The 280,075-nt window shown below is 44.3% G+C and overlaps 7 protein-coding genes across 9 annotated transcripts; 4 read left to right on the top strand and 3 right to left on the bottom strand.

The window, feature by feature from the left end:
- Window positions 1-18,006: 18,006 nt before the first annotated feature.
- On the top strand, window positions 18,007-103,246 carry LOC311101954 (endothelial cell-selective adhesion molecule-like; the record flags this gene model as incomplete). The annotated part of the gene is given in 10 exon segments (XM_084143190.1): window positions 18,007-18,061; window positions 74,525-74,670; window positions 86,265-86,466; window positions 86,828-86,983; window positions 92,909-92,953; window positions 101,870-101,992; window positions 102,089-102,218; window positions 102,426-102,675; window positions 102,678-102,700; window positions 103,026-103,246. Coding segments are annotated over 10 exon segments (1,314 nt in total). The 3' UTR covers window positions 103,210-103,246.
- Window positions 103,247-107,499: 4,253 nt separating this feature from the next.
- Window positions 107,500-115,017, bottom strand: acad8 (acyl-CoA dehydrogenase family, member 8). Its single transcript, XM_084142922.1, has 11 exons — window positions 114,879-115,017; window positions 111,976-112,076; window positions 111,536-111,705; window positions 111,267-111,376; window positions 111,047-111,123; window positions 110,809-110,946; window positions 110,439-110,574; window positions 110,175-110,272; window positions 109,914-110,066; window positions 109,368-109,470; window positions 107,500-109,014 (listed from the first exon to the last, which is right to left on the bottom strand). Exons 1-11 carry the CDS (start codon window positions 114,991-114,993, stop codon window positions 108,956-108,958), a joined length of 1,260 nt encoding a protein of 419 aa, XP_083999048.1. The 5' UTR covers window positions 114,994-115,017; the 3' UTR covers window positions 107,500-108,955.
- Window positions 112,213-117,401, top strand: thyn1 (thymocyte nuclear protein 1). 2 transcript variants are annotated; one of them, XM_084142927.1, is made up of 8 exons: window positions 112,213-112,547; window positions 115,398-115,451; window positions 115,625-115,675; window positions 115,822-116,036; window positions 116,417-116,578; window positions 116,664-116,759; window positions 116,905-117,055; window positions 117,154-117,401. In XM_084142927.1, the coding sequence occupies exons 3-8, from the start codon at window positions 115,627-115,629 to the stop codon at window positions 117,198-117,200; spliced, it is 720 nt and encodes a 239-aa protein (XP_083999053.1). In that variant the 5' UTR covers window positions 112,213-112,547; window positions 115,398-115,451; window positions 115,625-115,626; the 3' UTR covers window positions 117,201-117,401. The 2 variants fall into 2 exon arrangements, with proteins under 2 accessions (XP_083999053.1, XP_083999052.1); XM_084142926.1 differs by lacking the exon at window positions 112,213-112,547 and adding an exon at window positions 114,533-114,609.
- A 91-nt stretch (window positions 117,402-117,492) lies between these two features.
- On the bottom strand, window positions 117,493-121,166 carry LOC311101743 (vacuolar protein sorting-associated protein 26B-like). Its single transcript, XM_084142924.1, has 6 exons — window positions 120,398-121,166; window positions 120,034-120,190; window positions 119,565-119,729; window positions 119,195-119,370; window positions 118,958-119,100; window positions 117,493-118,742 (listed from the first exon to the last, which is right to left on the bottom strand). The coding sequence occupies exons 1-6, from the start codon at window positions 120,618-120,620 to the stop codon at window positions 118,605-118,607; spliced, it is 1,002 nt and encodes a 333-aa protein (XP_083999050.1). The 5' UTR covers window positions 120,621-121,166; the 3' UTR covers window positions 117,493-118,604.
- Window positions 121,167-121,261: 95 nt separating this feature from the next.
- LOC311101744 (junctional adhesion molecule 3B-like) lies at window positions 121,262-135,303 on the bottom strand. Its single transcript, XM_084142925.1, has 9 exons — window positions 135,161-135,303; window positions 127,137-127,205; window positions 126,899-127,012; window positions 126,638-126,790; window positions 126,068-126,270; window positions 125,817-125,916; window positions 124,597-124,729; window positions 122,652-122,703; window positions 121,262-122,497 (listed from the first exon to the last, which is right to left on the bottom strand). Exons 1-9 carry the CDS (start codon window positions 135,207-135,209, stop codon window positions 122,462-122,464), a joined length of 909 nt encoding a protein of 302 aa, XP_083999051.1. The 5' UTR covers window positions 135,210-135,303; the 3' UTR covers window positions 121,262-122,461.
- Window positions 135,304-166,568: 31,265 nt separating this feature from the next.
- On the top strand, window positions 166,569-241,164 carry LOC311101732 (protein turtle homolog B-like; the record flags this gene model as incomplete). Its single annotated transcript, XM_084142902.1, has 21 exons — window positions 166,569-166,632; window positions 189,336-189,533; window positions 195,417-195,563; window positions 211,654-211,805; window positions 217,716-217,833; window positions 220,440-220,584; window positions 223,539-223,684; window positions 224,725-224,867; window positions 225,136-225,276; window positions 225,396-225,515; window positions 225,748-225,898; window positions 226,727-226,850; window positions 231,742-231,917; window positions 232,316-232,542; window positions 232,850-232,934; window positions 233,169-233,330; window positions 233,426-233,471; window positions 235,139-235,225; window positions 235,943-237,577; window positions 240,659-240,789; window positions 240,950-241,164. The coding sequence occupies 21 exons, from the start codon at window positions 166,569-166,571 to the stop codon at window positions 241,162-241,164; spliced, it is 4,413 nt and encodes a 1,470-aa protein (XP_083999028.1).
- Window positions 241,165-250,228: 9,064 nt separating this feature from the next.
- LOC311101731 (rho GTPase-activating protein 32-like) lies at window positions 250,229-279,218 on the top strand. 2 transcript variants are annotated; one of them, XM_084142900.1, is made up of 22 exons: window positions 250,229-250,735; window positions 258,326-258,439; window positions 261,047-261,152; window positions 261,394-261,491; window positions 262,090-262,174; window positions 267,652-267,738; window positions 268,079-268,216; window positions 268,486-268,578; window positions 268,730-268,852; window positions 269,040-269,117; window positions 269,308-269,389; window positions 272,280-272,429; window positions 272,550-272,652; window positions 272,794-272,938; window positions 273,221-273,303; window positions 273,543-273,650; window positions 273,767-273,912; window positions 274,003-274,216; window positions 274,339-274,487; window positions 274,698-274,772; window positions 274,936-275,616; window positions 275,858-279,218. In XM_084142900.1, the coding sequence occupies exons 2-22, from the start codon at window positions 258,348-258,350 to the stop codon at window positions 278,149-278,151; spliced, it is 5,130 nt and encodes a 1,709-aa protein (XP_083999026.1). In that variant the 5' UTR covers window positions 250,229-250,735; window positions 258,326-258,347; the 3' UTR covers window positions 278,152-279,218. The 2 variants fall into 2 exon arrangements, with proteins under 2 accessions (XP_083999026.1, XP_083999027.1); XM_084142901.1 differs by lacking the exons at window positions 250,229-250,735; window positions 258,326-258,439; window positions 261,047-261,152 and having other exon boundaries at window positions 261,407-261,491; window positions 262,043-262,174.
- The last annotated feature ends 857 nt before the right edge of the window (window positions 279,219-280,075 follow it).

Genomic DNA, 280,075 nt, shown 5'->3' with positions numbered 1-280,075 from the left:
TGGTTCACACCCACTCCTCCTCCCTCTCATTGATCTGCAATCTGCCTCTCGCAGAGCCTCTGGTGCCTGTACTCTCTGGGGAGGACACACTGCTCCCCAGGGCAGGCTCCATCTCTCTGCCCCACCCTACTCCACCCCAGCCCGGCCCAGCCTCTGTGTGCCCCTGGCCCCTGCCTTCTCAATGCATTGTCTATATTTCTCTTACGGAGAGCCCAACATGATGGAGAGTGCTCATGGACAACCAGGCGCCTGCTCTCCCTTTGTCCCCCTGAATGGAGCTGGAAATTGGGCTACAGAAGAGGAGTCCAGACGCCTGTCCCGGCATAAGACACAAAGAGAGGCCACAACGGCATTAACCCCCAGCTCCAATGGAAGCGTGGACCTTATCAAAGTGTACAAAAGCTAAACAGAGCAAATGGAAACATCTCATTAGGAGTCTTAGTGGCGTCATTGGGTGTCAGTCTATATTTAAACAACAACTGCCACCAGTGGACACTCTCTTCAGGTGGTGGAGGATATCCATGCACTCATGCCTAATTCTTATGGATTTCACAAATGATGCAGTCAAAATAAATACATTACCTTTTGTGCCTTTGAGGGAAATGTATTCTGATTGGAAAAAGCTTATTTCTGCTCATGCATTTAAATGTTAGTTTTTTTCTCTCCCTCTCCTCAACATTACCTGAGAGTTGTTGTGGTTGTTTACTTGAAATTCAGAAACGTGCATTTTGGTAGAGACCATTTTGATATATTTGGATTAAACTATAAAATAATGAATGTTAATTGTAATAACCAAGAGACTCTCAGCATGGGGTAGAGTTTGTGGATGGTGGGGAAAGTGTGGCAGGGTACAGATGGCGGGACAGGCTAGTCAGTGTGACTCCGGTAAAGAATGTGAGGTTCAGTTGTCCAACCTCCACCCGAGTCTTGACCTCATGTCTCTCAGATCACCGTCTGGCTCCATACCATAACCTGGAAACCCAATCCAGAAACTAGACTACATTTTCCCTATTACACAAACGGTATATCCCGAGCAGAAATTTACAACTCTAATGACAACTTAAACAACTCTCAACCCTGGCACTGAACCCATCACTTACACTCACTAAACTAACGGCTGAAACTAGATCCCCTACTTACTGGTCTTGACATGTAGAATTTTTTTTTTTTGTGAGGTTCTCTTCTGTACTGTTCAACCAATCCAGTAAATGTGGAGGAGGAGTTAAGATGGAGTGCTGCCTTGTTAACGTCCAAAAGCGGATGTCGCATCACAGGCTCTCTTTTAATTTCCCCTGAAAACTGGAACATCCGGTTGTTGGGGACTCGGCAGAGGCTATACACTCACTACAACTGTAAATGTGAACCTCTGATCATGCTTGGTCGTTCACTGTACAGTGTAGAAAACTCCTTCAGGAATCCTAGTTTCTCTCTCCCTGCCTCTACTGGGCTCACCTTGTCACGTTTCTCCTCTCCCACAGAGAGAGGGTCCTTAGCTGTCAACCTCTGTGGTAACTGATCAGCCAGTGTCATTAGTCACTGGTGCAGACCCTTTTGTCTTCCCCTGCCTGCCTGCCTGGCTGTGTGAGGGACCTTCAGTCAGCCTGGAGGACTCAGGTTGCATCCCAAATGGCACCCTATTCCTTATGTAGTGCACTACTTTTGACCAGGGCCCTTAGGTTGCTGGGCAAAAGTAGTGCGCTATAAAGGTAACAGGGTGCCATTTGGGACACAGCCTCGGCCTGGGGTTTATTTATAGACCTGGTGTCACCGCCGTACAGGGCCAGCGGCAGGCCATTTACATCCAATACAGTAGAGTGCAAAGGTAAGCAACTAATATTACAACTGCATTTGGCGGCCAGCCCAGCTTTTCTCATTTCAGGCCCTTCGATACAGACAACGTGAACGTACATCCTCTTATCATGCCCTCAAACGTCAGTGGCAAATTGTAGGAGAGTTGTATTTGTATTGAGCCACCCGGAGGGAGTGAGGAGGTTTGTATTACTAGTTCTCCTTTCTCATCAGTCTACCTGACCAGGAGTGCTGACTGCTATTGGATCTCCTCCACTATGTGTTAATGAGCCATGGAAAACACTTACTTGCTCTTTCTCTGGCACAAGTGACTGCAAGTCTTTCTCTGCTATATAGTTGTTCCAGCTTTGAGAGTATAATCTCTTGCATAAGGCTTGCCTTGTATAAAAGATGCACTCTCGAAGTTTGTATTTACATGTATAATTTCAGCCAACCGTTTTTTTGTGTACTACATCATCTAATTGTGTACTATGTCATCCATTTCGTGTGATATGCTACGAATTTTACAATTTGTATGATATATGATTTTTGCAATTCGTGTGATATGTTACGAATCCAATTTGTGCAATATGATACAAATTTGTTGTGCTTAAGATCAGAGTGCATTTTTAAGCAAGAGTACAGTTGCAGTCTCAAACTGTTCTTGCTTTTACAGCCACAATGCTGGAAGCAAGTCCGCTGAGGCTGTATGAGAAAGAAAATATGTTTTACAGGTTCAGCCATAGTAGTACGGCGCACGTGGAGCAAATTAGGGCACATCAACAGATTTTTCACCTCGGGAAGAGCGTTACTGGCCCAACGCTCTAACCGCTAGGCTACCTTCCGGCCCTAGAGATCAGAGAGAGATTAGATGCATAGGGTCATAATGGGTTATAGTCATCATCATCATCGTCATCATGTCCTTTAGTGCTCTGCTCAGATAGATGGACATCTGTGCAGCACGTCATACCATACATTGCCATATGGGGTTATATATGGGACTGGTCAGGCCCAAACACATTACAACAGTTGAGAAAGATCGGGATAGGGAGAAGGAAAGAGAGGGAGAGTAGTGGAGGGGAAATAAACCACTAGGATCACTCTCAAAGGATGTTCTCTTATTAAGTATGAAAGGCTCATAGTGCCCTCTACTGGCCATTCTGCCCACATGCAGTCATCTCATGGGAAATTCAACACATTGTCATGAAATGTGAATTGGTCCCATATTATATTGAATGGTCCTAAGACTGTATATGGTCGCTTAATAAATGTACTTTACATTACAGTTCCCTTGTTACTGTGTAATTAATTACAGTGTAACAAGTTTCGTAATGAACCATTGTTGTGCCGTACTTACATTGTATTTATGGTTACTTAGGGTTAGGGTTGAGGCTAAGGGGTTAAGGTTGAACCAGGATGTGGACATGAAGCTATGGTCAGGGTTGTGGTTGAGGGTTAGGGTTGAACCGGTATGTGGACATGAAACTAGAGTTTGGGTTAGGGTTGTGGTTGAAGCTAAGGGGTTAGGGTTGAATCGGTATGTGGACATGAAGTTAGGGTTAGGTTTAGGGATGAGTAAACCCACTGGTAATTGTCTAATCTGAACAGGGATATGTAATTTTTTCATGGATGAATTTTCCGCAAGAGCCATCAGCGAGATCAACTCACATGTAATATTCCAGTTTACCACTAGATGGCACAACACAATGTTTGGGAACCTTTCCACTAAGGCTTATCATCACCAGAAGGATCAAAGTTATTAAGGCTTGGTATAATGTTTCCTTTGTATGAATAAAAATACATAAGTAATGTCATACACAAGTGGCAAAACAAAAACCGTAAACAGGCTCCACATGGGAGAGGAGCCATGGACCTTAGTGATGCATGCAACAAATAACTCAGACCTTAGAAGGCTGAGTTGATAAGATTATATGAAAAGAATATACATATTTTGATCTGAAAAGCATATAAATAGCTCCACAACAGCCGTGATGCTTTGATGCAGGGCCGGGGCATGCTGAGGCCTGAATAAGATCACATTTCCTGCCCTCCCTCCAGATCTAATCTGCCATGTAATGTCATGTCCTACATGCACAGAGATCAAGCCCACACAGAAGGCCCATCTCTGTTAACACACAGTGGACATCCAGCCTCACACACAACCTCAGTGGCTGCCTGCCAATGTTGCTGATGCTGCTGCTGTCATGGCAACTCCTTTGGCTGCCCTCTCTGCATCTGAGATGTGACTCTTTGGCTCTGGGGAATAGGGCTATAATAGATAGCTAACAGACAGATGTATGCCACCGGTCCCTTTAGACTGAGAGTGTGGGGGGCAATTCTAAGTAGCTTATTATACACTGAACAAAAATATAAAAGCAACATGTGAAGTGTTGGTCCCATGTTTCATGAGTTGAAATAAAATATCCCAGAAATGTTATTTCTCTCAAATGTTGTGCACAAATGTGTTTACATTCCTGTTAGTGAGCATTTCTCCTTTGCCAAGATAATCCATCCACCTGACAGATGTGGCAAATCAAGAAGCTGATTAAACAGCATGATCATTACACAGGTGCACCTTGTGCTGGGGACAACAAAAGGCCACTCTAAAATGTGCAGTTTTGTCACACAACACAATGCCACAAGTTGAGGGAGCGTGCCATTGGTATGTTGACTGTAGGAATGTCCAGCAGAGCTGTTGCCAGATAATTTAATGTTAATTTCTCTAACATAAGCCGCCTCCAACGTTGTTTTAGAGAATTTGGCAGTACGTCCGCAGACCACGTGTATGGCGTCGTGTGGGCGAGCGGTTTGCTGATGTCAACGTTGTGAACAGAGTGCCCCATGGTGGTGGTGGGGTTATGGTATGGGCAGGCATAAGCTACGGACAACAAACACAATTGCATTTTATCGATGGTAATTTCAATGCATAGAGATACCGTGACGAGATCCTGAGGCCCATTGTCCAGCCATTCATCCACAGCCATCACCTCATGTTTCAGCATGATAATGCACGCCAAGGCCCCATGTCGCAAGGATCTGTACACAATTCCTGGAAGCTGTTTGGGATGCAATCCCATTGCTGGTTGGCCTACATGATCAAATAGCCACAGTAGCACTGTTAAAATTGTAACTTAAAGTGGGTACAGCCTCAGTGTTCACAGTAAACGGGCGCTGCAAGTTGCACAGAATTTTCACAATGTTCAAGTTCGCGCTCCGCAGACCTGAAATTTGCTCAGTGCCGAGAGAAATTAGAGGCAACATTGGTGGTCACGCCAGATACTGACTGGTTTTCTAATCCACGGCACAATTTTTTTTTTTTAAAGGTACCTCTGACCAACTGATGCATTTATAGATTAGGGCCTAATCTATTTATTTAAATTGACTGATTTACTTATATGAACTGTAACTCAGTTAAAATCTTTGAAATTGTTGCGTTTATATTTTTGTTCAGTACACAAACAACTAGCTTTTGTTCAGTACACAAACAACTAGCACAGCACCCACACACAGAGTTCTAAACTGAAACCAACTGGTGCTGATTTACGAATCAAAACAAATTAGGGTCCAACAGGAAACACTGACCAAAATATTGTTTCCTACCCTGTCACAATGAGCTTGTTTGACAGTGCAGGCGACTGCCGAATGACTGATCTGCAAATGACCTTATGGAATAATCCTTGGATAGCTTCTCAGATTTCATCGATAAATTGGTCCACATGGAAAACTAAAGGCATAGAAATCGTAAAAGACTTGGTAACAGGAAATACATTTATTTCCATGACAGAATTTAAATGTAATTGTGGACTGACCAATGTACAGTGAGGGAAAAAAGTATTTGATCCCCTGCTGATTTTGTACGTTTTCCCACTGACAATGAAATGATCAGTCTATAATTTTAATGGTAGGTTTATTTGAACAGTTAGAGACAGAATAACAACAAAAAAATCCAGAAAAACGCATGTCAAAAATGTTATAAATTGATTTGCATTTTAATGAGGGAAATAAGTATTTGACCCCCTCTCAATCAGAAAGATTTCTGGCTCCAGGTGTCTTTTATACAGGTAACGAGCTGAGATTAGGAGCACACTCTTAAAGGGAGTGCTCCTAATCTCAGCTTGTTACCTGTATGAAAGACACCTGTCCACAGAAGCAATCAATCAATCAGATTCCAAACTCTCCACATGGGCCATACATACAACTGCGACCTGGCCAAGATAAAGCAAAGCAGTAAGATAAAAACAACACAGAGTTACATATGGGGTAAAACAAAACATAAAGTCAAAAATACAACAGAAGATATATATACAGTGTGTGCAAATGTAGCAAGTTATGGAGGTAAGGCAATAAATAGGCTATAGTGCAAAATAATTACAATTAGTATTAACACTGGAATGATAGATGTGCAAGAGATGATGTGCAAATAGAGATACTGGGGTGCAAATGAGCAAAATAAATAACAATATGGGGATGAGGTAGTTGAGTGGGCTAATTTCAGATGGGCTGTGTACAGGTGCAGTGATCGGTAAGGTGCTCTGACAACTGATGCTTAAAGTTAGTGAGGGAGATAAGAGTCTCCAGCTTCAGAGATTTTTGCAATTCGTTCCAGTCATTGGCAGCAGAGAACTGGAAGGAATGGCGGCCAAAGGAGGTGTTGGCTTTGGGGATGACCAGTGAGATATACCTGCTGGAGCGCATACTACGGGTGGGTGTTGCTATGGTGACCAATGAGCTAAGATAAGGCGGGGATTTGCCTAGCAGTGATTTATAGATGGCCTGGAGCCAGTGGGTTTGGCGACGAATATGTAGTGAGGACCAGCCAACAAGAGCGTACAGGTCACAGTGGTGGGTAGTATATGGGGCTTTGGTGACAAAACGGATGGCACTGTGATAGACTACATCCAATTTGTCAAGGATCGGTAGGATAGTCAAGGATCGGTAGGATAGTCAAGGATCGGTAGGATAGTCAGTTTTCCGAGGGCATGTTTGGCAGCATGAGTGAAGGAGGCTTTGTTGCAAATAGGAAGCCGATTCTAGATTTAATTTTGGATTGGAGATGTGAGTCTGGAAGGAGAGTTTACAGTCTAACCAGACACCTAGGTATTTGTAGTTGATCCACCTACTCCCAAATCAGACCCGTCGAGAGTAGTGATTCTAGTCGGGTGGCGGGTGCCAGCAGCTTTCGATTGAAGAGCATGCATTTAGTTTTACTAGTGTTTAAGAGCAGTTGGAGGCTACTGAAGGAGTGTTGTATGGCATTGAAGCTTGTTTGGAGGTTTGTTAACACAGTGTCCAATGAAGGGCCAGATGTATACAAAATGGTGTCGTCTGCGTAGAGGTGGATCTGAGAGTCACCAGCAGCAAGAGCGACATCATTGATATACACGGAGAAAAGAGTCGGCCCAAGAATTGAACCCTGTGGCACCCCCATAGAGACTGCCATACGTCCAGACAACAGGCCCTCCGATTTGACACATTGAACTCTATCTGAGAAGTAGTTGGTGAACCAGGCGAGGCAGTCATTTGAGAAACCAAGGCTATTTAGTCTGCCAATAAGAATGTGGTGGTTGACCGAGTCAAAAGCCTTGGCCAAGTTGATGAAGACGGCTGCACAGTACTGTCTATTATCGATCGCAGTTATAATATCGTTTAGGACCTTGAGCGTGGCTGAGGTGCACCCATGACCAGTTCGGAAACCGGATTGCATAGCGGAGAAGGTATGGTGGGATTCGAAATGGTCGGTGATCTGTTTGTTAACTTGGCTTTCAAAAACTTTCAAAAGGCAGGGCAGGATGGATATAGGTCTGTAACAGTTTGGATCTAGAGTGTCACCCCCTTTGAAGAGGGGGATGACCGCGGCAGCTTTCCAATCTCTGGGGATCTCAGACGTTACGAAAGAGAGGTTGAACAGGCTAGTAATAGGGGTTGCGACAATTTCGGCGGCTAGTTTTAGAAAGAAAGGGTCCAGATTGTCTAGCCCAGATGATTTGTAGGGGTCCAGATTTTGCAGCTCTTTCAAAACATCAGCTGTCTGAATTTGTGTGAAGGAGAAGTGGGGGGGGCATGGGCAAGTTGCAGCGGAGGGTGCAGAGCTGGTGGCCGGGGTAGTGGTATCCAGGTGGAAAGCATGGCCAGCCGTAGCAAAATGCTTGTTGAAATTCTCGATTATTGTAGATTTATCGGTGGTAATAGTGTTTCCTAGCCTCAGTGCAGTGGGCAGCTGGGATGAGGTGCTCTTATTCTCCATGGAATTACAGTGTCTCAAAACTTTTTGGAGTTAGTGCTACAGGATGCAAATTTGTTTGAAAAAGTTAGCCTTTGCTTTCCTAACAGCTTGTGTATATTGGTTCCTGACTTCCCTGAAAAGTTGTATATCGCGGGGGCTATTTGATGCTAATGCAGTACGCCACAGGATGTTTTTGTGCTGGTCAAGGGAAGTCAAGTCTGAGGAGAACCAGGGGCTATATCTGTTCATAGTTCTGTATTTTTTGAATGGAGCATGTTTATTTAAGATTGAGAGGAAATTACTTTTAAAGCACAACCAGGCATCCTCTACTGACGGAATGAGATCTATATCCATCCAGGATACCTGGGCCAGGTCAATTAGGAAGGCCTGCTCGCTAAAGTGTTTTAGAGCGTTTGACAGTGATGAGGGGTGGTCGTTTGACCGCGGACCCGTTACGGACGCAGGCAATAAGGCAGTGATCGCTGAGATCCTGGTTGATGACAGCGGAGGTGTATTTAGAGGGTAACTTAGTCAGGATGATATCTATGAGGGTACCCATGTTTACGGATTTAGGGTTGTACCTGGTAAGTTTGTTGATAATTTGTGTGAGATTGAGGGCATCTAGTTTGGATTGTAGGATGGCCGGAGTGTTAAGCATATCCCAATTTAGGTCACCAAGCAGTACGAACTCTGAGGATAAATGGGGGGCAATCAATTCACATATGGTGTCTAGGGCACAGCTGGGGGCTGAGGGGGGTCTGTAGCAAGCGGCAACAGTGAGAGACTTATTTCTGGAAAGGTGGATTTTTAGAAGTAGAAGCTCAAACTGTTTGGGCACAGACCTGGATAGTATGATAGAGCTCTGCAGGCTATCTCTACAGTAGATTGCAACTCCACCCCCTTTGGCAGTTCTATCTAGACGGAAAATGTTGTAGTTGGGGATGGACATTTCAGAATTTTTGGTGGCCTTCCTAAGCCAGGATTCAGACACTGCTAGAACATCAGGGTTGGCGGAGTGTGCTAACGCAGTGAATAACTCAAACTTAGGAAGTAGACTTCTGATGTTAACGTGCAGAAAACCAAGGCTTTTACGGTTACAGAAGTCAACAAATGATAGCTCCTGGGGAGTAGGAGTGATACTGGGGGCTGCAGGGCCTGGGTTAGCCTCTACATCACCAGAGGAACAGAGGAGGACTAGAATAAGGATATGGCTAAAGGCTTTAAGAACTGGTCTTCTAGTGCGTTGGGTACAGAGAATAAAGGGGGCAGATTTCCGGGCGTTGTAGAAAAGATTCAGGGCATTATGTACAGACAAGGATATGGAAGGATATGAGTACAGTGGAGGTAAACCTACGCGTTGGGTAACAATGAAAGAGATAGCATCACTGGAGGCACCGATTGAGCCGGTCTCGGCGTGTATGGGGGGTGGAACAAAGGAACTATTTGAGGCAGTTTGAGAGGGACTTGGGGTTCTACAGTGAAATTGTATAATAAGAACTAAGTGGAACAGCAATAGGCAAGGCATATTGACATGGGAGAGAGGCATAAAGCAATCACAGGTGTTATTAGAGAGAGCTAAGACAACAACTGGTAATGGCGATAAAGTTTGAGCTGAGGCTAAACAGAATAAACAGGACAGGGTACCGTGTAAAGGAACAGTCCAGCAGGCATCAGCTGTGCAGCTGAGTGATCATAAGGTCCAGTGAACAGCAATATTTGAGTCCGAGCAGTTCAAATTGGTGCTTCAGCACAGCGAGCAGGAAGCACGGTTGTAGTTGCGTGTGCTAGCGGGCCGGGGCTAGCAGATGGATCTTTGTGGTCGTCGCAACGGGAAGCCTGTTGAAACCACAGACGATTACGTCGGCAGACTAGTCGTGATGGATTGGCAGGGCTCCGTGTCGACTCTAGGAGGTCCCGTCCGGTTGACAGAGAGGTAGATAGCCGGGAGATGTGCTTGACTCAAGTCTAGCTCAAGGCTGATTAGCCAACAACAACGTTCATTTGGTTGCAGCTAGCTAGTTGCGATTATCCAGTGTTAAAGGTCCAGTGATTCAGTGATTCCAGCAGAAAATCCGATAGGTTCTGGGTCAATAACTCGCTGTGCAGACAGTGCAGACTGGCCGATAATAGTCCAGACTAGAGCTGGCTGGTAGGTAGTGCAGGCCACGGACAATGGAGAAAAAGCCGCTAACGGTGACTAATAGCAAGTAGCTAGTTAGCTGGTTAGCTGGCTACTCCCGTCCGGTAGACAGAGAGGTAGATAGCCGGGGCTAGCTCAAGGCTTACTGATGCTATGGGGGCAGAGGTGATTAGCCTACAGCAACATCCATTCGACATCCATTCGGTTGCGGCTAGCTAGATCCGGTGTTAAGGTCCAGTGATTCAGTTATTCCGGCAGAAAATCCGATGTTCTGGGTGAAAACCGTTAACGGTGGCTAATAGCAAGTAGCTAGTTAGCTGGCTGGCTAGTTTAAACTGGAGATTCTAGATAAAGGTGAGTAAATAATAGAATGCGTTCCACATTGAGTGAGGCGGGTTGCAGGAAAGTATATTTAGTAGAAGGATGAAAAGTGTGATAGGGAAATATATACGTAAAATAAAAAAATAAAAATAAAAAACAGGCTATTTACATGGACACACAAGAGAACACGACCGCACTGCTACGCTATCTTGGGTTGCAGATACGTATGTATACGTTTGTTTTTGTTTTTGGAAGAAAGAAAAGGACAAATAAAATATTATAAAAAAATAAATAAATACTCATTGTTATTTGTAGATCAGTCAGTCACAATTTACCCATGATACATTACGGTTTGATCCTCTCGAACACGGCCATTATCTATCCTCTGGTGATTGCTCACAAGGCTGAGTCACAAGCAGGGAGGCTACAGTAGTCAGGAACAGTAGTACTGTATATGTACAGTTGGGGGAGATATTGTCTAAATTTACAGCACAGGGGAACATGATAAAGTGGATGTGTACTGGACATGATAGTCTGTCATAAACAATTTACCTCTGGCATCTCTGTGTGAATAAAATCAATTTTTCAGTGACGAGATGCTCTTCAGAGAAAGATGTTGAAACTGAGGGTTCACACAAGGAGACGATTGGGAGATATCCTCCTTGTGGATTATGTTTCTAGAGTGAAGTCACCTCTCAATTTCAAATTTAAATTAAAATACTGCAGGCTATCATCTGGTTGTGAAAACGGATGCGCTGCACTTCTTGACCACTAGATGGAAATAATTAAACATACATTAATAACAAACTAACCAGTGATAGATTCTCTGCTGCATTTGAGTTCCACTTCTTCAGAAAAGGAGATAATCAACTGAGGAACAAAGCACTAAGAGTTGAATTGAGTCATTAATCGTGCCAGACCAGACACACTATCAAAGCATGGGCACGGATAGTCAAGGACAGAGAGGCCCATATTCCACCTGGCATTGAGATAAGGGGTTCTTCACACTTGAACGTGTTTAACAAAGAACTTCTTCAGGAAGTCAACTGCAGCTCAAAAAGGAAAGATACCAAATAATTATGGAGTACATGCCATTGAAATAAGCTATTGTACAGAATGGATGGACAACAAGGAAGTACTTCTTTAAAGGCCCAGTGCAGTAAAAAACATGATTTCCCTGTGTTTTATATATTTCCACTCTATGAGGTTGGAATATATTGTCAAAGACTCCAGCCACCCTAGTCATAGACTGTTCTCTCTGCTACCGCACGGCAAGCGGTACCGGAGTGCCAAGTCTAGGTCCAAAAGACTTCTCAACAGCTTCTACCCCCAAGCCATAAAACTCCTGAACAGCTAATCATGGCTACCCGGACTATTTGCACTGCCCCCCCACCCCATCCTTTTTACGCTGCTGCTACTCTGTTAAGTATTTATGCATAGTCACTTTAACTCTACCCACATGTACATATTACCTCAACTACCTCAACTAGCCGGTGCCCCCGCACATTGACTCTGCAACGGTACCCCCCTGTATATATAGCCTCCCTACTGTCACTTTATTTTACTTCTGCTCTTTTTTTTTTCTCAACACTTTTTTTGTTGTTGTTTTATTTTTACTTTTTTTGTTTAAAATAAATGCACTGTTGGTTAAGGGCTGTAAGTAAGCATTTCACTGTAATGTCTGCACCTGTTGTATTCGGCGCATGTGACCAATAAAATGTGATTTGATTTGATTTGATTTGAATATATTGTGAACATGATAATGCCCTTTTAGTATAAGAGCTGTTTGAAGAGAGTGCCTGAAAGTTCTGCCTGTTTTGGTAGGATGTAGTTTTAGCCTTCTATGGATGGTGACATCACCATGAGGTAAATTAGTTAATAGACTAATTAGAGTTCCAAATCTCTCTGCCAATAACAGCTAGTTTTTAGTTTCCCCCTCCCCACTCAGACCACTCCCAGACAGTCCTTGCTAAATTCTTGCTTGATTAATTGCCCTTTGCTAAGAAGTTATTTTTGTTTCTTTTTGACCATTTTCATTGACAACATTCACAGTAAGGTACTTAATTGTTACCCAGTAATGATCTGATATTGAGATAAAAACAGCTGCATTGGACTTTTAATTATATTCACACAAAATACATTTTAAGGCAATCCAATGCCACAAATCCCAGTTGATCTCACGTGGGACATAGTGTACATTTTGTGGTTCCTTAAACAAAGTAACAATGATATAGAGGCTAGGCCTTCTCTATAAAGCTTGCCCCACAATTTAAAAAATCTGTTCTGGGAATATATGTGGAGTGAAAAACAGTGCAGGCTTGGAATGTTCCCACTGTGCAGTTTGAGATTAGTGCCTCTCTCCATATAACCACCACATGAATTATCAATAATTTACACTAGCCATCAGCGTCAAGTTTCCTGTAGCTCAGTTGGTAGAGCATGGTGCTTGCAAAGCCAGGGTTGTGGGTTCAATTCCCACGGGGGTCAGTATGAAAAATGTATGCACTCACTAACTGTAAGTCACTCTGGATAAGAGCGTCTGCTAAATGACTAAAAATAAAAAATAATCTGGGGGGGGGGACTTCAAATACTAGCTATGGCTTTTCAGATATCCTTGGGGTTTGTTCCTATCTGGTGAGAGTAAAACATGAGCATCAGTTACATAGACAGGTCATGGTGAGGTCATGTCAGGCTCTCTCTCATTGACCTATACCTGTCTACAGGAGAATTATGCGCCGAGCCTCAGACAGTTACATTTCACCTCCATTCAGACTAGCGAGCGACTCTGTCTGGTGTAACATAACTCATGTTATTAATTGAAGCTCTATTTTATAGCCAGTGAAAATCTTCTTCGTGAGCTATGACCTCAAAAAAATTCTGTCAAATTGGCTGGCAAAGTTAAAAAGCAGGAAAAGCAGGACCGAAAATATGAGGCCATGAAAAATTCAAGAGTCTGCCAGTCAATTATTAACTCTAAGTTCTGGAACACCGGTCTGATGTGATGAGGTAGTGGGTTGAGGTTAAGAGTGGTGGCGGTCATGGTCATTGTGTAATTCACTGTAGGTCGAGGTGAGGACAGATCAGTCTAAAAGATGCTGGATTTGATATCATGTAATAAATCCATTACATCCAACAACTAAAACAACACATGGGCCCCGCAGACATTAATATTTCACCTGACAACCTATTTATGAGCTGAGGCAGGACCTCAGACTTACACTACAACTTAAAAGCCTAGCTCATGCTCCTGTCTGTCCTCTCACACAACTATCTGTTAATCTTTCCTGGGGATTCTTACATGCGAAAGAAGTGTGTGCTATATATAAACTTTTAAATGAGACTTCAATTGATTTGGAATTTTTATTGACTTTATCTGGAGTCATGAATGAATTTCAGTATGAACTATATCCCTGAAATGTTTTATCTATGGCATTGACCTGATTATACATTTCAGTACAAATCAGGAATAATCTTCTCCATGCTCATTACAGCATTATTCCATACACCCTATCCATTCAGTAGGCCTATACATGCCACTGCCATTATTTTCTTCTTAGATGTTTGACAGGCCTGTAGGCCAATGCTTGTATCCCCTTAGCACTTGACCTTAAAAGTCCAATGCAGCCATTTTTATTTCAATATCAAATCATTTCTGGGTAACAATTAAGTACATTACTGTGGTTGTTTTCAATTAAAATGGTCAAAAAGAAACAAAAACAGCTTCTTAGCAAAGACCAATTTATCAAGGAAGAATTTTGGCAGGACTGTCAGGGAGTGGTCTGAGTTGGGAGGGGAAAACTGAAAACTAGCTGTTATTGGCAGAGAGGTTTGGAACCATCTTTCTTATTGGTCTATTAACTCATTTATCACCTGGTGATGTCTGGTGATCCAGGCTGAAATTTCAGCTGGTCTTTTCAAACAGCTCTTACACTAAAAGGGCATTATCATCAATTTCACAATTTCACAGTATTATTCCAAACTCAGTGTGGAAATATATATAAAACAAAGGAAAATCACTTTTTTCGAATGCACTGGGACTTTAACAACTTTCTTCACAGTTAATCAAATCAAATGTATTTATAAAGCCCTTTTTACCTTAGCAGATACAGAAACCCAGCCTAAAACCCCAAACAGCAAGCAATACAGATGTAGAAGCACGGTGGCTAGGAAAAACTCCCTAGAAAGGCAGGAGCCTAGGAAGAAACCTAGAGAGGAACCAGGCTCTGAGGGGTGGCCAGTCCTCTTCTGGCTGTTATGGTATGGGCAGGCATAAGCTACGGACAACGAACACAATTGTGTTTTATCAATGGCAATTTGAATGCACAGAGATACCATGACAAGATCCTGAGGCCCGTTGTCTTGCCATTCATCTGCCGCCATCACCTCATGTTTCAGCATGATAATGCACTGCCCCATGTCGAAAGGATCTGTACACAATTCCTGGAAGCTGAAAATATCCCAGTTCTTCCCTGGCCTGCATACTCACCAGACCCATTGAGCATGTTTGGGATGCTCTGGATTGACGTGTACGACAGCGTGTTCCAGTTCCCACCAATATACAGCAACTTTGCACAGCCATTAAAGAGGAGTGGGACAACATTCCACAGGCCACAATCAACAGCCTGATCAACTCTATGCGAAGGAGATGTGTCGCACTGCATGAGGCAAATGGTGGTCACCAATGTTCCCTCTAAACTGCGCGTGGGCGTGCAGTAGCCCCGAGACTGCCGCGCAGCTCCACCAGGACTGCCACGCAGAATAAATACTGTATCAGCCCACAGAGAGAAGCACCAGATTGAATTTCACTCAACTTTCTAGAGTTTTCCCTGTTAATTAACACTATCAACGTTTCCCTTTACTGTGGCAATTGTGATCGAATCAACGCAATATTAGCCACTTTCAATGCAACATACCGAAACAAAACGAACTATGAAAGACATTTTGCTGTATGCAGAACGCATCGGAGTAGGATTCTATTGCATTGACACGCATGACTCAGCCCATACTCTACACAGACTGGTGCCACATAACCAATCAGAGCTGCAGTAGGCCTAAATGCAAATAGACCATTGCCATATATGGATCTGTGCCATTTACTCTGATATGGACTGTGTTTAGAGCTGTGGTGGTGAGTAGATGTGCTTGTTTTGAGATCAAAAGCGAGAGCTGCACGTAGCCACGTGTGCACATTTTGTTCATATCCTTTGCTAGTTAGTGAGTTATTAGCCCAGTTATTAATTAGATAATTTGTAGTCAGCAATAGCGGAGGGATTGCTTCCTACAAGAGCACAAAACGTGTAAATTTCTAGACCTCTTTGAAAAGTGAGTCAGGTAACCAGCGTTGTATTTTGAGACAGGCTTGAATTAACTAAGTAGCCAATAGGCAGATGGTAGCATAATTAGTCTGATTCTCTGTAATAATGGTATGGGAATAATAATGAATGTTATTTTGTAAAGTGGTTTCTTGCATCAAACAACATAACACCATTTTCAGTCACCTCCTTGTCTGAAGGACAAGTGGATAAACAGGTTAATGTCAAGCCCTGCATGTTTTTTTTCAAAAGTCTCATGGAATGTAGGCCTACATTGAACACCACACATTGGCTGCTACTGTAGGCTGAATGATAGAACAGCTATTTCCATGTTAAAATGTTATGGTAGCCTACTTGGCCACTGTTCAAATTGTAACTTAAAGTGGGTACAGCCTCAGTGTTCACAGTAAACACGCGCTGGAAGTTGCACAGAATTTTCACAATGTTCAAGTTCGCGCTCCGCAGACCTGAAATTTGCTCAGTGCCGAGAGACATTAGAGGGAACATTGGTGGTCACGCCAGATACTGACTGGTTTTCTAATCCAGGTATTTCTGACCAACAGATGCATTTCTGTATTCCCAGTCATGTTAAATCCATAGATTAGGGCCTAATTTATTTATTTAAATTGACTGATTTACTTATATGAACTGTAACTCAGTTAAAATCTTTGAAATTGTTGCGTTTATATTTTTGTTCAGTACATTTTACATTTACATTTTAGTCATTTAGCAGACGCTCTTATCCAGAGCGATTTACAGGAGCAATTAGGGTTAAGTGCCTTGCTTAAGGGCACATCGGCAGATTTTTCACCTAGTCAGTTTGGGGATTAGTACACAATACACAAAGAACTAGTGTTTATATTTTTGTTTAGTACACAAACAACTAGCACAGCACCCACACACACAGAGTTCTAGACTGAAACAAACTGGTGGTGATTTATACAGTCTACAGGTTCAAAACGAATTAGGTACCACAGGAAACACTGACCAAAACATTGGTTCCTACCCTGTCACAATGGGCTTGTTTGACATTGCAGCCGACAGTGCAGGCGACTGCCGACTGATTGATCTGCAAATCACCTTATGGAATAATCCTTGGATAGCTTCTCAGAAACCGTAATAGACTTGGTAACAGTTAATACATTTATTTCCATGACAGAATTTAAAGCCTAGGAAGAAACCTAGAGAGGAACCAGGCTCTGAGGGGTGGCCAGTCCTCTTCTGGCTGTGCCAGTTGGAGATTATAAGAGTACATGGCCATTAAAGACAGATTGTTCTTCAAGATGTTCAAACATTCATAAATGACCAGCAGGGTAAAATAATAATCACAGTGGTTGTAGAGGGTGCAACAGGTCAGTACCTCAGGCGTAAATGTCAGTTGGCTTTCCATAGCCAAGCATTTAGATGTCGAGACAGCAGGTGCGGTAGAGAGAGAGAGAGAGTCGAAAACAGCTGGTCCGGGACAAGGTAGCACGTCCGGTGAACAGGTCAGGGTTCCATAGCCGCAGGCAGAACAGTTGAAACTGGAGCAGCAGCACGACCAGGTCGACTGTGGGCAGCCAGGAGTCATCAGGCCAGGTAGTCCTGAGGCATGGTCCTAGGGCTCCAGTATGAGATGCTGGAGGCTGAGACAGGGGGGGTCGGGCTACATTACAAGCCTTATTTCATAGTAATTAGTACTATAAATTATTAATCTTGTGTAGAGATGTTACAGAGTAGACAGTATAAAAACCTCCTGTACAAAATTAAGACATGTCTAAAATGATAGGGGCGGGGCTTTCATGTGCGTACAGGTGCAGGCGGGTAGGTGGCCGGTTGTAACGGTTCTCCTTGGGAACGAGGAGAGGAGACAGCTGTATATATTTCAACTCTGGAGAGAGCGGGGACGCCATCATAAATGTATGGGTTTGTGGAGTGACAGGGTTACACTCAAGGGAAACAGAGCGTTGACTTATCGACAAATGATTACGTCTTTGCCCTTGTATGGTGGAAGTGAACCAGCACCAGTGCTGTGAAATGTTTGCTCGCCGGACGGGAAAACAGAAATAATTCATAAACCATTACCTTTCCATACTGTCGAAGTTCTGCTTCCCGCGTTCACTTTGGCCAGAAGCCGAGCGGAGGAGAGCCCACGGAACAGGAGGCAACTGACGCCTACTCTGTGTACAAGTTTGCTGTTCCTCCTGTGGCTCGCACCGGGCACGTGCGGTTCATGTTGGGCGATGGCGATTTCTGGGAGAGTCCGAGCGCTCTTGTCAATGTTATGGATTTTTCAAGGTAAGATCATTTTGTGCCACAACTAGTCAGGCTATTTACACTTTTGTTTTTTGGATTATGTAAACAAGTTTGACACATTTTCCACTGTTTCAAACATTTTCGTTCCAGCTCAGTGCGTCATTTATAACACAGACTGTTATGGTCTTCAAGGGCTTGTGGTAGAAGTAATTTTTTTCACATTTAGTCCTTCTGTGTAGCTTTCAGAAGATGTGTGGCATTGGAAAATTCCTCAGGCGATGTAAAAAAAAACATGTCACAAATTGTTTATAAGATTTGGAACTGAAAGGGCTGTGTGGTAGGCTACCACCTGTTTTATAAACATGATGTAGCCTATGAATACCTAAATCCTGTGTGAAGACCTCGCGCTCTAGTCTAGGGTTCTAGTATGATGAAAAGCATATATTGGCTCCAAATCTACATTATTAGATTTCAATAGATCTATGAGATTGATTAGAAATGTGGGACCCACTGTCTGTTCCAAAAGCATTTGCATGGTGTGTTACAATAGTTTTGTAACAACTGTTTTTTCTTCAAATTATCTCCTGAGATTTGGCCCCTGAAATTAAAAGTGATCTAGTACACGGAATAATAAGATATATCCTACATGTTTTTTAGGTGGCTATTATTTGTCTTGTTTCAAAGCACCATTGAACCAGGTGTTGGCTTCCTCAATAGTGGAGGGGAGAAAGGTGTGGTGTGCTCATAGCCTACCTATCTCAAATTTTTTCACCTGTCAGGACAGTTGAAACTATCAAATAGCATTGTGATTCTGATGGTAGAGATGTAGTTTTGAATCAGGTTCTCTCACAGATTGCAGGGATCATCAACTAGATTCAGCCGCGGGTTGATTTCTTTTCTTGAGCGGATGGTCAGGGATCCGGAACATAATTACAAATAATTTGTAGAGTGCAAATAGATCGCAAGAAGCCCAAACAGATATAATATTTGACTAAGACAATCATTTCAAATCTTGCTTACATTTGTATACGATCACATATCTCTCTGTTGTGTGGGAATACTTTGGAACAGATTTACAAAATTAAAATCACATGGAGCTGAGTTGCTGGTGTTTTTAGGCTTTTTTGTCCGACAATAATAAAAATAAATATTTGGAGGGCCAAATAAAATCACCTGTGGGCCGCCAGTTGGGGAACCCTGGCCTATTGGAACCCATTTTGTGTTGAGGAAACCCCCATACTAGATATGTGATTGACTCCCAGCAACAATGAGATGAGCATTGTGGTTGTCACTAAGTTGCCCAGACCACGCTGCTGAAGTCAAAGGAGGTTGTAATCCGCTGATTTGCCTTGGCGTTTTAACAAGGCAAGGACAAGGTACAGATTCACTGGCCAACCCGGGTGGCGGTCTTGGCTGATGAGATTAAAACGCGAGTGATGACGACTGACTGGCTGAGGAACTGGTTTCACGTCAGACTGGGATTAAAATGGCAAACATGGAGTTGGTGTGTGTTCATCATGACACACTCTGTCCATTCAGCCTGGAGTAAACCCTGTGTTTTAGGATAGGCCATGGCCAACATGAACTGATCAACTCATTGCATTATTTGACTTCTGTCTGTCCTACTGGGGGACAGGGGATTGACAGCAACCATTAGCTCTTCCAGTCAGAGAGGATTTATCATCAATGCCGTAGGACAGGACACCTGGGTGGAGTTTGGTGTTTGATCAATTAGGATAGCAGTAAATAAGGGTGGACAACTGAACTACATGAGCCAGAAAAGGCATTTCCCTTTTGTTAGTATGAAATACATCCCTCAAATTTAAATCTGGACCTCGAAGCCAGTTCCACTGCTTCTTCCATTATTTTTTCATTCTGCCCCTCTAATCAGGGACTGATTTAGACCTCGGACACCAGGTGGGTGCAATTAATTATCAGGTAAAACAGAACTAGCAGTACTCCAGACCTCTTAGGGTAAGATTTGAGTACTCAAAATCAGTCCTTGATTAGAGGGGAAGAATGGGGGGAAAAAGCAGTGGAACTGGCTTAGAGGTCCATATTTGAATTTGAAGGCTCTAGGCCAGGGATTTTCAAACCTCTCCTCGGGGACCCCGAACCGTTCCATGTATTTTAACTATTCCACAGCTAACACACCTGATTCAACTTGTAATCATCAAGCCCTTTACTAGGTGAATCAGGTGATCTAGGTCAGGGCTACAACAAAATTGTGAAACATTTGGTGGTCCCAGAGGAGAGGTGCTCTAGACTATCAGCTATAACCACTCAACTCTGCCCCTATAACGTTCTGCAGATGTCAGACCCTGATACTGCAGTTTGCCGCTAGATAGGGAAGGTGATTACGTATGTATGTAGCTAGCCTATGGGTTGGTGTGGGTGTTAGCCATTAGTGTCTCCTGTCGATGTATGTGTACCTTGTGGAGCAGCAGGTGTTAATGTGATCTATGAGCTGCTTTGTCAGGGTTTTGCTCCGTTTCACATGCTGAGTGACAGGTTGCTGATGCCATGTAACTCTGCTCTCTCTGGGGAGGAAGAGCAGTAAAATGAGGCTAGGGGTCTATTGGATTGAGGAAGGGTTGACTAGTGCAAATGTCCAAACTTTAACTTAAACTGGCCAATTAGGCCTGACAGAAGTGATATGATAACATTGCTATGTGACAGTTTTTTATTTATTGAGACAGCTGATTCGACAAACATGTTATTTTCGTAGCTTGCAAGCGTAAATTATTCTGCCACTTTCAAGGGTGTCCAATCAAAAACGCATATTTTGACCAATGGGGTAAAATATGTTAATCCTCTAAGAAAACCAATGGTTGAAACTTAATGTTTCTATCATAATCCGTTCAAAAGTTATTGGAGTTTTTACCCTTGTAAAGATAGCCAAGATTAGGGTGACAATCAATGGAGGCCAGAGAAAAAAAGTGGTCAAAAATCAGGAAAATAGCATTGCGTCAGCTTTACATTACATTTTTACATTTTAGTCATTTAGCAGACGCTCTTATCCAGAGCGACTTACAGGAGCAATTAGGGTTAAGTGCCTTGCTCAAGGGCACATTTACGTCAGCTCACCGTTGAACTCGTCATCTTTCTTCTCAAATCCAGAGGACATAAAACAATATAGGAGGTAAGATAGATATCGATTTTGAGACATAACATGTAGTATTTTCATATTATATTATACACTTTTCATATTAATGCAAAATTCCTGTTATTTTTCAAAGATTTCTCAGAAAAACAAGCTGATCTCTGTGAAATGTCAACAGAGCACTGAGCGTACTGCAAGCTTTTTATTTGGAAAGCATTTTACATTTAATTCAGCTTGTAAGATGCTAATTTAGCTTTTTGCCACCTGTGGAAACAACTTTGAAGATGACCACCACAACATGTAAAATCCCCAAAAGTCGCTGCGAGAAGTGGCACCGCTCTGTCAACAGAGCTCTGTGCTTATTATTGGATATATTAGGTTATGAAATCGGACTTTTTGGCTATAATGTTAATAATATGTTAGAGGGAGACCCCACTGAACGATTCAGAACATGAAGAATCATATTTGTCTTGGTAAAATGTATTTTATAACATAAGGAAGTGAAATTTCATCATCAAAGCGTGTTTTCACCCGCTCTAGTCAGAGTGGGTAGACACCCTACACTTTCTATGTCAAATCATAGTAGGAGATATACTGTCCTGTACTGAAATATGTGAATTTATGTTGGGTACATGTGAGCGATTAGTCACTAAGTAATCGTAGTGCTTTATGTTAGGCAAAAATATTTGGTATCAAAGATGATTGAACAGTAGTACCGTTTCCCCCCCCAGAAGTTTTACTTGTGTTCAGCAGTGTCTATATATGAAGTTAGCAAAAGCACATTTATTCCATTGTAACAGTGGAGGCGGATGGAACGGAGGGAGCCAGTGCCTCGGAGTCAGCTCCTCTCTCAGCAGAGACCATTAGCAAGGCTAATGTCCAGCTAGTTGGGGCAATTATATATACCCCCCACAACGCAGCCAGGACGTGTAGCACCTACACAGTCAATATTTAATCTCATTAACTCCTACTACTACTGACAGTGAATGGACGAACATGTTACACTGAGTTGTTTTAATATTTGTATTTGAATATTTATGGTAATGTTCACTCCTCCGTGTTTATCTTTCCATTCTGTTAGTTGTTTGAGCTCCCTTCAGAATAGCATACAGTAAGTAGCCTTCTTTTATACACTGCCAATCTGTTGAGGTGTCTGTCTGAATTAGCAGAAAGACAAAAGTAGCCTACAATGGTTGTGTTTTTAATGGGTTGAAAATAAGCCTATAAATAGGCCTGTCTTTGTGGCACAATGATACTCAGTCGAACATACAGTACAATGATTTATGTTGTCTGTCGAGTCTACTATGGTACAGTGTAACTCTGTGGGGAAGGAAACAGAAGTTCTGATGGTGAAGCTGAGTCTGACAATTGAGTGCAGTGCAGTGAAGCGAGCTGAGGCTGAGGCACGCTGATTGACTGCAGTGAAGGTGGCGGTGTGGGTGCTGCCACAGCTGCAGCCTGACAGGAGCCCTTCACCACCACCACCACATCTCCATCTAGGTCCTGTCCTCATGTGACTAATGATGCAGGGGAGGGCAGGCATAAGGCAGGGGGGGGGGGGGGGGGGGGAGGTCAGGCATCAGGCAGGGGAGGGCAGGCAGGGGAGGGAAGGTGTGGCAGGGGAGGGGAGGTAGGGGAGGGAAGGTGAGGCAGGGCAGTGCAGGCAGGCAGGGGGGGAGGGCAGGTGGGAGAGGGCAGGCGTCAGGCAGGGGAGGGGAGGGGGAGGTCAGGTATGGGAGGGAAGTGGGGTAGGAAGGCAGGAGAATGGAAGGCAGGGGAGGGAAGGGGTGGGCAGGAAGGAAAGGGGGAGGGGGGAACGGAAGGCTCAGGTCGCCAGGAAGATGAGTCGGAACACAGGCCAATGAGGCCACACCACTATCATTCCACTCTGACAATTACTGATTGAGACAATGTGCTCCTTGCTTTGGCCTCAATAGTGTTTCAGTTCATTTATTCACCTTTAAGTGTTGATTTTTATATAATTTGGTTTGACTCAATTTCACTTTTCATACAATGCATGTCAGTTGGAGTACTTGATGTCCAGGGGTTAACAGTATCATATTGAAATATTGGATGTTCTGGACATGTGAAAGTATGTAGAGGAAAGACGTGTAGCATGCCACATGCCATAGATCAGAACAAAACCACATTCAGTTGAGATTTATGTAGATTTGTTTTTGCAATTCATTACAATCGTGTTGAGTCTAGTGTGAGGTGGGAGGCTGTGGTGTTCTAGTCTCAGCTTCCTGAATATGTCATTAAGATAGAGGGGAATAACAGTTGTACATCCTCTATCTTTCATGTACCAACACAAACAGCCCTTTGTTAAAACGGAAACCTCTGTAAAAGCATCTTTCAATGACATTTTAAAATGTCTTGCCATTGATTTCCAAGGCAGGGTACAAAGGTGTGAAAAGCAGTGGTCCGTAAAACCTGCCTTTATTCTGTTGGCTTTGTTGTGCAGGTAGGAGACAAATTACCGGATCGAAGAGAAGAGTTTTGTTGTGAGCGGGTGGAAGATTAGTTGTTTGTGTTTAATTATAGAGCGATGGGATCCGGGGGTGTAATAGCAGAGGATGGGTCTGTGGTATAGAGCTGTTAGAGATTGGTTAGCTCTGTAATGGTGAATGAAAGGCTCGCAGAGTAAAGCTAGATGGGTTTGTCATGGAAAAAGGGCAGAAGATGGCTGTGCTTGAACAGAGGAGGGAGATTGATGGTTTTGGCTGTGGGGAGATGAGAGATTAGTATTCATTGCGGAGTGAGAGAGAGGCATGCATTGTCGGGGCCAGATGGATGGGGTAGATCAGGAGGTGTGTGACCTGGTCTTAGAAGGTGACGTCTGGTTCTAAGGAGGGTTCCCGGGGGCAATCTGGGAGCCTACTACAGGGGATGGATCCGCAGAGAGGGAGAGGAAAATGTCCTCCCGTGTGCTACCTATATCCCCCCACTAGAATCCCAATACATTAATGAAGACAGCTTCTTCATCCTAGAGGGGGAGATCGATCATTTCCAGGCCCTGGGACATGTACAGTGGCTTGCGAAAGTATTCACCCCCCTTGGCATTTTTCCTATTTTGTTGCCTTACAGCCTGGAATTAAAATGTATTTTTTGGGGTTTGTATCATTTGATTTACACAACATGCCTACAACTTTGAAGATGCAAAATATATTTTATTGTGAAACAAACAAGAAATAAGACAAGAAAACTGAAAGCTTGAGCGTGCATAACTATTCACCCCCCCCCCCCCCAAAGTCAATACTTTGTAGAGCCACCTTTTGCAGCAATTATAGCTGCAAGTCTCTTGGGGTATGTCTCTATAAGCTTGGCACATCTAGCCACTGGGATTTTTGCCCATTCTTCAAGGCAAAACTGCTCCAGCTCCTTCAAGTTGGATGGGTTACACTGGTGTACAGTGATCTTTAAGTCATACCACAGATGAAAAAACATCCCCACAGCATGATGCTGCCACCACCGTGCTTCACTGTTCTCGGGGTGATGAGAGGTGTTGGGTTTGCGCCAGACATTGCGTTTTCCTTGATGGCCAAAAAGCTCAATTTTAGTCTCATCTGACCAGAGTACCTTCTTCCATATGTGTGAGGAGTCTCCCACATGCCTTTTGGCAAACACCAAACGTGTTTGCTTATTTTTTTATTTATGCAATTGGTTTTTTCTGGCCACATTTCTGGAAAGCCCAGCTCTGTGGAGTGTACGGCTTAAAGTGGTCCTTTGGACAGATACTCCAATCTCCGCTGTGGAGCTTTGCAGCTCCTTCATGGTTATCTTTGGTGTCTGTTGCCTCTCTGATTATTGCCCTCGTTGCCTGGTCTGTGAGTTTTGGTGGGCGGCCCTCTTGGCAGGTTTGTTGTGGTGCCATATTCTTTCAATTTTTTAATAATGGATTTTATCGTGCTCCTTGGGATGTTCAAAGTTTCAGATATTTTTTTATAACCCAACCCTGATCTGTACTTCTCCACAACTTTGTCCCTGACCTGTTTGAAGAGCTCCTTGGTCTTCATGGTGCCCCTTGCTTAGTGGTGTTGCAGACTCTGGGGCCTATATATACAGGTGTATATATATACTGAGATCATGTGACAGATCATGTGACACTTAGATTGCACACAGGTGGACTTTATTTAACTAATTATGTGACTTATGAAGGTAATTGGTTGCACCAGATCTTATTTAGGGGCTTCATAGCAAAGGGAGTGAATACATATGCACGCACCACTTTTCCGTTATTGATTTTTTTGAATTTTTTGAAAGAAGTTATTTTTTTCATTTCACTTCACCAATTTGGACTATTTTGTGTATGTCCATTACATGAAATCCAAATCCATTTAAATTACAGGTTGTAATGCAACAAAATAGGAAAAACGCCAAGGGGGATGAATACTTTTGCAAGGCACTGTACTAGTCTGTGGCGACCTAAATGCCAGAACTGGACAAGGGGACTCTTGACAGTAGTACTGTAGACTACTTTATCACTGACCTCAACCCAGAGTCTCTCAGAGCGTTCACAGTCAGCCCACTGACACCTCAGATCACAGTCTACTTGAACAGAGCAATACTCAGTCATGAGGCATCAAAGCCAAAGGAACTGAATAATATCAATAAATGCTATAGATGGAAGGAAAGTAGTGTGGAAACCTACCAAACAACAATTAGGCAACAACAGATTCAATCCCTTTTAGACAACTTCCTGGACAAAACGTTTCACTGTAATAGTGAAGGTAGAAAACCTAAACAGTACATTTGACCTCTCAGCTTCCCTATCAAATCTAAACATTTCAAGCAGACAACCAAAGAAAATTAACAACAATGACAAATGGTTTGATGAAGAATGCAAAAACCTAAGAATGAACCAAAAACATAGAGACCCAGAAAACCTTAGCCTACACCTTTTTTATGCTGAATCACTGAAACAATACAGAAATACACTACGGGGAAAAAAAGGAACAGCACGTCATGCAATTGAAGAATTCATAGAATCTAACCACTTCTGGGAAAATTGCAACACACTAAGCAAACAATAACATGAAGAGTTATCTATCCAAAACGGCGATGTATGGATAAACCACTTCCCCAATCTTTTTGGCTCTATAACAAAGAACAAACAGCAAAAACATATACATGATCAAATACAAATCTTAGAATCAACTATTAAAGACTACCAGAACCCACTGGATTCTCCAATTACATTGAATGAACTACAGGACAAAATACAAACCCTCCAACCCAAAAAACGCCTGTTGTGTTGATCCTAAATTAAATGATAAAATAGAAAGAAAGCGGTATTGGGGGAAATACATACGACATTATAAAAATCCATATACACAAACAAGTGTGCGGTTAAAATTGGCAAAAAACACACGTTTATTTCCACAGGGCTGTTGGGTGAGACAAGGATGCAGTTTGAGCCCCACCCTCTTCAACATACAGTGGGGGAAAAAAGTATTTAGTCAACCACCAATTGTGCATGTTCTCCCACTTAAAACGATGAGAGAGGCCTGTAATTTTCATCATAGGTACACGTCAACTATGACAGACAAATTGAGAAGAAAAAAAATCCAGAAAATCACATTGTAGGATTTTTAATGAATTTATTTGCAAATTATGGTGGAAAATAAGTATTTGGTCACATACAAACAAGCAAGATTTCTGGCTCTCACAGACCTGTAACTTCTTCTTTAAGAGGCTCCTCTGTCCTCCACTCGTTACCTGTATTAATGGCACCTGTTTGAACTTATCAGTATAAAAGACACCTGTCAACAACCTCAAACAGTCACACTCCAAACTCCACTATGGCCAAGAACAAAGAGCTGTCAAAGGACACCAGAAACAAAATTGTAGACCTGCACCAGGCTGGGAAGACTGAATCTGCAATAGGTAAGCAGCTTGGTTTGAAGAAATCAACTGTGGGAGCAATTATTAGGAAATGGAAGACATACAAGACCACTGATAATCTCCCTCGATCTGGGGCTCCACGCAAGATCTCACCCCGTGGGGTCAAAATGATCACAAGAACGGTGAGCAAAAATCCCAGAACCACACGGGGGGACCTAGTGAATGACCTGCAGAGAGCTGGGACCAAAGTAACAAAGCCTACCATCAGTAACACACTACGCCGCCAGGGACTCAAATCCTGCAGTGCCAGACGTGTCCCCCTGCTTAAGCCAGTACATGTCCAGCCCGTCTGAAGTTTGCTAGAGTGCATTTGGATGATCCAGAAGAGGATTGGGAGAATGTCATATGGTCAGATGAAACCAAAATAGAACTTTTTGGTAAAAACTCAACTCGTCGTGTTTGGAGGACAAAGAATGCTGAGTTGCATCCAAAGAACACCATACCTACTGTGAAGCATGGGGGTGGAAACATCATGCTTTGGTGCTGTTTTTCTGCAAAGGGACCAGGACGACTGATCCGTGTAAAGGAAAGAATGAATGGGGCCATGTATCGTGAGATTTTGAGTGAAAACCTCCTTCCATCAGCAAGGGCATTGAAGATGAAACATGGCTGGGTCTTTCAGCATGACAATGATCCCAAACACACCGCCCGGGCAACGAAGGAGTGGCTTCGTAAGAAGCATTTCAAGGTCCTGGAGTGGCCTAGCCAGTCTCCAGATCTCAACCCCATAGAAAATCTTTGGAGGGAGTTGAAAGTCCGTGTTGCCCAGCGACAGCCCCAAAACATCACTGCTCTAGAGGAGATCTGCATGGAGGAATTGTCCAAAATACCAGCAACAGTGTGTGAAAACCTTGTGAAGACTTACAGAAAATGTTTGACCTGTGTCATTGCCAACAAAGGGTATATAACAAAGTATTGAGAAACGTTTGTTATTGACCAAATACTTATTTTCCACCATAATTTGCAAATAAATTCATAAAAAATCCTACAATGTGATTTTCTGGATTTTTTTTCCTCATTTTGTCTGTCATAGTTGACGTGTACCTATGATGAAAATTACAGGCCTCTCTCATCTTTTTAAGTGGGAGAACTTGCACAATTGGTGGCTGACTAAATACATTTTTTCACCCACTATATGTGACCGACCGGCTCGATTCGGTCTTATGTAGCAAAATTTGAAATTCTGTTTTTTACATTGGATAAAAGTAGAGACTCAGAGATAGAAAATGGTATATCATACACTACAGTTGAGGAACAATGGGAAAGTAATTCTGCTTTGAAAGTTGATAAACTTTTAACCACCGGCCATAGTCAATGGGTGTTGAGCGTTCGTAAATTTGTCAGTTATTCTGCGCTCTGGCACACTCAGACGAGAGTGATCTGAAATCGGAGCCAGAGAGCGAATTTACCAGCTACGTCTATCAACAGTTGTCGCATTGACATCAAGAACATTCTATTGAAATGGTTACTTGCATAGTGGAGTCTTTTGTTAAGACATGTAGCTAGCTAGCTAGCTAAACAATAATCCATAATCCCAACTCATGACATTACTACCCTGCATGAATCTGCAGGTAGCTAACCAACCAGGTTCAATGTTAGCTAGCTAACATTAGGCTATAACTAGCCAAGCAAATGACTCTGAGATACGAATAATAAGATCATACTTGTAACGTTAGCTAGTGAGCCAGCCAGCTAACGTTAGCTAGCTTTCTAACAGTACACTTTAACTTGAAATGAAAACTACTTTCTGTCAAAATTAGAAACGTGTAATATCTGAAAATGTAGCTAGCTAGACTATCTTACCCGTGCTCTGAAATCAGAGTAGATAGCCAGAGCGATTTTACCAGCTACGTCTATCAACAGTTGTCGCAGTGACATTCTATTGAAATGGCTACTTGCATAGTGGAGTCTTTTGTTAAGACATGTAGCTAGCTAGCAAACTAAACAATGAACTATAATCTCAACTCATGACATTACTACCCTGCATGAATCTGCAGGTAGCTAACCAACCAGGTTCAATGTTAGCTAGCTAGCTAACATTAGGCTATAACTAGCCAAGCAAATGACTCTGAGATACGAATAATAAGATCATACTTATAACGTTAGCTAGTGAGCCAGCCAGCTAACGTTAGCTAGCTTTCTAACAGTACACTTTAACTTGAAATGCAAACGACTTTCTGTCAAAATTAGAAACGCATCAAATCTGAAAATGTAGCTAGCTAGACTATCTTGCCCGTATACATCATGGTTGGATGCTTCTCCCTGTCATGGATGCCATGGTTGCCATTAGTCTGAAGATGTAATCCGGAGACAGGTGTTTTCTCAATCTCCTTAGCTATCATACTTTAATTCCACTGATTTCAAAACGCGGTCCTCCAGAAAGTGGAGAGCAACACTTATGCAGTTAAACTAAGCAATATATATATTTTTTAAAAGCAGTGTTAGACAGGATTACCTACACATACTGACCAGCTCAAATAGACAGAAGCGTGCTATATGGCAGACCAATCCGACCTAATCTCTTGGCATGTCCAGCCCACTCATTATCTCAGCCAATCATGGCTAGCGGGAAGGTTGCTGTCTTTTTCTGTGGCTAAACCAACTAGGCTCGTAATTTAACAATGTTATTCGTATTTACAGATGGAATACACGTTTATTATTAAGGCACATGAAAGTTCACGTTCCAGAAGGTATTTCTGCCAAAAAACGTTCAAATGGCTCTCCTGTGAAGTAGTGACCCGTGACATACGCCTAGTTTCCTGCAACGAGTCACATATATACAGTGCATTCTGAAAATATTCAGACCATGATTTTTTCCACATTTTGTTACTTTACAGCCTTATTCTGAAATGTATTAAATTGTTAGTTTTTTCCCCTCATCAATCTACACACAATACCCCATAATGACAAAGCAAAAACAAATACTGAAATATTACATTTACATACATTTTCAGACCCTTTACTCAGTACTTTGTTGAAGCAGCTTTGGCAGCGATTACAGCCTCGAGTCTTCTTGGGTATGACGCTACAAGCTTGGCACACCTGTATTTGGGGAGTTTCTCCCATTCTTCTCTGCAGATCCTCTCAAGCTCTGTCAGGTTGGATGGGGAGCGTCTCAACACAGCTATTTTCAGGTCTTTCCAGAGATGTTAGATCGGGTTCAAGTCCGGGCTCTGGCTGGGCCACTCAAGGACATTCAGAGACTTGTCCCGAAGCCACTCCTGCATTCTCTTGGCTGTGTGCTTAGGGTCGTTGTCCTGTTGGAAGGTGAACCTTCACCCCAGTCTGAGGTCCTGAGCGCTCTGGAGCAGGTTTTCATCAAGGATCTCTCTGTACTTTGCTCCATTCATCTTTCCCTCGATCCTGACTAGTCTCCCAGTCCCTGCCGCTGAGAACATCCCCACAGCATGATGCTGCCACCACCATGCTTCACTGTAGGGATGGTGCCAGGTTTCCTCCAGATGTGACACTGGGCATTCAGACCAAATAGTTCAATCTTGGTTTCATCAGACCAGAGAATCTTTGTTTCTCATGCTCTGAGAGTCCTTTAGGTGCCTTTTGGCAAACTCCAAGCGGGCTGTCATGTGCCTTTTACTGAGGAGTGGCTTCCGTCTGGCCACTCTATGATAAAGGCCTGATTGGTGGAGTGCTGCAGAGATGGTTGTCCTTCTGGAAGGTTCTCCCATCTCCACAGAGGAACTCTGGAGCTCTGTCAGAGTGACCATTGGGTTCTTGGTCACCTCCCTGACCAAGGCCCTTCTCCCCCGATTGCTCAGTTTGGCCGGGCGGCCAGCTCTAGGAAGAGTCTTGGTGGTTCCAAACTTCTTCCATTCAAGAATTATGGAGGCCACTGTGTTCTTGAAGACTTTCAATGCTGCAGAAATGTTTTGATACCCTTCCCCAGATCTGTGCCTCGACACAATCCTCATGGCTTGGTTTTTGCACTGACATGCACTGTGAACTGTGGGACCTTTATATAGACAGGTGTGTGCCTTTACAAATCATGTCCAATCAATTGAATTTACCACAGGATGATCAATGGAAACAGGATGCACCTGAGCTCAATTTCGAGTCTCATAGCAAAGGGTCTGAATACTTTTGTAAATAAGGTATATCTGTTTTTTATTTTAAATACATTTGCACAAATGTATAAAAACCTGTTTTTGCTTTGTCATTATGGTGTACTGTGTGTAGATTGTTGAGGATTTTTATTAATTTAATCAATTTTAGAATAAGGCTGTAACGTAACAAAATGTGGAATAAGGGAAGGGGTCTGAATACTTTCCGAATGCACTGTATCAACGAATTGGCGAGGGCACTAGAACAGTCTACAGCACCCCGCCTCACCCTACTAGAATCTGAAGTCAAATGTCTACTGTTTGCTGATGATCTGGTGCTTCTGTCCCCAACCAAGGAGGGCCTACAGCAGCACCTATATATTCTGCACAGATTCTGTCAGACCTGGGCCCTAACAGTATATCTCAGTAAGACAAAAATAATGGTGTTCCAAAAAAGGTCCAGTTGCCAGGACCACAAATACAAATTCAATCTAGACACCGTTGCCCTAGAGCACACAAAAAACAATACATACCTCAGCCTAAACATCAGCGCCACAGGTAACTTCCACAAAGCTGTGAACGATCTGAGAGTCAAGGCAAAAAGGGCCTTCTACTCCATCAAAAGGAACATAAAATTAGACAAACCAATTAGGATCTGGCTAAAAATACCCTTTATGGTTGTGAGGTCTGGGGTCCGCTCACCAACCAAGAATTCACAAAATGGGACAAACACCAAATTGAGACTCCATGCAGAATTCTGCAAAAATATAATCTGTGTACAACGTAAAACACCAAATAATGCATGCTGAGCAGAATTAGGCCGATATCGGCTAATTATCTAAATTAATTCTACAACCACCTAAAAGGAATCGATTCCCAAACCTTCCATAACAAAGCCATCACCTACAGAGAGATGAACCTGGAAAAGCGTCCCCTAAGCAAGCTGTTCCTGGGGCTCTGTTCACAAACACAAACAGACCCCACAGAGCCCCAAGACAGCAACACAATTAGACCCAACCAATCATGAGAAAACAAAAAGATAATTACTTGACACATTGGAAAGAATTAACAAAAAAAAACTGAGCAAACTAGAATTCTATTTGGCCCTAAACAGAGAGTACACAGTGGCAGAATACCACTGTGACTGACCCAAAATTAAGGAAAGCTTTGGCTATGTACAGACTCAGTGAGCATAGCCTTACTATTGAGAGAGGCCGCCGTTGGCAGACCTGGCTCTCAAGAGAAGACCGGCTATGTGCACACGGACCACAAAATGAGGTGGAAACTGAGCTGCACTTCCTAACCTGCCAAATGTATGACCATATTAGAGACACATATTTCCCTCAGATTACACAGACCCACAAATCCAATTTCATAACATACCTGTTTTGACATAGAATTTTACAGCCATGCTCATAGGCTGCATTTACACAGGCAGCCCAATTCTGATATTTTGCCCAATTATTGGCAAAAGAGCTGATCTGATTTGGCCAAAGACCAATTAGTGGAAAAATATCAGAATCGGGCTGTCTATGTAAAGACAACCTTAGACCCTCATTTACATATTAGTAATTTAGCACCCAGGGGTGGCCCCAGGACCGAGTTTGAAAAACCCTGATTTAGCAGATGCTATAGTAGTGAGTGCATACATTTTCATACTTTTTTTGTTGTTGATTTTTTGGTACTGGTTCCGTGTGAATCGAACCCACAACCCTGACATTGCAAGCACCATTCTCTACCAGCTGAGCCACATGGGACCCTCAGGTAGCCTTTCTATCTCTAACATCAATCTACACTGTGTGTTACATTTTGCCCTGTTCCTCTGGTAGAATGGCAATCGCTATTAAAATTAATACCTCAGGGTTTTTGGTACTACTGGTGTTAAAAATAGAAACACTACAACCAAGCAGGAGAGAGACCAATCTCAGTGTGTTTTACAACTGCCTTCTTTAAAACCCTAAAGTAATTGGGTCAATTACACGATCCTATCTCCGGAATTGACTGAAAACTCTGTTGGGAGCATGGACCCAGGGAAGGCAATATCCTTAAAGCCAGACGCAGTAGATCCCAAATATATATTTTTTTCTGGTTTAATATATCTCAATGTATAGATGGAAGATGGATTTGCCATTTGGATCACTTCGAAATGATACAAATGAAGGTTTACGAATTATAAGTACAACAGCTTTGTTTACAAATTGCAGGTCAGATTTCCCTAGGTAATTATGACGCATAGGCCTATTGATAATTTATCTGTCCCTCTGATCCATCCACGACTACAGCAACACATCAACAATACATATCTAGCTATATACCTCTCATTACAAACTGGACACTATGGATAATAATCACGAAAGCCAGCTCTGTCTACTGGTAAGTGAAGCAAGCTAGCTAGCTAATTTGTGACTCGTTTCAGGAAACAAAGTTGTGGAGAAGTGCAGATCAGGGTTGGGTTATTTAAAAATATCAGAAACTTTGAACATCCCATGGAGCACCATTAAATCCATCATTCAAAAATGGAAAGAATTCAACCTTATTGGCTGAATGGAGAATGTCTAATCAAACCAAATACATTTATTTGCCCTGCGCTGTCATTGGCTCCTCTAGTAACGTTTCATCAGAGTGATATATGTATGATAACAGGAGAAATTAGGTTACATATCGGGGGGTAAATATACAGAACGATTTCTATTAGATGTTCTCAGGAGTGGAACTTTTTAGCGTTTCTCATTTCTATTTCAAGCCCCGAGGTTGCCTGGTTGGCTCTCTAAATTGATGCGCGCAGGGCTGCTTCTCAGAAACCTGCTTCGACCTGATAAACCCAGTAACCATGGCATTTTCAGAGGGCTTGCTCAGGCTCCCTTAAAGTATTTTCCATTTCAGGTGTTAAGATGAAGTCATAATATTCACTCAATTCACGTGGTTCGGCGTCTACCATACCTCATGTCCCTAAAATATGCAATTAATTCGGACATATTTGACCCCCATTCAAGGTGTTTTGTCAAATCTGAAACTGATGCCATTTTTCTGTTCAGTTGTTTCAAATCATTCTATGTTATATAACAGGCTGAAGCTCTGAATGGCTTTACTTCAAAAAGTATTATCTCAGTGGGTATTCTGCTCACTGATTCTATTTCTAATGCAGCACTACTATTAGTCCATGTAATAAACACAGAATCAGCCATCATGTACTCAGAATAGCAGACGTCACCTTTGTCAGAAATGAATTACTAAAAGCTAATTTTGGGGTTGGATGACTCAGATGCATACAGAGAGAGAGACTCTGATGTGTAAAATAGAGGATGAAGGGTTGTGGGGAATTGATTTACTGGTTGGGAAGGTCTCTGGCCAGTCAGGCCTGACACTAAGATCTGTAGTCTCTATCACAGTCAGTGGCATGTTCAGACAGGCAGGTTCAGGCCACATACTGTAAGACCAGTGCAATGTTCAGTTGCTAAATGTTATCGAACGTTGCAGATTGAAATGCCATGAATAGAGCCGACGTGATTCCTTGTTCTACATGTCGGAAAGGCATGTTTGTTCTACATAACATATTTCATTCTGAACGTTCCAAAACGTTGTCCTGCTGAACGCGCTTCAGGCTTAGAGGCTTGTGATCTGCATAACCATGTGTCCACCTCCGTGACTGTTAGGTGTTTGAAGCCCCCCTGTATTCTTTCAAGGGTGCAGTCATACAAACAATTGGACACTCACCGAGCATGTCAGTATTCATTGGAGTTTTCATCCACCATTATAAATATAGCAATCCTAACCATTCCCTCCCCTTGCCGCAATCCACTGAAGCTATTCCAGTGAGCGCTGATTGGATCGCTGCTATGATTCTCTGCAAAACATAAATAATTCTCTCTCTGTGTGTCAATTAGGATCAGCTTGCTTTATACCATGTTGTTCTGCAGCACTCTGTGGGCCAAATATTGGTCCAGGACCAGCATGACATGCACAGTAGCAGGGCAGTGGAGAGGTGAGATGAATGATAACAGAAACAGTACTACTGCGTGGAGTGGTTGCAGAGAAGAGGGGCTTGGTCTCTCACTTTACAGTTCAATAGGTACAATATCAGTTTTTTACTGGTCTTGGTTTGGCGTTTAAAGATTTATAACTGTTACAAAAACTATATTCTCCTTTAGGCTATTGTTTACTGCTGCACTGTTAAAAAAAAAAGCGTTATAAAAAAAAAGCATCACATAAAAAGATTCAATGTTTTAACAAGCTGCCAACATTTTGTGTGTGTTGGGAATCTGAAAAATTGTTATTACAGGTAGGCCTAATTGATGTACTGTTAAATTAATTTAGTAAATTAAGATTAGTTCTTTGGTCGTCATGGAGATGAAAGGAAGCTTTAGAGTAGGGCTGGGTGATATATCAAATTAATTTGATTAATCCAGATGTATGTTTTGCAAGGTTTTTATTTTTATTAGCATTTATGTCTGGTTGTTCTCATGTTGTCTTTTTGGTCTCATCTCCTTCTTTCCTTCTGTGCTGTGTGCACCTTCCCACTCATATACCAATCCCCTCCCCCTGCCACTCAAAACAACAACGATGAAACACCACTTCTTCCTTTCTGACAAGCAGTTTCAACTCGCTATTTGCATTTGAGGTTTGGGCCAACAGAATCGGTCATATAGACAATATTTCAGTGTAATAGAGAGCTTAAAGGAGAGCATTGTCATATTTTTTGGCATTGTAATTTCAGAAAATATCCATATTATATCCCCCCAAAATTGGGGCCCATACAAAATCACATTCTGAAAATGCAGCCTTTCTATTTGACAGTCTTCTGTTGTCAAATTGGAAAGTTGCACCCTACCTCTCTTCCATCAGCGTCACTGAGAGGCATGGTCATCTCCTCCTCGAGCACAATAGTGATGGGAAGTTTGGCTTTCTTTACTGACTCGTTCAGTTAAAAGAACAAATCTTTCGACTAATTTCATTCATTTGAGTCAGTAATGCCTAGAGCACGTAGGACCCCCTACCGGCGAACGATGAACTGAAAACTCGAAAGAATCATGATTCTACAAGCCTCTCGTTCACATCTCGTTCACCATACACTAAAAAACAAATGTTATTGTTTCAACTAATTACTATTAAGTAACTGAGTCCATAGGCTTTTTTTGTTTACTCAACATTTCGGTCCAAGTGTTACCTGAACAAACAAAAAAATAGCTGTCCCAAACTTGAGAAAACGTAGGCAAAAATCCAGTCAACTTAAAATGACGTGTTTGCTCAACTTGTCTCATATGTTAATTTAACTCAAAATTATTACTTGGGCATCTTACCTAAAAAAGGCTGTGGAACTAGTTACACACACACAAAGTGCTTTTACAGTGAGGGAAAAAAGTATTTGATCCCCTGCTGATTTTGTACTTTGGCCCACTGACAAAGACATGATCAGTCTATAATTTTAATGATAGGTTTATTTGAACAGTGAGAGACAGAATAACAACAAAAAAATCCAGAGAATCGCATGTCAAAAATGTTATAAATTGATTTGCATTTTAATGAGGGAAATAAGTATTTGACCCCCTCTCAATCAGAAAGATTTCTGGCTCCAGGTGTCTTTTATACAGGTAACGAGCTGAGATTAGGAGCACACTCTTAAAGGGAGTGCTCCTAAAGGGAGCTGAAGGTTTGAGTTGCCAAACGTCAGCCTATAAACCTTAATGACTTGGAGAAGATCTGCAAAGAGGAGTGGGACAAAATCTCTCCTGAGATGTGTGCAAATCTGGTGGCCAACTACAAGAAACGTCTGACCTCTGATTGCCAACAAGGGTTTTGCCACCAAGTACTAAGTCATGTTTTGCAGAGGGGTCAAATACTTATTTCCCTCATTAAAATGCAAATCAATTTATAACATTTTTGACATGCAGTTTTCTGGATTTCTTTGTTGTTATTCTGTCTCTCACTGTTCAAATAAACCTACCATTAAAATTATAGACTGATCATTTATTTGTCAGTGGGCAAACGTACAAAATCAGCAGGGGATCAAATACTTTTTTCCCCTCACTGTACATACAATGTGTTCAATTTACATATTTGACACACGTTGACATACATTATTACATTGTGCATGTGCATTTCCTACAGTAATGTCCTCACCTCGGAGTTGAACCCACACAACCTCTTGCTTCATGGCATTCCAATCACACCTGTATTTGGGGAGCTTCTCCCATTCTTCTCTGCAGATCCGCTCAAGCTCTGTCAGGTTGGATGGGGAGCGTCGCCGCACAGCTATTTTCAGGTCTCTCCAGAGATGTTCGATCGGGTTCAAGTCCAGGCTCTGGCTGGGCCACTCAAGGACATTCAGAGACTAGTCCCGAAGCCACTCCTGCGTTATCTTGGCTGTGTGCTTTGGGTTGTTGTCCTGTTGGAAGGTGAACCTTCGCCCCAGTCTGAGGTCCTGAGCGCTCTGGAGCAGGTTTTCATCAAGGAACTCTCTGTACTTTGCTCCTTTCATCTTTGCCTCGATCCTGACAAGTCTCCCAGTCCCTGCCGCTGAAAAACATCCCCACAGCATGATGCTGCCACCACCATGCTTCACCGTAGGGATGGTGCCAGGTTTACTCCAGATGTCACGCTTGGCATTCAGGCCAAAGAGTTCAATCTTGGTTTCATCAGACCAGAGAATCTTCTTTCTCATGGTCTGAGAGTCTTTAGGTGCCTTTTGCCAAACTCCAAATGGGCTGTCGTGCCTTTTACTGAGGAGTGGCTTCCATCTGGCCTCTCTACCATAAAGGCCTGATTAGTGGAGTGCTGCAGAGATGGTTGTCCTTCTGGAAGTTTCTCCCACCTCCACAGAGAAACTCTAGAGCTCTGTCAGAGTGACCAACGGGTTCTTGGTCACCACCCTGACCAAGGCCCTTCTCCCCCGATTGCTCAGTGTGGCCGGGCAGCCAGCTCTAGGAAGAGTCTTGGTGGTTCCAAACTTCTTCCAATTAAGAATGATGGAAGCCACTGTGTTCGTGGGGACCTTCAATGCTGCAGACATTTTTTGGTACCCTTCCCCAGATCTGTGCCTCGACACAATCCTGTCTCGGAGTTCTACAGACAATTCCTTCGACCTCATGGCTTGGTTTTTTCTCTGACATGAACTGTCAACTGTGGGACCTTATATAGACAGGTGTGTGCCTTTCCAAATCATGTCCAATCAATTGAATTTACCACAGGTGGACTCCAATCAAGTTGTAGAAACATCTCAAGGATGATCAATGGAAACAGGATGCACCTGGGCTAAATTTCGAGTCTCATAGCAAAGAGTCTAAATACTTATGTAAATAAATAAAAACCTGTTTTTGCTTTGTCATTATGGGGTATTGTGTGTAGATTGATGAGTAATTTTTATTTATTTAATCAATTTTAGATAAAGGCTGTAACGTAACAAAATGTGGAAAAGGTCAAGGGGTCTGAATATTTTCCGAATGCACTGTAGCCATGTTTCTTTTACTCGTTATTGTTATTCGTTATTCATATTGTATTTATTCCTCGTGTTAATATTTCCATATTTCTTTTCAAATCTTAACTCTGCATTGTTGGAAAAGGACCCGTAAGTAAGCATTTCACTGTTAGTCTACACCTGTTGTTTACGAAGCATGTGACAAATAAACATTGATTAGATTTGATTTGTAACTAGTTCCACAGCCTTTTTTAGGTAATTTGTAGTTGAATGAACATTTGAGACAATTTGAGTTGACAATTTGAGCCTATGTTTTCTGAGGTTGGAGCTAAGTTTGGGCCAGAGGCATGTATTCATGGATGCCAAGGGAAGCCAGGCTTCCCTAAATATTTGACCAATAAAAAAATAACGTATCTTTCGTATCTCTCTGTGTTTTCATAATTTTCCGTCAAGTGACTGAATCTCACCGGAGAAATCATCCGAGCCAGAGAAACAGGGCCCCTCTGTCTCAGTATGTGTAGCCCATGTATCTGATGCTGTCTGGACCAAAAGAGTATAACATGTTGCCGCCGTAGCATCTGACTGATTGATGCCAGCAAGCATTCGGCCTCCCTTGATTAAAAAAATTATAAAATAATTAGCCAATCAGCGTTGAGCTGAGCTCAACTGTGGGTTGTCCTGGTGCATTAAAATCAGACCAATCAAATCACTTCCTTTGCTAGCTAGCTAACTTAGCTGGTTCATTGTTGTCCATGCGAGGAAGTCAGGCTAGCAAGCATTTTAGCTTGGTAGCCTATCACAATAAAAACTAAAAGTTGACTGTATGACAGAGCCATAGACCGTTTTGCCAACATGAAAGAGAGGAGGATGACATTGGCATTCAACTAGTCTACAAGTAGGGTGAGTCCCAACATTTTTTTAAACTTGTACACACACACACACACATAAATCAGTACCATGGACAGCCACATTATATTTAGCGACATTGATTGGAGTAAATAGTTTTTGGCATCTTTTTTTCCAGTGTATTAAACTAAGCATATAGATATAGCCTTGTTGATTTGATTATGTTTAAATGTTTAAGTTGAAATGGTGCTGGAATAGTGTTGCTCCTGTTGTCTTGGTGCTGACTTGCGGTAACTGTGGTTCTAAATCAGTAGTTGTTTAGTAAACTTTCGAAAACATTAACATTGTATGCAATATTTGCTTTGTGGACTTCACCGGACAGATGTTGCTCTCCGGTTTTGTGATGAAACAACTGTATGTGTAGTTGAATTTATTCTGCCACTGTGTGACTGTCTTTTTGTTGTCACGGCCTTATTGTATATCACAGTGGCGTATGAATGAATGGGTTATAGAGCAAACAACGCAGCTATCACAACAGGTTGTAAAATGGCTTTTTTACTGGCTTGGCTTGGCTTCCTCAGTGATTTTACCCACGCACCGCTACTGGTTTGGGCCAACAATATTTTTTAGTTCAGGTGTAACACTTTGACTGAAAAGTTCAGTAAACAACAAAAAAATCTCTGTGGAACCATTTACTTAATAATAATTTGTTGAAAACAATTACATTGGCTCTGCGCTTCACTGAGCTGTATGGGTTTTGACTGGACAGCCATTCTGAACTTGAGCATCGCAGGTGACAAGAAGTTGCCCCATCCCTCCTGGTAATTGGGCAATTCTAGCAAATGTTTTGTTGTCTGAGTGAGGGAAAAGCTGTAAATTATGATGACTCAATGTACATTGTTTAAAGCACACTTTTACAAGTCTGTCACAAATAACACTAGGGGGCTTAGGTGTTTTTTGTGACAGACTTGTAAAAGTGTGCTTTAAACGATGTACTTTTGTCAAAATACAAGGCAGGGATAGACAGGCTAGTTTAATCAAATTAGCAATGGCACAAGGTGCACACTGTGTATGTGTGTGCGTGTGTGTGTGTGTGTGTATAGTGCACACTATGCCTTTGAACATGATGTGTTTACATTTCCCACTAATACTATTTATTTGGATTGTCACCCAATCAAATTGTCGGTTCGGACTATAATAGTCCACTATGTATGAACTTTAATGCATTTGAACTTGAAGGTTCCAAGCCAATGTGTTATTTGAATCGGGCATGCTTTCTCAAAAGTAAACCATGAATAGTGGAGATTACATGATGTAAAAAGTTGGTAATACACTATATATACAAAAGTATGTGGACACCCCTTCCAATTAGTAGATTTTGCTATTTCAGCCACATCCATTGCTGACAGGTGTATAACATTGAGCACACATTAATGCAATCTGTATAGACAAACATTGGCAGTAGAATTGCCTTACTGAAGAGCTCAGTGACTTTCAACGTGGCACCGCCATAGGATGCCACCTTTCCTATAAGTAAGTTCGTCAAATTTCTGCACTGCTAGAGCTGCCCCGGTCAACTGTTATTGTGAAGTGGAAACGTCTAGGAGCAACAACGGCTCAACCGCAAAGTGGTAGGGCACACAAGCTCACAGAACAGGACTGCCGAGTGCTGCAGCGCGTAGCTCGTAAAAATCGTCTGTCCTTGGTTGCAACACACACTACCGAGTTCAAAAGTGCCCCTGGAAGCAACGTCAGCACAATAACTGTTCATCGGGAGCTTCATGAAATGGGTTTCCATGGCCAAGCAGCCGCACACAAGCCTAAGATCACCATGCGCAATGCCAAGCGTCGGCTGGAATGGTGTAAAGCTCGCCGCCGTTGGACTCTGGTGCAGTGGAAACACGTTCTCTGGAGTGATGAATCACGCTTCACCATCTGGCAGTCCGGCTGACAAATCTGGGTTTGGCGTATACCAGGAGAACGCTACCTGCCCCAATGCATAGTGCCAACTGTAAAGTTTGGTGGAGGAGGAATAATGGTCTGGGGCTGTTTTTCATGGTTCGGGCTAGGCCCCTTAGTTCCAGTGAAGGGAAATCTTAATGTTACAGCATACATTGACATTGTAGACGATTCTGTGCTTCCAACTTTGTGGCAACAGTTTGGGGAAGGCCCTTCCTGTTTCAGCATGACAATGCCCCCGTGCACAAAGTGAGGTCCATACAGAAATGGTTTGTTGAGATCGGCGTGGAACAACTTGAATGGCCTGCAGAGAGCCCTGACCTCAACCCCATCGAACACGTTTGGGACGAATTGGAACGCCAGGCCTAATCACCCAACATCAGTGCCCGACCTCACTAATGCTCTTGTGGCTAAATGGAAGCATGTCCCCGCAGAAATGTTCCAACATCTAGTAGAAAGCCTTCCCAGAAGAGTGGAGGCTGTTATAGCAGCAAAGGGGGGACCAACTCCATATTAATGCCCATGATTTGGGAATGAGATGTTCGACGAGCAGGTGTCCAGATACTTTTTTATAATGTAGTGTAGCTTATAAAAAGGGTATCCACCCACCCACCCAGCAGCCTGCCAGGTCCCGGTGCCTAATGCAACTGTGTTGTGAATCAAAGCGTAGTGCAGTGGCCAGATTAAGATGTGTTCTCTGTACGGTTGGGATCAGCCTGTCCCAAACTCCCTGCCTCCCCCCTTAAAGCCAGTTTGTGCTGATAATAAGATTAGTGTGGAGAGACAGCTTAGCGACCTTGACTAAGATACATCAGCCATCCCTCATCTCATCTCTATGAGTGCCACAGGATTGAGCAGACTGGCTGGGGATGGGTTAGCTCGGAGATGGATTTGGTGTTAAGAGCAGTCAACATCTCTACTCAGCCTTTACACACAAGCATATGCAAATGTGGGCTTGGGTGGTATACCGTGTATATATACCGTATGCTGGGGTATTTGGAAATAGCCACAGGATGGTTTTTCAATCCCGTCAATACCGGTGAAACAAACATTTACATTTCCTCATTACACGCAAATACGAGCGTTTCTGCATCTCATCCTGGTAGTAAGCAAACCACAATATCCAGAATTCATAGCGATTTCGGAACGTAGTTCCGCCCCGTGGAGGTGTATCCAGTTAATGTGAGAAATATATAAATGTCTGTGTTTTAGGCTTGGGCAGTATACCTTGTATATACCGTATACCGGGGTATTTGAAAATAGACACATTATGGTTTTTCAATACGGTCAATACCACTGAAACAATATTATTATTATTTTTCTATATATTTTAATATTTGTAGCTAATTTTTACGTAAATACCTGCAGTCAACTTGTGCAATACATTAGGAGATAAAGCAGATTGCGTTCTTCATTTCACCTGTCACTATAGTTCCCCAGAACAGTTGAGCCAGTCACGTGTTTGTTTGGAAATAGCACAGCAGGAGAAAGCGGGAGCTGTGTTTTGACGGGTCGCTTTTATATTGAAAATCAACAGTGTTTTTTTGCTTTAATAGTGATCAGGGGCATGCAACTATAGTTTTCATATACAGAAAATACATTAGTGCAACACATTCAGCAGAAAATAGCTTAATTGTCATCAGATGACAACAGAAGTGGAACACTATTTGGCTGGCAGCCACATAAGTAAATTAGCTGACAATGAAAAAGCAAGGTCTTTTTTTGCAAAATATATGCATGGCCATCATATTTCTAATGTTTATCATAGAAAGAATGTAACCAGCTACATTTAGTTATGTTTTGCTTAAAGTTAATCTTGCATTTTATGGAGAAAAGTAGGCTGGCTACACCCAGAAAAGTACCGGAGAAAAGTAGCTACACGTGAGTCAGAGTGCTGTCTTTTGATAGAATGCCAGTTCGTGAATTCTCATAAAAGTGTAGAAGTGCAATTGAAGCACAAAATTAGTTTGATGCTGAGCACAAATTACAATGAGAAGCATTTTAGATCTGCGTTTACAAAACGCAGCAATATATTTCTTATGCGTTTTATCTTTGTTTCCTGCGTGAAAAACTTTGAATTCTGCATTAGGGTGACCCCTAAGTTTAACTTGCTAGTTATCTAAGTAAGTGGCTGAATTTGTAAGGTCACGGGGCATCATATTGTGTTAGCTTTCTTCCGTGTTTGAGATGTCAAAGCCCTTTTGGATGAGTTATCTGTACAGCTGCCACTGCAGCTTGATTTCCTTGCGTTTTTTCTCCACTCTGTTCTGGGCCCATCTGCTCCTTCCCTATCTTCTCCAGGCCGTTGCCCTAGCACCTCCCAGACTCCATACAGACACAGCGTGTACACGGTACTGTTCTTCCTTCAGACGAGCATGCGTCAAAACTTTGTTCATTTGCACAATGTCTCTCGTTCACATTTGCTTGTAAACTCACCGAAAATGACATTCAGTAGCTCCGACCTATATATGTATAACTTTATGAGCTAATTGTCTTTGCAATTAGTTTGATTTCGTTCGCGCTCGTTAGCACATTTAGCTAGAAACCTCCATGGAAATTCGCTATTACTTGGGCTAATTTTGTTAGCATTCTGGTAATAGACGCCCAATGGGCTTATGTGTTTCTGGCGCCCCCTTGTGTACTAAACCGGTAATACCGTAAATCCCGGTGTGAGAGATGGATACTGCCCAACCCTATGCAAATGTGGCATACTGTACGGACACGTGTCTAGGTGCATAGCATAACTTCTTCACAGACACACCTCACACACACTTTCTCCCACATACTATACACACTAAGAATCGCAGATTGTATGCATTCACACACTTGACACACACAAACACTTCTGCTATTCTCTGCTAATTATCTCTAACACAACACAACACACACACACACACACACACACACACACACACACACAGTTACTTACCCCAACACGACAGGTTGCAAACTTATCTGCACTGTTGAACTGTGGGAGAATTAAAGACTTTACCCCTCTACCGCCAACTGTCACAGAATGTCGTCACACAGGCTGTCAGTAATGGGATGTTTAATGAATTGAATCAGCAAGCTTTATCGAGACAGAATAAATGAGTGTTTACAGTAAATAAGTCAACTACAGTCGTGGTCAAAAGTTTTGAGAATGACACAAGTATTGGTCTCCACAAAGTTCGCTGCTTTAGTGTTATGAGATATTTTTGTCAGATGTTACTATGGTATACTGAAGTATAATTACAAGCATTCCATAAGTGTCAAAGGCTTTTATTGACAATTACATTAAGTTTATGCAAAGAGTCAATATTTGCAGTGTTGACCCTTCTTTTTCAAGACCTTTGCAATCCGGCCTGGCATGCTGTCAATTAACTTCTGGGCCACATCCTGACTGATGGCAGCCCATTCTTGCATAATCAATGTTTGGAGTTTGTCAGAATTTGTGTTTTTTTTTGTTTGTCCACCCGCCTCTTGAGGATCGACCACAAGTTCTCAATGGGATTAAGGTCTGGGGAGTTTCCTGGCCATGGACCCAAAATTTCAATGTTTTGTTCCCAGAGCCACTTAGTTATCACTTTTGCCTTATGGCAAGGTGTTCCATCATGCTGGAAAAGGCATTGGTCGTCACCAAACTGTTCTTGGATGGTTGGGAGAAGTTGCTCTCGGAGGATGTGTTGGTACCAATTCTTTATTCATGGCTGTGTTCTTAGGCAAAATTGTGAGTGAGCCCACTCCCTTGGCTGAGAAGCAACCCCACACATGAATGGTCTCAGGATGCTTTACTGTTGGCATGACACAGGACTGATGGTAGCGCTCACCTTGTCTTCTCCGGACAAGGGGTTTTCCGGATGCCCCAAATAATCGGAAAGGGGATTCATCAGAGAAAATGACAACATGCCATCCTCCAAAAGTCTTCGCCTCACTGTGCGTGCAGATGCACTCACACCTGTCTGCTGCCATTCCTGAGCAAGCTCTGCACTGGTGGTGCCCCGATCCCGCAGCTGAATCAACTTTAGGAGATGGTCCTGGCACTTGCTGGACTTTCTTGGGCGCCTTGACGCCTTCTTCACAACAATTGAACCTCTCTCGAAGTTCTTGATGATCCGATAAATGGTTGATTTAGGTGCAATCTTACTAGCAGCAATATCCTTGCATGTGAAGCCCTTTTTGTGCAAAGCAATGATGATGGCACGTGTTTCCTTGCAGGTAACCATGGTTAACAGAGGAAGAACAATGATTTTAAGCACCACCCTCCTTTTAAAGCTTCCAGTCTGTTATTCTAACTCCATCAACATGACAGAGTGATCTCCAGCCTTGTCCTCGTCAACACTCTCACCTGTGTTAACGAGAGAATCACTGACATGATGGCAGCTGGTCCTTTTATGGCAGGGCTGAAATGCAGTGGAAATGTTTTTTTGGGATTAAGTTCATTTTCATGGCAAAAAGGGACTTTGCAATTAATTGCAATTCATCTGATCACTCTTCATGACATTCTGGAGTATATGCAAATTGTCATCATCAAAACTGAGGCAGCAGACTTTGTGAAAATTAGTATTTGTGTCATTCTCAAAACTTTTGACCACGACTGTATACTGTAACTCCCTACCTTTTGGTTATGGCAGGTTCATGCATGTTCATCTGACAGCTGCATATACAGTACCAGTCAAAAGTTTGGACACACCTACTCATTCAAGGGTTTTTCTTTATTTTGAAAAAATGTTACATTGTAGAATAATAGTGAAGACATCAAAACTATGAAATAACACATATGTTAAACAAATCAAAATATATTTTATATTTGAGATTCTTCAAATAGCCACCCTTTGCCTTGATGACAGCTTTGCACACTCTTGGCATTCTCTCAACCAGCTTCATGAGGTAGTCACCTGGAATGCATTTCAATTAACAGGTGTGCCTAGTTAAAGTTAATTTGTGGAATTTCTTTCCTTCTTAATGCCAATCAGTTGTGTTGTGACAAGGTAGGGGGGGTATACAGAAGATAGCCCTATTTGGTAAAAGGCCAAGTCCATATTATGGCAAGAACAGCTCAAATAAGCAAAGAGAAATGATAGCCCATCATTACTTTAAGACATGAAGGTCAGTCAAAACTGAACATTTCAAGTTTCTTCAAGTGTAGTCGCAAAAACCATCAAGCGCTATGATGAAACTGGCTCTCATTAGGACCGCCACAGGAATGGAAGACCCAGAGTTACCTCTGCTGCAGAGGAAAAGTTCATTAGAGTTACTCGCCTCAGAAATTGCAGCCCAAATAAATGCTTCATAGAGTTCAAGTAACAGACACATCTCAACATCAACTGTTCAGAGGGGACTGTGTGAACCAGGCCTTCATGGTCGAATTGCTGCAAAGAAACCACTACTAAAGGACACCAATAAGAAGAAGAGACCTGCTTGGGCCAAGAAACACGAGAAATTGACATTAGACCGGTGGAAATTTGGAATGGAGTCCAAATTTGAGATTTTTGGTTCCAACTGCCGTGTCTTTGTGAGACGCGGTGTGGGTGAACGGATGATGTCCGCATGTGTAGTTCCCACCATAAAGCATGGAGGAGGAGGTGTTATGGTGTGGGGGTGCTTTGCTGGTGACACTGTCTGTGATTTATTTAGAATTCAAGGCACACTTAACCAGCATGGCTACCACAGCATTCTGCAGTGATACGCCATCCCATCTGGTTTGGGCGTAGTGGGACTATCATTTGTTTTTCAACAGGACAATGACCCAACACACCTCCAGGCTGTGTAAGGACTATTTTACCAAGAAGCAGAGTGATGGAGTGCTGCATCAGATTACCTGGCCTCCACAATCCCCCGACCTCAACCCAATTGAGATGGTTTGGGATGAGTCGGACGGCAGAGTGAAGGAAAAGGTACACGTCAACTATGACAGACAAAATGAGAATAAAAAAATCCAGAAAATTACATTGTAGGATTTTTAATGAATTTATTTGCAAATTATGGTGGAAAATAAGTATTTGGTCAATAACAAAAGTTTCTCAATACTTTGTTATATACCCTTTGTTGGCAATGACACAGGTCAAAAGTTTTCTGTAAGTCTTCACAAGGTTTTCACACACTGTTGCTGGTATTTTGGCCCATTCCTCCATGCAGATCTCCTCTAGAGCAGTGATGTTTTGGGGCTGTCGCTGGGCAACACGGACTTTCAACTCCCTCCAAAGACTTTCTATGGAGTTGAGATCTGGAGACTGGCTAGGCCACTCCAGGACCTTGAAATGCTTCTTTTACGAAGCCACTCCTTCGTTGCCCGGGCGGTGTGTTTGGGATCATTGTCATGCTGAAAGACCCAGCCACGTTTCATCTTCAATGCCCTTGCTGATGGAAGGAGGTTTTCACTCAAAATCTCACGATACATGGCCCCATTCATTCTTTCCTTTACACGGATCAGCCGTCCTGGTCCCTTTGCAGAAAAACAGCCCCAAAGCATGATGTTTCCACCCCCATGCTTCACAGTAGGTATGGTGTTCTTTGGATGCAACTCAGCATTCTTTGTCCTCCAAACACGACTAGTTGAGTTTTTACCAAAAAGTTCTATTTTGGTTTCATCTGACTATATGACATTCTCCCAATCCTCTTCTGGATCATCCAAATGCACTCTAGCAAACTTCAGACGGGCCTGGACATGTACTGGCTTAAGCAGGGGGACACGTCTGGCACTGCAGGATTTGAGTCCCTGGCGGCGTAGTGTGTTACTGATGGTAGGCTTTGTTACTTTGGTCCCAGCTCTCTGCAGGTCATTCACTAGGTTCCCCTGTGTGGTTCTGGGATTTTTGCTCACCGTTCTTGTGATCATTTTGACCCCACGGGGTGAGATCTTGCGTTGAGATCCAGATCGAGGGAGATTATCAGTGGTCTTGTATGTCTTCCATTTCCTAATAATTGCTCCCACAGTTGATTTCTTCAAACCAAGCTGCTTACCTATTGCAGATTCAGTCTTCCCAGCCTGGTGCAGGTCTACAATTTTGTTTCTGGTGTCCTTTGACAGCTCTTTGGTCTTGGCCATAGTGGAGTTTGGAGTGTGACTGTTTGAGGTTGTGGACAGGTGTCTTTTATACTGATAACAAGTTCAAACAGGTGCTATTAATACAGGTAACGAGTGGAGGACAGAGGAGCCTCTTAAAGAAGAAGTTACAGGTCTGTGAGAGCCAGAAATCTTGCTTGTTTGTAGGTGACCAAATACTTATTTTCCACCATAATTTGCAAATAAATTCATTACAAATCCTACAATGTGATTTTCTGTAATTTTATTTCTCAATTTGTCTGTCATAGTTGACGTGTACCTATGATGAAAATTACAGGCCTCTCTCATCTTTTTAAGTGGGAGAACTTGCACAATTGGTGGCTGACTAAATACTTGTTTTCCCCACTGTAGAAAGCTCTCTCTCTCTCTCTCTCTCCTCAGTGGTGACCTATTGACCTTTAAATCCCAGGTGCCCACGTCTCTCCAGCTCTGGAGTTTGATGGACAGACGGCTGAGCGCCAATAACGGCTGCCTGCTCAGTGCACCTGCAGTATATTCAGTACCAGGTGTAGAGAGAGGGATAGGAGATGTGTTTCAACACAATATGTTATGATAATAGCCTCTTATTAATAGTCTATAGAGACTATATTCTATATCAGATAGATAGATAGACATTGCTGTTGCTTTATTTTTCCCTCGGTTGTTGGTCTTGTCGACAACTTTTAAGCTTGTCTCTAAATCTAAAATAAGATCACAGTGAAATTATTTGGGTCTTACATCCCCCAGGATGCTGGTTTTCCTGTGTAAATGTTTTTGTACAAAGTACCTGTTTAAAAAAAGACTGCATACATATGTATATAGTAATTTATACCTTCTCATCATGCATATGAATACCAACATTATTTTATGTTTCATGGGTGGCTGCATCTCATCTACTGACAGAACTGAGTTTTGTCTCCAATCCTCTGCTGACTCAGCCTCTCATAGCACACGCCTGTTGATCGATTAAACTACTGCTATATGTGGCAATTTTCCCCCTCTTCTCCGGTTTCATATGTTAAAGATTTGCATGTGGTCCTACCTACCCGTACCCACCGTTACAGGAAACATGTGAAAACATGTGTTTTTGGAACACTTCGCATGAGATCACGTTTTCAAATGTGTAGTTTCATGTTATCACATGTTGCTTTACATGTTGTCACATGTTATCACATTAACTTCACATAACATCACGTGATCACATGAAAACTTGTTTTTGGAAAAAGAAAATTCATGTGTTTTTTCTGTAAGGATGCGGCTGTTATCTTCAGCAGTTTGTAGAGAACGAGCCAAAAACACAACAATTTCTCACTTTTTGTCGATGACTACTACAGTGGTGAAATAGAATGTATGTTGCGCACATTTGAAAAAGTTTAGACTAGTAAAACTATCACCAAAGGAAACACCTTTTGAATCAAGAAGTGCTTGGCAAGCTGTGTTTTTTCATTCATCGATTCCATTATGCATTTTTCAGTGTGTGCTGATTCTGTCTTCTCCCATCTATATCGTAACTTAATGGGTCATGATTTGGTGATTTTATTCTCCTAAGGAGGCTAGTGGTCGCCATTCTCCTAAGGAGGCTAGAGGACTCTATTCTCCTAAGGAGGCTAGGTCTCTATTCTCCTAAGGAGGCTAGGTCTCCATTCTCCTAAGGAGGCTAGAGGTCTCCATTCTCCTAAGGAGGCTAGGTCTCCATTCTCCTAAGGAGGCTAGAGGTCTCCATTCTCCTAAGGAGGCTAGAGGTCTCTATTCTCCTAAGGAGGCTAGAGGTCTCCATTCTCCTAAGGAGGCTAGAGGTCTCCATTCTCCTAAGGAGGCTAGAGGTCTCCATTCTCCTAAGGAGGCTAGAGGTCTCCATTCTCCTGAGGCTAGAGGTCTCCATTCTCCTAAGGAGGCTAGAGTTCTCCATTCTCCTAAGGAGGCTAGAGTTCTCCATTCTCCTAAGGAGGCTAGAGTTCTCCATTCTCCTAAGGAGGCTAGAGGTCTCTATTCTCCTAAGGAGGCTAGAGGTCTCTATTCTCCTAAGGAGGCTAGAGGTCTCTATTCTCCTAAGGAGGCTAGAGGTCTCCATTCTCCTAAGGAGGCTAGAGGTCTCCATTCTCCTAAGGAGGCTAGAGGTCTCTATTCTACTACAAAGACACTTGAACCCGTCCTCTGTCGACCCACCAACTGGTACACACTTAGGGCTCTATTTGAACAAACCTAACACGATGGTCAATCTAAGCACTGGCGGTAGTGCTAGCTATAGTGCTGGCGGTAGCGCTATAGGTCCGGGGGTGTGTCAGATATATTTTTGCTATTTTCACAGCCGTTATTATGAGCGCGATAGCTGGCGGTAGTTCAGAAAGGCTGGGTTTTGATTAATAAAATAGTTATAGGTGTGACAACGGCTTAGCCACTCACTGGCCAATCAAGGCGTTCCATAGCTAAAATACTGCATGCATTTGTCTCAAGATCTGTAGGTTATTGGTGGTCTTTGCGTTGTCATCAACTCCAATTCGGCTGGGGGCACGGAATATTATCATCATAGTCCATTGTGGATTGATACTACAGTTTATAAAATAACATAGGCTACAGTAATGAGTGATAGCAACAGTAAAAAAAAAACATCCAGTGTTTGCTCAATATGTTTAAAGTGTTGACAGTTAACATTGTTGTAATTGGCTTCAACAAGTATAGGCCTTTACGCATTGCACTTCTCAAATAAATAATACCAGGCTCCCGTAAATTGTATGTGTGAGTCACGTTATCAATAAGCAAGATATAGCCTAGAACTACTCCTGTAACATCCTATGGCATTATAGGACTGAAACATTTTAATAGCCTATGTTTGGAGGAGCGCATCTTTAGTACCCAGGCAAGAGGCACTCTTTGGAAATGAGGATGATACAAACCGAATGGATCACTGCAGGTAGGCCTATGTGAATTGTGAATAATGCAAAAGAATGTTGGCAAAAGCCTTATATGGATAGGCTCCTTGGCTAATGCATGGCCAGGATAACAAAGACACCAGACACATTGCTGTTGAACCAGCTTTCATTATAGTACGGTAAGGGTAGCCTACTATAAGGGCTTGTTTTTTAATCAAACAAGACGGAAAACAAGCATTTGTTACAGGAAAATAACTTCAATGTTTCTAAATTCGAGTGTCACCAGATTATCTAATCTCTTGTTCCATGATGGGCATATAGCCTACTGTAAGGGTTGGTGTGAGGTGTGACCCAGGTGCGGTGCAGGATATACAGTAGGCAGTAGGCAGAGATTGTGAAACAAGGATCTTTACTGGTGGTCCCGAAGCCAGAATACAAAATAACGGACTTATCACGATAAAATAAAGGCGGAGCAAATAAAAATATTACCTACGACTGAAACAAATAACAAAACAGGGAGAACACTTCTCAAGTACCTGTACATAGGTCTCCGATCAGACACTGAGTAGTACTGCTGAAAACTGAGCAAGGGAACACAGGGAAGTGAGGGCATAAATACATAGGTGAACAGGTAGACACAGGTGACACCAATAGGATACTGATTAGTCCAGACTGTGAGTGAGGAGGTGCCTAAGGTTGTCGGAGGATGACACCTAGTGGGTCGCTCCGGAACTGCGACCCCCTCCTGTAACATCCTACATGGAAGGGCCATCGGATTATCTAATTTCTGGTTACATGATGGGCATAGAGCCTACATGGAGGGTTTTTTACGCACATCCAAAATAATAACAGGAGCTGTGTAAAATAATATTCAATACATACAGTTGAAGTCGGAAGTTTACATACACTTACACTTAACTCGTTTTTCAACCACTCCACAAATTTCTTGTTAACAAACTATAGTTTTGGCAAATCGGTTAGGACATCTACTTTGTGCGTGACACAAGTAATTTTTCCAACAATTGTTTACAGACAGATTATTTCACTTATAATTCACTGTATCACAATTCCAGTGGGTCAAAAGTTTACATACACTAAGTTGACTGTGCCTTTAAACAGCTTGGAAAATTCCAGAAAATGATGTTATGGTTTTAGAAGCTTCTGATAGGCTAATTGACATCATTTGAATCAATTGGAGGTGTACCTGTGGATGTATTTCAAGGCCTACCTTCAAACTCCCTCAGAAATGTTTTTGTAGACCTCCACAAGGCTGGTTCATCCTTGGGAGCAATTTCCAAATGCCTGAAGGTACCACGTTCATCAGTACAAACAATAGTACGCAAGTATAAACACCATGGGACCAAATGGACAATGACCCCAGGCATACTTCCAAAGTTGTGGCAAAATGGCTTAAGGAAAACAAAGTCAAGGTATTGGAGTGGCCGTCACAAAGCCCTGACCTCAATCCTATAGAAAATGTGTGGGCAGAACTGAAAAAGCGTGTGCGAGCAAGGAGGCCTACAAACCTGACTCAGTTACACCAGCTCTGTCAGGAGGAATGGGCCAAAATTCACCCAATTTATTGTGGGAAGCTTGTGGAAGGCTGCCCGAAACGTTTGACCCAAGTTAAACAATTTAAAGGCAATGCTACCAAATACTAATTGAGTGTATGTAAACTTCTGACCCACTGGGAATGTGATGAAAGAAGTAAAAGCTGAAATAAATAATTCTCTCTACTATTATTCTGACATTTCACATTCTTCAAATAAAGTGGTGATCCTAACTGACCTAAGACGGTGAATTTTTACTAGGATTAAATGTCAGGAATTGTGAAAAACTGAGTTTAAATGTATTTGGCTAAGGTGTATGTAAACTTCCGACTTCAACTGTAGATAGATAAAAAGGGGATGTTCGCTCACTGTTCTGCTGCTGTCAAACTTGATCTTTTAAGAAAGCTTTGGTGATTAAGATTTATTTCAAAGCGGTCTCACGAGCAAAACCTTTTATTGATAGTCTTGACTACTTGGCGAATGCATTGGGTATGACAAAAAAACAGCCTTTATTGAGTGGAGGGGAGGCTATACTTTGTTTTTTAAATTAATATATAATATATTTGTTTCTAAATATGAGGTTTACGGGCACAAAAAGCACATATCTCTTGTTCCATGTGCATATGGGCACTGTGCGTCACGGCTAGATAGGCTGTGCTTCCACTATCCAACCACGTTACCGCTAAAACCAGCTTTCGGTTGGTCTTAAATATCCCCACTAGTGCATACTGAAATTGGCACTTTGGCGCATGTTTTTAAGGACACACAAGCTCAAATAAGACCAGATAAATTACCAATCTTGGCAGTAGGGTTTGAAAATAGAAGAGCGCCGGCTTTAAAAGGTCGAAATTGCAAACGAGCTTGTTTGACAATTGAGCTGGCTTAACGCCAGCCGAAAATAGAGCCCTTAGGGTGTCAGCTGGGGGGGTTAGGCGAACCATAAAGACCCCTAAAGAGGATTACGACCAGAAAACCTTAATAATCTTAAAATTCTCACTCTCTTGTCTTTAAACATTACACAGAGACACAAGGTCAGAGAGAGCGAGCGCTTAAGTTTACAATGCACTCTCTCATTCACGTGCTGCTGCTGCAGGTTGGTTAGCCTAGCCCCAGTTAAAGACAGTGTGAGACCCAAGAGGCTTTAAAAGCCTGTCTCTGTTTATCTATTGTGACAGGGTGTGGGAACGAAACATTTGAATCCATTTAGGGTGTGACATAATCCATACTGATTACGCTCCTCTCGCCACAACGATTTACATCCCCCCCTAAATTAGTTTGAAAAGCTATTAGGGATTATTATTATCCACCTCGTCTCGTTTGTTTACCTCCTTGATTTAACTGTGATAATGTGCAGTCATGGGCTGTGTACATGTGCATACAACATACTGTGACTTTATCATGCACCTTTTGTAAAATAGTATGCAAACTTGTTATATCAAACATAAAGTACAGGATTAGACCTAGCTTCAATCTTTGATTTGAAATAATCCCCAGTGCCATTTACATGTAAAGTGGCCCCTATGGATTCTTCTAAAGGGTGAGCACTGGTCTCTTCAATGAGATGTATTATCATTGACTAATAGTCCTTGGTGATGGCCCTCCTTATCAACCCCATTGATTATCCCCCCTCTACATTCCTAGAGATTGACAGACAGAGCAAAGGTCCTCTTAAATCATCTTTGATTTAACGTTCTTATCACATATTCCATTGACCTGTAATTAGGACCTCACCATGTATTCATTTATTTCAATATTAAACACTACAAAATACAAAACTGTGCTTTAAAAACTGCCTAGGAACTTGTTTAATCGGAACAGAGTAGCAGCAGCAGTCTGGGGTTATGAGGCTGCAGGGCTCATGTGGGGCCATGACTGAAAAAGTATTTCCAGTGTTTTCCAAGAACTAGGCTAAGCACTGTGTTATGTCTCTCAGCGTTGGCTAAGATCCACTGTGGGACACACATCATGGACACACACACATATTTGGTTGAGTCACTGCGTGTTCGTGTGTGTATTTGTGTTGAATGCTGGCTTGGCATTGATCATCATGTTTGTGCATTTGTGTGTGTGTGTTTTAGTTTTCTGTGTCTAATGTGTGTAAGTACTGGCTTGGCACTGACCATGGTGCAGGGCCACCTGAGCCCTGGGCCTAGGGTTTTACTGCCTCCCAGCAGCATCCCAACTAACAATTCTAGGGAGAGAGAACGTTTTTGTAATGTTACCTGTGATGTTCCCCTAATGTTTGAGTGTCCAGTATTCCGTTAGTTAGGGGAAGATTCTATCTAAGTTAGAAAAAACCTTTTGAGAATATGTTTTGCATATTTTGGTGTTAAAATTAGAACATTCCCTTAATGTCAAGCAGAACTTATCTAGAACGTGGTTACAATGTTCTCAGAACATACAACAATGTTCTAGATATGTTTTATGGGACGTTGCAAGAACATTAATGTGTCCAGTTTTCTGAGGGTTAGGAGAATATTCCATCAACGTCACACCAAACATACACAGGACATGGTTGCCATGTTCTCACAATATTAGATAGTAATGTTCTAGACACATTTCATAAGAACATTGCAAGTACATTCCTGTGTAAAAATATAATGTAGAGTTAGGAGAATATTCCATCAACATCACATCAAACATGCACAAAACATGGTTGTCATGTTCTCAGAATATACAATATTAATGTATACACATTTCTGTGTATCAGTTGTCAAGATGTCGCCTGATGGTCCCAAAGAAACGTTCTGTGTAATTACACATCACGCCTTGTTACTGTTGCCAACCCATCAAGGCCCTGAATGGTGAACCACTCATCCATTCACAGCTCTTTTTTTTCTGTACGCCAGGTTAGGGATACTCACACACAGTGCTTTTAACACACAGAGTTTTCAACTGACACATTTGACACACTTTGAGACACCTGATTACATTGTGCATGTTCATTTATACAGTAATTGTTTTTGTCCTCACCTGGGATTTGAACTCACAACCTCTTGGTTCAATTGACTATTCTCTCATCATTGATTTGATTGACTTCTTTAAACAATTTAAGGGCTTTCTGTATAGTTGTCTAATGTTGTTGGAGCATATTGACCTACTTTAGTGATACTCCTGAATCACTATGATCAATACAAGTTTTTCTTGAGTGTACTTATAACAGAGCTGAGATTTACTTCAAAGTGCATTCACCCTATTGCTTACACCTATCAAGTTGTTTCAGATCAAAGTGCCTAGGGAGGAGGGGTTAGGGTTTATTCTGGACAGGGCCTAAGTATACTGGCCCAATAAGCACATGCCCTACAGATACACTATACATACAAGAATATGTGGACACCCCTTCAAATTTTGTGGATTCGGCTATTTCAGCGACACCCGTTGCTGACAGGTGTATAAAATTGAGCGCACTGCCATGCAATTTCCATAGACAAACATTGGTAGTAAAGTGGCCTTACTGAAGAGCTCAGTGACTTTCAACGTGGCACCGTCATAGGATGCCAACTTTCCAACAAGTCAGTTCGTCTGCCCTGCTAGAACTGCCCCGGTCAACTGTAAGTGCTGTTATTGTGAAGTGGAAACATCTAGGAGCAACAACGGCTCAGCCGCGAAGTGGTAGGCCAAACATGCTCACAGAACGGGACTGCCGAGTGCTGAAGCACGTAGCGCGTAAAAATTGTCTGTCCTTGGTTGCAACACTCACTACCGAGTTCAAAAGTGCTTCTGGAAGCAACGTCAGCATAAGAACTGTTTGTCAGGAGTTTCATGAAATGGGTTTCCATGGCCGAGCAGCCGCACACAAGCCTAAGATCACCATGAGCGATGCCAAGCGTCGGCTGGAGTGGTGTAAAGCTCGCCGCCTTTGGACTCTGGAGCAGTGGAAACGCATTTTCTGGAGTGATGAATCACGCTTCACCATCTGGCAGTCCGACTAACAAATCTGGGTTTGGCGGACACCAGGAGAACGCTACCTGCCCCAATGCATAGTGCCAACTGTAAAGTTTGTTGGAGGAGGATTAATGGTCTGGGGCTGTTTTTCGTGGTTCGGGCTAGGCCCCTTAGTTCCAGTGAAGGGAAATGCTTAATGATACAGCTAACAATGACATTCTAGACAATTCTGTGCTTCCAACTTTGTGGCAACAGTTTGGGGAAGGACCTTTCTTGTTTCAGCATGACAATGCCCCCGTGCACAAAGCGAGGTCCATACAGAAATGGTTTTTCGAGATCGGGGTGGAAGAACTTGACTGGCCTGCACAGAGCGCTGACCTCAACCCCATCAAACACCTTTGGGATGAATTGGAACACTGACTGCTAGCCAGGCCTAATCGGGCAACATCAGTTCCCGACCTCACTAATGCTCTTGTGGCTGAATGGAAGCAAGTCCCCGCAGCAATGTTCCAACATCTAGTGGAAAGCCTTGCCAGAAAAGTGGAGGCTTTTATAGCAGCAAAGAGGGGACCAACTCCATATTAATGCCCATGATTATGCAATGAGATGATCGATGAGCCAGTGTCCACATACTTAGTGTATATCTTATTGGGACAGTGGTTAGGGTGTTTGTTGTTGATGCTGATGGCCTGGGTTCGAGACCTGCTAGGAGAGTCACCCTGGTAGCATTGCCTTTAAATTGTTTAACTTGGGTCAAACGTTTCGGGTGGCCTTCCACAAGCTTCCCACAATAAGTTGGGTGAATTTTGGCCCATTCCTCCTGACAGAGCTGGTGTAACTGAGTCAGGTTTGTAGGCCTCCTTGCTCGCACACGCCTTTTCAGTTCTGCCCACACATTTTCTATAGGATTGAGGTCAGGGCTTTGTGATGGCCACTCCAATACCTTGACTTTGTTGTCCTTAAGCCATTTTGCCACAACTTTGGAAGTATGCCTGGGGTCATTGTCCATTTGGAAGACCCATTTGAGACCAAGCTTTAACTGCTGAGTGGCCTTTCAGGTTATGTCGATATAGACTCGTTTTACTGTGGATATAGATACTTTTGTACCTGTTACCTCCAGCATCTTCACAAGGTCCTTTGCTGTTGTTATGGGATTGATTTGCACTTTTCGCACCAAAGTACGTTCATCTCTAGGAGACAGAACGCGTCTCCTTCCTGAGCGGTATGACGGCTGCATGGTCCCATGATGTTTATACTTGCGTACTATTGTTTGTACAGATGAACGTGGTACCTTCAGGCATTTGGAAATTTCTCCCAAGGATGAACCAGAATTGTGGAGGTCTACAATTTTTTTCTGAGGTTTTGGCTGACTTCTTTTGATTTTCCCATGATGTTAAGCAAAGAGGCACTGAATTTGAAGGTAGGCCTTGAAATACATACACAGGTACACCTCCAATTGACTCAAATTATGTCAATTAGCCTATCAGAAGCTTCTAAAGCCATGACATCATTTTCTAGAATTTTTCAAGCTGTTTAAAGGCACAGTCAACTTAGTGTATGTAAACTTCTGACCCACTGGAATTGTGATATAGTGAATTATAAGTGAAATAATCTGTCTGTAAAGAATTGTTGGAAAAGTTACTTGTGTCATGCACAAAGTAGATGTCCTAACCGACTTGCCAAAACTATAGTTTGTTAACAAGAAATGTGTGGAGTGGTTGAAAAACAAGTTTTAATGACTCCAACCTAAGTGTATGTAAACTTCCGACTTCAACTGTAGAATAAACATGTCTCTGATAAGCAATCACATCAGCTCTGGTCATTTCATTTTTATCTCTAACATCCCTAATTTGTTGCCAAAACATGGCCCAAGTGGTAGTTGCTTCTCATGGCGAAATACTCAGAACATGGTTGCAATATTCTTAGAGTATCAGAAATGTATATATTTACAGTAGCATGTCTGTACATTTGCCATTTAAGTAATGCTGATGCCAGTTATACTAAAACAATACACAGCACAGAGTTCCATCTCCAAGTTTTAATGTGGGAAAATAGACAAATTGCAACAGAATGACTTGGGACCAGTGTTGGGGGTAATATATTACTTACATTAATTATTACTTTTATGAGTAACAGAGTAATATAATGAGTTACTGTCTTCAAATATTGTAATATTATTAGTTACTTTTTCAAATAACCCATATTACTTTCAGAAGCATATCTCTGACTGTGTGTTATATGTACAGTGAGGGAAAAAAGTATTTGATCCCCTGCTGATTTTGTACGTTTGCCCACTGACAAAGAAATTATCAGTCTATAATTTTAATGGTAGGTTTATTTGAACAGTGAGAGACAGAATAACAACAACAACATCCAGAAAAATCGCATGTCAAAAATGTTATAAATTGATTTGCATTTTAATGAGGGAAATAAGTATTTGTCCCCCTCTCAATCAGTAAGATTTCTGGCTCCCAGGTGTCTTTTATACAGGTAACGAGCTGAGATTAGGAGCACACTCTTAAAGGGAGTGCTCCTAATCTCAGTTTGTTACCTGTATAAAAGACACCTGTCCACAGAAGCAATCAATCAATCAGATTCCAAACTCTCCACCATGGCCAAGACCAAAGAGCTCTCCAAGGATGTCAGGGACAAGATTGTAGACCTACACAAGGCTGGAATGGGCTACAAGACCATCGCCAAGCAGCTTGGTGAGAAGGTGACAACAGTTGGTGGGATTATTCGCAAATGGAAGAAACACAAAATAACTGTCAATCTCCCTCGGCCTGGGGCTCCATGCAAGATCTCACCTCGTGGAGTTGCAATGACCATGAGAACGGTGAGGAATCAGCCCAGAACTACACGGGAGGATCTTGTCAATGATCTCAAGGCAGCTGGGAGCATAGTCACCAAGAAAACAATTGGTAACACACTACGCCGTGAAGGACTGAAATCCTGCAGCGCCCGCAAGGTCCCCCTGCTCAAGAAAGCACATATACAGGCCAGTCTGAAGTTTGTCAATGAACATCTGAATGATTCAGAGGAGAACTGGGTGAAAGTGTTGTGGTCAGATGAGACCAAAATGGAGCTCTTTGGCATCAACTCAACTCGCCGTGTTTGGAGGAGGAGGAATGCTGCCTATGACTACAAGAACACCATCCCCACCGTCAAACATGGAGGTGGAAACATTATGCTTTGGGGGTGTTTTTCTGCTAAGGGGACAGGACAACTTCACCGCATCAAAGGGACGATGGACGGGGCCATGTACCGTCAAATCTTGGGTGAGAACCTCCTTCCCTCAGCCAGGGCATTGAAAATGGGTCGTGGATGGGTATTCCAGCATGACAATGACCCAAAACATACGGCCAAGGCAACAAAGGAGTGGCTCAAGAATAATCACATTAAGGTCCTGGAGTGGCCTAGCCAGTCTCCAGACCTTAATCCCATAGAAAATCTGTGGAGGGAGCTGAAGGTTCGAGTTGCCAAACGTCAGGCTCGAAACCTTAATGACTTGGAGAAGATCTGCAAAGAGGAGTGGGACAAAATCCCTCCTGAGATGTGTGCAAACCTGGTGGCCAACTACAAGAAACGTCTGACCTCTGTGATTGCCAACAAGGGTTTTGCCACCAAGTACTAAGTCATGTTTTGCAGAGGGGTCAAATACTTATTTCCCTCATTAAAATGAAAAATCAATTTATAACATTTTTGACATGCGTTTTTCTGGATTTTTGTTTTGTTATTCTGTCTCTCACTGTTCAAATAAACCTAACATAAAAATTATAGTCTGATCATGTCTTTCTCAGTGGGCAAACGTACAAAATCAGCAGGGGATCAAATACTTTTTTTCCCTCACTGTATGTAGATAAATATATATAGTTATTTTTAAAGCCTTGTCTCATGCTAATGGAATTCATGCTGTAGGCTATTGTAAAGCCGAAAATTTAAGAAATATAGCAGCTGTGTTGTTACCCAGCTTAACCTTTTCCTTGTGGAAATGCTCCTGTTATTTTTGACTTAATTGAGGAGAAAGAAAACAACATTTTAGTCAAATGCAAACTCTGCAGGCAGCATTGATCTCTTCATCCAGAAACACCACATCAACCCTGAAAAATCATCTGAATGTCATGCACAAAGGCACAAAGATTCATAAATAATATTTCCAAGTGTTCTAACTAAATTTTTGAGTCGTCTTGGGTATGTCTGTATCAGCTTTGCACATCTGGATTTGGGGATTTTCTCCCATTCTTCCTTGTAGATTTTCTCAAGCTCTGTTAAGTTAGATGGGGAGCAGTGAGGAGCAGCAATCTTCAAGTCTTTCCACAGATTTTCAATGCGATTAAAGTCTGGGCTTTGGCTGGGCCACTCAAGGACTTTCACATTCTTGTTCTGAAGCCATTCCAGCGTTTATTTGGCTGTATGCTTGGGGTCATTGTCCTGGTGGAACGTAAATGTTTGCCTCAGTCTAAGGTAGTTTGCACTCTGAAGCAGGTTCTCATCAAGGATTTGCATGTATCCATTCATTTTTCCCTCTATCCTTACCAGTCTCCCAGTTCCTGCCACTGAAAAGCATCCCCATAGCATGATGCTGCCACCACCACCATACTTCACGCTAGGGATGGTGTTAGACGGGTGATGAGCTGTGCTTGGTTTTCTCCAGACATAGCGCTTTGCATTCAGGCCAAAGAGTAATTTTTTTGTCTCATCAGACCACATAATATTGTGCCTTATGCACTCAGAGTCTTTCAAGTGCCTTTTTGCAAACTCCAGGTGTGCTGTCATGTGCCTTTTTCTCAGGACTGGCTTACATCTGGCCTCTCTCTCATAAAGCCCAGATTGGTTAAATGCTGTAGAGACTCATCATTTTGGCAGGTTCTCCCATCTCCATGACCAAGGTCCTTCTTGCCCGGTTGCTCAGTTTGGTCGGATGGCCACCTCTAGGCAGAGTCTGGGTAGTTCCATATTTTTTCAATTTCCCAATGATGGAGACCACAGTGCTCTTGGAAACGTTCAACACTCTAGAAATTGTTTTATACCCTTCCCCAGATATATGCCTCATCACAATTCTATCTCAGAGATCTAAGGACAGTTCCTTGGACTTCATGGTATAGTTTCTGCTCTGACATGCACTGTCATCTGTGGGACCTTATAGACAGGTGTGTTTCTTTCTAAATCATGTCCAAACAATTGAGTTGGCCACAGGTGGACACCAATGAAGTTGTAGTGACATCTCAAGGATGATCAAAGGAAATTAGATGCACCTGAGCTCAATTTTGAGTGTCATAGCAAAGGGGTGTGAATACTTATGTAAATTAGATATTTTGTATTTAGTTTTCAATACATTAGCAAAACTTTCTAAAAACATGTTTTCACTTCTTTATTATGGGGTATTGTGTGTAGATGTGTTAGTAAAACATATATTTATTCCATTTTGAATTCAGGCTGTAACACAACAAAATGTGGAATAAATCAAGGGGTATGAATACTTTCTGAAAGCACTGTAAGTTGAAAACACTATGTTAAAAGCACTGTGTGTGTGAGTATCCCTAACCTTGTCAACAGTCAAAGAGCTATGAATGGATCAGTGGTTCACCAATCAAGGGCTTGATTGGCTCGGCTACAGTAAAAAGACGTGATGTGTAATGAATTCTTTGGACACAAATGTTATTGCAACATTCCCATGAAACGTGTCTAGAACATTAATATCTTATATTCTGAGAACATGGCAACCATGTTCTGTGTATTTTTGGTGGGACATTGATGGAAGATTCATGGGATATTCTTCAAACCCACTGAAAACTGACACATGAATGTTCTTGCAACGTTCTTATTTAACGTGTCTAGAACATTAATATATTATATTGTGAGAACATGGCAACCATGTTCTGTATATGTTTGGTGGGACGTTGATGGAATATTCTCCAAACCCACAGAAAACTGGACACATGAATGTTCTTGCAACATTCCCATGAAACGTGTTTAGAACATTTTATCTTAAGTTCTAAGAACATGGTAACCACATTCTGGGTAAGTTCTATTTGACATTAAGGGAACGGTCTCTTGGAAACATTCCTTGCACATCATGGGAACATTCCAATGAAAACGTTGGTTAATGACCTAATTAGACTCTTAAGGGAATGTTCTCCAAAGTTGTGGGAACGTTTGTTGTTAGCTTGGATGCCTGTCTCCTCAGGGCTTTCATCACACACTATATTTTATCTAGATAACAATAAATCATCACATCTCTCATTTGTCTCTCACCATGATTCACGTATAAACCCCCACACCGTTCCTCAACCCACACTCTCTATCTATCCTCACTCAAACTCCTCCACCATATCTCAGTCTTTATCTCTATCGGTGATGTGAGATGTTTACCATGTATCTAATGAGGACTGCCTTGTTCGACATCCATCCATGATTGACCAATACCTGTGTTGTTTTGGTGGTCAAATAGAATATCAATATACACTGAGTATACAAAACATTAAAGACACCTGGTCTTTCCATGACATAGACTGACCAGGTGAATCCAGGTAAAAGCTATGATCCCTTAATGATGTCACTTGTTAAATCCACTTCAATCAGTGTAGATGAAGGGGAGGAGACAGGTTAAAGAGGGATTTTTAAACCTAGAGACAATTGAGACATGGATTGTGTATTCGAACAGTCCATACCCCAACGAATTGAGACTGTACTAAAGGGCAAAAGGGGGATGCAACTCAGTATAAGGACGGTGTTCCTAATGTTTGGTATGCTCAGTGTATATAATCCCTGGCTTCCACAGTGTAGTGTTCATTTTTAATGACCTAATTTCCGTGGACTGGAGACATCATGGAGTCATGAACATGACTTGAGCTGCCGGGAACATGTATTCTTGTCAAACTGACACTGACCTGAATTCTGATAGTAGCTTGTGCCCACATAGCCAATAGTTGTCCTTTACAGTAAACATATTGACCGTATAGGCCTACTGTATTTGTGCAAATCCAAAATACTGAAATATTTAGGCTAGAATTCCAAACAGAAGATCTGATACACACAGTCGGTGAAATTCAAGGAATAATCAAGGAGGAACCTTCTAAAGGATCAGCTGAAGGGTTATTCCTTGGCCTGGCATATATTACTAAGAATACTATGAAATTCTTAGTATCCACAACAGGATTAAGGATGAATACAAATTAATGACTTTGTGGATTCAGTGTGTAAGTGGAACTGAGGGCAAGATTCCTGTGTTTAGATTTGTCATCCACCCCCTCTCTAGGTTAAATACTCATACGCAATGTAGATATTTGTCCTGCTGCCATAGGTCATGTTCTTGAGGTTCTGAAAGGCTACTCTATTGTGTTCAAGGGCTGAACGTACACACACCTCCCCGTCTGGAGCAACATAGAGTCATCCGGAGGAAGCCATAACTCTATGGAGGCAGCTGCCTGGCTGCAGGCCTTTTGTTTCTGCTCCTACCTCCTGACCTTCTCCTCTCCTGAAGTCTCCTGCTGGTTTCCTGGCCCACCCTGCCTGACAATGGAGAGGAAGGTGCCGCTTACCGTCACTGAGGAGAAAGGTTGTTCCCTGGCAGCTTCTAAGACGTTGTGGTGGGGTGTCTGCTTCCCCATCAGCACACTACCCCCTTCAAAGGCAACATCTCTTTCATCTTCTCTTTCATTTTCAAAATCGCTGTAATATTGTAAAACATTGTGACATGCATGCAAATATCTCATGTTTTCTATGCTTGAGAGACTTTCGAGTATTGCATGATGGGCCCTGTAATTCCTCTCAGATAAGAGCTCAGCGGAAATCTGAAATCAGATCACACAGCTTCTTAATTACAGGCCTGCATTAAGCTGTGCCGTGCTCCACAGGGCTCCACGGTGTGATAGCCACTTAGGAAGAGAAGTGGCGAGGCAGAGACAGACTTTCCCAGCCAGCACTGACTCTCTCTGTCACTCTGTCACAAGTCAGCCTGTCAGCACTGCGGCCCTCTCACAGGGAAACACATGACAGATCCCGATTGCTTACACACATTACAGGATAAAAATGATTGAATGTCTTTTTATTGTCAATTGCATACATTGTCCAACAAAAACTTGACTTTCAACCCAACCCCTCTGAATCACAGAGGTGCTGCCATTGTGGGGGGTTAACTGCCTTGCATAATAGCAGAAATACAGATTTTCTTTCACCTTGTTAGCTCGGAGATTCGAACTGGCAACCGTTCGCTTGCTGGCATCAATGCGCTAACCGCTAGGCCACCTGCCGCCCCCAAACGCCTACACACGCATACACACACATACACACACACATAATGCATTTTCCCATTGCAAATGGTTATTTATTCAGCTCAGCCTTCAATGTCGTTGTCACAATGGTATTAAGCACTTATCAGAGGGCATGGCTGCCGTATTGTAGTGTATCTGTTTACATCAAAACGCCTCATATCCCTGCCATATCCCTGGTGAGGAATCTACACTGATCAAAGCTTCAACATATCCATCCTTTTACACCTCTGTGATCAGAGTGTGTGTGCCTCCCTTTCCTCTCCTCTGTCTCATGTCTTTCTGGCTGGAGGGTGTGATAAATGTTCCATGTTAGATGTCAAAGCTTCCAAGACTGTATGACAGAGAGGCATGCAGGCAGTCTGTTTCCAAGCAGAAATATTAATGTAAACAAAGATGAAAAGACGAGGCACTAAGTAAACAGGAGCAGCATCGTGCAAAGGTTACAGAGGCCCAAACACAGAGGTTTGACTGTTGGACAGCCTCAGTCCTGTAGAGTGGAACAGACAAGTTACCCTCCAAAAGGCACCATAGTAGAATACCATCAGTCAAAACTGACCTCTGTCTTCAGCCTACAGGATCTCTCTTTATATGTGAAGAATGAAGGATTACTGTCTATTGTTACTAAATACGGTCTTAATTCAAGCCCTATCCACTATGTTCTACAACTCACTCTATCTTTTATCAGTGTAAGTAGGTAATGGCTTGTGGTCTATGACAGTGATCAATGGAGATATGAATATTAACCGTTGTAGTGGTCATGATCTTGTCGTTAATGATGATGTAACGGTCATGAGCTAACAGTCATCACGGTGATCAAGGGGAAGCTCCTTTCCTTCACGTTGATTTCCATCTCTCTTATTGGGATTAGCCGCAATGCATTATTCAAGTCAAATCCATCTGCCTGTGTCTCTGTGTGTGTGGGGAATAGTGAGTCTGGCACAGAGATTGATATAGGGAGGGGGACTGTGTCCTAGTGCCACAAGCAGTGAGGAGATTTGGACGGTGGTCCTCTTTCAGTCCCGTTTAGTGTTTAATAGAATTGCCCATTGTGGTTTCATAGCTTCATAGAGTCTCTGAAGCCATAGAGGGCTATTTCAACATCAATCATGCATCTCACCACATGGGCCAGCGGAAACATGTCCACTTTGGGGTGGCAAAGGTTTTAATAGTCTTATCTTATTCTCCCCATTCCTATGAAGAAATTGATATATGATACCCACTCCAAACAAAAGTAGCTTTCTATGTTTTTCACACCTTTTATGTCTTGTTGTATGGGAGTCTATGCAATGCTATGTGACTGAAATGCATAAGAAAAGTATTGGAAAGTTGAGGAAAACATCAGGGAATAGTTGTGTGTGTGTGTGTAGAGAAGATCTGCATTGCTCTATTTGTCGCGACCGCTAACCATGAACTAGGCGGCGCATTCAGTTGACTTCAATTATTTTACACCATCGCAGCAGCGCAAAAGATTCAGGGCTGACCCAAAAGCCTGGTCCTTTTGACGTCCCTGTAATGCTGTATTCCATGACCTCTCCTACAACCTGCCTGTATCCAACCTCTCCTTACAGGGTTAAAGACCTGAACAATTTTGATTTTAGCTCTCACTGGCATGAATCAAAAATCAGCTTTGCTGGTGAAATATTTTTTCTCTCCCTGAAGTGCTCTTCCTTAAGGTGCTTTTCCATTAATAAATGAATAATGTGATTTAGTGGTATTTGAGAGAGAAAGAGGGAGAGGGAGAGAGGGAGAGACAGTACGGAGAGAGAGAGAGGGAGAGACAGTACGGAGAGAGAGAGGGAGAGACAGTAAGGAGAGAGAGAGGGAGAGACAGTAAGGAGAGAGAGAGGGAGAAACAGTACGGAGAGGGAGAGAGGGAGAGGGAGAGAGGGAGAGGGAGAGACAGTACGGAGAGAGAGAGGGAGAGAGACAGTAAGGAGAGGGAAAGAGAGAGAGTACACCAGGACTGTATGTGGTGGAGAGACAGAGACAGAGGGGGTGTGGGAGTTAGAGCCCATGTGTGCATGCAAAATCAATTTGAACACAATCAAAACTTTAGAAAGATTAAAGCTCCTGTGATGAGATAGCATACTCAAAATGGTTTAAAATAGCTGCAGAGATTACGCTAATGTAATCCAATTTAAAGGAGCCTCCTCCAAATATTTATTATTTAAGCACCATCTGTTTGAAGCCGTGGGGGTCAGACACATACAGTATATGCACACAGTCTTCCACAAAGAGGGTTATCTCATTGTCCTACATCACTAACTGCCTCCGCACCATCCAGAACCCAACTCAACCCCCATATACCTCTCACTCAGTGGAGGCTGCTGAGGGGAGAGTGGCTCATAATAATGGCTGGAACGGAGCGAATGGCATACCGTTCCACCTATTCCGCTCCAGCCATTACCATGAGCCCGTCCTCCCCAATTAAGGTGCTACCAACATCCTGTGCTCTCACTTTACCTTAATCCTCTTTTTACATAGCCAAACACAGGTTTAGCTTTGTGGACTGTGGACTGTCAGGACACATTTCATAATAAAGCCTCATGTTTTCCAATCATTGAATGCCACTCAGTCTGAAATGTTACATCGGTCACAAACCAGTTATAAACTGTAGCCACCCTGCCACTCACTGTGCTGTCAGTCTCGTCTAGTCAGTCCCCTGTGAATCCTTCCCTCTCTCCTGTACCTTTAGCCCCTCCTTGAGCGTGGTGCTGCAACTTTCACCAGCAGCTTCAGATTAGTGGTTCTTTTGAAGGCTGTCTCAGTCAGCACAGAAGAGGAGAGGGAGAGAGAGAGAGTGGGAGGGGGGTGCTGTAACTTGAACACAGGACCCTCGGGAGATAAAGACTATGGTGAAAAGAGAGATTATAGTGAAAGATAGAGTGGTTTTGTTTAATGAGAGTCGGTTTATCTTCGGCCCCTAGGCTTGAGGGCTGGAGGGTGGGCATGGTTGTGTGTTTCAGCAAAGGACTGGAATCATTTGATTGTCTTATAAGCAATTTGTATTTTTCAAGGAGCATATGTTGTACTGATGGTGTTCAAAACGTAGGGAATATTGGTTTGTTGTTTTTCATTGTGGATTTCAGATGTTAAGCCTATATTTTTAACATACTTGCTTGGATATAATTGAATTACTATCATGGATTATTGATCATCTAAAGATGGAGGCACTACATGTTTTGACTGGCTACCCATCCACATCGCTCCAGCCAAACGCCACGCCCGCTAATGTTTCTCCTCCATGATGAGTCTGGATTTGATCTCCTCCCCGACGACTCCTCGAATGTGAACACATCCAAACCGTTTTGATTGGTCCCTGAAACCGATGGGTTGGGCAAGAGCCTGAGCACACATGGGTAGAGCTGCGTTTAGGGAGTAGTCATTGGCTTTGATACTCTCATTGGTTAGAGACGATCCAATCGCTGATGACTTGTTTTGTACAACGCCCCTCACTTTGATGTCAGCAGAAAAGGACTTCTATGATGGCAGTCTAGCGATAGATAGAGCAGTGAAATTAAATTCAGTATGAGTTACCAGGCTACTAAACATTGGCCATTGATATCAAATTACTCCACTACATCCATGTGATTCCAGTCTGTTGCTTAGTTGGTGATTCTCATAAAGATTTGCTGTCCCCTCTTGGCTGCTCATGGTAACTGAGACATATTCTCAGCGGATCAGGCTACCAGCTTGACATGACCATGACAGTATTTGCTGAGATATTTTTTCCACGGATTTTAGAACTCTCCATTTTACTATTTTTAATATGACAAAAAGGCCCGCTATACTAATGCCTGTCTGTCTTACATTTTTGGGGAACAGATGAGTCTAGTTGTATTTCATAGGCAGGACACATCTTTACAAAAAAAGATACCCACATTGTTAATATAAAAACATGGTAGTTATTAAACAAAGACAGTTGACAGTGATGCCCTGGCTACATTGTGTTCTGCAGTGACAGCTTTTCAAGGGTTTATCTGTTGATTGATGTAGATTCATGATGATATCCATATCCACACCTTCCAGTGTGTCTCATCTGTCTGCAGCAACACACAACCCAGATGGAGAGTGGAGACAGAGCTGGGGATTAGGGAAGATTTTCCTTCATTTAATAAACAATTGAATGACACAGTTCCGAGGATAAACCTAGTCCAAGAAGAAGCGCAAGAATAGTCAACGGAATATAGAGCATTATCCTGCATTAAGGCGGAGTGTATCATTTAAAATAACCATTCCCAATTCATCATCATTCTAATCTACAACACAGTCCAATACTCGTTCGCATTAGGATACACTGTATTATTATCCCCCAAAAGTCTGGAGGGCTTAGACTTAACTGTACATAGTTGTATAGAATTGTTCCCATTGGTATGTCCCCTGTGAATCCTATGATAAAAATTCAATCCATCCTAATCCAATCACATCCTACATCTATTTTCCCATAGGAGGAAGAACAGTCATATATTCTTAATATTCCTATACACTCTTAGAAAAAAATATAAAAAGAAAAGATTCCTGGAAGTTCTTTTAGGGGTTCTTCAAATTGAAACTGTGGGGGAACCTCTATAACCACCTTCAATTGTTGCTCGAATAACCTTTTGGGGTTCATTTTTTACGCCCCCCCATTATTATTATTGTTATTATTATTGTTATTATTATTAATCAGCGTAACAATAACAACAATAGCACAATATTTTAGTTGTCAGTGTTTATTATGATTTTAGTGGCAAAGCAGAAGTCAAAAATTGTAATATGAGGTAAACTCCCAGCAGAGCTCCAAGTTCAATCAGTATATGTTAATGTGTTGATATCCTTCGTATCCATAGCCAGAATGATTTTGCAGTGCATGGTCATCGAACAGGTTTCCAGTTATATTCATCAGCGGTGTAGGGAGGGGGAATTCTGTGAAAACAAAAATAATAATTATACAGATGATTAACAAAACGTGCACACAACAGTATTCATACCTTGGTTTTTGTGGTAAATGTGAATGAACATTTTTTTCACATTTGACAACGGTTTTCATACACATACAGTGCCTTCGGAAAGTATTTAGAACCCTTCACTTTTTCCACATTTTGTTACGTTACAGCCTTATTCTAAAATGAAAAAATAAATAAAAAATACTCAGTAATCTACACACAATACCGCATAATGACAGTGAAAACAGGTTTTTTTTTTTTTTCAAACAATATCTGCAGCATTGAAGGTCCCCAAGAACACAGTGGCTTCCATCATTCTTAAATGGAAGAAGTTTGGAACCACCAAGATTCTTCCTAGAGCTGGCCGCCCGGCCAAACTGAGCAATCGTGGGAGAAGGGCCTTGGTCAGGGAGGTGACCAAGAACCTGACAGAGCTCCAGAGTTGTTCTGTGGAGATGAGAGAACCTTCCAGAAGGATAACCATCTCTGCAGCACTCCACCAATCAGGCCTTTTATGGTAGTGGCCAGATGGAAGCCACTCCTCAGTAAAAGGCACATGACAGCCCACTTGGAGTTTGCCAAAAGGCACCTAAAGACTCTCAGACTATGAGAAACAAGATTCTCTGGTCTGATGAAACCAAGATTGAACTCTTTGGCCTGAATGCCAAGCATCACGTATGGAGTAAACCTGGCACTATCCCTATGGTGAAGCATGGTGGTGGCAGCATCATACTGTGGGGATGTTTTTCAGTGGCAGGGACTGGGAGACTAGTCAGGATTGAGGCAAAGATGAACGGAGCAAAGTACAGAGAGATCCTTGATGAAAACCTGCTCCAGAGCACTCAGGACCTCAGACTGGGGCGAAGGTTCGCCTTCCAACAGGACAACGACCCTAAGCACACAGCCAAGACAACGCAGGAGTGGCTTCGGGACAAGTCTCTGAATGTCCTTGAGTGGCCCAGCCAAAGCCTGGACTTGAATCCGATCTAACATCTCTGGAGAGACCTGAAAATAGCTGTGCAGCGACGCTCCCCATCCAACCTGACAGAGCTTGAGAGGATCTGCAGAGAAGAATGGGAGAAACTCCCGAAATACAGGTGTGCCAAGGTTGTAGCGTCATACCCAAGAAGACTCGAGGCTGTAATCGCTGCCAAAGGTGTTTCAACAATGTACTGAGTAAAAGGTCTGAATACTTATGTAAATGTAATATTTCAGTTGTTTACATTTTTGTTGTGCAAACATTTCCTAAAAAACTGTAATTTAATGTAACTAAAGCTGCAAATATGAGAATGAGAATCCAGTCATAGCAACAGCTAGCAGCAGAGACGGTTGTCAAAGTGACCACGTGTTAGCCTAGCTGTCCAGCTGAGCTGCTGTACTTGGGTTAGGTGAAGCAAGAGTCAGGGTTGAAGGATTGAGCTAGCAATTGTTTAGGGATTAGTCAATAGGTGCTTCACGGCAGAAATTAAACAAACGACACCATAGCAATGGGGTCACATGATACCAGGGGCAATAAGAAAGCATAGAGTCACTGCAACTATAAGCCCAGAACAAGATGCCAGCACTTACGTCAGACCGATGCCCAGTTGCGCTCTCTCTCTCTCCCCCTCCTTCTCTATCACTCTCGCTCGTGCTCTCTCTCTCTGTCACTCTCTCCCTCTCTCTCTAATTTGCCCAGCTGAATACACTTTAATTCCAGAAAGAAAGTAACCGGTGTGCAGTCACACTGCAGCTGTTGAGCACCCCCTAGCCTAGCTAGATGTATGTGTGTGTGCGGACTTGTCCCTCTTGTGTGTGTGGATTTGCATTTATGGGGACTGGGGGTTAAGACCCTCCTCTTATATGGTTAGTGTTTATGTGAACTAGGGATTTGAGACCCTCGTCACGTCACGCTGAGGGGGTTGTCTGTCCGTGTGTGGAGCGGGGTTATTCTGTGTGTGTGTGTGGGACCTAGCACCAAGCTGGCGGATCGGGGGGACTCCGATTGTTGGGATCAGATGATCCATCTTCAGCTGACCAGCTCAGGGGACTGGCCGGCACCCTGTGAGTAAGCCTGCCCACCACCATACTCTAGTTTAATCTCTCTCCTCTATTTCTCCTTCTCTTATCTCTCTCATTTAATTTTCATTCAATTCTCATCATCCGATCTTTCTCATTCCAACTCTCCATGCTCCTCTACTTCTCCTCTCCACCTTCATTTTATCATCTGCCTCTTCTTCCTCTACCTATTTTCAATGCTTTTGTTGTAGGCTGCTGGATGATATTTTAGGTTTTATTGCTCTGCGGCAGGTAGCCTGGTGGGTAGGAATGTTGGGCCAGTAACCGAAAGTTTGCTTGATCGAATTCTCGAGCTGTCAAGGTAAAAATCTGTCGTTCTGCCCCTGAGCAAGGCAGTTAACCCACTGTTCCCTGGGCACCGATGACGTGGAAGTCGATTAAGGCAGCCCCCCGCACCTCTCTGATTCAGAGGGGTTGGGTTAAATGCGGAAGACACATTTCAGTTGAATGCATTCAGTTGTACAACTGACTAGGTATCCCCTTTCTTTATGTCTTTATGATTGTCCTAAGTGTAGTTATATGGGTTATTTCTTGGCATATAGTCTTGATATTTTTTAGTAGGAGATATGGGCTAGACCTGGTTGTTAAATTTGAACTAGTGAGCACTTCAGTTCTCCAACAGTTCAATCAGCTAAATGCTTGAGATTATTTTATGCATATCCAGATATTCCAATCATTTCTAATGCTTGACATTAGCGTATGTCTCTTTAGAAAGTTCAATCAACTTAAATGTTTGACTTTATCTTATGTATTTTTGGATATCCCAAATGTCTCAAATGCTCTAGGTAAGCTTATGAATGTATTTTATAATTTTTTTTCTGAAAAGTGTCATTTTGTTTGAGGTGGTTGGCTGTTCTGTAGGCTATATCATCAATATAACTATGTTATAGTTCCAAGTTTACTGCAAACAATTCAGGGTTGTCTGTGTCACGACTTTCGCCGAGGCTGCCTCCCCTCCTTGTTCGGGCAGGCTTCGGCATTCGTCGTCACCGACTTACTAACCACTGCCGCCCCAATTATCATCATCACATTTGTCTTGTCTTGTCAATCACACACACCTGGTTCTAATCCCCTCATTAGTCCGTGTATAAGTGTTCCCTCTGCCCCCTTGTCCTTGTGGGTGATTGTTTGAATGTGAGAGTAGTGTAGCTCGGTGGAGCTACTCGTACCATTTTGTTGCCAGGGTAGATAGCTTCCCCTGTGCATGTTTCGTTTGTTGCTATTCCAGCGTATTTTGTGTAACGAAGGAATAAACTCTGTATTCGGTGATTACCCTCCTGCGCCTGACTCCTTCCATCACACTCATCACAGTCTGACTACACAGGAACAAACAGAACTCTGGTAACATAGCACAACATCCCAAATGTGGGTCAATTATTGATTTGTTACATTTACATTTACATTTTAGTCATTTAACAGACGCTCTTATCCAGAGCGACTTACAGGAGCAATTAGGGTTAAGTGCCTTGCTCAAGGGCACATCGACAGATTTTTCACCTAGTCGGCTCAGGGATTAGAACCAGCGACCTTTCGGTTACTGGCACAACGCTCTTACCCACTAGACTACCTGCCGCCCGTTGGATCTGTGATCTCCATTTTGGTCTGTCAGAACCTCTGTGGAGCCGAGTCCAGCTGAATGTTGCCCAGGTTACGTAAAAGCCCTCTCAATCAGCTGTAGGGGATGACATAATTTAATCCACTATTAATCAAGGCACAGTCATTATTCTGCTTTTAATCTCATTTTTTTAATGTGCTCCGTCTTCCCCTTCCATTGATCTCATCTGGGCTTTGCAGGTTTATGTCTGGCCAGTGTTTGTAGTGTTAGGGGGATTACCAGTAGCAGTTTTGAATTATGAAAGCTGAATACAAACAGATTGCAAGAGAGGGCTATGCAGATGTCAAGAAGATGTCAAGGAAGACCTAAATGTGATTTTTGCTCCTGACCTCTTAGGTTGACTTTCATGGGCTTCAAGGCTCGGCCATTATGTGAAGCACCCTGTGGCATAATGACTGTGTAACCAACGGTTATGGATGAAGACTATAATTTATTGTGGAACGAACAGCTGACTGAAGACGGGACGGCCAGGCATTCGTGTGGTTGAGTCCATTTCTGCTGTAACATGGACTCTACAACATGATGAAACTTTGTTGCTCCTTGCTGAAAACAAGCAAGGCGTTGTAGCAAACGAGTCATCCGTTGTCTAGGCAACGCCCCCCTCCCTGCAACAGTAGCACCAGCAGTCAGGAGAGGAGAAAATGTGCGTCTTAATGGTTATTATGGTGACTATGGTTATTTGTCTGACCAATAACCGTCATCCACAATTCCATGACCGTCACAGCCCTAGTGACAAGTGACATCATACTTGTGTATATAAAACTGAACTGACTAGATTGGAAGAGTTTTGTTGATTGCAATTCACTCCCTATCCCTTCCTTTAACCGTTCAATGTTGGCAGATCTGTGGAAGCAATATGGTGGAATCTTCACAACTTATACGTATCCAGAGCCTTCACATATGCAAACACTGAAGGGTTAGCGCGAAGGGGTTAGGGGTAGGGAGTGTATTGGAACCGGCTGTGTGTTGATGCTGTGTCAGGTGAGTTTTCGTGACTGTGTCTCTGTGTGTTTGCTGTGTCCAGGTGACTCCCAGCGGGTGGAGATGCCCAGAAGAGAGATAGAGGTGGTGAAGGGTCAGATGGTGGTCCTGCAGGGCTGGTACAGCCCCACATCTGATATCGGCAGGAACAGCGTCATCTGGAACTTCATGGCCAACGACTCCAAGCAGGTACAGTTGAAGTCGGAAGTTTACATACACTCAGGTTGGAGTCATTAAAACTAGTTTTTCAACCACTCCACACATTTCTTGTTAACAAACTATAGTTTTGGCAAGTCGGTTAGGACATCTACTTTGTGCATGACACAAGTAATTTTCCCAACAATTGTTTACAGACAGATTATTTCACTTATAATTCACTGTATCACAATTCCAGTGGGTCAGAAGTTTACATACACTAAGTTGACTGTGCCTTTAAACAGCTTGGAAAATTCCAGAAAATGATGTAATGGCTTTAGAAGCTTCTGATAGGCTAATTGACATAATTTGAGTCAATTGGAGGTGTACCTGTGTATGTATTTCAAGGCCTACCTTCAAATTCAGTGCCTCTTTGCTTAACATCATGGGAAAATGAAAAGAAGTCAAACAAAACTTGTGTAGACCAAAATATTTGTAGACCTCCACAATTCTGGTTCATCCTTGGGAGAAATTTCCAAACGCCTGAAGGTACCACATTCATCTGTACAAACAATAGTATGCAAGTATAAACACCATGGGACCACGCAGCCGTCATACCGCTCAGGAAGGAGACGCGTTCTGTCTCCTAGAGATGAACGTACTTTGGTGCGAAAAGTGCAAATCAATCCCATAACAACAGCAAAGGACCTTGTGAAGATGCTGGAGGAAACAGGTACAAAAGTATCTATATCCACAGTAAAACTAGTCCTATATCGACATAACCTGAAAGGCCGCTCAGCAAGGAAGAAGCCACTGCTCCAAAACCGCCATAAAAAAGCCAGATTTGCAACTGCACATGGGGACAAAGATCGTACTTTTTGGAGAAATGTCCTCTGGTCTGATGAAACAAATATAGAACTGTTTGGCCATAATGACCATCGTTATGTTTGGAGGAAAAAGGGGTACGCTTGCAAGCCGAAGAACACCATCCCAACCGTGAAGCACGGGGGTGGCAGCATCATGCTGTGGGTGTGCTTTGCTGCAGGAGGGACTGGTGTACTTCACAAAATAGATGGCATCATGAGGAAGGAATATTATGTGGATATATTGAAGCAACATCTCAAGACATCAGTCAGGAAGTTAAAACTTGGTCGCAACTGGGTCTTCCAAATGGACAATGACCGCAAGCATACTTCCAAAGTTGTGGCAAAATGGCTTAAGGACAACAAAGTCAAGGTATTGGAGTGGCCATCACAAAGCCCTGACCTCAATCCTATAGAAAATGTGTGGGCAGAACTGAAAAGGCGTGTGCGAGCAAGGAGGCCTACATACCTGACTCAGTTACACCAGCTCTGTCAGGAGGAATGGGCCAAAATTCACCCAACTTATTGTGGGAATCTTGTGGAAGGCTACCCGAAACGTTTGACCCAAGTTAAACAATTTAAAGGCAATGCTACCAAATACTTGTCACGATCGTCTAAGGAGGAGGACCAATGCGCAGCGTTGAAGGTGAACATATTTATTTCGAGAATGATCACACGATCAAAACAACAGACGAAAACGTGATGTCTACGGTTGAACACAAACCAAATAAGAACAAGAAACCACAAACAATGAATGCCTAACGGCGACCTAAGTATGACTCCCAATCAGAGACAACGAGCTACAGCCCTCTCTGATTGGGAGCCACCCTGGCCAACATAGAAATACAACGACTAGAACATAAACAAATGAACACCCTGGCTCAACATACGAGAGTCCCCAGAGCCAGGGCGTGACAGTACCCCCCCCCAAAGGCGCGGACTCCGACCGCGCCAACCAAACACAACAGGGGAGGGACCGGGTGGGCACTCCGCCTCGGCGGCGGATCCGGCTCCGGACATGACCCCCACTCCTTCTCTAAACCCCCAAAGTACCCCTGGTCCGGTCTGGCCCTGCTGACCGGAGCTGGACTGCACACTGGTGGAGCGGATAGCTTCAGCTCCGTAGTGGAGCAGTTGACCGGGACCTTACCAGGCACCGGTGACCCAGGCACGGGTTGTGCTGGACTGACGACGCGCACCCCTGGCTTGGTGCGTGGAGGAGGAACGGGCCTTACCAGGCTGACGACGCACACCGTAGGCTTGGTGCGTGGAGCAGGGACAGGCCGGACTGGGCTGACGAAGCACACCACTGACTTGGTGCGGGGAGCAGGAACGGGCCGAGCCGGGCTGACGAAGCGCACCACTGACTTGGTGCGGGGAGCAGGAACGGGCCGAGCCGGGCTGACGAAGCGCACCACTGACTTGGTGCGGGGAGCAGGAACGGGCCGGACCGGGCTGACGAAGCGCACCACTGACTTGGTGCGGGGAGCAGGAACGGGCCGCGCCGGGCTGACGAAACGCACCACTGACTTGGTGCGGGGAGCAGGAGCGAGCCGGACCGGGCTGACGAAGCGCACCACTGACTTGGTGCGGGGAGCAGGAACGGGCCGAGCTGGGCTGACGAAGCGCACCACTGACTTGGTGCGGGGAGCAGGAACGGGCCGTGCCGGGCTGACGAAGCGCACCACTGACTTGGTGCGAGTGGCAGGAACAGGCCGGACCGTACTGGGAACACACACCACTGGCCCCACGTGGGGATCAGGAACAGGCCGGACTGGACTGGCAACACACGCCAGTACCTCTCGCCGTGCCTCTACATCCTCCATCCCCTCTTCGACCAGTGGCCCCCGTAACCTGGCGGCCTCCTCTGGCAACCCGCTGGGCCGCTCTATCGCGGCCTCCTGCTGGTCCGACGTCGTGAGAATTTTCGGGGAGTCTCTCTTCCCCGTGGGCCAGGCCTCTATAATTCTCGCCCAACTCTCGCTCTTCTGCTTCCAATCTCCGCCATTCAGCTCCTCATTCGGCTTGACCCAGTCGAAGCTCTTCCTCCACTGTTCCCAAGTCCACCCACTCTGCTCCTCACTAGGCTGCTTGGTCCAGTTCTGGTGGTTTCTTCTGTCACGATCGTCTGAGGAGGACCAATGCGCAGCGTTGAAGGTGAACATATTTATTTCGAGAATGATCACACGATCAAAACAACAGACGAAAACGTGATGTCTACGGTTGAACACAAACCAAATAAGAACGAGAAACCACAAACAATGAATGCCTAACGGCTACCTAAGTATGACTCCCAATCAGAGACAACGAGCTACAGCCCTCTCTGATTGGGAGCCACCCTGGCCAACATAGAAATACAACGACTAGAACATAAACAAATGAACACCCTGGCTCAACATACGAGAGTCCCCAGAGCCAGGGCGTGACAATACTAATTGAGTGTTTGTATACTTCTGATTCTTATTATATTATTATTATTATTAAAATAAAGTGGTGACCCTAACTGACCTAAGACAGGGAATTTGTACTAGGATTAAATGTCAGGAATTGTGAAAAACTGAGTTTAAATGTATTTGGCTAAGGTGTATGTAAACTTCCGACTTCAACTGTTTGTAAGCCGTCTCCTCTTCCTCAGACATCATGCATGGTTTCCACAGAAACCACTGTTGCTGGATCTTTTCTCATGAACTTTTCCCTGAAGTCTTATGTCCCTCTAGTTGGTGATTTGTTGGAGTGCGGTCTGAAGGAACAGACTAGTGTTGAAGAAACTGTTGAACTGTTGAAGAACCTGGTTGATTATTTCAGGGCTGGGAGCGGTTCTGCTCAGGTTTCATACAGTTTTAGTTTGTTCTCCGAAGTACCGGACCAACCTCCCATTCTCAGTAATCCAATCTCCTTCTTCTAGTAATCCCAGATCTGGCCACATCTCACAGGCATTTTAGCTATTCAGCCATGCGGCAGGTAGCCTAGCGGTTAGAGAGGGTTGCCAGTTCGAATCCCACGTCCGACTGGAAAAATCTGTCTGGAAGTGAGCTGGATGCCATTGCCTGCCCTTGAGCAACCCCCTACAACATCAGGTTCCCTGTGTGGCAGCCTCCTGCACCTCTCCAAAACCTGTATGTGTGTCTTTTGGTGGGGTTGGGTTAAAAGTGAAATTGAAATTTTGGTTGGATCTTGTGTGCAATTGACCAATAAAGTAATCTTAATCTTAATGGCATGTACAGTACAGTGCCTATAGAAAGTCTATACCCCCTTGAACTTTAAAAAAAAAAAAAAATTCTGCCTTAAAATTAAATCTAGAAAGGGATTAAGATGGATTTTTCTCCTGTACATCCAGACAACCTACTCCACATTTTGAAAGTGAAAGAAAGTTATAGAAAATGTTCAAAAAACATATACAGTGGGGAGAACAAGTATTTGATACACTGCCGATTTTGCAGGTTTTCCTACTTACAAAGCATGTAGAGGTCTGTAATTTTTATCATAGGTACACTTCAACTGTGAGAGACGGAATCTAAAATAAAAATCCAGAAAATCACATTGTATGATTTTTAAGTAATTCATTTGCATTTTATTGCATGACATAAGTATTTGATACATCAGAAAAGCAGAACTTAATATTTGGTACAGAAACCTTTGTTTGAAATTACAGAGATCATACGTTTCCTGTAGGTCTTGACCAGGTTTGCACACACTGCAGCAGGGATTTTGGCCCACTCCTCCATACAGACCTTCTCCAGATCCTTCAGGTTTCGGGGCTGTCGCTGGGCAATACGGACTTTCAGCTCCCTCCAAATATTTTCTATTGGGTTCAGGTCTGGAGACTGGCTAGGCCACTCCAGGACCTTGAGATGCTTCTTACGGAGCCACTCCTTAGTTGCCCTGGCTGTGTGTTTCAGGTCGTTGTCATGCTGGAAGACCCATCCACGACCCATCTTCAATGCTCTTACTGAGGGAAGGAGGTTGTTGGCCAAGATCTCGCGATACATGGCCCCATCCATCCTCCCCTCAATACGGTGCAGTCGTCCTGTCCCCTTTGCAGATAAGCATCCCCAAAGAATGATGTTTCCACCTCCATGCTTCACGGTTTGGATAGTGTTCTTGGGGTTGTACTCATCCTTCTTCTTCCTCCAAACACGGAGGAAGAAGAAGTTTAGACCAAAAAGCTCTATTTTTGTCTCATCAGACCACATGACCTTCTCCCATTCCTCCTCTGGATCATCCAGATGATCATTGGCAAACTTCAGACGGGCCTGGACATGCGCTGGCTTGAGCAGGGGGACCTTGCGTGCGCTGCAGGATTTTAATCCATGACGGCGTAATGTGTTACTAATGGTTTTCTTTGAGACTGTGGTCCCAGCTCTCTTCAGGTCATTGACCAGGTCCTGCCGTGTAGTTCTGGTCTGATCCCTCACCTTCCTCATGATCATTGATGCCCCACAAGGTGAGATCTTGCATGGAGCCCCAGACCGAGGGTGATTGACCGTCATCTTGAACTTCTTCCATTTTCTAATAATTGTGCCAACAGTTGTTGCCTTCTCACCAAGCTGCTTGCCTATTGTCCTGTAGCCCATCCCAGCCTTGTGCAGGTCTACAATTTTATCCCTGATGTCCTTACACAGCTCTCTGGTCTTGGCCATTGTGGAGAGGTTGGAGTCTGTTTGATTGAGTGTGTGGACAGGTGTCTTTTATACAGGTAACGAGTTCAGACAGGTGCAGTTAATACAGGTAATGAGTGGAGAACAGGACAGCTTCTTAAAGAAAAACTAACAGGTCTGTGAGAGACGGAATTCTTACTGGTTGGTAGGTGATCAAATACTTATGTCATGCAATAAAATGCAAATTAATTACTTAAAAATCATACAATGTGATTTTCTGGATTTTTGTTTTAGATTCCGTCTCTCACAGTTGAAGTGTACCTATGATAAAAATTACAAACCTCTACATGCTTTGTAAGTAGGAAAACCTGCAAAATCGTCAGTGTATCAAATACTTTTTCTCCCCACTGTATATATATATATATATATATATATATATATATATATATATATATATATATATATATATATATATCATAATTGGATAAGTCTCCACCCCCCTGAGTTAAAACTTGGTGGAAGCACCTTTGGCAGCCATTACAGCTGTGAATCATTTTCATTAAGATTCTTCCAAGTTTGCAACTCTTAGAGCAACATATATCCATTGTTTTTGTCAAAATTGCTCAGGCTCAGTAAATTTGGTTGGGGATCATTGATAGACAGCGATATTTAAACCTTGTCTCTGATTTTTTAAACAGATTTAAGTCAGGACTGAGACTAGACAACTCAGGAACAGTCAACACCTCTTGGAAAGCCATTCTGGTGTGTCTTTTGCAAAAACATTTGTGTAATTGACAAATAAAAAAAATCTATCCCAGGGTCTTCAGAAGACTGAGGTGGGTTTTCCTCTAACTTTTTACCTGCGCTTTGCTCCTTTCATATTTATTTTGATCCTAACAAACTCCCCAGTCCCTGCCGGTGACAAGCATACTCATAACATGGTGCAGCCACCACTATACTTGAAAATACAAAGGGATCAACAACATTGCAATCACTCCATATTACTGACCTGTATGACAATGTGAAAAGAAAGAAACCTGTGTTAAAAGATCCACTCCAAATCATCCATTCTGTTTCTGTTCTGTTTTTCATTGAGACAATGACACACATTTTTATACCAAAGACACACCAGAATGGCTTTCCAAGAGATGTTGAGTGTTTTTGGGTGGTCTAGTCTCAGTCCTGACTTAAATCAGCTTAAGAAATCAGAGACAAGGTTTAAATATCGCTGTCTATCAATGATCCCTAATCAAATGTACTGAGCCTGAGCAATTTTGACAAAAATGATGGATATACACAACCAGTCAAAAGTTTGGACACACCTACTCATTCAAGGGGTTTTCTTTATTTTTTATATTTTTTACATTGTAGAATAATAATGAAGACATAAAAACTATGAAATAACACATATGGAATCATGTAGTAACCAAAAAAGTGTTAAACAAATCAAAATATATTTTATATTTGAGATTCTTCAAATAGCCACCCTTTCCCTTGATGACAGCTTTGCACACTCTTGGCATTCTCTCTACCAACTTCATGAGGTAGTCACCTGGAATGCATTTCAATTAACAGATGTGTCTTCTTAAAAGTTAATTTGTGGAATTTCTTTCCTTCTTAATGCGTTTGAGCCAATCAGTTGTGTTGTGACAAGGTAGGGAGGGTATACAGAAGAGAGCCCTATTTAGTAAAAGACCAAGTCCATATTATGGCAAGAACAGCTTAAATAAGCAAAGACAAATGACAGTCCATGATTACTTTAAGACATGAAGGTCAGTCAATACAGAACATTTCAAAAACGTTGAAAGTTTCTTCAAGTGCAGTCGCAAAAACCATCAAGCGCTATGATGATACTGGCTCTCATGAGGACCGCGACAGAAATGGAAGACCCAGAGTTACCTCTGCTGCAGAGGATAAGTTCATTAGAGTTATCAGCCTCAGAAATTGCACCCAAATAAATGCTTCACAGAGTTCAAGTAACAGACACATCTCAACATCAACTGTTCAGAGGGGACTGTGTGAATCAGGCCTTCATGGTCACATTGCTGCAAAGAAACCATTACTAAAGGACACCAATAGGAAGAAGAGACCTGCTTGGGCAAAGAAACACAAGCAATGGACATTAGACTGGTGGAAATGTGTCCTTTGGTCTGGAGTCCAAATTGGAGATTTTTGGTTCCAACCGTCGTGTCTTTGTGAGATGCGGTGTGGGTGAGCGGATGATCTCTGCATGTGTAGTTCCCACCGTAAAGCATGGAGGAGGAGGTGTTATGGTGTGGGGGTGCTTTGCTTGTGACACTGTCTGTGATTTAATTAGAATTCAAGGCACACTTAACCAGCATGGCTACCACAGCATTCTGCAGCGATACACCATCCCATCTGGTTTGGGCTTAGTGGGACTATCATTTGTTTTTCAACAGGACAATGACCCAACACTCCTCCAGGCTGTGTAAGGGCTATTTGACCAATAAGGAGAGTGATGGAGTGCTGCATCAGATGACCTGGCCTCCACAATCCCCCGACCTCAACCCAATTGAGATCGTTTGGGATGAGTCAGACGGCAGAGTGAAGGAAAAGCAGCCAACAAGTGCTCAGCATATGTGGGAACTCCTTCAAGACTGTTGGAAAAGCATTCCAGGTGAAGCTGGTTGAGAGAATGCCAAGAGTGTGCAAAGCTGTCATCAAGGCAAAGGGTGGCTATTTGAAGAATCTCAAATATAAAATATATTTAGATTTGTTTCAAACTTTTCTGGTTACTACATGATTCCATATGTGTTATTTCATAGTTTTGATGTCTTCACTATTATTCTACAATGTAGAAAATAGTAAAAATTAAGAAAAACCCTTGAATTAGTAGGTGTGTCCAAACTTTTGACTTGTACTGTATGTTGCCCTAAGAGTTGTGTAAAGTTGGTAGAATATTAAAGGTGCTTCCACAAAGTATGAACTTACTGGGGTGGAGACTTATTCAATTATGATATTTCAATAATAAAACATTTTCTTAATTTGGAAAATGTTCTATAACTTTCTTTTAAAATGTGGAGTAGGTTGTGTAGATCTGTAGAAGAAAAAAAAGAATGTAATCCTTTTTAGATGAAAAAAGCTCAAGGGGGTGTAGACTTTCTATAGGCACTGTACTGGATGTACATAGAGCAACTTTTGTTATACACATTACAAACAACAAAAGGAGCTACTTCACACACTAGAATATGTAAAGCTGAACAGCTCAACATGGAACAATGCACTGATTGTAGACTACATAGTTGAAAGCTGTCATAATATTAATCTTTTTTTTTGTGATTAAATATTTATTGAGTTTTCACACAACATAAAAAAAATATATGATAAAGAAGATTTATAGTTCAAAGTTGGTTGGTTTGCCTCTAATCTCGTCCACCAGCTGGCTCTCTCTGTCGAACCATCTGGTTTCACAGCACCTCAGTGCATCACAATCTAGCATAACCTATAGAACCTCCCCCCTACATTGCGGAATTCAAAGCGCAAGCAGTTTAAGTGATTTAAACAATCGGAAAATCTGAAAGTACGCATCTTAGAAATTGGAAAATCTGAAAATACGCATCTTAGAAATAGTTTTCACATATAAACGTTATATGCCCGAACTCAGAATCAATTGGTCTTCCCAAAAAGAATATGGTCAATGTGATAGAACATTAATTTTGATTGGTCCCATCTAATACAGCTGTAGCAGGCTCGCTCCCACTCCCGCCTCGATTTTAATCACACCCATTTCAAGTCCCACTTTGTGGCACAGTGATACCAGGCTCTGTGCCAGAAATTCGAGCCTGGGGATGAGGTTAGTTTACCTCCACCTTTATAGTTTAGCCTAAGCATGTAGTTGTGTGAGACTGTGTATTAGGATTATTCTCAACATCCATCCTGATGTCTCTTTAGTTTTATAGATACAGACAAAATATGTGGTAACCATATGGCACTAACGGTGTGGGCGTGTTGCATGTATGTCCTGTATGTTTAGAAAACCTCTGGATGTGTGTGTGCGTGGCTTCTTCAGTGATTACAATAATCTCAGTAGTTTCACTGGCCATGGCCTGTGTGCTTATCTCTAAAAGAAAATCAGTCTAAAAATTCTAACTCCACCATCTGCACATACATATCAGGATTATCTTTATGAAGGACGTTTACTTCTATTATACGGTTAATCTGTGTGGCCGTGTAAACTGTCAATAGATGGCACCGAAAATCGTATTTCAGCTCAAAATCAGTATTGTATATTTAGAGAACCGGTATTTCTGTAGTTACAGTGGCTTGCGAAAGTATTCACCCCCCTTGGCATTTTTCCTATTTTGTTGTCTTACAACCTGGAATTAAATTAGATTTTTTGGGGGTTTGTATCATTTGATTTACACAACATGCCTACCACTTTGACGATGCAAAATATTTCTTATTGTGAAACAAACAAGAAATAAGACAAAAAAACTAAAAACTTGAGCGTGCATAACTATTCACACCATCCCCCTCCAAAGTCAATACTTTGTGGAGCCACCTTTTGCAGTAATTACAGCTGCAAGTCTCTTGGGGTATGTCTCTATAAGCTTGGCGCATCTAGCCACTGGGATTTTTGCCCATTCTTCAAGGCAAAACTGCTCCAGCTCCTTCAAGTTGGATGGGTTCCGCTGGTGTACAGCAATCTTTAAGTCAAACCACAGATTTTCAATTGGATTGAGGTCTGGGCTTTGACTAGGCAATTGCAAGACATTTAAATGTTTCCCCGTAAACCACTCAAGTGTTGCTTTAGCAGTATGCTTAGGGTCATTGTCCTGCTGGAAGGTGAACCTCCGTCCCAGTCTCAAATCTCTGGAAGACTGAAACAGGTTTCCATCAAGAATTTCCCTGTATTTAGCGCCATCCATCATTCCTTCAATTCTGACCAGTTTCCCAGTCCCTGCCGATGAAAAACATCCCCACAGCATGATGCTGCCACCACCATGCTTCACTGTGGGGATGGTGTTCTCGGGGTGATGAGAGGTGTTGGGTTTGCGCCAGACATAGCGCTTTCCTTGATGACCAAAAAGCTCAATTTTAGTCTCATCTGACCAGAGTACCTTCTTCCATATGTTTGGGGAGTCTCCCACATGCCTTTTGGCGAACACCAAACGGGTTTACTTATTTTTTTCTTTAAGTAATGGCTTTTTTCTGGCCACTCTTCCGTAAAGCCCAGCTCTGTGGAGTGTACGGCTTAAAGAGGTCCTATGGACAGATACTCCAATCTCCGCTGTGGAGCTTTGCAGCTCCTTCAGGGTTATCTTTGGTCTCTGATTAATGCCCTCCTTGCCTGGTCCGTGAGTTTTGGTGGGCGGCCCTCTATTGGCAGGTTAGTTGTGGTGCCATATTCTTTCAATTTTTTAATAATGGATTTAATGGTGCTCCGTGGGATGTTCAAAGTTTCGGATATTTTTTTATAACCCAACCCTGATGTGTACTTCTCCACAACTTTGTCTCTGACCTGTTTGGAGAGCTCCTTGGTCTTCATGGTGCCGCTTGCTTGGTGGTGCCACTTGCTTAGTGGTGTTGCAGACTCTGGGGCCTTTCAGAACAGGTGTATATATACTGAGATCATGTGACAGATCATGTGACATTTAGATTGCACACAGGTGGACTTTATTTAACTAATTATGTGACTTCTGAAGGTAATTGGTTGCACCAGATCTTATTTAGGGGCTTCATAGCACCACTTTTCCGTTATTTATTTTGTATAATTTTTTTTAACAAGTTATTTTTTTCACTTCACCAATTTGGACTATTTTGTGTATGTACATTACATGACATCCAAATAAAAATCAATTTAAATTACAGGTTGTAATGCAACAAAATAGGAAAAAACGCCACGGGGGATGAATACTTTTGCAAGGCACTGTACTTGCATTGGTTTTCATTACAACAAACCCTCTCGTGCAGTGTTGCAAAAATGCTAGTCTCTCTCCTCGACAAGCAACACAAATGCTGGCTCGAAAAGGCTAACAATATGTAGAGTTTAGATACATTATGCCGGCGCTACTAGAAGGCTTTTATGGAATGGAGTGCTCATCCTGGGTAAAATCATTTGCTGACAGTACATTTGGTTCCTGAATTGCAATAGGGAACACAGTCTACTGTTGCGTTCCCTATTGTAAAGTATTTCCCCTGTCTGTCTGTCTGTCTGTCTGTGCAGGTCATCTCCTACAGTAATGGTGAGCCAGGGATAGGTAGTCCTGAGTTCAGGAAGCGTGTTGGGTTCAGCTTGTCCATGCCCTCGGCCAATCTCTCCATCTACATCAACAACACCCAGGAGTCAGACTCAGGACGATACCTCTGCAATGTCATCATCCCTGGAGCCGCCGGACTCTCTGGAGAAATGCGCCTTAATGTCAAAGGTACCAACCGGACTGGACACCTGGATTCTGGCACTTACAAATACTTGACTGTTTTTTGGGCCAGGCCTCAGAGATGGAAACATAAAAGTGTAAACTGTACAGTTTGTACATATGCACTGGGCTGTCTCTATAATATTTTCCCACAGCTTCAACAGATGGAGAGAGAGTGTTGGCAAATTTCCTTTACCTTGTGCAGTGTGGCCACCATTCTTAGAAATACAGTACCCTGTTCAATTGAAATGGGTTAATACAATACTTTAGGAGGTCGATTGGGGGTCAATTGTAGAAGACCAAATCCTTTCATTTGTTTCTCTCATAGCTCTTCTGTTGTTTCTAACTATCTGTTCTCTCTCTCTCTCAGTCCCTCCCTCGCCTCCAGTGTGCACAATGACTGGGTCATCTGTGCTGAATGGCAACGTGACACTGAGCTGTAAGTCCAGCTCGGGCAAACCCATCCCTCATTACAAATGGACCAAGAACGCCCCCATGTCAGAGGTCTTCTTTTCCCCCATGCAGAGTGAGTACTCCCTTATATCTCTACCAATAATGTTAGCCAATCAATCACATTACCTCTCTGCCTCAGTTACGTTTTATCATGATACTGAGTAGTCCCCATCAGAATGGATTGAATTCTTATTGAGTGTAAAAAACATCTTCCTAATATTGAATTGCACCCATTTTTGCTGTCAGAACAGCCTCAATTTGTTGGGGAATGGACTCTACAAGGTGTCGAAAGCATTCCACAGGGATGCTGGCCCATGTTGACTCCAATGGTTCCCACAGTTGTGTCAAGTTGTCTGGATGTCCTTTGGGTGGTGGACCATTACACACAGGAAACTGTTGAGTGTGAAAAACCCAGCAGCATTGCAGTTCTTGACATACTCGAACCAGTGCGCCTGGCACCTACTACCATATCCTGTTCAATGGCACTTCAATCTTTTGTCTTGCCCATTCACCCTTTGAATGGCACACACACAATCCATGTCTCAATTGTCTCAATCCATGTCTCAATTGTCTCAGGTGACATCAATAAGGGATCATAGTTTTCACCTGGATTCACCTTGTCAGTCTATGTCAGGTGTTCCTAATGTTTTGAATACCTGTGATAGGATAAAGTAATCCTTCTACCCCCCCTTACCCCACCCCTCCAAAAAAATAAATAATAATAATAATAATAATTGTAAAGTGGTTATGCCACTGGCTATAAGGTGAATGCACCAATTTGTAAGTCGCTCTGGATAAGAGCGTCTGCTAAATGACGTAAATGTAAATGTTGTACAGTCAGTGTATGTACTGTATGAGCTAAGGATCACAAATGATAGCTCACCTCCATCCATCACCAATGTATAGCACTAACCCATGTGATGCAGAGTAGCCACTACTAACCAGCACTGAAAACATCTGCCACTACTGTGGATGGGTGCAATATCATTTTAGCCAATGCAAACTGTCATATTGTCCTCTTCACAACAGCTCCATATGGATTATTGTAGGAAGGAGCCCTACCTGTCACTAAGATTGTCAAAATGAGAACTAAAATAGATAAATTGATAGGCTCGTTAAGTAATAACTAGCTTCTAAATATTAATTAACATTGACATAAGATGGAGATAATTCCAAATGAAATACAAATATATCGTTTCAGAGATTCAAATAGGCAGCCTATACAGTGGCTTGCGAAAGTATTCACCCCCCTTGGCATTTTTCCAATTGTATTGCCTTACAACCTGGAATTAAATTTGATTTTTTTGTGGGTTTGTATCATTTCATTTACATACAGTGAGGGAAAAAAGTATTTGATCCCCTGCTGATTTTGTAAGTTTGCCCACTGACAAAGCCATGATCAGCCTATCATTTTAATGGTAAGTTTATTTGAACAGTGAGAGACAGAATAACAACAAAAAAATCCAGAAAAATGCATGTCAAAAATGTTATAAATTGATTTGCATTTTAATGAGGGAAATAAGTATTTGACCCCTCTGCAAAACATGACTTAGTACTTGGTGGCAAAACCCTTGTTGGCAATCACAGAGGTCAGACGTTTCTTGTAGTTGGCCACCAGGTTTGCACACATCTCAGAAGGGATTTTGTCCCACTCCTCTTTGCAGATCTTCTCCAAGTCATTAAGGTTTCGAGGCTGACGTTTGGCAACTCGAACCTTCAGCTCCCTCCACAGATTTTCTATGGGATTAAGGTCTGGAGACTGGCTAGGCCTCTCCAGGACCTTAATGTGCTTCTTCTTGAGCCACTCCTTTGTTGCCTTGGCCGTGTGTTTTGGGTCATTGTCATGCTGGAATACCCATCCACGACCCATTTTCAATGCCCTGGCTAAGGGAAGGAGGTTCTCACCCAAGATTTGACGGTACATGGCCCCGTCCATCGTCCCTTTGATGTGGTGAAGTTGTCCTGTCCCCTTAGCAGAAAAACACCCCCAAAGCATAATGTTTCCACCTCCATGTTTGACGGTGGGGATGGTGTTCTTGGGGTCATAGGCAGCATTCCTCCTCCTCCAAACACGGCGAGTTGAGTTGATGGCAAAGAGCTCGATTTTGGTCTCATCTGACCACAACACTTTCACCCAGTTCTCCTCTGAATCATTCAGATGTTCATTGGCAAACTTCAGACGGGCCTGTATATGTGCTTTCTTGAGCAGGGGGACCTTGCGGGCGCTGCAGGATTTCAGTCCTTCACGGCGTAGTGTGTTACCAATTTTCTTGCAGAAATTACATCTGCAAGTCTCTTGCGGTATGTCTCTATAAGCTTGGCACATCTAGCCACTGGGATTTTTGCCCATTCTTCAAGGCAAAACAGCTCCAGCTCCTTCAAGTTGGATGGGTTCCGCTGGTATACAACTTTCTTTAAGTCATACCACAGATTCTCAATTGGATTGAGGTCTGGGCTTTGACTAGGCCATTCCAAGACATTTAAATGTTTCTCCTTAAACCACTTGAGTGTTGCTTTAGCAGTATGCTTAGGGTCATTGTCCTGCTGGAAGGTAAACCTCCGTCCCGGTCTCAAATCACTGGAAGAGTGAAACAGGTTTCCCTCAAGAATTTCCCTGTATTTAGTGCCATCCATCATTCCTTCAATTCTGACCAGTTTCCCAGTCCCTGCCGATGAAAAACATCCCCACAGCATGATGCTGCCACCACCATGCTTCACTGTGGGGATGGTGTTATCGGGTGATGAGAGGTGTTGGGTTTGCACCAGACATAGCGCTTTCCTTGATGGCCAAAAAGCTCAATTTTAGTCTCATCTGACCAGAGTACCTTCTTCCATATGTTTGGGGAGTCTCCCACATGCCTTTTGGCGAACACCAAACAGGTTTACTTATTTTTTTCTTTAAGCAATGGCTTTTTTCTGGCCACTCTTCCATAAAGCTCTATGGACAGATACTCTAATCTCTGCTGTGGAGCTTTGCAGCTCCTTCAGGGTTATCTTTCGTCTCTCTGACCTGTTTGGAGAGCTCCTTGATTAATGCCCTCCTTGCCTGGTTCGTGAGTTTTGGTGGGCGGCCAGGTTTGTTGTGGTGCCATATTCTTTCCATTTTTTAATAATGGATTTAATGGTGCTCCGTGGGATGTTCAAAGTTTGGGATATTTTTATATAACCCAACCCTGATCTGTACTTCTCCACAACTTTGTCCCTGACCTGTTTGGAGAGCTCCTTGTTCTTCATGGTGCCACTTGCTTGGTGGTGCCCCTTGCTTAGTGGTGTTGCAGACTCTGGGGCCTTTCAGAACAGGTGTATATATACTGAGATCATGTGACACTTAGATTGCACACAGGTGGACTTTATTCAACTAATTATGTGACTTCTGAAGGTATTTTTTAAAATGTATTTGTCATTTAGCAGACGCTCTTATCCAGAGCGACTTACAGTTAGTGAGCGCATACATTCCTGCCGGCCATTCCCTCCCCTACCCTGGACGAATTGTGCGCCGCACCATGGGTCTCCCGGTCGCGGCCGGCTACGACAGAGCCTGTATTCGAACCAGGATCTCTAGTGGGCGGCAGGTAGCTTAGTGGTTAAGAGCGTTGTGCCAGTAACCGAAAGGTCGCTGGTTCTAATCCCCGAGCCGACTAGGTGAAAAATCTGTCGATGTGCCCTTGAGCAAGGCACTTAACCCTAATTGCTCCTGTAAGTCGCTCTGGATAAGAGCGTCTGCTAAATGACTAAAATGTAAATGTAAAATGTAGTGGCACAGCTAGCACTGCGATGCAGTGCCTTAGACCACTGCACCACTCGGGAGACTAATTTATTGCACCAGATCTTATTTAGGGGCTTCCTAGCAAAGGGGGTGAATACATATGCACGCACCACTTTTCTGTTATTTATTTTTTAGAATTATTTGAAACAAGTTATTTTTTTCATTTCACTTCACCAATTTTGACTATTTTGCGTATGTCCATTACATGACATCCAAATAAAAATCCATTTAAATTACAGGTTGTAATGCAACAAAATAGGAAAAACGCCAAGGGGGATGAATACTGTAATCCTGATATTTTTCCACTAATTGGTCTTTTGACCAATCAGATCAGCTCCTTTGCCAATAGAATCAGAATTGGGCGGCCTGTGTAAACACAGCCATAGTAGCATACTGATCTCCATGTTTTTACTTGTAGATCTGTTCAGAAAACCCATTCAGGGTGCATTCTCCCATATGGTATTATCTCTCCTAACCTTCTCCTCTGGCATGTATTGCCAGGGGGTTCGCTTGTTAACTCTGTGAGTCGGGCTACATTTTGAGGACAAATGTGTGGTGTGTTGGCGCCTGGCGGTGGGATTGCAGATCCACATTTTTCTATTTTATTTCTCTCCAGTGAGGTGACTGAGTTTTTTCTTTGAAATGCCATAACATGCATCACTTAATCCTCTTTAAAGACTGGGAAATGTGCGCTATGTACACACTGCATGCTTATGTCAGACTTGCAGAGAGAGAAAAATATCAAATTGAGGTTTATTTCTCATACTATACTGCACATATGCCTGTTATATTGTATTATTTTGTGAAGAGTTGTGACAATTATTGTGAAAGCACCAGCTGTTTCTGAGCAATAATGAGGCTTACACTGATTGACCAAGTATTGGAATAGCTCCTCCTCTGATCTCCTCGCTTCTTCTATAGATTACCCAACTAATACACTTTATCTGTTTCACTGCCTGATTGACGCAATATCCAGGACTGTGGGTTTGAATGCACCACCAAACACACACAGACAAACCTGCATAATCTCTAGGAGTTGAAAACACTCTGATCCACTGTATTTTTCTCTTTGACCTGGCATATGCTCTCTGTGACATTGAGCCTCCACCCCTGTGCTCTACTGGCATTCTAAAGGGCACTTGGTATTATCAAACACAAGTGTACATTTGTATTGTTTTGGTCCAGCAGCAGCAGTAGGCAAAATATTTCAGTTGTTTTATAGTAGTAACTTTGTCAGTGGTGGCACATTGCCTAGCCTAAATTGCCTGTATGCCCATGGAACAAGCGATGCGATTTACGACACCATGTGACCGATCCTACCTAGAAGCATTGAAGCAAATAGTCTGCTTGTTTTAATTTCATTTGATTTAAAACCAAGCCTATGTCAACTATTCTCTTTCGTAATGCTATACCAACGTAACTGCAAATGTAATCTTGCGTATAAAACAATTGGCATGTCCATGCATGGCTCGCACATGAAGCAATGCAATTTAGCCTACTGTAGCCTATATAAGGCCTTTTCCGCTTACGAAAGTGCTGTGTAAGATAATTCCATAATGAAGCCAATTACTTACTTACAATGTAGACTGCATACATTTCTAACATATTTAGCAAAAAAACTAGATACATTTTTGTTATTTCTATTAGGGCCTATTAGGTCACTGTTGGTTTTGAAAAAAACTATACTCGACAAATCACAATGGACTAGGACGAACATTCATGCCCTCCCACTGAATTGGAATTCATGACAACACACAATGTCAAAGACTGTGCATGACTTGAAGCCACCACATTTTATACCACATAGAGCGTGTTAAAATTTGCTATGGAGTGGTCAAGCCCTCGCCCCACCTACAACTTATTCATTCATCAAAAGCCAGCCCTTTTACGTCACCTCCAGGTATTGCGTTCCGCCGCGAAAATGGCAACAATATTTCTGACACATCCCATGAGCTAATTTGGTTTGTCAAAATAGCGAGCTTCCCTCAATCAATAAGCATGTCTCTTTCGCTTCATTCTAAGCTGTGTTTCTGTTGTTCCCAGTCTCTCCTTCTCTCCTGCCTCTGTCTCATCACTCTTTTCTTGCAAACTTTTGCAGCTATCAACTCCTTACAACTCCCTTGTAGGGGCTAGGGGTTGAAGTCTCTCTTCCCTATTTAATCACTCTCTCTGCACCAGCCCTTCTTCTCTCAGTCACTGTCTCTGCCACTCTTCTCTCCTGCATGACCACAGAATGGAGAGCCTGCCCCTCGCCCTTGCTTGTTCTAGGGTTCATGGGTAAGGGTTTCACACATACACCCCCAACCCACCACAACCCCCCTAGGACGCAGAAGTCTGTAGAGCCCCACAGCCTATATAATATTAGAGCGCGCCAGCTTGTAGTCCTAAAAACCGGAAATGAGTTACCTCTGGTTCGTTCAGCCAGTCCTATAGGGGAAATTAATGGGGAAAGAATGGGGTTTTGGGATAAAGGCTGAAAATAAGGTCTGAGGTTAACACAGGCTTATACGTTTTGTTCTAAGAGATAATATCTGTCAGTTAACATGACCTTTAGGAATTATGAAGCCTTTATGTGCAATAAGTTTGTGTTTTGATTACAACATTCACAAAAGTGCCATTAGCTGACAAAGATTATCTCATAGAACAAACCATATAAGATATCCTTATTTTCGGCGTTTATCCAAAAACCCTCCAAAAAAACATTCATCCCCCCATAGGCTTTGGCCAACGAGCCATGGCAGAGTTTGTGCCTACGAAAAGACGCCATTACTATTGCTCTCTATAATCTTGCTGGTGTCACCTCAACCCCCCATCTCCATGTAAAAAAAACTGACCCCCACTAAGAAGAATTTAATATGTTATTCATCCAAAAGCATGTCTGTGTTAATCCTCACCAATGACTTTGCCTTGTATACATCTGCATTGCCCTTATGAACTCAGTTGATCTGAGATTACATGTCTTTGACCAGGCTGGTTAGACTTGCGTGATATAACATTTTTCCTTTGGTATGGATCAACTGATACGACCCCTTGGCCCTTAGCCATCTGGCCTGGCCTGAGGATGAAACTACTTCATAACATATCAACCACTGTACTGTAGGTTAACCTCTTCATAACATGCTCAAATAACACAATGTAAAAGTATGAAAATCCACAGTAATCAATATGCTAATATAAAATAAATGGTAAATTACTGTAAAGGCAACAATAAGTCAAGTAGTGATGGTAAAGGTAGGCTACATATCAAGGCCAGAGATAAAGACAAAGCCTTGACTTTCTCACAATGGCTGTCATTGGTACATTGCATCGAATGACAGACATTCAATGATTAAATCAAAACTATGATTGCAATGTGCAATCTGCTGCATTTGCTGAGGTCATTGAGTTTGGATTGAATCCAGAATAAGTGTTTCCTTTTTGTCTTGTACGTAGACTAAGATTGTGTCTTAATATTCTGAATATGTATGAAACATGAGAAGGTGCACAATTAACAGTTGGCACAAATACTGTCAGTTTGTTTGTGTGTGTTCTTGCGTTCTTAGATCTTGCCTGTAGAAATGTTGGTGATAGTCACTTGCTACTGTAGTTAGTACTGTAGTCAGTATTACTGTAGTTATTTCATAGTTTGATTTCAGTGTATTTTGATCAGTACAATACTTTCTTGGTATATAGAGATTGGTGATTTCAGATCATCTACAGGTCTGTCTTTGGATCTTGATTGCAGTGCAATTTTGAGAATCTGCCAAGTTTAAGAATGAGCTGATCTTTCTTTAATCTGTAGCAGTTCTGTCTGGTTCCTCTCATCTGTCACGAGTGTCAGTGTAATGTGGTGGGTCGAAGTCAGGCGCAGGACACAGACATTTACATTTACGTCATTTAGCAGACGCTCTTATCCAGAGCGACTTACAAATTGCTGCATTCACCTTATAGCCAGTGGGATAACCACTTTACAATGTTTTTTTTGTTTTTATGTTTTTTTTTTTTTGGGGGGGGGGGGGGGGGGGGTAGAAGGATTACTTTATCCTATCCCAGGTATTCCTTAAAGAGGTGGGGTTTCAAATGTCTCCGGAAGGTGGTGAGTGACTCCGCTGTCCTGGCGTCGTGAGGGAGCTTGTTCCACCATTGGGGTGCCAGAGCAGCGAACAGTTTTGACTGGGCTGAGCGGGAACTATGCTTCCGCAGAGGTAGGGGAGCCAGCAGGCCAGAGGTGGATGAACGCAATGCCCTCGTTTGGGTGTAGGGACTGATCAGAGCCTGAAGGTACGGAGGTGCCGTTCCCCTCACAGCTCAGTAGGCAAGCACCATGGTCTTGTAGCAGATGCGAGCTTCAACTGGAAGCCATTGGAGTGTGCGGAGGAGCGGGGTGACGTGAGAGAACTTGGGAAGGTTGAACACCAGACGGGCTGCGGCATTCTGGATGAGTTGTAGGGGTTTAATGGCACAGGCAGGGAGCCCAGCCAACAGCGAGTTGCAGTAATCCAGACGGGAGATGACAAGTGCCTGGATTAGGACCTGTGCCACTTCCTGTGTAAGGCAGGGTCGTACTCTCCGTATGTTGTAGAGCATGAACCTACAGGATCGGGTCACCGCCTTGATGTTAGCGGAGAACGACAGGGTGTTGTCCAGGGTCACGCCAAGGCTCTTCGCACTCTGGGAGGAGGACACAACGGAGTTGTCAACCGTGATGGCGAGATCATGGAACAGGCAGTCCTTCCCCGGGAGGAAGAGCAGCTCCGTCTTGCCAAGGTTCGGCTTGAGGTGGTGATCCGTCATCCATACTGATATGTCTGCCAGACATGCAGAGATGCGATTCGCCACCTGGTTATCAGAAGGGGGAAAGGAGAAGATTAGTTGTGTGTCGTCAGCGTAGCAATGATAGGAGAGGCCATGTGAGGATATGACAGAGCCAAGTGACTTGGTGTATAGCAGACCTCGAAGAAACGTACTTTACTGAGAAATGAGTAAAGAATACAATACAGAAATCTCTCCACACAGGGAGGAACTAACCCGCTCACAAACGACACACAAAACAACCAAGCACAAAACACATTGGGAGCCACTGGGTTAAATAGGGAAGGCGTGATTACAATAATGGGCAACAGTTGTGTGACAATAGACAACAGGTGCAACATAGAAACATAGAACATAGATCGGCAGCAGCTAGTATTCCGGTGACGACGAACGCCGAAGCCTGCCCGAGCAAGGAGGAGGGGCAGCCTCGGCAGAATCCGTGACATCATCTGAGTTACTAATGGCAGGTGCCTATTGTACAGACCTACAGGTACATCCATCTGGCACACAACAAATCACTGTCAGGCCAAGTACTTAGTATAGTTGGATTGAGTCCTCATTACCACATATTATATCTCCCCAAGAGGCTTTGTTTACTCTGAAATGGAAAGTATGAGTTAGCAATAGCACCGTTGCGTTGTGTAGTCTGTGTGCTTTGCATGCGAAATGATTTTCCCCCACCCTTCCAGAGAGAACAGCAGATGGTGCATGCTGAGGTTATCAAACAAGAATCCCAGCCAGCAGTTCACTCCTAGACTTTGGGACAGGGTCAAACAGCTGTTTGTCACAATGACAATTTTGGACAGAGGACATCGTACGCCATAGTTTATTTATAGTCTTAGTAAAGGTACTGACATCCTATTGTGAACTTTAGCTTCTCTACTTGAGCTGAGCTGGTTGAGTCACTGGGCAGCAGCTAGTATTCCGGTGACGACGAACGCCAAAGCCTGCCCGAGCAAGGAGGAGGGGCAGCCTCGGCAGAATCCGTGACAGTACCCCCCCCCCCCCCCCCCGATGCGCGGCTCCAGCCGTGCGTCGACACCGGCCTCGGGGACGGCCAGGAGGACGCGGCGTGGGGCGAGTCGGGTGATTACGGTGGAAATCCCTCAACATGGAGGGATCGAGGATGTCCCTCCTAGGGAACCAGCACCGCTCCTCCGGACCGTACCCCTCCCACTCCACGAGATACTGCAGGCCTCCCACCCGACGCCTCGAATCTAAGATGGAACGGACCGAGTACGCCGGTGCCCCCTCGATGTCCAGTGGGGGCGGAGGAACCTCCCGTATCTCAGACTCCTGGAGTGGACCAGCTACCACCGGCCTGAGGAGAGACACATGGAACGAGGGGTTAATACGATACTCAGGAGGAAGCTGTAACCTATAACATACCTCGTTCAATCTCCTCAGGACTTTGAATGGCCCCACAAACCGCCGACCCAGCTTCCGGCAGAGAAGGCGAAGGGGCAGGTTTCAGGTCGAGAGCCAGACCCGGTCCCCCGGTGCATACACCGGAGCCTCACTGCGGTGGCAGTTGGCGCTCGCCTTCTGCCGCCCGATGGCCCGCTGCTGGCGCACATGTGCAGCGTTCCAGGTCTCCTGCAAGCGCCGAAACCATTCATCCACCGCAGGTGCCTCGATCTGGCTCTGATGCCAAGGTGCCAGAACCGGCTGATAACCTAATACACACTGGAATGGAGTAAGGTTAGTGGAGGAGTGGCGGAGGGAGTTTTGGGCCATCTCTGCCCAGGGGGGGAAAACCGACCACTCCCCACGCCGGTCCTGGCAATACGACCTCAGAAACCTACCCACCTCCTGGTTGACTCTCTCCACCTGCCCGTTACTTTCAGGGTGAAACCCTGAGGTCAGGCTGACCGAGACTCCCAGACATTCCATGAACGCCCTCCAAACCCTCGAGGTGAACTGGGAACCCCGATCAGACACTATATCCTCAGGTATCCCATAGTGCCGGAAGACGTGTGTAAATAGGGCCTCAGCAGTCTGTAGGGCCGTAGGGAGACCGGGTAGAGGAATGAGGCAGCAGGATTTAGAAAACCGATCCACAACGACCAGGATCGTGGTATTCCCTTGTGAGGGGGGAAGATCTGTCACGAAATCCACCGGTAGGCTCTGCACTTCCCCGGAGTCACGTGTATCCTCTGTCACAGGCGGAGAAGGCGGCCATGGAAACATATGTCTCCGAATCTCTGAGACAGGGATACATTCGGCCTTCCACTTCACCTGTTTCCTCAAGCTTATTTTTCGTGAAGAAGAAGGATGGTGGGTTACGCACGTGCATTGATTACCGTGGGCTAAATCAGATCACTGTCAAGTACAGCTATCCCTTACCTCTGATAGCATGTATGACAGAATCACTGCACAGGGCGCGCTATGAGAATATTGACGATCAATAAAATTCCCAGCTGCGCCTGAATCTACTAGCGCCTTATGCTGGGAATGAGGAGAAAACTCTGAAAACACAACCTCTATACACAACTGACCAACAGGGAGCTCTGGGTGAGTCGGGTGTCTACTCACCTGAGATGGTCGACCAGTGCTCTGCTTACTGTCTCAACTCCCTGGGGACCCTCCCCAGCACCGGTCCACAGTGTGCCCTCTGCGTCCACAGTTGGTGCAGGGGACAGCCCCTCTCCTGGTCTCCCTAAGCGCAGTACCTCCGAGCTCCATGGGGGTAGAGTCGGAGGTGCTGGGGGATGGAATGAATGGGCCCCGATCAGAACATCCGCGGGTCTCCAACGGGTTATCCAGCCTGATGGACATCTCCACCAGTTGGTCCAGGTTGAGATTGGTATCCCTGCAGGCCAGTTCCCGCCGAACGTCCTCCCGTAGGCTGCACCGATAGTGGTCGATCAGGGCCCTCTCATTCCATCCGGCGCTGGCTGCCAACGTCCTGAACTCCAGCGCAAATTCCTGGGTGCTCCTCTTCTCCTGTCGTAGGTGGAACAGACGCTCGCCCGCCGCTCTCCCCTCCGGTGGATGATCGAATACCGCCCGGAAGCAGCGGGTGAAATCCTCGTAGCGGACCGATGCAGCGTCAATACCTCCCCACTCGCCGTTGGCCCACTCGAGCGCCTTCCCCGACAGACAGGAGATGAAGGCGGACACGCTCTCGTATCCCGAGGGCGCCGGGTAAATAGTTGCCAGGTAGAGCTCTACCTGGAGAAGGAAACCCTGACACCCGGCTGGTGTACCGTCATATGCCCTCGGGAGCGAGAGCCGAATCCCACTGGGTCCAGGTGGAGAAGAGGTGGACTGTGGTATGGGTGGTAGAGTGGTTGGAGGAGGTGTGGGAAGGCCACCTCTCTCCCAACGGTCCATAGTATTCACCACCCTCTCCATTGCAGTGCTGAGAGCCTGGATGATACTCTCCTGTCATTGAAATCGTTCCTCCATCGATTCGGACTGACTGGCTGTACCTGCTGACTCCATAATGGTGCGTGGTTCTGTCACGAGTGTCAGTGTAATGCGGTGGGTCGAAGTCAGGCGCAGGACACAGAATACGAAGAAACGTACTTTACTGAGAAATGAGTAAAGAATACAATACAGAAATCTCTCCACACAGGGAGGAACTAACCCGCTCACAAACGACACACAAAACGAAAACAACCACTCACAAAACACATTGGGAGCCACTGGATTAAATAGGGAAGGTGTGATTACAATAATGGGCAACAGGTGTGTGACAATAGACAACAGGTGCAACATAGAAACATAGAACATAGATCGGCAGCAGCTAGTATTCCGGTGACGACGAACGCCGAAGCCTGCCCGAGCAAGGAGGAGGGGCAGCCTCGGCAGAATCCGTGACATCATCTGAGTTACTAATGGCAGGTGCCTATTGTAAAAAAAGTATGAGTTAGCAATAGCACCGTTGCGTTGTGTAGTCTGTGTGCTTTGCGTGCGAAATTATTTTCCCCCACCCTTCCAGAGAGAACAGCAGATGGTGCATGCTGAGGTTATCAAACAAGAATCCCAGCCAGCAGTTCACTCCTAGACATTGGGACAGGGTCAAACAGCTGTTTGTCACAATGACAATTTTGGACAGAGGACATCGTACGCCATAGTTTATTTATAGTCTTAGTAAATGTACTGACATCCTATTGTGAACTTTAGCTTCTCTACTTGAGCTGAGCTGGTTGAGTCACTGGGTTGATATGCTTCAGGACATTTTATGATATGCTTCAGGACATATGATGAAGATATATCAATTTGTTTTCCCTCTTGATTCTTTATATTGGTATATATGGGTGGAGGCTCCAGCCACTCAAGTCATAGACTGTTCTCTGCTACCACACAGAAAGCGGTACCGATGCACTAAGTCTGGAACCAACAGAACCCTGAACAGCTTCTACCCCCAAGCCATAAGACTGCTAAATAGTTAACTAAATAGCATTGACCCCCCCTTTGCACTAACTCTTTTGACTCATGACATATTCTGCTGCTACTGCTTATTATCTATCCTGTTGCCTACCTATATGTACATATCAACCTCAATTACCTCATACCCCTGCACATCAAATCAATACTGGTACCCCATGTATATACACTGCTCAAAAAAATAAAGGGAACACTAAAATAACACATCCTAGATCTGAATGAATGAAATAATCTTATTAAATACTCTTTTCTTTACATAGTTGAATGTGCTGACAACAATGTGCCACCGCCAAACCGGTCATGCTGGAGGATGTTGCAGGCAGCAGAACGTTCTCCATGGCGTCTCCAGACTGTCACGTCTGTCACGTGCTCAGTGTGAACCTGCTTTCATCTGTGAAGAGCACAGGGCGCCAGTGGCGAATTTGCCAATCTTGGTGTTCTCTGGCAAATGCCAAACGTCCTGCACGATGTTGGGCTGTAAGCACAACCCCCACCTGTGGACGTCGGGCCCTCATACCACCCTCATGGAGTCTGTTTCTGACCGTTTGAGCAGACACATGCACATTTGTGGCCTGCTTGAGGTCATTTTGCAGGGCTCTGGCAGTGCTCCTCCTGCTCCTCCTTGCACAAAGGCGGAGGTAGCAGTCCTGCTGCTGGGTTGTTGCCCTCCTACGGCCTCCTCCACGTCTCCTGATGTACTGGCCTGTCTCCTGGTAGCGCCTACATGCTCTGGACACTACGCTGACAGACACAGCAAACCTTCTTGCCACAGCTCGCATTGTGCCATCCTGGATGAGCTGCACTACCTGAGCCACTTGTGTGGGTTGTAGACTCCGTCTCATGCTACCACTAGAGTGAAAGCACCGCCAGCATTCTAAAGTGACCAAAACATCAGCCAGGAAGCATAGGAACTGAGAAGTGGTCTGTGGTCACCACCTGCAAAACCAGTCCTTTATTGGGGTGGTCTTGCTAATTGCCTATAATTTCCACCTGTTGTCTATTCCATTTGCACAACAGCATGTGACATTTATTGTCAATCAGTGTTGCTTCCTATGTGGACAGTTTGATTTCACAGAAGTGTGATTGACTTGAAGTTACATTGTGTTGTTTAAGTGTTCCCTTTATTTTTTTGAGCAGTGTAGTTATTGTTACTCATTGTGTATTTATTCCTCGTGTTATTATCTTTCTATTATTTATTTATTTTTCTCTCTCTGCATTGTTGGAAAGTAAGCATTTCACTGTTAGTCTACACCTGTTGTTTATTAAGCATGTGGCAAATACAATTTGATTTGATTTGGAAAAAATATTCTCTCATGTGACGTTTCCAATCGGATTTTGAGAGGATTTGCTTGATAAGAGCTGCCCCACATATGTTTATTATTCTCTAGTATCCCCAGTGTTACATACTTACAATAGAGCATCCCCACGCCAGCTATAACAAGTGGATCACAGCAACTAGGATTATGTAAACTAATGAAGTCCAGCTGTGAAAAGCCACAGGTTCTGATTCATCATTGTGGCGATTCCTTGTCTGGTGTTTAACCATTTGATAGTGAGGTCTCTCTATATAACCACATTATTTATCCCCGGGACAGAAAGGAGTGATATCATCAAAGAGGATCTGTACTGGTATAAAGAACAGCCCATCCCACTGGGCACATACTGGTTGACTCAACATTGTTTCCACTTCATTTCAATGAAATGATCCAACGTGGAATAGACATTGAATTGATGTCTGTGCCCAGTGGGATGTGACTCCCTAGGACCAGGATACCCCTCAATACTTATAGCTTCGGAACCAAGAGAGTATTGTACTTGGTACAGTGTGTAGTCTAATTATGTTTGTATACATACTGTAGCTACCCTTGTGTTACCTAGTGTAACTGTCTACATTAATGTAGATGGAGAGTGGGTTTGATAGGTGTATAATGTTCTGTGCACTGTACATCATAAACATATTAATGTACTGTAGAGGCAAGAGTGTGTAACACTGTCTTTCTCTTTCAGATGAGAGGCAAGGTACCCTCAGGTTGAGTAACCTCACTAAGAGCATGTCAGGGAAATATGTGTGCCGAGCTAGCAACACTGCCGGCTCTGACACTTGCTCTATCAACCTGGAGGTCTTCACCTGTAAGTATAGCAAAGTAACACACACAATCTCATATTAGTATATACAGACTGCTCTTGTTTCCTTTTTGAAGCCTCTCTGTGTGTCCTCTTCCACAGCCTCTAATGCTGGAGCGATTGCTGCTGCTACTCTGGGGTCCATCGTGGGACTGTTAGCCATCATACTCGTCCTCATCTTCATGCTGAGGAGGAGAGACCACGAAGAGGAGGAGATAGCCAATGATATCAAGTGAGGTTTTGTCTGTGTTTGTGTGTGTTATCGTAAAATCAGGTGCAGTTGTTAAACACCACAGGATGTACAACTACTAGCACTCTACCATGGACGATGCAGGTGTTCTAATTCAATTTCTGCAGGTTGGTTGTTGGAGGATGTGTGTAGCATGTGATATGATCTTGGTTGGTGTTTTCTCATTGGCTGTCTGTCTATCCATCACAGGGAGGATGCCCAGGCACCCAAGCGTGTTTCCTGGGCAAAGAGTGGCACAGGCTCAGACATCATCTCCAAAAATGGCACGCTGTCGTCCATAGCCACGAGTCCCCATCTGCGAGACCCCCAGCAGCCCAACAACTTCCCCTACCCCACTGCCCCGGTCTGTGACACAGGCTCTGTGCTCAACGCCTACCGCCTTCGGCCTGGAGAGCCCAACCCCCTGCAGGGCCTCCCAGGGTACATCAGTGGTACACCTCCACCCGGGCACACCAGACCCCTCTGTGTTACTAACAACATTGATGCCACCTCTCCACACGGGCACAGTCGACCCCCCAGTTCTAACCACATCAGTGGGACTCCACACCCTGGCCACACCCGGCCCCTCAGCACTAGGATCATTGTTGACACCTCCCCCCAGGAGCACAGTCGACCCCCAAGTTCTAACAATATCGTTGCCTCCTCTCCACATGGGCACAGCAGACCACCAAGCTCGAACCACATCAGTGGTAGCGCTCCACACAGGCACAGCCGACCCCCCAGTTCCAACCACAGCCGACCCCCCAGCATCAGTAGCATGCCTCACTATGGACACAGCAGATCCTCCAGTTCCAACGGTGCCCCACCCCATTCCCCACCTGGCCACATGGTCACAGACCCCGACAAGACTGAGGGGGCCCAGCCCCAGGTACCACGCCCTCTCACCTCGCCCATCAGCTCCGCCACCCTGGCCCGTATGGGTGCTGTGCCCGTCATGGTGCCCGCTCAGAGCCAGGCTGGATCACTGGTATAGCCCACTGGAGGGTCTCCCATTTTACTACTGAGCACAAAAAAACTGAAGCAAATGGATAGAGACTTCCTCAAAGGAAGATTGCATATTTCATTTCAGTCATTTAGCAGACGCTCTTATCCAGAGCAACTTACAGTTAGTGAGTGCATACATTATTTGTTTTATACTGGCCCCCTGTGGGAATCGAACCCACAACCCTGGCGTTGATAACACCATGCTCTACCAACTGAGCTACATCCCTGCCGGCCATTCCCTCCCCTACCCTGGACGAATTGTGCACCGCCCCATGGGTCTCCCGGTCGTGGCCGGCGATGACAGAGCCTGGATTCGAACCAGGATCTCTAGTGGCACAGCTAGCACTGCGATGCAGTGCCTTAGACCACTGTGCCACTCGGGAAAGTGGAGAGAAGGGTTTGCTTGGAATTAAAAACACTTTTTTTATTGTGATCGTTCAAAATAATGTTCAGAGTAGAATGAAGAGCTCATGCTAAAGACACTTGTGGAATCCACTGTATTCAAGTCTGCACAAGTTCAAAGACTTACTTGATTTGTTTTTATTATTTTAGCTGTTTTCAAATCTTTTTTGCTAAATATATAATGTTTTTGTTTTTATTTGCCATGCTCAGATTCTTTAAGGTTAAACAAGGCCTATTCTATATTCTTTAAGGCCTTTTATAAACTGGGTGGGTGGAACCCTGAATGCTGATTGGCTGGCAGCCCTGGTAAATCAGACTGTGTATCTTTTTACTGCTCTAATTATGTTGGTAACCAATTTATAATAGCAATAAGGCACCTTGGGGGTTTGTGGTATATGGCCAATATACCACGGCTAAGGGCTGTATCCAGGCACTCCGTGTTGCGTCGTGGGTAAGAATAGCCCTTAGCCATGGTATATTAGCCATACACCACACCCCCTCGGGGCTTATTGCTTAATTATTATCTAAAACACTTTTTTTTAACAAGTTGTTTGTGAAGAGGTTGTTGAATCGGTATACAGTGCATTCGGAAAGTATTCAGACCCCTTGACCTTTTCCACATTTTGCTACGTTACAGCCTTATTCTAAAATGGATTAAATAAATATTTGGCCTCATCAATCTACACACAAAACCCCATAATGACAAAGTGAAAACAGGTTTTTGGAAATTGTTGCAAATGTATTAGAAATGTAAAACAGAAATACCTTATTTACATAAGTATTCAGACCCTTTGCTATGAGACCTGAGATTGAGCTCAGGTTGCATCGTGTTTCCATTGATCATCCTTGAGATGTTTCTACAACTTGATTGGAGTCCACCTGTGGTAAATTCAATTGATTGGACATGATTTGGACAAAAATAAATTACAAAAATGTAAATTTGGAAAGGCACACACCTGTCTATATAAGGTCCCACAGTTGACAGTGCATGTCAGTGCAAAAACCAAGCCATGAGGTAGAAGGAATTGTCCGTAGAGCTCCGAGACAGGATTGTGTCGAGGCACAGATCTGGGGAAGGGTACCAAAACATTCTGCAGCATTGAAGGTCCCCAAGAACACAATGGCTTCCATCATTCTTAAATGGAAGTTTGGAACCACCAAGACTCTTCCTAGAGCTGGCCGCCTGGCCAAACTGAGCAATCAGGGGAGAAGGGCCTTGGTCAGGGAGGTGACCAAGAACCTGACAGAGGTCCAGTTGTTCTGTGGAGATGAGAGAACCTTCCAGAAGGATAACCATCTCTGCAGCACTCCACCAATCAGGCCTTTATGGTAGAGTGGCCAGACGGAAGGCACATGACAACCCACATGGAGTTTGACAAAAGGCACCTAAATGACTCTCAGACCATGAGAAACAAGATTCTCTGGTCTGATGAAACCAAGATTGAACTCTTTGGCCTGAATGGCAAGCGTCACGTCTGCAGGAAACCTGGCACCATCCCTACGGTGTAGGATGGTCGTTGCAGCATCATGCTGTGGGGATGTTTTTCAGTGGCAGGGACTGGGAGACTAGTCAGGTTCGAGGGAAAGATAAACGGCGCAAAGTACAGAGAGATTCTTGATAAAAACCTGCTCCAGAGCGCTGAGGACCTCAGACTGGGGCGATGGTTCACCTTTCAACAGGACAACGACCCTAAGCACACAGCCAAGACAACGCAGGAGGGGATTCGGGACAAGTCTCTGAATGTCCTTGAGGGCCCAGCCAGAGCCCGGACTGGAACCCGATCGAACATCTCTGGAGAGACCTAAAAATAGCTGTGCAGCGACGCTCCCCATCCAACCTGACAGAGCTTGAGAGGATCTGCAAACAAGAATGGGAGAAACTCCCCAAATACAGTTGTGCCAAGCTTGCAGCGTCATACCCAAGAAGACTCTAGGCTATATTCGCTGCAAAAGGTGCTTCAACAAAGTACTGAGTAAAAGGTCTGAATACTTATGTATTTTGTGTAGATTGTGTGTAGATTGATGAGGGAAAAAAACAATTTTATAAATTTTAGAATAAGGCTGTAACGTAACAAAATGTGGAAAAAGTAAAGGGGTCTGAATACTTTCTGCACTGTTTTGACAGGTTTGACTTATATACATTATATGTAAAATGATGTTTGTTATACAGTACCAGTCAACATTTTGGACACACCTACTCATTCAAGGGTTTTTCATTATTTTTTATATTTTCTACATTGTAGAATAATAGTGATGACATCAAAACTATGAAATAACACATATGGAATCATGTAGTAACCAAAAAGGTGTTAAACAAATCTAAATATATTTTATATTTTAGATTCTTCAAAGTAGCGACCCTTTGCCTTGATGACAGCTTTGCACACTCTTGGCATTCTCTCAACCAGCTTAATAAGTAATGGTTTTCCAACAGTCTTGAAGGAGTTCCCACATATGCTGAGCACTTGTTGACTGCTTTTCCTTCTCTCTGCGGTCCAACTCATCCCAAACCATCTCAATTGGGTTGAGGTCAGGTGATTGTGGAGGACAGGTCATCTGATGCAGCACTCCGTCACTCTCCTTCTTGGTCAAATAGCCCTTACACAGTCTGGAGGTGTGTTGGGTCATTGTCCTGTTGAAAAACAAATGATAGTCCCACTTTGCAAACCAGATGGGATGGCGTATCGCTGCAGAATGATGTGGTAGCCATGCTGGTTAAGTGTGCCTTGAATTCTAAATAAATCACAGACAGAGTCACCAGCAAAGCACCCTCACATCATCACACCTCCGCCTCCATGCTTCACAGTGGGAACCACACATGCGGAGATCATCTGGTCACCTACTCTGCGTCTCACAAAGACATGGCAGTTGGAACCAAAAATCTCAAATTTGGACTCATCAGACCAAAGGACAGATTTCCACCAGTCTAATGTCCATTGCTTGTGTTTCTTGGCCCAAGCAAGTCTCCTTTTCTTATTGGTGTCCTTTAGTAGTGGTTTCTTTGCAGCAATTTGACCATGAAGGCCTGATTCACGCAGTCTCCTCTGAACAGTTGATGTTGAGATGTGTCTGTTACTTGAACTCTGTGAAGCATTTATTTGGGCTGCAATTTCTGAGGCTGGTAACTCTAATGAACTTATCCTCTGCAGCAGAGGTAACTCTGGGTCTTTCTTTCCTGTGGCGGTCCTCATGAGGGGCAGTTTCATCATAGCGCTTGATGGTTTTTGCGACTGCAGTGAAGAAACTTTCAAAGTTCTTGAAATTTTCCAGATTGACTGACCTCCGTGTCTTAAAGTAATGATAGACTGTCGTTTCTCATTGCTTATTTGAGCTGTTCTTGCAATAATATGGACTTGGTCTTTTACCAAAAAAGGCTATCTTCTGTATACCCCCCTACCTTGTCACAACACAACTGATTGGCTCAAACGCATTAAGAATGAAAGAAATTCCACAAATTAACTTTTAAGAAGGCCCACCTGTTAATTGAAATGCATTCCAGGTGACTACCTCATAAAGCTGGTTGAGAGAATGCCAAGAGTGTGCAAAGCTGTCATCAAGGCAAAGGGTGGCTACTTTGAAGAATCTCAAATATAAAATATATTTTGAGTTGTTTAGCACTTTTTTGGTTACTACATGATTCCATATATGTTATTTCATAGTTTTGTCTTCACTATTATTCTACAATGTAGAAAATAGTAAAAAATAATGATAAACCCTGGAATGAGTAGGTGTGTCCAAACTTTTAACTGGTACTGTATGCCTATTATGACATATTGACATGGACATTGATAAGGGAGGTGTTGTCTGGAGAGAACATATGCTCATCAACTCACTACACTATCATGTTGACACTTTAAGCACATCACTGCTCATAGAGATGGGTTAAACATTTAATTTCACACACAAATACCCAATATACAGTAAAACACACTCCCTTAGTCCTCCTTGACACAGTCTTCTTCTCAGGCCAACTGTTCATGTTGAGTCGTGACAACTCCAGTAAAACTGGCCATAAATGCTCTATCCAGGTATTTTATAGAATATCAATACTGGAAATGTTTAAAGACAAGAAAGCGTTGATCCATACTTGTACATGTGTATCTAATAAGAACAACTTATATTACAGAATAATAATGTGGTCTTATCACATTCATGTATACTGAGTGAATATATTACTAATCTCAATTAGGTAGTTGGAATGCATAACTCATCGATAACACTAGGCTATAATGTTCATGTTCAATGGCTGAGATATCTGGGTTTGAAATATTTTTCCTTTAATGCCAAAAGGTTCTTAAAGGCCCAGTGCAGTAAGAAATGTGATTTTCCTGTGTTTTATGAGATTGGAATAATACTGTGAAATTGTGAAAATGATAATGGACGTTTAGTGTAAAAGCTGTTTGATATTCTTGCTTGAGATTTTTTTTTTTTTTTTTTTTTTACCATTTTCATTGAAAACAATCACAGTAAGGTACATAATTGTTACCCAGAAATAATTTGATATGGAGATAAAACAGCTGCATTGGACCTTTAAAACTTTGTTAAATAAACATGGTTTTGAATGGTTGTTTCATGGTTCTTATCATAATGTAGTACCAAAGCTGAGGAAATAATGCACACATTTAAACTTATCTTGTGCTGTCAGCAAGTCAAATCGCAAGTTAGTTTTATTTTTAGTGTAAATTACTGACAATGCAGTCACATTGGAGCACCAAATGTTATAGTACACACACCGTACATGAAACCTCGCAGTCATCCAACCCGCCTAGATACATTTAACTTAGTGTTTTCTACATTCAAAAAAAAAAAAAGAATTTTCTGACTAAACTGGAATTGTGTCATGAGAAAACTTGCTCATGTTTCAAATGTTGCCATCATAACTGAACACACATGAAAGGCCACTTTGTGCAGGAGAGTCTGATGTCATCAAACTAACCATCTGATATAGATGCATTGTTTTTTTATTGCAAGACAACCAAAAACCTTCACCCCAATACTTATTAACCACAAAATACAGCATGGAGAAATATTACATTTAACATGGTTCCGCTTCCATACTGTATCTCTCAATGAGCAACTTATTTAAAACACCTAAATTAATGTTTACATAACATGATTTAATTCCACGCAAACAGGAAAGGAGGACCTAATGACGGCTTTAGCCTACAGTAATCTCAAAAACAAAACTGCTATAGTATTTTCCCCCTTTAAAAAAAAGGGGAGTTCAAGATACTTGAGGGATCCAGTCACAGTCAAACAACACAAGATGGCTGCCACCACCATCCCTTCAAGACAGGAGAAAGTCACATTTTGGACGGCCCATGGCATTACATTTATCCAGACTCTGACAGTAAACTTCTGGCAATTATCATCCGCATCACTTCATTTGTTCCTGAAAGGGAAAGGAAATATAAAAGCGTAAAACATCAGTAATTTGTCAGTGCAACAACAGTGGCTAGTGATCACAAGTTTATAAAGAGGTGTGCATTGCCATTAAAATACTTTTAACCATCTGTTATAAAGCACAATTTCACAAGGACAGCTTTGTCATGGTAAGCAAGGTGTATATATATATATGTATGTATGTGTGCCAGTAACCGAAAGGTCGCAGGTTCTAATCCCCGAGCCGACTAGGTGAAAAATCTGTCGATGTGCCCTTGAGCAAGGCACTTAACCCTAATTGCTCCTGTAAGTCGCTCGGGATAAGAGCGTCTGCTAAATGACTAAAAATGTAAAAATGTATACCCTCCAGTATCTGGTGTACTCTGATGTCCCGGACAAACTGCTGAACAGCGTAGTCTTTGAGGTAACCGTATCCACCATGCATCTGGAGTGCCTGATTACAGATCTGTTGAGAGGGCAGAGATACCGATCAGCTACATCTGATAGACTTCTACATCATTACCAGTGTGCAAGAGGAGACCACTTACAGTAAAACGTCCATTAAACGTTGAGTCTCAACAAGCACTGGTCTCTTTTAATGGCCGGGCATTGTTCCACATTTTAGCAAATAAACACTGGCCTATAACAAGCACTGGGTCCCAGAAAAGTGTCATAAAGCGAGCACTGTCTGCATTTTGCGGGTCTGCTGCAGTGAATCTCTACCTTGCGTTGAATGACTGATCCCTGCATGTCAAAACGCAAGTCTGCTGCAGTTTAAGCAAATACACACCCAGGCTAATAGCTAATGGAAGTTTTACAGTAAATACTAAAATAACACAGTATTTTCATATTTTTTTCGGATCTATCCCTAAGAACCATTTTAAGAGATAAAAACTCATCTTGACTCACATTGAAGCACTCGTCAGTGACAAAGAGTTTGGCCATGGAGCAGAGGGAAACAGCGTCAGACCTGCCCTCCTGCAGTGCCAGGGCAGCCTCGCGCACCAACAGACGCGACGCCACTAGCTTGGTGGCCATCTCTGCCAACTTAAACTGCAGGAACTACAGAAGGAACCCAGAGGGAAACCGTCAAGAATCAGTATCAAATATCCTATTGGATTACTAAAGGTCTTTCCCAATTCAAAGCTGTAGACTTGATGGGATACTTACCTGGTTGTTGGAGAGGGTCTCTCCAAACTGCTTGCGTACTAACAGGTGATTTCTCGTCAGCTGTACACATGCATGGGCCGCCCCAAGAGAACAAGAGGCTGCAGTCAGATAAACCACATGTAAGTTAATGTAGCTGACATCTGAGCCTTGGTTGTTTTCAAAACGTGTGAAGTAAATGGGTTAAGCAAAACCAACTTGAGAAAAATATATAGATGGCCATCAAATAAACCATTGAAACAAAAGGTAAATATGGTGCCATCTCACCAATATTGATCCTGCCTCCGTTCAGGCCTCTCATAGCGATGTTGAAGCCCTCTCCCTCATGACCCAGCCGATTGGTCACTGGGACGTGGCAGTCCTCTAAGATCACTGCTCTGGTTGGCTGAGAGTTCCATCCCACCTGGAGAGAGAGAGAATAGAGGCCTCAGTTGAAGAACCACTGCATCCTTCAGGGCTTCAACACAACTATGACACAACTATGCCCCCTGGTGGGCATGGCTTCACTTAGACATGAGGACATGAACTACAGACCATGTAAGTTTGTAGGTTCCTGCTTTACAGTTGATAAGACATAAGGATTGTATTCAAAATGACCAATTTAAGACAATATCAACATCAATAAAATGCCAGCTACCTTCTTCTCCTTCTTGCCAAAGCTGAGTCCTAGAGTGTCTTTCTCCACCACCACACAGGAGATCCCCTTGGGACCTTTCCCTCCCGTCCGACACATTACTATGTACACGTCTGTGTCTCCTCCTCCACTGATGAAGGCCTGCAGTAGGACACATATACAGTGAGACAGGAACTTCCACTTTATATCCAATTTATTCTATCATATCAGCTATAGTACAGAGATTAATTAGAAACAGTACCTTGGAACCATTGAGGATATAATGGTCTCCTTCCAACTTTGCAGTAGTGAGTAACGAAGCAGCATCACTCCCACTGCCTGAAACGTGAACGGGAAATGAGAGTCAATAAGACAAAAAGAGATTCAGAAATAAAACTGCTTCATAACCACATTATACAGGTTCATGGTGTCAATGCATGACACACTATCACATACTAGAAAGATTAGAACAAAATACCAACCTGGTTCAGTGAGACAATAAGAGGCAAACTTGTCCATCGTACAAAGCTCAGGGCAGTACTTCTCCCTCTGCTCAGTGTTGCCGAAGGTGTCAATCATCCAGTTACACATGCTGCACAGAAATGAGCATCCATTAATGAACACCCCATACATACACCAAACATCACCTATAGACATTTGACTAGATATTAATTAAAAGCAGGGGTATCTCTTGAGCAGACACTTTAGAGGTTGAATGTTGTGGTGAATGCTGGCATTGTCCAGGCCTTACTTGTGAATGCTGATGTAGGCTGTGGTGCTGACGCAGCCTGTTGATAAGGCCTCAAAGATGACTGAGGTGTCCAGGCGAGACAGGCCAGACCCCCCCACCTCTGGCTGTACATAGATCCCCCCAAACCCCAGCTGGGCAGCCTTACGCATGGTCTCCACCGGGAAGATTTCCTTAACAATAAAAATATATGCTTTTTATGTTCAAATAAATGCCCTCACACACAAAAAGGGGATTAGTGATTGCAGAGGAGGCTGGTGGGAGGAGCTATAGGAGGACAGGCTCATTGTAATGGCTGGAATGGCATTGATGCAAAGGAGTCAAACATGTCCATATGTTTGATACCGTTCCATTTCTTCCATTGATATGGATTGGTTTAAAGGGAGTCCGATTTTAAAGTGGCTCAAAAATATAGCTAAACAATCTGCACTGTACAATAGTACCTTTTCATCCCACTCAGCCATGTGTGGAGACATTTCATTGGCTGCGAAGTCAAAGGCCATCTTCTGAAACTCCTTTTGTTCATCGCTGAGGCCATGAGAAGCTGCAAGGGAGAAGTTAAGAATAGAGCCTAGTGGTGTAAGACAATGGTAGTACTGTAGAGTAAGGCAAAATTACCAGAATCTTTTTAAACGTACTTTTTCACATGAAGAGAAATAGTTAAAACAACCATTGAACATGACACACGCCCTTACATCACATCCGTCCATGTCAACGTAGGTCAGGCCAGAACAGTGTTGCCATGTTCCGGCCAAATTGGGCTACTTTGAAAACGATGTCGTGGGTGAAAATGTATTGTTCACGAGTTGCGGGTTTTTGGGCTATTTCTATGTTGCACCGCGGCCGCCATGGTTTTCTCTTTAAAAAATGTATATTTCACTGTTGCTGAGTGAGTGAAGAGACCCGGAGGGATACGTGTGTTGAGAGAGCGCTACAGTGATTGGCTGAGTCACGTGAACCAGAGGAGAGGGAGCAGCACGTGCGCACGTTGTGACAACTTTTTTACTAGTTGTAGGTAGGCTATTTAGATTGTCATTATGGAGGCACCTATTTCCAAACCCTTTTCCATAAAACATATTAATTAAGCTAGAACTGATGCACATCAATAAATAATGGAGACAAAAAAAGCACTCAATCGCTCCGAGGTGGTTTAAACTGCACTCTAATGTTGACTTTGCTTAAAGAAAACGGTATCAAGCGAAGTGTTTTATGCATGCTCAGTTCTTGGGTCTCGGGGGCTGCCCGAGTGGAAATTTTGAAATGGAAGTTATGGAACTCCCTCACGTGGTTCTTTTTATCGGGAAAAGGCCTCAATGAAACTGACATTAAATGTGGAGAATTATACATTTGCCTCTGTTGGTTATAAAGTAGCCTATTAATTGATATGCCAATTGTAGGCTACCATTTGATACAATACATTTGTCGAAATGACTGGAGTCATTGTAAATCAATGTGCCACTTGTGTAGCCTACCTGGAGCTGGCAAACCAATTTAATAAATAGCCTATAACTTCAGTTTGTTGTTGTAGCCTTATGTTATTATGCAATTATTAACGGACATGTTTAGTTAATTAAATTGGAAGTTATCAAAGCTCTATCGCAATTGCCGATCAGTTGTTGAACGCCTTAGATTGGTGTAACAGTAGTCAGATTAGGCTAATAAAAATAAACACTGGCTGTTGTTGACAAGCATATTCAGTATATATTTATATTATTAATATTTATTTCAGTGATTGAAATTATGACCCCATCCTCAGTAGCCTATTACAGCAGGCTATTAGGAAACACAAGCACTTCTTACCTCGAAATCGCCTTGCTGTTCATGTTGAATAAATTCGTCTGTTTGAAGTAAGCAAGCTGCTAAATCGTTCAGTTTATATCTTGCCTACATCTTGTCTAGGCTACTGTAGACTATCTGAAATGAGATGTAGGTCTATCAGGGGCTATAGGCTACCTGCCTTTATCCAAGAAAACCATGGCATAGTTTAATTACAATCATAAACCCAGATTTTAGTCTGTAGCCTATGCCTTTTGAAATGACAAGTCAATCTTGCAAATTGGCCATTTATAACGGTTTGTAGTCTTAACATCTGGCACATAATAATAGCACAATTGCCAGAAAATAGCCTAACATTAGTTTATTTTCATCCAAGTGTTTCTTGCTCAAAGATTGAGATCCTCTGTCCAACTTTCATCACTCAAACTCTCCTGTCGGATTTATCTATAGTTAAACATGCACAAAGGGGATTTATTAAAAATTATAAACCTGATTAGCGCCCTGAATGCTGATTGGCTGAAAGTCGTGGTATTTCAGACCATATACCACAGGTATGACAAAAAAATATGTTTTACTGTTCTAATTACGTTGGTAACCAGTTTATAATAGCATTAAGGCACCCTGGGGGTTTGTGGTATATGGTTAATATACCTCGGCAAACGAATGTATCCAGGCACTCCGTTTAGCGTAATGCTTAAGAACAGCCCATAGCCGTGGTATATTGGCCATATATCATACCCCCTTGTACGCCTTATAGCTTAATCATAGCAGTCAAACGAGTTAAATCGACATCCATTGATGGAAAATGATCTGGCGAGTTTAAGGGCAAATTATATTTTCTGTTGCGACATATTCAAATTCCTTTATTACGTCATGTTATTTTGAGGAAAACCGAATTTTGCTTCTAACGTCGTTACTAAGATATTCCTTCTTAATTGAATCGATAACGTTATGGAAAAAGGTTTTATTGTATAAATATGGCAACTCCTCTCTTGCTGAAAAAAACAACAACAATTTGTCCAGTCTTCAGGCCATTTGGGAAGGTTTTGAGTTGTCATTGTACAGATCATTTTAGCTGGACATGGCGTAGTACACACACCCCTGCCTCAGAGAGTGGAAAGGAGCCATGGCCGTCCAATAGGAATCAAGTGGCTGTCCTCAAGCACGCCAGCCTGTAGACCACCATGCATTCTCATAATTAATACTGTTACAATGTATCAACACGACTACTTTAGCTGCAAAATAACGATTTGGAGTACCACTTGACAAAACACTCGACCAGAGGTTACATTGCTAGTTAGGTAGTATAACGTTAGTTGTTACTGTCTAACGTTACTAACAGAGGTCAATATGACTAACTAGTACTTAAGTAGCAATGCATTGCTGGAAAATGCACAGTTAGCAATGAAAAACAAAACACTATCTGCAGTCAGTTACCTACTACAGTAGTCAGCTAACGTTAGCGAGTTTAGCGAGCTATTCAGCTCATCCCAACTAGCTAACGCGTCAGATGGCTAGTAGTGCAAGTCTGCATTACTCTACTAACTATTTTGAAAATCAAAATGCTTACGGTCAATGCACGAAGCTATTCCTCGTCTCTGTGTGCTGTTAAATATTAAACGGCGACTTCTGCCGATGCATGAACTCAGTCTGGCAACTCTAGATAACGTTCCCACGGCCGCCATGTTGGTTACTGGTTATATCACGCTGCTGCTGTAGGGAAATGTTCCATTACGCAAGATAAGTGTAGTTCTTAGATTGTGTAGTTCTTTTATTTATTTATTTTTGTTTTAACATTTAAGTAGGCAATTCAGTTAAGAACACATTCGTATTTACAATGACGGCCTACCAAAAGGCAAAAGGCCTCTTGCTTAGTTTTCGTCTGTGCTTTTTCAGTAAAAGGCAAATTTTTCTCGTAATTTGATTAACCAGCGAAATATACCCTAAAGTCAATTGCTTGCCTAAACCATAGACATTAAGGGGGCCTAAACTGAGAAATCAAACGTAAGCGAATTGTTTCTACATCACGTGCTTTTGACATACGTCACTAGCGCGGGAGTTCTTCATCATTCTGTCCTTCCTTTTGCAGTGTTCTGAGTTTTATGGTTCCGACCACTTCGATTTGCATCTTTATAACATACCAGTAAGTAACAATGTAATCATTCGCATAATTAACAGATTTAATGAAACACGTTCTTTTTTTGTTGCTGTAAATCGAATGTCACCTACTGTCACGCACGAATGGTTAGAGATCATTGGAATCGGATTTGAAGATTCTAGTTCTTCCAAGCCAACCACTATTTCTTCATCTCTCAGACATGGCACCTAAAATGAGAACCCGTGGAACCACAAGAACACTACAATCCAGTAAGTAAAAGCGTTCACATTTCTGTGCATTGAATGACATGCAATTGCAAGGTTTTTCAACATCCCTGACACTTACACACCACCAGTATGATTTGATTTTCGAATGGCTATTAATAAGTGAATGTATTCTATGTACTTTTACCCAGGCAACGATGAAGAGACAAAAACTAATGTCCACAGTGAGGACTCTACATTGGAGGTTGGTCAGGCAGTCAGGGGGAAGAGGAAAGCTTCAGGTTCAGGGAAGACTGGAAAACAGGAGAGTTCAAAGGGAGAAAAATCACCTGAACGACCACAGTACTGTCACTGGCTGATGAAGTCAGAGCCAGAGAGCCGCTTTGAAAATGGCATAGATGTCAAGGTATTCTGTTCTCCTTAATAATAGGATGGTGTCATCTGTTTCAAGACCTGTTGCTCAAAAGTGATGTCTTGTTCAGGATAAATTATATCTAGGCTGTTGTTACCAACTCAGAGGCTTTGTGATTAATGTGTCCACCCTTAGATTGGAAGGTTGGGGGTTCTATCCCCTGTCAAGTCATACCAAAGACTCAAAAAATGGAAACCGATGCATCTGCTTGGCTTTCAGCATTAAGGAGATGGTTTGGGAGTAAGGCCCTGCGACAGACTAGCATCCTGTTTAGGGGGTATACTTGTACATCAAGCTGCCTAACAATATACAGAAACAGGAGATTATGATTCGTTATGGCTTGTTATGGCTTACTTACTTTTACTATGTCACAGTTTGGGATCGAGGATCTGAAGACTCTTCCCAACCAAACTGGGTGTTGGGATGGTGTTCGGAACTACCAGGCCCGTAACTTCATGCGAGACATGAAAAAGGGGCAGCAAGCATTCTTCTACCACAGCAACTGCAAGGAGCCTGGAATAGCTGGAGTTATGAAGGTGAGCCTCTACCTCTTCTTATTTCTGTTGGTAATATACACTGTGTTTCAGGTATGGTGCCTCTCACCTGCTTTCTCTTTTTCAGATTGTAAAGGAGTCCTATGTGGACCAGACTCAGTTTGACAAGAAAGATGTCCATTATGATGCCTCCAGCAAGGCAGACAACCCAAAATGGAGTATGGTATGAATGGTTTCATGTTTACATTTGTTAATGTTCCAAATGGCTTGAGATCAAGATACATCACTGATATGTAACAGGCTTTTTATCGCAATCCAATTTAAACCGTATTAGTGCTTTGCTGGCTTGTTTCATGTTTGACTGCCAGGTTGATGTCCAGTTTGAGAGGATGTTGAAGCGCTTCATTCCTCTGTCTGAGTTGAAGAAGATCCACCTGCAGCACAAGGCCAAAGGCGGGCCCCTGAATGGCATGGCTCTCTTCACCAGGGCCAGGCTGTCTGTCCAGCCCCTCACCAGTGGTATGTGGAGATCAGTGACACTGAATAATATGGTCGTCAAATCATGGTTTACAAAGCTTTTGTGTAAGTAAAATCATACCTTTTTATTTTTTTCTCAGAGGAATTTGACTTTGTCCTGAGTTTGGAGGACAAAGACCCACTGTGAAGATTTTGACAAGATGACCTGGAGAGAATAGTTTTCCTGTCTTGTGTATGATGATGCAGCTGCTAATATGTTTACTGTAGGTGACGTCTATTGAACTATTGTGCTTGTATTGAATGGAAATTGTCTCAAGGTTTCTGTGTTTGTCAAGAGACACACTGGAATTTATTTCTAATATTAGAGGTTTATAAAATTAAGACAGTTCATGTGTTTGCCTTCACTGTCTAAAGGGGATCAATTCGGTCTAAACATGCAGAATTTTCATTTCCAAGAGTAAAGGCAATCAAATCATTCCATCAGTCCATTGAAATATTTATCAGGTGCACACATTAACTTATTCCTATACCAAAACGAGTCTGTGGATAACAATACATTTGGCATCAATAGATTAGTAATTTGCAGAGCACAAAAAATACAGGAAAACCTCAGGCTAAAAGATGTGTGTTAAACGTATTGAGGCAACAGGATTTCATTTGCTAGATACACTTAGGCACAACATTTCAAGTCTAACATGAAATATACAGAAGACTTCTTACTATCAGACCTCAAATACAAGCACCTAAAATCCCTGCCTAACACTATTGGAATGCTTAGGTAAAGCATGTGAATGGAATGGTCATATTGTAGCACCGTCTGTATGCTTTTCACTGTATGACGGTTTAACGGCATAAGAGGGTGAGATTCAATAGCTCTTATTTGCAGGATAAAAAAATTAATGGGTTAGTAATACTTTATCCAGCCCTCTCACTCAACAAAGAAATTAGACACAATGCAATAGAAACCTTCCATTGATCTCACTGTGCAATCATTACACAAGGACTGAGAGAATGTGTATGCGGAGGAGCGATGTATACATATCAGTGCAAAGTTAGAATTTCAGATTTCATTATGACAGACCAAATCAAAATGTCAGGAATGCATTTGACTGGGTATGGAATGTTTTCAAAATGCATCGCTGTTACTCAGGATTTCAACTCCCTATGACCATACAGTTTTGTATACGGAGTTAGAATCCATTCATATATAAAGCTAAAGCTAGAAATATATATTTTGTGACAAAGAAAGTTGATCATTTGAAGATGACAGATAATAGTATAATATTACATTTTTGGGGGTATCACGCACTGGGGGAGATCTAAACAAGTGGCCGGCTTTACTTTCACTGGATATGTGTGTTGATGATGAGGGAGTTGACCTGCAGTGGAATTTTAGGCCCCTGTAATACCTCATGCAGGCTTCTTTTTCATTGTTCAGGTGTTTACCTCCAGTCTTCCCTTCATCCCTTTATTCAGCAGCCCTAATAAATAGAGGGCTACTTTATCAGTGATCATGTGAGCTGACAGATGCCCCCACTACTTTTCCGCAGACACTGCCAGTCTTCTGTGAGGAGAATGAGTGGAGGCAGCTTTAGCCGCTGTCCTCCCTCGCCGCCTTCTCCAGAGCACTCTCCGAACTGGCTGAGCCCTCGAACCGCTGGGCTCCGATGGTGGCCTGGGTCGACATGCTCTTTCTCACCACATCCCCTTTCCTCCACAGTGTGATTTCCTGGAGAAGAAGGAAGTGGTCTTGAGCTCATTGTCTTAAATCACTAAAGCATTTCCATAGGGACACATTTAATGCTAGATAGGAATGCAATATATAAGGTGCAGCACAGTGGATACACCATGTTGAACCTGACACCTGATAAATTCCCTCTAAGGGCACACAATTTATCTGGGATCACTGCTAACAGTTACCCATCAGAAGCCCCTGTTCCATACCTGCTGTTTGAAGTAGCGTCTTTCCTCCTCATCAATCAGCACCAGATTAAGGTAGTAACGCACAGAGAACTTCTTATTGATGTCTCGCATTGTGGGGGTCATCTCATAGCCAGCCAGAAACAACCGGATTGGAATTGACTCTCCTTAAACATAATAAAAACACTCAGTCAGACCTGATGTGTAGTTTGAGCATTGCCATTTTCAAAAGCATACAATCCACTTCACTATATCCTTTACCCCGAACAGGAGCCCCATCCATGATCTCATATTTGGCGATGGTGTCATTTTCGTGGTATACACTAGGACCGGTGCCAGTTGTCTCCCGTTTGATGATGTCAATTTCCATGTGCTTGATCTTAATCCGCACCAGCAGGAAGTAGATCTTACCCACAATGACGTCTTTCAGGTGGTACCTGTAGAAGACAGGAGAGATCGTCACAGGGCTGCTATGCCACATAGACAATACATAGTCAAAGGAAAGGTTCTAAGCTACAATGGTTTCTGCATGTTCCTGTAACTAGGAGTGGTGGCATTTTGTTATTTTATAAATTGAGTAAAACATTTAGGTGACTGAGGGTGTTGAAAAAATAATCTCTTTCAGCCTTACTTGGATTTGTTGTACTCAAACTCAATGTGGAGACAGTCTTCGATCCCAACTTCCATTTTTATTGACGAGTTGAGCTCTGGGTACGTGCTGAGTGTGTGCACCACGATATCCATCTCTTTACTGATGTCATTCAGTCTCCTGCTCACTGTGGCACGCAGAAAATACCTGCAAGTACAACCAACAGACACTGAGCAAACCTGCTGTAATCTCAACAGATGTCATCCAACAACATATCCTCATTGCATTCTGAGGCTATAAAAGAAGATGGTCATTATCACAACCAGTAATTATGATTTGTGTGTGTGTGTAATGCAAGACATTGAGCATGTGAAGCACCCAAACATTTCTCTTGATGAGGAAGTAGTGCTAGGCATGTGACCAACAGGTCAAAGGTGAACTTGGGTTAAAGAGTGAGACATAAAGTAATAGTTATTTTGGCAGAGAATGTTCAGGCTGAATGTTTCCTTACCGTAGCTTCACATTCTGGCCTGTGTAGGTCTCATAGGGCTTCTCAACATGGGTGAACTCAAAGTCGAAGGTCTGTGACTGAGTAAGCTCACCAGGCCTAGCCAGATCTTTCACCAGGGAGACAAACTCATGATGGTTTCCTCTGTCGTAGTACAGCTCTGTGAAGGAAGGACAGGTATACACTTCAGATATTCAAAGAAACACACATCGCAACAGAATCACTCCCTCATAGAAGAATGCATCTAGGCCTATTGGCCCATATGACACTGTTGTTGATCAAAAAGTCCAACATAAAAGGGGCCATTGCATTTATTATGATTCATTTGGAATAGATGTCTCTGCATTAAACTAAGATGAATACTCACCAATCTGGCCTACAAATTCGATTTTTATCCCTTGATGTTCCAGTCTTTTCCCAGGGTTCTTCAGTGTAACGTTGACCTTTCCAGCCACAGTCTCCCCGTCATAAAATAGGAAATATTTGTCCTTCTTCCCATCTTCAGTCTTATGTTCAGCCTTCTTTCTCGTCTCAGCATCAGTCAGAACTACATCAATTTCTGCACTTTGGCCAAAACTGAAGAAACTCATGCTTGTGTTCTTTTCTGTGCCGTTTTATGAACAAGGTTAAGATTTAGCGTATCTGAACAGGTCTTTTAAGACCAATTTAGGTGACACTTTCAGTGCCCTATTTCTTACTAAAGTAAATTAAGTCGTTCATTCGAAATGACGGAAAGCGCAAAAACACCAACTTGTTTGTTACCAGCAATGATCACAGAACGTAGTAATTCTAGGAAGTGGAAAAATATGCAAATGTTAGCGTTATTTTACCTTTATATTTATTCTAAAATTCAATTCAATTACATACAGCACCATGTCTTCGTATCCCTATAGATTAAAGAAATAGCCTAAATACTACAAAACATGTCGCATAGTGATATCCACAAACACTGAAGAATGTTGCGTTTCCCTAGTACTCAAGATGTATCCGTTATTCATCGACACCGATTAACAATGTGGTGAGTCTTGATTGTTTCCTTTAGAATGTTATTCGCGTTGAATAGTTAAATTTTACCTTTCCTGAAATAGCATAATGTTGCAAGCGATCATTTCCTATGATTTTGCACTTCCGGGGTTGTCTGGTTGACTGCATTATTTTTCAAAATAAAAGTTCAACTCTTCTGTAGTCATTTGCAAATAAAAAGTCCCAACAATACAGTAAATACAGTTACTTATGTTATGTCTTTATTGACAAAATGAAGTAAACATATAACAGTATCCATTACTTGCACTACAACGAATGAACAATTAAGATTTTGCAACAGTTCCTGAGTAGTGTTATTTTACAAACAAAGAATACCAATGAAAAAATAACCATATCAATAATGTTTCAAAAAGTCATTTTTAACAATTTCAATTTGAAACATTGTTTAATACTTATGATGTATTGTTACTGATAAAAATGTATGTGTAGACATTTGTTTCTAACAAAGTTGTATTGCCTGTACATCCATTAATATTGTATATTGTGTCCATAAAGAAAATACAGTTAATTGTGAGTCAAAACTGGACAATATGTCCAATACTCATAAAGTAGGTAATTAGTAAGCACAGAAGGTCACTTATACACAGAAACGGCACTCTGAAAAAAAATCATAATTACTTGATCTAATCATAATAATACATCTTAAATTGCAGCATTATACTGGGATTATATTGTATAACTGTAATATGTTTCTGTTATTCTGAACGCAGAGAATAAAGTTAGTTGGCTTTATTAAGCACAACAGACTGTTTCCTTGTGCCCCTTGACTCTGCATGTAACAGATTTCATCAGCTTTTTATACATGCCCCACTCATTGTCTGTATGTATACAGTATATACACAAATATTGACACAACCTTCCTTCATATTAACATAAACCAGTCAAGCTTGCATTCAGAGGTTATGCAAGACTGTTTTTGTCAAACAAGTTTGGTGTATTTTGTAGACATTTTAGGAAGTAAAAAATCATTGTTTGTCCAAAAACAGTAGGGGGGAATGTTCCAGCATCAATTGAGATGAACATGTTGGTGGAAGTTCAAAAGTCAAAGCTTTAAAATCGTACTGTAGTTGTAGTTACAGTAATGACTGAGGACAAAACATATTTGTGCTGCAAAAAAAAAAAAGTGTACTAACAGGGACATGACGTTGCAATTGCCTATCAGAAAGCAATATTGAAATAATGATTGATATTTTTCATGATGATAACTTTGGCAAGCTTGTAGGTTCATTGTTGATGCGCACCAGAAAATAATGTGCAATGTTACAGCTCAAATTTCTCACACGAAGCCCCATTGTGGGATTTGATGCGCTTTTGACTTCAGTGTGTCTCCTCTTCAGTGTTTCTCCTCTTCAGTGTGTCCCCTCTTGACGGTCTTCTGTCTCAGATGTCAAATAATAAATGATGATTTGTGGCGGAAGTGACCCTGATAGAAATGGGAATGTAAATTATCAAGAAAATACATCCACCTGCAGTTGATGTTTCTTTTTGTTTGTCATTTTTAATAATACATTATGATCACATTTTAGCTCAATAATAATATAGAATATAGAAAACAGAATTAAGTTAATTTTATTCACCTCATCTGCTTCGGCATAGTCAACACCATCATCCTGCGCTGGAAGTTTGTAGCTAAAACACACACAAAAAATCCTTAATTTCCACACAAAGACTTACTAAGCAATTCACAGCACATACAGTGGGGGAAAAAAATATTTAGTCAGCCACCAATTGTGCAAGTTCTCCCACTTAAAAAGATGAGAGAGGCCTGTAATTTTCATCATAGGTACACGTCAACTATGACAGACAAAATGAGAAAAAAAATTCCAGAAAATCACATTGTAGGATTTTTTATGAATTTATTTGCAAATTATGGTGGAAAGTAAGTATTTGGTCAATAACAAAAGTTTCTCAATACTTTGTTATATACCCTTTGTTGGCAATGACACAGGTCAAACGTTTTCTGTAAGTCTTCACACACTGTTGCTGGTATTTTGGCCCATTCCTCCATGCAGATCTCCTCTAGAGCAGTGATGTTTTGGGGCTGTCGCTGGGCAACACGGACTTTCAACTCCCTCCAAAGATTTTCTATGGGGTTGAGATCTGGAGACTGGCTAGGCCACTCCAGGACCTTGAAATGCTTCTTACGAAGCCACTCCTTCGTTGCCCGGGTGGTGTGTTTGGGATCATTGTCATGCTGAAAGACCCAGCCACGTTTCATCTTCAATGCCCTTGCTGATGGAAGGAGGTTTTCACTCAAAATCTCACGATACATGGCCCCATTCATTCTTTCCTTTACACGGATCAGTCGTCCTGGTCCCTTTGCAGAAAAACAGCCCCAAAGCATGATGTTTCCACCCCCATGCTTCACAGTAGGTATGGTGTTCTTTGGATGCAATTCAGCATTCTTTGTCCTCCAAACACGACGAGTTGAGTTTTTACCAAAAAGTTCTATTTTGGTTTCATCTGACCATATGACATTCTCCCAATCCTCTTCTGGATCATCCAAATGCACTCTAGCAAACTTCAGACGGGCCTGGACATGTACTGGCTTAAGCAGGGGGACACGTCTGGCACTGCAGGATTTGAGTCCCTGGCGGCGTAGTGTGTTACTGATGGTAGGCTTTGTTACTTTGGTCTCAGCTCTGTGCAGGTCATTCACTAGGTCCCCCCGTGTGGTTCTGGGATTTTTGCTCACCGTTCTTGTGATCATTTTGACCTCACGGGGTGAGATCTGGCGTGGAGCCCCAGATCGAGAGAGATTATCAGTGGTCTTGTATGTCTTCCATTTCCTAATAATTGCTCCCACAGTTGATTTCTTCAAACCAAGCTGCTTACCTATTGCATATTCAGTCTTCCCAGCCTGGTGCAGGTCTACAATTTTGTTTCTGGTGTCCTTTGACAGTTCTTTGGTCTTGGCCATAGTGGAGTTTGGAGTGTGACTGTTTGAGGTTGTGGACAGGTGTCTTTTATACTGATAACAAGTTCAAACAGGTGACATTAATACAGGTAACGAGTGGAGGACAGAGGAGCCTCTTAAAGAAGAAGTTACAGGTCTGTGAGAGCCAGAAATCTAGCTTGTTTGTAGGTGACCAAATACTTATTTTCCACCATAATTTGCAAATAAATTCATTAAAAATCCTACAATGTGATTTTCTGGAAAATAAATTCTCAATTTGTCTGTCATAGTTGACGTGTACCTATGATGAAAATTACAGGCCTCTCTCATCTTTTTAAGTGGGAGAACTTGCACAATTGGTGGCTGACTAAATACTTTTTTCCCCCACTGTACCATGTCACTATTAAACTGGTCCAGCTTTAAAAGCCCTGTATTCAACCTATCTCCTACTCGGGTTAATAAATAAATAAATAAATAATCTATTTTCTATTATTATCTATATTACTATTATTATCACTGCATTGTTGGAACGAGCTCTCATGGTAAGAATTTCACTGTACTGTTTTACACCTGTTGTATCCTGTGCACGTGGCAAATCAACTTTGAAACTACATAGCCCTACTCACTTGGTTCCTGTGTGATCCTTGCCGGAGGAGAAGCAGCCATGTTTGTGTGCATGACAAACTGCCACCATCACAATTATGAATCCGGCCAATGCCGCCAACACCTTCAGAAAAATCCCCACGATGTCAACATCATCTGAAAATACAAGCAGGGCATTTTGAGATGAGATCTGGGTGACATAAACCCAAATTTAAACAACTTAAAAGCAGGGATCATCAACTAGAATCAGCCGCAGCACAATTTATTTATTGAGCATATGGTCAGGGCGCCGGAACATAATGTTAAATAATTTGTAGACTGCGAATTGACTGCAAGATGCCCAATCAGATACACTACCAGTCAAAAGTTTGGACACACCTACTCATTCAAGGGTTTTCTTTATAAAAAAATATATATATATTGTAGAATAATAGTGAAGACATCAAAACTATGAAATAACACATATGGAATCATGTAGTAACCAAAAAAGTGTTAAATAAATAAATCTATTTTATATTTGAGATTCTTCAAATTGCCACCCTTTGACTTGATGACAGCTTTGCACACTCTTGGCATTCTCTCAACCAGCTTCACCTGGAATGCTTTTCCAACAGTCTTGAAGGAGTTTCCACATATGCTGAGCACTTGTTGGCTGCTTTTCCTTCACTCTGCCGTCTGACTTATCCCAAACAATCTCAATTTGGTTGAGGTCGGGGGATTATGGAGGCTGCACTCCATCTGATGCAGCACTCCATCACTCTCCTTCTTGGTAAAATAGCCCTTACACATCAAGGCAAAGGGTGGCTATTTCAAGAATCTCAAATATAAAATATATTTTGATGTGTTTAACACTTTTTTGGTTACTACATGATTCCATATGTGTTATTTCATAGTTTTGATGTCTTCACTATTATTCTACAATGTAAAAAATAGTAAAAATAAAGAAAAACCCTTGAATGAGTAGGTGTGTCCAAACTTTTGACTAGTATTGTATAATATTTCTAATATAATATAATAACGTTTGGGAACCCTGACCTAAAGGAATGACCTTGGAATGCATGTCCATGTCAACCACTATGATTTATGTACACTAGAGTAGATGCATGTGACTCACTAGCAGGTTTGGTAATGCACAATGGTATGTTCAGTGTAGCAGAGGTATGACACACTGACATATTTCAACACAATACATAGTCGCAGTTAGAATGTCAGTTGGGTGTTTAGTACAGCATGGCCTACTCACACACTTCCATCAGCTGTGCGGTACACTGTGCATGTCCAGCTTCATTCTTTGCCTGGCAGTAATACTCCCCCGCATCCTCCTTCCTCATCCGGCGGAATTTCTGCAGGGACAAACGCCAAAATCAACCCCAAAACATCATACAGCTTTTCTCTTGTACTAACATCATCCAACAGTTGGACCTACTGTCTCATTAAACATGATATTCATATATCTAGTTTCCGTTCGACCTCCCAGTCCTATTGATTCCTTACCAGACCACCTGTGTCAGCGTTAAGGGAGTAGGTGGAGTTGATAAACTTGGGGCTGCTCTTTGGGTCCTGGGGAAGCTCCTCGTTGTTGTGGAACCAGCGGTACACTGAGGCAGGGAAGCCCTCGTTCTCCAGGCAGCGCAGCTCAGAGGACGTGCCAACAGTCACCGCCACAGGCACACTGCACCTGGGCACCACAGGCTTTACTGCAGAGACAGAAGAAGAAGAGGAAAAATAAGAAGATTTCTAATTGTACACAAAGGTCCAACTGGAATTCGACTTCCTCTTTATACCAACTGCTCCGGAAGACACATACACATAGGCAAAGGGCAGAGGCCATACTACGGCACCCATGGAGCAGTTTTTGTGAGCGAGGGAGCACATGACATAGTATTTACTTAGAAATAGACAACAACACTGAAAAAACACAGCAAACTACTACAGGCTTAAAATGTCTGTCAACAACACACCTAACACTGAGATTGACCAGCGGACACGCATATCTCAGGCCAATGACAAGGTGGGAGCTTTGCATTGGTTAAGTGACACGGGAATATGAAAATACGTCCTCACCCCTGACAGCAAGACTGATTAGAATTTCATCAAAGTGTTTGTGGTCATCAATGGCAGCGACCTCACAGCGGTACTCTGCAGTGTCTGTACGGCTGGTGTTGAGGATCAGTAGGTTGGCTGGCTGGATCAGCTGGGCTCTGTGCTCCAAGTCCCCTTATAGAAGCAAAAACACACTCCAACCTCTCATTCACTTACAGAGAATAATAACAGTTCTGAGGCCAATATGGTATTGGTAAGGTGCTTAAAAAATTATCATCTTACCCGAAATTTGATTTTGAAAGTAAACATAACTAGGGATGCCGTTTTTGATTTTCTTCCATTCGATTCTGGGGTTGTTTGTTGAGATGGACTCTATCAAGCAGGTCAACTCAATAGCTGGAAAGAAAACAGTGATACTACAATGTCAAAACACTGGCAGACAACAGATGAGCCTGGCAGACAGACAGGCAATGGAAGAAAAATTATTCTGAGAGAATGAGTCAGTGCTTCAGTGACTTACGTTCAAATTCATTTGCCCACACAGTCTTGTCTGTGGTTCGGAGGATTACCCCAAGTGATGGAATGTAGCCTGTAAAAGACCACAAATAAGTGAGAAAAAAAATGCAGACTGACAAGCTTCAGAATTTTCATCAAGGACAGTACCAATTTGGCCCAATGCCCATTTAAACAGATATGCCTAAATGACTAGAGGATCAGGAGATGTAGGCCTATAGCTACAGAGGGTGAGAAAGAGCCTTAGGGTCAGGATTAACCATATCTCCGGAAGCATTTCTCATGTCTATATAAGACGCAAGTCCCAATATTACTCAGTGTTGTTTCCTTACTTCTAATTCTACAAAACACTCTCAAATTAAATAATTGGGAGATATACTTAGGGAGGCCTAAGAGTTACTAAAATAACACACTGTGAGTAATGAAAACAGTCCCTCCTATGTGGGAGTCAGCGATATTAAGGACTCCTAATGAGGGGTGAAAACAGACTTTAATGTATTGCAGCACAATTCATCCGAGTGTATTAAGCACTTCCACGGTATAATCCAGACAGATAAAAGTACTCTGTGGTAGGGCTGTTAAGGTGACCGTATTACCGCCACACCGGTGGTCACGAGTCATGACAGCAGTAAAATTCCACATGACCGTTTAGTCACTGTAATTAGGCTTCTCCAAGCTCTGATGCTGCTGATGGTCATTAGTAGCCTACCAAACTTGCTAACTACCTTGTACTCAGCACTATTGTCCCTCTAACCACTCTGAGATCAATGCAAATATAATCGAAAATCTAATCAAACACTTCATGAGTGCCCATGAGCTCATGTTGCGCAACATTTCTATAGGCTATGCAATTGCGTGAGAAAACAGAGTTTTGATGGCCTCAATTAAAAAGAGGAGGATCCCATCAGCTTTCTATAGGCAAGGCCTACTATATTTATTTCTCAACTTTCCTAATATTAAGCACATTGCTTCTCTTTACAACAGGCAAATCTGTCTGGCATGAAAATTAACCACAGGAAAAGCGTCTTCCATTCGCTATTTAAGTGCACAGATTACATGTATTTTTTCCCCTGCCCCTGTTTTGAGACAGGTGCATGATAATGGTCCACTCTAAATCAAAACAAATGTCATACATATATTATTTAGTATATGTAAAGACAAGATTAAATCAAGAATAGTCTGATGGGTGACAATATTAGTCTATCACTTGTGAATGATGCCCAGGTTGTGTGCAGTAAGGCAAGAAACAGCACATTCCTTTTTTTGGTGACTTTTTCAAATCATAGTCGCACACCTCATGTAGCCTAGCCCATAGGCCTATATGTTTTGCTAAGATTTGTATCACAACTAAAGTGGCCAGATAACTTCTTAAAATTAAGCACATTAATCCGCTTTACAACGGGTGTAGAGCCTAACTGGCATACATACGCAGAGTGTGGGTTTCGAGTTTGGGGAAGATCATTTTCACCATAAAAATGCACCTTTATAATAAAAGCAATACATGCATAATCGCATTTGCAGTCACTTTTGAGAATGGTGTTTTCCCGATAATTGATTGCATTTTGGGACATTCGCACTTATAGCCTACTGCTGTGTGCGCATTGCTGCGCTTATAATGTGAAGAAATAGCCTAATAGTTTATCATCATTTTAGGCTAAGGTTCTGATTTGTTGCATCAGCCTCATTGCTTATAAAAGTTTTTTTGGTGCTAGTGGTTGTATTAATTTGGCATATATCGCATCCCACAACTGTCCCAGACTATGTTTGGAATATTTTTTCCTTGCACAGAATAGAATAGGTCAACTTTTGTACTATGGGGGATAGTAGATTGACATAGGTTAGTGCTTTTGCTGTTTCTTAGGCCTACTCATCTTGTTAGCTGACGAAAAGTAAATGTGGACAGTTCTTCCAATATCTTCAATATGCGCCTTGGAATTGGATAAGGACGCGCGCAGTTGCGTCCCCGATGTGTCTGTCCTCACTTGTAGCCTGTGAGAAAGACCCGATCACGTGACGGGCATTGGCTAATAAGAATTGAGCTATCTGAGAGAGCCATATCAGTGAGAGGTGCTTCGGAGCACGCAGCCAGGAGAAGGGAATTATAATTATTATATTCAGTCCAGGGGCAAAACAGCCACAGGCCACAAAATACATGGATTTTCTTAGGGGGCATTACAGCCACAAAGGTGATGCCGGTGGGAAATTTGAGGCATTATCAAGTGCTTGTCAAATTGTGAATGAGAGACGCGCAAAAAACTAAGCAGAGCTCATGCCTTTCATGAGACTTTTTTCAAATCATCATTAGAGTCGCATCATGCAGCCTTAGAATGTATTAAAAATCTAAACATATAGCCCAACGTTTGTATCACAACTAAAGTTGCATAAATAACTCTAAATTAAGCATATAAGAGGACCTTTTTCTTTGTTAACCACTCAACACAGCCGCATGTGCGCACAATAGCCGCATGTGCGCACTCCCTCAAATTGTTTGTCACGATCGTCTAAAGGAGCGGACCAATGCGCAGCGTTGCGAGTGAACATGACTTTTATTAAATAAAGTACTCACACGAGAAAACAAAACAACAGACGATACGTGAAGTCCTCTGTGACACCGACAGAACTAAGAACACTGGAACAGGAACAATAACCCACAATGCCCACAAGAAAACATACAGAATAAATATGGCTCCCAATCAGAGATAACGAGCCGACAGCTGACACTCGTTACCTCCGATTGGGAGTCAATGACAACAACACACAACAACCTAGAAATACAACCCATAGACCTGCAAACATAGAAATACACCCAACAGAACTACCAACCTAGAAAAACACCCAAATCCCCAACAAAACAACATACACTCTAGCTCACATAAACAAGTCCTAGAGCCAGAGTGTCACAGTACCCCCCCCTAAAGGTGCGAACTCCGGGCGCACCAACCCACAGTCTAGGGGAGGGTCTGGGTGGGCGTCTGTCCACGGTGGCGGTTCTGCCCCTGGTCGTGGTCCCCACCCCACCTTAGTCACCAGCCTCCCTAGCCTCCTCCACATTACCACCCCCCAACTAAACCCCACTGGGTTAAGGGGCGGCACCGGACTAAGGGGCAGCACCGGACTACGGGGCAGTACCGGACTACGGGGCAGTACCGGACTAAGGGGCAGTACCGGACTAAGGGGCAGTACCAGGCTAAGGGGCAGCACCGGACTAAGGGGCAGCACCAGGATAAGGGACAGCACCAGGATAAGGGACAGCACCAGGATACGGAGCAACACCGAGCTAAGGGGCAGCACCTGACTAAATGGCGGATCCTGGCTGGCTGGCTCTGGCGGGTCCTGGCTGGACGGCTCTGGCGGATCCTGGCTGGACGGCTCTGGCGGATCCTGGCTGGACGGCTCATGGCTGGATGACGGATCTGGCTGCTCATGGCTGGCTGACGGATCTGGCTGCTCATGGCTGGCTGACGGATCTGGCTGCTCATGGCTGGCGGAAGGCTCTGGCTGATCCCGTCTGGCGGAAGGCTCTGGCTGCTCCTGTCTGGCGGAAGGCTCTGGCTGATCCGGTCTGACGGAAGGCTCTGGCTGCTCCTGTCTGGCGGAAGGCTCTGGCTGATCCTGTCTGGCGGAAGGCTCTGGCTGATCCTGTCTGGCGGAAGGCTCTGGCTGATCCTGTCTGGCGGAAGGCTCTGGCTGATCCTGTCTGGCGGAAGGCTCTGGCTGATCCTGTCTGGCGGAAGGCTCTGGCTGATCCTGTCTGGCGGAGAGCTCTAGCGGCTCCGGTCTGGCGGACGGCTCTGAAGGCTCATGGCAGACGGGCGGCTTTGCAGGCTCAGTACAGACGGGCAGTTCAGACGGCGTTGGGCAGACGGGCAGTTCAGGCGCCGTTGGGCAGACGGGCAGTTCAGACGGCGTTGGGCAGACGGGCAGTTCAGACGGCGTTGGGCAGACGGACAGTTCAGGCCCCGTTGGGCAGACGGCAGACTCTGGCCGTCTGAGGCGCACCGTAGGCCTGGTGCGTGGTGCCGGAACTGGAGGTACCGGGCTGAGGACACGCATCTCAGGGCTAGTGCGGGGAGAAGCAACAGGGCATGCTGGACCCTGGGGACGCACCGTAGGCCTGATGCGTGGTGCCGGAACTGGAGGTACCGGGCTGAGGACACGCATCTCAGGGCTAGTGCGGGGAGTCGGAACAGGGCATGCTGGACCCTGGGAACTCCCATAACGCCTAGTGCGGGGAGCCGGAACAGGGCATGCTGGACCCTGGGGACTCACCTCACGCCTAGTGCGGAGAGCAGGAACAGGCCGGGCTGGGCTGGTTAAGCGCACCGTATCCCTGGTGCGTGGAGTAGGAACAGGCCGGGCTGGGCTGGCGAAGCGCACCGTATCCCTGGTGCGTGGAGTAGGAACAGGCCGGGCTGGGCTGGCGAAGCGCACCGTATCCCTGGTGCGTGGAGTAGGAACAGGCCGGGCTGAGCTGGCGACGCGCACCGCATACTTGGTGCGTATGGCAGGAACAGGCCGAACCGGACTGGCGACGCGCACCTTACACTTAGTGCGAGGGACCGGAACAGGCCGTACCGTACGGGGAACACACACTACTGGCTGCACCTCGGGACTAGGAACGGGCCGGACCGAACTGGTTACACACCCCAGTACCTCACGCCGTGCCTCAACACCTTCCTTCCCTGCTTTACCCAGTAGCCCCCTTGACCTGGTAGCCCACTGAATCCGTCCCTTCTCTGCCTCCGTCAGCCCCCTTAACCTGGCAGCCCTCTGACTCTGCCTTGTGGCAGCCTCCTGCTGCTCCGTCGCCCAAGCCATGTGCCCCCCCCCAAAAATGTCTTGGGGTTGCCTCTCTTCCACGGGCTTCCAGCCTCGCCTTCGCGCTGCCTCCTCGTACCACCTCCTCTCGGCTTTGGCTGCCTCCAGCTCTTCACGAGGGCGGTGATATTCCTCCGGTTGTGCCCAAGGACCCTTTCCAGCCCGAATCTCCTCCCATGTCCAAAAATCCTTAGGAGGCGTCCATAACTCCTGTGTCCAGACCCTTTGCTCCTGGACGCGCTGCTTGGTCCTTTTTTGGTGGGTTATTCTGTCACGATCGTCTAAAGGAGCGGACCAATGCGCAGCGTTGCGAGTGAACATGACTTTTATTAAATAAAGTACTCACACGAGAAAACAAAACAACAGACGATACGTGAAGTCCTCTGTGACACCGACAGAACTAAGAACACTGGAACAGGAACAATAACCCACAATGCCCACAAGAAAACATACAGAATAAATATGGCTCCCAATCAGAGATAACGAGCCGACAGCTGACACTCGTTACCTCCGATTGGGAGTCAATGACAACAACACACAACAACCTAGAAATACAACCCATAGACCTGCAAACATAGAAATACACCCAACAGAACTACCAACCTAGAAAAACACCCAAATCCCCAACAAAACAACATACACTCTAGCTCACATAAACAAGTCCTAGAGCCAGAGTGTCACATTGTTTGGAGAAAATATCCTTTCTATTTTATTCAGCTATGTTCAATTGTAAAATAATATAAAATCATACCATGGAATTCTAAGCAAATCTTTTCTGCTAAATGAACTAGTGTAGCCCACAACCATATGGCATAGCCAGATCAGGGCCTAACATAAGGACAACTCAGAGTATGCTATTCTGTTCTTCTGAAATAGACTACATTTTCCTCATATCATGTTTCTTTAGAACTGTCTAAAATAAATAATGGATTTATTATGATGGTGTAGGCTATATTACATGAATTTATTAGACTTTTTAAAATGTAGATGTTCCAAAGGTCTGCATCAGTAGCTTGTAGGCTATGCGTGGAAGCCAGGAGATGCTAAATGTGTTTATGTTCATTAATGGTCAATTACCATGATACATGCAATTATTTGCTTGACAATCACCGGCTGACAACATTTCATGACCGCCACAGCCCTACTCTACGGCTGAATTAAAACGTCTCTGGTTCACAATTCATGATGTACATGAAATACAATTCAGCCAGCACTGAGAGTGGAGAAAACATGGGTCCTGCCAAAGTGGAGCACACAGTCATATTAGCACAGCTGTGGACGCTGATGAGATCCGACTCTCAGGTCTCAGCTTCCGTCTCTGCGGCTGACTTTCCCACCCCTGTACATCATGAGCTATTTTTACACCAAACAGTGACTGGCCATCCTGAGAGACACGAGGAGAGCTTGTCCAGCAAATCTTCCCCTGGTAAACAGAGCAGGGACAGCCAATCCCTGTAAAACCACTAATGAACCTTCAATTCCTTTACAATGTGCTAAGACTGTAGATAATATGAACTACTAGACTATAAATAGCTTAAACTACATGCCTTTATACTAACTCTCCTCCTTTTTTGCTGCCTACAGACAGACAGACAGACAGACACTTCTTGTCTCATTGTATATTTTAAGTGTCCAAGCTTCACTGTGTCCCTGCCTGCATGAGGCTTTGTTGTCACAGACAGTTTTTAGACCGTGGGAGAGAATCTGTGGTTAATTAAGAAGACAATGGCTGATTTGCTATTGTGTGCCTGGAATAAAAGCATTCCATAGCCGAAAGCCCTACTTTACACTGTGTAGCCTACATAAAGAAAGGGACCTATGTGTTTATGTGAAGAATTTAATCAGAACTGGAATGTTGTCTGACAGTAGATAGATAGAAATGTGGCATATGTTGTTGGTGAATATTAGAGTCTCTCTCTCTCTCTCTCTCTCTCTCTCTCTCTCTCTCCTCTGTTGTTTTAATACATACAGTATAGAGACAGTAGGCTATACCCTGAGTGAAATGCTCTCTAAGTTACATAGCCATTCTACAGTTCTCTTTATGCACTTCTTGCTAAATATGAAAACAACATAAAAAAACAAAAAAAACAAGCTGTTGATCCAGTGCATCTAAAAAAAGCCATTTCCCAGACATTCCAGCACAGCCACTGTAAAAGCAGCCAAATAACTTACCAACATTGAAACTGGCCAAATGCAGTAGACTAGTATGTGAATAAAACTGTAATGATCAGTCAATAACACACAGAGACTGACTTAGCTATAACATTAGCTGTCTGACCTGTAGTTGCAGCAGTAATGTTGACAAAAGACAATGTATTCAAAACCTAGATAGTCCTAGTGAAGTCTTCCTGAATGCACTGCCGCTGTCAGAGTGCTACTTTATCAAATCAAATTGTATTTGTCACATGCTTTGTAGACAACAGGTGTAGACTAACAGTGAAATGCTTACTTACGGGTCCTTTTCCAACAATGCAGAGTTAAAGATATGAGAAAAAATTGAAATAGTGACACAGTGAATAACGAATAAAAATAATGAGCAAAAATAACATGGCTATATATAGGGAGTAGAAACTAACATGGCTACAGTGAGGGAAAAAAGTTTTTGATCCCCTGCTGATTTTGTACGTTTGCCCACTGACAAATACATGATTAGTCAGGTAGTCCGTGTAGCCATTTGATTAGCTATTTAGCGGTCTTGTTTAGACGTTTTATGGCTTGGTGCTAGAAGCTGTTTAGGGTCCTGTTGGTTCCAGACTTGGTACATTGGTACCGCTTGCCGTGCGGTAGCAGAGAGACTTTAGCAGAATAAAATAGCTCACACAATGAACTGTAGGCCTACCTGACAGCCTGGATGGAAATAGCGGTTGACATCATCACTTTGAGTGACAGTTGAAGAGAGCTCAACGTTAGAAGATACAAAAGCAGTGTTTGTGCAACCTGTTCTCTCTTTATTTAAATATGAATGGAAAAACTGCTGAGGATTGTGTGAGCGTTTCAAAGTCATCATAACGCATGTATAAATAAATGAATTACCATGTAATAATTTTGTGGCTCATCCTCAGCATGTTTACACCCGGCCAAGCTATGCTAGGAAGCCCGTCTAGTCAGCCCGATCATTTCCATAACAAAGCATCACTGTGATTTAATAAATTGCAATGCACAACACGTACCGTTAAACTACACCTTATCTTAGTGGAAATGAAAATCACTTACCGAGAATCGAGTAAAGGATTAACAAAGCCGTCAGTCGTTGTAACGCCATCTTGAAACCTCGGTAATGTACTGGTAATTCTGGCACAGCTAGCTACCTATCACACTCAGTGCCCCTGGTCAAAACGCGTGAACAGGCTGGTGGATGTTGCCATTGACGAGTTTCCATAGCTACAAGGGCATCAGGGCGGAAGAGGGATAGTCCCGAGACCGGAAATACATGTACATCTATTTTATAATGATGGTAGCCAACAATGCAATTTCATTAATGTGCCAAACAAGATTCATTCTCCTTAATTCTCTCTCTGGTATATCACATACGCAGCTTTGACCCAGAGAACTAAACAATGCAAATGAAATTGTATGTGAACATGGGAGGTTAAGGTGAGAGAGACGGTACACACTGTTTTCACGCAATTTCGCACGGTGGGCGTGGGTTTGTAAGTGCTAGGACTGTCCGATGCGCGTTCAAATTCAACCGAGAATCTAGGGCCTCATTCATAAATTAAACTATCGTAGGTTTATAGTTAACAATTGCACTTTCATATGAGTACATCATTTTGCTTTATTTGAACTAATGATAGCTACCAAGTGGCTGGTTCCAGTTTCCCCAAAAGGGAATGTTTTGCTTGCTAGCCAACCAACAATGTCAATGCCGCTATCAAGCCAATCTACAAATTTGACTAGATTTAATCTCATTTCACTGCGATTAGTTAGTCAACATGTAATAATACCAATATTCTGTCAATCACTGAGATTAATTATTTGCGTTGCTGGCTTCATTAAAAACGGTTAATCTGATGGATTTTGGATTTTGGATGACCTTGGTTTTATTTATTTTACCATATTATTACATCTCATTACTTTGCGTGAATGATAGGCCATCTCTCAACTTTAAACAATGACAAATTCGAATACAAAATCATTTGTTTAGCTTATTTATATTCTGTGGCTGCATGACATAGCAAACATGATTACATGTGTTTACTTCATCTTTGTGGCTCCCTGATGAAACTAACATCCATTACTGTAGTTTGGCTTAGCCAAATTGCCAACGTGTACTCTATGGCTTTAGCAGTGTGCTGAATAGATTCCACGATATGGACATGATCGAGTGCCCGGTGTCATGTAAAAAATATTCATCGATTATGAGCTATTTCATGCTGTGAGCTTTTCTACATGACACCCGGCTCGTTCTCGACACAATGTGCACCCACCCGTATGTGCGCTGAAATCTACGCCCACCGTGATGTATAGCACTGCCTACCCGGCGAAATTGCGTCAAAATAGTGTGTCCCTTAGAGTGACAGGTGCATATCATTTTCTCAATGTGTCACTGAATGCACAGGCATATTGTCAAATATTGTCTATTATATTGACAAGTTGTCAAGTGACCGCTCTAACAATGGAAATACATGGACTCAAAGATGGGAGGTAGGCGAGAGGAGGCGAGATCCAACCTGGACTAAGGGGTATGGAGATTGGCTTGAGGGGATGTAAATGTAAATCGGTCTCCCTCCATTTAGTATGATATGGATGTATCATTTGTGGATGTCCATCATCCATTTCGTATGATATGTTACGAATTGCAATTCCTACAATATATTACGAATTTGTAATACCTATGCCAGAGGAGTCTGGTGGGAGGAGCTATAGGAGGACAGGCTCATTGTAATGGCTGGAATGGAATAAATGGAACAGTATCAAACACATCAAACATGCCACCAGCCTCCACTGACGTATGATATGTTATGAATTCCAATTTGTTGTAGCTAACGTAGCTAGGTGGCTAATGCTAACATGGTGGCTAACATTAGCTAGGCTGGGGGTTAAGGTTAGGGTTAAGGTTAGGGTTAGGAGTTAGGTTAAAGGGTTAAAGTTAGGGTTGGGTGAAGGGTTAGCTAACATGCTAAGTAGTTGCAAAGTAGCTAAAAAGTAGTAAGTAGTTGCTAATTAGCTAAAATGCTAAAGTTGTCCGTGATGAGATTCGAACACGCAACCTTTGAGTTGCTAGACGTTCGCATTATATGCTTACGCATACACCCCGACCAACCACCCTCTTTAAGTAAGCTTCTGTCTTATGTAACCATATCAAACATATCATATCATACTATTTGAGTGTCTCGGATTTACGATTACTATGTTACGTTTAGTCTATGACATCAGGTTGTAAAATAAAATACATTTTGCTTTGAAAGTCCACATTTATTGTTGCCATAATCTGATCACGTCTTCATTCTCTCATAAATACACCAGGTGGCAGTGTGTGACCAAACATCACTGATTGTCATTCAATCATTATATCATGTGTCACTACAAACACACCCCACATACAGCACAATTCTTCTGTAGTCCCAATCAACACCCAGTCAGGATAATTATGTCCATCTATGTTCCCAAGTTGACTTTGGAATAAATGTGTGTCTTGGTTTTATTTGATATCTAGGCCTATACTGGCATTTAGAAATGACACAGATATAGCCATGAACCCATTGCCCCATCTTGTAGAATGGTCATGTGCTGAGGTGATCATGCTGCTCTAGCCCACCTTCGAGCTGTTGCTAATATGTGTTGCTAGGCAATCGTCCACAGCGGGATTCCCTCTTATGGATCAGGGCCTTTGTGGCGTCTCCTTGGGAATCTGAAGGTTTTACAGCCTGGCAGGAGTTCAGATTGAATTGACGAAAGAAATATCCTAACTATGAACAGTTTGTTTTTCTCAGGGAATACTGGGGACCTGGGGCCATTCCTATTAACATTTCATGCCCCGCACTCAGATGTAAATGTCCTAGTGGAAAAAAGAACATCCCTCTGATTGCATGGAGGAGATAATGACTGTCCTTGAGATCTACAGTAGGTTGTGGGACTCCATTTCAGGGTCTCAGCTGTTCAGTCACATTTAGTCACAGCAAACACAAATTAGTATGACAAGTCCTGATGTTATATAATTTAGTTTAATTAAAATATTCTGTTTGATAACTTATTTATGTAGGGAACTTAACAAGACTAGGCCTATTCTCCTGTGTTTTGTATGCTTGCTTTTCTCTTGTATCAATGAAGGCACAGTGGCCATGATACCTGAGCACAGGAGATTATTCATTGGAGACCATGGCCTGCACACTATTTGTTTCTTCTTCTTGCAGGAGTTTCATTAAGTATGCATTATGGAAGACTTCAGGAGGCAACCATGCGCTCTATTCCCTCTATTTACTCCACATTAGCAAGAAAGAGCAAGGCTGTAGACGACATAGAGAGCTGAATGTCTGGCATAAAACATATTTGCCATGTTATAGAAACACAACATTTTCCTTACAACGGGCTGTAAAATAGGATGGCAAGGGAGAAATAATTTATTACAGATCAGAAAATCAGCCTGTTACAGGAGGGGGTCGCAGTTCCGGAGCGACCCACTAGGTGTCCTCCTCCGACAACCTTAGGCACCTCCTCACTCACAGTCTGGACTAATCATGATCCTATTGGTGTCACCTGTGTCTACCTGTTCACCTGTGTATTTATGCCCTCACTTCCCTGTGTTCCCTTGCTCAGTTTTCTCTTCTAGTTTCTCGATGCCAAGCAGTACGAATCAGTGTCTGATCGCGAGACATATGTACAGGTACTTGAGAAGTGTTCTCCCTGTTTCATTGTTATTTCAGTCGTTGTTAGTATTTCGTATTTTTGCTGTCAGACTGTTTTTGGAGACCAATTTGCTCCTCCTTTATTTTATCGTGAGAAGTCCGTTATTTTGTATCCTGGCTTTGGGACCACCAGTAAAGATCCTTGTTTCACCATCTCTGCCTACTGCCTACTGTCTATCCTGCACCGCACCTGGGTCACACCTCACACCAACCCTTACTGAAAACTGAGCCCCACCTACCACCTCCGGAGCGGTACGACGGACGTCCAGAGGGCTGCAGGGAATTCCTCACCCAGTGTTCCCTGGTATTCAGCCTACAACCCCCCTCCTTCCCGATGGAGCAGGGCCGTGTGGCCTACATTATGACTCTGTTGACGGGTCGGGCCCTTTCCTGGGCTACCGCGGAGTGGGAGAACCAAACTCCGGCGTGCTCCGACTCTTACCAATTCACCCGGGAGCTACGCAAGGTGTTCGACACCTCTCGGGTGGTGTCGGGGCACGAGGCCGGGAGCCGGCTAACGGTCTGTCGGCAGGGTGACCATTCGGTGGCGGACTACTCCATGGAGTTCGGTAGCCAGGCTCGAGAGGCAAGATGGGAGGAGGCAGCCCTGGTCGTCCCTTACATGCAGGGGCTATCGGAGGGGATGAAGGACGAACTTTCCTTCAGGGAGATGACTGGACGACCTCATTGACCTCTCGGCGCGCCTCTGCGTCCCCCTATCAGCCCGGAGACTTTCCGCCGATTCAGGGAGGAGACGCCTCAGGAGGAGGCTATGCAGCTGGGTGCGGCGCGCTTGACCAGGATGGAGAAGCAGAGGCGTTTGCGCCAGGGACGTTGCCTATACTGCAGCCAGGCAAGTCACCACTGCGATTCATGCCTGGAGAAGCCGGGAAACGGGAGGGCTCGCTAATATCGGGAGGGGTGCTAGCGGAACCGAAATCCCAACTCCAGAGACTCCCTGACTTTTCTCCCCATCAGGGTTCAGTGGGCCCGCGCTGAGCGTCGGGCGCATGCACTGGTGGATTCGGTGGCCGCGGGAAACCTGATGGACGCGGGGCTGGCCCAAGGGTGGAGTGTTCCGTTACTTTCCCTCTCCGAGCCTGTTCCGGTCATGGGCCTGGACGGCCGGCCGTTGGGGTCGGGCTTCATCACCCGGTGTCTCCGTGTTTATCCGGGTGGCAGGGGGGCTATGGGAGGATATCCAGTTTTTCATTGTGGACTCTCCGGAGAGTCCCCTCATCCTCTGGCTCCCCTGGCTGGTCGCCCACAAACCCCGGATAGACTGGTCCACGGGGCGGCTCATCCTGGAGGGAGGCTCTGCCTCCATCCTGTTCCGGTCCCCACCGACCACTCATCAGCCCAAACCACCGTCCCAGACCACCTACCAGTCCTCACCTCTTCCCCAGACCTCTTCCCCAGTCCGGGTCTTCACCAAGCTGGACTTACAAAATGCCTACAACCTGGTGAGGATTCGGGAGGGGGACAAGTGGAAGACGGCTTTTAACACACCCAGTGGGCATTATGAGTACCAAGTCATACCGTTCGGTCTAGCCAACGCGCCTGCGGTGTTCCAGGCGTTGGTCAATGATGTGCTCCGGGACCTCCTCGACTACAGCTTCTTTGTGTATTTTCTTTGTGTATTTAGACATCCTAATATTTTCAAAGGACATGAGTGAACACCAGCAGCATGTTCGGCAGGTCCTCCAATGCCTTCTCCGTCACCAGCTCTACGTCAAGGTGGAGAAATGCGTGTTCCACACAGTGACAGTCTCCTTCCTGAGGTTCATCGTCACCCAGGGGGACCTACGGATGGACCTACAATTTATTCGCAATTTTAGCTCCCTAGCCACTCCCCTGACAGCCCTCACCCAGACGAGCGTGCGCTCCTTCGCCTGGACCCCGGAAGCGGGGAACACATTAGATGCGCTTAAGCGGCTCTTTACATCGGACCCGGTCCTAGGGCATCCTGATCCGTCCCTGCCGTTCATTGTGGAGGTGGATGCTTCAGACGTTGCGGTGGGAGCAATCCTGTCCCAGCGGTTCCTCACGGACGGTAAGACTCACCCCTGCGTGTTTTTTCCCGTCGGCTGTCCCCGGCAGAGCGGAATTACGACGTGGGGAACTGTGAGCTGCTAGCGGTCAAGCTCGCCCTGGGGGAGTGGAGGCATTGGCTAGTGGGGGCCGCCCATCCATTCGTCGTATGGACTGACCATAAGAACTTAGCCTACATTCAGGGGGCCAAGAGGCTCAACTCGCGCCAGGCCAGGTGGGCGTTGTTCTTCACCAGGTTCCAGTTCACGATCTCATACTGTCCGGGTTCGAAGAACACCAAGCCTGACGCGCTCTCCTGGCAGTTCGACCCCGTGGACCTGGTGGAGAGGGACGACCCCATTGTCCCCAACGCCTTGATTGCTGCCCCAGTTTCGTGGGGAATCTATAGGCTGGTCAGAGCAGCGCTACGGCGGGAGCCCGATCCGGGCGTACGCGTCCGACCTGGGAGCGCCAGGACATTGGAGTTCCTGCGTAGGACGTTGGAGTTCCTGCGTAGGACGTTCTGGTGGCCATCAGCTGAGGGGGATACGCACGCCTTCGTGCTTGCCCAGTGTGCGCGTGCACGAATAGCTCACGTCAGCCCACGGCAGGGCTGTTCCGACTCCTGCCTATCCCCAAGCGTCCCTGGTCCCATATCTCACTGGATTTCATTTCCGCCCTACCACCCTCATACACAGTCATCCTGGTCGTTATGGAGCGGTTTTCGAAGGCTGCCCACTTCATTCCCCTTCTCAAACTCCCATCGGCCCGGGAGAAGGCTAAGTTGGTGGTGCAGCACGTTTTCCGGGTCCAGGGCCTCCCCCAAGATCAGCGATCAGGGCCCTCAGTTCACCTCCAGGTTCTGGAAGGCGTTCGCCACCTGTCTCGGCGCCTCTGTCAGCTTGTCTTCCGGCTTCCATCCCCAGTCAAACGGGTAGACGGAGCGCGTCAACCAGGATCTGGAGGGGGTGCTGAGGTGCTACGCCTCCAGCAAACTAGCTATGTGGAGTCAGCGACTGGCATGGGCGGAGTACGCCCACAACACCCTTCTCTGCTCGTCCACCGGCCTGTCCCCCTTCCAGTGCCAATATGGGTACCAACCCCCCATATTCCCCAAGCAAGAGGAGGAAGCGGCGGTCCCGTCGGTCCAGGCCCACATCAGTTGCTGTCATCGCACCTGGAGGTAGGTATGGGCGGCGCTTAAGCGGGCCTCGGTCAGGTCTCAACATCAGGCCAACCGCAGGCGTCGCCTGGCCCCATTTCTTTGCCCGGGACAGAGGGTGTGGCTCTCCACGCGGGATCTTCCCCTCCGCGTGAAGTCCAGGAAGCTGTCTCCCCGGATCGTCGGGCCATTTAGAGTGGTCTGGCGAGTCAACCCAGTGGCCTACCGCCTGCAACTTCCCCCCACCATGCGGGTGCATCCCACGTTCCATGTGTCCCTCCTCAAGCCCGTCGCCACATGTCCCCTGGCTCCCCCTCCTCGTAGACTGGGAGGGTTATGGGCCGGAGGAGCGGTCCTGGGTGCCCAGGAGGGACATTCTGGACCCAGGGCTGATAACAACATTTCGTCACCTCCACCCGAGGTTAACGGCTGGGGCCGTTCGTCGGGGGGGCCACTGTTACAGGAGGGGATTTTTGCAATCGGCCTGTTTTTGGAGACCAATTTGCTCCTCCTTTATTTTGTGTCCTGGATTTGGAACCACCAGTAAATATCCTTGTTTCACCATCTCTGCCTACTGCCTACTGTCTATCCTGCACCGCATCTGGGTCACACCTCACACCAACCCTTACATCAGCCCCAGTGGGGTCCTCAAGTTCCTCATAGAGGCTAATGAATTTCCCTTACAAGTATGGCCCTGTGTTCTGCTAGGGGATTTATTATGCCTCTGTTTTGTCAGCCATTGCCAAATTTTGATGAACGCAATTCTTAACATACAAATATTTTAGATACAGTATATACAGTTGAAGTCGGAAGTTTACATGCACTTAGGTTGGAGTCATTAAAACTCGTTTTTCAACCACTCCACAAATTTCTTGTTAACTACTTTGTGCATGACACAAGCAATTTTCCCAACAATTGTTTACAGACAGATTATTTCACTTATAATTCACTGTATCACAATTCCAGTGGGTCAGAAGTTTACATAAAATAAGTTGACTGTGCCTTTAAACAGCTTGGAAAATTCCAGAAAATGATGTCATGGCTTTAGAAGCTTCTGATAGGCTAATTGACATAATTTGAGTCAACTGGAGGTGTACCTGTGGATATATTTCAAGGGCTACCTTCAAACTCAGTGCCTCTTTGCTTGACATCATGGGAAAATCAATCAGCCAAGAGCTCAGAAAAATAATAGTAGACCTCCACAAGTCTGGTTCATCCTTGGGAGCAATTTCCAAACGCCTGAAGGTACCACGTTCATCTGTAGAAATAGTAGTATGCAAGTATAAACACCATGGGACCACGCAGCAGTCATACCGCTCAGGAAGGAGACGCGTTCTGTCTCCTAGAGATGAACGTACTTTGTGTGCGAAAAGTGCAAATCAATCCCAGAACAACAGCAAAGGACCTTGTGAAGATGCTGGAGGAAACGGGTACAAAAGTATCTATATCCACAGTAAAACAAGTCCTATATCGACATGATCTGAAAGGCCGCTCAGCAAGGAAGAAGCCACTGCTCCAAAACCGCCATAAAAAAAGCCTGACTACGGTTTGCAACTGCACATGGGGACAAAGATCGCACTTTTTGGAGAAATGTCCTCTGGTCTGATGAAACAAAAATAGAACTGTTTGGCCGTAAAGACCATCGTTATCTTTGGAGGAAAAAGGGGGTTGCTTGCAAGCCAAAGAACACCATCCCAACCGTGAAGCACGGGGGTGGCAACATCATGCTGTGGGGGTGCTTTGCTGCAGCAGGGACTGGTGCATTTCACAAAATAGATGGCATCATGAGGAAGGAAAATTATGTGGATATATTGAAGCAACATCTCAAGACATCAGTCAGGAAGTTAAAGCTTGGTCGCAAATGGGTCTTCCAAATGGACAATGACCCGAAGCATACTTCCAAAGTTGTGGCAAAATGGCTTAAGGACAACAAAGTCAAGGTATTGGAGTGGCCATCACAAAGCCCTGACCTCAAGCCTATAGAACATTTGTGGGCAGAACTGAAAAGGCGTGTGCGAGCAAGGAGGCCTAGAAACCTGTCTCAGTTACACCAGCTCTGTCAGGAGGAATGGGCCAAAATTCACCCAACTTATTGTGGGAAGCTTGTGGAAGGCTACCTGAAACGTTTGACCCAAGTTAAACAATTTAAAGGCAATGATACCAAATACTAATTGAGTGTATGTAAACTTCTGACCCACTGGGAATCTGAAATAATTCATTCTCTCTACTATTATTCTGACATTACACATTCTTAAAATAAAGTGGTGATCCTAACTGACCTAAAACAGGGAATTTTTACTAGGATTAAATGTCAGGAATTGTGAAAAACTGAGTTTAAATGTATTTGTTTAAGGTGTATGTAAACTTCTGACTTCAACTGTACCTTGCAGAGGGAATTCAAGAGTGGCTTCTTTAAACAAAAAGAAAAATGTTTTCTTTTAAGGAGCTAATAGCATTGTTGCTTTTCCCCTCCCTGGCCTGCCCTATATCTGTCTGGTGACTGTCATGGTCGTTGTCTTTGTTAAATCTGAGGTCTATTCCAGATGAACGGCCCATGGATCAATGATCCCTCTGCACAGTCCAGCTTTCTTGACATTACAGTACATAGATCTCCCATTTATCACCTGGATTCCATTTCCTGAGTTTGAAATACAATCACTGGAATGAAACTGCCATTTTGGCAAGGTTGACAGGACAAGGTGATGAGAAGATAAGACAGTGAAGCATCCTCATGATACTCTATAGTGTTTCCAAACCCTGGTCCTCCAGTATCCCCAACAATACACATTTTTATTGTAACCCTGGACAAGCACACCTGATTCAACTTGCCAACTAATCACCAAGCCCTCAATGAGCTAAATGAGGTGTGTTTGTCCAGGGCTACAACAACAATGTGTACTGTTGGGGGTACTGGAGGACCAGTGTTGGGAAACACTGCTCTATAGGACTCTGGTTGAAATGTTTGACTATAGAATTCTTCCTTTGTCCAGACATAAGCTCTACAACACTACCCTACTGCAGCAACCCTCAAAACTATATACTTCCCAGCTATATAATGTATTTATGCATGCTAAAAAATGTAATATCTCATTAAAGTCAATATTGTTGAATATATATTAGAACTGGTAGACTGAGTTCAATCATAAGGAGGACAAATTATTGCATTTATTCAAAAATCAGTGACACTGAATCGAGGTGAGAGACAATGCAATTTGACTGCATATGAAAACCTGACTCATTGAATTACTGATGAAATGTCATTTCAAATGACAAAAGTCCTCACCTTTTCATATATCCTTTGTGGAAGCAGGGATGACTGGGAGTCTAGTGAGGGAGTGAGGCCTTACGCAGGCTAGAGGAAGGAGTAGTCAGGGAACCAAGGCAACACACAGATATACAACCGTCCATCTCTCACCTCTTGGACTTCTAGAGCCGAGGTACAGTACAGCTGTCATACAGACGGAGTGATTTGTGGCCCCTGAGTGATGGTAGGTGTCTCTCTTCAGTTATCTACAGTTACCAGAGGGAAGGGGGGGGGGGGGCATTCCCTCTGGTCCTTAACTCTTGTTCAGCAGCCAGGCTTTTGTTTTTGTATTTGGCTAAGAAAGAGAATATACACTACCAGTCAAAAGTTTGGAAACACCTACTCATTCAAGGGTTTTTCTTTATTTTTACTATTTTCTACATTGTAGAATAATAGTGAAGACATCAAAACTATGAAATAACAAAAATGGAATCATGTAGTAAGCAAAAAAGTGTTAAACAAATCTAAATATATTTTATATTTCAGATTCTTCAAATAGCCACCCTTTGCCTTGATGACAGCATTGCACACTCTTGGCATTCTCTCAACCAGCTTCATTAGGTAGTCACCTGGAATGCATTTCAATTAACAGGTGTGCCTTCTTAAAAGTTCATTTGTGGAATTTCTTTCCGTCTTAATGCGTTTGAGCCAATCCGTTGTGTTGTGACAAGGTAGGGGGGTATACAGAAGATAGCCCTACTTGGTAAAAGACCAAGTCCATATTATGGCAAGAACAGCTCAAATAAGCAAAGAGAAACGACAGACCATCATTACTTTAAGACATGAAGGTCAGTCAATACGGAACATTTCAAGAACTTTGAAAGTTTCTTCAAGTGCAGTCGCAAAAACCATCAAGCGCTATGATGAAACTGGCTCTCATGAGGACCACCACAGGAATGGAAGACCCAGAGTTACCTCTGCTGCAGAGTTACCAGCCTCGGAAATTGCAGCCCAAATAAATGCTTCACAGAGTTCAAGTAACAGACACACCTCAACATCAACTGTTCAGAGGAGACTGTGTGAATCAGGCCTTCATGGTCGAGTTGCTGCAAAGAAACCACTGCTAAAGGATACCAATAAGAAGAAGAGACCTGCTTGGGCCAAGAAACAAGAGCAATGGACATTAGACCGGTGGAAATTTGTCCTTTGGTCTGGAGTCCAAATTGGAGATTTTTGGTTCAAACCGTGTCTTTGTGAGATGTGGTGTGGGTGAACGGATTATCTCCGCATGTGTAGTTCCCACCATAAAGCATGGAGGAGGAGGTGTTATGGTGTGGGGGTGCTTTGCTGGTGACACTGTCAATAATTTATTTAGAATTCAAGGCACACTTAACCAGCATGGCTACCAGAGCATTCTGCAGCGATACGCCATCCCATCTGGTTTGGGCTTAGTGGGACTATCATTTGTTTTTCAACAGGACAATGACCCAACACACCTCCAGGCTGTGTAATGGCTATTTTACCAAGAAGAAGAGTGATGGAGTGCTGCATCAGATGACCTGGCCTCCACAATCCCCTGACCTCAACCCAATTCAGATGGTTTGGGATGAGTCGGACGGCAGAGTGAAGGAAAAGCAGCCAACAAGTGCTCAGCAAATGTGGGAACTCCTTCAAGACTGTTGGAAAAGCATTCCACGTGAAGCTGGTTGAGAGAGTGTGCAAAGCTGTCATCAAGGCAAAGGGTGGCTATTTGAAGAATCTCAAATATAAAATATATATATTTTTTGGTTACTACATGATTCCATATGTGTTATTTCATAGTTTTGATGTCTTCACTATTATTCTACAATGTAGAAAATTGTAAAAAAAAATAAGACAAACCCTTGAATGAGTAGGTTTGTCCAAACTTTTGACTGGTACTGTATATATTTTTCTTTGTGTTTTCTTTTATGACATCCTGCATATGAGGAATATTCCCGCTTGAAAAGTACATGCATAGACTATTGTAGTTCCTAGTGGAAATGGTGGCTCAAAATTAATTGTTAGGGAAGTTTTCAAAGGAAAGGCTGACCTTGCAGTATCCTCATTTTAAAGGATTTGAAATTCCATTAAATTCCATTAAACCAGGCTTCCAGACTCTCATACATAATCACTTAAAACTGAATTTACTGTAACAGTCTCCTCCTCTCTATATCTATATGAATATAATTTGCTGTTATCATTTAACTAAATACTGTATTTATTTATGCTCGATCTCAAGTAATGCTGACAGGGCTGCATGTGCCCTTTGAGTATCAATATCTCCAGTAACATAGTAGCTGAATAGGACATTCATTCCACTGCTCCGTATGCTAATGACCAGCATCCTGGGAAAGTCTGTGCTTGACATTTTAAGAAAGTCATCATGGCAGATGCAAAATGGCTCTTTACATTTACTCTACTGTAATGTATAGATAGAGGAAGCTAATCAATATGCTTTGCTGTGGTTATTTTAAAACTGAATTACATTACAAAACCCTGCCATCTGTTGAATCACCTCAGTACTGCTTCACTTCCCTTCTCAGGTTATGGGTGGTATTAATGTCAAATCCCACAATTTATGAATGGAATGGAATGTTAACCTGCCTGACTTTCTTTTTGCCATTCCATCTGTTACCGCCTAAAACGAACACATCTTGTGAAGCTGATTTCCTCACAAAATTATGCATTCAAAAGCCAACATTCAAAAGACAAAACAGCTCTGTAACCTGTTGGTAAAGCATCATTTATGTAATCAGTTACACCCACATATAACTCCAGTAGCATGTAGTGATAAGACAGAGTTAGAATACCACAATGAACCTCCCACAATGAACCTCCCTATCCCCACACAGAAAGCTCCCACAATTGTGTTGCACACAAGTCACAGAACAAAGATGTACAGCTAGATATTATCATGTCCAAATGTTGTGATGAGAGTTATCCCACTGGGCACACACTGGTTTAATCAACTTTGTTTCTACGTCCTTTCAATTAAATTACGTTGAACCAACGTGGAATAGACATTGAATTGACATTTGTGCCCAGTGGGATCTTTGTCAGGTATAGAGGCTCCATTTAGATCAGCGTGTTCACAGCACTGAGGCTCACATAAGACAGGCTGCTATCACACCCTCTCCTACCCTCAGCCCTCAGCAGCTCTGTTTAAGCAGACGGTGACCAAATAGACCTGCTCTTTGTGCAGCTGCTGATGTGAGACACAACATTTAGAGACTATGTTAGCTCAGTGACTGTGGCCGATATTAGAGAGGGGGAGCAGAGCTGCTCAGGAAAGGATGGTAGCATTGCCAAGATCCAAGCACCCAACCTAGTTAGAGTTCAGATATGAATACTGTAGTGGATTCAAGCACAACTCAAGGCTTTTTGTAGAATATACATTACAGAAAGGATATTTTGAGAGTATTGCTTTTGAAATGAGAGGGCATTCTCGATTCTGATTGATACTGAGTTGTGTTCCTCCATATGACTTTTTCCCTACTTTTCCAAACCTAAGTAAATAGCCACCACCATAGAGATGTTCTATTTAATTCTGTGGCCACTATTATAAAGGACATGCGGAAACTTACCTACCTATGAACAGCCCTATTGATGGAAGCATGATAGGAATCAGCATTACATCTGCATGAGACCTGGAAACCATGGCAACCATACGTACTACTTCAAGCTGCTAAATTGGGTTCAACAAGGTGTGTTAAAAATGTGCGTAACGTCAACCTTGATGACTAAATACAGTACTGTAGGTGTACACAGATGGTGTGAAAATCTACAATCCAACCAAGAGAAGAGCACTTTAATCATACATCATTAAAGGCAGTGTGTAGCAGTATCCACAGCTCCGCATGGCCTTAAGCTCTACTCCAGCAGGATTTTATTGAGATAATCATTTGGATGCTTGCTGAGGAGACATTAGATAACATCTTGAACTAAATTACATGGGCAGCTCTGTTGTACTGTGTTTAACTAGATGTGGCTATACAGATGCCAGCTGCTGCAGAGAGAGACTTTCACACAGTGACAGTGAAGCAGGGAATGAGACATTATGAGGTAGCTCCTACCACTACACAGGGAAATGAAAAAAAGGGAACTAACACCTGCACTTGTCTTTTGCTACTAGCACTGACTTTTTTGAGGAAAAATGTACTTACTACAATTGTGATATGTGGTTGTCTCACCTAGCTATCTTAAGATGAATGCACTAACTTGTAAGTCGTTCTGGATAAGAGCATCTGCTAAATGACTAAAATGTAAATGGAAGATGGCCACTTCTGTGCTCCCATCCCCCCATTTAATGCTTTGATTTGCAGACTCCAAAGAGGACTGCTGAAATTGGTAATTGTAATGAATATCATTCAATTACCTTCATATTCATATCCATATGAAAAGGGGGGAGAGGAAAGGTTCAATTTGTGGCTTAGTGCCCTTCTTTGGGACTGCTGTACCATGTAGGACCAGCCAGTCAAATAAATCATTCCCCCCTTTTACCAGCTTGTCATTCAGGTCTGCTTCCTGCAGAAAAATTCTATACCTCTACATTTGTAGGACTCTGAAAATAACATTAATGTCATCAAATTAAGTTGATTGAAAATGCAACAATGATATCTTATGAAATATGATGGTGTGTGAATATAAAAATATATATTTTCATTATTTGAAGTATTAGTCCCTGGTTAGCAGACCGTGAGATTGAAAATACAGTGGGGGAAAAAGTATTTAGTCAGCCACCAATTGTGCAAGTTCTCCCTCTTAAAAAGACGAGAGAGGCCTGTAATTTTCATCATAGGTACACGTCAACTATGACAGACAAATTGAGAAAAAAATATCCAGAAAATCACATTGTAGGATTTTTAATGAATTTATTTGCAAATTATGGTGGAAAATAAGTATTTGGTCACCTACAAACAAGCAAGATTTCTGGCTCTCACAGACCTGTAACTTCTTCTTTAAGAGGCTCCTCTGTCCTCCACTCGTTACCTGTATTAATGTCACCTGTTTGAACTTGTTATCAGTATAAAAGACACCTGTCCACAACCTCAAACAGTCACACTCCAAACTCCACTATGGCCAAGACCAAAGAGCTGTCAAAGGACACCAGAAACAAAATTGTAGACCTGCACCAGGCTGGGAAGACTGAATCTGCAATAAGTAAGCAGCTTGGTTTGAAGAAATCAACTGTGGGAGCAATTATTAGGAAATGGAAGACATACAAGACCACTGATAATCTCCCTCGATCTGGGGCTCCACGCAAGATCTCACCCCGTGGGGTCAAAATGATCACAAGAACGGTGAGCAAAAATCCCAGAACCACACGGGGGGACCTAGTGAATGACCTGCAGAGAGCTGGGACCAAAGTAACAAAGCCTACCATCAGTAACACACTACGCCGCCAGGGACTCAAATCCTGCAGTGCCAGACGTGTTCCCCTGCTTAAGCCAGTACATGTCCAGGCCCGTCTGAAGTTTGCTAGAGTGCATTTGGATGATCCAGAAGAGGATTGGGAGAATGTCATATGGTCAGATGAAACCAAAATATAACTTTTTGGTAAAAACTCAACTCGTTGTGTTTGGAGGACAAAGAATGCTGAGTTGCATCCAAAGAACACCATACCTACTGTGAAGCATGGGGGTGGAAACATCATGCTTTGGGGCTGTTTTTCTGCAAAGGGACCAGGACGACTGATTCGTGTAAAGGAAAGAATGAATGGGGCCATGTATCGTGAGATTTTGAGTGAAAACCTCCTTCCATCAGCAAGGGCATTGAAGATTAAACGTGGCTGGGTCTTTCAGCATGACAATGATCCCAAACACACCGCCCGGGCAACGAAGGAGTGGCTTCGTATGAAGCATTTCAAGGTCCTGGAGTGGCCTAGCCAGTCTCCAGATCTCAACCCCATAGAAAATCTTTGGAGGGAGTTGAAAGTCCGTGTTGTCCAGCGACAGCCCCAAAACATCACTGCTCTAGAGGAGATCTGCATGGAGGAATGGGCCAAAATACCAGCAACAGTGTGTGAAAACCTTGTGAAGACTTACAGAAAACGTTTGACCTGTGTCATTGCCAACAAATGGTATATAACAAAGTATTGAGAAACTTTTGTTATTGACCAAATACTTATTTTCCACCATAATTTGCAAATAAATTCATTAAAAATCCTACAATGTGATTTTCTGGATTAATTTTTCTCATTTTGTCTGTCATAGTTGACGTGTACCTATGATGAAAATTACAGGCCTCTCTCATCTTTTTAAGTGGGAGAACTTGCACAATTGGTGGCTGACTAAATACTTTTTTCCCCCACTGTATATGAACTGATGGAACAATGGGGAGGAGTACTTTCATGTTTTAGACACACACATTCTCCTTCTTGACACACACACATATGCACACACACACATACACACACACACACACACACACACACACACACACACGTACGCACAGATAGAGAGAAGGACAGATGTGAGAGGGAGAGTCAGATGGGGAGAGAGAGCTAGAAAGAGGGAGAGGAAAGAGAGATGCATTCATTTCCCCCTGCTTATCTAAGATTTGGAGGTAAAGCGCTTGTTTCAAGCCAAGCAAGGAGGCAGAGTAGCACATGTGAATAATATACAAATGATTCTCATTCAAATGTCCCATTATAGATGCCTGAGACAGACTTGGCAGGGTAATGATAAGGAGATTGTTTAGCTATTTATTTCTGCCTGCCTTTCCTGAGCCGTCCACCTCAGCAGAGGCTCTGGTCATGGGAATTGAGGAAGGCCCTGTAGGTTTGTCTGCGCTCTCTCTCTCTCTCTCTCTCTCTCTCTCTTTCTCTCTCTCTCTCTCTCTCTCTCTCTCTCTCTCTCTCTCTCTCTCTCTCTCTCTCTCTCTGTCACTCTCTCCCTCTCTCTCTGTCACTCTCTCTCTCTCTCTCGCTCTCTACCTCTCTCTGAATTTGGAGCATTCAGCTGTATTTCTGTTAGTGAGGCATTTTTGGTCCCTCCATCACCACCATTACCACCACCACCATAGATGACTGACATGTTTACATCACAGTCTCCATCAGCTCCTCAGCTCTGATTGACACTCTCTTGAACAGTCATTCTTATTGACAAGTAGGATTGTACAATGCTGATGAGACCAACTTGCTTTAGGATGTAGTGTATTATTTAATTCGGAAATTGGTTTACAAACATCCCTGAGCAAATTATGATTAGCACTGAGGTGGCTATTATAGTCAGTGTTGCTTGGATCACAGCATCAGCTATTACATTGAACAAATATGACCTCCTCTATGCTGCTAGTGTAGGTGAATTCACCTACAGTACTGTATCAGCCAATGCAGGCCTGCCGGTGCTTCATCATATCTGTGTGTCCTCTGGGATCTACACACTAATCTGATGAGTCACAGTCACATCTGTGTTGGTCTGTAATTACATTTAGAGACCTTGGCGGGCTACATCCACACCTTCCTTTTTCAAGTTAATTTGGTGTTAATGGGAGAAAGGGGGAGAAGAGAAGATGCTGAGATTGGAAAAGAAGGATGTGTGGCGAGAGGGAAAGAGAGAGGAAAAAGTGATAAGTAAGAAGGGGATCAAAATCATTGAGTTTGTAAGGTTCACTGGATTATGTTATTGTTATAGGCCTAAATTACTCCTCCATGCAGTCTCCATTACTCCCCTCCAGCCTCTAGATATCCCTTCCTATTGAATGTGTCCCATTAGAGTATTGTCCCTCAGAGGGAGAACAGGCCAGAGTGCTGGGAATCACCCATTCAGACTTAAGTGGTGACAGCTGACAGCGTCCTGCAGAGATCTAGTTACACTACTTTTGACCATGGCCCTGAAAAAACAAGAAGAAGATGTAAATGGCATGTTATAGAAGAGTCCAGACACTTTTTAGCCAATTCCACAATACTTTTCCGTGTGTGAGCATGCGTGTTTGAAACGAGAAAGCACATGCATGCTTGCACATGGAAATGTATTGCTCAAGTCCAACAAAATTGAATATTACATTGCGGATAAAATTCTGAATGACACAATTTCATGTGTACAAGATCAAAAGAACTGCATCACTATACTGAGAGCATTGCCATTTCTAATATTACGTATTTGGGTGTTTTTGTAGCCTTTGTTAAAGTTTTATCCGTGCCCTGGCACTAAAGAACGAGCCTGAGGAAGTATATCACTGCGTCTGGACTCTTCTATAACATACTATTTACATTTACAAAAATTGAGATTTGGTTAAAAGAAAAGCTAACTTGTACTTTAAGATCTTGGGGAGGTAGAGAGGACAGAGTCAGCTACATTTGGGAGAGAGTTGACAAGGTTCTACATGATAGACATTGGGCTTGTCTGAAATTGTGTGATTTTTTACACTATATGTGTCACAAGCTGGGCTTGAACTCAGGTCTCAGATGTGGAGAGTTGGGTGTTCTACCCCTTAGCCACAGAGGAGGTATAGTAGGACCCAAACGAAACACCCAAGGCAATACTCCAGGCAAAGTAGATTTAATATAAAAAAAGGTATTCTTTTGCACTTCAAAAATAATCCAACAAAAGTTCTTCTCAGAAAGAGGTATACTAACAGAGGTACAGTAAACAAAACAGGAGGACCAAACAAAATAACTCCACGAGGGGAGAAAAACAAAATAAAGATAACTTAGAAAAGCTTACTCGGAAAGACTCTGTGGGACACAGCAGGAGACACATAGCCAGGACTCAAAAACCAAGTGAGGAACAAGGGGAAAAAACACAGCTAAAATACTCTAGGGGAAACAAGGCACAGGTGACCTGGATAAAGCTAATAAGGACACACGAGGAAGAACTAAGGCAGAGGGGAACACAGATGACCTCTAGAGGCCCGGAGACAAACAGGAGGCAGGAAGCTGACAATATGTCCAAATAAAATAAAATGTTATTTGTCACATGCGCTGAATACAACAGGTGTCAGGGCGTGCTGTAGGTGTAGTGGTGGAATCAAACGCAGGACTCAGAACGATAATCCAAAGACTTGTATTAAAGCCAAAACCAAGGCAAAAGGACAACTGGCCCGAAGGCGAAAATACGCACGAAGGCGAAATAGTAACAGCGCACAAACAGGTGCGAAAATACTCCAGCGCAGTGGAGAGAAGCTCAACCGAGCGAAACACACGACTGACGAAAATCAATTACACACAACACTAGACAAACACAACGAGAAACTTATAGGACACTAATTACGCCCAAAATAGAAACAGGTGTGAAAACAAACAGACAAAAGCAAACGAACATGAAACATACAACGGTGGCAGCTAGAATTCCGGAGACGACGAACGCCGAAGCCTGCCCGAACAAGGGAGAGAGGCAGCCTCGGCCGAAACCGTGACAGTACCCCCCCCTTGACGCGCGGCTCCAGACGTGCGCCGACTCCGGCCTCGGGGACGACCAGGAGGACGCGGAGCAGGGCGCGTCGGATGCCCCCGATGGAATTCCGTCAGGAGCGACGGGTCCAAAATGTCTCTCCTCGGCACCCAGCACCGCTCCTCCGGACCGTACCCCTCCCACTCCACTAGATACTGGAGACCCCCCATCCGACGTCTCGAATCCAAGATGGACCTCACGGAGTACGCCGGTGCCCCCTCGATGTCCAACGGGGGCGGAGGAGTCTCCAAGATCTCATTTTCTTGGAGTGGGCCCGCTACCACCGGCCTGAGAAGGGACACATGGAACGAGGGGTTAATACACTTATACTCCACAGGTAGCTGTAATCTATAACATACCTCGTTCAACCTTCTCAGGACTTTAAATGGCCCTACAAACCGCCGACCCAGTTTCCGACAGGGCAGGCGGAGGGGCAGGTTTCTGGTAGAGAGCCAGACTCGATCACCAGGTGCGTACACCGGTCCCTCACTGCGGTGGAGATCAGCGCTCGCCTTCTGACGTCGGAGGGCCCGCTGCAGGTGGACGTGTGCAGCGTTCCACGTCTCCTCCGAGCGCCGCGCCCACTCATCCACCGCAGGAGCCTCGATCTGGCTCTGCTGCCAGGGTGCCAGAACCGGCTGGTAACCCAACACACATTGAAATGGAGTTAGGTTAGTGGAGGAATGGCGTAGGGAATTCTGGGCCATCTCGGCCCAGGGAACGTACCTTGACCACTCCTCCGGCCGGTCCTGGCAGTATGTTCTGAGAAACCTACCCACATCCTGGTTTACGCGTTCCACCTGCCCATTACTCTCCGGGTGGTACCCCGAGGTGAGGCTCACCGAGACCCCCAACCGCTCCATAAACGCTCTCCAGACTCTGGAGGTGAATTGGGGACCCCGATCAGCCACAATGTCCTCGGGTACCCCGTAGTGCCGGAACACATGGGTGAACAGTGCCTCGGCAGTTTGTAGGGCAGTAGGAAGACCCGGCATGGGGAGCAAACGACAGGCCTTAGAGAACCGGTCCACAACGACCAGGATAGTAGTATTCCCTTGGGAGAGGGGAAGGTCTGTTATAAAGTCCACAGAGAGGTGGGACCATGGTCGTTGTGGAACGGGCAGGGGTAGCAACTTACCCCTAGGCAGATGTCTAGGCGCCTTACACTGGGCGCACACCGAGCAGGAGGAAACATAAACCCTCACATCCCTTGCCAACGTGGGCCACCAGTACTTGGCACTAAGACAGTGCACTGTCCGGCCGATACCCGGATGTCCAGAGGAGGGTGACGTGTGAGCCCAATAGATCAATCGATCCCGAACCTCGAGCGGAACGTACTTCCGACCCTCCGGGCACTGTGGTGGACTAGGGTCGGTGCGTAACGCCCGCTCGAGTTCAGTATCGACCTCCCACACTACCGGTGCCACCAGACACGACTCAGGCAGTATGGGAGTGGGCTCCACGGACCTCTCCTCCGTGTCATACCGCCGAGACAGCGCATCTGCCTTGCCATTCTGTGACCCAGGGATGTACGTGATTTTAAAAGTAAACCTGGTCAAGAACATACTCCATCTTGCCTGGCGAGGGTTCAGCCTCCTCGCCGCCCGGATGTACTCCAGGTTACGGTGGTCCGTCAAAATGAGGAAAGGGTGTTGAGCCCCCTCAAGCCAGTGCCTCCACACCTTTAGAGCCTGTACCACGGCTAACAGCTCCCTGTCCCCTACGTCATAGTTCCGCTCCGCCGGACTGAGCTTCTTAGAATAAAAAGCACAGGGGCGGAGTTTAGGTGGCGCGCCAGACCGTTGTGAAAGCACGGCTCCTAAACCGGCCTCTGACGCGTCCACCTCTACCTGGAACGGCAAAGAGGGATCCGGATGTGCCAGCACCGGGGCCGAGGTAAACAGGTCCCTCAGCCTCCTAAACGCCCTGTCCGCCTCGGCCGACCACTGCAGACGCACCGGACCCCCCTTCAACAGAGACGTGATGGGAGCTGCCACCTGTCCAAAACCCCGGATAAACCTCCTGTAGTAATTTGCAAACCCCAAAAACTGCTGCACCTCTTTCACAGTGGTTGGTGTTTGCCAATTACGCACGGCCGACACCCGGTCTACCTCCATCTTCACCCCTGACGCAGACAACTGATAACCCAAAAAGGAGACCGACTCCTGGAAAAACAGACACTTCTCTGCCTTCACATACAGGTCGTGCTCCACCAGCCTCCGCAACACTCTACGCACCAGGGCCACATGCTCGACACGGGTAGGCGAGTACACGAGAATGTCATCAATGTACACAACCACCCCCTGCCCCTGCATGTCCCTGAAGATCTCATCCACGAATGATTGGAAAACTGACGGAGCGTTCATCAACCCGTATGGCATGACCAGATACTCGTAATGGCCCGAGGTGGTACTAAAGGCTGTCTTCCATTCATCACCCTCCCTGATGCGCACCAAGTTGTACGCGCTCCTGAGATCTAATTTCGTGAAGAAACGCGCCCCATGCAACGACTCAGTCATGGTCGCAATCAGCGGGAGTGGATAACTGTACTTCACCGTAATCTGATTGAGACCACGGTAATCGATGCACGGGCGCAAACCACCATCCTTTTTCTTCACAAAAAAGAAACTCGAGGACGCAGGGGAAGTGGAAGGCCGTATGTATCCTTGTCTCAGAGATTCGTCTATGTAAATCTCCATAGCTTTCTTCTCCTCCTGAGACAGAGGATACACATGGCTCCGTGGGAGCGCAGCTCCTGCCTGGAGGTCTATCGCACAATCTCCCTGCCTATGGGGTGGCAACCGCGTCGCCCTCGCCTTACTAAACGCAATAGCCAAATCCCCATACTCAGGGGGAACGTGCAATGCGGGCACCTGGTTTGGACTCTCCACCGAGGTAGCCCCTACGGAAACACCCAAACATCTACCCACACACTGAGCAGACCACTCCATCAGAGCCCTCTCCTGCCACGAAATAGCTGGGTTATGGGTACTCAACCAGGGCATGCCCAGCACCACCGGATACGCAGGAGAGTCAATCAGGAACAGCTGAATCATCTCCTGATGATCCCCCTGCGCACACATCCTAAGTGGCGCCGTGACCTCCCTGATTAAGCCCGTACCCAACGGACGGCTATCTAGGGCATGAACGGGGAAAGGAACATCAACAGGAATAAGGGGAATCCCTAACGCTAAACAAAACTTCTTATCAATAAAATTCCCAGCCGCGCCTGAATCTACCAGCGCCTTATGCTGGGAATGAGGTGCTACCTGTGGAAAACGCACAGGCATACAAAAATGGGCAACAGTGAGCTCTGGGTGAGTGGGGCGCCTACTCTCCTGGAGGGAATCCCCAGTGCGGAACCTGTCGTCATCTCCCCTAGGAGGCCATCCCCAGCACCTAGCCGCGGTGTGTCCTCCCCGACCACAGTTGGTGCAGTGGATGGACCCACTAGCCTGCCGACTCCTCCTCTCTCTAGCGCCAGCGCCCCCGAGCTCCATGGGACACGGCTCGGAGGCGCTGGAGGGTGAAATGGACGGACCCTCCGCAGGACGTCCGCGGGTAGCCAGTAGGTTATCCAGCCTGATGGACATGTCGACCAGCTGGTCGAAAGAGAGGCTGGTGTCCCTACAAGCCAGCTCCCGACGGACGTCCTCTCGTAGGCTACATCTGTATAGATCGACGAGGGCCCGATCATTCCACCCTGCATCTGCCGCTAGAGTACGGAATTCGAGAGCGAATTCCTGGGCACTCCTCCTCCCCTGCCGGAGGAAGACCAGACGCTCCCCCGCCGCTTTCCCCTCCGGGGGATGGTCAAACACCGCCCTGAAGCAGCGGGAGAACTCGTCGTAGGTAATAGTCGCGGCGTCGATCTTCCTCCACTCCGCGTTGGCCCATTCCAACGCCTTCCCGGCCAGGCAGGAGATCAGGGCGGACACGCTCTCATGCCCCGAAGGTGCCGGGTGCACGGTGGCCAGGTATAGCTCCACCTGGAGGAGGAATCCCTGACACCCAGCCGCGGTTCCGTCGTAGGCCCTCGGGAGAGAGAGTCGGACTCCTCGAGGTTCCGGCGCTGGAATGGGCGGACTGGCCGATGGTGCTGGCAGGGAGGGAGGCGGTGGAGGCGTACCCCAGCCTCGGAGGGTGGTGATCACCTCCTGCAGGGCGGTCCCCATCTGCAGGATCTGGTCCTGTTGTTCCCGAACCTGGGCCTCCAGTCTCGTCTGTCCTGCTTCGGCTCCTGCTGATTCCATGGTAGGGGTGTGTAATTCTGTCAGGGCGTGCTGTAGGTGTAGTGGTGGAATCAAACGCAGGACTCAGAACGATAATCCAAAGACTTGTATTAAAGCCAAAACCAAGGCAAAAGGACAACTGGCCCGAAGGCGAAAATACGCACGAAGGCGAAATAGTAACAGCGCACAAACAGGTGCGAAAATACTCCAGCGCAGTGGAGAGAAGCTCAACCGAGCGAAACACACGACTGACGAAAATCAATTACACACAACACTAGACAAACACAACGAGAAACTTATAGGACACTAATTACGCCCAAAATAGAAACAGGTGTGAAAACAAACAGACAAAAGCAAACGAACATGAAACATACAACGGTGGCAGCTAGAATTCCGGAGACGACGAACGCCGAAGCCTGCCCGAACAAGGGAGAGAGGCAGCCTCGGCCGAAACCGTGACAACAGGTGTAGACTTTACCATGAAATGCTGACTTACGAGCCCTTTTCCAACAATGCAGAGTTCAAAAATAAGAAAATATTACAAAACAAATCAAAGGAAATAACAGTAATGAGGCTATATACAAGGAGTACCAGTACCGGGTCAATGTGCAGTGGTACGAGGTAGTTGAGGTCATTGATGTAAAATGTACATGTAGGTAAGGGTAAAAGTTACTAGGCAATCAGGATAGATAATAAACAGAGTAGTAGCAGCGTATGTGAAGAGTGTGAAGGAGTGTGAAAGTGTGTCTGTGTGAGTGTGTGTGTGTGGCTTCAACATGCATGTGTGTTTGTGTGTGTTTAGTGAGTGTGAGTGTGTGTGTGTGTGTGTGTGTATGTGTGTGTGTGTGTGTGTTGGAGTGTCAGTGTAGAATGTGTGAGTGTGTGGGTAGAGTCCAGTGAGTGTGCATAGAGCCAGTGCAAGAGAGTCAGCGATAAAAAAAAAAAGGTGTGTCAACGCAGATAGTCAGGGTAGCCATTTGATTCACTGTTCAGCAGTCTTATGGCTTGGGGATAGAAGCTGTTCAGGAGCCTTTTGGTTGCAGACTTGGTGCTCCGGTACCGCTTGCCGTGTGGTAGCAGAGACAACAGTCTATAACTTGGGTGGCTGGAGTCTTTGACAATTTGTAGGGCCTTCCTCTGACCCCTTTTTCTCCTAAATTTCGTGATATCCAATTGGTAGTTACAGTCTTGTCCCATCGCTGCAACTCCCGTACGGACTCGGGATAGGCGAAGGTCGAGAGCCATGCGTCCTCCGTAACACGACCCTGCCAAGCCGCACTGCTTCTTGACACACTGCTCGCTTAACCCGGAAGCCAGCCGTACCAATGTGTTGGAGGAAACACCATACAACTGGCAACCGGAGTCAGCTTGCAGGCGCCCGGCCCGCCACAAGGAGTCGCTAGAGTGCGATGGGACAAGGAAATCCCAGCAGGCCAAACCCTCCCCTAACCTGGACGACACTGGACCAATTGTGCGCCTCCTCATCAGTCTCCCGGTCACAGCCGGCTGTGACACCGCCCGGGGCTGTAGTGATGCCTCAAGCACTGCGAAGCAGTGCCTTAGACCGCTGCGCCACTCGGGAGGCCACCTGCCTGATATTGTTGAAAATTGTGCCCTTGGCTTTGACACAGGAGGGCAGCCAATAGGTGCCAGGAAAATACTAATTCCTGGAAGCCATAACATGGCACAGCTAATATGTTTAAGGCTGAAGAGTGAGGATGGTTTCTCAGTGTGTATGTGCTCTATTCATTTGAGAATTCCAATGCTTTATATTGTGTGGGGATTAGGGGGTAACTTACTTAAATATGTAGCACCCAACTACCATACTGTAGGTGATGTACAGCTGCCATTTTAAGCTTGTGTGCTTGCTACACATTGGTAATTGCAGTGGTGAGATGTCATTCACCAGTTCAAACTGATTAAGCAACCAATACTATAGCTACATTGGAAATGACTGTAAGTCACTATACAGATTGAATTACTTTTCTACCCTCACAATTTAAAATCCATGCATATGAAAGAGACAATGACTGAGTTTCCACTGCAATTTCACTGCCCTTGAATTGTGTACATGAAAACAAGCTTACACACTACATTAGCATGGATATAATTACACACAACTCCAAACACCATATTAAGGCCAGAGAGCACATACACACTGTGACAAACCGTCCTCACTCTTCTGCCTTAAACATATTGTCTGTGCCATGTTGTGGCTTCCAGGAATGAGTATTTTCCTGGCACCTATTGGCTGTCCTCCTGCATCAAAGCCAAGGGCGCAATTTTCAACTTCAAACATAACAGAGACACACTGCAGATTGAGGACAGAAAAGGGCAAAACATGCATATAAGGAGAAAGTAAACACAAGTCTGGTAGTCGGATCAGTTTATGCTTTAGCCAAGTACTCGGTCATGTACATTAAGGCATGACAGTGAACACACATCAGAGGAGTTGGCTGGTTCTAGTTCAAACAGATGGATACCAGACCAAGAAAACATATGATTTCAAGGAGCAGAGTTCCCATTCACAAAAGTATTTCATGCTACTGTAAAGGAGATTACCTCAAGTTTGATACAACAACCAGATATTCTGAGTTTAGATATTTTTGCCTTATTGGGCATAGATTGGATTAATGCAGTATTTGATAAAACAATGGGCAACAGACAGGTGTCACTCCCTTGGCCCCATGAGTAGGGCCTATACAAACCCATCCCTGCAGTTTGGAGAGCTCTCCCGCCATGCATATCCCCATTCAGGGCAACAGATGTTTGGGAAATGTGACTGTAAGCATTTGGGAGAGGCTGTTTAATTCCCAACTCAAGCTGCACTTGTTGGAATCACGTGTGGCTGGGGCAGGATTAGCATGCATTGGTGCCATTGTGGGTTGGCACTTTCACTGTGACAGATGAAGTCTAGATGCAGAAAGCCAGAACATGTAATCTCTGCATGGCCACTAGCATGGCAAACCCACAGTCTAAAATGTATGCCACTCTAACCACACTGGCCTATGTTAGGCTTTTGATAAACCTCTATTGACACCAATGTTAAAGTTGGGTGATTGTAGGACAACAAATGGTGTGATCTTAACCCAAATGTGTACGCTTATCCAGTCCCATTTGTCAATAGGAGCCATAGGCATACAGTAGGCCTATGTCTATCCATAGACTTCCTGTGGTTTAAGAACTACATAGTTAATGACCTTTGTTAACACTGTGTAGTAAATAACTAGTGAATAACTATTGGTCAAACAAACAATATCATCATATACAAATAATGGCACTTAAAATGACATCACATTAGCCTAGGTAATAACATGGTAATACTATGGTAACAAGTTATAGTTGCTCATAATGAAAACATTATTTCCCTAAAACTCATAAAATTGGCAACAACCTGTTACAGTAATGATGCTCTAAAGAAGAGATGTACAATTTTGGTTGCATAAGAGGGGATTGTATCAACTTTCAACTGCCGCAGTCTGTCAGCCTAATCTAAAAGAAATCATCACATTGCTGCAGTCTCGACCGACCAAACTTTCTTTCTTTCTGTCTGTCTGTCTGTCTCCTACTGCCTCATAAAGCTGGGCTAATACCATTATGCCATGTTGGTGTCACTGTGTAAACAGACCCTGTACAATACTTATCAGGACTTATAGTCCCAGAGGGTCATGAGATGTTCTGGTCAGGAAAAGGCGATGTGTCAGCACTCCTGCAACTTTAGGCCATGGTCGAGAGACGGAGAGAGAGAGAGAGAGAGAGAGAAATAGAGAGTAGAGAGAGAGAGAGAGAGAGAGAGAGAGAGAGAGAGAGAGAGAGAGAGAGAGAGAGAGAGAGAGAGAGAGAGAGAGAGAGAGAGAGAGAGAGAGAGAGAGAGAGAGAGAGAGAGAGAGAGAGAGAGATGAAATGAAATGACCTTGTGCTCAGTTTGCCATGCATGAGTCAGAGAGAGAGAGGGAGTACTCTTGCATCTCACCCATGACAGTAATTGGGATGATGTGGGAGACAGAGGGCAGCTCCACCCTCCTAAAGGCTTTGTCATCCAGGACCATTTCAATGGACATATCAGCATCAAATAAAAAACATACTTTCCTGCTTGTTTTATGCTGAACAAAAATATAAACGCAACATGTAAAGTGTTGGTCCAATGTTTCATCAGCTAAAATAAAAGATCCCAGAAATGTTCCATAGGCACAAAAAGCTTATTTCTCTGAAATGTGTAAATATCTCTGTTACTGAGCATTTTTCCTTGGCCAAGATAATCCATCCACCTGTGTGGCATATCAGGAAGCTGATTAAACAGCATGATCATTACACAGGTGCACCTTGTGCTGGGGACAATAAAAGGCCACTCTAAAAACACAATGCCACAGATGTCTCAAGTTTTGAGGGAGCGCGCAATTGACATGCTGACTGCTGAGCTGTAGCCAGAGAATTCAAAGTTCATTTCTCTACCATAAGTCGCCTCCAACGTCGTTTTAGAGAATTTGGCAGTACGTCCAACCGGCCTTACAACTGCAGACCACGTGTAACCACGCCAGCCCAGGACCTCCACATCCGGCTTCTTCACCTGCGGGATTGTCTGGGATCAGCCACCCGGACAGCTGATAAAACTGTGGGTTTGCACAACCGAAGAATTTCTACACAAACTTTCAGAAATCGTCTCAAGAAAGCTCATCTGCGTGCTCGTCGTCCTCACCAGGGTCTTGACCTGACTGCAGTTTGGCGTCGTAACCGACTTCAGTGGGAAAATGCTCACCTTCAATGGCCACTAGCACGCTGGAGAAGTGTGCTCTTCATGGATGAATCCCAATTTAAACTGTACTGGGCAGATGGCAGCCAGCGTGTATGGCATCATTTGGGTGAGAGGTTTGCTGATGTCAACGTTGTGAACAGAGTGCCCCATGGTGGCGTTGGGGTTATGGTATGGGAAGGCATAAGCTACGGACAACGAACACAATTGCATTTTATCGATGGCAATTTGAATGCACAGCGATACCGTGTCGAGATCATGAGGCCCATTGTTGTGCCATTCATCTGCTGCCATCACCTCATGTTTCAGCATGATAATGCACGGCCCCATGTCGCAAGGATCTGTACACAATTCCTGGAATCTGAAAATGTTCCAGCCTGCATACTCACCAGACATGTCACCCATTGAGCATGTTTGGGATGCTCTGGATCGACGTGTACGACAGCGTGTTCCAGTTCCCACCAATATCCAGCAACTTTGCACAGCCATTGAAGAGGAGTGGGACAACATTCCACAGGCTACAATCAACAGCCTGATCAACTCTATGCGAAGGAGATGTGTCATGCAAATGGTGGTCACACCAGATACTGACTGGTTTTCTGATCCATGCCCCTACCTTTTTTTTAAGGTATCTGTGACCAACAGATGCATATCTGTATTCCCAGTCATGTGAAATCCATAGATTTGGGCCTAATGCATTTATTTCAATTGACTGATTTCTTTATAAGAACTGTAATTTAGTAAAATCTTTGAAATTGTTGCATGTTGCGTTTATATTTTTGTTCAGTGTAATTTCACGAGTTGCCATGGAAAAGGTGTTTGCCATTTTACAAATGGACCCAAATGTAATTTCTGTCACCTTGACAAATGAGGCTCATGCAATATCTTTTGCATGATAAAGCAAGCAACATCTTCCAGCTCTGAGTATTAACTTGTCAGAATTCTCTGTCACAGATGTCAGACGATCTCTAAGAAAATGTATGTACACAAGAATTCCGAGGATAGATGTTTCCTCTTGTACGAAGGCGCTTTCCCCTAATCAAGAGTGACAAAATAAAATGCCTCATTGATCATGATTTTAAAAAACAGTGTTACCCAAAGCTCCCAACATAGTCAAATGTCATATCCATCCAGTTGTGAAAGTATGTGGAGTGCTGGCACCATAGACATATGTTTGGCACGGGCACTTTAGATTCACCAATTCAACACCCTTCCAGGGCATAGAGCTCTTTTACAATACTGCTGGTCCTCCGGGCGTTGTTTCATATTGTCCCGTGATACACAGTTCTCTATTGTGTGGGTAAATGTTTCCCCTGGTGGGACAACAGGATGAGCTCATGACAAAATCATCAGTGGGGATAAATAATGCTGTGAACCAGGCAGCTGTTAGCTCAAACTGCACCCAGTCAACTTGTTTTGATTGTTCAGTTTCACAACCCAATGCATTGGATGTGCCTCAACAGGGCACCAAATGAATCACTTCTAATGGGCGTTGTTTCCCATACTGTAGCCCAACTCTCTCTACAAAGCCTGGAAAATGTCCCTTTCACCACCTTGTAATGTCTTTCTAAACTCCTGAATGGCTTATGGTTGGTGGTATAGGATACAGTCCAATCAACATTAGTCTTCATTTTGTCCCTAAAATGCTATTTATTTCTCAGATAGTGTATTTATCTGTCCATCATTTTGGGGAGTAGTCAGTAAAAAAATGGGGTTGTGTGTCATGATAAGCAGGAGCTGACACCTTTGAAGCCAGACTTGCTGAATTGCTATCATTTAACTGAGGAAAGTGCATGTGCAGTATTAGGCCTATCATTCACTGGAATAAGATGAAGTAAGTACCTGAAAGATACAGAAAATCACATAAACTGCTTTTATCCATATATGGAAAGGAAAATAACACCATTTTGCATTGATGGAGAAGTACATTAGATTGTAGATGATTTTTCTGAGGGAATTAAAAAACATTTCTGTCATTTTGATTTGTATATGTGATGTGCAGTGTTTGGAAAAAGTGACTCTTCATATCTCTCTCTACATGTTCACTGAATGGAGATGTAAAATGGGCGTGTGGATACGGTTTCAACGCTATGCCATGTGTAGCTAGGCTACAGCTGGATTGGGAGCATTAGCAGACAAGGCAGCCTCCTTGCAGTTCTCGAAGAAACAGAGGGGAAAACAATGTTTGCATCTGTCGCCACACCCAACACAGTAGCCGAGGTTGTAGTAGCAGAAAGGGAACGTTTTAACCCGGTGACAGCGACATGACCACAGCTCGATGCTGTGAATGAGCGACAGACAGAGGGGAGACTGAGGCACAGCACAGACATCATGGCTCTTGCGCATCACCATTATAGCTCGCAGCATGAATAGATATGCCAACATTGATATGAAGAATGAGTGCATGTTCAAAGGCTCTCAATAGACTGGTCAGTATCGAACAATGATGGTGCCACGTGTTAAGGGACACATCAAGACAGGCATTTAAAGATGCGGTCTCGGCTCTCTGTCAATGCGCATGATACTGCGGTTCTACTACTACGGCACGCTCCAACTCACCTTGAATTGGGACGCGTCTGTCTTCCTGTCATTCGATAGTAAGGGGCGGAAGAATAGCCAATACACGCCCCAAATCCTCTATCAGCAACCAATCCAATGATAGAAGAGGCGGACCTGGTGGCTAAATTCTCACAGTTGGTTTCACTATGCGCTCGTAAAACAGCTCGGTCTAGTACAATCGCGGCGGTGCAGGTGCTCTGTCTCTTCGAGAGAGGATGCAGACGGAAGGACCGGGGAGGGAAGGGATGAAGGGAATCGCCGAGAGGAAAGTGCATAGAATATGAATAAAAGGGCGTCGATAAGAGCGCGCGCTGTGCAAGGTCGAATATGACAGATTCGTTGAACGGGGCACTTTGCGTGGTAATAGCTGGTCGGCAATAGTACTATGATTTGGTATGTGGCCACTTTGATAGCAAGTGTATTCAGCACCAGAGGAACGGCCGCTCAAGGTGAGTTGAAGTGCAATATATTTTGTGCCGCCCATAATATATGATTTTGAGCGATTGCATGTGGGTTTGTTGCTGGCCTTTGCATAGCATGCTCATTCTATATTGGTAGATAAACGCAATAACTGTTTTTCATTTATATAAATGGCTGCATTTTCTCTAGTCAAGTGAAAGTTCTGCCTTGGTTAATTTGTATTTCTAAATATTTGAGGGAAAATATTAGCCTACTCCTTATCATGTAAGTTTCACGTAAATAGCCTAAAGAGGAAAAACTCATATATACATTGCATAATTCTGTGTAAAATAATTCCTCCATTATTTGAGCAGAAAAATACTACGAGCATATTACTCTCTCTACTGTAAGTACACATTGCTATGATCAGAGATAGTAGCCTGTACAGTCAGGAGCATGTGTTTCAGATGTGTCCAAATACCAAATGAAACACATTTTGTTCTGATATTTGCTTTAGAAGAAATTCTGTCATGATCAGTAGAGGTGTCAGCAGTCTCAAATGTGATAATTTTACAGAAAGGGGTGTGACTGCTTCACTAGTTTCCAGCATGGGAAAGTAACTCCCCACGAAATGCAGCAATATTGTCACATAACATTGGAACTTGTCTGTGCACGAATGTATTTATTTAATGTTATGGATTTTGTCTGTTTAAATTGCATTTCAGAGGGTATGTAACTGCTGTGTGTCAAATAACATTCGAACTTATCTGTGCATGAATGTATTTATTTAATGTTACTTTGTGTGTATTGTTGTGAATTGTTAGATATTACTGCACTGTTGGAGCTAGGAACACAAGCATTTCGTTACACCCGCAACAACATCTGCTAAATATGTGTATGGACCAATAACATTGGATTTGATTAGATTTTGTCTGTTTAAATTCCATTTCAAACGGTATGTAACTGCTGTGTGTGATGTGTCAGTAACTGACAGTTGTGACTGATGCAGTGCCCATTAGAGGTGTTTACCAAATGGTCTGGAGTGGAGCAAGGAACTGTTTCATATTTACAATATCAATTATGCAAGTTTGTTCACATTTTCATGAAAACACTGTGTTGACCCATGGACTGACTTAACCTTGCTCTTCCAATAGTGTCCAGATGGGGGAGTCCTTTCTCGAGTCGTCACATGATGATGACTGAGCTCAATGACCCCTCATCCTCTGTCTAAAGTTACTCTGCTTTCTGTCTCATTTGACAATTGAGGATTCGAATTGTTAAGTTTTATGATTTGTGAGGGCCAGGGGTTCGGCACAATATAAATAGTGTTTTCTATATGAAACATAATTAGATGTTAGTTAGTCAAAACATACGTTATTATTTCCTTTATTGCTGTGTCTTTGATCATTCATACCTGTCTTGGTCTCTCATGTAGCAGTCACATTCAGGGTTTCCAGTTCCAACCCTGAAATAGGTTTTACCTAGGTATTACCAGTGGGCTATACAATGTTGGTTTTTCTTTTTAATCCCACCATGCATGTTGGTTAGGGTTAGGATTTATTCTTGCATAAAAACTGTTTTAGAGAACTGTCAACCGCTGAAATGTGATTATACAAATCTGAAAACAACCTATGCAAATATTAGGTTAAACAGCATATGTGGAATCATATTAATACCATTGGTATACTTTCTAAGAATGTCTGCATCCTTTGCCTGTTGCTTTTGCTATCTCTGTGTTAGGCATGTTGGTAGATGAGATCAAATTTCAGGGTAGAGGGTAGTGTCCCTAGCAGGGTTGGGGTCAATTCCATTTCAAACCAATCAATTCAGAAAATTAATTCAGAAGCAAAAATCCTTGTTACAAACTATGGGCATTAATTAAATTGGAATTTATCTCCTGAATTGACTCGAGTTTAAATGGAAATGACCCAATTCCCAGTCCCTGGCGCTATGTGTTTCATCCTACTGTACCATTACTGCCTTCCTGTTCCCTGGGCGCCGATGACTTGGATGTCGATTAAGGCAGCCCCCCGCACCTCTCTGATTCAGAGGGGTTGGGTTAAATACGGAAGACACATTTCAGTTGAACACATTCAGTTGTACAACTGACTAGGAATCCCCTTTCCCTTTCCTTTTCCCTGCCTGAGAGAAGGATACAGTCCCACATCTACTCTCTTCTCTCTCTCTCTCTCTCACTCATTCATTCAATCGTTCTCTGATATCATTCACTCATCTATAGCGCCCATTCACCAACAGATCACTCACTTCAATCACTCACTCACTCACTCTACTCACTCACTCACTCATTCACTCACTCACTCACTCACTCACTCACTCACTCACTCACTCACTCACTCACCTACTCACTCACTCACTCACTCACTCACTCACTCACTCACTCACTCACTCACTCACTCACTCACTCACTCACTCACTCACTCATTCACTCACATTCACTCAGACATACAACCTATACCCTCACTCATTCACTATCAGGCATATGCTCTATTTACTCTCCCAATCATGGGAGTAAAGTTTGTAAACCCGTCCTAGAGAAAGCCCTGTGCTCGAGCTGTGGAAGGCAGACTGCTGCCAGCACAGCCCTGGGCATGTGCCAGCTCTTTCTGCTGCAACCACTCCTCTCGCCTCGGCCAGTACGCTTCCAGTGGAATCTCCATGCAAACAAAGCCTGGAGCATTCTGGGAATGCCAGTATGAGGATGGGCCTGGTTGAAGCCCCCAGTTCTCTCGCTGGTTGACTCCTCACACTTCTGACAGACTAGTGTAACCATACAAAACAAAGGCTGTCTCTCCCTCCGAGTTTGATGACAATTAATACAATGCTAGTACTGTATCTGCTACAGCAACTCACAGAAATGTACAGCAATCAGGAATTGATTCCTTATTCAATCACTCATAGTTTCTGGCTTTACTGTATGTGATGCTTAGTTCAGATTTGATGATCTGCAAGCCTATCTGCACCCAAGGAAGCAGTGCCAATCCTTGAAAAGTCTCACGAGAATCCTGAGGGTAGTAAAACCGCAAGCACCGCTCAGGCAGTCAAGAGGAAAATGGATTCCATCATTGAACAGGGAGGTTCCAAAGATTTAAATAGGGAAAAAATAACAGTCATATTATTCGGCTCAGCAGAATTGAAGAGATGCAATGTAGTGTTATTGACATAGTGAGTGAGACTGAGTGTGGCAGAGTGAGAGGGTAGAGAGAGAGACAGAAAGAGAGAGAGGGTAGAGAGAGAGAAAGAGAGGGTAGAGAGAGAAAGAGAGGATAGAGAGAGAGGGGGGGTAGAGACAGAGAGAGAGAGTAGAGACAGAGAGAGAGAAGGTAGAGAGAGAGAGAGAGGGTAGAGACAGAGGGAGAAGGAGGGTAGAGACAGAGAGAGAGAGGGGGAGAGACAGAGAGAGAGAGGGTAGAGAGACAGGATGTAGTAGTGTGAAGTATAGTGAGAGGAGAGGAGAGTGGTAGAGACAGAGCAGTCTGTGACTGACTGGGATGTTTCAGAGCTCTGAAAGTTGCATGGAATATATAGAGCAGACTCCATCACTCACACGTGTTCTTGAGGGTTGTGCAATTTCTTTGATTTATCGATGTTGAATGAACATTATTTTCAATAAACAGTAATTAGACAAGCCATATGAAAGCATGCTTCTTGATGCAATTCATTTACAACACTATCAGGTTATTATGGCTGACGAATCTACTACTTGTTTAAAAAAGGAAGGAAGTTGAGTCTGTGTGTGACTCGATCCGTGTTAGCATGGGGAAAATGTCAGTGACTTACAACTCCTGGGCAGGGCAGGCGGCTCCCTCCTTATATCCTATTTCCTGTAATGTGCACCTCTGGCAGTGCCCCAGAGTGTTGAACTGGCCTTTGGGCCTCTGGCACGCCTGGCCCGTTTCACACCCCCTGTCTGTGCCCAGTGCCCAGGCAGGAGCAGGTGTCAGCTCATTGTCGACTGAGGGCTGGGGCACGTCCTTAATTGGGCTGTGCTTGTCTGAGGGGGACGTGCAGCTACAGAGGGCCAGCAAGTGGAGGGGAGAGAGACTGACTAGTCTGGGCTGGCTCATAACACTGGCCTGTCAGGACAGAGATGTGTTTTAAAGGTATATGACACCCAGGTCTCTTGTCTGTCAGCTGAATGCCACTGGTGTTTCAGAGATAGTAGGCAGCTAGCCTGCGGTGGCCTGGCCTCTCGCCTGTGTTGTGTAGTAGTGGGCAGCCTGTGTAGGAGGTAGTGTTCATGAGGCTGCTTTTCATGTAGGAGAGTGTGCTGTGCTCACTAGCATATGTTGTGTATAGAAGGAAGGGCCACTAGCTGGCATTGAGTAGAAGGTAAAGTATAGGATTACTAATCTGCATCATATGTTCCCTGTCATGCAGGGTGATTTTTATCATAATGTAGAGAGAGAGGCTGCGATATACAGACAATGATTCCTGCTTAATGATCCAATGATCCAACCGGGATTTCGGTAAAACCAGGGAATTTTGTTGAAAGTTCCTGGAATTTTGCAACCCTATTCCTGCTTAGAAAGAGCATTTTCTTCCTCTGTTGTCATCACTTTTACTTATAGATGTTATCAGTACTGAGTTAGAGATTTTGGAGAGGTTGATAAGTAACCTACTTGACATACAGGTAACTGCCAAAATAATGGAAACACGCAGAGTAAATGAGGAATACAAAGTATATTGAAAGCAGGTGCTTCCACACAGGTGTGGTTCCTTAGTTAATTAAGCAATTAACATCCCATCATGCTTTGGGTCATGTAAAAAAATGCTGGGCAGGGCATTATTTTGGCTACCATGGCTATGCCCCCATAGGATGACAATGCCCCCATCCACAGGGCATGAGTGGTAACTGAATGGTTTGATGAGCATGAACACAATGTAAACCATATGCCATGGCCTTCTCAGTCAACAGATCTCAACCCAAGTGAACACCTATGGGAGATCCTGGAGCGGCGCCTGACAGAGTGTTTTCCAACACCGTCAACAAAACACCAAATTATGGAATTTCTCATGGAAGAATGATGTTCCAGACACTTGTAGAATCAATGCAAAGGTGCATTGAAGCTTTCCTGGCTCATGGTGGCCCAACACCCTATTAAAACACTTTATGTAGGTGTTTCCTTTATTTTGGCAGTTACCTGAATGTGCTTATTGTTAATCTTTGTCCATGTCTCCTTTCTGTGAAGAGTGGTTAAAGGTTCATTCATTTTTCAGTGATGTTAGACTTCTCCATTACTCAACTACAATACCACTCTCTGATGCCCAGGATCCTACATGATCAAATAGATAATGTTACAATTTATAAAGATCATGATTAAGTCTCTGCTCTCTCATTTGCTCTGTCACTGTCTGTCTTTCCTGCCTTCCTCCTCACCCTGCATCACTGTAATGGATTCCTCTCGATTGCAGACTGTGTTTCTTTTCATATGGCTTGTGTTTTTGTATTAGTGTCACAAATCCCGATTTCTGTCAGGAAGGCTATTAATAGGGCAGCTATTACAATGTTACAATTTTTTTAAATAAGTAGCTCAACAACGATAGGGTTGGCTTGTGTATTTGTATGTCACACTTTGATGTTAGGTTGTCAGTGTGTTCTGGGATGACCTGTATTTAACGGCAGTATTTTTACTGAGGCTAACTGTCTGGTATTACTACGCTGAATTTGGGTTTGACAGACTGCATGTGGCGCAAGTTGGTGTAACTGAGAGTGAGTCACACGGCTTCTGGTCAGTCTATGACGTTGGTTCGCTCGTATCATTGTCTCACGCTGGAATTAAGAAATATAGAAATATTAGGATGAGCAATGTCAGAGTCCGGAGTTTGGGGTCACTTAGAAATGTCCTTGTTTTTCATGAAAACATACATGAAATTAGTTTGAATAGGAAATATAGCAAAATGCATAGGAAATGTAGTCATTGACAAGGTTAGAAATAATGCTTTTTAATTTAAATAGTAATTGTGTCCTTCAAACTTTGCTTTCGTCAAAGAATCCTCCATTTGCGGCAATTACAGCCTTGCAGACCTTTGGCATTCTAGTTGTCAATTTGTTGAGGTAATCTGAAGAGATTTCACCCTATGCTTCCTGAAGCACCCTCCACAAGTTGGATTGGCTTGATGGGCACTTCTTACTTACCATACGGTCAAGCTGCTCCCACAACAGCACAATAGGGTTGAGATCCGGTGACTGTGCTGGCCACTCCATTATAGACAGAATACCAGCTGACTGCTTCTTCCCTAAATAGTTCTTACATAGTTTGGAGCTGTGCTTTGGGTCATTGTCCTGTTGTAGGAGGAAATTGGCTCCAATCAAGTGCCGTCCACAGGGTATGGCATGGCGTTGCAAAATGGAGTGATAGCCTTCCTTCTTCAAGATCCATTTTACCCTGTACAAATCTCCCACTTTACCACCACCAAAGCACCCCCAGACCATCACATTGCCTCCACCATGCTTGACAGATGGCATCAAGCACTCCTCCAGCATCTTTTCATTTGGTCTGCGTCTCACAAATGTTTTTCTTTGTGATCCGAACACCTCAAACTTTGATTTGTCTGTCCATAACACTTTTTTCCAATCTTCCTCTGTCCAGTGTCTGTGTTCTTTTGCCCATCTTAATATTTTATTTTTATTGGCCAGTCTTTTTCTTTGCAACTCTGCCTAGAAGGTCAGCATTCCAGAGTCGCCTCTTCACTGTTGACGTTGAGACTGGTGTTTTGCGGGTACTATTTAATGAAGCTGCCAGTTGAGGACCTGTGAGGCGTCTGTTTCTCAAACTAGACACTCTAATGTATTTGTCCTCTTGCTCAGTTGTGCACCGGGGCCTCCCACTCCTCTTTCTGTTCTGGTTAGAGCCAGTTTGCGCTGTTCTGTGAAGGGAGTAGTACACAGCGTTGTACGAGATCTTCAGTTTCTTGGCAATTTCTCGCATGGAATAGCCTTCATTTCTCAGAACAAGAATAGACTGACGAGTTTCAGAAGAAAGTTATTTGTTTCTGGCCATTTTGATTCTGTAATCGAACCCACAATTGTTGATGCTCCAGATACTCAACTAGTCTCAAGAAGGCCAGTTTTATGGCTTCTTTAATCAGCACAACAGTTTTCAGCTGTGCTAACATAATTGCAAAAGGGTGTTCTAATGATCAATTAGCCTTTTAAAATGATAAACTTGAATTAGCAAACACAACGTGCCATTGGAACACTGGACTGATGGTTGCTGATAATGGGCCTCTGTATGCCTATGTTGTCACGGACAGAAGAGGACCCAAGAGCGCAAGTTCAAATTCAGAGTTCTTTATTGAAGGTTTCAGGCGGGAAGAGGAGTGCCAGGGGTGTCAGGGGTTCCAGGGGTGCTTGGGGCTCTGGGGTTTTACAGGGTCCTGTGGGTACCTGTGCTCCGGGGGTCACCAAATGTCCGGGGGTGTCCAGTCCAAGTGCTTAGTGTGTGTGTTCCCCAGTGATGGAGCGGCGTATCGGGCTGAGGGTGGTGAAGCGTCTGGGCACGCTCATCTGGTGGTCGGAGACCGGAGGGGCTGAAGATCGGAGAGTAGTCGAGGTCCAGAAGGCAGGTCGGGATAGACGGGGCAGTAGAACAAGGAGGCAGTCAAGAAAGGATCGGTATCACAAACAGGAGTCAGAGCGCAGACAGGCAGGTTACTGGTCCGGGTTTGAAGACGATCTGACAGGGCTTGGCTGAAAAACAGGGCTTGATATACTGGGAGAGGTTAGTGGGGAAATGCAGTTCAGCTGGCAGAGTAATTAGAACAGAGTGAGGCAAGGTGAGGATGGTGAGTGGGAAATGCAGTGCAGCTGGCCAGGTAACAAGAGCAGAGCAGGGCGGAGCCAGGTGGAGCTCGTTAGGCAGAGTAGGGAGAGAGTGAGCAGAGTGGCAGAGAATTGAATGCAATTAATGTTGCTACCAGGGAGAGAGAGTGCTCATGACAGGACCCCCCCTCCAAGGGACGGCCCCAGAAGTCCCAAGAACAACATCATGCCGGGAGGGTGGAGGGGAGCAGGCGGCGGGTCAGAACTCCTCCGAGCGGTCCGAGTGAATCTCCTCATCCTCAGAAGGAGCTGGAGGGTCACGGTCGGGAGACAGGACAGGCACTGAGACAGGAGCAGGGTGGGCAGGACGGCTAGGAACCCCTCTTGGACGGCCCCTACGGATTGCAGGCTGATCAGGATGTAGTCGGTGGAAGTCAGTGATAAGGGTCCGGTCCACTATCCTCCTGGCCGGGATCCAGGTCCTCTCCTCTGGACCATATCCCTCCCAGTCAACGAGGTACTGGAGACCCCTACCCCTTCGCCTAGAGCGGAGCAGCCGCCGGACGGTGAAGACAGGACCGCCATCTACGAGGCGCGGAGGAGGTGGCGCCGGAGCTGCAGGGACCAGGGGACTTTCATGGACCGGCTTGACCTTGGAGACGTGGAAGGTGGGGTGGACCCGCATGGAAGCGGGCAACTGAAGTCGGACCGCCGTTGGACTGATGACTTTCTGCACAGGAAAAGGACCAATGAAGCGAGGGGCCAGCTTTCGTGATTCAACCCGCAGCGGCAGATCCCGGGCAGACAGCCAGACCTTCTGACCAACCCGGTAAGTAGGTGCTGGGGTCCTCCGTCGGTTGGCACCGACGGCGTAGCTGGTTCCAGACTTCAGGAGCACAGTGCGAGCCTGGGCCCAAGTGCGGCGGCAGCGGCGGGCATACGCAAGAGCAGACGGACAGGTGGCATCCGCCTCCTGGCTGGCAAACAGTGGAGGTTGATACCCGTAGACACACTGAAAGGGGGAGAGCCCGGTGGAGGAACTGGTGAGTGAATTATGGGCATATTCCACCCAGAGCAGGTGTTGAGCCCAGGCCCGGGGATTTTGGGAAGCCACACACCTCAGTGCCTTCTCCAGCTCCTGGTTCATGCGTTCAGTCTGGCCGTTTGACTGCGGGTGGAATCCAGACGATAGGCTGGCGGTGGCCCCAAGGAGATGACAGAACTCCTTCCAAAAGGTTGCTGAGAATTGCGGGCCCCGGTCTGACACTATATCCTGGGGTAGGCCATGGATACGAAACACATGTTCCAGGACCACCTGGGAGGTCTCTTTAGCAGAGGGTAGTTTGGGAAGGGGCACGAAGTGGGTCATCTTACTAAAGCGGTCAACAATGGTAAGGATGACTGTGTGTCCGTCAGAGGGCGGAAGGCCCGTAACAAAGTCCAGTGAAACGTGGGACCAGGGCCTCTTGGGTATGAGTAGGGGTTGCAGCAACCCAGCAGGAGGCTGGTTGGGGGTCTTGTTTCGGTTACAAGTGGGACAAGCTCGGATGAATTCTCGGACATCCCGTCTCATCCGCCGCCACCAGAACCGCTGGCGGACCAGATGAAGGGTGCGAGTGATGCCGGGATGACAGGCCAGACGGGATTCGTGCCCCCACTGAATCACAGGTGACCTGAGATTTGCTGGAACAAACAGACGGTTGGGGGCGCTGGTGCTTGGACCTGGCTGGTCCCGAAGAGCCTCCATGACCTGCTTCTCGATCTCCCAGGTGAGGGCCGCTACGACCAAGTGGCTGGGAAGAATGGGGGCTGTCATGGCGGTGGTCTCGTCCTTCTGAAACATCCGGGAAAGAGCATCAGGTTTGATGTTGCGAGATCCCGGGCGGTAGGAGAGCGTGAAATTGAAGCGCGTAAAGAACAGAGACCACCGCTGTTGACGGGAGTTCAGCCTCCTGGCTGTTTGGATATACTCCAGGTTCTTGTGGTCTGTCCACACTACGAATGGTTCCTTTGACCCCTCTAACCAGTGCCGCCATTCTTCAAGGGCGAGCTTGACAGCCAACAGCTCGCGGTTCCCAATGTCGTAGTTGCATTCGGCAGGGGTTAGCCGACGGGAGTAGAAGGCACAGGGGTGCATCTTGCCATCCTCAGCTGCTCTTTGAGAAAGCACTGCACCCACTCCCACGTCCGAAGCATCTACCTCCACCACAAACTGCCTTGCTGCATCTGGCATCTGGAGGATGGGAGCAGAAGTGAAACATGTCTTGAGGATATTGAAGGCCTTATCAGCAGCTGATGTCCATTGGTACGGTTGTTTAGTGCTGGTTAGCGCCGTGAGGGGTGCAGCCACTGTGCTATAGTTTCTGATGAATCTCCTATAAAAGTTGGCAAAGCCCAGGAACTGTTGCAACTTTTTCCGAGACTCAGGAACTGGCCAGGAAGTGACAGCCGACACCTTCGTGAGATCCATCTGAATGCTGCCCTCGGTCACCACATACCCCAGGAATGAAACGGTTTTGGCATGGAACTCGCACTTCTCTGCCTTCACGAAAAGAGAGTTCTCCAGCAGGCGGCGCAGGACCAACTGGACGTGGTGCGTGTGTTCTGACAGAGTCTTTGAGAATATTAAAATATCGTCAAGGTACACAAATACGAACGTATTTAGCATGTCCCTGAGGATATCATTCACTAGGGCTTGAAAAACTGCTGGGGCATTGGTGAGGCCGAAGGGCATGACGAGATATTCATAGTGGCCGGTTGGTGTGTTGAACGCTGTCTTCCATTCGTCTCCCTCCCTCATCCGCACCAGATGGTAGGCATTGCGAAGGTCCAGCTTTGTGAATACAGTGGCTCCCTGCAGCAGTTCGAAGGCAGACGAAAGTAAGGGCAGTGGGTAGCGATTCTTAACCGTGATGTCGTTCAGACCCCGGTAATCTATGCATGGACGAAGAGAACCGTCCTTCTTGCCGACAAAGAAGAATCCCGCTCCTGCGGGGGAAGATGACGGTCTAATTATCCCGGCGGCAAGAGAGTCATTAATGTAGTCCTCCATGGCCTTTCTTTCCGGGGCTGACAGTGAATACAGACGACCCTTGGGAGGTGCTGTGCCAGGCAGGAGATCAATCGCGCAGTCATAGGGTCTGTGTGGGGGTAGAGATGTCGCCTTGGATTTGTTGAACACCTCTTTCAGGCTGTGGTAACAGGCCGGAACATTGGATATGTCGGGGGTAGCGCTAGATCTTTCCCGGTGAACGGGCAGGGTGGCCCCCCTTAAACAGGTCTGGTGACAACTCCTTCCCCACTCACGGACTGTTCCTGTCTCCCAGTCGATGTGGGGGTTGTGCTGACGGAGCCACGGGTATCCAAGAATGAGTGGTTGGCCAGGTGAGTGTAGGAGGTGAAACTGGATGGACTCCTGGTGGTTTCCTGACAGCAGGATTGTCACAGGGGCGGAGATATGAGTGACAGTGCCAAGATGATGCCCATCCAGGGCTCGTGCAGGAATGGGTTGTGTCAGTTGATGATGGTTCACGCCCAGTTGCTGTGCAAGCTCAGGGTCCATGATGTTTGCTTCGGCTCCGGAATCCACAAGGGCGGCCAATGTATGAGTCTTGTCAGAAAGCTGAAGGCGGAGATGAAGCAGGGTCTTTCGGATGGAGGGAGACTGAAGGCTTGTTGAGCTCACCCGGATCTCCCCTACACCTGGTGAGCTGCGGCTTTTGCCGGACAAGTGGCGACACGGTGATTTTCGCCACCACAGTAGAGGCAAAGGTTGGAGCTTAGACGGCGCCGACGCTCCTCGGGAGTCAGAGAGGCACGGCCAATCTCCATGGGCTCAGGCTGATTGAGTTGGCTATGGGACTTGACAGGCAGGGGCTGGACAGAAGCGGTATCGACCCGAGTGCGGATGGCAGGTTGACTGAGACGGCCCTTCTCCCTCCTCCGGGTCTGTATACGGCGGTCAATGCGGACGGCAAGGTCAATGGCGGCATCAAGCGTTGAGGGCGGGTCATGGGAAACAAGCTCGTCTTTGATATAGTCCGCCAGGCTATGGAGGAAGGCTTGCACCAGTGCCTCTGGGTTAAACGAGCTTTGACTGGCCAGGGTACGAAAGTCAATGGAGAAGTCTGCCACTGTCCGATTGCCCTGACGGATGGTGAGCAGAGCTTGTGACGCTTCGGCTGTTGGCGAGCCTAGGTCAAAGACCTTTAACATCTCCTCCTCAAAGGCACTGAAGGAGGCACAGGCTGGGGTTTGCCGGTCGAATTCCGCCGTTCCCCACAACCGAGCTCGACCGGTGAGATGTGTGATGACATACCCCACCTTGGCTCCCTCTGTTGAGAAAGTCCTGGGCTGTAGTGCAAACTGGATTCGGCAGCTGCTCAAGAATGGTCTTACTTGCTTCTGGTTGCCATCAAAACGTTCCGGGTTCCCAATCTTTGGTTCAGGAGCGTGGGGATCTGGTGGCAGCACTGCCGGGCCTGCAGCATTGGGACCTCCAGCGGAGGGATGAAGGAGTGTCGGTGGTACAGGAACAGAAGGACCAGGGGGGGGTGCAGGTGGAGTAGCCGGGTTTGAGAGTAGTTGCAGGGCTTGGGCTAGCTGTTGTTGCTGCAGTTGGAACTGTTGTTGCTGCTGGTTGAATAGCTGGAGAAGGGAAGCGATGTCGCCAGCCATCCGATTTATGTCTCCCTCAGAGCGTTCCAGTCGCTGTAGGGCAGTCATCTCTGGCTCTTCTTCCATCGTGGTCAGGGAGTGCGCTGGGTCCATGATGGTCAGATCGTTCTGTCACGGACAGAAGAGGACCCAAGAGCGCAAGTTCAAATTCAGAGTTCTTTATTGAAGGTTTCAGGCGGGAAGAGGAGTGCCAGGGGTGTCAGGGGTTCCAGGGGTGCTTGGGGCTCTGGGGTTTTACAGGGTCCTGTGGGTACCTGTGCTCCGGGGGTCACCAAATGTCCGGGGGTGTCCAGTCCAAGTGCTTAGTGTGTGTGTTCCCCAGTGATGGAGCGGCGTATCGGGCTGAGGGTGGTGAAGCGTCTGGGCACGCTCATCTGGTGGTCGGAGACCGGAGGGGCTGAAGATCGGAGAGTAGTCGAGGTCCAGAAGGCAGGTCGGGATAGACGGGGCAGTAGAACAAGGAGGCAGTCAAGAAAGGATCGGTATCACAAACAGGAGTCAGAGCGCAGACAGGCAGGTTACTGGTCCGGGTTTGAAGACGATCTGACAGGGCTTGGCTGAAAAACAGGGCTTGATATACTGGGAGAGGTTAGTGGGGAAATGCAGTTCAGCTGGCAGAGTAATTAGAACAGAGTGAGGCAAGGTGAGGATGGTGAGTGGGAAATGCAGTGCAGCTGGCCAGGTAACAAGAGCAGAGCAGGGCGGAGCCAGGTGGAGCTCGTTAGGCAGAGTAGGGAGAGAGTGAGCAGAGTGGCAGAGAATTGAATGCAATTAATGTTGCTACCAGGGAGAGAGAGTGCTCATGACATATGTAGATATTCCATTAAAAATCAGCAGTTTCCAGCTACAATAGCCATTTACAACATGAACAATGTCTACACTGTATTTCTGATCAATTTGATGGTATTTTAATGGACAAAAAAATTGCTTTTCTTTCGAAAACAAGGACATTTCTAAGTGACCCCAAACTTTTGAACGGTAGTGTATATATATATATATATATATATATATATATATATATATATATACTACCAGTCAAAAGTTTGGACACACCTGCTCATTCAAGGGTTTTTCTTTATTTGTACTATTTTTTACATTGTAGAATAATAGGCAAGACATCAAAACTATGAAATAACCCAAATGGAATCATGTAATAAACAAATAAGTGTTAAACAAATCAAAATATATTTTATATTTGAGATTCTTCAAATAGCCACCCTTTGCCTTGATGACAGCTTTGCACACGCTTGGCATTCTCTCAACCAGCTTCATGAGGTAGTCAACTTGAATGCATTTCAATTAACAGGTGTGCCTTCTTAAAAGTTAATTTGTGGAATTTATTTCCGTCTTAATGCGTTTGAGCCAATCAGTTGTGTTGTGACAAGGTAGGGGGGGTATACAGGGTGCTCCTGAGTGGCGCAGTGGTCTAAGGCACTGCATCGCAGTGCTAACTGTGCCACTAGAGATCCTGGTTCGAATCCAGGCTCTGTCGCAGCCGGCCGCGACCGGGAGACTCATGGGCGGCACACAATTGGCCCAGCGTCGTCCAGGGTAGGGGAGGGAATGGCCGGCAGGGATGTAGCGCAGTTGATAGAGCATGGCGTTTGCAACGCCAGGGTTGTGGGTTCGATTCCCACGGGGGGCCAGTATAAAAAAATAAATAATAATAAAAAAAATAAAAAAAATAAAAAATGTATTCACCAACTGTAAGTCGCTCTGGATAAGAGCGTCTGCTAAATGACTAAAATGTAAATGTAAATGTAAGATAGCCCTATTTGGTAAAAGACGAAGTCCATATTATTGGAAGTCCATATTATTGCAAGAACAGCTCAAAAAAGCAAAGAGAAATGACAGTCCATCATTACTTTAAGACATGAAGGTCAGTCAATACGGAACATTTCAAGAACTTTGAACGTTTCTTCAAGTGCAGTCGCAAAAACCATCAAGCGCTATAATGAAACTGGCTCTCATGAGGACCATCACAGGAATGGAAGACCCAGAGTTACCTCTGCTGCAGAGGATAAGTTCATTAGAGTTACATGCCTCAGAAATTGCAGCCCAAATAAGTGCTTCACAGAGTTCAAGTAACAGACGCATCTCAACATCAACTGTTCAGAGGGGACTGTGTGAATCAGGCATTCATGGTCGAATTGCTGCAAAGAAACCACTACTAAAGGACACCAATAAGAAGAGACCTGTTTGGGCCAAGAAACACGAGCAATGGACATTAGACTGGTGGAAATGTGTCCTTTGGTCTGGAGTCCAAATTTAAGATTTTTGGTTCACGTCTTTGTGAGACGCGGTGTGGGTGAACCGATGATCTCTGCATGTGTAGTTCCCACCGTAAAGCATGGAGGAGGAGGTGTTATGGTGTGGGGGTACTTTGCTGGTGACACTGTCTGTGATTTATTTAGAATTCAAGGAACACTTAACCAGCATGGCTACCACAGCATTCTGCAGCAATATGCCATCCCATCTGGTTTGGGCTTAGTGGGACTATCATTTGTTTTTCAACAGGACAATGACCTAACACACCTTCAGGATGTGTAAGGGCTATTTTACCAAGAAGGAGAGTGATGGAGTGCTGCATCAGATGACCTGGCCTCCACAATCCCCCGACCTCAACCCAATTGAGATGGTTTGGGATGAGTCGGACAGCAGAGTGAAGGAAAAGCAGCCAACAAGTGCTAAGCATATGTGGGAACTCCTTCAAGACTGTTGGAAAAGCATTCCAGGTGAAGCTGGTTGAGAGAATGCCAAGATTGTGCAAAGCTGTCATAAATGCACAGGGTGGCTATTTGAAGAATCTCAAATATATTTAGATTTGTTTAACCCTTTTTTGGTTACTACATGATTCCATATGTGTTATTTCAAAGTTTTGATGTCTTCACTATTATTCTACAATGTAAAAATAGTAAAAATAAAGAAAAACCGTTGAATGAGTAGGTGTGTCCAAACTTTTGACTGGTACTGTATATATATAGTCCCCTGTAGCTCAGTTGGTAGAGCATGGCGCTTGCAACGCCAGGGTTGTGGGTTCGTTTCCCACGGGGGGCCAGTATGAAAATGTATGCACTCACTAACTGTAAGTCGCTCTGGATATGAGCGTCTGCTAAATGACTAAAATGTAAATATATATATATATATGTGTGTGTGTGTGTGATGGGATGTATAGGCATTATGGACAGTATGTGGATAGAATACGTAGTATATCTGAAGAATATGTGGATAGAATAGTATATGTACAGCAATAGTTGAATAGGATGGACTTACAGTATATTCATATGAAATGGGAAAAACCGTATGTAAACATTATTAGTGACCAGTGTTCCATTATTAAAGTGACCATGTCTATGTACATAGGGCAGCAGACTCTAAGGTGCAGGGATGAGTAACCGGGTGGTATCCGGCTAGTGACAGTGACTAAATTCAGGGCAGGGTGCTGTGTGGAGGCTAGCTAGTGATGGCTATTTAACAGTCTGATGGCCTTGAGATATAAGCTTTTTTTCAGTCTCTCGGTCCCAGCTTTGATGCAGCAGTACTTACCTCGCCTTCTAGATGATAGCGGGGTGAACAGGCCGTGGCTCGGGTGGCTGAGGTCGTTGATGATAATCTTGGCCTTCCTGTGACACTGGGTGCTGTAGATGTCCTGAAGGGCAGGCAGTGTGCCACCGGTGATGCGTTGGGCTGACCACACCACCCTCTGGAGAGCCCTGCGGTTGTGGACGGTGCAGTTGCCGTACCAGGCGGTGATACAGCCTGACAGGATGCTCTCAATGGTGCATCTGTAAAAGTTTGTGAGGGTCTTAAGGGCCAAGCCAAATTTCTTCAGCCTCACTGTCTGTGTGGGTGGACCATTTCAGTTTGTCAGTGATGTGTACGCCGAGGAACTTGAAGCTTTTCACCTTCTCCACTGCGGCCTGTTGATGTGAAAGGGGGTGTGCTCCGTCTGCTGTCTCCTGAAGTCCACGATCAGTAAATTGCAGTGGGTCTAGGGTGTCGGGTAAGGTGGAGGTGATATGATCCTTAACTAGCCTCTCAAAGCACTTCATGATGACAGAAGTGACTGCTACGGGGCAATAGTCATTTAGTTCAGTTACCTTCACTTTCTTGGGTACAGGAACAATGGTGGACATCTTGAAGCAAGTGGGGACAGCAGACTGGGATAGTGAGAGATTGAATATGTCCATAATCACTCCAGCCAGCTGGTGTGCGCATGCTCTGAGGACGCGGCTAGGGATGCCGTCTGGGCCGGTAGCCTTGCGAGGGTTAACACGCTTAAAGGTCTTACTCACGTCGGACACGGAGAATGAGAGCCCACAGCCCTTGGGAGTGGGTTGCGTCGGTGGCACTGTGTTATACTCAAAGCGGGCGAAGAAGGGGTTTAGCTTGTCTGGGAGCAAGACATCGGTGTCTGCGTCTTCCTTTATAATCCGGTATTGTCTGGAGTCCCTGCCACATACGTCTCGTGTCTGAGCCGTTGAATTGCATCATTAATTATATGTCATTAGTTATATGTAAGTGTCCATGTTAGCTATCCATGCTGTTTCTCTGTGTGCTGCCTACTGTGCAGTGCACTACGTACTCCTATCCATGTGCATTGCACCTCATTGCCACACACACACATACACACACACACACACACACACACACATTTATATTCACCTTTGCTCAATGCCTGATTTCATATATCTCTGCTCAACACACTATTACAGATTATCGTGAAATAGACACAAATGACTTATTTGAAATTAGTTTCAGACACACAAAAAAGTAAAACAACGTTTTTCTTCTTCATAGCGCATTCGTGTACAGTACCTAGGTTAGCTAGGTGACTAATGTTAGCGAGGCTAGGGTTTAAGGTTAGGATTAGGGGTTAAGGTTAGGGTCAGGGGTTAATTAAGGTTAGGGTTAGGTAACAAGTAGTTAAAGGATTAGCTAACATGCTAGCTAAATAGTTAAAGGGTTAGCTAACATGCTAGCTAAGTAGTTAAAGGGTTAGAGTTAGCTAACAAAAATAAAGTAGTAAGTAGTAGTATGTAGTTACAGTTGCTAAAATGCTAAAGTTGTCCATCATGGAATTCGAACACGCAACGTTTGGGTGGTAGACCTTCGCGTTATACGCCCACCCATACTCCCTAATCAAACCTCCCTCCTATCGTTTCTGTCTTAAGTAACCTACTGCCCTTATCTGTGATTAAAATGCACTGTATACCGAATCATGTGGTGAACACAAATGTTTTTCCCAAGTAATTGGTGTCTATTTCATGATAGTTTGTGATAGTGGGTTGTAGTGCTGTAGCACTGCCAGGATCCAAAGAACTTCTGTTCTCCAACCCCTCCCTTGTAATGTTATGATGGTAGATTTGTCACAGATTGAGTCAATGTCAGAAAGAGGATTTAGGCACCCTGAGGTGACATGAAAACCCCACAATGGCTCCAAATGTAGTACATTTATTATTTATATTTATTCAAATTGTATATGATCTCTTATCACATTGGCCTTCGATAATGTCAAAATATTTCACAGCTATTGTTCTAGCTGCATAATTACAGCCCAAATTGCCTGGCGAGTCCACACACACAAATCTGTGATCATTATTGCAAGTACAGTAAAGGGTACTTTTCATGCAAGTGCCATTATCGTCGCTGCGGCTCGAAAGGCTGGTTGAAATCTCCAGCGGATTTAACTCCTAACTGTCCCTGCTGTTCTTCTGTGAACATTCGGGTGCTGCTCTGGACATATGTTGATTGACTCAGAACAGATGTATTTTATTGATTAAGTGAGCTGCAACAGAAGGAGGCTGCTTGCAGTGAGTAACTGGCTCTAGTATTGGTAGTGAACCTGCCTATTTAACTGGTGCCAAATAATTTGGAATTATTCCCCTGCATTGTGCTCTGGGACATGAACTGCCTCTGATTTAGCTAATTTACCTGACAGATGCAGAGAGCAGCATAGTGTACTGGATAAAGTCATCCCTTCAGGAATTCGTTATGAGCAGGATCAGCACTACTGTTAGTTGTAGTTAGGAGTTAGGATACATTAACACATACAGTAGTTGCTGAATTAGATGTCTAAGAAGGTTGTTGTCTTAGTTACAATACTAAACTAATATAGGGCAGGCTATAATATATTGACTTGGGGTCTTTCTGTTAGATGTATTGGTGCCTCAGTGATGACACCTGGTCTTTGAGATAAACTCAGCCTGTGAAGAGGTAGTGGAGGTTAGAACAGGGAGGGCCTGTATCATGATTTGCACAGCTGGCATTTATGTCTTGTTGAGAGCGTAAATATGTTCCCTTGAAAAAGCTCCCATAAACCCTGCTGGGTCACTGTGTCTCCATTAAGGAAATGAAAACGCCGTTAATAGTGACCGGGCCTGTGCTGATCGTCCCCTTGTGATGATCTCATGAAGGGTTTGGGGAGTTATTAGCCAGGCAGTATATTATCCTGGGTCTTTATTGTAATTCCTCTATTCCTCTGCCCAGAACTTACTGCTCTCAGGGCAGGCTGACCAGGATACAAAAAGAATGTTAGGCAGAAACCGTGAGCTCCTGAAACCTGAACTGTCTGCAGGGAAACAATGGGTTTCAGCACTGCTGTGCCCCAAGCCCAGAGTACAGGCTCTATAATGTGACAGCACTCAAGCCAAACAATGTGGATAATATTTTATCCTCCTCAACTTGTGTGGATAGTACTTGGCCTGCTTGGTCCCTTACGGAAAAAAACACATGAATTTCACATGTGAACGCATGTGAAGGGTGATCACATGTAAAGTAACGTGATAACATGAAACTACACATGTGAAAACGTGATCACATGTGAAGTGTTCAATAAAAAAAATCCACATGTGAAATCATGTGTTTTTTCTGCAAGGGGTGGCCCACGTAGCTTAACCAGTGTTTGTAAAGTAGCCCACGTAGCTTAACCAGTGTTTGTAAAGTAGCCCACGTAGCTTAACCAGTGTTTGTAAAGTAGCTCACGTAGCTTAACCAGTGTTTGTAAAGTAGCCCACGTAATGTATCGCTTTTCTCTTGCTCATGGATTACAGTTGATGATCACCTTATAAGTAATCCATTTTTTTACATTTTAGTCATTTAGCAGACGCTCTTATCCAGAGCGACTTACAGTTAGTGAGTGCATACATTTTCATACATCCAAACTCTCTAGATGCCTCTTAATCTACTAGTGTGGAAGACACAAATGTGTTGAGTCCATAAAAATATTTTACATTGATAGAAGAGGGCACGATTTCAGGAAACTGAGCCTCTTGAAGTATTGAATTCTCTGATAAGTCTTCTACAGAAAAATACTTTGCTGTCATCACAGACTTACTCCAACTGAATAGATTCGTTTCCTGAAAATAGAGCCAGTCATTAGGCAGGTCCAACACACTGTAAAAGGGTGCTGTAAAAACTGAGAGGAGATAGGAGTAGTCTAAGATCGAAATATGGGGTGTGTAATGTATACTGCACAACTAATATGTTATGAAGGTGTTATAAATAAGGGTGTTAAGGCGTGTGTAAAGGTGAAGGCTAAATGTAATCGACTCAACAAGTTAGCAATGATTTCAATGGAGACTGAATTAGTTAATGCATGTGTAGATCTTCAAAGTCAGTTCAAAGTAAGATCTTAAGTGAGTGTGGTGTGAACTGACAGAGTGAAGGAGATTTAGTTTGTCCGGGTCAGGTCCTGCATGGCTCATGTGATTTTGTTATGCCGACAGAAGCAGAGTGGGGGGGGACAGCTTTCCACACAAGCGCATTAGGTCATGGGGTTTACGGACTGAGGAGCAGCGGCACCATATCTACCACCCTCCAGCCATCACCACTCAGTCCCCTCTACCATGTCTACCGCCCTCCAGCCATCACCACTCAGTCCCCTCTACCATGTCTACCGCCCTCCAGCCATCACCACTCAGTCCCCTCTACCATGTCTACCGCCCTCCAGCCATCACCACTCAGTCCCCTCTACCATGTCTACCGCCCTCCAGCCATCACCACTCAGTCCCCTCTACCATGTCTACCGCCCTCCAGCCATCACCACTCAGTCCCCTCTACCATGTCTACCGCCCTCCAGCCATCACCACTCAGTCCCCTCTACCATGTCTACCGCCCTCCAGCCATCACCACTCAGTCCCCTCTACCATGTCTACCGCCCTCCAGCCATCACCACTCAGTCCCCTCTACCATGTCTACCGCCCTCCAGCCATCACCACTCAGTCCCCTCTACCATGTCTACCGCCCTCCAGCCATCACCACTCAGTCCCCTCTACCATGTCTACCGCCCTCCAGCCATCACCACTCAGTCCCCTCTACCATGTCTACCGCCCTCCAGCCATCACCACTCAGTCCCCTCTACCATGTCTACCGCCCTCCAGCCATCACCACTCAGTCCCCTCTACCATGTCTACCGCCCTCCAGCCATCACCACTCAGTCCCCTCTACCATGTCTACCGCCCTCCAGCCATCACCACTCAGTCCCCTCTACCATGTCTACCGCCCTCCAGCCATCACCACTCAGTCCCCTCTACCATGTCTACCGCCCTCCAGCCATCACCACTCAGTCTCCTCTCACTCAGTCCTCTCTGTCACTGATGCATCAGATACTATTGATGCTACTGATGTTCTCCTTACATTTCCTGCATCTTATCACAGTGTGTGTCCGTTGCTGCTTTGTACAATTACCAGTTAGAATTTACACTGAAAGTGCCACATTTGTACTTTAATTAAGCATGATAAGTATATGCATATGTAGCTTTAGATTGCAATTATAGGTGCTCTTTACTCGTTCCCTTCCCTGTAAGTGGTCTCTTCGAGTCTAGCTTATAGGCTACTTAGCCTCAGTATATTTGATAATGCTTGTGTAGGCTGTGTTGCTGGTTTGTTTAGCTATGGCTTTAGGTCTTAGCTACAGGCTGTATTGTGGTCATGTGCAGGGCCCAGTGACTTGGCGTATGTGTTCCAGTGGGCTGGTCATTAACGCTAAGCCATGGCTTTTTACGCTTTCTTTTTTTGCACCGCTTACCAGAGAGACACAATGGCAGAGCAGATTCTAGGAGTAAGGCCCGTGACTGGCAGACCACGGCTCCACTTTAACAAAAAGTGTAATTTGATTAAATCTGCTCTGTTTCAGTCCAAAAGCTGTGCTGGCTAAATCAAATAAAGTGGATTAACTCTTCCACCGGATAAAGCAGATTAAACTGGTAAACACAATCACTGACTGATGCATAGGACCTTCAGGGGTGGAGCCTGTAATAGAGGTAAGAGGCATTATCACCGAAAGAAAAGGAATGGCAGAAAATATTTGTAGTTTTAAGTTGAGGGTGTTTAATTGGAAAGGAACAATGGCAACCGTAGCGCTTCCTATTTTACACAACACTGACAATGGTTTACACACTCAACACAAGGCATGAGTTCCATTACAGAAACCTACCTAGAGAATCATACTGCTACCTTTTCCCCATCCTGAGGCGTAGCCTTTCTTTGCCACTACTGTACTTGGATGCTGTACTTCCTGAAAACATTAGCAGCCATAATGCAAGTGATAGTGTTAATGAAAGCGCTAATGTCTCTTGATCCCTGAAGCGATGTTCCCCCCAGGGCGAGGGGAGGGAGGGCGGAGGGGCGGCCATGCTCAGTCTGTCGGATGGGATCCAGAGATCCGGGCTGGCTCATTGAGAGCAGAGCGGGGGAGGCACCTGGACAAAATCCATTCCTGGAGTGAGTGTTCTGCTGAGGCAGGTAGGCCGACCTTTCAGCCGTCCGATAGGTCAACCCTTGGCAGTGTGCCTGGACATCCGTGGCTAAACGCCAGCCCAGCCCTGGTAGCGCTCATAGTAAAGCTCTGATCAATAGAGCCGCCTGGGCCTGGCAACTCATTTACAATACTGTAGGTGACCTACGCCTCAGACAGAACTTGCTCTCACCAGGAGAGATGACGACACAGGAACTGTACAGAGCCAGACTGTCCTGTAGTAGAACCATGGAAGGACCTACTGGTGCCTATAAGGGCCGCCAACACTGTAGGCAGGGCTGCTCAATCTTACTTTTGACGAGCTACATGGCCTGTTTGTTCACTCACTGTAGCTATAATGGAAGTAGTGTTTTATAGGCACCAGTTTATATATTGGGCAACTAAGCAACAATGTCTTCTCTGCTTGGTCAGCACAGCTGTAGTGGTAGAGAACAGAACAGAACAGTACAGCACATGTACTGTACCGTTACGTCCCTCCTTCTCTAAGAGACGATCTGCTCTTTGGTTAAAAGACCCTCTCCCGTTATTCCCCCCAGGTGCCCACGGAGTGAGAGAGGAACCCCGGTTTGTGACGGCGCGCGCTGGAGAGAGTGTGATCCTGGGATGTGACGTGTCCCCTCCCCTGGACGGCCAGCAGCCCCCCTACGTGGTGGAGTGGTTCAAGTTCGGAGTGCCCATCCCCTTCTTCATCAGCTTCCGCTTCCACCCTCCTCATGTCGACCCAGAGTACACCGGTAAGAGCCTTCCACTCTCCTCATGTTGACCCATAGTACACCGGGTGTACTAGTGCGCGTTTGTCATGTCGCCTGGTTCCAATGCTATGGAATGACAGAAAAGAACGGAACAGAACAGAGGCAGTACTAACACACTGAAGCGCATTTCAGACCAGATTCAAGTGTATTGTGGGGACAGACGCCATTTTACAGTAGAGCTGTTTAATGGGAATATATCCTCTCTGTGTCTACATTGAGCTGAGTGTCTGGAGTGTCTGGAGTTCACCATGGCCCACTAGGCCAGAGTGGCCTGCTGCCTAACACATGCACGCACACAGACAAACACACACACACACACATACTGTATAAATTCTGCCTGGCTGGCTTTTCCCATGAATCCCCATTTCCCATTTCTCACCAAATAAATAATTTATCTGGGTGGAAGAGAGACTAAATGTACTATCATTGCCCGGCTAGACTGGCTAGTCCTACAAGGCAGTCAATGTACTGTATTCAGCCTATATTTATGGGTCTAAATGTATTCATGATGGAGATGAGAGGTTCTGGATTGTGTTTTACAGTAGCAGAGCTGGTATGTGGGGGTAAGCTAGCTTCTCATGCCTCTCTGTCTCTGTGTCTGTGAGCTTTACATCGACATAGCTGAATACTGCAGTCTATTTTGTAATTCCATTATGACCTTATGACAAGGGATTCTATCTTTGATGCTGTTAAATAATGGGGTTATGGTTCACATCGTACAGTGCCTTGCAAAAGTATTCATCGCCCTTGGCGTTTTTCCTATTTTGTTGCATTACAACCTGTAATTTAAATGGATTTTTATTTGGATTTCATGTAATGGACATACACAAAATAGTCCACATTGGTGAAGTGAAAATAAAAAAATAACTTATTTCAAAAAATTCTAAAAAATTAAATAACGGAAAAGTGGTGCGTGCATATGTATTATGCTATGAAGCCCCTAAATAAGATCTGGTGCAACCAATTACCTTCAGAAGTCACATAATTAGTAAAATAAAGTCCACCTGTGTGCAATCTAAGTGTCATATGATCTGTCACATGATCTGTCAGTATATATACACCTATTCTGAAAGTCCCCAGAGTCTGCAACACCACTAAGCAAGGGGCACCACCAAGCAAGCGGTACCATGAAGACGAAGGAGCTCTCCAAACAGGTCAGGGACAAAGTTGTGGAGAGGTACAGATCAGGGTTGGGTTATAAAAAAATATCAGAAACTTTGAACATCCCACGGAGCACCATTAAATCCATTATTAAAAAATTGAAAGAATATGGCACCACAACAAACCTGCCAAGAGAGGGCCGCCCACCAAAACTCACAGACCAGGCAAGGAGGGCATAAATCAGAGAGGCAACAAAGAGACCAACGATAACCCTGAAGGATACTGCAAAGCTCCACAGCGGAGATTGGAGTATCTGTCCATAGGACCACTTTAAGCCGTACACTCCACAGAGCTTTAAGCCATTGCTTAAAGAAAAAAACAAGCAAACAAGCAAACACGCCAAAAGCTATGTGGGAGACTCCCCAAACAAATGGAAGAAGGTAATCTGGTCAGATGAGACTAAAATTGAGCTTTTTGGCCATCAAGGAAAACGCTATGTCTGGCGCAAACCCAACGTCTCTCATCACCCCGAGAACACCATCCCCACAGTGAAGCATGGTGGAGGCAGCATCATGTTGTGGGGATGTTTTTCATCGGCAAGGACTGGGAAACTGGTCAGAATTGAAGGAATGATGGATGGCGCTAAATACAGGGAAATTCTTGATGGAAACCTGTTTCAGTCTTCCAGAGATTTGAGACTGGGACGGAGGTTCACCTTCCAGCAGGACAATGACCCTAACCATACTGCTAAAGCAACACTTGAGTGGTTTAAGGGGAAACATTTAAATGTCTTGCAATGGCCTAGTCAAAGCCCAGACCTCAATCCAATTTAGAATCTGTGGTATGACTTAAAGATTGCTGTACACCAGCGGAACCCATCCAACTTGAAGGAGCTGGAGCAGTTTTGCCTTGAAGAATGGGCAAAAATCCCAGTGACTAGATGTGCCAAGCTTATAGAGACATACCCCAAGAAACTTGCAGCTGCAAAAGGTGGCTCTACAAAGTGTTGACTTTGGGGGGGGTGAATAGTTATGCACGCTCAAGTTTTCCGTTTTTTTTGTCTTATTTCTTGTTTGTTTGTTTCACAATAAGAAATATTTTGCATCTTCAAAGTGGTAGGCATGTTGTGTAAATCAAATGATACAACCCCCCCCCAAAATCCATTTTAATTCCAGGTTGTAAGGCAACAAAATAGGAAAAATGCCAAGTGGGGTGAATACTTTCGCAAGCCACTGTATGTGTTGTTTTTATGTTGAAGTGGATTGTGGGTGGCAAACCTCTCTCTTGCAGGGAAAATACAGACTTTTACTGTTCGACTGAGTATTACCCTTCGGCAAGTGTCTTATTCAGTGCTTGACAGAAATTGTGTGCTCCTCCTCTAGTGTGTTAGCCAACTGCCCAAGGTGATATGCAAATCTAACATTTAAAATCAGCTATTTTTGCACCAACTCAAACAAAGAAACAATCAATAATTCAGATACTGTATGATATTTAGTTTGTGTATTTTTTGTCTAAGTTTTTTGGGGACAGGCTGGTCTTACATCTCCCAAACCCAATTCCCAGTCTCTCCTCCAATCAGAGCTAGGGAAAAGCCTGCAGAGGGATTATGGTCTTTAAAGAACTGAAAGTTTAGCTGCATTGCTCTCTTTAGCTCTATTCTCCTCTGCTCTCTCTATAGCTATTGCGGCAGTGCAATGGATCGAAGCCCATGTGTGTTCTGAACAAACCCAGAGAGCCATATTCACTGTAGACAGCAGTAGTGTTAGATGACAGTATGTGTGAATGCCCTGGAAGGGCTGGTCTTGATGTGGTACAGTATTGTTAACTCTGTTTACAGCACAACTCTCACTAGGTGACAGATTGAACCTGAGGTCGATCCCTACCTTACCCTTCACGCCACTACCCACACCACTCAGCACTTCATCACCCAGGCAAAAATAGACCTGACTTTTAAAGCCTCGCCTTTTTACTGCAAGACTGCAGTCTCCCTCTTCCCTCTAACCTCTTCCCTTTGCCTTATCGATTTCCTGCTCAACAAAAAACAGCCGTTTTCTTCCCCAGTTATGGCAGCCGTCCCGGGGAGTGGCTATCTATTGCATCTATATGCAGCGCTGCTGGAAGAGCAATCCAGCCCGCCCTCGACGCCAATATGTTTACCTGACATTCAAAATGAACAAACAAGCAACAGTACTTACAGTACATACAATGCATTTGGAAAGTATTCAGACCCCTTGACTTTTCCACATTTTGTTACGTTACAGCTTTATTCTAAAATTGATTAAATTGTTTTTTTTCAATCATCAATCTACAAACAATACACCATAATGACAAAGTGAAAACAGAAATACCTTATTTACATAAGTATTCAGACCCTTTGCTATGAGACTCAAAATTGAGCTCAGGTGCATCCTGTTTCCATTGAACATCCTTGAGATGTTTCTACAACTTGATTGGAGTCCACTTGTGGTAAATTAAATTGATTGGGCATGATTTGGAAAGGCACACACCTGTCTATATAAGGTCCCACAGTTGACAGTGCATGTCAGAGCAAAAACCAAGCCATGAGGTTGAAAGAGTTGGATTGTATATACAGGATTGTATCGAGGAACAGATCTGGGGAAGGGTACCAACACATTTCTGCAGCATTGAAGGTCCCCAAGAACACAGTGGCTTCCATCATTCTTACATTTTTACATTTTAGTCATTTTAGCAGATGCTCTTATCCAGAGCGACTTACAGTTAGTGAGTGCATACATTTTTCATACTGGCCCCCCGTGGGAATAGAACCCACAATCCTGGCGTTGCAAGCGCCATGCTCTACCAACTGAGCTACAGAAGGCTAAATGGAAGAAGTTTGGAACCACCAAGACTCTTCCTAGAGCTGGCCGCCCGGCCAAACTGAGCAATCGGGGGAGAAGGGCCTCGGTCAGGGAGGTGACCAAGAACGCGATGGTCACTCTGACAGAGCTCCAGAGTTCCTCTGTGGAGATGGGAGAACCTTCCAGAAGGACAACCATCTCTGCAGCACTCCACCAATCAGGCATTTATGGTAGAGTGGCCAGACGGAAGCTACTCCTCAGTAAAAGGCACGAGAGCCCGCTTGGAGTTTGCTACAAGGCACCTAAAGGACTCTCAGACCATAATAAACAAGATTCTCTGGTCTGATGAAACCAAGATTTAACTATTTGGCCTGAATGCCAAACGTCATGTCTGGAGGAAACCTGGCATCATCCCTACGGTGAAGCATGGTGGTGGCAGCATCCTGCTGTGGGAATGTTTTTCAGCGGCAGGGACTGGGAGACTTGTCAGGATCGAGGGAAAGATGAATGGAGCAAAGTACAGAGAGATCCTTGATGAAAATCTGCTCCAGAGCGCTCAGGACCTCAGACTGGGGCGAAGGTTCACCTTCCAACAGGACAACGACCTTAAGCACACAGCCAAGACAACGCAGGAGTGTCTTTGGGACAAGTCTCTGAATGTCCTTGAGTGGCCTTGCCAGAGCCCCGACTTGAACCCGATCGAACATCTCTGGAGAGACCTGAAAATAGCTGTGCAGTGACGCTCCCCATCCAACCTGACAGAGCTTGAGAGGATCTGCAGAGAAGAATGAGAGAAACTCCCCAAATACAGGTGTACCAAGCTTGTAGCGTCATACCCAAGAAGACTCGAGGCTGTAATGGCTGCCAAAGGTGCTTCAACAAAGTACTGAGTAAAGGGTCTGAATACTTATATAAATGTAATATTTCAGTTTTTAAATGTGCACACATTTCTAAAAACCTGGTTTTGCTTTGTCATTATGGGGTAAAGGATCTTTGTCCCAGGGCACGGCTCAAACAGAGGAGAGAGGAGGAGAGAGTGTTTCAGTCTGTTCATCCGGCTCGACTGTCAGGGCTGTAGCAGAAGCCGTGTGGGTGCAGTGGGTTGGAAGCTGTGAGACAGATTTCAACATGCCTGGTTTCCTCAACTTCCCTCATCCTCTGTGACATGACTTCCTACTTTTAGATTTCCTCTTTATCTCCTGGGGGGATGAGAGAGAGTGAGAGAGAGTGAGAGAGAGAGAGAGAGAGAGAGAGAGAGAGAGAGAGAGAGAGAGAGAGAGAGAGAGAGAGAGAGAGAGAGAGAGAGAGAGAGAGAGAGAGAGAGAGAGAGAGAGAGAGAGAGAGAGAGAGAGAGAGAGAGAGAGAGAGAGAGAGAGAGAGAGAGAGAGAGAGAGAGAGATATTGCCCTCCATGTAATGTTATCCATTAATCGTAATACTGGCCGGCAGCTCTCCTCTGGCCAGGGTCTGTTAGAAATTTGTTTATTTTGAGCGGTTGTGAAGTAGTATGCATTGGGAACAGCTCAAATTCAAATCCAATCATTTTCATTTTGGGTCAAATCAAATCCTCCTGACCTTGATCATTTTCATTAGCATTCTTTATATTGAAGCCATCTGTAATGAAACTGGATAGGTTATGGGTTATCTAACAGCACGATCTCAGGCCACAGAGACCCAGAGAAGATGCTGTTGGCAGAGCAGCTCTGTGTCTGCTGTCTGATGTGTGTGATACTGTAATGTCATTAATGAATTGAACAGTCAGTGGAATAATGAAAGAGCAGTGTAAGCTTCATCCATGTTGAGATATGCGCATCACACTGATTGGTGTCCATGTTTATGGTGCTCTTTGGGTACACTGGCGGCCATATTGGCTGTACCATTTGGATCAACTCAAATTCTATGGTCTTGACTCCTGACCCTCCCTGTGTTCTTCTTTCCCACCCCAGGTAGAGCCAGCCTGCATGGGAAGGCGTCTCTTCAGATCAACCCAGTGCGCTCAGAGGACCAGGGCTGGTATGAGTGTAGGGTCCTGATGCTGGAGCAGCAGTACAACACCTTCCACAATGGCAGCTGGGTCCAGCTCACAGTCAATGGTGAGTCACTGGCTGCGTCCCAAATGGCACCCTATTCCCTATGTAGTGCACAACTTTGACCAGGGCTCATATGGCTCTGGTCAAAAGTAGTGCACTATATAGGGAATAGGGTGCCATTTGTTTCACTTCACTGTCACTTTACTGTCAGCACCAACAGATTGGAGTGTGGTTTGGGATTGGGACCCAATATGGAGAATGTGATTCTACAATGTAATCTCGTCAGATGTGTGTGCTCGAGTGATTCATGACAATGTTCACCTCATAGCTTGCTAACATTCCATGCCTCCACGGTTTTCATTGGTCAGCCTCAGATAGCTGTACTGTAGCTAACTACATTCTGAAGATTTTGTCAGAACATTCCTTCTCTCTGATTCGCCATTCAGATACAGTGGAGGTGACAATGACTGGTCTGTCTGACATTTCAGATTTACTGTGTGTGTGCTGATTTGCTTTATCACTTGGGTGATGTTTGGCTTTTTAGTGATTCTATGTGGTACTGTACAATCATTTGTCCCCCCAAATAATTGTTTTCCCTGTAGTCACTTTGTCTTTGTTTATTCTGAGATGCCAAAGCTCTGATGAGTGGCAATTAGGTATTATTTTAGATAATGCCTTTTCAGGAACATCACACAGACAGACACATTTCAGATTGCCTTGGGGATAAAGGGATGAGAGACTAGGAAGAAGGAGAATTGATTGTGGCCTGTTTAACACAGTTCCGGCAGGGAATGTCTAGGATAGTCTGGAAGCAATCAAACTGATGACCAGACGGGGAAAGAATCTGCATGTTTGCACTTCCCAGGAAGGCCCCAGTGGGTTAGCGGCTAGCTGCTTCTAGCTATGTTATGTGTTCCAGTACATTGTTCAAGACCAGAACCATTTACAGAGCTGGGCCAACTTTTAGAAGGTTGAGTATTGTTCTAATTCTAGACATTCAGTTACATAGCATTATTTAAATATTCTCCATGTAATGTTAATGGGTCGCTAACATGGCTGTCATAGTATGTTGAAGTATCATGCAGAAACCTCAATGGCCCAACTCTCTAAATGCATGGCTCTGTTCAAGACCATCTCGAGTCAAGTTACAATGATGCCCATGATCTTTACTATTTTATCTTCTGAAAACCAAATCGGTTTTATATTCGTATTTTCTGATGGGTTTCTGATTTTATTCATTTTGTCAGATGTTATAATAGACAATAAAAAATATTTGTCTCTGAGAAATGTAATATAATTTAATTGCACGTTGCCGTATTCAATTCGGTTTGCAGGGCCGCAGATGCTAAAGTGTAGCTGCAGCATATCTGTCCATTCCAATTATTTTGGTCTCTCTGCTGGTGTTATTGAGATACAATACATCTCCCATTTGGCCGTCCTCCGGCTGGATAGCGGTGGGTAGTTATTTCTCCATACGATGCAGGCATTTGGAAATAATGGGTTCGACTAAATGCAGTCGTCTCGTTAGAGTCATGTTTTAACATTAAACAGTGTTTTTTCCCCTCCAGATAGACACCTCACAAGGACTGAAGATATTATTAGTGTGACATTTTGCAGTTTATACCGTCAGATTCACACACTCAAAAGGTATTTTGGGTTTGAATTTATGCTCACTGTCTGTGTTAGGCTCATGCATATTCTCATCATGAACTTCCTAATCTGTAACTGATTGTATATGCATATAGAGTTTACTTGACATTGGATGAGGTTCAACATCTGTTCACTGTAAATATAATGGTCACTATGAAACTGAAAAGCTAGAGATTAAGAAGATGGAGACTACCAATGTGTCCGTGTGTGCAAGCATGCATCTACACACTGTGTAATTGTGTGTGAGAGCATTTGCATGTGTGTAATTGTCTCAGTATTTCAACGGTTCAGTGTGCGCGTGTTTATGCACGTGTGTGTAATGGTGTGTGTGCATTTGGCTGTGGCTAAATAAATTCCCTATCTGCTGAGTTACACTCACGGTTGCCCTGCCAGGGAATGTCACCTGCGCAGCCTCTAGGGGGGCGGGAGGGAGTGTGTGAACATCTGTGTGTGTTTGGTTTGAATGGCTTCCTGTGCAAGCGGGCACACTGCACACTGCGTCTCTATGGCCGGCCTCGTCAGTGTTCACGCTCAACTCACTCGCTTACTCACTCACTCGCCTATGCTCTCCCCCTCCCCTACTGCCAGACCTTTACACAATCACTGAGTTGTCTGGATAATGTGTTTGATGTGTCATAATCCTGTGTGTTGGAAATCGTTTTTGGTGTTTGAGTTCAATTAAAACAAGTCTAAAATATTTTGTTTGTCCATACCTTGTTTACGGCAGTGTAATGGCAAAGGTGCAGAGCAGAAGGCTATTGCCTTGTTTTCCCAATCGGGGACTGTTGGGGATGAACCTGAAACCAAGCTCTCATGTCTACTGAAAGAGCCAGAGCAAAATGGCTGGCAGTGTTTGTGCTTGTTTTGAGACATCTGTGTGTTGAATTGACATTCAGAGGCCTCATCATGGCTGGATGTCCTCTCAAAGGGTCTCTGTTGGGAAGGCAGGTGCTCTTCTGGCCAGGCTTCATCACAGATACTAAAGGCAGCCATTTCCTGTGGCCAGTGGAATCTACATATGATACACTCCCTGCTTTGAGTTCCTGTTTGCTGCCCTCTACTTCCTGCCAAACGGAGAGAGGATTCATGCCCACTCAGTGGCAGGTGTCAGATGGCAAGACCTTGTGCCCGAAAGACAGAGAGTTCACTGTGGTGCCTCTCCTCTCCTCTCCTCTCCTCTCCTCTCCTCTCCTCTCCTCTCCTCTCCTCTCCTCTCCTCTCCTCTCTTCTCTTCTTAATTTAGTATCAGTTAACAGTATGCTAATAAATCAGCAGCTTTTGGATAGTGTGAGAGAATACGTAAGTGAGAGAAACAGTGATAGTGAGAAATTGTGTGTGTCAGCTCACACAGCTGCAGTAACTTCAGAGACAAATAGTCTTAAGAGGATCTCTTGGTGCCTTGAGGGCAAATGGTTGTTGGGTTGCGGATGGAAAGTAGAGTACAGTAAACAGTAAAGGGCTAAATATATGCTGCAATTCGATAAAAATGCATGATGATCCTTTCGTGCTGTAAGTAGTAGTCCTCAGGGAAAATACACTCTCTCTCCCACTCTGGCTGGCTCTGTGCTGTAAATGTTCATTTAGTCTGAAATCTGCTCATAAAGGGAAATCAAAGAAAAACTGTGTAAAAAACTGTGCAGTCTTCCAGGGAGCAGGAGAAAGAGAGATGGCGAGAATGAGGGAGAAAGAGAGGAAGGCAGAGAATCAGAGTGAGGAGGAGAGAAGGAGATAGAAGGAGAGATGTCAGGGAGCAGGTATGGAGCTCTAAGGAGGCCATCTGCTCGTGTAGAAAGGTCTACAGAGGGGAGTGATGTGAATACAGAAGCAACTGAATCCAGGAATAAAGGAGACAAGAAAATTAGGAAAGTAGGGCGAGAATGTGATGCTCAACTTGGCTTTTTGTAGAACATCTCCCAAGTTCCCCACTTGGTGACACTTACATACTGATGTGTTGTACTTGATAATGGGCGGAAAGACCTCCCCTGTCGCCCAATCCGCTCACTGTAAATACCACCTCCTGTTTGCCACCTACTTAGTGTAAATTAATGTTAGGTCATCTAAACCACATTATAGATGTGAATCAAGGAAAATAATCTACACCACAGTCCACAATATGGTTACCCATAAAGCACACTTGCATTGTAAATCACTACAAAAACCATAGGTGGTTGCTTAATGTGCAGAAAGGAATATACTGTAGTAACGTTACAGAACGACAATACCCAAAGAAGTCATTGAGAGAATGCCTAGAACAGCTGTTAAAGAGATTGAATGGGATCTTAAGCACATTCTTAACATATCATACGATCCAGCAGGACGTAACATATCATACGAAATTTAAAATGGAAATGGATGATGTTTCGGGGACCCGTTTTGGCACATGAGCGCTACTTTCAAAACTACTGGCTGAAAGTTCCTTAATGGTAGTATCCGGTAGTCTCTATACAGGAGTATTGTGCAGTGAGGGGCCAGGATGGAGAGGCAGATCTCTAGAGATGCTAATTGGTGTGTTTGTTTACTCCACACCAGGTGTGTGTTAGGTTAGAAGTGAAGACAAGACTCCCATCGGCTAGCCATGACCCACTTGGGTAGAGAGTGTGTGATCCTCTCTTCAGCTAAATTCAGTTCAGTTCAAGTTTTATTGTCACGTGGACAAGTACAGTGAAATGTTTAACTTGCGAGCTCTACCCAACAGTGCAGTAATCAAAATAAAAAATAATGTAGACTGGAATATGTTCCGGGATTCTTCCGATGGCATTGAGGAGTACACCACATCAGTCACTGGCTTCATCAATAAGTGCATTGACGACGTCATCCCCACAGTGACCGTATGTACATACCCCAACCAGAAGCCATGGATTACAGGCAACATCTGCACTGAGCTAAATGGTAGAGCTGCCGCTTTCAAGGAGCGGGACTCTAACCCGGACGCTTATAAGAAATCCCGCTATGCCCTCTGACGAACCATCAAACAGGCAAAGCATCAATACAGGACTAAGATTGAATCGTACTACAACGGCCCCGACGCTCGTCGGATGTGGCAGGGCTTGCAAACTAATACAGACTACAACGGGAAGCACAGCCGCGAGCTGCCCAGTGACACGAGCCTACCAGACGAGCTAAATTACTTCTATGCTCGCTTCGAGGCAAGCAACACTGAAGCATGCATGAGAGCATCAGCTGTTCTGGATGACTGTGTGATCACGCTCTCTGTAGCTGATGTGAGTAAGATCTTTAAACAGGTCAACATTAACAAGGCCACAGGGCCAGACAGATTACCAGGACGTGACTGTCTTCACTGACATTTTCAACCTGTCCCTGACTGAGTCTGTAATACCAACATGTTTCAAGCAGACCACCATAGTCCCTGTGCCCAAGAACACTAATTTAACCTGCCTAAATGACTACCGACCTGTAGCACTCACGTCTGTAGCCATGAAGTGCTTTGAAAGGCTGGTCATGGCTCACATCAACACCATTATCCCAGAAACCCTAGACCCACTCCAATTTGCATACCGCCCCAACAGATCCACAGATGATGCAATCTCTATTGCACTCCACACTGCCCTTTCCCACCTGGACAAGAGGAACACCTACGTGAGAATGCTATTCATTGACTACAGCTCAGCATTCAACACCATAGTGCCCTCAAAGCTCATCACTAAGCTAAGGATCCTGGGACTAAACACCTCCCTCTGCAACTGGATCCTGGACTTCCTGACGGGCCGCCCCCAGGTGGTAAGGGTAGGTAACAACACATCTGCCACGCTGATCCTCAACACGGGGGCGGCAGGTAGCTTAGTGGTTAAGAGCGTTGTGCCAGTAACCGAAAGGTCGCTGGTTCTAATCCCCGAGCCGACTAGGTGAAAAATCTAATTGCTCCTGTAAGTCGCTCTGGATAAGAGCGTCTGCTAAATGACAAAAACAAAAAACAAAAAAAACACGGGGGCCCCTCAGGGGTGCGTGCTCAGTCCCCTCCTGTACTCCCTGTTCACCCATGACTGCATGGCCAGGCACGACTCCAACACCATCATTAAGTTTGCCGACGACACAACAGTGGTTGGCCTGATCACCGACAACGATGAGACAGCCTATAGGGAGGAGGTCAGAGACCTGGCCGTGTGGTGACAGGATAACAACCTCTCCCTCAATGTGATCAAGACAAAGAAGATGATTGTGGACTACAGGAAAAAGAAGAGGACCGAGCACGCCCCCATTCTCATCGACGGTGCTGTAGTGGAGCAGGTTGAGAGCTTCAAGTTCCTTGGTGTCCACATCTCCAACAAACTATCATGGTCCAAACACAACAAGATAGGCGTGATGTGGGCACGACAAAGCCTATTCCCCCTCAGGAGACTGAAAATATTTGGCATGGGTCCTCAGATCCTCAAAAAGTTCTACAGCTGCACCATAGAGAGCATCCTGACTGGTTGCATCACTGCCTGGTATGGCAACTGCTCGGCGTCCGACTGAAAGGCACTACAGAGGGTAGTGTGTACAGCACAGTACATCACTGGGGCCAAGCTTCCTGCCATCCAGGACCTCTATACCAGGCGGTGTCAGAGGAAGGTGCAAAAAATTGTCAAATACTCCAGCCACCCTAGTCATAGACTGTTCTCTCTGCTACCGCATGGCAAAAGGCTTCTTAACAGCTTCTACCCCCAATCCATAAGACTCCTGAACAGCTAATCAAATGGCTACCCGGACTATTTGCATTGTCCCCCCCACCCCCTCTTTTACGCTCCTGCTACTCTCTGTTTATTATCAATGCATAGTCACTTTAACTCTACCTACATGTACATATTACCTCAATTACCTCGACTAACCTGTGTCCCCTCACATTGACTCTGTACCGGTACCCCCTGTATATAGCCTCGCTACAGTTATTTTACTGCTGCTCTTTAATCATTTTTTACTTATCTATTTTTTACTTAACACTTATTTTTCATAAAACTGTGTTGTTGGTTAAGGGCTTGTAAGTAAGCATTTCACTGTAAGGTCTACACCTGTTGTATTCGGCGCATGTGACAAATCAAATTTGATTTGATTTGAAATTAAAAAATTGAATATATACTGTATACAGTAAAGAAAACACAAGAAATGGAAGCTATATACAGGGTCAGTGCCAATACCAAATGTACAATGTGCAGGGATACTGGAGTAATTGGATGGTCCAGACAGCCCCATGCTAGGCCCTCTCTTACTGCTGCCGGACCACAGCAGAACAGGGCACCAGCACACACACAGTCCCACACACACACAGTCCCACAGCCCGCAGACACGCAGGCAGGCACGCACATACACACACACACACATAGAGTGTGGGAAAAAGGTATTTGATCCCCTGCTGATTTTGTACGTTTGCCCACTGACAAAGAAATGATCAGTCTATAATTCTAATGGTAGGTTTATTTGAACAGTGAGAGTTCATGTCAAAAATGTTATAAATTTATTTGGATTTTAATGAGGGAAATAAGTATTTGACCCCCTCTCAATCAGAAAGATTTCTGGCTCCCAGGTGTCTTTTATACAGGTAACGAGCTGATATTAGGCGCACACTCTTAAAGGGAGTGTTCCTAATCTCAGCTTGTTACCTGTATAAAAGACACCTGTCCACAGAAGCAATCAATCAATCAGATTCCAAACTCTCCACCATGGCCAAGAACAAAGAGCTCTCCAAGGATGTCAGGGACAAGATTGTAGATCTACACAAGGCTGGAATGGGCTACAAGACCATCGCCAAGCAGCTTGGTGAGAAGGTGACAACAGTTGGTGCGATTATTCGCAAATGGAAGAAACACAAAATAACTGTCAATCTCCTTCGGCCTGGGGCTCCATGCAAGATCTCACCTCGTGGAGTTGCAATGATCATGAGAACGGTGAGGAATCAGCCCAGAACTACACGGGAGGATCTTGTCAATGATCTCAAGGCAGCTGGGACCATAGTCACCAAGAAAACAATTGGTAACACACTACGCCATGAAGGACTGAAATCCTGCAGCGCCTGTAAGGTCCCCCTGCTCAAGAAAGCACATATACAGGCCCGTCTGAAGTTTGCCAATGAACATCTGAATGATTCAGAGGAGAACTGGGTGAAAGTGTTGTGGTCAGATGAGACCAAAATGGAGCTCTTTGGCATCAACTCAACTCGCCGTGTTTGGAGGAGGAGGAATGATGCCTATGACCCCAAGAACACCATCCCCACCGTCAAACATGGAGGTGGAAACATTATGCTTTGGGGGTGTTTTTCTGCTAAGGGGACAGGACAACTTCACCGCATCAAAGGGACGATGGACCGTCAAATCTTGGGTGACAACCTCCTTCCCTCAGCCAGGGCATTGAAAATGGGTCGTGGATGGGCATGACAATGACCCAAAACACACGGCCAACGCAACAAAGGAGTGGCTCAAGAAGAAGCACATTAAGGTCCTGGAGTGGCCTAGCCAGTCTCCAGACCTTAATCCCATAGAAAATCTGTGGCGGGAGCTGAAGGTTCGAGTTGCCAAACGTCAGGCTCGAAACCTTAATGACTTGGAGAAGATCTGCAAAGAGGAGTGGGACAAAATCCCTCCTGAGATGTGTGCAAACCTGGTGGCCAACTACAAAAAACGTCTGACCTCTGTGATTGCCAACAAGGGTTTTGCCACCAAGTACTAAATCATGTTTTGCAGAGGGTCAAATACTTATTTCCCTCATTAAAATGCAAATCAATTTATAACATTTTTGACATGCGTTTTTCTGGATTTTGTTGTTGTTATTCTGTCTCTCACTGTTCAAATAAACCTACCATTAAAATTATAGACTAATCATGTCTTTGTCAGTGGGCAAACGTACAAAATCAGCAGGGGATCAAATACTTTTTTCCCTCACTGTACATGTAGGCGGGGGATTAGGAGAAAGTGACTGGTAGCAAGTTAAATAATAATACTAATAGTAAACAGTATGGCAGCAGCATACGTGGTGGGTGGGTGTGTGCGTGGTGTTGAGTGTGTGTGTATGTAAGTGTAAGTGTTTGGCTGTTAGTGTGAGTGTGTGTGTGTGTGTGTGTGTGTGTGTGTGTGTGTGTGTGTGTGTGTGTGTGTGTGTGTGTGTGTGTGTGTGTGAGTGTGTGTGTGTGTGAGAGAGTGTCACTGTAGGTGTGATAGGCGGATATACTTGTAAACAGGGATGAAAAGTGACTGTTAGCAGGAATATATAAATACTTATGGTAATAACTAGTGGTAATATATATTTTATATATATACAGTGGGGAAAAAAAGTATTTAGTCAGCCACCAATTGTGCAAGTTCTCCCACTTAAAAAGATGAGAGAGGCCTGTAATCTTCATCATAGGTACACGTCAACTATGACAGACAAAATTAGATTTTTTTTCTCCAGAAAATCACATTGTAGTATTTTTAATGAATTTATTTGCAAATTATGGTGGAAAATAAGTATTTGGTCAATAACAAAAGTTTCTCAATACTTTGTTATATACCCTTTGTTGGCAATGCCACAGGTCAAACGTTTTCTGTAAGTCTTCACAAGGTTTTCACACACTGTTGCCGGGTGGTCCTCTGTAGCTCAGCTGGTAGAGCACGGCGCTTGTAACGCCAAGGTAGTGGGTTCGATCCCCGGGACCACCCATACACAAAAATGTATGCACGCATGACTGTAAGTCGCTTTGGATAAAAGCGTCTGCTAAATGGCATATTATTATTATATTATTATTATTTTGGCCCATTCCTCCATGCAGATCTCCTCTAGAGCAGAGATGTTTTGGGGCTGTCGCTGGGCAACACGGACTTTCAACTCCCTCCAAAGATTTTCTATGGGGTTGAGATCTGGAGACTGGCTAGGCCACTCCAGGACCTTGAAATGCTTCTTACGAAGCCACTCCTTTGTTGCCCGGGCGGTGTGTTTGGGATCATTGTCATGCTGAAAGACCCAGCCACGTTTTATCTTCAATGCCCTTGTTGAAGGAAGGAGGTTTTCACTCAAAATCTCACGATACATGGCCCCATTCATTCTTTCCTTTACACGGATCAGTCGTCCTGGTCCCTTTGCAGAAAAACAGCCCCAAAGCATGATGTTTCCACCCCATGCTTCACAGTAGGTATGGTGTTCTTTGGATGCAACTCAGCATTCTTTGTCCTCCAAACACGACGAGTTGAGTTTTTACCAAAAAGTTATATTTTGGTTTCATCTGACCATATGACATTCTCCCAATCCTCTTCTGGATCATCCAAATGCACTCTAGCAAACTTCAGACGGGCCTGGACATGTACTGGCTTAAGCAGGGGGACACGTCTGGCACTGCAGGATTTGAGTCCCTGGCGGCGTAGTGTGTTACTGATGGTAGGCTTTGTTACTTTGGTCCCAGCTCTCTGCAGGCCATTCACTAGGTCCCCCCGTGTGGTTCTGGGATTTTTGCTCACCGTTCTTGTGATCATTTTGACCCCACGGGGTGAGATCTTGCGTGGAGCCCCAGATCGAGGGAGATTATCAGTGGTCTTGTATGTCTTCCATTTCCTAATAATTGCTCCCACAGTTGATTTCTTCAAACCAAGCTGCTTACCTATTGCAGATTCAGTCTTCCCAGCCTGGTGCAGGTCTACAATTTTGTTTCTGGTGTCCTTTGACAGCTCTTTGGTCTTGGCCATAGTGGAGATTGGAGTGTCACTGTTTGAGGTTGTGGACAGGTGTCTTTTATACTGATAACAAGTTCAAACAGGTGCCATTAATACAGGTAACGAGTGGAGGACAGAGGAGCCTCTTAAAGAAGAAGTTACAGGTCTGTGAGAGCCAGAAATCTTGCTTGTTTGTAGGTGACCAAATACTTATTTTCCACCATAATTTGCAAATAAATTCATAAAAAATCCTACAATGTGATTTTCTGGATTTCTTTTCCTCAATTTGTCTGTCATAGTTGACGTGTACCTATGATGAAAAATTACAGGCCTCTCTCATCTTTTTAAGAGGGATAACTTGCACAATTGGTGGCTGACTAAATACTTTTTTTCCCCACTGTATATATATATATTTTTTCACCTTTATTTAACCAGGTAAGCCAGTTGAGAAAAAGTTATAATTTACAACTGCGACCTGGCCAAGATAAAGCAAAGCAGTGCGATAAAAAAAAAAAAACACAGAGTTACATATGGGGTAAACAAAACATAAAGTCAAAAATACAACAGAAGATATATATACAGTGTGTGCAAATGTAGCAAGTTATGGAGGTAAGGCAATAAATAGGCCATAGTGCAAAATAATTACAATTTAGTATTAACACTGGAATGATAGATGTGCAAGAGATGATGACTGGGGTGCAAATGAGCAAAATAAATAACAATATGGGGATGAGGTAGTTGGGTGGGCTAATTTCAGATGGGCTGTGTACAGGTGCAGTGATCGGTAAGGTGCTCTGACAACTGATGCTTAAAGTTAGTGAGGGAGATAAGAGTCTCCAGCTTCAGAGATTTTTGCAGTTTGTTCCAGTCATTGGCAGCAGAGAACTGGAAGGAATGGCGGCCAAAGGAGATGTTGGCTTTGGGGATGACCAGTGAGATATACCTGCTGGAGTGCATACTACAGGTGGGTGTTGCTATGGTGACCAATGAGCTAAGATAAGGCGGGGATTTGCCTAGTAGTGATTTATAGATGACCTGGAGCCAGTGGGTTTGGCGACGAATATGTAGTGAGGACCAGCCAACAAGAGCATACAGGTCACAGTGGTGGGTAGTATATGGGTCTTTGGTGACAAAACGGATGGCTCTGTGATAGACTACATCCAATTTGCTAAGTAGAGTGTTGGAGGCTATTTTGTAAATGACATTGCCGAAGTCAAGGATCGGGAGGATAGTCAGTTTAACGAGGGCATGTTTGGCAGCATGAGTGAAGGAGGCTTTGTTGCGAAATAGGAAGCCGATTCTAGATTTAACTTTGGATTGGAGATGCTTAATGTGAGTCTGGAAGGATAGTTTACAGTCTAACCAGACACCTAGGTATTTGTAGTTGTCCACATACTCTAGGTCAGACCCGCCAAGAGTAATGATTCTAGTCGGGTGGGCGGGTGCCAGCAGCGTTCGATTGAAGAGCATGCATTTAGTTTTACTAGTGTTTAAGAGCAGTTGGAGGCTACGGAAGGAGTGTTGTATGGCATTGAAGCTTGTTTGGAGGTTTGTTAACACAGTGTCCAATGAAGGGCCAGATGTATACAAAATGGTGTCGTCTGCGTAGAGGTGGATCTGAGAGTCACCAGCAGTAAGAGCGACATCATTGATATACACAGAGAAAAGAGTCGGCTCGAGAATTGAACCCTGTGGCACCCCCATAGAGACTGCCATAGGTCCAGACAACAGGCCCTCCGATTTGACACATTGAACTCTATCTGAAAAGTAGTTGGTGAACCAGGCGAGGCATTTGAGAAACCAAGGCTATTTAGTCTGCCAATAAGAATGCGGTGGTTGACAGAGTCAAGAGCCTTGGCCAGGTCGATGAAGACGGCTGAACAGTACTGTCTATTATCGATCGCGGTTATAATATCGTTTAGGACCTTGAGCGTTGCTGAGGATCACCCATGACCAGCTCGGAATCCGGATTGCATAACGGAGAAGGTACGGTGGGATTCGAAATGGTCGGTGATCTGTTTGTTAACTTGGCTTTCAAAAACGTTCAAAAGGCAGGGCATGATGGATATAGGTCTGTAACAGTTTGGGTCTAGAGTGTCACCCCCTTTGAAGAGGGGGATGACTGCGGCAGCTTTCCAATCTCTGGGGATCTCAGACGTTACGAAAGAGAGGTTGAACAGACTAGTAATAGGTGTTGCGACAATTTCGGCTGCTAATTTTAGAAAGAAAGGGTCCAGATTGTCTAGCCCAGATGATTTGTAGGGGTCCAGATTTTGCAGCTCTTTCAGAACATCAGCTGTCTGAATTTGTGTGAAGGAGAAGCGGGCGGTGGGGGGTGGGGGGGCATGGGCAAGTTGCAGCGGAGGGTGCAGAGCTGGTGGCTGGGGTAGTGGTAGCCAGGTGGAAAGCATGGCCAGCAAAATGCTTGTTGAAATTCTCGATTATTGTAGATTTATCGGTGGTTATAGTGTTTCCTAGCCTCAGTGCAGTGGCCAGCTGGGAGGAGGTGCTCTTATTCTCCATGGACTTTACAGTGTCCCAAAACTTTTTGGAGTTAGTGCTACAGGATGCAAATTTCTGTTTGAAGAAGCTAGCCTTTGCTTTCCTAACTGCTTGTGTATATTGGTTCCTAATTTCCCTGAAAAGTTGCATATCGCGGGGGCTATTCGATGCTAATGCAGTACGCCACAGGATGTTTTTGTGCTGGTCAAGGGCAGTCAAGTCTGAGGAGAACCAGGGGCTATATCTGTTCTTCTTGTTTTTAATGGGGCATGTTTATTTAAGATTGAGAGGAAAGCACTTTTAAAGAACAACCAGGCATCCTCTACTGACGGAATGAGATCGATATCCATCCAGGATACCTGGGCCAGGTCAATTAGGAAGGCCTGCTCGCTAAAGTGTTTTAGGGAGCGTTTGACAGTAATGAAGGGTGGTCTTTTGACCGCGGACCCGTTACGGACGCAGGCAATAAGGCAGTGATCACTGAGATCCTGGTTGAAGACAGCTGTGTATTTAGAGGGTAAGTTAGTCAGGATGATATCTATGAGGGTGCCCATGTTTACGGATTTAGGGTTGTACCTGGTAGGTTCCTTGATAATTTGTGTGAGATTGAGGGCATCTAGTTTGGATTGTAGGATGGCCGGGGTGTTAAGCATATCCCAGTTTAGGTTACCAAGCAGTATGAACTCTGAGGATAGATGGGGGGCAATCAATTCACATATGGTGTCCAGGGCACAGCTGGGGGTCTGTAGCAAGCGGCAACAGTGAGAGACTTATTTCTGGAAAGGTGGATTTTTAGAAGTAGGAGCTCAAACTGTTTGGGCACAGACCTGGATAGTATGATAGAGCTCTGCAGGCTATCTCTACAGTAGATTGCAACTCCACCCCCTTTGGCAGTTCTATCTAGACGGAAAATGTTGTAGTTGGGGATGGACATTTCAGAATTTTTGGTGGCCTTCCTAAGCCAGGATTCAGACACTGCTAGAACATCAGGGTTGGCGGAGTGTGCTAATGCAGTGAATAACTCAATCTTAGGAAGGAGGCTTCTGATGTTAACATGCAAAAGCCAAGGCTTTTACGGTTACAGAAGTCAACAAATTATAGCGCCTGGGGAGTAGGAGTGATACTGGGGGCTGCAGGGCCTGGGTTAACCTCTACATCACCAGAGGAACAGAGGAGGACTAGAATAAGGATACGGCTAAAGGCTTTAAGAACTGGTCTTCTAGTGCGTTTGGTACAGAGAATAAAGGGGGCAGATTTCCAGGTGTTGTAGAATAGATGCAGGGCATTATGTACAGACAAGGATATGGAAGGATATGAGTACAGTGGAGGTAAACCTAAGCGTTGGGTAACAATGAAAGAGATAGCATCACTGGAGGCACCGATTGAGCCGGTCTCGGCGTGTATGGGGGGTGGAACAAAGGAGCTATCTGAGGCAGTTTGAGAGGGACTTGGGGCTCTTCAGTGAAATTGTATAATAAGAACTAACTGGAACAGCCATAGGCAAGGCATATTGACATGGGAGAGAGGCATAAAGCAATCACAGGTGTTATTCGAGAGAGCTAAGACAACAACTGGTAATGGCGATGAAAGTTTGGGCTGAGGCTAAACAGATAAAACAGGACAGGGTACCGTGTAAAGGAACAGTCCAGCAGGCATCAGCTGTGCAGCTGAGTGATCATAAGGTCCAGTGAACAGCAATGTGAGTCCGAGAGCAGTTCGAATTGGTGCTACAGCACAGGCGATCAGGAAGCACGGCTGTTGAATTGCGTGTGCTAGCGGGCCGGGGCTAGCAGATGGATCTTCGTGGTCGTCGCAACGGGAAGCCTGTTGAAACCACAGACGATTACGTTGGCAGACCAGTCGTGATGGATCGGCGGGGCTCCGTGTCGACACTAGGAGGTCCCGTCCGGTTGACAGAGAGGTAGATAGCCGGGAGATGGGCCTGACTCAAGGCTAGCTCAAGGCTGATTAGCCAACCACAACATCCATTCGTTTGCAGCTAGCTAGTTGCGATGATCCAGTGTTAAAGGTCCAGTGATTCAGTGATTCCGGCAGAAAATCCGATATGTTCTGGGTCGATAACGCGCTGTGCAGACTCAAGACATTTCAGCTTTTCATTTTTAATTAATTGAAAAAAAAAAAAAAAAAGAATAATACTTTTACATTATTGGATATTGTGTGTAGACCAGTGACAGAAAATCTCAATTTAATCCATTTTAAATTCAGACTGTAACACATCAACAAAAAAAAATTAATCAAAGGAAATGAAAACTTTCTAAAGCACTGTACATGTAAACAGGAGTAATTGTGACAAGTAGCAGGATAAAATAGATAGATACTAATGGTAATAGCAATCAATAATCAATGAACGGCAACATAGTGGTAGTAATAAATCGAATCAATAATCATTTTAGCTGTGCGTAGGTGTGACGGAGAGCAGTATTTGTTAACCATTTAACAGTCTTATGGCCAGGGGATAGAAGCTGTTTAGGAGTCTGTTGGTCTGTGTCTTGATGCACCGGTACCGTCTGCCAGACGGGAGCAAGGAGAACAGTCCATGTCTCGGGTGGCTGGAGTCTTTGGCAATTTTTGGGGCCTTTCTCAGACACCGCCTGGCATGTACGCCCTGGATAGAACAATGCAGCTGCTGCTGTTTAGAACCAGAGTTACCAAATGCAGTTTACTCATGAGATGTAGTGTAGCAGCTAGTTAGCTTGAAATAGATGATAAACCCATAAGGATATTAGTGAGGCCCAGGAACAGATGTGCTGTAATGATTGGTTTTATTAGTGGCTGTATTCTGTTAGATGGTTGTGATGTGATGCTCTTCACTGGGTTCATAGAGAGCAGATTAGGTAATCTTTGCCTATATTGAAGAGGGAACACATTTCTTACATTTGAGTAAATTTGAGAGATTTATCAATGTGTATTTGATTTATAACAGTCATTCCTCTTTTTTTTTTACATTTTAGTCGTTTTAGCAGACGCTCTTATCCAGAGCGACTTACAGTTAGTGAGTGCATACATTATTATTTTTTATTTTTTCATACTGGCTCCCCTTGGGAATCGAACCCACAACCCTGGCGTTGCAAACGCCATGCTCTACCAACCGAGCTACATCGCTGCCGGCCATTCCCTCCCCTACCCTGGGTGACGCTGGGCCAATTGTAGCCGCCCCATGGGTCTCCCGGTCGCGGCCGGCTACGACAGAGCCTGGATTCATCCCTGTGTAATGCTGGTTAGAGATGAATGGACACAAACAGTTTTGATAGGCAGTTCATTTAAAGACTATGCCACATCTCGGAAATGCCCAACTTTTTAATACCTTCAAGAAATTAAGATATTCTCAGTGGATAGAAAATATGCTAATGATGTTTTTTCTTTCCCTAAAGCCCCGCCCACTTTTACGACCACACCCCCACAGTATGTGGAGGCCAAGGAGGGGGGCAGCACTCTGCTGACTTGCTCCGCCCAGGGAAACCCCAAACCAATGATCAGCTGGCTGAGGGATGGGGAGAACCTTGCAACCAGTGGAAAATACACGGTAAGCCAAACTGGACAACAAATGTACTGTACCTCCGGCTAGAAATACATGCCCTTTAAACCTTGAATCAGCAGTGAAATGGCCTGTGAAAGTGATTCTATTTTAGGTCCGTGGAAATAAAACATGCTAGCTATTTTCTCCAGGTTAATATCGGATTTGTCAATTTTCTAGGGCTGCCATGACATTCTTTGATATTTAGGGAAAGGAGCCTTGAAGGTATGTGGATTCCAGATAATTTAGCCCTTTAAGTTCTTGGAGTCATTCAGATGTGACGTTGAAATCTTAGATATTATACCTGTCTTACATGCTTAAGACCAGCCCCACCCCACCGCTTCTGAAGATGTCACTGCTCCTGATGTTTTTTTTGCTATGGAACAAAGGTACAGTAAGCACTGAACAGTATGGAAATATTCAGAACAACTACGTATGGCTAGGCTATACAATACAAGCTTTCACAGACTCCAAAACAGTCTCTACACAATGTTCTCATGCCTGATGAAGACAATTTGAGTTGTGAATGGATTATCATTTGATGAAAACTGATTATTTGTCTAAAAACATGCCTTTTCCTCGATCTGGGTACTTGGGCTGTAGATATACCATACAATCTTTCACAGACTCCAAAACAATGTGTACACAATGTTATCAGTTTAGGGAAGCCTGATCATGACAATTTACAGTTGTGAATGCTACACTCTTTTTATGAAAATGTATGATTTGTTTTGATTAAAAACATGCATTTTCCTCTATCTGGGTACTCAGACTAAGCTGTAGATATACCGTAAAAGCTTTCACAGACGCCAAAACATTCTCTCAATCTACACTATTTTGGTGGCAATACAGTAGGTCATTTTCTTAAAACGTGCATTTTCGTCTATCTGGGTACTCAGACTGGCTGTCACGATCGTCGTAGTAATGAGTAGACCAAGGCGCAGCGTGAGAAACAAACATGACTTTAATTAGTTAAAGTTTCTAAACAAAACAAAACACGACTCGTGAAGTCCACGGTGACAATGACCGAACACGGAACAAAAACCCACCACCACAAAGGGAAAACATACAGTTTAAATATGGCTCCCAATCAGAGACAACCAGCCAACAGCTGACACTTGTTGCCTCTGATTGGGAGTCACTCAGGCAAACATAGAATACAACAAACTAGAATGAACACCAACATAGAAATACACACATAGAAATGAACACACCCTGGCTCAACATAATGAGTCCCAGAGCCAGGGTGTGACAGTACCCCCCCCCTAAAGGCGCGGACTGCGACCGCGCCTCAACTAAACAAACCAGGGGAGGGCTGGGCGGGCATACCTCCTCGGCGGCGGTTCTGGCTCCGGCCTTGACCACCACCCTCCAATACACCCCCCATAGTGCCCCTGGTCCAGTCTGGCCCCGCCGGCCGGAGCAGGACTGGACTTAACAGGAGCGATCCTTACCAGGCTGTCGACTCGCACCCCTGGCTTGGTGCGTGGAGGAGGGACGGGCCTTACCAGGCTGACGACGCGCACCCCTGGCTTTGTGCGTGGAGGAGGAACGGGCCTTACCAGGCTGACGACTCGCACCCCTGGCTTGGTGCGTGGAAGAGGGACGGGCCTTACCAGGCTGACGACTCGCACCCCTGGCTTGGTGCGTGGAAGAGGGACGGGCCTTACCAGGCTGACTTCTCGCACCCCTGGCTTAGTGCGAGTGGCAGGAACAGGCCGGACCGGGCTGGCGACGCGCACCGTAGGTTTGGTGCGAGTGGCAGGAACAGGCCGGGTCGGGCTGGCGACGCGCACCGTAGACTTGGTGCGGGTGGCAGGAACAGGCCGGACCGGGCTGGCGACGCGCACCGTAGGTTTGGTGCAAGTGGCAGGAACAGGCCGGGTCGGGCTGGCGACGCGCACCGTAGACTTGGTGCGGGTGGCAGGAACAGGCCGGACCGGGCTGGCGACGCGCACCGTAGGTTTGGTGCGAGTGGCAGGAACAGGCCGGGTCGGGCTGGCGACGCGCACCGTAGACTTGGTGCGGGTGGCAGGAACAGGCCGGACCGGGCTGGCGACGCGCACCGTAGGTTTAGTGCGTGGAGCAGGGACAGGCCGGGCTGGGCTGTCGACGCACACCGTAGGCTTGGTGCGTGGAGCAGGGACAGGCCGGGCTGGGCTGTCGACGCACACTGTAGGCTTGGTGCGTGGAGCAGGGACAGGCCGGGCTGGGCTGTCGACGCACACCGTAGGCTTGGTGCGTGGAGCAGGGACAGGCCGGACTGGGCTGGCGACGCACACCGTAGGCTTGGTGCGTGGAGCAGGGACAGGCCGGGCTGGGCTGTCGACGCACACCGTAGGCTTGGTGCGTGGAGCAGGGACAGGCCGGACTGGGCTGGCGACGCACACCGTAGGCTTGGTGCGTGGAGCAGGGACAGGCCGAACCGGGCTGTGGAGACGGATAGGAGGCCTGGAGTGAAGAGCGGCCACCACCCGTCCTGGCTGAATGCCTACCCTCACACACTCTGTGTGAGGCATCCGCACAGGACGTACAGGGCGGTGTACCCCTGGCCTGGTGGCCTTCTGGATCCGCCCCCTTTTCTCCTCCGTCAGCCCCGTCGTCCATGCCGTGTGCCCCCCCCTAAAAATTTTCTGGGGTTGCCTCCCGACCGTCCGACGACGACCCTGATCACGCCGTAGCTCCTCTCTACGGCGCGCCTCCACCGTCTCTTCTCCCGGCGCTTCCTCCCATGTCCAGCCCAAGAGCTGCCCCTGGACACGCTGCTTGGTCGTTGCATGGTGGGTTTTTCTGTCACGATCGTCGTAGTAATGAGTAGACCAAGGCGCAGCGTGAGAAACAAACATGACTTTAATTAGTTAAAGTTTCTAAACAAAACAAAACACGACTCGTGAAGTCCACGGTGACAATGACCGAACACGGAACAAAAACCCACCACCACAAAGGGAAAACATACAGTTTAAATATGACTCCCAATCAGAGACAACCAGCCAACAGCTGACACTCGTTGCCTCTGATTGGGAGTCACTCAGGCAAACATAGAATACAACAAACTAGAATGAACACCAACATAGAAATACACACATAGAAATGAACACACCCTGGCTCAACATAATGAGTCCCAGAGCCAGGGTGTGACACTGGCTGTAGATAAGCTTATTCATTCTGTTTCATAACTCATGTTCAAGTAAGAAGGCAGTCTATAGGTGTGGTGTTGTATGCTGGAGGAAATCTTCAGCACACACCACCATCTGCCTGAGTATACGTGAGACTGCTGTCTGTCTGTGCACTTTTCACTGCACCCAGATTGCAGATCGAGAAGCCCTTAATTGGACTGTCTGGCATGTCTGTGATTGGCCAGGAGAGTCTGTCAGTCAGGCTGCAGAAGGCCTGCAGAGGGCGGGTCCCTGAGGGGAGGAAGAACAGTCCAGGCGTGTCAAGCCTCGGCTGCACCCCCTCTCTCATTTGTCATGTTTTGAGTTAGTGTTCCAGTTCTCTTTAAGGAACCCTGTGAACCATGGACAACCCCCTCTCTCACCCCTCTCTCACCCCTCTCTACACTCAGATGTTTCAGATGGAGTAAATCCCTGAGCTTGCTGAAGGCTTGCTGAAGGCTGCACCTAACATTTGGACTTGATGTGTGACGTACAGGAAGTGACAGCTCGCCTCATTCCTGTGTCATTGTGTCTGTCACTCAGCGAGCTGGCCCTGTGTCTTATCCCTCTCTCACCCCTCTCTCACCCCTCTCTCATCCCTTTATCATCCCTCTCTCAGCTAGTCACCCTTCTCTCATCCCTCTTTCATCCCTCTCTTTCATCCATCTCTCTCACCCCTCTCTTTCATCCATCTCTCACCCCTCTCTCATCCCTCTCTCTCTCTTATCCCTCACCCTCTCTCACCCCTCTCTCATTCCTTTCCTCAACCCCTTTCTTATCCCTCTCGCTAATCCCTCTCTTCCCTCTCTTGTTCCCCTCTGTCACCCCTCTCTCTCACCCCTCTCTCTCACCCATCTCTCACTCCTCCCTCACCCCTCTCTCATCCCTCTCTCTCACCCATCTCAGGCTCCCACACCACAGCCTCATCAAAGGTTAGAGTGGAGGAGCCCAGGGCTTTAACATGTTCGCCTTAGTAAACGATCGGAAGACTTCCTCATCCCTCCTACTGCATCAATATTATGTTACTCTTAATATAAATGTTATACTAAACATGAATATCAACAGTGAGCCAAGTGCCTCACATCAAAGAGCATGCTTTGATGCACACAGCATTTAGGCGTATTGGTAGTAACGGTGGAATATGTTTATGATTTGTTTGAACCCTCAAATTGCTTTTGATTGGTTTGCTGTGAGAGGAAACTAGAAAAAAAAGTATATACCCAAACAAGCCATAGTCTATACATTTGAGGACTCCCATTGTAGTAAAGAGATGGTGGTAATGATTGCGCTCCATGGATAACTGGTGTCCATGAGGACTTGGTAGAGAATGGCAGGAATATGACAGTGGAGAGAAGAGGAGGAATCATGGTCATCATCTCAGCACCCCCTGCTGTTTGAGATCCCACACATTAGTCAATGTGTTGTGTCTGAACTCCTCCTCCTCCTCCACATCCACCTTCGTCTTCTCATCCTCCCCTCCCCTCCCCATCCTCCCCTCCCCATCCTCCCATCCCCATCCTCCCCTCCCCATAGAAATGGCCTGCTGACTATTACACTGCTGCAAGTGTAGTGTAGGTTACTGTGTCATAACTGTGGCCCAGCTAGGTGTGTTTGTCCTGCCATGGAGTGGGATTAACAGGGAGTCCTACCTCAACTGGGCTGACCCAAGGCAGGATGGACCACTGTTTGGGTGTGTCTAGTGGCTGCTAAACTCTCTTGGCTAAAAGGTTTGAGAGACAGATTAATAGGTATAATCTCAGAGGTTTAGCAGATTATCTCCCGTTTGCTTGAATGGACAGGGCTACAGCTGTGTGTAACCTGAATGGACAGAACCCAACAACCCTACTGCATAATTTACGAGGGTATTTTTATTAGGTTGGGTTAATGTGTTCCCTCCCTGCTTATTGGTTCCAGTCTGCGTCCTCCTCGGCAGAGGGGAGAGGAAATACAGGTGCACAGTGAGACGTTTCCCAGGTTACCACCTGGAGAGATTAGCTTCACATCACAACCAAAGTTAATTAGAGAATAACTTCATCCCCAGGCTTTTGCGCACAGCGCATATAAGCCTGGGATATCAACCACTCAAAGCTTTCCTTAGTGGGAGTGACCATAGAATTCTATGGGTGTGACCTGAGTAAAGTATTTGTCATTTAATTTTAGCAAATCACACAACTGCAAGGCGTGGCTCTGTGGGAGAGTTAGGGGGAAGTTGTTGTGGGAGATGATTGGTTGGTAGATTAAGCCAATTAAGCCAATGACTATGCGCCTGGAGTTTATCTTGGCTCTCTGTATTAGCTCACGAAGGCCAAGTTTGATGCATTGGTCTACCAGACTCTTCGCGCATTTGGGCGGAAGTATCTGGGAACGAGATTAATTCGAGAATTACATGATGATGAGTTTAGACTTTAGAGTATTGGTTGTATGCTCTCTATATTAATACCTCTGTACACAGACCTACCCACCGACTCACAGAGCGAAACATACATTCCGACCAAAGACAAAAAAAACTCAATCTTGCCTTGATTTTGGTGTGCCATTTCACTAGGTTATGCTTATACATTTTACATTTTAGTCATTTAGCAGACGCTCTTATCCAGAGCGACTTACAGTTAGCGAGTGCATACAATTTCATACTGGCCCCCCGTGGGAAACGAACCCACAACCCTGGCGTTGAAAGCGCCATGCTCTACCAACTGAGCTAGAGGGGACTATAAATACCATCTCTGTATGTTTGATCTGTCTCTCACAAACTTGTCCACCCCAGGTGCATGATGGGAGTCTGACAGTGCTGGGGATCACTCGGGACGACAGAGGGGCGTATACGTGTCGAGCCTTCAGCGACCAGGGAGAGGTGCTCCACACCACCCGTCTGCTGGTCCAAGGTAAGAGGGCAACGGTCACACTGTAACGTCACAGATGGATGGAACTTCAGAGGATGGAACTTGGGAGTCCCATAGGGCGGCGCACAATTGGCCCAGCGTCGGTTATGGTGGTGTGAGGGAGAAATCATGACTTTTCTCTACTGAGGTGCACACTGATTACTGATTATGAGTTTTGAGGAGAAGGTTCCTAGGACAATTGCTGGCTGAATACTGAAAGAACAGTTTGTCCTGACTGTCTGAATAATCCCTTATCCGAGAATCTTTAGGCTATTTTTGCCCTACACATGCTATTAAACATCTATTACACGCCTACAGCTATGCAGTACAGTGTCTAGATTGTGTTTAAGATAGAGAAATTAAGTCCTGCCGCTATCTACTTAATAAGTCTCTGTTTCCTGCCTTTGTCACAGTATGCAGGGATAGTGTTTGGTTTTATCAGTGTGGTAGTATGGTTTAGTCTGTATAAGTCAATACTCTTAAGTCCTCTGGTGACCTAGTCTGCTGCTGCTGCTGCTGGTAGTGTGTGTATATCACTGTCTGTCTGAGGCGTACATCACTGTCTGTCTCCGGTCCATTAACCAGGCTCTCTCTCGCCTAGACAGACACAGACACAGATCTGGGCTCTGCTCTGCTCTGATAAATGGATCTGATACAGGCTTCCTCCACTTCCTGCCTCTGCCTCTGCCTCTCTCAGTCTACATCAAAATCAAATACACACACACACACACACACACACACACACACACACACTCTCTCTCTCTCTCTCTCTCTCTCTCTCTCTCTCTCTCTCTCTCTCTCTCTCTCTCTCTCTCTCTCTCTCTCTCTCTCTCTCTCTCTCTCTCTCTCTCTCTCTCTCTCTCTCTCTCTCTCTCTCTCTCTCTCTTTCTCTCTCTCTCTCTATCTAGCACTGGATGAGTTAACAGCCGATGGAGCAGGTTGGTTTTATGGTAGGCTTGCTAGGTTTGATGGTGGGGTAAAGATGTGTCAATTTCAGTCAATGTGCAAGTGTCTAAAAGGAGGATGGGCAAGAAGTGCTTGTTTACATCTTGGATTTTGAGGAAGGTTTACTCTATTGAGCCCTCTAAACACTCGCACACACTGCATGCACATGCCTGATAATACATTAAGTTTTTAATTAATTGGTCTGACTCCTCATAAACCTCATACATGTCTTAGATGGTTTGAATAAAGTTTTTACAAATCCAGTGTGATTTGGAATGTTTGGTACACCAGCAATATTGCAGCCTGTTTTTGTTTTTCATTAAGGAGTATCCATCCAGAAGCAGGCTCTGTGGAAATGTGCCAGTGAAGTTGTCTAAGGCTCTCTGAGCAATTACAAGCAGCTATCGGATGAGTCGTGATTCTCACTAAAATGATCTGTTTTTATTTGTTCTGTGACTTAACCACTCTTTCAGTAGTCCTTCCTGGTGTATAAAGCCATTCAGTGTGTATTTATGAAATAACCAGGAGGCTTGTAGCTGGGCCCACTTATAAAAGACAGCTTACGTTTCACTGTCTGTAATATAGTACAGAGAGATAGAGAGCAGAACACCAACCTCAGGGCACCGAGGGTTCATGCTGTGGAGGCATCTGCAAGTCTGGCAACCAAGTATGTGGTTCAAGTTACAATATGCCTGCTTACTGTATCTCATAGGCTACTAGAGAGAAGCCTGTGCTAGGGGTCTACTGTAACAATTAACAGATGCTGTCTGAATGGGTCATAAGAGAATAATTTGAGTATCCATATCTACACTGAACAAAAATATAAACGCAACATGTAAAGTGTTGGTCCCATGTTTCATGAGCTGAAATAAAAGATCCCAGACATTTTCCATAATCACAAAAAGCTGATTTCTGTCAAATGTTGTGCACACATATGTTTACATCCCTCTTAGTGAGCATTTCTCCTTTGCCAAGATAATCCATCCACCTGACAGGTGTGGCATATCAAGAAGCTGATTAAACAGCATGATCATTACACAGGTGCACCTTGTGCTGGCGACAATAAAAGGCCACTAAAAAATGTTTTGAGGGAGAGTGCAATTGCCATGCTGACTGCAGGAATGTCCACCAGAGCTGTTGCCAGATAATTTAATGTTAATTTCTCTACCATAAGCTGCCTCCAACGTCGTTTTAGAGAATTTGGCAGTACGTCCAACCGGCCTCACAACCACAGACCACGTGTAACCATGCCAGCACAGGACCTCCACATCCGGCTTCTTCATCTGCGGGATCGTCTGAGACCAGCCACCCGGACAGCTGATGAAACAATGGGTTTGCACAACAGAATAATTTCTACACAAACTGTCAGAAACCGTCTCAGGGAAGCTCATCTGCGTGCTCGTCATCTTCACCAGGGTCTTGACCTGACTGCAGTTCGGCATCGTAACCGACTTCAGTGGCAAATACTCACCTTCGATGGCTACTGGCACGCTAGAGAAGTGTGCTCTTCACGGATTAATCCTGGTTTCAATTGTACCGATTGACTGATTTCCTTATATGAATTGTAACTCAGTAAAATCTATGAAATTGTTGCATGTTGCGTTTATATTTTTGTTCAATCTATGTTTTGTTGTACACTAAAAGCCTTTGTTTGTTTCCTGTAGGGCCACCGTATATTAAGTCACCGCCAGAGAACATTACTGTCAACATATCCCAGAATGCACGCTTCACCTGTCAAGCAGAGGCGTATCCTGGCAACCTGACCTACACCTGGTTTTGGGAGGAAGATAACGTGTACTTCACTAAGAAGTAAAGTTATAATCAAGATCTTGTGTCTGTTTGTCTGTGTGACTTCCCTTTGGTCTTTGTCTTTTCCACCCTGTCATCTAAAGGCTTTTGAATCTTGTGTCCTCTCCTGTGATCGTATTTGAGTCTTCCAGACCCTGTCCTGGTGTTGTGAATTTGAATGTGTGTGTGTTTCTGTCTGTGTGTGTACAGTGAGGGGAAAAAAGTATTTGATCCCCTGCTGATTTTGTATGTTTGCCCACTGACAAAGAAATGATCAGTCTATAATTTTAATGGTAGGTTTATTTGAACAGCGAGAGACAGAATAACAACAAAAAAATCCAGAAAAACGCATGTGAAAAATGTTATAAATTGATTTGCATTTTAATGAGGGAAATAAGTATTTGACCCCTCTGCAAAACATGACTTAGTACTTGGTGGCAAAACCCTTGTTGGCAATCACAGAGGTCAGACGTTTCTTGTAGTTGGCCACCAGGTTTGCACACATCTCAGGAGGGATTTTGTCCCACTCCTCTTTGCAGATCTTCTCCAAGTCATTAAGGTTTCGAGGCTGACGTTTGGAAACTCGAACCTTCAGCTCCCTCCACAGATTTTCTATGGGATTAAGGTCTGGAGACTGGCTAGGCCACTCCAGGTCCTTAATGTGCTTCTTCTTGAGCCACTCCTTTGTTGCCTTGGCCGTGTGTTTTGGGTCATTGTCATGCTGGAATACCCATCCACGACCCATTTTCAATGCCCTGGCTGAGGGAAGGAGGTTCTCACCCAAGATTTGATGGTACATGGCCCCGTTCATCATCCCTTTGATGCGGTGAAGTTGTCCTGTCCCCTTAGCAGAAAAACACCCCCAAAGCATAATGTTTCCACCTCCATGTTTGACGGCGGGGATGGTGTTCTTGGGGTCATAGGCAGCATTCCTCCTCCTCCAAACACGGCGAGTTGAGTTGATGCCAAAGAGCTCCATTTTGGTCTCATCTGACCACAACACTTTCACCCATTTCTCCTCTGAATCATTCAGATGTTCATTGGCAAACTTCAGACGGGCATGTATATGTGCTTTCTTGAGCAGGGGGACCTTGCGGGCGCTACAGGATTTCAGTCCTTCACGGCGTAGTGTGTTACCAACTGTTTTCTTGGTGAATATGATCCCAGCTGCCTTGAGATCATTGAAAAGATCCTCCTGTGTAGTTCTGGGCTGATTCCTCACCATTCTCATGATCATTGCAACTCCACGAGGTGAGATCTTGCATGGAGCCCTAGGCCGAGGGAGATTGACAGTTATTTTGTGTTTCTTCCATTTGCGAATAATCGCACCAACTGTTGTCACCTTCTCACCAAGCTGCTTGGCGATGGTCTTGTAGCCCATTCCAGCCTTGTGTAGTTCTACAATCTTGTCCCTGACATCCTTGGAGAGCTCTTTAGTCTTGGCCATGGTGGAGAGTTTGGAATCTGATTGATTGATTGCTTCTGTGGACATGTCTCTTTTATACAGGTAACAAGCTGAGATTAGGAGCACTCCCTTTAAGAGTGTGCTCCTAATCTCAGCTCGTTACCTGTATAAAAGACACCTGGGAGCCAGAAATCTTTCTGATTGAGAGGGGGTCAAATACTTATTTCCCTCATTAAAATGCAAATAAATTTATAACATTTTTTGACGTGTGTGTGTGTGCTGGTGCCCTGTTCTTCTGTGGTCCGGCAGCAGTAAGAGAGGGCCTAGCAGGGGGCTGTCTGGAGCATGCCAGCCGGGTTAGCACGCTCTGATGACAATACCACATGCCTGTTATACTGTAGTAATGATCTGAAGCGTAGCCAGGAGCTCTGTCAGACTCGCCCCAAGCACTGCTTTAGTTTAGTGATGAAGACGTTTTAGAAAGAACAAGTGACTGGGAGACCAAGTGTCTGTCTGGGAGAATCAACCTGTCAGAGAGTCCCTTAGAAAGAGGCCCATCTCAAATTGTTTTCTAAAGGCCTGGAAAAAGGCTGTGCATAATCAACCCTAGGATAAGACACTACTATCCTAGTTGGGCTGCTTACAATGTTTGGTCTATCCTGGGAGCCAACAGTCTATCACGAGAGGATATTTTTGGTCTAATCACAATATTTATTTACTCAAATAGATACAATGTATAGTTTAGATGAATTCATAGTTTACATTAGAATATTCCCTCTGCTATTTCTTTTGCATAATGTCCTCTCAAATATTACTCAAATTAACATGGTGTGCAGTGGGTTTGTTCTTTGTTTGAAACACAGTGGGAATAGAATATCTGCCAGTGTACACTTCATGAGGGTACTTCATTTAAAGTGGCAGTGAGAGAGAAAACACGAGGGCTGCAACATCAGGTGATTGTGGAAATTAGGGGATATATCAAAGATTCAATCATGGACAGTCTTACTGACAGTTGTGGCTGCTTTGCGTGATGTATTGTTGTCTCTACCTTCTTGCCCTTTGTGCTGTTGTCTGTGCCCAATCATGTTTGTACCATGTTATGCTGCTACCATGTTGTGCTGCTGCCATGTTGTGTTGCTGCCATGTTGTTGGCATGTTGTGTTGCTGCCATGCTTTGTTGTTGTCTTAGGTCTCTCTTTATGTAGTGTTGTGGTGTCTCTCTTGTCGTGATGTGTGTTTTGTCCTATATATATATATATATATATATATATATATAATTATTTGTTTTATCCCCCGTCCCCGCAGGAGGCCTTTTGCCCTTTGGTAGGCCGTCATTGTAAATAACAATTTGTTCTTAACTGACTTGCCTAGTTAAATAAAGGTTAAATAAAATAAATAAAAAATATTTGACACGTAACTGCTCAATCTTTTGGAAGCTATTCAGCCTGGATGGATTTGACCAAATGCTGCCCTCTCATGGCAGACTTGTGTAATTGCATTAATGCAGCCCCAGTGTGTGAGTGTGTCTATGCTATGGCATGTTCGATAACTGTCTGCTTCCTCTCGGCAGTGACCTGAAAAACAGAGTCCGCATCCTCATCGACGGAACCCTCCACATCTTCCGGGTGAAACCAGAGGATGCTGGGAAATACACCTGCAGCCCAAGCAACAGCCTCGGAACTCCACCGTCAGCGTCAGCACACCTCTCTGTTCAGTGTGAGTGTTACCGTGGCGACGGAGAGAGGGAGGGTGGGGGGGGCAGACAAGGCTGGCTGGCTGTACTGGAACAGGAGGAGAAACAACAGTATCACAGCCTGCATAGTGGCAGCCAGAACACTGCTGCTCAACAGGAGGAGAAACAACAGTATCACAGCCTGCATAGTGGCAGCCAGAACACTGCTGCTCAACAGGAGGAGAAACAACAGTATCACAGCCTGCATAGTGGCAGCCAGAACACTGCTGCTCAACAGGATTGTCATCGGTGATGCAGTACCATACATATCGCCCTGCTGAAACTTTTCCACCCTTGGCTGAATTTCAGAGTCAATGGTCGGGATGAGGGAATGATTAGATAGTCCTACTGCTCATCATCTTGGTAGGGCCTCTCTCATCACCATATTCTTAGCATTTTTTCCCGTCTATGATTCCAGTCTCTGTAGAGTTGATTATATTTCATTGCTAGACACTGACAGAGACAGTCTGCTAGTCTCACCCCATAGCATGCTGCTCAGTCTGTCCTTCTCCCCTTAGAGAAAGAGTACTGGTCTCCTCAATGTGCCGGACTGAATTGAAACGGTGACCTTTTAGTTAATCTGTTACTGTATGTGGAAGGGAAATGCAGAGAGAGAGAGAGAGAGAGAGAGAGAGAGAGAGAGAGAGAGAGAGAGAGAGAGCCGACCATGACTGTCTTTGTGATTGGCTTCAGAGGGTGACCAGAGCCCCTCGCTGGAGCGAAAAACCAAATTCTGCAGTCTTACAGAACTGTCCTCTTTCCTGTTATGTACTATCCAAGTTGATAGCTAAAGACAATTAGTTAGCAGCTAGCTTGGGCCGCTATAAAGTAACTTATAAAATATATATTTTTTATTGGTTTCCATACCGACCAACTTATTATAGGAGAAGTACCTGGCAGTTGTAATTGTGATTGAACAGTTTCAGACTTTATGCTCCAGTCTATTTTCACTGAAACCATCTCCTGTCCATCTGCACAAAACCTCATGCTCTGTCCTCTCTTACCTCTAATTTCTGACCCTCAGACCCTGCCCGCGTGCTCAACATGCCCTCCATCATATACGTCCCACGGAAACTGCCAGGGGTCATCCGCTGCCCGGCGGATGCCAACCCGCCGGTGATATCAGTGAAGTGGGAGAAAGATGGTTACCCTCTCAGAGTGGAGAAGGTCAGTCTCAGTCTGCCATCCGTGGGGGTCTCTGTCTGTCTGGACTGATGCTGATTATTATCATTCACCATAACAGCTGTTCACAAAGCATCCCAGAGTAGGATTGCTGATCTAGGATCCCTTTTAGGTTTTCCCCGCTACTGAATATGACTATATGGACACGGAGGACCTGATCCTAGATCAGCACTCCTTCTTTAACACACTTTGAATGCTGTGGAGAATATTGCATCCCTGTGATGTTGAGTGTACCTCCTCTCTCCTGTCCCAGTACCCCGGATGGAGCCAGGCGCCAGATGGGAGTATCCGGGTGGCGGAGGCCACAGAAGACTCCCTTGGCACCTACACCTGTATGCCTTACAATGCACTGGGTACTATGGGCCAGTCCGACCCGGCCACTCTGGTGCTAAAGGTACTGGTACTGGAAGAAACCTCTGACCAAATGTGATATGTGTAGTCTTCTCTCTCCCCCTTTTGGTGAGACTTGTTGTGAGACTTGGTCTGTGACATTGTGTGTGTGTTGGCCAACAGGATCCCCCTTACTTTAACGTGAGGCCTGGTGGGGAGTACCGCCAGGAGGCTGGTAGAGAGCTGGTCATCCCCTGTGCTGCCTCGGGAGACCCTGAGATACCAACCATCACCTGGAGGAAGGTATGAAACCACACTACAGCTGGGAGTAGTCTGAGAAGAGAAATATGGAAAACTCTAACTGCTTTTGTAATATGACAGACTAGTCCCAGTGAACTGTGTGTGTGTGTGTGTGTGTGTGTGTGTGTGTGTGTGTGTGTGTGTGTGTGTGTGTGTGTGTGTGTGTGTGTGTGTGTGTGTGTGTGTGTGTGTGTGTGTGTGTGTGTGTGTGTGTGTGTGTGTGTGTGTGTTCAAGGTGGGGAAGCCCAGCAAGAGTAAGCACAACATCCTCCCGAGCGGCAGCTTACAGTTCCTGTCCCTCAGCAAGGAGGATCATGGGGAATGGGAGTGTGTGGCCACCAATGTGGTCACCAGCATCACTGCCAGCACGCTCCTCCTCGTCATCGGTACCGTCCCCTGTGACCTCATAACCCTCTGTCCCCATGCATGTCTGATGTTCCTAGTCATCGGTACAGTCCCCTCTGTGTTTTCTCAGCTCTTCAGGGTTCAGAATTTCAGTTAATCTAAATTGAAGTGGAATTGAAGTGGATTTGACAGCAACCCTGCAGCTCTCTGTTCCCATTCATGATTACCCTAGTCCTAGCTGTACTGTATGTATACTGAAGTACTGCTTAGACAAGTGACTAGCTTGTGCGTGTTTACAGTACATATGAGTAATAAGCATACCTCAGGACTCTCACAGTCATACACCCTAGCTGGCACTTTCCCAACTGTCCCCTCACTGGAGTGACAGGTGACATGTCAGAGGTGCTGAGTGTGGAGCGGACAGCTTTGACGTTTCTGACCGTAGTGGTCAGGACAGCAGGTCTCCCAAGCCATAGACCTTCACTCCCCTTCACCTCACCATTAGTCAACAACACCTCACAGTACAGGGCATTAGCCAATCAGATAGGCCATTCACAGCCATTGTAGACAGTTGTATACTGTAGAGGACTGTGAATGGTAGCAGCACAATGTACATTATTTTTGGACAATGATAGTGATTCAGAGTGAGATGGCTTTTTATACATTGACAAAACAGCTGTTATGGGAATAACACACTTGACCCATACTGTGGTCATCTTAACCTTCAACATACAGTACACATAGACCTAACAGATTGCTCTATCACTCTTTAGTGTGGGCCAGAGCAATATACAGTAGAGAGATATAGAGAGGTATACTGTAGATGGGTCTGGTATTAAATATGACAGTTTCTTTTCTCTGACCCTCAGGCACCAGCCCACACGCTCCAGGCAACATCCGTGTGTTGCCCTCTGTGACCTCGGCCAATGTGTCCTGGGAGCCGGGTTACGACGGAGGCTTTGAGCAGACATTCTCAGTGTGGTATGGCCCAGTGTGAGTACTCCCAGCATACTCTAGTCTACTATCACATCTTATACTCAGATTGCAGCTGATTCCCATAATAGAGCTGGGGGGACAGAGACTTTGGGGATTGATCTGCTATAGATATGTAGGGATTAGGGCTCTTAAATTGACCGTATTACCGCCACACCGGCGCCATGAGTCATAATAATAATAATAATATTCTATTTAGCAGACGCTTTTATCCAAAACGACTTACAGTCATGTGTGCATACATTTTTACGTATGGGTGGTCCTGGGGATCGAACCCACTACCCTGGCGTTACAAGCACCATGCTCTACCAATTGAGCTACAGAGGACCACACTGCAGTCAAATTCCACGGGACCGTTTAGTCACGGTAACTAGGCTTCTCCAAGCTCTGATGCTGCTGATGGTCATTAGTAGCCTACCAAACTTGCTAACTACCTGGTACTCAGCACTCTATTGTCCCTCTAATCACTCTGAGGTCAATGCAAATGTAATTGAAAATGTAATCAAACACTTCATGAGAGCCCATGAGCTCATGTTGTGCAGCATTTCTATAGGCAATGCAATTGCGTGAGAAAACAGAGTTTTGATGGCCTCTATTAAGCTTTCTATAGGCTTACTATATTTATTTCTCAACTTTCCTAATATTAAGCACATTGCTTCTCTTTACAACAGGAGTATAGCCTAACTGGCTGGCATGAAAATGAACGACGGGAAAAGCATCTTCCATTTGCTATTTCATTGCATACAGTGGCTCGCAAAAGTATTCACCCCCCTTGGCATTTTTCCTATTTTGTTACCTTACAACCTGGAATTAAAATTGATTTTTGGGGGATTGTATCATTTGATTTACACAACATGCCTACCACTTTGAAGATACAAAATATTTTTTCTTGTGAAACAAACAAGAAATAAGACCAAAAAAAACAGAAAACTTGAGCGTGCATAACTATTCACCCCCCCAAAGTCAATACTTGTAGAGCCACCTTTTGCAGCAATTACAGCTGCAAGTCTCTTGGGGTATGTCTCTATAAGCTTGGCACATCTAGCCACTGGGATTTTTGCCCATCTTCATTGCAAAACTGCTCCAGCTCCTTCAAGTTGGATGGGTTCGCTGGTGTACAGCAATCTTTAAGCACAGATTCTCAATTGGATTGAGGTCTGGGCTTTGACTAGGCCATTCCAAGACATTTAAATATTTCCCCTTAAACCACTTGAGTGTTGCTTTAGCAGTATGCTTAGGGTCAGTATGAAAAATGTATGCACTCACTAACTGTAAGTCGCTCTGGATAAGAGTGTCTGCTAAATTACTAAAATGTAAAATGTAAATGTCATTGTCCTGCTGGAAGGTGAACCTCCGTCCCAGTCTCAAATCTCTGGAAGACAGGTTTCCCTCAAGAATTTCCCTGTATTTAGCGCCATCCATCATTCCTTCAATTCTGACCAGTTTCCCAGTCCCTGCCGATGAAAAACATCCCCACAGCATGATGCTGCCACCACCATGCTTCACTGTGGGGATGGTGTTCTCGGGGTGATGAGAGGTGTTGGGTTTGCGCCAGACATAACGTTTTCCTTGATGGCCAAAAAGCTCAATTTTAGTCTCATCTGACCAGGTTGTAATGCAACAAAATAGGAAAAACGCCAAGGGGGATGAATACTTTTGCAAGGTACTGTAGATGACATGTATTTTTTTCCCCTGCCCCTGTTTTGAGACAGGTGCGTGATAATGGTCCATTCTAAATCAAAACAAATTTCACACATATATTATTTAGTATATGTAAAGACAAGATTAAATCAAGAATAGTCTGATGGGTGACAATATTAGTCTATCACTTGTGAATTATATATTATCACTTGTGAATGATGCCCAGGTTGTGTGCAGTAAGGCAAGAAACAGCACATTCCTTTTTTTGGTGACTTTTTCAAATCATAGTCGCACACCTCATGTAGCCTAGCCCATAGGCCTATATGTTTTGCTAAGATTTGTATCACAACTAAAGTGGCCAGATAACTTCTTAAAATTAAGCACATTAATCCGCTTTACAACGGGTGTAGAGCCTAACTGGCATACATAGGCAGCGGGTGAGTTTCAAGTTTGGGAAGATAATCTTCACCATAAAAATGGACCTTTATAATAAAGCATTACATGCATAATCACATTTTTGAGAATGGTGTTTTCCCGCTAATTGATTGCATTTTGGAACATTCATGCTTATAGCCTACTGCCGTGTGCGCATTGCTGTGCTTATAATGTGAAGAAATAGCCTAATACTGTAGTTTATCAACATTTTAAGATAAACGTTCTGATCTGCTGCATAAGCCTCATTGCTTTTCAAAAAAAAAAATTATGCTAGTGGTTGTATTAATTTGGGATCTATCGCATCCCACAACTCTCCCAGAGTATGTTTGGAATATTTATTTATTGCACAGAAGGACAAGTTGACCAATAGAATAGGTCAACTTTCGTACTATGGGGGATAGTAGATTGACATAAGCTAGTGCTTTTGCTGTTTGTTAGGCCTACTCATCTTGTTGGCTGACAAAAAGTAAATGTGAACAGTTCTTCTAACATCTTCAATATGCGGCTATGAATTTGATAAGGACGCCTGCAGTTGTGTCCCCGATGTATCTCTCTTCACTTGTAGCCTGTGAGAAGGACTCGAGATGCTGTGAGAAGGACCCGATCACATGACGGGCATTGGCTAATAAGAATTGAGATATCTGAGCGAGCCATGTGAGTGAGAGGTGCTTCGGAGCACGCAGCCAGGAGAAGGGAATTATAATTATTATATTCAGCACAAGGGCACCATGGCCACTGGCTGCAATAGGCATGGATCTTTTTTAAGGGGGCATTACGGCAACACAAAGGGGATGCCACCGGGAAATTCGAGGCATTATCAAGTGCTTGTCATATTGTGAATGAGAGACTAATGAAGTGTGTGCAGCCTGCGCAAAAACTAAGTAGAGCTCATGCCTTTCATGCAACTTTTTTCACATCATCATTAGAGTCGCATCATAGAATGTATTAAAAATCTAAACATATAGCCCAACGTTTGTATCACAACTAAAGTTGCATAAATAACTCTAAATTAAGCATATAGGAGGACCTGTTTCTTTGTTAACCACTCAAAACAGAATAGCCACATGTGCGCACTCCCTTAAATCGTTTGGAGAAAATATCCTTTCTATTTTATTCAGCTATGTTCAATTGTATTATTCATACTATAAAATAATATAAATAACGCCACAGAATTTTAAGAAAATATTGTCTGCTAAATGAACTAGTGTAGCCCACAGTCATATGGCATAGCCAGATCAAGGCCTAACATAAGGACAACTCAGAGTATGCTATTCTGTTCTTCGGAAATAGACTACATTTTCCTCATATCATGTTTCTTTAGACCTGTCTAAAATAAATAATGGATTTATTGTGATGGTGTAGGCTATATTAAATGGATTTATTAGACTTTTTAAAATGTAGATTGTCATGTTCGTTTAAGGACGGGTCAGACCAAGGTGCAGCGTGAAATGCGTACATGTTTATTTCACCGATACAACCAAACTAACGATACAACCAAACTAACAAAACAACAAACCAACGAACCGTGAAGTCCTAAGGCTAAACACAAAACAAGCCTACTCACGGAACAAGATCCCACAACTAACGCATGCCAACAGGCTGCCTAAGTATGATCCCCAATCAGAGACAATGAGCGACAGCTGTCTCTGATTGGGAATCACACCCGGCCAAACACAGAACTACAACACCTAGACTGAAACATAGAAAACACAACATAGAACACCACACCCTGACTCAACATATAAGAGTCCCCTGAGTCAGGGCGTGACATAGATGTTCCAAAGGTCTGCATCAGTGGCTTGTAGACTATGTGTAGAAGCCAGGAGATGCTAAGTATGTTTATGTTAATTAATGGTCTGTTACCGTGAGACCGCCAGTTATTTGCTTGACAATCAATGGCTGACAACATTTAATGACCGCCACAGCCCTAGTAGGGATCTGATTTGTTATCAATAAGGAAACCTATTGATAATTGAATTACTTGAATTACTGCAACAGTATCCAGGGGCAAACATACTATCTTCAACAGGCAGGTTTTACAATGCACAGTGCTAATGGTTTATTACTCAGTACTTCAGTTATATCACTCTCAGTTACTCAGTATTTGTATTTACATTATTTGCATTGTTGAAGAGTAGGGCATACAGTAAATCACAGAAGATGCATAATTCATGTGTTTGTTTATTAAAGGCGTAATGGGATTTAATGGCAAGACATTCCAGTAACATTCTATTAGGCAACACCCACAAGGTGCCATAAAATCACTATTATTATTTTATGTACATGTCAGCAGTCATAAAACCATACTGTGTTGAATGGGGGCTGTCTGTGAATTAATCATCTGATAGAAGTGGGGCTTTTGACAGTCTAATATTGACAGCCATTCTCATCCATTTCTCTTTCATGGCCTGATGGCACTTAATGGACATTTGTTGACTGTAATATTAAACCATGTGCTTTGAGGAACATTGCATATGCATGGAGGCATCTCTTGTTTACTTAAATAATGAATTACTTGTACACAGAGCTGTTACTCATAAATGTACGAGTCAAAGTGATCTAATTACCTTTAGTTAAGATTACAGAGATGATGACTGTGAGGAGCACATTAAAAAGAGTAAAATATAGCCTAGCAACTGTAATGTATTGCAACACTGTGGCCAATTGCCTGTGTAGTTTGACAGAGGCACACTACATAAGACTGGCTATCTACTCCATATCTTCTATCTGAGTGTTACCAGGATGGCCCATTGACCTTATAGTCGGGGTGCAGGTTAGTTAGTATTGATACCTCTCTGTGTTTTTGTCCCCCAAGGTTGAAAAAGGAGAATTTTGGCCCTCATGACTGGCACTCCATGCCGGTGTCGGGGTCTCAGACGTGGTTGGTGGTGCCGGGTCTGGAGCCCAGGACAGAATACCAGTTCAGCGTCCTGGCACAGAACAAGCTGGGCACAGGCCCTTTCAGCGAGGTCGTGACGGTTAACACAGTAGGTAGGTGGCACCAGCACCAGAACAGCCGCCTACACTAGACTGATACTGTAAGCCTGTACTGTAGATACCTAGAATAGACTCTTTGGAATGCATGTTTTTTTAAGGAAACTCTATAGCTTATGTTATGCCTTAACTTGAACTACAACGGATTTGTATTTAAATGTTTGCACATCAGTGTGTCCATTTTAGACAAGTCATGTTGATTCTGTATGCTCACAATATCATTGGAACAACTGCTCTCTAGAGCCATCTTCTAAAATGCAGTTTGTAATTGCTCTCACCATCTTCCGTTTATCTCTGATTGATCAAATGTGCATGTATGGGTTTGTTATGGCTGTTTGAATAGTATGAATTGGTTAACTTCCTTCTAAAACTGGTCTGTTCTCTTGTCCCCTTAGTGTCTCCCCTGAGTACCCCTGAACCACAGGTACTTCTTACTCCACCACGGTGCCTCACAGCCAATCGCACACAGCACGGCGTCCTGCTCACATGGCTCCCGCCAGCCAATCACTCCTCGCCTGTCGACCGCTACATCATGGAGTTCCGTCTCGGGGAGAGGTGGGAGGTCCTCGACGATCTGATCCCTGCCGCTGAGACTGAGCTGATGGCCAGGGACCTAGTCCAGGTAAAGGACCGTACATACCTCAATGTATAAACAATGCTGTCTGTTTATAGTGACAACTGCCGATGTGTAATGACTGTTCATTAGAGTGTCATAAACTGTCTATAAGATAATAATAAACACTATATAAATCCTTCTAAGTATACCTTCATGTAAAGTGTTACCGCTATTATTTTGCTGATGGCAGTTGTTTTGGGGTAATGACACCTTTATTTTGAGACAGTGGTTATGCTGAGGTGAATTGGACTGTGCTTGTGTTATGTGTGTGGAATGGACAGTGGAGGAGTGTGTTGTCTTGTGTCCCTGGCAGGAGTCCTGGTATGAGTTCAGAGTCATGGCCGTCATGGATGACCTCATCAGTGACAGCAGTAATGTGGTGGGAGTGTCCAGCACAGGTAAGTGTTACACCTAATATATTACACACCTCAATTCAGAAATATTCAAATAATATTCCCAGATTGCTACAATGAGATATAATATTTTCAAATGCTGCTGATATGTCACTCCATTAAATCCATTTACCTCCATGAGATTGGTTCATGATTTGAATGTGAAGTTCATGTTTTGAAGGTGAAGTCCATTTCCACCCCCCCCCATTTCTGAACCCCTGGGTACCTCTTCTGCCTCAGATCCCTTCCCCCCTACGGAGGTGACTGAAGAGGGGTTGGCACGGCCCGTGGTAGCGGGCGTCGTGGCAACCATCTGCTTTCTGGCGGCTGCGGTGCTCTTCAGTACTCTAGCAGCCTGCTTCGTCAACAAACAGCACCAACGCAAACTAAAACGCAAACCAGGTATGCCTCCACTTCTTCTAACTTCTGTCTAACTTCTACTGTCCATTCTCTGGTCTTGGTTGAAATCTCTAAATCTCTGTTTTGTCTCTTCTAAGACCCTCCCCTGTCTGTAACACACTTCAGGAAAAGCATTGACTCACCGTAAGTACTAAAAACAAAACCAGAGAGTTTAAAAAACAGGAGCCAACCTTTTGAGCTCATATGCCGATTCACAATGCAGTAGTCACTGGATTAAATTTAGATGCAACAATAACTCCTCTTTACCTGTTTTAAGGGTTATTGTTATTGTCTCGGTTCGCTTCACTCCTGTTGAGTACCATCTGTCAGGGCAGGGTAGCTTTGCTAGAGATGAGTATAGTTTGGATGTACTATATATATACAAAGTATGTGGACACCCCTTCAAATTAGTGTATTTGGCTATTTCAGCCAAACCTGCTGCTGACAGGTGTATAAAATCGAGCACACCGCCATGCAATCTCCATAGACAAACATTGACAGTAGAATGGCTTTACTGAAGAGCTCAGTGACTTTCAATGTGGCACCGTCATAGAAAGCCATCTTTCCAACAAGTCAGTTCGTAAAATGTCTGCCCCGCTAAAGCTGCCCCGGTCAACTGTAAGTGGAAACGTCTAGGAGCAACAACGGCTCAGCTGCGAAGTGGTAGGCCACACAAGCTCACAGAACAGGATCGCGGAGTGCTGAAGCGCGTAAAAACCGTCTGTCCTCGGTTGCAACACTCACTACCAAGTTCCAAACTGCCTCTAGAAGCAACGTCACCACAAGAACTGTTCGTCGGGAGCTTCAGGAAATGGGTTTCCATGGCCGAGCAGCCGCACAAAAGTCTAAGATCACCATGCGCAATGCCAAGCGTCAGCTGGAATGGTGTAAAGCTCGCCGCCATTGGACTCTGGAGCAGTGGAAACGCGTTCTCTGGAGTGTTGAATCACGCTTCACCATCTGGCAGTCCGATGGACGAATCTGGGTTTGATGGATGCCAGGAGAACGCTACCTGTCTGAATGCATAGTGCCAACTGTAAAGTTTGGTGGAGGACGAGTAATAGTCTGGGGCTGTTTTTCATGATTTGGGCTAGGTCCCTTAGTTCCAGTGAAGGGAAATCTTAACGTTACAGTATACAATGATCCTAGACGATTCTGTACTTCCAACTTTGTGGCAACAGTTTGGGGAAGGCCCTTTCCTGTTTCAGCATGACATTGCCCCCATGCACAAAGCGAGGTCCATACAGAAATGGTTTGTCGAGATCGGTGTGGAAGAACTTGACTGGCCTGCACAGAGCCCTGACCTCAAACCCATCGAACACCTTTGGAATGATTTGGAACGCCGACTGCTAGCCAGGCCTAATCGCCCACATCAGTGCCCGACCTAACTAATGCTCTTGTGGCTGAATGGAAGCAATTCCCCCCAGCAATGTTCCAACATCTAGTGGAAAGCCTTCCCAGAAGAGTGGAGGCTGTTATAGCATCAAAAGGGGGGACCAACTCCATATTAATGCCCATGATATTGGAATGAGATGTTTGACGAGCAGGTGTCCACATACCTTTGGTTATGTAGTGTATATTGTGTGTATGTCAAGGGTTTGGAGAGAGGTCTATGTTAAAAGGAATTGGATGTGTTGACTTGTTGGAATAGCTAGATGGTCAAGTTAATGAAAATGTTCCAGTTGTTTATATCAGAATAGTGAAGTCTGGTCCTCTTGTGACTCCATGATGGTCCCTCCTGTGTTGTGTGGAGGTTTGGCTTAGTTGACAGATGACCGTGGCCCATGTCATTTGTGTGTCTCCCACCGCAGGCCTCCTCTCACCCCCTTGCCCGGGGTAGAGCCCTGCTGGGACGTGCCAGCCAGGAGCAGCTACATGCCCCCACCAGCCAGCTCCCTGTGAGTGCTTAGCTGCATGCACCATACCACAGGGTGTGTTGTGCTGTACTACGCTATGCTGGCTTGGCTACATGGATAATATATGCATTTTATAGATTTGATTTACTTAGTGCTCCGCTGGCCTAAATGCATGCACAATATACTGTATATGCACTGTATAGGGATTTGTGTTTGCGTTGGCTCAGCTGCATGTACAGTACTGTGTATATGCACTCTATAGTTTACTGTGTTGTTTACAGTGCTGCTCCTGGTGTGTGGCAAATAGAAAAGAAGGCATGGTTGGATGTCATCTGCTTTTTTCTTATGCCATAAAAGCATTTGGCACAGCATTTGTCCCCAACAAGACAAATGGGCCTCAGTTTTTGCCCAAGAGCGAGTAAAATAATATCTGTGAGATGGTTGTCATGGCTGCTTGGTAACGGTTCCTTTCTCATACTGTCGCCGTGGCTACATTCATTAGCTTCAATGCTAGCAGAATGCACTGGATACTATCATAATGCAGAGGTTGAATACAAATAAAACAGGTGTATTTGCTTTGACATGGTACCATGTCTTTGGGTTTTCTCATCTGTCTAGCATAGTATTGATGCATACTGTGGATAATATGCTATTTTACACACAATTAGGCTATTTATTGATTAATAACTGCTGTTTAAGGGGTTAATTATGAAGCCATCATGTTTGAGTGTCTGTCTCTGTGTTGGTTGTCTCTGACAGGCTGTCCTCTGGGAAGATCAGTCCAGAGAGCTCCCCTCCCGCCTCGCGGCCCCAGTCCCTGTCCTCAGATGGGGCCCACGGCCCGGGCCTGTATGTCAGGAGACTGCCCAGCCCTCAGAGAGACAAGGACAAAGAGCTCTCCTTCTACAAGAAAACCAAGCGTGCCATAGCCAGCAAGAAGTACAGCGTGTCCAAGCACGAGGCAGAGGTCACCAGCCCCATCGAGCTGATCAGCCGCGGTCCCGACGGCCGTTTCAGTATGGCCAGCCCGCCATCAGCCCACCGCCGCATCCAGGGCTTCCCGTTCGCCGAGGAGTCTGACATGTACCCCGAGTTCCGGCAATCCGACGAGGAGAATGATTTTGACCCCGGGCCCCTGCCCCCGATCATGGCCACGCTCCGACCACAGCTCTCCCCAACATCTTCCAGCCTGGAGTCCACGCAGCCCCCCAACTACAGCCCCCGCCTCCACAGGCCCATGGAAGGTATGAGCTTTGTGGAGGGCAGTGGGCATCATGCTGCAGGGCAGGCCCCAGCCTCCCGCTACAGGGACTTTCCCCAGGTCCCCTTCTATGGGTATCTAGGCAGCCACGGGGAATCGGGAATTCCGCCACCTTTTTACATGCCTTACATCAGTCCGCGTAGCTCCGCTCTGTCCTCCCCCCCAGGCACTGCTGACGGGGGGCCCTACGGTTATCCCTCCATCCCGGAGGAGAGGGAAGAGATGGAGCTCCATCATCAGTACACTGCCTCTGGCCATTCCCTCCCACATCCACATAGCCCTACCCCTCGCTCCCCTCGCTCACCTGACAGCTGGCAGCCTCACGAGTTCCCCTTCCTGGGTCTGGAGGGGCCCCGCTTCGTTTATCCACCTCACCATCCCTTACATCCTCACCAGGACCTTCCCGACCCTCCACCGTACCCCCCTCTCCACTCTCTTCCCCCCAGCCGCCTGCACCTCCCCAGCCCTCGGCTCCTGCAGTTGGAGGTCCCCATGGCTCCACAGGGCAGAGACCGACCCCCAGGCCCTCCAGCTAGGCGCTTAGCTATGCAACAGGCCCAGAGTCTCGGCCAGCTCAGACACACATCCCACGGTGTGGGTGTACCAGTGTTGCCTTACCCTGACCCAGCAGCCTGTGCAGGGAGCCCAAGCACAGCCCCTAGCAGCAGCCCCCAATCCTGGCTCAGCCCGAGGTCAGGGCGTAGGACAGACCCCTCCCTACCCCCGCTGGTCCTCCAGCCCTCCCACCTATCCCCCCTTTCCCAGAGCCCCCTTAGCACCCAGCCAGGTTCCCCGGATATCCTAGTCCGCCCCCCACCCCACCCCAGCATCCTCCGCACCTCCCGCTCTCTGGAGATGCCTGAGATCACCCTGCACCCCCAAGCCACCGTCAGTTTCTCCCAAAGGTCCTCCCTGGCCTCCTCCCCCACCCAGGGCCAGCAGGGAAGCAGCAGGCCCAGCCCCAGTTACCGCCCCCACATGTCCTATGCCTCCACAGCAGCCAGTTACCCCTCCCAGTCCCCCTCTCCCCCCTTGGAGGGCAGGGATGTGTTCGGGCAGTGGCCGTCCCAGAGGAGGACAGAGGAGGAGATGCTGCCCTCAGAGCCCTCCCAGCTCCAGATATCCGCCTCAGGGTAGGTGACCTACACCGGTCCGGCAGGGACAGCAACACACTAACTAAAGCACAAAACAAACTTCTCCAACCTGGGCACTCAATTCTAAATGTATCCCCAGTTTATAGAATATGATGTAATGTTTTACTTTTGGCATACCAATAATGCATATTTAGGCTTTATATGCAGAAAGCATGTATTTGCATTTGACACATATCTGATCAGTCATAAACAAGTTATTAATTGAAATGTTATCAATAGACCCATTTGAATCAGGGCAAATTAGAAAATTCATACTTTTAAAGTGTAGGTTTCACATAAAAAGTCCTGATTTACACATTTTGTAATTTAACCCTAGAACAAAGACACATCTGAAGATATTGATATTGATCTTTGAATTCTGTAATTGTTATTTATAAGATATTTTTGTTTTTCTCTGTATGGCGACTCATTTTCGGAAGAAAAGGTGATTTGTAACTGCCATAGTTCACAGAAAATACTGTTTGCTAAAGAAAATGTTGGCAGAAAACCTAACCAAATACTTTAGTAAAACGTTACAATTGCATTAAGATGCAATCTGCAACAAAGGATTTCAGGTGGAAGACATGGGATCTTTGAGCGAATGCTTCACTAAATAATTAACTAGCATATACAGTATTTTTTATTGATTGGAAACTCTGAATACTAGTGAGGTAATATTTATTCTTACATGTTTAGTTGATTTCCTTGTATTATTGCCCACCTATGACATCTCATCAGAGGCTTTCCTGTTTTTTAACTGGTGGTAAATGATCCTGTAGCTAAACTAAAAGATTACGATTGAGTGAGACCTACACTTTAACTTTAAAGGTTGAGTGCCTTCTACCGCTCAAATGAAATATGAAATGTACAAGGTAGCAAAATTATTTTCACGATATTCAGCATCATTATTGCCCAGATAAGCTTTCTATTTCAGGAATGATCTTCACACATTTGAAGGCCAAAGCAGATTTTACTGCACCTCTGATGTTTATGGCCAAAAACAAAACATGTTTTAACCTGAGACCATTTGGACTACTTGATAATCTCTATTATTATCTATTACACCCACATAGTCATACAGTACATGCTCTGCAGGACAATAGGAGACATACAAGAGAGCAATATACCTGAGGCGCATATAATCCTCCCCTTTTCTCTGTATACCTACATGCTTCTCCCCTTCCCCCTCACACCCACCTCCTACCTTTCTGAATCCCAGGGATTGCCAGGTTAGTGTAAGCGGCCACGCTCTTTTTCCACCCCTTTACAATGTCATGGTCATATGGGCAAGTATAGAGTAGGGCTGCTGGTTTGTACAGTGTGAGGGCTCAGGGGTCTTACCTCATCTGTTTTTGATTGATCTCAGCTATCTGGGCAGCGTTGTTGCGAGCCGGTCCCCTACGCCGCAATAGGTAAGGGTCGGACCCATGTCTGAGAGGGGAGGCGTCAGCAGGGGAGGGCTCTAATCACTCTCTCCTTTAAAGGGGAATCGCTGACTTTGGGTTGAGCCTCTTTACTGGATTCAAGTTTACTAGCTCTAATGCTAACTGCTAACATACAGGTTACATTTTCTACAGTTCCTTGGCACAACATGCCTGCTGTCACGCACAGTGATTAGGCTGGTGAGCAATATTAGGAGCTGTTTTGGACTGTGGAGCAGTATTTGAAATACAGGCACAGTTTCCCTGCACTAAAAAAAGCCTTGAATCAATAGAGGACCCAGATTACTGATAGACTGGAGTATTCCCCTTTAAAGTGTTGTTCCATGTGCAAAATGCCATGCATGCCTTCTCTAAATATCTATTTTTTGACTCAAACGAATAACAATGATTCTCAAGACTAATTTCTTCTTCACATTCGTCGTCTTAAATGCTTTCGTTTCTGTCATGTGACTGTTTTTAATGGCCATTTCCTCTTCCTGTCATGTGACTGTTCTTTAACGGCCATTTCCTCTTCTTGCCATCTCCTCCCGTCAGCATGGTGAAGCCTCTGTACACAGTGTTCATGTTGATGAAAGTGTGCTGTACAGTGTTCATGTTTTATGGAAATGTACTGTATCTAACTCACTGTGGCCCCTGCACACAGTATTTGGGATTATGAAAATGCTACTGTATTAATCTAACGAGGAATGCATTAATTCTCATATTTGTCTCCCCTTTCTGCTAATGGCTCTCAATCTCTCTCTCTACAGTGACACTATGAAGGACAACACCTCTAAAGCTGTGTGTTCCTACAGTATGCCTTTTGAAACAATATGTTTTGGCAGAATCACTTGACTTTACGTATCGTCGAGTCGAGTCAGGTTTTGAAGCTGGTGTATTCAGTCATTTAATGGCAACAAACATTTAATCTCATGAAAATGAACGTAAATGTTTGGTGTTGATGAGGTTATTTTGGGTCTTATTATCATTATTTGCATCTTTCTATGATGGACTGCAAAACAACAGTATTCATTATGAGGTAAAAGTACATTTAAAAACAGATACCTTTCTGTGTAAAGCTCATCAACGCACCTCAATTTGACATGGATTTACAATTAGCCAATGATAGATACTGCTCATCTATAACCCTTAAAAATATGTTCAGTATTAGGGTGATTTTGAATGATATTTCACTCATAAAATGAAAAGAATCCACATAGAGCTATCAAAAGATGAGAATCCTCTTTGTTGCCCCACTCAACAAAACAGACAAGCCATAGATTCTCACTGTAGAGCAAGAGGAGCAACTCAGTAACTATAGAAACTGAAGCCTTTCTTATGAAAACTGTTATTACAAGTACAGTATAGAGATTATTTTCATTTTATGGGTATCTGAATGTGACAAAATATTGACGTATTCCTTCATAATTGTTTTGAGAATTAACACAGTTCATCCCATAGTATTTTATTAATTCCTCAAAATCTAAAGCCAATGAATTTCTCACCAAATCATCAGTTTATTTATCGTTCAATATTACAGAGCCTTTCGGAATCAATGTCCTCCTGAATGCCAATCTGACTAATCACTGAGAGGATAGCGCTCCCCGGTGGTGGGTTAAAGTAAAGCATGTGGATTGTGCCTCTCTCCTCCTCTTTCTAGGGAACCTCTAGGTGCGTCTAGTGATCCTGCCGGGTCTGAGAGCTTACAAGCACTGCTACACCACTGTATTACTAAAGCCAAGAGAGTGGCTGCCAACACCAATAACAACTCCACTTCCAGGAGAAGAACAGGTCAGTCTCTGAACTAAAGAATAAGCCACTGGCCACCACACAACTGTTAGAAGAACCAAAAAGAACAGCATTTAGTGGCTTCACAACACTTAGACAAGTCTGGGACCATTCTAAATGCCTCGCTGTGGTATCCTCAATAACACTACCTCTCCCTCCCTAGGTGTGTCTCCCTCTCAGACCCAGCAGCAATCCCAGACCCCCTCCGCTCACAAAGAAGATCTCTACCTCCACAGGAAGAGGAAAAGGCAGAACAGGAAAAACCGATATCTCTTTTTAACCTCCCTCCTGCGCCGCAGCAGACGCTCTGAGGAGGACCAGGCAGCCATCCTGGCCAGTACAGACTCAGACAGGCCCACCTACGGGACTCTACACTGATCACTGACCAGTATGTCTACTACTGTCACTCACAGACAGCCCAAGCCATGGGATGCGACTACATCGACCCGCCCTATAACTATACACAAATGATGATAATCATATGATTAATTCCATTCAGCTTTTGGCAGTGGGTAACCTGTCTCTAGCTTTTTTCAAATCATTTAGAAACAAAATAAAGATGTTTTCAGTGTCTCCCTGAGGATAATGTAGTGAGGGTCACCAGATAAAACATATGTAATGTAAATACATAAAATAATGAAATAAGGGGACAATATCTCATATTGTAGTAAAATGCATTGATCTAAATAATTCACAACACCTTAAAAGTCACTGGTCATGGAGGAGTCTATCTGAGGTGTTACAGTGACACATTGGACTATAAAACCTGCTGCGTTCCTTACATAAGGACCTCAGTCTACCTTTCCTACAATTCAAATAGTGTCAGTATCTAACACAGGGTTCTTATCACACAATATACCTCAGAGTAAGTGCAGAATTGCTGTAATTCTATTGGTATATACTGTACGTATTTTACATTATTTTTCAAATGAAATGTATGAAATAAATGGTATATAATATCAAACACTTCACACATGAAATGGATGCTATGGCCTGAAGTCTGATTTGATCTGCTTTTAATATCAATCCCAATCTGCATATTTTGCTTAGTCCCAAAAGAATATCATCCAATACAAGGCACGGTATGATATTGGTACATTTCAAACACTAAAAGACATGTCCTCACTCTCTTGCATGTTGGCTCAAAGCCTTTAACCACGTGATCACATCCAGTAAAGGTGAGCCCGTGTTCTTCTTGGTAAGACATACAGTAACCTTGTGTTCAAAAGAGGCCAAATGTACACTTGATAGGGTGAGGACAGAAAAGGGGTGAGGAAATGTGATAAATGTGTATACAGTGTTTTTCATTAATATGGAGGAAACCTCGAGTCATTTGTGGAATATGGCACATCTCTAGGTGCCTTGTTTGCCTTTTCTCTCTTGTTTTTGAAAAGTGAATTAACTGCCTTTTCCTTCGCTTTCACACATTATCTCACTCTGTTGGGACTCATTATAAGCTCCAGTCTGACCTGTGGACTGACTCTACTTTTTCTGCACTGAAGGTGTATTACTCTGGTTCTTTTTAAAATCTTGACTGTGTATATTCTACTAATAGAACAGACCTATAATAACAATTAGTGATTATGATGACAGTGTTAATCATTTCAGGTTTCAAATTGTGGTAATGTTATAACATTAAATCACAATTAAATCAACATTTAAATGTAAAAGGTACAGAAGTAGTTATTATGCAGAAAGTGAAACTTGCCACTGATGTTCATATTTCAAAACAACTGTCATATTGAATAATGTTTTGAAAGATCTGATTGCTGTTGCTTTATTATGCGATTTTAACAAGTGGGCTTGTTAGATGACAAGTGACAACATTTGTGTTACAATAACTAAGGTGAAACTCAAAAGGTGGGGTGGCTGTCTCGACTCTCGACTGTTTATCTCTAACAACAGTAATATTACCTGCTAGCTACTTCTCTGTATGTTAATTCATTTTAACACTAACCGATAATGAATGTATGTTTTGCTGTACAGGAAGTGACTGTCCTGATGTCATAGTACAATGGATGACCTGTCACATGTGGTGGTATTAAGTTTAGGTTTAATTGGTTAGTTGGCACAATAGGTTGATTTGATTTATCACAAGAGGCTAGCGAGTTAACCAAGGATAGGTTCAACCAATGTTGGTTGAATGCTTTCCTTTACACTGATGGTTAATGTTATAATTTTATTATCACCCTGTAGACTAGACCTATTAGAGAGCTTTAAGCTTACACACTTACAAGATGAATCACTGGAAGACATTGACATTTTAAACCAGTTGTCTGATTTGGAGTCACTTTTATCTTTACTGATAGCAATTCAGGAGTTGAACTAGACATAAGAACTCTGAATGTATGTTAATTGAATCCCTCTCTGCTTACTATAGAATATGTGAGTGATCAAAACATCAACTTTATCTGCCCTCTTCACTCAATTCCAACGTATTTTTTAAAAATGGGTGAAATAGTGACGATTTTGTGGAATGAAGTTGTTTGAAATTGATACATCAACGTGCATATTCCAAGAATTGGTTATATGTAAGATATGGGGAAAATCTATATTTATAATGTATACATGGTGTGTACTGTATTTGTAAAGATGAAACAGAAAGATTTTCTGTTCATTATGCTTGAGGACAAAAATAGAGAGGCAGATTTAAAGCAAATTAGATTAGATGTGATGAAAGTATTTGCTTTAAGGCTTTAAGTGGACAATATTTATAAAACATCTTAAGGTGCCTCGTTTGTCATATTTTCAGAGACATTATTTTACATTTATGGAAAAGTAAATGTTAGCACAGAACAAGTGTGTTATTGTCATGTGGGCCTGTTGGCTGCACAAGTTCAGTAGTATTTCTTCTGTTGTATATTTTGAAAAGCTTTAGAAGCAACATGTCGGCGCTGGACTAAACCTTATCTGGAACAGAAAACTATTTTTATTTTCTCACAAGCACACAGGTAGATTCACTCATGATCACTTGCCTCCAGATGTCCAAAGTATGAGCGAAACAAAAGAGAGCCACAAACAATGTCATAGTTATGGGGTAATGTATGTGCTGCAACCGAAGTCGTGTTTACATTAGCTAGAGATGACATACGTGCTACTAGGACTTAGTTGCTTTCAACATTATGACTTGGTGCTATGTTTAACTCTGTGGTGCTGTAGATCAGAGGCCTACTCTCTTGAAGTCCTCTGTGTTTTGCCAACTCAATTAGTTATATCGTTGTAAGTCCTATTAATAAACTAGTGTGATTGGCAATGAGCAAATTGTATTGATTGTTGAATCAGATAGTGGCAATAGATAGTGTGGTGACATAAAAAAAATACATCAAAGAGACTTAGAATAATGTAGCAGTCAATGGAACAATAGTTAGTTTCCGTCTCTGTTCCAGCCTCTGTCTGTGCTTCCAGGGTACCCTCTCCAAAGTGTTGTACTTGTGTTGAAGGGGAGATATAATACCCAGATTAGATGGGGAAACCTACTTGGTGTGATGTTATTTATCTGTACTTTGGATCAGTATTAAATATGTAACAGCAGACAGGGGAGGGAATCTGAGCCCATGGTCAGGGCATGAGATGGTTGTTCTACACTACACACTTCCTACAGGTCAAAACTATTTTTGATGGACAGCACTGTTTTCAAGCACACTACAGCAGGGGCATAACCTTCTTACTTCTTCTCCACTGTTGTCGCAAAGTCTCCTATTGGGGGACAGTATTGTACAGTATAGCCAATAAGAGTATTCATCAAACAGCGTTTGTATTTAAGCTGATTCTTCTCATATGTTTTGGTAAAGGTATTGCTGACACATTCTCCATATAGACTTTTACTAATGTATGTAGTCTTCCGGGCTCTTTTGTTTTTTCAACAACAAAAATAGATACAGTATGTAAGAGGGATGCTTTGGAGGTACAGATGTAGGATCTTCATTTGAGCCAATTTGCTACAGCAGGAAAATAAACCTGCAGCAAGAGAAAATTTGAATTATTATAACGATTATAATTCATGGACATCTTTGTAGGGGTTGATACATTTTTCTTAAGGGAAAATCAAGTCTGAAATGTCAAAGTGGAAATTACAAACTTCAGAAGCCTTTTTAAACCATAAATACACTATAAGTGTGAAATATCCTGCATTGCAGGAAAGTTCTCCTGCAACAGGGCGATCAAATTAAGATCCTATACTGTTAGATCGACTTTTGTTTTGTGTTTTTCTGCTTAAAGGCTTTTAGTGCATAAGTAGGAGCTGGTAGGATTATACTTAGAGCAAATTTGATTTAACTATATTTATCTTGCATGTAGAGACAATACAAAAAATCCTATTCAGCAATCAGTCATAAACTTTCAACCTGGTTGTGATCAGACAGAAAATGGAATATGTAGTATTTTCTATGTTCTCTGTTTTTCCATGTGTACCAGCACTGAGGAAATAGAATGTATTATTACTGTACAATAAGCGCTACATCTTTGACTGTTTTAACTAATGCTCCTCATCCTCAAGCAAACCAGTAGTGCTTAAAGGAAGAATATGTAGTCATGTCATAGCATATTTTCATCCATTGAGCCGTGTGCTGTACATCACGTTTACATTCTATATTTTATGTTGACGTCTTCTGCGCATAATCTGTTTCTATATGCCTTTTTCAACTGAAACAATTGCTCTATATCAGACTGTTCATATGTAAATATTCCAAAGCAAAAACATAAAACATATTTTACTTTTTGTCTATTTTACAATGATAACCTGCTGATCATTTGGAGCTTCATCATTCAATTATTTTTGATTGACATCAGGAATTATTTTACACTTAACTTTTATGTGAGCAATTAACTCATCTACTGTATGGTGCTGTACCAAAGCCTTATGTAAGATACTAGTCTGTGTTGATTTTCTCTTTTGCCACTGCTGTCCAGGGAATTCAGTATTGTCTGGGATCACGTGTTGCTCACTTCATGTTCAACTGCCATGGAACTTCTTCTTCAAAATAAACCCTGAAGAAAAAGCAGAAACGCACTGGCCTAATACCACCTGTGGCTTCTAGAGAATAGGTGACAAAGGCTTATGACCTGTGGCATAGGCTCAAGACAAAGTGACATACGTTTATTAAGAAAAAGGCATTGGCACATTTCTTGTATCATTGGCTCATGAGCGGTTTGTGACATAGACATACAGCATGTTCTATGATGATCCATGGCATGTCGATAATAAGTGGAAAGCAGCGTTGCGTTCATGTCCATCATATGTCCATTTCCAACGCTTAGTCCAATGTAATATTTTCCTCTCAAATTTTTGTATTTTGATATAATAAAAATCCAAAACGTGCTTATGTATGTGTTTGCGTTATTTTTGTATCAACAAACTAAAATGGAACTTCTGTCTGACCCTCTGTCTGAACTGTAGAGGTGTAGTTTCAACTACTGGACACAAGGTGTGAGTGTTGGATAGAGAGCCAGACACCATGATTGGGGCTAGATAACTTTATCAGGTCAGGAAAAAGTATTTATTTAGAGTATTTATATATATTATCATAAAGCCATCTAGTCAGATTCATACAGTTCATACAATTGGTATATAGTGGGTTATAAAAAAGTCTGACCATACAAAGTACTGTAGGCCTATATGAAATGAAGATGATAAGTTTAAATCACTTTCACAAATTGCTAAGCGGGATTCTTTCCACTTACAGTATATAACAATAAAGTATTGTTCAACTACCATGTGAAACCTGGCACGTCAGTCATGAGACTAGTGTTAAGATAACTCCACCACCCAATGACTAAACTGGAGAGATACTGACAATGAATGAGGTATGTCATCACAACACATTGGCCTTTGCACTCATGTTCAAATTCCTCTCTGGCTTGGCAAAAACAAAATCACTTTCTGTCTGCATATACACTGAGTATACCAAACATTAGGAACACCTTCCTAATATTGAGTTGCACCCCCCCCCCCCACGCTTTGGCCCTCAGAACAGCCTCAATTCATCGGTGGATGGACTCTACAAGGTGTCGAAAGCGTTCCTCAGGGATGTTGGCCCATGTTGTGTCAAGTTGGCTGGATGTCCTTTGGGTGGTGGACCATTCTTGATACACACGGGAAACTGTTGAGCATGAAAAACCCAGCAGCATCTGGCACCTACTACCATATCCCATTCAAAGGCACTTACATTTTATTTTCTTGCCCATTCACCCTCTGAATGGCACACATACACAATCCATGTCTCAATAGTCTCAAGGCTTAAAAATCCTTCTTTAACCTGTCTCCTCCCCTTCATCTACACTGATTGAAGTGGATTTAACAGGTTACATCAATAAGGGATCATAGCTTTCACCTGGATTCACCTGGTCAGGCTATGTGATGGAAAGAGCAGGTCTTTTGCCTTAGGCAGGTATTTTGGTGCTTAGGCCTTACTGTTGGTAATAGGTACACGCAGATGATGTCATTAGTATATCACCTGTGTTGGGTGTGTTGTTTATCTTTATTTTACCAGGTATGTTGAGAATTTATGTTTGTAAATATATTATATACTGACCTTACAGACATCACTGACTAAGTTCATATAAATGTAGTTTATTCATACTGACATATAAAATCAGCACATTGATAGGTTATTTGTCCTGTCGAATGATCTGTGTCATAAAATAAATTAAATTCAAATCAAATATTATTTGTCACATACACACTTTACAGCAGGTATAAAAGGTGCAGCGAAACGCTTATCTGCTAGGTCCCTCAACAACGCAGTACATTAATCAATATCAATAACAACAATAAAAGAGTCAAGTCAAAAATAACAAGTAATAGAAGAAATAGAAGAGCTAGTATGCATAGTAATAATGGACTGTATTTACACTGTATTTACAAATATAAAGTGGGTAGTGAAATGCAGTAGAATTAATATGTGTTTGTGTTTATATAGCCTGGTCTCAGAATAGACGTAAAATACTAAACGTAAATCAGGGACACTCAGATTAGTATTATTAGTTACGTTTGGTATGGTTACATAAGACAGATGGTTACTTAAGGCAAAACGAAAGTAGGGTGATTGGTCGGGGTGGATGGGTAGGCGTATAACGTGAACGTCTAGCAACCCAAAGGTTCCATGTTTGAATCTCTTCATGGACAGTTTTAGCTGATTAGAAACTTTGCAACTACTTACTACTTTTTAGATACTTTGCAGCTACTTAACATGTTAGCTAACCCTTCCCCTAACCCCTAACCTTAACCCTTTAACCCAACTCTGAGTCTATAATACCTACATGTTTCAAGCAGACCACCATAGTTCCTGTGCCCAAGAATGCGAAGGTAACCTACCTAAATTACTACCGCCCTGTAGCACTCACGTCGGTAGCCATGAAGTGCTTTGAAAGGGTGGTCATGGCTCACATCAACACCACCATCCCAGAAACCCTAGACACATTCCAATTCGCATAACGCCCCAACAGATCCACAGATGACACAATCTCAATCGCACTCCACACTGCCCTTTCCCACCTGGACAAAAGGAACACATATGTGAAAATGCTTGTCATTGACTACAGCTCAGCGTTCAACACCATAGTGCCCACAAAGCTCATCACTAAGCTAAGGACCCTGGGACTAAACACCTCCCTCTGCAACTGGATCCTGGACTTCCTGATGGGCCGCCCCCAGGTGGTAAGGGTAGGCAACAACACATCTGCCACGCTGATCCTCAACACCGGGGCCTCTCAGGGGTGCGTGCTTAGTCCCCTCCTGTACTCCCTGTTCACCCACAACTGCATGGCCAAGCACGACTCCAACACCATCATTAAGTTTGCTGATGACACAACAGTGTTAGGCCTGATCACTGACAACGATGAGACAGCCTATAGGGAGGAGGTCAGAGACCTGGCAGTGTGGTGCCAGGAAAACAACCTCTCCCTCAATGTGAGCAAGACAAAGGAGATGATTGTGGACTACAGGAAAAGGAGGGCCAAACACGCCCCCGTTAACATCGACGAGGCTGTAGTGGAGCGGGTCGAGAGTTTCAAGTTCCTTGGTGTCCACATCACCAACAAACTATCATGGTCCAAACACACCAAGACAGTCGTGAAGAGGGCACGACAACACCTTTTCCCCCTCAGGAGACTGAAAGGATTTGGCATGGGTCCCCAGATCCTCAAAAAGTTATACAGCTGCACCATCGAGAGCATCCTGACCGGTTGCATCACTGCCTGGTATGGCAACTGCTCGGCATCCGACCGTAAGGCGCTACAGAGGGTAGTGCGTACGGCCCAATACATCACTGGGGCCAAGCTTCCTGCCATCCAGGACCTATATACTAGGCGTGTCAGAGGAAGGCCCAAAAAATTGTCAAAGACTCCAGTCACTCAAGCCATAGACTGCTCTCTCTGCTACCGCACAGCAAGCAGTACCGGAGTGCCAAGTCTAGCTCCAAAAGGCTTCTTAACAGCTTCTACCCCCAAGCTATAAGACTGCTGAACAATTAATCAAATGGCCACCCAGACTATTTACATTGACCCCCCCCCCTTTGTTTTTACACTTCCGCTACTCACTGCATATTTACTTTACCCCTACCTTCATGTACAAATTAACTCGACTAACCTGTACCCCCGCACATTGACTCTGTACCGGTACCCCCTGTATATAGCCTCGTTATTGTTATGTAATTTTATTGTGTTACTTTTTATTTTATTTTTTACTTTAGTTTATTTAGTAAATTACATTTACGTCATTTAGCAGACGCTCTTATCCAGAGCGACTTACAGTTAGTGAATACATATATATATATTTTTTATACTGCCCCCCTCCGTGGGAATCAAACCCACAACCCTGCCGTTGCAAACGCCATGCTCTATCAACTGAGCTACATCCCTGCCGGCCATTCCCTCCCCTACCCTGGACGCTGGGCCAATTGTCGCGGCCGGCTGCGACAGAGCCTGGATTCGAACCAGGATCTCTAGTGGCACAGCCTTAGACCACTGCGCCACTCAGGAGTACCATATAAGGTAAATATTTTCTTAGCTCTATTACTTGAACTGCATTGTTGGTTAAGGGCTTGTAAGTAAGCATTTCACAGAAAGGTCTACACCTGTTGTATTCAACGCATGTGACAAATACAATTAGATTTTAACATTTGATTTGAACTCCTAACCCTAACCTTAACCCCTAACCCCTAGCCTAGCTAACTTTAGCCACCTAGCTAACGTTAGCATTAGCCACCTAGCCAACATTAGACACCAAATTGGAATTCGTAACATATCATAAGTTTGCAAATGTAATAACATATTGTATGAATTGTAATTTGTAACATATCATACAAATTGTTATGTGTAACATATCATACAAAATGGATGATAGACATCCACAAATTAATAAATACCATACTTAACATATCGTACTAATTAGTTTGTAGATTTATACTTACTATGTTACATCTCCCCCTGAGTCCAGGTTGCAACATGGGTGCGCGTGTGTGAACATAACCTACATACTGAAATCCACTGATGAAATAGTTGACAAGGCTCCTTTTTGTTTGCCAATAGCAAATATCTTTCTTCTCATAAATCACCCATGACATAGTACACATACTTTTGTTTCTTTGTTAGGCGTGGAAGAACGATTGAAACCTGATCTCTGATGTAGTAGGACAGCTGAGGGCACTAGGATTAGTATAATTTAAGGAATCATTGAATTTGGCTGCGCGTACGCGCCCAGCCTGGTTTTGCGCGCCCACAGCGTCGGGTGCAGAGCATAGGAGGCTACGGGTTCAATACCGTGGTCTCTTTTTTAGGACATGTTCACGGACGAATCCCTGATATTCTCAAGCAGTGTGAACTGGGCTTCGTAGTGCGATGGTGAAAAATCAAAGTAATTGCTGTCGAAAACCTCAACAGTGGTGAACTGCGCGGCACACTGCGACTCGGAGAAGATAGAGGAGACGCGTGTTGGTTTGTCCTGCGGTTACAGGTATGTTTAAAAGACCATCTCAAAGTGTTACCATCGTCGTCATAGGCTGCTTGTGTTGTGTTGTGTTGTGCTGTGCTGTGCTGTGCTGTGCTGTGCTGTGCTGTGCTGTGCTGTGCTGTGCTGTGCTGTGCTGTGCTGTGCTGTGCTGTGTATTCGTTTCAGGTGAGTGAGAATGTGAGTGTGTGAATGAATGTTGTGGCTTTTGAAGGTTATGAGATATGTCTGTTGTATGTAATTACAACATGTTAACTACATAGAGATCCTATTAAATTACTAGAGGGGTTATGACATAAACCCTAAAAGTTCCATAATGGAGCGAAAATGGCAGCCATGTTGGTCAGGGAGAAATCCAAAATCAGTCTAATTGGAATGAATGGCATAGGTGATGAATTTTCTGCTTTTACTTATGCAGGAAAATACAAGTAAGGCATGTGATGTATCATAAATTGTGTAATGTAATTATAGTCAACCTAAAATATTGTCATGTAATTATAAGTACAGGGTCGTTCCATGTCATTTCAGCAAGCCATGACTCCCACCATCTCAGATTGTAAAATGTATTATGCAAGAAATTGCGGTGGAAATGTCTTTATGTGCAGATATTGATATAATAACATATCGAAGTAAACTTGGAGACGTGATGATATGGTGTGGTCCTCACACTACAACTCGGGAAACCATTTAGTTTATTAGGCTACGGATGAAATAAGTTATGAACTTCACAGGGTGGTGAAAGCTTTCATCTAGTTGTCAGAACCTGGTAATATCAGGATGTAGGATGGGGCATTAACCTAACAAATTCAATGACTAATTTCTCTGAACAGGAAAAAAACAACATAACCAAATTCACTGGGAATATATTACATCAACTGATTTAAGCAAGTGTATGGCTGTGGATTGACTGCATTGTTTGAATGGAATGTTGGCATATTGGCAGTTAATTTGAAAATTTATGGAATCATTCCTCTAAAACTGGCCAGCTAGCTAGCTATCAAACATACAGTGCAGATACATTCATCACGTTCATTATTTTACACAGTATTTTATTACAGCACTGGCAATCCATGGTTTACGAACTCCCTGACCAACATGGCTGACCTTTGGACATCATAAGAAGGTTCATGTCCATTCTAATTTCTAATTCTATGTTTGACTATAACATACATCAGGGACCAAGGCAAAGTTTTAATTGATTCAAATTGGCAAAGTTAAAAAAACGTTGCTCTGTCAGCATTCGGTTGTACAGTGACTTGCGAAAGTATTCACCCCCTTGGCATTTTTCCTAGTTTGTTGCCTAACAACCTGGAATTAAAATTGATTTTTGGGGGGGTTTGTATCATTTGATTTACACAACATGCCTACCACTTTGAAGATGCAAATTTTTTTTGGGGTGAAACAAACAAGAAATAAGACAAAAAAACAACTTGAGCGTGCATAACTATTCACCCCCCCCCCCCCCCCCCCCTTTCCTTTTGCAGCAATTACAGCTGGAAGTGTCTTGGGTTATGTCTCTATAAGCTTGCACATCTAGCCACTGGGATTTTTGCCCATTCTTCAAGGCAAAACTGCTCCAGCTCCTTCAAGTTGGATGGGTTCCGCTGGTGTACAGCAATCTTTAAGTCATACCACAGATTCTAAATTGGATTGAGGTCTGGGCTTTGACTAGGCCATTGCAAGACATTTAAATGTTTCCCCTTAAACCACTCAAGTGTTGCTTTAGCAGTATGCTTAGGGTCATTGTCCTGCTGGAAGGTGAACCTCTGTCCCAGTCTGAAATCTCTGGAAGACTGAAACAGGTTTCCCTCAAGAATTTCCCTGTATTTAGCGCCATCCATCATTCCTTCAATTCTGACCAGTTTCCCAGTCCCTGCCGATGACAAACATCCCCACAGCATGATGCTGCCACCACCATGCTTCACTGTGGGGATGGTGTTCTCGGGGTGATGAGAGGTGTTGGGTTTGCGCCAGACATAGCATTTTCCTTGATGGCCAAAAATATATATTTTAGTCTCATCTGACCAGAGTACCTTCTTCCATATGTTTGGGGAGTCTCCCAAATGCCTTTTGGCGAACACCAAACGTGTTTGCTTATTTTTTTCTTTAAGCAATGGCTTTTTTCTGGCCACTCTTCCGTAAAGCCCAGCTCTGTGGAGTGTACGGCTTAAAGTGGTCCTATGGACAGATACTCCAATCTCCTCTGTGGAGCTTTGGAGCTCCTTCATGGTTATCGTTATCTCTTTGTTGCCTCTGTTTAATGCCCTCCTTGCCTGGTCTGTGAGTTTTGGTGGGCGGCCCTCTCTTGGCAGGTTTGTTGTGGTGCCATATTCTTTCCATTTTTTAATAATGGGTTTAATGGTGCTCCGTGGGATGTTCAAAGTTTCGGATATTTTTTTATAACCCAACCCTGACCTGTACTTCTCCACAACTTTGTCCCTGACCTGTTTGGAGAGCTCCTTGGTCTTCATGGTGCCGCTTGCTTGGTGTTGCAGACTCTGGGGCCTTTCAGAACAGGTGTATATATATACTCAGATCATGTGACACTTAGATTGCACACAGGTGGATGTTATTTAACTAATTATTTGACTTCTGAAGGTAATTGGTTGCACCAGATCTTATTTAGGGGCTTCATAGCAAAGGGGGTGAATACATATGCACGCACCACCTTTCCGTTATTAATTTTTTAGAATTTTTTGAAACAAGTTATTTTTTTTATTTCACTTCACCAATTTGGACTATTTTGTGTATGTCCATTACATGAAATCCAAATAAAAATCAATTTAAATTACAGGTTGTAATGCAACAAAATAGGAAAAACGCCAAGGGGGATGAATACTTTTGCAAGGCACTGTATCTTTAGAGTTAACAGGGATACCAAAAATACATATTTTCTCTTGCTTATAAAGCTTTGCAACTGTAAAATCTGGACTAATCAATTATTGATAGTTAGAGATAATTTATTGCCCTACATTTCTGGACATGGAGATGCCCAATGGCACAGTATTATGGCCCAAACGGTCTACTGTTGAAGCAGCAGGATGGATCCTAGTTTTCCTCATGATGATGACCTTGGCCTCATTATAGACTGGATCAGATGGTCACTCACTGTGGAAGGTCAAAGGTGACTATAGTCTATGTCGAGTCTGTGTGCAAAATTGTTAATGATCAGGGTTAGGGGATAGGAGAATATGCCACGGCTGTATCTCTCTTGAGTAAAACCATATCGAAGGTAGGCCTATATTGAAAATGACTCCACAGGCAGGCTCATTAGAAAAGGGCAGAGGAATTGGGAGTTATATTAAAGGACCCCCCAGAGGAAGTTGCCGCTAATGATTAATGAAACTTGATAGGAAAAGACACCACATTCTCACGGATTTAGGGAAATCCTAGCCACAGATGGAAACCACTGGCCTATCTTTAACTTCGTTATCTCCAAAGTTTTGGTATCTTCCATAAATTGCGGCTGCGAATCCGCCATAAAAATGGTTAGAAAGAATAAGATGAAGCTCCGGTAATAGATGATAACGATTACTGATATGCGATTTTCTACGTTTTAATGGACACTGTGCAACCTTTGGTAGGTAGGCTGCTGGCACGCTGCGGTACAGCAAAGCCAAGTCAGCCCATGCTCATGGTTCTCACAGGGGAAGTGAAATAATAGGCTGCAATGACTTTGCTCATGATCATGCACAACGCATATGTCATGTAACTATAAGTTCCTTGAATTTTCTTTCGTGGGTGCCTTTTCATTATCTGGATAGACATGCGTATTCTTTTTTTTTTTAGCAAACACATCATAGCAGTGGACCATGTAGTCAAGCAAAACTTGGGGCGACGGGGGCAGATATCATATCACGTAATTGTACAATTTATAAAATGCGCATATATATTTTTTAATACAGACTATAAAAAAATATTTCGAAAATTGACATCCAATGGATTATGATAATTTTCTGGTTAAAGAAAGTGGAGGTGCTAAAACATATGTTTGCACCCCCAATTTTAATTTGCTCCATGGCTCAGGCGGCCAAGTGGACACAAGGCTGTTTGGCTCATCTCAGTTGCGAAGAGGTATACAGCAGTTTCTGATTAATAAACAATGCCATGCTGGTGGGTGGTAACATTCAAATAAAACCCAGCCCTGAAACGAAACGTAGGCTGAAAAGAGTTTGTCATATCATAGGAGAAGACACTGCATTTCTTATTTATTATTGTTGAGAAGGAACCTGCAAGTAAGCATTTAGTTGGACGGTGTATACCATGTGTATCCCATACATATGACTAATGAAACTTGATAGGAAAAGACACCACATTCTCACGGATTTGCATTAAGTGGGCAGTTCGGATGTGTCACTTCAAGCCCAAATACTGTTTATCATACTTTGACTAAAACGACGACTTATTGACTTAAATCGTTGTGCAACATCATGGGTAAGGTCTAGCCATAGTCTTTCAGCTGGAAAAAGTGTATTTCTACTGGTGTGGGCGTTTAAACATTACTACCAGCACCAAACCTATGCCAGCTAAGCTTAAACAGTTCCTCTCACATACCTAACTGATTACATTTGATCAACATGCAACTAGGCTTACAGTAGGTCCTTTGTTGACTTGCTTTTCTCAATGGCAAGAAACTGTGTGTAAATGAATGAATTTCAGTTTGTTATTCTCCTCTACCCTCGTCTATGACCTTTATACTATATGTGTGTGTCTGGAATGGGACAAAGAATGATTATACAACTATGGAATTTATCATGAGATGGAACAAAATTAATCCCACTGTAGTAGATGTAAATCAGATTATAGAATCGTATGATTCTCCTCCCAGAGAAGAATAGCATTAATCAGGTTTTTAAACCCATAAACACAATCACCACTGTACTGTATACAGTATTGTCATAGTACAGTATTGTACAGTTTTGTCATCATAATACATAGTTTCATTTCCCTTTCCTGCTACCTCATCAGTCGAGAAGAGGAGCGGCTCACAACCGGCAGGTTGCCATAGCAACCCCAGGCCTTCTCCACTGCATCTAACTTTATGACCACATTCCAGAGCTCCGAATGAGAGCGTGAAACTTTCCCCTCAACTGCCAGATGGAAACATACACTTGGGAGCGCCTCTATCAAAACCCATGGAGATGTTGTTGAGGAATACAGTACTGCCTACACCCCTGTGTGTGTGGAGCTCAGCTGTCTGGGTGGGGGCTGCTCAGTGACCCCAGAGACACTGAACAACATAACAGTATGAGGTGAAACAACAGTCATTTCTCTCTTCCCAGCGACTCCCTAAGCCTCTCACTTAGATATATAACACCACATATCTTAAAGCTTTTGGCCTACATGCATACAGCACAGCACTGTAGCAAATGCATTAGGTTAACATGTTGTGAGTGTATCTAGCTTTAGAGGCTCATGGCATGAAAGTCTTCTCTTAGAGATAATGTGTGGGCATCAATTCCTCACTCCAGCCCATTAATTCTAATACAGGTTTCATAAACGGCATGCAGAATTGCGTAGGCTGCCCTAGTTTTCCTGGAATACCATTTAGGCCAAAGCCAGATCAGAGCTGTTTCTGTCTCCTGGCAGCAGAAATAGAGCTTCCTTCAAGTGGTGAACAAGATGTCTTGTAGCTACCGCTACTGTACATTATAGGCTGATGGTTTTACTATGACTAGTCTGGTATGACTGACAGATAAGCAGGGGAAAGGTTATGTCCCAAATTATACCTTATTCGCTATATAGCGCACTACCTTTTGAACAGGACCCATAGGGCTCTGGTCAAAATAAGTGCACTATGTAGGGAATAGGGTGGGACATTACCAATGCCTCACATTTGGTATGGGTTAACATGTCAAGACTTTTCAGGAAAAATCTGTGTCCTCATTAAATTGAGTAGCATTGCCATGTTATCAATATCCTAAATGAATGGATGTACCTTGTCATGTTGCCATAAGGCAGTGCTGAATGTGTCTGCTACACAGCAATGTGAAGCACAGGATGTCCTTATCTGAGACTAAACATTCTCCATTCTGAACAATCATCAAGGTCAGGCATGTTACATTTTATCATGGAATAAATGCAATGTAGTGAAAAGATTTACAGAGCTTTTGAAAAGATTACTGGACAAACATGAAGTTGGACCAAACATTCTGATGGGTGACAGATTGCCAGACTATACTGAATGGCAAAAACATTCTGTACATGAAAACTGGCGTATTACATTGTTCATCTTCAAAGTAATGTAGCCTATCCCTGGAGAGACTCAGGACAGCTTTGGGACTTCAGATAAATCGTTGCTTGTTTTTTGTCGTCATGCTATCCTCTCTCATTAGATACTAAATATTTGTTGTTGTATTAATGTTTGATAAGATATCCTCTAGAAAGGCTACAGCTGCCATTGGAGAGATGAGGTGAGAGTACAGTAGAATATAGTACATCTGTGCGTGTGGAGTGGGTCTGGTTTGGCCTGTGTCTCTGGCTGGTCACATTGTGCTGAGTCAGAGGGCTGTATGGAACTCTCTCAGCAGTGAGCACCACTCTGTGGCTACGGGCCAACGGGCTGCCTCCCTCTGCCTGCTCTCTTGGGGAAACTGCTACCCTGTACTGTAATGGCTGGCCTGATGTATCTATCTACTACTCCTTACTCCAAACATCTCTATGGTCATCATTACAGCTTCTGATTGGAGAAGAGGAAAACTCCTGCTTTACTACCTCAGTATTGATAGGCTGGGGAGTTTTAGTGCTGAGGTGTATAACCGAGGTACTTAGAGTGCACAATGCACATACTGTAGCACTCCACGACCAGGGTTGGTTGGTTACCACAGCACTGTGCTTGCCCAATATCTTACCAGATGTGAGTTCAGCTCCCAGCACTGCCTTTCATGAGGGCTAGTTATGGAAAGATTGGAAGGCTGTGTGGAGGTGTTTTGTTTCGCTCTGTCAGATCATTCCTTTTATTTGTTGACAGTATATAATGAGCTTTATTAGGGATGATGGTTCTGAGTCCTTGACACATATCTATGTCCTCATTGGGGCTGTCACAACACTCCCATGCTGGTTGGGTTGGTTTCTGCCTCTCAGAATGGTGCCAAACAGATACATGTTGACGGAAGGAGAGTCCCAAAGCTTCCATTTAGTGCTCCTCCTAGACCTGTATTGATTGTTTTGAAAATAGATGTTCTCTAACTGTAATGTTTAAGAGGTTGGTATGTACTTGTTGGGATCACTTCTGAGGTCTCTTCACAACAACACTCATCATGAAGGGTTCGTTTCTACCTCTTAGGACCATACCAAACAGTCACACATACAAGTCCCAATGCTTTACTCCACCTACAGTATGGATGGATTCCAGAATGTTCAATATTACCTGTTTGAGTTAAACAATTTGACGTGTAGGAAGTGTGTATTTACTTGTTTACTGAATGCCTGTCTTACTATAGACACATTAACCATTCATCTTTTAAAGGGCGTGAAATGATTCTAAAGAGAGCAAGCTGCAGCTAAGAGTGGGTTAATGTCTGGCAGCTTCCCAGCTAAGGTTCACTCTCCTCGCTCTCGCTCTCCTCCATCTCTCTCTCTCCTCCATCTCGTCAGTCGACTGTTGCAGTAAGGCAGTATGATGGAAGCTGGCTCTGGGGTTGCCGCGGTGATCGGGAATGCTGCCTCAGGAGCTCAGGGAGAACCAGGAAGTGGTGACGTCCTTGAGGGGTGAGTTACTCTCTCACACACACGCTGCACTGTACCATACTGCTGCTATGTCAGCTGACCAGGACTCTGCAGATATCACACCCAGAAATGTAAAGGAGCCGTGTTGAGGGTGCGTGGGTGATTGTACGGGCATGTGTGTGTATTATGTGTACGTGAGAGATTGACGGGGAGGAAGAGAGTGATAGAAAGAGAGGAATTCTAAAGACATTAGTGATGGCTACAGTATGTCGTCCTATTGTAAAGGGTTGTGATGACAAACAAATGATCTCTTCTCTATCTACTGTAAGTATGCTGGAAAACAACCAGGCCTAGATAGGATAGGATGGCTCTCATTTAATCACATAGATCTCCAGCAGATGAGATGAGCTCGTTCTTTCAGTGCCAGTGTTCTTGTCCTTTTTAGCAGATCTCAGGAGCGCTAGCCTATGCATCACTTAGTCTGTGTCTGAGCCCTGGAAGGAAGGACAAATCTCAGGCATCCACTCTTCTTCATTGTCCCTGAGAAAAGTTGGTCTGAAAGGACTTTTCTCCCTCTGCCTAGCACACTGACTCAGATTTCAGCTGCAGGTTTTGTGAGGCGCTCCCTTGTGGGCGGATTGCATTCGTGACTTACTCAAAGGAAAGGCTTTGCTTACCCGAACATACACAAAAGCCATTATAGCTTTGTTTTGGTCCTACCAAGTGTGAGATGCTTCTTTTGTAAGGCTAAGTATGTTCTTTCCCCAGGATGTGTTTACTGTATGTAGGCTAGGCTATACTCGTCTCTGGAGCTTTCTGTACCAGTCAGTAGCCATTTGAGACTGTGTGCAGTTATGTGCTACCACCAGAATAACAAGGATGTAAATACCACAGGGTACATTATGTTTTCTAGGCCACTGGCGTATTGTCATCCCGAGTGGCGCAGTGGTCTAAGGCACTGCATCGCAGTGTTAACTGTGCCACCAGATCCTGGTTCGAATCCAGGCTCTGTCGCAGCCGGCCGCGACCGGGAGACCCATGGGGCGGCGCACAATTGGCCCAGCGTCGTCCAGGGTAGGGGAGGGAATGGCCGGCAGGGATGTAGCTCAGTTGATAGAGCATGGCGTTTGCAACGCCAGGGTTGTGGGTTTGATTCCCACGGGGGGCCAGTATAAAAAAAAAAAAAAAAAAAAAAAAAAAAAGATCTATTCGCTAACTGTAAGTCGCTCTGGATAAGAGCGTCTGCTAAATGACTAAAATGTAAATGTAAATGTCATGATTTGAGCACCAGAAACATGATGTAAATATATTTGTCTCACTCACTGGCTCCCTCTGGTGGCTTCTATGGAAAATTGTTTTTTATTTCAAGTACAGTACCAGTCAAAAGTTTGGACACACCTACTCATTCCATGGTTTTTCTTAATTTTTTTTACCATTTTCTACATTGTAGAATAATAGTGAGGACATCAAAACTATGAAATAACACATATGGAATCATGTACTAACCAAAAAAGTGTTAAACAAATCAAAATATATTTGAGATTCTTCAAAGTAGCCACCCTTTGCCTTGATGACAGCTTTGCACACTCTTGGCATTCTCTCAACCAGCTTCATGAGGTAGTCACCTGGAATGCATTTCAATTAACAGGTGTGCCTTGTTAAAAGTTAATTTGTGGAAATTATTTCCTTCTTAATGCGTTTGAGCCAATCAGTTGTGTTGTGACAAGGTAGGGGTGGTATACTAAAGACAACAATAAGAAGAAGCGACTTGCTTGGGCCAGGAAACACATTCAATGGACATTAGACTGGTGGAAATCTGTCCTTTGGTCTGATGAGTCCAAATTTGAGATTTCTGGTTCCAACCGATGTCTTTGTGAGACACAGAGTACGTGAATGGATGATCTCTGCATGTGTGGTTCCCACCGTGAAGCATGGAGGAGGAGGTGTGGGGGTGCTTTGCTGGTGACACTGTCTGTGATTTATTTAGAATTCAAGGCACACTTAACCAGCATGGCTACCACAGCATTCTGCAGCGATACGCCATCCCATCTGGTTTACGCTTAGTGGGACTATCATTTGTTTTTCAACAGGACAATGACCCAAAACACACCTCCAGGCTGTGTAAGGGCTATTTGACCAAGAAGGAGAGTGATGGAGTGCTGCATCAGATGACCTGGCCTCCACAATCACCCAACCTCAACCCAATTGAGATGGTTTGGGATGAGTTGGACCGCAGAGTGAAGGAAAAGCAGCCAACAAGTGCTCAGCATATGTGGGAACTCCTTCAAGACTGTTGGAAAAGCATTCCTCATGTAGCTGGTTGAGAGAATGCCAAGAGTGTGCAAAACTGTCATCAAGGCAAAGGGTGGCTACTTTGAAGAATCTAAAATCTAAAATATATTTTGATTTGTTTAACACTTTTTGGGTTACTACATGATTCCATATATGTTATTTCATAGTTCTGAGGTCTTCACTATTATTCTACACTGTAGAAAATAGTAAAAATAAAGAAAAAACCTTGAATGAGTAGGTGTGTTCAAACTTTTGACTGGTAGTGTATGTCAAATGTAATGTATTTATGGTTTCTGATTCTTCATCTTTCTCTCCCTGTCTCTCTCTGTCCTTCCTTCCCTCCCTCTCCCTGTGTAGGGCCTTGTCACCGTGTATTACACCAGATGAAGAAGAGAACCAGCCTGATCCACACAAGAGCACTACTCCAACAGATAAATCCCCACAAGAGAGCACAACTGACATGGTACACAGTCTATAATCACTAATTGAGGTCTGATACAAGCACTGTAACCTTGGAATAGCAGTCTCTGAACTCTACTACTATGTAGTCTTGTAGATACTGCTAGTATGGGTTTCTTTTTAGTATTATTGAACCAGAAAATGTCAAGTGCCGACTGTCTTGTAATTGGTTTACATGTCAGGAATGTTGAGTATTGTGTGTGTTGATTGGCAGATATTGAGTATTGTGTGTTGTTGATTGGCAGGTACGGAGTGATGAGGTCACAGAACTTCCTGCCGAGCCTGAGCCCACCCTGCGTTCCTGCGTCAGCACAGCCAGCATGAAGGTCAAAAACGTGAAGAAGTAGGTGCTCCCGTCCCCACGGAAACGGGCTATTATGGGCTGTAAAACGGGCCTCTAAACCAGGGCAGTAAAATAAAGTGCAGTAAAATGATGGGCTGGGGCCGGGCAGAGACAGACTAGTCATCTCACTCTCACACTACTATCTCCCCCTTCTCTCTTTCCCTGCCCTCTTCCTCTGCTCTCCCTCCCTCTCTCTTTCTTTCTCTCTCTGCTCTCTCTCACGCTCACTCTCTCCTCTCTCTCCTCACTCCTCTCCCTCTTCCTCTGCTCTCCCTCCCTCTCTCTTTCTTTCTCTCTCTGCTCTCTCTCACGCTCACTCTCTCCTCTCTCTCCTCTCTCCTCTCCCTCTTCCTCTGCTCTCCCTCCCTCTCTCTTTCTTTCTCTCTCTGCTCTCTCTCACGCTCACTCTCTCCTCTCTCTCCTCTCTCCTCTCCCTCTTCCTCTGCTCTCCCTCCCTCTCTCTTTCTTTCTCTCTCTGCTCTCTCTCACGCTCACTCTCTCCTCTCTCTCCTCACTCCTCTCCCTCTTTCTCTTTGCTCTTTCTGCCTCAGTGTAACAGCCAGTAGAATACTGATGAGGGGATGCTGTTGTATTTCAGGCTGACGTTCCCCAGAGGTCATTTTCCCAGGCTGGCTGAGTGTGCCCACTTCCACTATGAGACCGTTGACTTTGGCACTGTGCAGGTGAGGCCCGGCCCGGAACTGAACACACATACATTATTTGTTGCTGGCAGTTTGGTAATTGTGTCCTTGGCTCAAGTTCATGTGTAGCTCAGTGGACATCATGGTGAATTGTTCCCTTAATGGAACCGAGCAGTCTGTCCTAATCATCCCGCCCGACCCACATTCCACTCTTAAATTTCACATATTTGAAAAAAGTACAGATGGAATTTAAATTATCTCATTCATTAAAGTGATACTTCGGGATTTTGGCAATGAGGCCCTTTATCTACTTCCCCAGGGTCAGATTAACTCATGGATACACGTTTTATGTCTCTGTGTCCAGTATGAAGGAAGTTAGAGGTAGTTTTGAGAGTCAATGCTAACTAGCGTTAGCGCAATGACTGGAAGTCTATGGTTACAGATACCCATAGACTTCCAGTCATTGCGTTAATGCTAGTTAGCATTGGCTCACAAAATTAAATCTAACTTCCTTCATACTGGACACAGAGACATAAAGATGGTATCCATGAGTTAATCTGACCCTGGGGAAGTAGATAAAGGGCCTCATTGCCAAAATCCAGAAGTATCCCTTTAATTTGAATATAAAATTGGATACGTGATAAGGCAATTAGCAACATGAAATCCAATATGTCAGTATATTTAAAATGTTGTTTATGAATATTTCATCCAGTGTGTGTGTTAATCCACTAAGTAGCATTCATTCCTCTCTGATCCGCTCAGCTCAGGGTAAACCTGCAATCCTCAGTACTTGTTGGATTAAGCTGATGATATCAGCCAGAGAAATAGTGTGGTTTTCTGGGTAGACAGCATTACTGTAGGAGCATCCACAGGCGGTCAGTACTACTGTAGTAGAGAGAGAGAGAGTGAACTGTGGCAGCTTTCAGCTTCCAGGCCGTGGCAGGAGAGAGCAATTATGTGCAGGGAGTTATATTTAACACTGGAGAATGTAACCGCACATTTAATTGTATAAGATGTTGTTTTGTTTGCTTAGCTTGCACCTGTGATATCATCCCATAGCCTCATCAGGTGGTCTGGTGACACTTTAACTATAGATTCATTGCCATTAGAGACGGCACAAATTCCAGAGGTTTGAGAGTGAGAAATTGTTTTGTCTGTGGTGATAATTAGAGTCAGTCAGGCGGAAGCGATTGCTCACTCATTTGTGAAAGTGGCTGTTTATTGCCTCGATAATTCCAGTGTAATTCTGTTGGCTTGACAGCAGAGAGCAGTAGTCATCTACTCCTTCGCACACTGATGCTTTTACTACAGTTTCTAAACCCAGAGGCCCAACATCGCGAGACTTCCGGGAACGCTTGCGAAGCAGACAGACCAGACCGGGGTTTGAGAAGTGAAAAATTATTCCCTTGTAGAAGCAGTTTCTGCGTATCTTCATACTAAACCATCTTTGCTTTTACCGTTGAGAGAGCGTCACTGAACCGCTATGTTCGTAGCGTGGTATAACATGACCTATTACATGTATGCTAAGGGGAATGTGTATGTGTGTGTTTGTGTGTGTGTGGGAGCTCTAGCACAGTGCATTGTAACTATAGAATAGCTGACCTACTGTAGCTGTGGCAGCTATGATACATTAGATGTGTGGCTGGGGCGTAGCTACTGAACAGAAGTGTCTGTCTGTGACCTTGAGATCTTCCTACAGGGGAAGATGAGCTGAGCTAGGAGAGAAATATCACTCTAGGGAGAGACCAGCCATGACTCACTCGGACATTAACAGACCACACCCATACACACACTTAACTGTTTTCTTAAAGGCCCAGTGCAGTCAAAAGCGCAATTTTCTGGTGTTTTATATATATTTCCACACTGAGGTTGGAATAATACTGTAAAAATGTATAAACGATGATAAGCCTCTTTTTAGAGCTATTTGAAAAGACTGCCTGAAATTTCAGCCTGTTTTGGTGGGATGGAGCTTTGGCCTTTCCATGGTGACATCACCACGCGGTAAATTAGTTAATAGACCAATAGTAAAGAGTTCCAAACGTATCTGCCAATAACAGATAGTTTTCAGTGTTCCCCTCTTCACTCAGACCACTCCCAGACAGTCCTAGCAAAATTATTGCTTGAGAAATTGCTCTTTGCTAAGAAGCTATTTTTGTTTCTTTTTGACGATTTTAATTGAAAACAATCACAGTAAGGTACATATTGCAGTTGAGTCACTAACCTCGAATCAGTCGAGTCACGAGTCCCTATGGCTGAGTCCCAGTGCTCGAGTCTGAGTCACTGGGTCTGAGTTTAACAAAAAATACTACATTTAATGTTGGTTTATGTGTACATAAAAATATATATATTTTGAAAGCCAAACAAATGATTCGGGGTTCTTTAGACATATTTTGTATTTTAGTGCTGTTTTTTTGCTCGCTTGGATTGCTGGCTCGATGCTCGTCTGTTGCTAGATTTGCGCCTCTATTGATTTGGCCTCGGATTTAGTAGAATAAATCTGCCCAACAACAACTAGTGGCATGCTGGTGGGAAGATTTTCATGTGAGCATTGAAGTAGCGCAAAGACTTTCCTCCTGTTGCACAATGGTTATAATTGCCTGCAATATACAATAGTCCTTCATACACAGTCTCACACACATATTTTATTTTAATGTTCAATAGTTATGTCAAATAAGTAATGATGTTTTAAAGGGATGAATGGTCTCTTGACGGAATTGGCTATTCCTCCTGTCAGAATGACCAGATTATTTGCTACTTCTTTGTAATCGCCCACTGATATTTGTGTAGGTTGTTTTATTCCAGAGTGAAAACTAAACGGAGAAAGTGGGAGGGTAGAGCGAGATGACAAATTCAAAGACAGACTACTTTTAAATACTCAAGGGGAGAGAGGGAGACAATAGCTATACTGTTGTTTTACTATTAAACTCAATACTATTGTTTTCAATTTCGTAAAGCAGCTTGTGTTTTTTTACCAGGCAAAGCTAAATAGTAGGCTGGTGACTGGTGGTTACGGGGAAGCAAGAGAGTCGCTTGCGCGATTTGTTTGATCGGAGCCAGAGTGGAGCCTTCCTGCTTGTCTGCCCACACTCATAGCTTGCTCCCCCGCAGCTCACCAGCTGATGTAGGCTGCGTGTGCCAGTGTGGCGCGCCCTTCCCAAGGCTACCTAGAGAACAGAACCCTCCCTGCTCTGCGCACCCAGTGCTGCTAATATTCTGCTTATCATAGTAGCCAATCCAGTCAAAGTGCAAATACAAGTCACGGGAAGGTGAGTCCGAATCACCAATGGTCGAGAAGGCGAGTCCGAGTCACCAATGGTCGAGTAGAAGTCGAGTCACAAGCTATGAAAATCAGGACTCGAGTACTACAACACTGCTTAATTGTTACCCATAAATTATTTGATATTGAGATAAAAACAGCTGCATTGGACTTTTAACTGCTGTTATGGTGTTATAATTTACATGCTGACTTAGAGGTAGTGTCATAACATTGTCCCTGTGTTGGGTTTCATGACTCGTGTGCTTGTCCTAGAACTCACACAAAAGACCAGCAGGGATATGACTGATCAGGTCTCAGACAGAATGACAACATGAGGACAGCAGCCTCTGAAACAAATACAGTGGACTGGGTTGATTCTGCCCAAGATTACTTCCATTCTCTTCAGAAGCACCATTTTGAAATGGAGATGCCTGGGTGGTCTGTGTCCTCCTACACCTCTGTCTGTATGTCAGGCTTACATATGGGTGTGTGCTAACTGCTCTGGTTTAGCCTATATACTGTAGAGCTCCTTTGTCACGAGAGGATGAGGGAAGGTAGAGGGAGGGAGGGAAGGTAGAGGGAGGGAGGGAAGGTAGAGGGAGGGAGGGAAGGTAGAGGGAGCGAAGGAAGGAGAGTGGGAGGGAGATTGAGATGAGATGAGGGGATGGGAGGGACCAAGGGAGAGAGAAACAGCGGGATGCTTCCCCTATTTCTATTCTCTGCTATTGTGGTGTAATTGAACAGTGAAAGGATGTTGTGGATCCACCTTGTGGTGAAGGACAGACTGAAGGGGAGCATTTTGATTTAACATGAGGGACAGATGAAAGCAACCAGCATCTGTTTAACGCTGCTCAATCCAGAGGCAACTCCACGCTTTCCTCTGTCCTAAATATACCAGCCAGTGGTAGGAAGCTAAGTGACTTCTATCTGGAGACACAGGACTGCAGTTGAACACTGTCCGGGAGACATCCAGCTGTGTTGTTAACCTGACTTAATAGCTGAGGAGCAGTAAAGAGCCTGCACTGGCAGGTACCAGTATGCGATTGTGTATTCATTTCTGTTTCTGGGTCCAGATGTGTGTATTAATAGTTAATGACTGCAGGCATGTTTCTATTTAGGGATTTGTGCTGCGCCGTGTGAGGTTGTCAGTTTTAGTTGCTTGGCTAAAATGCGTTGGTAAAAAGAGTTGGGGGATAGATAGAGCGTAAACAAAACATAAGTAGACATGCAGTCATTTTACTCAGTTTAGTTTGCAGTGTTAAATGACTCCGCTCCATGTGACTCTGTTTCTCTGTCCAGACATCCTCTTGACATATTGGTAATCATCATTGATTCATGTTTGTTGTTGTCTTATCATGCTAACCATCCATCTTTCCTTTCCACATGACCATAGGTAATGTTATTGTTTAATTCACTCATTGACTCATGATTATTCTTCCAGACTGTATTAATAGTTGACATCCTCCAAACAATATTGACTATTTTATATTCTATTTCATATGTTAGCTTTGTAATAAGGTATTTTGCATTGATTCATTACTCTCTGTATAGCTACGTGTATGAAGGAGCTGTAGTTTACCATGTTATTGAGCAGTGATGGGTAACTAGGTCATATTGTGTTGGGTAACTCTAGTGTATCTAGATTAGCTGTTCACTGTTATAAATAACCAAAACCTCCCCTGCCTCGCAGGTCTTTGAAGTTATGCCTGTATTTGATATCAATTTATTCCACTAACTATTCCTGAGGCTTTGATCTCCTCTTGGTGTAGGAGTTTATGGAGTTATATGGGACGGAGGGGGGATTTTTGGTACATTTCCATAGCCTCTCAAACGCTGAAGGGGTTCTAAATTGCTTATATATTATTCATATACTACATTATATTTTGGGTTGAAAAAGCACATTCACACTTTCTTAACCTCCCAAGAGTTCTTTCTTATTGTGCATGAAGTCAGCAACTCTCAAGACCAAAGGACCTCAACACATTTTTTAAAGGGGACTCTGTTCTTTTTGATGTATTATCTAGATGTTTCTGGTCATGACAAACTAACCAATTTCTAAACATGATAGTGTTACCTAGTTGGGTATACTGTCTATTATTGATAGAGTTTGGAGAGTGGGCTAAGTGACCGAACATGAATTTGGTATGTGTTTTACTTTCACAGTAGTTCAGAAACAGAAAGAGGTTGCTGTATTAAACTCCTACATTATTTAGAGTGTGGTGTTCCACACTATTTTAATCTCTCTGTACCCATTCCCCTGCAGCTGTCCTTTGCAGAGGAGCAGACTGAGGGGCAGAAGGCTGGTCTGGACTCCAAGGAGCCACTCTTCGTGGTTCAGATCTGCTGCCAGGTATAGTGGAGCTTGAGGGCTAGGCCCTAGTTTCTGACCAATAGAAAAATCTGGAACATTTATCTGAAGCATGCTATTCATATCTTTTAGCCCTGAACTAACACACCTGATTCAAGTAGTCAAGGGCTTGATGATTAGTTGACAAGTTGAATAAGGTGTGCTAGCTCTGGACTAGATCAAATACATGGAACGGCTGGGGGTCCAGGTGGAGAAGTTTGAGACAGGCTGGGATAATCAATTTTGCGCCTTTTGTACAGTAGCTTTGTCCTAGATTCCTTCACTGTTTTTCTCAGTCTGGTCTCATTTCAGGCTCACTCTTGTCTCTGTGTTTGTGTCTCAGAGTCGGAGCTGGCTGGTGAAGCGATCCTATGAAGACTTCCGTGTGCTGGACAAACACCTCCACCTTTGTATCTATGACAGACGCTTCTCCAAACTCACTGAGCTGCCCCGCTTTGACTCTCTGAAGGACACAGTAGAGGTAGGAGTCAGTCAACAGGACTAAATCTTACTACTGGGAATATTTTACTATCTGCTGTGAATGAGACCGGTTGTATCCCAAATGACACCCCATTCCCTAAATAGTGTACTACTTTTGACCAGTGCACAGGAAACTGGTCAAAACTAGTAGACTACTTAGGGAATAGGGTGCCATTGGGACACTTCCACAGTCATAGTTAGATTACATCAGTTATCTCCCCTGGCGTTGCATTCAACCTAACTCATTCCTGCTGGTTATATTCTCCTCAGGAAATAACCAAGATGTTGGCAGCCTACCTGTCCCGTCTCTCAGCCATCGCTGACAACAAGATCAACTGTGGTCCAGTGCTGACATGGATGGAGGTGGGCTACTCATGTTTCTCTTTATTCAATTAGACCATGCAGAATTCAATTTTCCATAGATAGTAATAGATCCATCTGATGTCTTTGCTAAACTCCATTATGTAGTTTTTTTTAGTATTTTGTAGACTCAGCCTGTGTTTTTGTCTCTCAGATTGATAACAAGGGCAACCACATGCTGGTAGCTGAGGAGTCCTCCATCAATGTTCCTGCCATCGCCGCAGCCCACGTCACCAAACGCTACATTGCCCAGGCCACAGACGAGCTGACCTTTGAGGTGACCTGTCTGGGCATCTTTGATTGGACAGGACAGGAAAGGGGAGGGGTTTAGGGAACAGTGGGGAGATATGGGGATACATTCACTAGGGGATTTGTACACATTCTGCCGTGGTTGTTGATGTTTTTAAACCCCTTCAAACTGCTATACTCTCTGAGTTGTCTTTTCTGTGTTGTACCTGTTCTAGGTAGGGGACATTGTGTCAGTCATTGACATGCCTCCTAAAGAGGACACTGGCTGGTGGAGAGGGAAACATGGTTTTCAGGTAAAACCCCTCAAATAAGTCAGTGACTCAAACAGCTTTGTCTGTCCCTTCATACTAGTGACCCATTTTCTGCATCCCACACTCTACTGTACATGGAGGTTACTATCACTTACTCTTCCTTAGATTGTATCTGGTGCATATAGAGCGCAGGAGAGTGTTACTATTCCTCCTTCTGTTTCTCTCTGTGCAGGTTGGCTTCTTCCCCTGTGACTGTGTGGAGCTGATCAGTGACAGGATTCCTCCCTGTGTATCCAGCTCTGTGCCAAAACCAGGTGCTGTGACCTGTTTTACAGCAACAATATGTTGTCCTCCCTCTTCTCTATGATTAATGTATAATTGACTGGAGGGGACTCTTAAAGTGTTTCTGAAAGAATGAGGTGAGTCTGGCGTGTGTGTGCATTCGGAAAGTATTCCGACCCTTTCCCTTATTCCACATTTTGTTACGTTACAGCCTTATTCTAAAATGTATTAAATTAAATGTTTTACTCATCAATCTACACACAATACCCCATCATTTCTTTGTAAATGTATTACAATTTAAAAACAGAAATACCTTATTTACATAAGTATTCAGACCCTTTGCTATGAGACTCGAAATTGAACTCAGGTGCATCCTGTTTCCATTGATCATCCTTGAGATGTTTCTACAACTTGATTGGAATTCACCTGTGGTAAATTCAATTCATTTGACATGATTTGGAAAGGCACACACCTGTCTACACTACGGGTCAAAAGTTTTAGAACACCTGCTCATTCAAAGGTTTTTCTTTATTTTTACTATTTTCTACATTGTAGAATAATAGTGAAGACATCAAAACTATGAAATAACACAAATGGAATCATGTAGTAACCCAAAAAGTGTTAAACAGATCAAAATATATGTTATATTTGAGATTCTTCAAAAAGCCACCCTTTACCTTGATGACAGCTTTGCACACGCTTGGCATTCTCTCAACCAGCTTCACCTGGAATGCTTTTCCAACAGTCTTGAAGGAGTTCCCACATATGCTTAGCACTTGTTGGCTGCTTTTCCTTCACTCTGCGGTCCGACTCATCCCAAACCATCTCAATTTGGTTGAGGTCGGGGGATTGTGGAGGCCAGGTCATCTGATGCAGCACTCCATCACTCTTCTTCTTGGTAAAATAGCCCTTACACAGCCTGGAGGTGTGTTGGGTCATTGTCCTGTTGAAAAACAAATGATAATCACACTGATTTCACACAGTCTCGTCTAAACAGTTGATGTTGAGATGTGTCTGTTACATGAACTCTGTGACGCATTTATTTGGGCTGCAATTTCTGAGGCTGGTAACTAATGAACTTATCCTCTGCAACAGAGGTAACTCTGGGTCTTCCATTCCTGTGGCGGTCCTCATGAGAGCCAGTTTCATCATAGCGCTTGATGGTTTTTGCGACTGCACTTGAAGAAACACAAGTTCTTGAAATGTTCCATATTGACTGACCTTCATGTCTTAAAGTAATGATGGACTGTCATTTCTCTTTGCTTATTTGAGCTGTTCTTGCCATAATATGGACTTGGTCTTTTACCAAATAGGGCTATCTTCTGTATACCCCCCCTACCTTGTCACAACACAACTGATTGGCTCAATCGCATTAAAAAGGAAAGAAATTCCACAAATTAACTTTTAAGAAGGCACACCTGTTAATTGAAATGCATTCCAGGTGACTACCTCATGAAGCTGGTTGAGAGAATGCCAAGCGTGTGCAACGCTGTCATCAAGGCAAAGGGTGGCTATTTGAAGAATCTCAAATATTAAATATATTTTGATTTGTTTAACACTTTTTTTGGTTACTACATGATTCCATATATGTGATGTCTTCCCTATTATTCTACGATGTAGAAAATAGTAAAAATAAAGAAAAACCCTTGAATGAGTAGGTGTCCTAAAGCTTTTGACCAGTAGTGCATATATGGTCCCACAGTTGACAGTGCATGTCGGAACAAAAACCAAGCCATGAGGTCGAAGGAATTGTCCGTAGAGCTCCGAGACAGGATTGTGTCGAGGCACAGGTCTGAGGAAGGGTACCAAAAAATGTCTGCAGCATTGAAGATCCCCGAGAACACAGTGGCCTCCATAATTCTTAATGGAAGAAGTTTGGAACCACCAAGACTCTTCCTAGAGCTGGCCGCCCGGCCATACTGAGCAATCGGGGAGAAGGGCCTTGGTCAGGGAGGTGACCAAGAACTCGATGGTCACTCTGACAGAGCTCTAGAGTTCCTCTGTGGAGATGGGAGAACGTTCCAGAAGGACAACCATCTCTGCAGCACTCCACCAAACAGTTCTTTATGGTAGAGTGGCCATACGGAAACCACTCCTCAGTAAAAGGCACATGACAGCCCACTTGGAGTTTGCCTAAAGGCACCTAAAGACTCCCAGACCATGAGAAACAAGATTCTCTGGTCTGATTAAACCAAGATTGAACTCTTTAGCCTGAATGCCCAGCGTCATGTCTGGAGGAAACCTGGCACCATCCCTACGGAGTGTCTTTGGGACAAGTCTCTGAATGTCCTTGAGTGGCCCAGCCAAAGCCCGGACTTGAACCCGATCGAACATCTCTGGAGAGACCTGAAAATAGCTGTGCAGTGACGCTCCCCATCCAACCTGACAGAGCTTGAGAGGATTTTACATTTTAGTCATTTAGCAGACGCTCTTATCCAGAGCGACTTACAGGAGCAATTAGGGTTAAGTGCCTTGCTCAAGGGCACATCGGCAGATTTTTCACCTAGTCGGCTCAGGGATTAGAACCAGCGACCTTTCGGTTACTGGCACAACGCTCTTAACCACTAAGCTACCTGCTGCCCCGTACTGAGTAAAGGGTCTGAATACTTACGTAAATGTAATATTTCAGTTTTTTGTTTTTAATACATTTGTCATTGAGTGTGTAGATTGAGGGGGGAAAAAACAATTTAATCAATTTTAGAATAAGGCTGTAACATCACAAAATTTGGAAAAAGTGAAGGGGTCTAAATACTTTCCGAATGCACTGCATGTGTGTGTAACAGTGTTGTATGGGTTGACTCTGAAGAGAGGACCACTCTGGCTTAAGTGTTTTTACTCACTGGGATTCAAATGAACATCTATTGTTTTATTTACAACCAAAAACAACATTTTATTCATTCAGTGTGTGTTTGTGTCCATCAGTGTGTAAGAAGCACGGAAAGCTGGTGACGTTCCTGAGGAGCTTCATGAAGTCCCGTCCACCACCTCAGAAGCTGAGGCAGCAAGGGATCCTCAGGGAGAGGGTGTTTGGCTGTGACCTGGGGGAACACCTCCTCAACTCAGGACATAATGGTCTCTGTCCCAGCAGCCTTATCTCTCTATAGTTAGTACTGTATAGAGAAAGGTAGTCTTCTCAGTCAATATTTTCGATGTTACTCTGTGTTGACGGCCCTTCTCTTCTCCTTTCTCCAGTCCCCCAGGTGATCAAATGCTGTACTGAGTTCATTGAGAGACATGGTGTCGTGGACGGGATGTACAGACTCTCTGGGATCTCCTCCAACATCCAGAAACTGAGGTAAATCCTTGCGTCACTTCTTAGCATCAAATAATGTACAATCATCATGTCAGTACTGCTTACGGACTTTTACTGTGTTGACTGTATGTGATGGTCTGATGTTGAGCGTTAACAAGTGTCTTCTCTGCTCTGTTTCCCCAGACATGAGTTTGACTCGGAGCAGATCCCAGACCTCAGTAGAGATATCTTCAAACAGGATATCCACTCAGTAGGGTCCCTGTGTAAACTGTACTTCAGAGAGCTACCCAACCCTCTGCTCACCTACCAGCTCTATGAGAGATTCTCAGTAAGGAGCAGAAAACTGGATTGGGACTGGGACTGAGGGGAGAGATGGGGGCAGATTGGGAAAAAATTAGTGGAGGAGATATTCTTAATAATATAGTCATCTTGGAATAAAACATGGGACATACTGTACTAATAAATAAGGGACAATTCTTAATCAGAAACATCCTCGTAGCACAGTGGGGTGTATTGAAGATAACCGTAAAAGGGGGAAACGACAGTAAAGGACAGAATTCTCCTGCTGGCCTAGTTATCAGGCTCTGGTGTTCCCTCCCTCCCTCCACAGGAGGCTGTGTCTGCAGCTACTGATGAGGAGAGGCTGGTGAAGATCCACAACGTTATCCAGCAGCTTCCTCCTCCTCACTACAGGTCAGTGGGAGATTAACTCACAGCACACCCTAGTGGCTCCTGCGATACTGCATTTTCTGTATTCACTACAACGGTGTATATAGTCACCACTGAACTGTGGGTGCTAAAGCGCCATCTGTTGGCTAACAGAGAGCATTGAACAGTCAAAGTCTTGTTATTGTAAGCTGTCAGTAAAGACGGGTGTATTCCACATGTCTGTGTTCTACCTGATCTGTAATACTCTCTGGTCTGCGCTGCAGGACTCTGGAATTCCTCATGAGACATTTGTCCCAACTGGCCACCTTCAGCCCTATTACCAACATGCACACCAAGAACCTGGCCATCGTCTGGGCTCCCAACCTGCTCAGGTATAATGTAATGTTCCAACCACCAACACTGTCATTAGTATTTACTGCGAATATACACTGTTTTGTAACTGGCTATGGCTGGCCATGAAGTTGAATAGGACACAACTGTGTTTCAGGTCCAAGCAGATTGAGTCGGCTTGTTTTAGTGGAACAGCAGCCTTCATGGAGGTGCGTATCCAGTCAGTGGTGGTGGAGTTCATACTGAACAACACAGAGGCACTCTTCAGCCCCAAACTCAACGCCCTCATCCGGGAGAGCACAGGTACAGCATTACCCTGGCTTAGGCAATCATTATAGGGAAGTTATGGGGACATTATGGGAACTTCAAAAACATTTCTCTCTCTGCTCCCAGGTACCTGTACCCTATCCAGGCCCAAGTCTCTGCTGGTGTGCTCTCCCTCCACTAAGCTCCTATCTCTGGAGGAGGCCCAGGCCCGTACCCAGGCCCAGCTGGGCTCCCCTGTTACTACCCCCGTTCTGTCCCACAGCGAGTACATCGAGGTGGGGGAGGGACCCGGGGCACTGATGGGCAAGTTCCACACAGTCATTGAGCTCCCCACTGAGAGGTAGGTTGTTGTTGGTTCTTCTAGAAACTAGTAGCCTACAGTACATTGTAGTTGTATAAACCATATATGTCTCTGACCACCATGTATGGTCCACTGTAGTCATGGGGGATGTTGTGTTATAGTAAGAGGGCTCCTGGGAAGGTGAAGAAGTCCCCAGTGGGAAGCTGGCGTTCATTCTTCCACCTGGGCAAGTCCTCCTCCATGACCTCCAAACGCAAGCTGAAGCGTCACCCCAGCGAACCCAATGAGATTAAAAGCATTGCACTGCCAGGTCAGGCCTCAACCAGCACTACATTGTCACCATCCAGTACTGTACACAACCACAAGGACCCTCTTCAGAGCCATGTTATAAAATACCTCCCAGTCATGTCTCTGTGGTTAAATGTATGGGTGTTTATTCCACTTGGGTGATGTGATGAAGTCATGTTTTTTTGTTAAGAAGTCTATTTTCACCTTCAGTTTGTACTTCCATATTATTCAGGTGGAAGAGGGGATAGTGGGACACTGCGCTCCACCAAAAGTGAAGAATCTCTCACCTCTTTGCACAATGTGGAAGGTAAATATGCCCCCAGTCACACTTTCAATCCTGTCAGTACCTGTGTTTCATAATAGGTGATAAACAAATTTAGAGGGATCATTTGTTTGTTACCTTTATTTTTGTGTTGTCTAATGTTGAAGTCTGCCTCTGAACGGTAATGCATACTATGTGTCTGTACTAGGAGAGGCCCAGATGTACCGCCCCCCTAGACCACGCTCTACCAGCGATGCCCTCTCCATCACATTCAGGGTTGACCTGTGTGATGCCAGGGTCAAAGGCGACCGCTACCACAACCAGTCCAAGGAAGTCCATAAAGGTGCTGATGGTCCAGCCTATGACCCAGCTGACATGTCCCCTCCACATCAGGAGGATGACCTTGACCTCTGTCTTCCAGCCCCTGGCATGGCCTTTCTGGACTTTGACCCCATGTCCTTCCAGTGCAGCCCACTGAGCCCACCAACAACTAAATCCGCTCCTCAACGCAAAGCAAGCGTCAACTGGAGGAAGAATGTCGGGGGTTCCAGTGAATCAGAGCCCATCTCCTCGTCCCTCAAAGTCGTCAGTAACTCCCAGTCCCCTGACATCAGCCCAGTCCATAGGAAAGGAGGGGAGAAAAAGAAAGTGTCTCGGGTCGTCTCCCCCAAACTCAGACGGAAGTCCTCTAAGTCCCCCCCTGTGGTTGAAGCAGATGTGCACATTGTGTGTGCCTCTGCCCCACGCTGTGTCTCGGACACCCAGGGTGGTGAGTCCTCGTCCCCTCCACCTCTGGATCTGTGTGAGGCACCCTGCCGGCCCCCCAGCCCACCAAGCTTTGCCTCAACTGTCACAGACAGCCTGGCTTCACAAAACCCTCCGGATCCAGGTCAGTGGCACATTAAAAACAAATTCAATTTTTGTTCATTTTATTTGTAAAGCCTTTTTAAATCTACAGTTTATAATTAATGTGCAACAATGTTTAACATGGATATGTACAGTTCTTATTGTGTTTTCTTGTTAGCTTAAGTTCTTATGGTATTATTCTATGTGTTGTCCTCTCATGTCTGATCACAGCGTTGTTTGTCCTGTCATACTGTAGCAGCATTGTTTGTCTTATGCCTCCCCAGGAACAGATAGGCTTGTGAATTCAGTGTCTGTCCTCCCTCCTCACCCTCTGTTGACGAGTGCTGCCCGCAGGCTGGCCCTGGCACTGGCTGAGTCTGCCCAGAAGGCCACCCTAACCTCCCAGAGGAGGAGCACCCAGCCCCCCTACCCTCTCCATAGACAGGACACCCCGCACCCCCTGGACAGACCCCCACGGCCCTCTGTTCTCCACCTCCAATCTTGCTCCCAGGATTACGGTGACCTCAAGGTCTCTTCTCCAGTCCCCCTCTTACCCTTGGCTGGTACACCAGTTGAGAGTCCTTGTGGCCGTTTCCCTGGCCATGAGAGAAAACAGGCCCCTGAGGGACAAGTGGCCATGAGTAACTTCACTGCCACTGTCAGTCCCTTAGAGGCTGGAGCTCTACTGCAGGGCAATACAGAGGTGAGGGACCAGAGGGAAGGGAGAGACAGGCCCCTGGGAGCTGTAAGACCTGTTCACCCTCAGATGGTGTCCTCCTCGTATCTCAGTGGTAGGGTCTCCCCTCCCATTCAATCAGTCTGCTCCATTCAGAGCCAGTTAGCCGCCGCTGTCCTCGCTAACACTGACTCGGTCAATGCCTATAACTATCGGACTGTTCTGGCTGAGGCGTCCATGCCAGGGTCTGTGGAGGAGATCCCTCCACGTCCTCCTCTGCCGTCCTTAGTCCATCAGTACAGCTCTGATGAAGAGAGAGCTATGAGGGAGGCTGAAGACGTGTACAGACATCATCGGGTCAAACCAGCAGGACAGGTATCTGGACCTCACCATCCTCATCCTCGGCCTGACTGTCTCCCTCCCCACCTGGCAGGGCCCAACAGCATGTACAAACCCACGTCTGACAGCCGCTACAGCACTTTAGGCCTCCTGCACCACCCATCTTCCTCCCCCCAGTACAGAGGTCAACCCCAACCCAGGGAGGAGTACAGCTCCAGCGGCCACCATAGATCCAGGGGACAATGGCATAGGACTGAGGATAGAGCCCTGGGGTACCCGGTCATCCGTAGGGCACGCTCCTTCCGTTCCCAGCAACCTAGTAGTGTTCAACTGGCAGAAACTGAGGTCCTACCACCAGACATCCTGTTCTACGTCCAACGTCCAGCTGTCCAGGAAAAGGAGTACCAGAGGCTAGTCCAGTCAGATGTCCAACCCCTGCAACCGTACTTTGAGAATGGACGTGTTCAGTACCGCTACAGCCCGTATTCAGACGCAATGCCTCTAGAGGAGTCTTACTACAATGTGGACCCTTACAGGACGAGCCGCATCCGACACAGTCAGTCATACACCATGCGCTCTACCAGGGATAGTGGACATCCTGGCTACCACTATCACCCTTCAAACAACATCCCACCTGCAAAAAGAGAACTCTTCTTGGAGAGCAGGGATCTAGAGCGAGTCATTTACGAGTCCTGGGACCACCCAGAGGGTTGTGACAGACTAGTCTATCACCCAATCAGGAAAGAGAATAGAGACAGGCAGAGGACCCAGGGCCCTATCATGTCTCCTTATGAGAACCTGGATCCTCCCGTCCCACAGAGTGACATCAGGGGCAGAGATATTAGTCACACCAGAAGCAGGTCAGACCCAGGTAATGCCTGCCTGCTGGCCATCGACAGAGTGGACAGCCAACGTGAAGTACCTGCTGTGTCCCCAATCTCCCCTGGCCAGCAGCTTTCAGACCCTAGTGATTACATCAGGCACCAGAGGGGTCATTGGCCAGGTGAGGAGCCAGTCCCTCCCAGGAGAGGGAGCTTCTCCAGGAGAACCCAATCCAAGCAGGGCACCTCCCAACGACATCAACCACAGCATTGCAATGTCCCTATACTCCTAGATGTTAAGAACATGGAGCAGGGTAAGGGTGGTCCTAGTAGAGGTTGTGACCAGGACAAGGTAATGATGGGTAACGCTGCTAACAGCTACTCTGCCCGATTAAAACCAAGCGTCTCCAGGAGACAACGATCACAGAGCATCAAAGAGCCTCGTTACTACCACCATGTCAAATTGCCTGTGGAACCAGATCACCCTGGGTCCTTCTCCACCCAGCCCCACAGGAGAACCCAGAGCACCAAGGCCATGCCCTCTCACTATGATAACCTGGAGGGGTACTACCCATCTCCCAAGCCCAAACCCTCAGGGTCTGGTAAGGCCATGCCAGGGCCGTTCCCTGGCCACGGCTGCATGCCCCCACACAGCCACAGACTGCTTTCCCAGGCCCTAGGGGGCCACAGGGCCTTCCTGCAGTCAGGCCTCAGGCCAGAAGCTGGAGTCTACGCTGAGTGATTCAGTCCTCTAATCACACCAGAAGAGGCCAGGTTGGCATACATCACAAACTCAAAAGATTAATGTTGATGTTTATAAAAATGGAAAAAAATGCATACAGGTATAAACCTTCATAAACTGTTTTTAAGAAAATGTAGAATTGACATGAATGGGTGGGCCATACTCTTGGTAACATGTAGATAGCAAAGAAAGAGGTAAATTATTTTCTCATAAACTACAATGGGACTGCAAAAGGTAAGATTTTGAAAGCTTGTTTTGTGAAATGGTTTATGAAGGTTTTGTATAATTGTTATGTCCAAAGGATAATTATAATTTAATGTCCGTGAGATAATATTGTCCAACAAACAGAAAATGCAATTTTAAATATCTGCCAAATATTGTTAATCTTATGAGCAATAATAAGATAGAATGTCTTACTGGGCATACTGCCAACGTGATATTGTTTGCCTAGTTAATTTAGATAATTTACGGCCTAACTGAAGAAACATGCACTTTTTAAAATAATTATAGTAAATGAGAACCATGCATAGAGCTCTTTTGACTTTTATGTTTTGCAATTCCACTGATTCTTCACTGAAGGTCTTTGGTAACATTAGCACTTTTGGTGTTATTTAGTTCATACAATAATGGAAGACACAGAGGACATTTCTTCAACGGCACTTCTCTCACCTTCACAAAACAAGACACTCAGACATGGAAAGATTAAGGAGGACTGTGACCACAGTTAGGGTCCATCTGTCATCTTACCAGAATAAATAAATTCCAAATGTGTACGTGTGCTGCAAATGTGAAAGAAGTGTATGTCAATGCACTCCTCACATTAACAGGAAGCTGTGATGCTTTATGACATTGTGGTGTATTATGAGAGGACATTAGTTTCTCTCTTTGTAGGGATATTTTAATGGTATGTCATGTTTTAACTGTTGCTTTACTCTTTTGTTCTAGTTTTTTATTCATTCAATATGTTATTTCAAACCCAACCCTCTGTAAATGAGGAGATATTGATAAGACATTTTTCTTTTTTCATGAGAATATAAATTAAAAATACATAATATTGTATAACATGCTATGGAAAATTTGGCTGAATTGATTTGATATTTTGGAATGCACATCTAATTAAGTAATTGGTTGGAGCAAAAATGCATACTCACTGGGCTTTGCATTTGCTACTGTGCAGATTCAGATAAGTTTAAGCATTAGACAGCAGAGGGCACTGCAGTATTGCAGAGAAAGTGGTTCACTAATAATGTCTGAATCTCTAGTGGAGATAGAAGTCATGTTTTTATTTAATTTTTGATAATCACTTTAAATGAGTTTGTCATGAAGTCTGTCTCGTTCCTTTAGACGTGTAGTGGTACTATACACACAACAGTAACTGTATTTATTTTCCAAATAGTATCTCATTAGCATAGACAAATCTGACAACCTCCGAAAATATTGTATTTTTATTAATGCATCCTCTCCCCTTGATCTGTCATCCATATCCAAGGAAACTGCTAGTGCAAATTTAGGAATAAATCATTCAGCAAACCGGGAACACTTCCTATAACCTAATGAAACATTCTGGGGATCTTTAAAGAACAGACAATGTGTTCTGGGAACGTTCTTGTAACGTCAGACGAATGTTGTAGACAACTGGACAGTTTTTGTGTTATGAGAACATTTTCCGCAACCAACTAATATTTTGGGAACTTTCACAGAACCAATTTTGGTTTGCTGGGTGTTTTGTTGTAAATGAAGAGAAAACAAGCCTCCATCAAATCACAGCTGACTGATAGGTTTCCTTGCACTGTGGCAGAAAGAATTAGTGAGACCTGAGAAGATGGAGACATCCCTCCTGTTAGCTCAGCGTTGCCCCGGGAGCAGCCATCCCACAGTACCATTGTTTATTCATTGCTGCATTGACATTCAATGCGCACCCGTA

This window comes from Coregonus lavaretus (genome assembly GCF_964263955.1).
Source record: "Coregonus lavaretus genome assembly, chromosome: 26".
NCBI classification, from domain to species: domain Eukaryota; kingdom Metazoa; phylum Chordata; class Actinopteri; order Salmoniformes; family Salmonidae; genus Coregonus; species Coregonus lavaretus.
This window is presented reverse-complemented; position numbering and strand designations above follow the sequence as displayed.

What these genes read in the sequence shown, in the direction of transcription:
- acad8 (XM_084142922.1), bottom strand. Translation starts at nt 114,993, where the DNA reads ATGGCGGCCGTGGGAACGTTATCTAGAGTTGCCAGACTGAGTTCATGC. An exon ending in CGGAGGCAGGATCAATATTG is followed by an intron (nt 110,273 to 110,438) that starts GTGAGATGGCAC and finishes ATCTGACTGCAG; the next exon opens with CCTCTTGTTCTCTTGGGGCG. An exon ending in TCACTGACGAGTGCTTCAAT is followed by an intron (nt 109,471 to 109,913) that starts GTGAGTCAAGAT and finishes CCCTCTCAACAG; the next exon opens with ATCTGTAATCAGGCACTCCA.
- thyn1 (XM_084142927.1), top strand. Translation starts at nt 115,627, where the DNA reads ATGGCACCTAAAATGAGAACCCGTGGAACCACAAGAACACTACAATCC. An exon ending in AAAATGGCATAGATGTCAAG is followed by an intron (nt 116,037 to 116,416) that starts GTATTCTGTTCT and finishes ACTATGTCACAG; the next exon opens with TTTGGGATCGAGGATCTGAA. An exon ending in ACAACCCAAAATGGAGTATG is followed by an intron (nt 116,760 to 116,904) that starts GTATGAATGGTT and finishes TTTGACTGCCAG; the next exon opens with GTTGATGTCCAGTTTGAGAG.
- LOC311101743 (XM_084142924.1), bottom strand. Translation starts at nt 120,620, where the DNA reads ATGAGTTTCTTCAGTTTTGGCCAAAGTGCAGAAATTGATGTAGTTCTG. An exon ending in TTTGAGTACAACAAATCCAA is followed by an intron (nt 119,371 to 119,564) that starts GTAAGGCTGAAA and finishes TGTCTTCTACAG; the next exon opens with GTACCACCTGAAAGACGTCA. An exon ending in GACGCTACTTCAAACAGCAG is followed by an intron (nt 118,743 to 118,957) that starts GTATGGAACAGG and finishes CTTCTTCTCCAG; the next exon opens with GAAATCACACTGTGGAGGAA.
- LOC311101744 (XM_084142925.1), bottom strand. Translation starts at nt 135,209, where the DNA reads ATGGCGTTACAACGACTGACGGCTTTGTTAATCCTTTACTCGATTCTC. An exon ending in GTGGGCAAATGAATTTGAAC is followed by an intron (nt 127,013 to 127,136) that starts GTAAGTCACTGA and finishes TTTTCTTTCCAG; the next exon opens with CTATTGAGTTGACCTGCTTG. An exon ending in CGCACAGCTGATGGAAGTGT is followed by an intron (nt 124,730 to 125,816) that starts GTGAGTAGGCCA and finishes TTGTATTTTCAG; the next exon opens with ATGATGTTGACATCGTGGGG.
- LOC311101731 (XM_084142900.1), top strand. Translation starts at nt 258,348, where the DNA reads ATGATGGAAGCTGGCTCTGGGGTTGCCGCGGTGATCGGGAATGCTGCC. An exon ending in TGGGCTCCCAACCTGCTCAG is followed by an intron (nt 273,651 to 273,766) that starts GTATAATGTAAT and finishes ACTGTGTTTCAG; the next exon opens with GTCCAAGCAGATTGAGTCGG. An exon ending in CTCTTTGCACAATGTGGAAG is followed by an intron (nt 274,773 to 274,935) that starts GTAAATATGCCC and finishes TGTCTGTACTAG; the next exon opens with GAGAGGCCCAGATGTACCGC.